This window comes from Mustelus asterias, chromosome 14 (genome assembly GCF_964213995.1).
Source record: "Mustelus asterias chromosome 14, sMusAst1.hap1.1, whole genome shotgun sequence".
NCBI classification, from domain to species: Eukaryota; Metazoa; Chordata; class Chondrichthyes; order Carcharhiniformes; family Triakidae; genus Mustelus; species Mustelus asterias.
Window position 1 is genome coordinate 63,658,683 of NC_135814.1, and position 274,837 is coordinate 63,933,519.

The 274,837-nt window shown below is 40.9% G+C and overlaps 2 protein-coding genes across 5 annotated transcripts; one reads left to right on the forward strand and one right to left on the reverse strand.

Annotated features, from left to right (window-relative positions):
- Positions 1-14,737: 14,737 nt before the first annotated feature.
- Positions 14,738-204,176, reverse strand: nckap1 (NCK-associated protein 1). Of its 4 annotated transcripts, none has more exons than XM_078228532.1 (31): positions 203,867-204,176; positions 176,455-176,565; positions 142,807-142,899; positions 140,998-141,054; positions 140,761-140,903; positions 137,598-137,688; positions 132,775-132,912; positions 132,643-132,691; positions 130,792-130,948; positions 127,768-127,824; positions 123,768-123,864; positions 118,852-118,961; positions 114,563-114,695; positions 105,997-106,078; positions 105,794-105,852; positions 97,219-97,364; positions 94,040-94,172; positions 83,992-84,111; positions 77,949-78,088; positions 77,458-77,589; positions 75,763-75,981; positions 75,531-75,661; positions 68,413-68,510; positions 61,618-61,711; positions 58,933-59,015; positions 53,927-54,007; positions 52,644-52,737; positions 46,248-46,364; positions 40,568-40,677; positions 16,719-16,808; positions 14,738-15,931 (listed from the first exon to the last, which is right to left on the reverse strand). In XM_078228532.1, the coding sequence occupies exons 1-31, from the start codon at positions 203,990-203,992 to the stop codon at positions 15,815-15,817; spliced, it is 3,408 nt and encodes a 1,135-aa protein (XP_078084658.1). In that variant the 5' UTR covers positions 203,993-204,176; the 3' UTR covers positions 14,738-15,814. The 4 variants fall into 4 exon arrangements, with proteins under 4 accessions (XP_078084658.1, XP_078084657.1, XP_078084660.1 ...); XM_078228531.1 differs by having other exon boundaries at positions 94,040-94,163; positions 203,867-204,162; XM_078228534.1 differs by having other exon boundaries at positions 14,954-16,319; positions 94,040-94,163; positions 203,867-204,162.
- A 46,095-nt stretch (positions 204,177-250,271) lies between these two features.
- Positions 250,272-268,504, forward strand: dusp19a (dual specificity phosphatase 19a). Its single transcript, XM_078228526.1, has 4 exons — positions 250,272-250,778; positions 252,238-252,284; positions 259,153-259,305; positions 265,882-268,504. Exons 1-4 carry the CDS (start codon positions 250,556-250,558, stop codon positions 266,068-266,070), a joined length of 612 nt encoding a protein of 203 aa, XP_078084652.1. The 5' UTR covers positions 250,272-250,555; the 3' UTR covers positions 266,071-268,504.
- Positions 268,505-274,837: the final 6,333 nt, after the last annotated feature.

Here is a 274,837-nt window from a genome sequence, read left to right on the forward strand (position 1 = left end):
AGATATAGGTCAAATTGACATTTTTAAAAGGAAGTTTTGGGCTGTTTTATATAGAATGCTGTTGATTATTTTAGAATGTTATGGAGTGTCTCAGCTGTTGTGGTGGAGTTTGTCACACTTTTGTCAAAATGTGCGCAGTACTTTCAGAGCAGGTTGTTGGATGTGGATTGGCCTAACGTCTTCTCAATGAGATGAAAGCTCTTACTGAAAGTTATTTTTTCAGCTTTACAGTTACAAAGCATGAACCAAGCAAGGAAAAGCCTCAGAAGAAGAACTGTGTAGTTGTTAGAACTTTGAGTTAACATAGCCACCTAGTGGAGGTATGTGCTCTATTAAGTGCCCTCTTCACTTGTTCTAAATGAAATTTGAGGGTTTTTGTGTAGTTAGCACCAGGGCGTGTTTGAGTGAAAAGATGTCCTAATACATCTCGTAAGCAAATAAGTAGGTTTAAGATGTATTTTAATATGGGACTGGGGCAAAGACAGTACTCTCCCTCTGAGAGGAAAATGCAAATGTCAATAGGGAAAGAAAGTCATTTTATGATCATAACCTCACAACCATCCCACACAATCACCACCATAAAGTAGTGAGCAAGAGGTACTGAGCTTCCACCTCCCCCCGAAAACATTTTCAAGGCGTGGACATAAGGGCAAGTGTACATACCTAACATCTCCTTCACAGAGATCAAATTAACACCCTTGAAGACAAAGCTGGAGCTCCCTGCAACCTACATAGAGGGGTATGTAATGCCATGATGAAAAATGAAAGAGTTCTCCTTTGCTCAGATGAAAACATTGACCATTCCTTCCTTCTGAAGTAGCTTTGCTGCCTTTGCTCCTTACATCCTCACTTTTTTCCCAGTCATTATCTTCTCCCATCCTCCTCCTCTCCTCTCAGTCCTGTTCCCTCTTACTAGCCTCCAACACCTCCCCGGAATTAATCCAATTTCCCTGCTTGACCTGAATACGGCACTTAGTCCTAATGTACTGAATGCAAACCACAAGAGTTTGATTAGTTCAAATATTATCTCAGCCTGTCTAAAATAAACAGATTTTTGTGCATGCTATAAATGTTGCTGAAATTAACATTGGCTGGGCAATATGTGCCTTTTAATTCCATGTAAGTATTGCACATACATCATTTGTTTTAATTTCATCTCATTTTTAAATATATAAATAATCTCATACAGCTTGCAAAAAGAAAAAAAGAAAATCAAACCAAAAATTACCATTTCTAGTCTATTTGTTCTCACCAGCTACTCTTCTGATACGTAATCTGAAGAATTATGAAAACTTTGGAAAACTGATGCAGTGAACAGTGAAGAATGCAGACTTGATGGGCTGAATGGCCTCCTTCTGCATTGTAGGGATCCTATGATTCTAAGAATATTATAGAAAGAGTTTGACATATAGGAGAGTAAACACAAATTCAAGGAGCATGTATAAAATCTCATGCTTGTTAGCAATAAAATAAACAGAAAAATGTACTTGAAAATATCAAAATGTTGATAAAAATAAAAAGTAGCTGATAAGAAGGGATAGAACAGGGAGGGAATCAATAACAATCTGTGAAAACTCTACTGTTGACTATTACTAAAGTGAAACTTATGTTGTGAAAGATACAGAAGATGTCTCATTGGGTAGAAGAAATGTTGTGTATAGCATTGAAAACAAAGAGTGGAATTAGGCATCTGAGCGTGCATTGATCAGTCCCTGGGAAAGCAGACAACCATTTGAAAAAAGGGTTGGATTATTATGAAAGATATTGCAACAGATATTCTGTGGTTTCACATCATATTAAGTTCACAATATACTTAAAGCAAATTATATTTATATATTATTTCATAAACAAATCTCACATGCAGCAATATCAAGACAAACTAGGTGGACAGCGTTATCTATTTGCTTAAATTTGTGCTTTAATTTCATTCCTGAAACACGATAGGAACAATTGCTTTAGATGACTTCTGAATAATGGCCTTCTCCATAGCCTTCCAGTTTGTTGTACATTTTTTTCTTTTACGCAGAATAATAATTCTATCTTTCTACAAATGAATATCCTTATACCATATTTGCCACCTTTTGTAGTACTTTGCTGCTTTAATATTATTCTCTCCTGATCCATGGCACAGCAAGGAACAAGTTACGGTCTAGTTTATACAAGATACATTTCGGACAGATCAAAGCATGCCTGTTTTCTAGTTGTCATCCTTCATTACTGGTAATTAATATTTCAGTTACATAAGCCTGAATGTCCTCCATTGAAAGAAAAGTAATAAAAAGAGAGCTTGATAATTTGATAACTCAGTCAGTTTTGTGCATGCGGATGTTTTATCTCCTCCGAACTGATGTCAAAGCAAATACAAAAGACGCAAATACGACTGAATACAAAATGACCAAAAGAATTGCTTTGAGGGGAAAGAGGGTGAGAAGATTTGAAATTAAATGCAGAACTGGAAGTCATGAACTCCAAAACATTGCATTCAGGCAACTAACTCAAAATATTTCACATTTGTATATTTAAACAGCAACAAGAGATAGCAGACTGTAAAAAGGACATAATAAACGATTTGAATTTACCAGACTTTATACAAACATAATTACTAGCTAACCACACAACTGGCATTCAAAATGTGAAAGTTGTTAAAAAGGAAAGTTTTTTTGTTGTGATTCATCATGTTGCCTGAAGATCAGACAGTTAAACTATGTTCTTTCAGGACAGTGAATTACAGTATTTTTGTGGTCTTGTAAATGGCTTCCTGGGGAACAAAAACCAAGAATGAACAAATTAATTATCTAGGCTTTTCAAATCTGTTTAACAGTGTATAGTTGACCAAAGTACATAAAAGCCAAAAAGGAACTGGATTGAAATGTAAAAACATACATTTGTCGTAACAGCACATTTCACACCAACAGCAATCCAGGGTTCTGGCCAAAACTTTAACATGTTGACCAACCCAATGTGCAGTAAATTATTTTGTCTTAGCCTCACAAGAATATAAAATTGTGTTACCTTTTAAAGACAAATTCACATTTTACAATAAGATGAAGGTTGGTTTCAAACTTGACCTAATAATTTCAGCGTTGTAGAACGTTTGAAAAAAAAGTCTCATTCCTCAGTTATTAATCAGACGGTTATGCTGAGATAAAAGGATTTAATCAAATATAAACCAATTTCCTCACTTTCTCTGATGTGGGACACTCGATAACCCTGAACTGGTGCAATTTTTAATTCATAGTGAATTATCTGTAGAACAGAAAAGCCTCTTATAACTGATGTGCACACTAAGGTTTTTTTTTTACCTATCTTAAGGCAAGTTAACATTGTGTATATACAGACATGTCCAAGAATGAAAGGTCTGTACACTATCCAGGCTTGAAGCTGTTTAGAACCACGATATTGGTGGTGCTGATCAAAGTGTGGATCATCCGGTTAGCTTCACAGAAAACAAGCTGGCCCAGCCCTTGCCGCCAGTTTGCATGAGCATCAAAAAGAGACTCTTTTTGTGTTCCTTTATTCTGTTGAGAACTTCTCTTTGATGCAATTATGCCCATGACGTTCTTGCTAATACTGAAATCATTTGGGTTAATTTCCCTTTCAGGCTGCGTTTGGCTCTAGGTGTTGTTACTGCAATGATACGTGCTGCAAGACTCCTCCGCCTGATAAATTGTACTTCTTTCTTGTAAGTAACCTGCCACGGACCTGATGATTAGTTACATCTCAATTTACAAACGTTAACGTTCTTTTGAAAAATGCAATACTGCCGTTATATAAATGTTAAATAAATCTTCCTCGAGAAACCCCTTGTGTACTTAGTATTATTTCAAAAATGTGCACCATGTCAAACACACACATGGTTAATATACTAATTAAAGACATACTGGAACCATCCACCTTCCAGAGAATGATGAAATGTATTTTGACAACGGAACCTCTTTCATTTAGGATTGTTCTTGAAATTCTGTAAATCTAATGACAATTGAATGTTGTTGCTGGAGTTTAAAAGGAGCACGCATCCATTAGGCTGTTTACATTGGCAGCACAGACTTGTTCCCGAGTAGACTGTTAGAATCGCTCTCTGTAAATGTAGACAGTTAGTGAAACATTTTAGGAAGACTTTTAGAAAGAGATTGAATAGGTTGGGACTTTATTCCCTGGAGCGTAGAAGATTGAGGGGAGATTTAATAGAGGTGTATAAGATTTTGATGGGTATAGAGTGAATGCAAGCAGGCTTTTTCCGCTGAGGCTAGGGGAGAAAAAAACCCAGAGGGCATGGGTTAAGGGTGAAAGGAGAAAAGTTTAAAGGGAATATTAGGGGGGGCTTCTTCACGCAGAGAGTGGTGGGAGTGTGGAATGAGCTGCCGGATAAAGTGGTAAATGCGGGGTCACTTTTAACATTTAAGAAAAACTTGGACGGGTTCATGGATGAGAGGGGTGTGGAGGGATATGGTCCAAGTGCAGGTCAGTGGGACTAGGCATAAAATGGTTCGGCACAGACAAGAAGGGCCAAAAGGCCTGTTTCTGAGCTGTAATTTTCTATGGTTCTAAGACAGACTCCGCTAAAAACCTGCTGATTATGTGACGGCTTTAGTTTCTAAACTAAAATAGGAAGCAGCCTCAACAACAAAAAAAACCACTTGCTGGTTATGCCTTCTGTGTTGTTTTCAGGGAGAATTTCTGCATCATATCCAAAAAGGAACTGGGCTGTGACTAGATTCTTGTTTGAATTAACTGATTAAGGGCTGATTATTAACTGAAAAGCGGACCAGATGGAGTTTACCTATGATAGGCACTTTGTTGGTAACTTGCAATACTATATTGGTATCTGCCTTGGTCTTGTAGGCAAGTAAAAAGGTTTTTGACCTAAACGGAAACGGGAACAACTGCAACGATTCTGGGGGCAGGGAGATTTGGCTTCGGTTTAATCCTCCTGTAATTATGCTCAATCCAAATAACAGTTTGTTCTTTATTTCAAAATTGAAATTTGCAGTGTCCAATGGATTTGACTCCCTATATGATTTATACTTTCCTTTGAATCTCTAATTGGAAGTATATAAATTAACTCAGGTATTTGTGATGACCAGCTAGGTCTGGAACATGGAATCATTGGGTGTTCGGATACCTCAGGAGTGGGCCAGCAGTTTACTAATTGCCCATGGATGTGGGTGGAACCTCCAATTGAAACCATCCCTTTGATTGCAAGCACACCTCACTGCATTCAAAAATTACATCCTATTTGTATATACCATTGAGTCTTTGCCAACTCTCATGCCTCACCTAACCCAGATGTTTTCTCCACAACAAATTGCAAGGAGTTGTATTCTAGTTAAGACGCTGAATAGGCAATCCAATCCAATCTCATTAAACTCAAAATATATATCTGTAGGTTCATATCAATGCCCTTTAATCTTAAATGAGTCACTTTACAAGAACTGGAGTTTTCTCTTTTCCAATTTATTCTACTATTGTAGCTACAAATCAGGAGAATTTTAATTCATTGAGCTAACCCCAGAAAGCAAGATTAACTGATAAAGTAGATCAAATGTGAGGAACCTTCCTATGTCCTAATTAGTTAATACCTTCATGAAGGAGAACTCACTTCTACACAGATGCAATTGGCTTCACAAGTGCCATTTGATTTGATTTATTATTGTTACATGTATTAGTGTAATAAAAAGTATTGTTTCTGCCATGCTATACAGACAAAGCATTCCATTCATAGGGGAGGAAAGAAGACAGTGCAGAATGTAGTGTTACAGTCATAGATAGGCTGGAGAGAAAGATCAACTTCGTGTGAAGTAGGTCCATTCAAAAGTCTGATGGCAGCAGGGAAGAAGCTGTTCTTGTGTCGGTTGGTACGTGTCCTCAGACTTTCGTATCTTTTTCCCAATGGAAGAAGGTGGAAGAGAGTATTTCCGGGGTGTGTGGGTTCCTTAATCATGCTGGCTGCTTTTCCAAGGCAGTGGGAAGTGTAGACAGAATCAATGGATGGGAGGCTGGTTTGTGTGATGGACTGAGCTTCGTTCATGGCTCTTTGTAATTTCTTGCAGTCTTGGACAGAGCAGGAGCCATACCAGGCTATGATACAATCAGAAAGAATGCTTTCTGTGGTGTGTCTGTAAAAGTTGGTGAGAGTTGTAGTGGACATGCCAAATTTCCTTAGTCTTCTGAGAGAGTAGAGGCATTGGTGGGCTTTCTTAACTATAGTGTCGGCATGGAGAGACCAGGACAGGTTGTTAGTGATCTGGACACCTAAAAACTTGCAGCTCTTGGCCATTTCTACTTCATCCCCATTGATGTAGACAGAGGTCTGTCCTTCATTATGTTTCCCGAAGTCGATGACTATCTCTTTTGTTTTGTTGACATTGAGGGGGAGATTATTGTTGTCACACCAGTTCACCAGATTCCCTATCTCATTCCTGTACTCTGTCTCGTCATTGTTTGAGATCCGACCCATTATGGTGGTGTCGTCAGCAAACTTGAAAATCGAGTTGGAGGGGAATTTGGCTACACCGTCATAGGTGTATAAGGAGTATAGTAAGGGACTGAGGACACAGTCTTGTGGGGCACCGGAGTTAAAGGTGATCATGGAGGAAGTGTTTTTGCCCATCCTTATTGACTGCGGTCTGTGGGTTAGGAAGTTCAGGATCCAGTCGTAGAGGGAGCAGCTGAGCCCCAGGCCACGGAGTATGGAGATGAGTTTCATAGGAATAATGGTGTTGAAGGCTGAGCTGTATTCAATAAATAGGCGTCTGACATAGGTGCCTTTGTTATCTAGGTGTTCCAGGATTGAGTGCAGGGCCAGGGAGATGGCGTTCGCTGTGGACCTGTTGTGGTGGTAGGCATACTGTAATGGATACAGGCAATCTGGGAGGCCGGAATTGATTTGTGCCATGACAAACCTAGTACTTCATATGTTTAATGCTTTGGTAGAGTTGCTATCATACTCTCAATTATCATAAAAGAGATGAAAGGAGTCATGAACAGTACTATCATGTAGCATTAACTCATCAACTACCTGCTTACCGAGGCTGAGCTTGGGATCCACAATGGCCACTCAGCATCAGAAGTCAAACCACCTCAGGTTGAACGTAAGTGCTAAATTCCAAAGGTGAGGCGAGAAAGACAATTGACCAATTGTGAAGTCAGAGCCTTGGTAAAACTGAAGTCAATGGGGATTGATTTGACTTTTTTTGCGCCCGGGGGAGGGGGCTGAGAGATGGCAGTCGCCAGTATCTGGAGTCATACCTGGCACAAAGTCTGGACACTAACCAGGACAAAGTCATTAGCTGGATCGACAATCCATCCGCTGGTTTCAAAATCCACTTTCTCCATCATTAGCACACTGCATCTGCCATATGTGCTACCCAACATGATGAACTGCAGCGACTTGCCAAGGCTACCTCCCATCATATCTCCATTATCTTGAAGGACAAGAGCAGCATATGAAAATCCTCTCTCTAGGAGTTTTCCCAACACAGATGATCGATTGATTGGCCTGTAGTTAACCTATGCAATCTTCCGATTCTCTAGTAGCATTCTTATATCCAAGAAGGATTGCAAGACAAATTGCAGCCAAAGCATCTGCTATCTTCATCCAAGCTTCTCTCAGCAATCACGACTGGACAGGGTGACTTGTTAACTTTAAGTGAAACCAATCTACTTGGCACCTCTCTTCAACCTGTTGAATATCTCAATATCCTTTTCTGCAACGTTCATTTCATCCTCTTTAATAAGACCTGAGAAATGGCATTTTCATTGAATTTACTAACTGAAAATCGCATGTGTTTAACCAGAAGGAAAAAAAATCATAAGGCGTAAAATACAACTGTGGGTCAAAATTCAAACCCATGATTAAGGCGTGCCATTAATAGGATAAAAATACTTCAGATATAAAAAGAGATGTAATGAAGCACCGAGTGAAGTTACTTAGAAACTACTTAGCTTTTTTTTCTTCTGAACAAAGGTAGAAACATCTTTTCTGATCTTGTAGTAAATTCAGTTTTTTCATGTTAGTACATAAACTTGTCTCAGGAGATTGAGGTCCTGGCACTGAATACCATTGTATTTAAAAACAAAATAGGCTGAATGTCCACTGGGCTGCTCCTGTTGGTCATCCAGAACTGCAACGGAAGAGCCTGAGAGAAATGTTCTTCAAGCAATTGTTCTGCCAAAGTCACTGTGCGTAAGATAGCCCCCATTGAAATTCATTCTTACGTTCCAGGATCTTCTCTCAGCATCTATGACCTAGACGATAGGCGAGTGAACCATGTTAAACTTTCAACGTTGATATAAAACTCACCAAGTACACAAGAACAAGCTGGAGTACCAGGGCTCCTCCCTTTTTTTGAAGCACAAGCAGCAATTTTGGTGTCTCCCCACATCATATAATTTGGATGCGCCCACAGCTTCCCAGTTTATATGCAACCCCTATCGCTCATTGTCATTGTAATTGTCTCCTTCCAAAAGGAATGTGGAGAGTTCCAATAGTTGCAACTACATGAGATTAATAATTGAACTGTAATTCTCCATCTAGAAACTATGTTAAAAAAAGGAAAATCCCTTATGTGGATGTTTTATTGCAACCCTGAAATCACAGTGTAAATCTGTTATTACACACTGAAGAGAGGGAATTCATAGGCTGAAGACAGGTAAAATAGAATGGAACATCTGGCACCACAGGAGGCAGCACTCGAACACAAGGCCAACGGAGGGCTACAACTTGTCATGTAACTAACTGCCTTGGCTGACTATTCAGTCTGCATGAAGAACCCACTGTTAACACCATGGAAACTAAGGTCTATTCATTGGCCAAAACGCTATCTGCCATGCGCGGAGCTGCCAACATCAATATGTGTTTTTGCATCAGGTTGCTGTAAATCTTTCCTTGCTTGTTTGTATACCTACCACAGTGATGTTACCTATCCACAGAACCGACATGTCATGTATCTGTGGCTGTAAGTGTCACATTGCTATGCATATATTCAAGCCCAAGATAGTGTGCTAGGCAGACTGGTGTTTCTGCCAGATTATTTCCCACTTAAGTGCACTGCCTGAAAATATGAGAAATAGAAAGAACTTGAATTCATATAGCGCCATTTACATCCTCGGGACAACCCAAAGTATTTCATAATCACTTTCAGGATCTTGTCATGCAGGGAAACATAGCAGCTATTCTGCGCACGGCAAAATTTCTCACACAATTAAATAAATAACCAGACGACCTGTTTTTGGTTAAGGTGATTGAAGGGTACCTATTGGTCAGGTCACGGGGAGAACATCTGCTTGCTTTTGAATGGGGTCATATGGAGATAAACGCAAAGTACTGCGGATGTTGGAATCAGAAACAAAAACAGAAAATGCTGGAAAATCTCAGCAGGTCTGACAGCGTCTGTGGAGAGAGAATAGAGCCAACGTTTCAAGTATAAATGATCCTTCATCAGAGTTCCAATCATACGTAGATGGGTTCCAAGTTTCATCCAAAAAACAGAATAGCACCATCCAGCACTGCAATGAAATGTCCATCAAAATCGTGTGCTTCATTCTCTGGAATGAAGGTTTCAGAGTCAAATGGAATATATGATTGAAATCATGTTAACTGGATCTGGCAGTCTAGCTACCATGTTTCCCATGTTAATTAGATTTCTTTTGAAGCTAAATTCAGCAGCTTTTCCTCAGGTGGTGCATTTCAAAACTGTTCGTTTAAAAAGACAGACCTGCAGACTGATCTCAATAAGAATCACAGAATGGGGCCTTGCCTGTTGATCACGGAATTTGAGCTGCAGAGAAACACTCACTGTTTGACAAGAAATGACCCTCAACCTGATTATCTTCCTTCTAGCTGAAGTTTCAGTCAGCAGAAGCAAATTTGGGTGCAGTGTAAACACGGCTGCTGTTTTGCACCATACGCGAAGACCAAGTTCATCCCTATCATTTCTTATAATGAGGATTCTGGTAGCTCTTCCGATTCCATTCTTATAGGCGCATTTACGTATAATATGGGCAGGTTAGGAGAATGGGCAAAGAAGTGGCAGATGAAATACAACGTGGGGAAGTGGGAGGTTATGCACTTTGTTCGGAAGAATAGAGGCATAGACTATTTTCTAAATGGGGAAAGGCTTCTGAAGTCTGAAGCACAAAGGCACTTGGGAGTCCTAGTTCGGGATTCTCTTAAGGTTAACATGCAGGTTCAGTTGGCAGTTAGGAAGGCAAATTCAATGTTAGCATTCAATTCTAGAGGGCTAGAATACAAGAACAGGAATGTACTGCTGAGTCTGTATAAGGCTCTGGTCAAACCCCATTTGGAATACTGTGAGCAGTTTTGGGCCCCATACCTAAGGAAGGTTGTGTTGGCCTTGGAAGGGGTTCAGAGGAGATTCACAAGAATGATTCAAGGAATGAAGGGTTTGTCACATGAGGAACGGTTGGGGAGTCTGGGTCTATATTCAAAGTTTAGATGGGTGAGGGGGGATCGAACTGAAACTTACAGAATACTGAGAGGCCTAGATAGAGTGGATGTGGAGAGGATGTTTCCACTACTGGGAGAGACTAGAACTCAAGGGCACAACCTGAGTGAAGGAACCTATACCTCCTATACCTTATGGTCTAATATTACACAGTCTTTAGATTACTTATGCGGGTATTTGCTCAGAGGGGGATTGAAATCCCAATTGTATCTTTTGGGACAGACTAGAAAAAAACCCCATGTATTTCTATAGCATCATACATGACTTCGGGACATCCTAAATTGCTTTACAGCCGATGAAATGCATTTGAAGTGGAATCAGTTTTAATGTAGTAAATGCAGCAGCCAACTTGGGCATAGTAAACTGCCAGAAATTGCCCAGATGATTCTTTTAGTAATTTTGCTGGAGAATCAATATTGGCCCAGATACACAGATAGCAATCCTTGATAAGTACACATTGTTAAATATATACTTTCCTCTTTTGAATTACATTTTTTTCTGAATTTGAATAATACAGTTCTTGCCATTATTCAGTACCAACATGTCCTCAACATAATGCCCCGACAGATTAACTGGGAGTGGCGAGATACATTGAAAACAGCAAGGTGTTCTGAATAACATACATCTTTTACTTATTATTTCCAACTTGCTTAAAAACTTGTGGAAAGAATTGTGTTTTATGAATTGATCATGGCCAATCTATTGTACTTGAAGCTTTTTGGCAAAATTGGTTTTGACATATTGCCTGAACTGTGGATTGATGTTTCATTTTGATACAAGCATTGCGCTACATACATCAGTACTGGCAAAGGTATGGAATGGCAACAGTGCAGCCCAAAGCATAATCCAACATTATGCCCTCTTGTAATGTGCTAGCTTATTTTTGTTGTTCAAATGTTCTATACATGTTGAAAGACCACATGATCAATCACACTGCTGAAATATTTCTCATTTGCCTGGATGTGCGCAGCTCCAACACCAAGAAGTGCAACATCACCCAGAATGGAGCAGCCCTCTTGATTAAGGTGGTGGAAGATGTGCACCATGGCTGCAGTATGCACCAAATGTATTACACCACCTACAAGTTTCCCTCCCTGTCAGACACCATCCGAACTTGTAAGTATATTGCTGATCTTTCATCATCACTAAGTCAAAGTCAACTAGAGATGGGGAATGAATGCTGGCTTTGCCAGAAATGTCCATAACTCATGACTGAATAAAAAAATTGGTCACAGAATTTGTCAGAGCAGACTATCAGCTACGCAGGTTAACAGCATTGAATTAACTTTGCTGCTCATTTTCTTTCATGAATTTGTTTGATTCAGCACAGGATTCTTCAATATTTAATCCCGAGGGTCACCAATTAGTGCAGAGCACACCCAAGATAAATGCCCAAGTGAACTGCCTTATTTACCAAAAGAATACACTTGGAAACAATGGAAATGTTGAAGGACCATTTAATCTGAATTATTCTGGTGTAATTTGTACCATTTCAGACAGTAACAGTTAGAGCCCAGCGAGTACAGAATGCAATCCTTTTAGACGTGAAAAACATTTGTGCAACCCTGGGGTACCAATGGTCACTGGCATGAACCACCTTTTTACAACATGGTGACATCCTCCCCACCCAGAGTGTCAGCACATTAAAACCAGTCAGCACACTATTATCCCCCCACCCACCCAGAGCAGCCAGCGCACGATTACCCCCCACCCAAACCAGTCAGCACACTATTACCCCCCACCCATTAAAACCAGCCAGCGCACGATTACCCCCCACCCAAACCAGTCAGCACACTATTACCCCCCACCCATTAAAACCAGTCAGCACACTATTACCCCCCACCCACCCAGAGCAGCCAGCGCACGATTACCTCCCACCCATTAAAACCAGTCAGCTATTACCCACCCAAATCAGTCAGCGCACTATTACCCACCCAAACCAGTCAGCACACTATTACCCCCACCCGCTCAGACCAGTCAGCGCACTATTACCCCCCTCCACCCAAACCAGTCAGCACACTATTACCCCCACCCGCTCAGACCAGTCAGTGCACTATTAGCTCCCTGAACCAGAAAGCACACAATTATCCCAGAAGAGGGGAAGCATATGATTACTCCCTGACCCAGTCACAGAATGTCTACAGTGCAGAAGGCCATTCATCCCTCCAAGTCTCTGACAGAGCACCTTATCCACCCACCCCCCCCCCACCCCCCACCAACCCCACACACCCATATCCCTGTAACTCTGTACACTTACCATGGCCAATCCCCCTAACCTACATATCTTTGGACTGTGGGAGGAAATCAGAGCATCCGGAGGAAACCCACAAAGACACTGGGAGAATGTAAAAACTCCACACAATTACCAGAAGCCGGAATTGAACCAGGGTCACTGGCGCTGTGAGGCAGCAGTGCTAACCACTTCACCACCTAGAATATCTCTTTCCTTCTGCCACTTATCAGAAGAAAATTGCCAGTTATTTTGATTTTGAATACTTAATCAGTACACCATTACCCCACAAGCAATAAGCACACAATTACTCCCGAAGCACATAATGACCCTGGACATAGTAAGCACATTTACCGCTGAATCAATATGCACATGGGCAGCTGTTTCCACTGTCTTTCAGCACTATCTAGGGGAATCTCATGAGGAAGCCGAGATGGGTTGGTATGACTGTTACAAATGTTTCAGCCTCGTCTTTTGCACTAATGAGCTGGGCTCCCCCATCATTGAGAATGGGGATAGTTGTGGAGCTTCCTCCGCTAGTTAGTTATTTAATTGACCACCCCTATTCACGGCTGGATGTAGGGAATTTAGATGTGACCAGTTGGCTTGGGATCACCAACTCTCTATTGCGTGCTGCTTCTGCTTTTTGGCACGCAAGTAGTATTGCGTTATAGCTTCACCAGACTGACATCTCATTTTTAGGTATGCCTGGTGCTGATCCTGGCATGATCTCCTGCACTCTTCATTGAATCAGGGTTGATCACCCAGCTTGTCATGGTAGAGTGGGGACATACACCGGGTCATGAGGTTACAGATTGTGTTAGAGTACAATTCTGCTGCTGATTGCTCACATCTCATGGATGCCTAGTTTTGAATTGCTAGATCTGTTCCAAATGTATCCCATTTAGCAAGATGATAGTGCCACACAACACGATGGAGGGTATCCCCAATGTTAAAATGGGGATACAAGGATCGGACAGTGGAAACTCCTATCGATACTGTCATGTATCTGCGACAGGTAGATTGGTGAGGAGGTCAAGTAGGTTTTTCTAATTTGCTGATTCCATCATAGACCTGCCATGAATCCAGTCTAGCAGCTTTGTCCTTTAGGACTCAGCCAGTTCAGTCAGTCGTGGTGCTACTGAGCCATTGTTGGAGATGGACATTGAAGTCCCCCACCAAGAGTATATTCCATACCCTAGCCTCCTCAGTGCTTCCGACAAGTGGTGTCCAAAATGGAGCAGTACTGATTCATCAGCTGAGGATATGGTAGGTGGTAAACAGCAGGCCATGTTTGATCTAAAGCCATCAGCCTTCATGTGATCCAGAGTCGAAGGTGAGAACTCCCAGGGCAACACTCCCCCAACTGTACAGCCACCTTTGCTGGGTCTGTGCTGTTGATGGGACAGGACATACCCAGGTGATGATGTTGTCTGGGACATCTCTATAAGATGTGATTCTATGAGTATGACGACGTCAGAATGTTGCTCGGCTAGTCAGTGAGACAGCTCTCTCAGTTTTGGCACATTCCCCCAGATGTTCGTAAGGGGGACTTTCCAGGGTCAGCAGTGCTGGGCTTGCAATTGTCATTTCTTGGCCAAACTCAAAGCCAGATGATCTGCCTGGTTTCATTCCTTTTTGCAGACTTTGCAGCAGTTTGATACAACTATTTGATCGTCAACCACATTGTCGTGGGTCCGGAGTCACATGTAGGTCAGACCAGGTAAGGATGGTAGATTTCCTTCCCTAAAGGGCATTAGTGAACCAGATAGCTTTTTAATGACAGCCAACAATGATTTCATGGTCACTATTACCAAACCTAGCTTTTTAGTGCTAACTGAAGGGGGGGGAAAAAATGCTTAAAGCCAGCATCATTTTGAACACAATTTGCACCCAGATTGCCAACTGCACCCAAAATGAAAACTCTTGGCCATTATTACTGCTGAATTAAGATGCTTCTGCGACTTCAATGTGAAGAGGATGCTAAATTTAGATTGAAATAAAACATTTTACGAATGGAAAGAGTAGCAAACAACTCCTTCCATTTGAGTAACTTCAGAGTATATTATGTACATTTAAAACTAAAACAAAGGCAGGTTGAGGCTTCATGAATTCAGTGTCACTAATTTGAGTTTTACAAATCTTACACTAATATTCTAAAATCCAAGGGAAAAAAATAACTATTTACTTGTATGCAACAATCTCAGTAGCAAATCAGATAGGAATTACGTTTAAACAAATGAGCGTTCTCTGTTGTGAATGTGAAGTAACCTGGTGTTTTATTGTTTGTTATGGAAGATACACTAAAACTTGAAAAATGTAAAACATATAAAAGAGGTTAAGGGCTGCCATTTTATCAATATGTGATAAATATTCATAGTCATACCATACAACAGGGTACAATGGTAGTGTGAATTTCAACAAGCTCTCCACTGAAGTTAGTTTTATAAAAAAAATTATACTATGCTTTATACAAACATCACTTCTGTTGTTCATAGAGTAATGCGCAGTGGATTGCTAGAATTGTTTTTGGAAGTTTCAGCATTCCTATAGAATTTGTAGATATTACATAATGTATTTCAGAGTAACTAATATAGCAATTATTTAAAATTAAAAGAACCAGAATTATCATAATAAATCCACATAAATGCAAATAACCCATCCATCCCATTTACTGTCAAAGAAGAATGACAGGTACAAATCTTTCCTTGCCTTATCTGAAATAATTTATACACAGAAGGAAGCAAGATCATCTTCAAATAATAATTAGATGAATTTTCCTCTGTATCTTAACACACCTTTAAGGAAGATGGTTTCAAAACAGCTGTTTCCTGCACACAACTGATTTTTAAAATTCAATTAACATTGTAGTGTAATTTTAACAAATGTAGCTGCTATTTAAAGTAAAACCATTCAGCTTTGTCACTATTCAGCAAATCAGTCAAGCATATCAATAACATAATAGAAACCACTGGTCTACAATGTATGTTTATGAAAAATGATTCAGTTTCATAATTTTTTAGACGAGAAAGTGAAACAATTCTACAGTCATTAGCTTGTAAACCAGCACTGCAGAACATTGAGTTAAATTGGATCCTGCCTCCTTTAAGTTCCAATTTTAAGCAGAAGATGTGACACTTTGCTTGTAGACAGCATGATAAGCATTTCGCAGGAGGACGTAAGGAAAGCAAGATTCCAGCAGGTCCATTGTCAGGAAAGGAGACTCTTGTACAATCTGAGGAAAATTCCAACCACATGTCAGCAACGATTATATACAATGTGGCATTTCAATCAGTCTTTTTAGTAACCAAAGTAGGCCAGGCTGTTGCTACGCGTACACAGCGGTGCAAACAAACCACAAAAAGCCTCAACAAAACTAGTACTGGCAGCTCAGCAAAAGCACCATAAATATTACACTGCACAATCTTTAAAAGACAAAGTGTTTGGAAGTGCAAAGTTAAAACAAACAGTGTGGGTAATTTTTCAAAGACAGACAAGCTGGATGTTTGCAGATGAGCTCATGACATGAAACATCACTGCTGAGTGCAAGCAATTGCCCTGGTTATCTGACCTTGTTTGAATCTAAATAAATTTGTGACACTTCTAGTTGTTGGCTACTGTCTCTGTAGAACCAAGAATAAAAGAGCTTGTGGGTTAACAAAACAAAATCAGATTGAATTATTGTACAATTTCGACAAGACTATCATTACAATTAAAACCATGTATTCTGTAACTATTTGGCAATGGGAAATAGACCACTGCAGAGTTGTTCACATTATGCCAACAAACCTCTAGTATCAGGTCATTGGAATTTGATGAGGCTACAAAAGATCCTCAATTAGCAAATTTAGGTAGTAAAATGTTTTTTTTCTAAGAAAGAGCTCACTCCACTAAGATAATTCCACCTGAACGGGACACATCTTCCCTGCACTCTAATTTCAAGGATACTATGATATTTCTTTGGTTTTGGCATGACTGCACATCATCTTAAACACCTGCTAACATTTTACCTTAATACTCACCATGTCAAGCAGTAGATAAACAGATTCTCTGTTTCTGGTAGTAGTTTTGTCAGTCTCTTGTCCAATTTTTAGCAAGCTTGAAGAGGCAAGCTGGAGAGAAACATCTGCAATTAGGTACACTAATAGTGTTGTTTTTCAAAAACATAGACCCAAATCTTTTGATTAGTGTTGGAACAATTGACAGACAATAATCACACTTTCCTGCCAATATTTTTAAGGCTAGACTTCTGATGCTGGCTGCTCCTTGAAAGTTGGACATATCTCTACAGTTTAAAAACTTTTTGTATCTTTACACGAGTGAGTTTTAACAATAAAATTAACTCATTACTTGTTAAGTCAAGGAATCTGGCTGGCTTAATTCTTGCACCAAGATGTAGACAGATATTGAACTGACAATATCACATCTCTTAAGTTCAAACACAGGAGTGGGACAAAGACAGGAGCCAGTTCACCATTCCTAATCTGGTCGTGACACACCAAAGACTAACAGAATCAAAACATCTCTCACTGGAAAAAGCCACATAAAGCTGCCCATGTGTAAAAATAGGTCTAGGAATAACGAAAATTGGCCTTTAGATTTGTTTATAGTCAAAAGATTATTAAAGTTTAATAGGGGACTGCTTTTCCTCGAGTTGAAAATGTAGGTTTACATTTGATGGGTTCAAAATTATTCAAAGAATAAACACTGGATGGGATTTTCCACACAACCCATTGCAGGTGGCCCACCATCGGCTGGCAGTAGGATTGTCTGGTCCCGCTGTTGTCAGAGCACAGCCCCTGTTGCCATGAAACCCACAGCGGAGGTGCGCCATCGGCAGGTCCGGAAGATCCCACTGGTGTGAATGGCGTGAAAGCTCTGGCCTATTTCTTTGAATTGGTGTTATAATTGCAGCTTCAAAGAAAACAGCATCACAACGACCAATCTCATTCCATGACTAAATCCTTGTATAGATTCAAACTTTGTAGCGTTATAACTGCTCCTTCCTTGAGTCAAAGTTTGCAGGGTGGCATGCCCAATTACCTTCAACTGTTTGGAAACTTGAGAGTATAGACTGTTATCACCATGACCATCTATAGAATCAATGCTGATAAGTTCTTTTAATTCGCCAGACAGCTTTTCTCAAACATTTTCATTCAAATCTAGTGAATTTTCAATTTTGGTACATAGAATAACTTTCTTAGTTATGCCAAATTATTAATCCCCATCATTTTGCCTTTCAATTTCATCCAACCATTCCATGCCATCACTTCCGCAATGCCATCCCATTCCCAGGCAATTCCATCCTGTCCATGCCAACCATATTCCATTCCTTCCAACCCATCTAAGCCATTCACATCCTGCTCTTGCCATCCCCAACCCATCAATCACAATCTCTTATGAAAACAATTTTGCCAGCCAGATTAATCCTGTTGCTCGACTCTCCTCACCTACTGTTGATTTTTCTCTCCATTAACCACATTTCCCACCCTGCCACCGCTAAATGTAGGCAGCCACATGCGTCATGCACTCCATGCATCCCATGTGCCTGTGTGCGGCTGGCTCAACTCACAAATCAACCCATTGACCAAACAAAATAGTCTAGAAAGACAAAATCAAAAAATACCTTAAATTTGATATGAGGTTCGGGGGGGGGGGGAGGAGAGCGCACGCCTGCGAAGGGGGGAGCACGGAAGGTGAGCGAGTTAGTGTGTGTGCGAGAGAGAGAGAGTGAGTGAAAGAGAGAGAGAGAGAGGAGTCATAATCAAGGTTTTAAATTATGTTCAGCCAAATTGCAGAGGGTTGAGAAATGATTTGACCAATCGTCAATGACTAAACCTTCAAACAGTGGAATGGGTTCAAGGAAATATCCAGTACAATACAAAAACCATTCATATCCACAAAAATGCAAAAGCTCCACTTGTACAGTTAAGCAACCACAGTCAAGAAATGAGTAAGCGACAAGCTAAAACAATAGGCTCCGCTTACATAAATGCAAGGAAAAGTTGAGATCCAGCACAACTAGGGCAGCTACAAAATGAAACAAAGAAAATAATATAAAAAGGGAAAATATTGCAAGGGACATCAAAACTCAAAATATTTTATAAGTATGTTGAGAGAAGAAAAGTAATGAAGGGGAATGTGGGCCCATTAAAAACAGACAAATCTTAAGTGAATACTTCATATCTGATTTCAAAGTGGTGGAGCTTGGCAGATTTAATACAAGTGAAAAAAGGCAGTGACCGCTAAAGGTTTTGAGATGCACACATTCCAGGGACTAATAGTTTCCATCCACAGGGAATTAAGAAATTGATGCGCAAGTTACAGATACATTAGTCATAATTTTCCAAAGTTCTCTCGACTTAGATTTGAGCCTTTAGATAGAAAGTTGCAATTTTTAGTTCATTATTTAAGGAGCAAGAGAGGGAGAAAATAATGCCATTTTTGTGGAAGTTACTGGAATCTATCAGAGGGGTGGAGCACTTGGACAAGTATGAGGTGTGTGAGAGAGAGAGAGAGAGAGAGAGACTGATTGATTAGTTTGATGTATTCTCCAGAGCAAATCACCGTGTATGTAAATAACTTGAATGTAGAAAGAGATTTGTATATCGGAGTTTGCCTAAACATTAAATAAGGAGGTGCAGCAAGTGGGCACAGGAGTAAAATTATCACACGTAAAATTCAACATGGGAAAGAATAGGTGTAATAATTGCAAGGATCTACAATTGCTTGGAGGGTGGAAGAAATTGAATTATTTATTGGAAGCATACTAGGAAAACAACAAACACCCCTTACTTTTCAACTCCCAAGGTCAACTGTCAGAGCTCAACTGCCAATCTCCAGCTGCCGCCTTTTAACCACTGCCACATGAGCTTGGACTTGCACTCCGCAGATTGCAAGTTTTGACCCCCCTTCAATCGCCACTATAAGCTCTCATCCCCACACTCCTGAACTGGTGCTCAATCGCTGTGCATCACACTCTGCTGCACTACCACATCTCCCTCCCCCTTTTAAGTTCTTTACAAACTAATTTAGGAAGACAACTATTTACAGGAATAGGAATAAAATTATTTTTAAAAAATATGTTTGGGTAATACTAATTCATCTCTCAAAACTTCAGTCTATCAGGAGATTTCCGAATTCTCTGAGAATGTCTCAGCTCTCTGGCTGGATCTGCCTCAGTTGAAATAATGACGTCTTGAGTAGTGGTCGGTTGCTTTGCAGTTTTAGGAAGTGCGCTAGTGCAGACATCTGCTCCAGTTTCCACAGGAACAACACGCGTGCCTTCCTCTGAATGGTCCCACTGAATTTAGCACTATTGAAGGAATGTTGACAGATGCTTCTGGATTATTCTTCTCGGTTTGTATTATATTAGCATGTAGCCTACATGTTTCCTTACTTTTCTTCCTTGGAGGTCAGATAGGACACAGGGCCTGCTTTTGTTATGATTTTCCCAGGGACCCAGGACGTACCAAAATTGTAATGAATTCCTCGAATGAACTATTACCCTCAACAGAATAGTGATAGTTGTATACTTAGTTTCATTTCCACCTTCCCCGCCAAATTTAGAACAACCAGGTCAAGTATTGTCCAGAGGCACCTCTCCATTAGTAGCTCTGCAGGAGTCCTGTAGTAATGTGTGTTGTCCTGTAAGTGAGGAGGAATCTAGCAAGCTTCAATCGCCATGGCGCGCCAGGCTGTTTTTTCATTGTTGACTTGAAAGTCTGGACAGCTCTTTCTGCCAAGCCATTTGAAGCTGGGTGATAGGGTGCTGTGCACGTTTTATTTCATTATTTTTCATAAACTGCTGGAACTCTGCTCCTGTAAAGGCAGTGCCATTATCAGAGACCAAAACTTCTGGCAGGCCCCGCATAGCTAAGGTCGATCATAGCTTTTCAATCGTTGCAGATGATATGCTGTTTTAATTTCATGAATATCAAGCCACTTAGAATGGGCATCAGCGATAATTAAGAAGAGTGTCCATAAAAGGACCAGCAAAATCCACATGTAACTGTGCCCAAGGTTAGCCAGGCCACTCCCACAGGTGCAAGTGAGCCAAAGGAGGCAGTGTTTGCTGTACTGCATTGATAACTCAACTAGACTTGCAATATGTTTATCAATGCCTGGCCACCAAGTATAACTTCTTGCAAGCATCTTCATTTTAGTATGACCTGAGTGAGCATTGTGTAATTCCTGTAGTAACCTTCCTCTTGCTGAGCCAAGAGCCAATACTCTAGAGCCCCCACAGTAACACTCCATCCACACAGCTCAGTTTGTCTTTGCAGAGCTGGAAAGCTTTGAATTGGTTGACATGTTGAAATGCCATCCCATGGAGAACGATCTGCTTCACTCTGGATAGGACTGGGTCTCGGTGATCAAATCCAGATTTGCTTTGGCGATACCGGTAGCGTATCCAAGAAGTTGAGGCCTAACACTATTTCTTGTAGTACTGAGGGTGGTGATATTGTTCGAGGCAGTGGAAAGTAGCGGCATACGATACTTTGATACCTGGTTTATGTTGGAGCACGTAATTGTATGCTGCTAGAAGTAAAGTCCACCTTTGGCTGATGCAATAAGGAATAGGCTTGTCTTCGCAAAGTAACATTAATAGTGGCTTGTGATCGGTGATGATCACGTAAACATTCTAGTGGAATTTTTTAGCTCCGTAAATGGTGGTGCGCTCTTTTTCAATTTGGGAGTATTTACACTCGACATCAGTTAAGGTTCTTGATGCAAAAGCGATATGCCATCTTCCATTCTAGGAGATAAAAACTGCCCCTATACCAACTTGTGAAGCATCACACATTAGGATTATTTCTTTTTGGGTCAAAATGGACCAGTAAAACTGAGTGCAACGCAAACTTAACTTTCTCGAAAGCTTCACTCCAATACCAACGTTAATCTAAAAAAAAAGCCATGCCCAAAAAAGATTTCAGTTCTGACATTTCTAATGCTGGTGCTTCCTTTATAGCTTTTACCTTTTCTTCAAGAGGGTGTAGTCCCTTGGCATCGACTTTAAATCCAAGGTAAGTGACCTCGTGGATCTGAAAGTTACACTTCTCTCTTTTAAGTCACACCCTCACCTCTTTGAATCTCTGAGGTTTACAAAATGCTCTTCTGGGGAGACCCCTGTTATTAAATCATCTAGATATACCACTACTTTGGGTATGCCTTGCAATAAACTTTCCATGATGCAATGAAAAATAGCACATGCTTAAGACACATCAAAAGGTAACCAAGTGTATTGAAATAATACACTTAATTGTTACAAATTTTCTTGAATCCCCGTCCAATTCTAATTGTTGATAGGCATGGCTCATGTCTAATTTTGTATATGCTAGGCCTCCCACTAGCTTTGCATAAAGATCCTCAAATTTTGAAACTGGATATTTGTCCAGATTGGCTTCTCGATTGATAGTTAATTTGTAGTCCCCACAAATGCAGACAGTCCTGTCCAATTTCAGTACCGGTAGAATGGGGGTAGCCCAGTAAGCAAACTGTACTGGCCTAATGATTCCTAATTCTTCCAAATGTTTAAGTTCTGTCTCAACTTTTTGATTCAACTCATAAGGAACTGCGTGAGCTCTGAAGAACTTTGGGGTAGCATCTGAATTAGTGTCAATTTTAGCCATGGCTCCCTGAATTCTGCCTAATTTATTTTGAAAAACCTCCGGGTATTTAAGAACTTCTGGTAAACTACCATTAGACAATGCTGAAGGTGGAGTCAATTTAGCTTTATTTGACATAACCAATCTTGTCCTATGAGACTAGGCCCTTGGCGACAATGATCAGTAGTTGAGTAGACTGGTGCAGTAAGTCACAGGTGTGGATGTAATTCCCCAAAATGTTTAGGGCTTCCCCCTCGTATGTCATAGAAATCATAGAAACCCTACAGTGCAGGAAGAGGCCATTCGGCCCATCGAGTCTGCACCGACCACAATCCCACCCAGGCCCTACTCCCATATCCCTACATATTTTTACCCGCTAATCCCTCTAATCTACAAACCTCAGGACACTAAGGGGCAATTTTACAATGGCCAATCAACCTAACCTGCACATCTTTGGACTGTGGGAGGAAACTGGAGCACTCGGAGGAAACGCACGCAGACACAAGGAGAATGCGCAAACTCCACACAGTCAGTGACCCGAGCCGGGAATCGAACCCAGGTCCCTGGAGCTGTGAAGCAGCAGTGCTAACCACTGTGCTACCGTGCCGCCCCAATATGTGGCCAATCTAGCCGTTGAATTACTTAACTGTAGGGGTCAAACGTCTCCTTGAAGATATTTAAATGTCTGCTTTCTCGTGATAGTAACAAAAGCACTGGTATCTACTGCCAGGCTTAGTGGCCACCCATTTACCAAGGGTACTATTACAATAGGATCCAATTTACTCCTTTTTACATTATTCAATTGATACATCTCAGATTTCTCTTCCAAATTGTGCACTGGAGTCCAGTTTTTATTTTGTTTAACTTGGCACTTGATGTGGCCTCTCCGACTGCAGCCAAAACAGATAGAATCCCGGAATTTACATTTTTCCTGAGGGGATCTCCACCGCATCTATAACATTCATCAGAATTTCTGATTTGCTGACCCGTTTTCGTTTTCTTCTGTCCCCTGCCTTGCTCATTGAGTTTCTGCTCTGTCTCTTCTGCGCACTCAACTCTGTCCTCCCAACTTTTTTTTTATTCATTCATGGGACATGGGCGTTGCTGGCTGGCCAGCATTTATTGCCCATCCCTAGTTGCCCAAGGGCCATTAGGATTGCTGTGGCTCTGGAGTCAGATGTAGGCCAGACTACTAAGGACGGCAGATTTCCTTCCCTAAAGGACATTAGTGAACCAGGGGGGTTTTTCCTACAATCAACACTGGTTTCATGGTCATCAGTAGATTCTTAACTCCAGATTTTTTTTTAATACTGAATTAAAATTCCACCATCTGCCGTGGCGGGATTCGAACCTGGGTCCCCAGAACATTAGCTGAGTTTCTGGATTAATAGTCTAGCGATTGTACCACTAGGCCATCACCTCCCCATAAACTTGCCAAAGCTTTGTGTCATTGCTGATTCACCTCACCTGTATGCACACACTAACAAGAATCTCTCTCCACATTCAATCACCTGAGCTATTTCCATGGGTTTCTCGGAAATCGTATCCTCTGCCAGTAGCTTTTGTTGTATGTTTAAGTTATTTATGCCACAAGCTAATCTGTCTCGCACCTGTCACTTAGCAAAAGTCCAAATTCACATGCTCAGCTAATTTTCTTAGTCTTGCTGTATATGTCACAATCGACTCTCCTGGGTCACTGACAGCAGAGTTAAAATGCTGTATGATGATAGACGGTCTATGGTTATAATGATCCTTAACCAAAGTTATGAGCTGGTCAAAAGACTTAGTATCCAGAGTTTCTTGGGATGTTAAATTTCTAATAAGATTACAAGTCTGAGGTCCACATACCATATGCAGAATGACCTTTTGCTCATCATCTCCTGTAATTTCATTAGCGATGAAGAAATAGCATAGCCTTTCAATATATTGAGCCGTGTTCAGTCTCTGGGTCGAAAGGATCAAATTCCCAAAAAGGGGGCTTTTTAAAAAAAACTTACTGTTGCTGCAGAGATTTTTTTAGTTGGGTCATTTAAAAGTAAAATCAGAAATGTTAGGAAAACAAAAGTAGTTTTAAGGGATTTATGTTTGTATTGCTAAACATTAGAAATAAGGCATAGTTTTAAATGAGCTTAATTTAATGTTTCAGTGGAAGGAAGGGTAAAACCTATTGTTAAATTAATGCTGGACAAAGGTGTTTGTATGTGTGGGGGGGGGGGGGGGGGGGGGGATAATTCAGTTCCAACTATTTCTATTGTGCATAGAGATGGCGACAGCGTAAAGAGTAAATAAATTAGTTGTTGTTTAGCAACTGGGGGCGCTATAAAGTAGAAAATATTTTACATTTTAGCTTGATATGTTGCAATTGAAGGATATGAGGGATTGAATATTTCTCAACTCTGCCAGAAGAAATACTGGGCAGGACAGGAGCTGCAAAGAGGCAGACATCCCAAAGGACCAGTTACTATGACAGAAGGAATCATCATAGAAATCATCATAGAAACCCTACAGTGCAGAAGGAGGCCATTCGGCCCATCGAGTCTGCACCGACCACAATCCCACCCAGGCCCTACCCCCACATATTTACCCGCTAATCCCTCTAACTACGCATCTCAGGGACAATTTGTAACCTGGCCAATCAACCTAACCCGCACATCTTTGGACTGTGGGAGGAAACCGGAGCACCCGGAGGAAACCCACGCAGACACGAGGAGAATGTACAAACTCCACACAGACAGTGACCCAAGCCGGGAATCGAACCCAGGACCCTGGAGCTGTGAAGCAGCAATGCTAACCACTGTGCTACCGTGCCGCCCTCAAAAAGACAAGAGTTAAAGAGACTATTGCAGTCACCAGAATTAAACTGGGAAAGAAGATTTCAGAGGTAAATCAAAAGTGTCTGGGAATCCAGAGTTCAAGTAATTGTGAACAGATTGTACAGCAGTCAAGAAAGACAAGGAAATCCTAAAGGAGGTGGTGTAAAATCAGGTTACTGGATCCGCTGTTAAAAGTGGAACGGAAGTTATGTTTAAAAGAATCATTTGGAAAAACTTGGACTGAGGTTTGGAATGCAAACCGCTAATGGAAATCATTATTGTGAAAAAAGATTTGAAAGCATGTTTTTGGGAGTGGAGTTTGGAAACTCTCATGTGACAATCATCTGGGAGGATTTTGAGGAGAAATCCACAGACCCTAATTTGAGTTCAGAGCAGTGTATTTGACCATAGCCAATCTGTGTCCTTAAAGGGACTTGGTGTTACTGAGACCATTGGAGTTTAAGATGTACTTTGTAATCAGTGTTAATCTTAAAATCTACATGTGTTTGTTAAGCTAAGGGGGAGTAAAGGAGGACTGTATCATGTCTAATTTCTCTTGCTATCAAAACTAATCAGCAGTCCTGCGACTCTGATCCTCTGAGTTTTGTTAAAAAATGTACAAGTTATGGTCTTCTGAGCCAGGGCTCCATTCTGTGATCTTCTTCCCAGTTATATCAACTGGGATCGTAACAGAATGCACTTTTTTAAACAAAGTGTAGTGAAAATCCTGAACTCTTACCCCAAAAAAGCGAGGTCAATTACATTTAAAAAAAATAAAGTTATCAAGGGGTATGGAGCAAAGACGGCTGAACAGAATCAAGGCACATAACAGCCATGGTCTGGCTGAATGGTGGTAGAAGTTGGGGGGGCTGAACGACCTATTCCAAGTTCACAGCACATTTATTTCCCCATGGCTCAGTCATGAAGGTTTGAAGGAATGGTGGAAATGTTTTATCCCTTATATTGCAAATACCTCCAATGAATTCTGGGCTGTGTGGGTAGTGGAATTTCTTTCAAATATTTCAGATATTTTTTAAAAATGTGAATGCTCAGTCTGGAGCTTTGCGAGCCTAGTGTTCGTATGAGGAGTTAGACACAGAGGTCAACCAAACCTGCAGCACTGCCCATTAATTTTAATGGGCAGAAAATCCTGAGGAGTGTGCTCTGTGCCTGAATTCCTGATGCGCAACTCTGGTGCACAAAGCCTTGCGTTCAGAGTGTAAATTCATAAAATCTCCTCTCTTACTCCTGGAAATGTTCTAAGACAATGTTGCAACCAGCAATTATTTCCTCCCAAAATCTAATATTTTACAAAAAATATGGTTTCAGAAATTTAATTTTTGCCATCTTTCCTGTAGTTCTTATTCTCAATGAATTTAATGATTTGTTTTGCATCTTCACACTCAAAGGAAATCCTCATTTCCTTGGGCCTGAATAACTTGTAAAGTTTTAGATAAACACTACTTTATTGAATATAATTGATTTGTTCAGCAAAGTTACTCAATGTCAAGAAGTAATTTTGTTACTCTGCGCCATAAATTACAAATCAAATGTTTACAATACAATTTAAAAATGTATACACCAATTCTGCTCACACTATCATCCCATTCATTTCTTGATTCCCAGTTTATGTCCCACTTATCAAAGCTTTGCTTTTACTTCCATCTGATCGTATCTGCAAATTCAAATTTTATTTTCCAGATAAATCATTTATTGGTCTGTCTTACTCAGTGAACTCAAAAATATTTTGGAGGAAGTACGCATTTTAAAATCTGCAAAGTAAGAGCGTAAAAAAAATTGCGAACTTGGAAAGTGAGCTTTCTTCTGAATTGCCTTCTTGGAAAATGGCAGCATCAACCTGCAGCTTTACATTTGGTTTCAACCTGTATTCCAAGTTTGCACCTTTTTGTGTAAGGAGTCTGCAAACTATCATGCAATCATAAATTAGAACTTTCATACCTTCAACTCGGGTATACCTTGGAGTTTAACCCTGATAAATGTGAGGTGATTCATTTTGGTAGGACAAATTTAAATGTGGATTACAGGGTCAAAGGTAGGGTTCTGAAGACTGGAGGAACAGAGAGATCTTGGGGTCCATATCCACAGATCTCTAAAGGTTGCCACTCAAGTGGATAGAGCTGTGAAGGAGGCCTATAGTGTGTTAGCTTTTATTAACAGGGGGTTGGAGTTTAAGAGCCGTGGGGTTATGCTGCAACTGTACAGGACCTTGGTGAGACCACATTTGGAATATTGTGTGCAGTTCTGGTCACCTCACTATAAGGAGGATGTGGAAGCGCTGGAAAGATTGCAGAGGAGATTTACCAGGATGCTGCCTGGTTTGGAGGGTAGGTCTTATGAGGAAAGGTTGAGGGAGCTAGGGCTGTTCTCTCTGGAGTGGAGGAGGCTGAGGGGAGACTTAATAGAGGTTTATAAAATGATGAAGGGGATAGATAGAGTGAACGTTCAAAGACTATTTCCTCGGGTGGATGGAGCTATTACAAGGGGGCATAACTATAGGGTTCGTGGTGGGAGATATGGGAAGGATACCAGAGGTAGGTTCTTTACACAGAGTGTGGTTGGGGTGTGGAATGGACTGCCTGCAGTGATAGTGGAGTCAGACACTTTAGGAACATTTAAGCGGTTATTGGATAGGCACATGGAGCACACCAGGATGATAGGGAGTGGGATAGCTTGATCTTGGTTTCAGATAAAGCTCGGCACAACATCGTGGGCCGAAGGGCCTGTTCTGTGCTGTACTGTTCTATGTTCTAACTCAGATTGAAAACCATCTTCAAGAAGGCCAGTTCTTTAGCCAAAGGTTCATTATACAATTACAACTCAGGAGGCTATTCATGCCTATGCCAGCCCTTTGAATCAGCTATCTAACTAATCCCCATTCCTACTTGAATAACCTTGACAGATCCCCCTTCAGATATATTTATTCAATTCTCCTTTGAAAGGCATTATTGAAACTTCACCACCCTTTCAAGCAGTGCATTCCAGATACTTGCTGTATAGATGTTTCCCCCCTCTGGTCACTAGCCCTTCTGCCACTGGAAATAATTTCTCTTTATTTACTCTATCATAAGTTCATAAGATATAGGAGCAGAATTAGGCCATTTGGCCCATCGAGTCCGCTCTACCATTCGATCATGGCTGACATGCTCCTCATCCCCATTTTCCTGCCTTTCCCCATAACCTTTCAACCCATTACCAATTAAAAATCTGTCTAACTCCTCAAATTTACTCACTGTCCCAGCATCCACCCAGCAGTTTGGGGTAGCGAATTCCACGGATTCACAACCCTCTGAGAAGTAGTCTCTCCTCAACTCTCTCAAATTTGCTACTCCTTGACCTCTCATCCTAGAATGCCCCACCAGCAGAAGCATCCGCTCCAAGTTTACTTTATCCATACCTTTTATCATCTTGTATACCTCAATTTGATCTTCCCTCATTCTTCTAAATTCTAGTCAGTATTGGCCTAAACTGTTCAATCTCTCCTCATACGATAAACCCCTCATCTCTGGAATCAATCTAGTGAACCTCCTCTAAACTGCCTCCAATGCCACTACATCTTTCCTCAAATAAGAGGACCAAAACTGTGCACAATACTCCAGGTGTGGCCACACCAATGCTTTGTATAGTTGCAATAATACTTCCTTACCTTTATATCCTATTTCTTTATCTTTAAATGCCAACATTCCATTTGCTTTCTTTATTATCTGCTGTACTTGCATGTTAGTTTTCTGTGACTCATGAACGAGGACACCCAGATCCCTCTGCACCGGAGCACCCCAAAGTCTCTCCCCATTTAGATAATAAGTTGCCTTCCCATTTTTCCTAACAAAATGCACGACCTCACACTTATCAAAATCCTTAGTAATTTTGAACATCTCTAACAAGTATCCTTTTAACCTTCTCTGCATCCATGAGAAGATTACCATCTTCAATAGTCTCACCACAGAAATCCCTCATCCCTGCTATCATTCTAATAAATCTCTACACCCTCTCTATGAACACTTACATACCCCCTAAAGTGGTATGCCCAGGTCAGGATAATACTCAAGCTGATATAGTATAACTTCATTGTTTTGTGTTCTTCATGAATACTTGAGAGTCAAGGATCCCCAACACCTTTATAACAGCCTGCGCATAGTCAACTGCCAACTTCAAAGACATGTGTTTGCATGTTCTCTGTTCTTGCAACCTTTTAAATTTGTGCTAGTTTATATTGTCTCTCCCAATATTTCCTACCAAAATTAATCTACACTTCTCCCTAAAATTTCATCTATGTCCTCCTTAAGCCTGTCCTTATCCCCTTCACTGTTTCTGATATTAATTTCATTGGAAAACTTTGAAATTAAAGCCATGTAAACCAGGTCCAGATCATGAATGTATTAAAAAGCCATGTTTCCTACACTGACTCCTAGGGAACACCACCCCTGCACACTTTCCTCATATACTTGTCTCAGTTTTGTCTGTCGGGCAGTTCTATATCAATACAGCCACTAATCCTTTAACCATTCTTGTTATCCCATTTAAATTAACAAGTTAAATCTGAAATAGGGTTCTGAGCATGACATTGTTACTTTTGAAATAAGGTATTCTGCCTGCAAAGACAGAGCAGTTAAATTAATTGAAATTTACACGCTGTCTACAAAACCTATTTATACTTTTCTAATGCACTTGAAATTTCACTTGTTTTTATTTCTGTGGCAACTGATTTTTGTCCCAAGAATAGAAAGGCAAAAAGTATAAGAAAATATTTGCAAGGTTTTCTCAGGGCTGTTCTGAGCTCAACCATCCTTAGCTGCTTTATCAGTGACCTTCCCTCTATCATAAGGCTAGAAGTGTGGATGTGCACTAATGGTTGCACAGTATACAGTTTATAATTTTACATTTGCAACTCCTCAGATAACAAAGCAGCTTGTACTTGCATGCTGAAAGCCCTATACAATATTCAGGTTTGGGCTGGTAATTGGCAAGAAGCATTCCAGCTACACAAGTGTGAGTCAATCGCAACCTCCAACAACCCCCTCTTTACCATTGCCTAATGCACCACCTTCAACACCCTGGAGCATCACCATTGACCAGAAAATTCACTTGACCAACTACATAATAATAGTGGCAATTACAGCAGATTAGAATCTGGTTATTCTGCAGTGGGTTATTCATCCACTTTTCAAAATCTATTCATCATCTACAAAGATTTACAGTGCCTATGGCCAAGTTCAAGGAAATGCAAGATTCCTTTCAAAACGTTTCCTTCCCGTCAAGTTATGTTACTTTTATCTCTGCTATATTGTTTTAGGCTGATGACTGTATCTGTTTCCCAGCCTGTCAATGTTAATGAAACCAAGTAGCTAAGTGAGACTAACCTGCAATAACTTTCCTTCCCTGAGAACCAGTTGGTGTCTCTTCACTTTTGATGAGCTATTCAATGATTTGTCTAAATTTGAGATCTAATTATCAATCTAGATTTCAATTAAGTTCACCTACTACATCCACGCTATTTACATCTTAAACCAGAGTAGGTTTCCAACTACATACATGTACAGCTAGAAGGTTGCATTGCTGAGTACCAGTGGAATAAAAATGCAGACCCGTGTTCAGTAGCGCACAAGGGACTTGCATGCTAAATCCAAAATAGGGAACCAGGGTTAGCTGTAAATAGGGTATAAGGTAACTGAACAGTATCACTCGTTATTTGAGTAAATTGTTCCAGCAACTGTATACTGTTGCGTCTTTAGCATAGAAAATTGGTGCTGCACAGGAATATAATCAGATAAAGGAGATGGTAGCACAAACCCAAATAGGATTTTGTCATCCTAGGCTGCATACCGCTTCACCAAATAGTAACTCTGGGGTTTCAAACCAGTATTGATTTTCCTAGGTTATACTGTGATGTAAACAATGACCATAGTAAATTTTTCTGTCATAGGTGCTGTTAAATTGAGGCCCTGTCTGCCCTCTCAGATGGACTTAAAGATCACATTGCATTTTTCCGATGAACAGCAGGGGAGTCATCCCAAGTGACCTAGTCAATATTTATTCAGCATTTGGCATGTATCTAATTAATTTCAAGCACTAAGAATTTTAAAAATGCAGGTTAAGTGGCATAATATCACCTTTCCAACACAGTGGTATAATAATCAGTGCTACTTAATGAATTGTTCTCAATATATTAAATTTCAGGTTTAGCGCTCTACCCTACATTTTCATGTGTGCACATTCAGAGCCAGAGTATAGAGTTTTTAGCTGTCTACATAGCTACATGTACAATTTTAAAATAATCAGGATTCTGTTGTCAAAAGCAGCAGCAAATAGGTTTTCTTGCAAAGCTGTTTTCTCTTTAGCTGCTTTAATCATAGAATCCCTACAATGCAGGAGGCCATCTGAGCCATCGAATCTGCACTGATTTTCCGAAGGAGCAACTTACCCATGTCCACTTCCTTGTCCTAGCCCGTAACTCCATGCATGACTAATTCACCTAACCTACACATCTTTAGAATGTGGGAGGAAACCAGAGCACCCAGAGGAAACCCATGCAGACATGGGGAGAATGTGCAAATTCCACACAGTCATCCGAGGCTGGAATTGAACCCGGGTCTCTGGTGCTGTAAGGCAGCAGTGCTAATCACTGTGCCGCCCTTAAAGTCGAAAAAGTATGCAGAAAACTGAGTGGAAAGCAGTGCTGCAGAATTGTGGGGTAGATGTACTAAGATCAGAAAGAAAGTGATGAGGACATTGGAAAGTGCAACCTACGTGAAATCTTTAGGCAAAGCCTAGAGTCCATCACTGAGAAACCTTGAGCTGCAAAACATATTGGAATGAGTATATTCAAATCAGAGGGACAGAACCATATTTTGTGCAGGTATGGTGAAGTGGGGGGGGGGGGTCAGTAAGATTCCTCTTTTACCCTCTTCAATGAATATGTAAAATAACTTGATAAACCGATCAGTCAACAACAGAAAGTACTTGAAATCTAAGAGTGTCATGGTCATATATGGAAAATGTATTCCATGATGCTTTTAAAAGTAATGTCCATCTTCCTAATATGAATAATTTATCTTAACAACATGGAAGTTCAGATGGTCAGGTGACATTTTCTGTGGTTTTGATACAGACTCGTGTTTGAACATACCACTGGAAAGTCATTTAAATGTTATTGTTCCAGTAGAGGAACTTCTATTGAAGATATCTAGTTGCAAGATCACTTGATGAACTTACATGTACTATTGTCCGGATATTTACAAAAACTCAAATACAATGCTTTCCCCAGACTTGGTGTCTACAAACTTATAATGTAACAAAAAGGGGTGTGAAGGAACTACTTTATAACAAGGTGGTGAAAGTTTTGTCCTAATCCCTCATTATGTGGCAATTACATCTGCCATCAACCAATTGCGTGGATAATGTAAACATCGACACTGGTGTCACATGACAGAAAGTGGCTTGAGGTAGCAAATATCTTAACATAAGACATAAGAGCAGGTATAGGCTATTCAGTCCTTCAAGCCTGCTACCCCATTAAGTATGATCATGGCTGATCCCATCTTGCCCCATCTCCACCTTCCTGCCAGCTCCCCATAACCCTTCGTCCTGCTACTAATTAAAAACCTATCTCCTCAAAATGTGTTTAATGCTCTGGTGTCCACTGCACTCTGGGGTAGAGAATTCCACAGATTTACAATCCTTTGAATAAAATAATACCTCATCATTCTGTTTTAAATCTGCCACCTTTTAGAACAACTCAGAGGGCTGAGAAGGAATACATCTCACACCAAGAAAAGGGCCCTGCCTTTGAAATGTCATGTCAGGCAGAGAAGTTGAGCTTTTCTTGTACCTGAAGTTTGCAATTTTGACTACAAAGGCTCGGGTACAACTTTCAACTGGGAAAGCCAGAAACCTACTATTGCTTGGTGCACCATTCCGAATTCATCACCAGAAACTTCTGGCCTTCATTTCTTTGCAAAATAATTTCCAGGCCAGCAAAAGGATCAACAGCTTTCTTGAAGGAACAGAGTAATATTGCCTTTTGAGACTAAGTCATCGAAGTGCATGTTACACCTTTAGAAATCATCCTGGTTTGAATTTGAAACAAATGCTTGATAGTTAAACTGTTCACTGCTGCATTCTCCATGGCAATGTCTCTAACAAAGTCCACTTGCCAACTGATCAACATTCTCTTCTTATGGACTATAAATTGTTGTTCCCTTCCTGTTGGTTTATCTTGCCTAGCTGTCTGATGAGTGAAAGACAAAAAGCTTTGACAGTATGTCTCATTTTTCAGCAATTCTCAACTTCTGTATGACCAAATGACTACTTAAAGTACATCTTGTTGCAGTCAGTCAAGGAATAAGAAAAAAAGAGAAAAAACATCCCATATCTTCCTCTGTCCACAACAGCGGGAAAACATTTCTTGGTAAAGGAATAATATTCAGGTACAACTTCTAACGAACAAGGCACTGGGGAAAAATTGATGACATCCAAGCAATTATCTTGTTTGAACTTAAGGCAATGTTTGTTAAGATGGTACATTAGCATAATGGGTCACTAAGTAGGAAATAAGGGAGAAATAATTGACCTGAGAACATGCTCATCTCCTCTTAGCAATCCAAAGTGCTACCACATGAAATGGCCTTGAACTGTCAATACCCCAGCACTCGGCCATCTTACTCCAATAAGAAATGGCCAATTTTAACTTAAGGGTTGGAAAACAGTAGAGACAAGAAAGAGCTTGCATTTATCTCGTGCCTCAGCATATCCTCAGAACATAACTGAGTTAGTGGGATAAATTTTAATCTCTTATTACCCCACACCAGTTTTAAGATCAGTAAAACTGAGAGTTAACGATGCTAAAAGTAATCTTTGATGCACTTACAGATGGGTGAAATGTTCAAAAGCCTAAAAAATGACTAATACTTGCAAAATGATGTAATAGGCAAAGTTTAAACGTGAAGAAATACGTTACAGTGGAAAACATATAGATCCTTAACAAGTTGACAAATATCCAAAATAAGGACGAGGGTATTATTAAACAATAATCTGTTCTGACACCACATGTCTACAATACAAAAAGAACTGCAGACCAACATACTAACCACATAAAAGGTTATTGAGATAGTAGAACTGGGGTAAAATGCTAGTTTTAAGTAAGTGTTTTGCAAATTAGAAGATTAAGTCTGAAAGAATTTCACAAATTTATAAATGCACAACATTCTGAACACAATCATTTTACTGGGCATGCAGAACCAGACAATAATCCTGCTGGCATTTTTTAAAGAAACTACTATTAGATACTTTCAGTGCAGGAATTATTTTACATTTTGTCCCAGTTTTTGCAGCTACACAATTGATACGAGCACAGTGAAGAAACACCAGCAAAAGCCATTTCTGCACTATTTTTCCTCCTTTAACCTTAAAAAAGCTAAAATGTCGATCATAAATTAATGAGGTAACTAGGTGATTCAAATCTTACATTTCATACCATCTACTAATAAGAGCTGAAACCCGAAAAAGTAAATGGCAAACAGAATATAGAAAAGGAGAATAGAGGGATACATTGACTCTGGATAAACACAACCTGATCCAGCACAGAATTCCAAAATACCAAACTACTTTGCAGTCACTCCATTACACACAATCTGATCCAACCATAACATTTAAAAATAAATCTTGGTCCAAGCATAAAATGCCACTATTAACCATGTTTTTAATACCACACTACATATAGTCAAAGAACTACTAAATTTCACTAAGAGACAGTAGCACAATTTAGAATCTAATCACTTATGTAAAAGTGTTGTTTAGACTGAATTACTGAATGAATTCACTGTACACAAACTTTAAAACATTACCTTGTGGTTTTTTAATGAATGGTTAAATTGGCTGCACCAACAGTTTTCAAATATTTGCAAATTGGCTATTTTTATCTACAGTTTATGGAAATCCTGATTTAAACATAATCCTTATTCAAGCATAACATTTCTTGGCACAGCAATCTTGTGTTTATAATGTCGTGATCCACTCTTTATACAAGGGAGGAAAAGCTTCCAAACTCTCAAAAAGCAAAATCACAAGTAGCAAGATTGCATTGAGTGCACCACATTCAATATTCCGTTGTTTCCCCGTATGCATTCTGTTAATATCACAGGTAACGTTTAACATGAAGATAGTCTCCATGCTACTGTTTCTCACAGGAGTTGTTTCAGCATGGAATTCATTCCCCGGTGTGTCAAGAGATTCGATCATACCTTTATTTCAGGACTTTAGTCTGTTCCCAGCAAGTTTAAAATTAAAATAATAGTCTAATGTCTAAGTATAATAAGTTTTTTTTTAGAAATACAAGTTAAAAAATGTCCATTAGTACTAAGTGTAAGAAAAAGTACCTGAACCTCCATAGTCCACATGGTTACTTGGATCAGCTGTTTCTCAACTGAAGCTAATGGTATAACCAAACTGCATTTGTCTTTTTTGACAAACATGGTAGAAGCTATTTTCCCCAAAGGTCTATTTCTGGAGTGGGATTATACTCCAGCTGACATCACATTTTCTTTGCCCATTGATTCTAGGAAATCAATGTAACTTTATGATTAATAGGTCAAAATCTAATTTCCAAGGTATCCACACATTCTGTTTAGCCTCAGCAAAACAGGCCATTCTTTCACTGGACTGGTGAATTCCAGAGGGCATGGTTGGTGATGCAGTGTGTTTAAGAATTAGACCATTGCCACCCCCAACTTTTGAACTTTCTGGCTTGTAAATGTACTGTTCTGATCATATGGAACTCAATTGTAATAGGTAGATACAAGAAGCGTAATGCATCGAGAAGCTGTTCCAAGTGTCCCTCGACATAGACTTTAATGCAATTGAACCCGATATTTCAAACTGACCTAGGAGACAAAAAATTAGAAAAATTCTGTGCCAGCAATCTGAGCGAGGCAACCATCAAGGGAATTGCATCTAGATCTAAAATCTTGGCAAGACTATCACCTGATCTAACGTTAAAAGTAGTTTTGGATATGCAAAAGTATTATGTTAAGCAGAAATTAATGGGATGCCTCTCCAATAGGCTCACAAGTGCAGGGGTCGACTCCCCCCCCCCTCCCCCCCCATAGGGCCAGCCGGCCCTTCCCAGCAATTGTTTTCATAGCATGTTTTTCAACTGTGTCAGTGCATCAACTTGAAAAATGGTGGTGCTGAGGTGTTATTACCAGACCAACTTGGAGCCCCCACCCACAATCATGACCATTAAAATCCCTCCCATCATGATGGAGGATTATCATTCTCAGGTTTCCCTTCCTCCAATTACTCCTCCTTCCCTGCTAATCCTTGATCACATTATTACAGTGTTCTCCCCTCTGAGCCTTTTGACGTTGATGCTCCGATGCCCCTTGTAGATCTGACCCCTCCTGACTTTGTGGCCCACTGTACTGTGGCTTACGGAGACCATTCCCCTCTCCATTAAACCTCTGCATTGAGAAGCCCGTCTTACATCACCTGTTTCCCATCTACATATTGCAAATGCCTCCCCTGATTGCGACCCATACCATCTGTGGCCTGGTATCAAGCCACCGTCCCCAGGGCCGATGTGTGTGAGGGCCTGACTATGCCCTGTGCACTAGACTGGGAACTACTGACAGGACGAATAGGACCTCTCCCTCAACTGGGACCAAGCACAGCCCTCCAAGTTATTGCACAACTGCCCACGACTGTCTTTGCTTCGTCACCCTATTTCCCCTCCCCCTCAGTATGTGTTGTGTGCTCCCTTCCCCAGTCATCCCTGCCTAACTCCCCCCCCCCCACCCATCTCCCAGTCGGCCCTGCCCAACTCCCCCAAGTCAAGCCTTTGCCTCCAGTTTCCTCCACCCCGCCCCACCTTCCTGTTGGTCTCACTCACATGGTAAGCCTTAGCTCTAATCCCCAGTTTGAATTCCCGCTGGTCTTGCCTGCACAGCCGCATCACAGAAAATTATAGCAGCCGCAAAGATGGCACAATGAAAGATAAACAAAGATTACGCAAGGTTATGAGTGAAGTGGTATTCACCAGGTGCAAGTCATTTATATCTGGTTGCTATTCACGCTGGTCCAATTAGTCATTGGCGTGGCCATTTGATCTGTGCAGGGGTGGAAGGGGGGGGGGGGGGGGGGGGTAATTCTACTCAGCTGCCTCAAGCAATTATGATATTCAAATCTTACATGGCAAGGCAGGCTACCTGGCCTACCATTGGAAAATAGGAGAAGCAAGCATTTCAGCCCACCAAATCTGCTTTGCCATTCAATATGATCATGGCTGATCACCCATTTCAATGTTTTTTCCTCACACACTATCGCCACATCCCTTTTGTCTTTGACGAATTTCTAAAAAAAATCTGTTTTAAATATATTCAATGATTGAGCGGCCACAGCCCTCAGGGGTAAAGAATTCTAAAGATTCACAAGCCTGAGTGAAGAAATTTCTTCTCATCTCAGTCCTAAGTGGCTTCCCCCTTATTTTGTAATTGTGTCCCTTGGTTCTAGACTCTCCAACCAGGGGAAACATCTTACCAGCATCAAATCTGTCTATCCTTTAATTACTTTGCAGATTTCAAAATGGTCAAATGATTTGTAAGAAGGTGCAACTGGTGTAATCAGCAAATTTGCGGATGACACGAAGATGGCTGGAATTGCGGATAGCGAAGAGCATTGTCGGGCAATACAGCAGGATATAGATAGGCTGGAAAATTGGGCGGAGAGGTGGCAGATGGAGTTTAATCCGGATAAATGCGAAGTGATGCATTTTGGAAGAAATAATGTAGGGAGGAGTTATACAATAAATGGCAGAGTCATCAGGAGTATAGAAACACAGAGGGACCTAGTCCACAAATCCTTGAAGGTGGCAACACAGGTGGAGAAGGTGGTGAAGAAGGCATATGGTATGCTTGCCTTTATAGGACGGGGTATAGAGTATAAAAGCTGGAGTCTGATGATGCAGCTGTATAGAACGCTGGTTAGGCCACATTTGGAGTACTGCGTCCAGTTCTGGTCGCCGCACTACCAGAAGGACATGGAGGCGTTAGAGAGAGTGCAGAGAAGGTTTACCAGGATGTTGCCTGGTATGGAGGGTCTTAGCTATGAGGAGAGATTGGGTAAACTGGGGTTGTTCTCCCTGGAAAGACGGAGAATGAGGGGAGATCTAATAGAGGTGTACAAGATTATGAAGGGGATAGATAGGGTGAACGGTGGGAAGCTTTTTCCCAGATCAGAAGTGACGTTCACGAGGGGTCACGGGCTCTAGGTGAGAGGGGCGAAGTATATCTCAGATATTAGAGGGATGTTTTTTACACAGAGGGTGGTGGGGGCCTGGAATGCGCTGCCAAGTAGGGTGGTGGAGGCAGGCACGCTGACATTGTTTAAGACTTACCTGGATAGTCACATGAGCAGCCTGGGAATGGAGGGATACAAACGATTGGTCTAGTTGGACCAAGGAGCGACACAGGCTTGGAGGGCCGAACGGCCTGTTTCCTGTGCTTGTACTGTTCTTTGTTCTTTGTCATCTCTCATTCTTTGAAACTCTGGAGAATACAGGCCGTTACCTCAATCTGTCTTTTTAGGCCAGTCCCGACACCTGGGAACAAGTCTGGTGAACCTTGGCTGCATCCTCTCAATGGCAAGTATATCCTTCCTAAGGCAAGGGGTCCAAAACTACACACACTACTCCAGGTACAGTCCAACCAAGCAAGACTATACACAATTGAAGACTTCAATATTTATGTATTCAAATCCTCTTGCGATAAAGACTAACCAAGCATTAACCTTCCTCATTGTTTGCTGCACCTGCATGTTAGCTTTCAGTGATTTATTGATAAGGACACCCAGGTCCCTTTGTATATCTACACTTTCTAATATTTAGGAAATACTCTGGACATCTGTCCCTCTAGCTAAAGTGGATAACCTCACATTTTGCCACACTATACTTCATCTGTCACGTTCCAAGTCTGTTAGAACCATTCCCAAATCTGGAGGATACTGGAATTTGATTTGGGGGAGGGGGGTGTGACTCTAGTGAGCTGCCTTTTTGATGAGTATTTATGATATTCAAATGCAGTTCCACTATCTCCTCGATTACGAAGTAATTGAGCTTCTCTGCCATTTCTCCATTTCCCATTATAAATTCTCCTGAATCTGCCTATAATGGACCTCCCCATTTGTTTTAACTAAACATTTCCTTTTTACACAGCTATTACGGTCATTTTTTTTTTACTAGTTTATTCTATTCTCCCTTGATCAGTTTCTTGGTTCTCCTTTGCTGTATTCTACAAAATTCCCAATCCTTAGGCTCACTGCTATTTCTGGCAACGTTACATGCCCTTTCTTTAAATTTTTAACATCCTTTGTTACCCATTGTTAACTGACATTTCCTTTTGGGTTTGAGTGCTTTGAAGCAAATTATAGTTGCTGTAAAATATGTAATAATCCTTTAAAAGACTATCCACTGCATGCATTTTCCCAATCCACTTCATACAATGTGCCCCTCATACTTTCATAATCTCCGTAATTCAAATTAAACACTCCGGCTTCAGATTGAACTGCCTCACTTTTAAACAGAATGTAAAATTCCATCATATTATGGTCTTTCATCCGTAAAGGTTTTTTTACAGGATTAATCAGTCCTTTCTGGATACCAGATCTAAAAAAGCCTGTTCTCTGGTCAGTTCCTCAACATAATGCTCTGGAAAATCATCACCAACTGTTTTGACCACGGCAGATGTTAATCGCTGAGCAAATCAAATCCCAGAGGGAAACTACTTCCATTGTGAGTCAATGTTAACTCACCACCACCTTCTCAAGGCCAAATAAGGATGGGTAACAAAAGATGGCTTTGTCAGTGATTAATAACATACCAAATGTTACCATGTTGCTTTAAGTTCACAGTGTGTAAAAAGCACTGCCATAGTCCTTTGCTTCACTTGGCATGTACAGAATCCAATGTCATGTTGTGTTGTTAGTATGGATTTATCCTGAATTACATGCACCAACTGCTGATATGCTGAAGTCACTTTGGTGATTTGATACAAATGCATTGGTCCATAATCTTGATTGATCATATATGATACATCACATAAATCTGAAAATGTGTTTTTAAAGTACTTTGTAAAAATACTGTTTTCGGTAAATCATATAGACCTCAGCCAGTCTCTCCATATTCCATGGTGACAAAAGACTCGGTGAAGCCCTTCTCCCTGTTCTTGCCACCAACCCCCGTCCCCCCACACCCACCCACCCTCCCCACTCATTCAGCAGCCCCTCTTCCAAAACCCCTTCCCCTCAATCACTTATGCCCTACTTCTCCACTTAGCTTTCTTGATCTATCCGGTTTCCTGTGTCTTTCCTTTTAGCTTTGAAGTATCATGTACCATAGATTTTAAGCATTCACCTGGATTAAAAGAAGAATAGAGTTCTACTTACAGCAAGGAATTCTTTAAGACGATCTTCAATGCTTCCTTTATGAATGGTGAACAAGGCAGCAGCAATTTGGTTTATAGCTTTGGCCAAACAATGAATATTGTTGCAATGTCCTGTACAGTTAAACAGAAAAATTTTAAAGTGAGTGTAATTATTTAAATGATTCCTTTACGTACGAAGTATACACCACTCACTCCTTTTAGCCTTCCTAATTGTTTTCGATTTGAGATGACAAACAAGAAAGAACATCAATAGAAAATCTTCAGTAATTATTTGAAAACCAGCATGTGATAAATGTTTCAAACTTTAAGTAAATGGAAAACTGGAATATATTGGGAAACATAATGATAACATTAACCATTTTTTTTTTTAGATGATTCCAACCTGTTCCTACATCTAATTTTCCCCATTTCTAATTCCTGGTAAATTATCATTTAATGGTACTTCATGTTTTATGCATCACTTGCAAAATTTATAGGATTATTCAACAAATTGATCATTTTTGGAATTATTATAGCACAAAATGGACCTTACTGAGATTCTTAATATTAGGGACCTTTTCATGTCACTGTTCATGAGGGTCAGGTCTTTGCTTTATATAATCTGAAATAAGTCACTCAGTCAGGCCTAGGAAGTACAAGAACCAGGCCGCCTTGTGCGCAGCAAATAAAGTCAACGTTCTCCTCCTCCCAAGTTTTGAAAGGACACTATAAAGGCACAGAATAATGTCTACTGCTGCAGGTTGGTGCACAAAGTAACTCCAGTCCTACTTCATTTCATTATGCATCATACTGTGTGTTGAAATTCATCTGCTGAAACAAAAATTGCTACCTCATTTTTCACTGTACTTGGTTCTGAGTTAACAAATCCACTGCCTTCTACTCATACTAACGATACATCCAGATCATAGCGGTTCAAGAACCAAATACTGAGTCATCCGCGTCTTCCTGTGTTTCTCTGTGTGCTGTACCCAATGGCACTGTTGGGGTATAATCACCATCTTGTTCACCATTTGATGTCCAAGTGACTGCTATCAAACCCAGTGTGAAATTATACTAGTTTATGCACAAAAATACGTAGAAAAGATTTCACACTTACTGTGCTAGATTACTGTTACTTCAGACATCCTTAGGGACAGTTTAGCATAGTTAGTAATTCTTCCTTGGGAGAGAAGGGAAAATTCCCTTTTCAGCTCATAAGATAGTTAAGATATTTAACATGCTGGTGCTATGTCTCAACTGCCATTCTTAAGAATATGAGGATACTGTGTGTATTATATGGGTCTGGCACGTATTGGGTTAATGTGGGACTGAGTACAGTGCTGCCCACAGTGATGTGAGAGAGCACATGACCTGCACCCAAGGTCAGTGTGGTGTTAACAAAGAACAAAGAAAATTACAGCACAGGAACAGGCCCTTCGGCCCTCCAAGTCTGCACCAACCATGCTGCCCAACTTAACTAAAACCCCCTACCCTTCCGGGGACCATATCCCTCTATTCCCATCTCATTCATGTACTTGTCAAGACGCCCCTTAAAAGTCACTACCGTATCCGCTTCCACTACCTCCCCCGGCAATGAGTCCCAGGCACCCACTACTCTGTGTAAAAGATCTGCCTCATACATCTCTTTTAAACCTTGCCCCTCACACCTTAAACCTATGCCCCCTAGTAATTGACTCTTCCACTCTGGGAAAAAACTTCTGACTATCCACTCTGTCCATGCCTCTCATAATCTTGTAGACTTCTTTCAGGTCTCCCCTCAACCTCCGTTGCTCCAGTGAGAACAAACCAAGTTTCTCCAACCTCTCCTCATAGCTAATGCCCTCCATACCAGGCAACATCCTGGTAAATCTTTTCTGTACCCTCTCCAAAGCCTCCACATCCTTCTGGTAGTGTGGCGACCAGAATTGAACACTATATTCCAAGTGCGGCCTAACTAAGGTTCTATAAAGCTGCAACATGACGTGCCAATTTTTAAACTCAATACCCTGGCCGATGAAGGCAAGCATGCCGTATGCCTTCTTGACTACCTTCTCCACCTGTATTGCCACTTTCAGTGACCTGTGTACCTGTACGTCCAGATCCCTTTGCCTATCAATACTCTTAAGGGTTCTGCCATTTACTGTATATTTCCTATCTGTATTAGACCTTCCAAAATGCATTACCTCACATTTGTCCGGATTAAACTCCATCTGCCATCTCTCCACCCAAGTCTCCAACCGACATATATCCTGCTGTATCCTCTGATGGTCCTCATCACCATCCGCAAATCCACCAACCTTTGTGTCGTCCGTAAACTTACTAATCAATCCAGTTACATTTTCCTCCAAATCATTTATATATATTACAAACAGCAAAGGTCCCAGCCCTGATCCCTGAGGAACACCACTTGTCACAGCCCTCCATTCAGAAACGCACTCTTCCACTGCTACCCTCTGTCTTCTTTGGCCGAGCCAGTTTTGTATCCACTTTGCCAGCTCACCTCTGATCCCATGCGACTTCACCTTCTGCACCAGTCTGCCAGGAGGGACCTTGTCAACGACCTTACTGAAGTCCATGTAGAGAACATCCACTGCCTTACCCTCAATCATCTTCCGTCACTTCCTCAAAAAACTTGATCAAGTTCATGAGACATGACCTCCCCTTCACAAAACCATGCTGCCTCTCACTAATACGTCCACTTATTTCCAAGTAGGAATAAAGCCTTGGACAGAGTTAGACAGAGTTGTGTGCACCAGCAGGTATGGAGAGTTCCAATCTCGTACCCTTTAGCTTATATTTGTATGCAGCTCTAAAAATTAATGAGGACTTAGTTAACCGACGCATGGCGAGAAAACACTTCTTCACACCTACCGAACTGTAACCAACACCTTAGGACATGGGGGCAGCTTGTGGGAAAACTCAAAACCTCGTAGAAAATGCAAAAAAACTAAAATGCTGGAAGACTGAGAAAACAAATTCAACAAAGCAGTATAATCTAAAAAAAAACTCCAGGGGCAGAGGAAAAGTTGCCAAGAAATGCTCCAGAGAAAGGCTTGGGAGCTTGAGGCAAAAATTTAAAATTCCTTACTGCAGCTGAAGACTCCATTGAATCTTCTTTGGAAGACCAGCTTCTAATCGCAGAGTAGTCAGCAGACCTAGCAGGGATGAGCTAAATCTTTTAAAACTCTAGGCTACAGCAAGTCCTGAGAGATTTTTGAATAATTCAGTCAGAATTAGTATTGCTGAAATCCAATTCCCCAAAATGCCACCTGAACACTGGTTCCGAAATGGGAAACATAATTAAATAATCCACGAGAATCGCAACTTCTAAACTCAGCTGCGAGAAATTTCATAGAGGATTCTGTTGGGTTGGCTTCAATACAGAAAATACAAAATTTAACTATAGATCAGAACTCCATGCTTCCAAGTCAATTCAGAAATATCCAAGGCCCAGATCAATCGCATAATTCGAAGATTCCCAAGGCACAGTATTGCTTCAAGTTTAGTCAAAAAAGTTAGAAGCAAAACAGGTTAACACACCTCTTTACTTGGTAGGCCCAACTATGTACATTATTGTAAGGTAGGGCATAAATCAATCTGCTAAATTTGAAATACTAAAATCTTTTGATGCTTAGTTCAATCTAAAAAGCAACAAATACTCAAAATAGCTAAATTTAACAAGTGAGTCCAGCGATGAGGAAAACCTTTCAGTTCATTCATCAATGATCTGTACAGGATAGCAGAATGTTGTGAATATGGACATTTAATATCTGAATTCAAATACAGAACAGTGGTAGAAGTAGCAGATGATGCACCATCTGACTTCATGCAAGCAAAAGAAGATCGAACCCTGGAAAATGCAATCCAGATAGGTAGTCAGAATTCCATGACCAGCACAGAATAATTTTAAGTTGAGAAAATGAACCATGGTACAGGGGCCAATCCACAATTCAGCTGGTTATGGAAAGATACGGTGACACTGCAGGTGAGGGAAATCAATACCTAAACCGGCCAATGCTGTGGAGCAGAGCGTCCCCACAGGCAAGTTCAAAATCCTGTAATTTTAGCCCAATGCTTTCACTGCAACAGGATTGAACACTCTGGTAGGGCTGTGCAAAACAAACTCAAATGCACAGACGACCCCAAGATCATCCACAAGGTTGAGACTTCCAGTCTGGAAAAGCCAGGCTCGTTGGGCGAGGTTGAAGGTTTTAGTTTCTCATTTTGGAATGTGGACATTTCAGTCAATGGCCATTTGACACAGGAGCCAGCGTGATAGTCTTGTCGGACAAAGAAAATGGCTGGTGAACCAGCAGCTGATAACTTCCTTATATGGGCAGGGGGGCCTAAAATTCCAAATGAAAGGCATCCTAGAGGAAAAACCAAGATACAAAAATAAAACAACTTCTTTGTAATTCACAACCAGGATTGTTCGTTGCTAAGCTGCAAAGGCTGAATTGAACTTAACCTGTTACAGACGATTTACTAGGTCAGGTGGTAAGGGCCTGGCTCCAAGTACAAATGTGAGTTCCTGAAATTCTTCACAGGACTGGGGCAGATGAAAAACATACCCAAGATCTCATGGAGAGGATGCTAGACTCTTGTGCCTATTCACACCACCCCAGATTCCCCCATCCACTCATGGAACAAGCATAACAGCAACTGAGTGAGATCACAAACAGGGAGTCATCTTCCCAGTCATACAGCAAACCGCGTGGTGTTCCAGGATGGTTCCATTCCAAAAACCAAATGAGCCCACATATCAACCCGACTCAGCCCAATAAAGCTATACCCAAAGTAGTACATCCCAGTGGATGAAAGTCTGACTAAACTCGAAGAGCATGGTATTTTCATAACTGGATGGAAAGAGCAGCTTTTAGCAACTGCCTCTTGAAGAAGCGTCCAGGCTGCTGATCAGTTTCATAACTGGTCTGCATTGTTATTTCTTGAACTGTATATAGCTGGTTAGCTATTGGAATTCCTCTGCAGATCAAATTTACATTCTTTTCACAATGGTGAAATTCAATGAGGGTTTATCCAATACAGTTGATGGAAATGTCAACATTGACTCCAAAAGAGAGGATTTTGGCTAATGTCCAAAGGCTAATCCAAAGTATCCCCTTTCTGACAGCATATTTCTGCTTATGGAATTAGAATGAGACAACCCCACTCCAATAAGTGTTACATGACCTGTATTCTGCACCTAAACAGAGATGCTGGCAGTTCTAATCTTTTCGGCGTGGAGTCTTTGGCGAAAGGCAACGGCTGTAGCCAATTTGAAAAAATATTTCTCGACAGTTAATGCAAATTTTATAACTAACATAAGCAGAAATCAAATTTTCTGAAAGCTATTAAGCTGAACTCAAATATGCAAGCATCCGAAAGAATCGTTTCCATGTTGACAAAAAAAATCAAGATGAATGAATATCAGTAACAAAAATATGAACTAAAAATGTCACATGGTTCATGGGAATTAGAGGATAGAATAAGTGTATGATTATGATTTTACAACTAATCATCTTTATATCACCTTGAAATAATCAAATACATCTTTTGTTGAACGCCAATTTTGAAGTGAAGAAAACCAACATTACATCAGCAGATAATGAACAATAGGATGTTATAAGGATGGCACACAGAATTTAAGTCTTTACATTAACCATTTTACCTTCAAAACCCACATTGGATGATCAAGTACTTACCTTCAATAGCAGGACTGTACTGGGACATGACATTACTGGCTAGAGTTGGAAGAGATACAGCAACAAACACCATAAGGAGGCAGGCAATTTTATATTCTTCCTCTGGACTAATGTTCTCTTTAAAGAATTGAAAGAGAATATTAATTAAAACCACCACTCATAATACATTCACAAAACAATGACTTAAAATTGCATGTTAATCACTTTCCTCACCCTAAGAATGCCAAAAAAACATACCAATTACAATAGATAGCCAAGTACACCATCAATGCAAGAAAGTGCTGCGGTGTCCACAGCAGTTCTAATGAAAGGTCATCAACCTCAAACGTTCACTGTTTCATTATCCACAAATGCTGCAAAATTTGTGGAGTATTTCCAGCATTTCCATTATATATGATACATATTTCTCAGTATGAGACATGTAAATGTAGGATGCTGCTCCAATGTTCAGGCGTAGAGTGTACAGCTAGCGTGATACAGCTCATTGTGATATAATAAAACATTGATGGAAAAAGCACTGAAGTAGGAACTCAAATTTCAAGTGAAGAGAACACAGACAGAAATGAGTACGTATATCTCCAAAAAGGTGTCTGTAGAGGACACTGGAACTACTTTAGAACTCTTAAGTACTGCTTGTGCGCTTCTTTGCATATGACCCGAGGTCCAATAAGAGTTACAAATTTTTCTCCAGATGTTAAGGAATAAATATTTGGGGAGTCTGTCAGGATGTCAGTTCTAAAGGATGGAATTCAATTGGCAACTTGTGTCAGTAAAAGTGCATCATTTTACTATTTTCAATTTTGCACAACTATTGAGCTTCTTTGTGGGGAGAGCTGTGGAAAGGTCAATAATTATGGACTGAAATGGAAAATTTCTCCATTGCAGATTTATCAAAAGCACCCACTGTCCTGATAACAGGAAGTTAGAAGTTTGTTTAAAATTTAATTAAGTCTAACTTACTGAGGTCGTAAGTAAATATTTATGGGCACACTGATACCCAGACACAATTTTCAGCTCGTCTAACAGACAGAAACCGAAGTGTGAATCAAATTGAAGAGCGTCAAAATTGAATGGATCTTTTCCCACAATGAGCACAGAGTTATGGATCGACAACTTCCAAAACTATTATGGCATCACCAACTGCAGAGTAAATTCCTATACTGCCAAAACAATATCGAAGGGGAGGATTTTCTCTGTGCTTAAAAAGAATGAATTACTGATTTCACAACACCTAGTGGATGGAAAAACTTCACACAATAAACCTCAAATCTACCTTCAGAATACCAACTTTACTGCATCGCTGAGTTTCTCCAATTCACACGCCATTCATCTTTATGAGACTGCCATATTTCTGTCAAGTTGTGGGCAGTAAATAAGCAAAGAGAAAGCTTTAATTTCAACAGCCTGATCTGATTAAAGCCCAGATTTGAAGTAAAACAACAGTATGCTATTCCATTGGACCATCAAGTGCTTTACTTCTTTTGATTTTAATTAACTTAAACATATGCATTTGTGTAAGCTGAGGGTCAAAGACTGCGTGATATACACACTTTGCCTCAAAAGCAGTGATAGTAAATCTCCATTTCACTTACAGCTTCAGTGTGGGGGAAAAAAATACTTTTGAGTCAATTTTTCACTGTTACTTATTGGCAGGAAAAGGTTGGATGAAGCCAACTTGTTGGGGCGTTCCAGGTAACTATGTTGAAGGGCACCGAGGATCAGAGCGATCTTGGGTGCATGTACACTGGTCCCTTAAGATAGTAGGACAGGTGGATAAAGTGGTTAAGAAAGCATATGGTATACTTGCCTTTATTTGCTAAGGTATAGAGTTTAAGAGCAGGGAGGTCATTCTGGGACTGTTGGTTAGGCCACTGTTGGGATATTGCGTGCAGTTCTGTAATCATAGGAGGGATGAGATAGCATTGGAAAGGGTGCAGAGGAGATTTACCAGGATGTTGCCCGAGCTGTAGAGTTTTAGTTATGGAGAGAAATTGGATAGACTGGGGTTGTTTTCCTTGGAGCAGAGGAGACTGAGGGGAAACATGCTTGTGATGTATAAAATTATGAGGGGCATAGATATAGACAGGCAGAGACTTTTCCCCTTGTGGAGAGATCAAGACTAGAAGGCATAGGTATAAGGTAAGGTAGAAAGGGGCAAGAGGTTTAGAGAGGATGTGAGGAAAAACTTTTTCACCCAAATGGTGGTGGGAGGCAGAGATCCTCAGAAGTATTTTGATGTGCAATTGTGACACCAAGGCATGCAAGGCTGTGGTCTGAGTGCTGGAAACTGGAAGTAGAATAAAGTTAGGTGATTGTTTTCGACTGGCACAGATGCGATGGGTCGAAGGCCTTTTTCTGTGCCACAGACCTCTAAAGATGACTAAAAGAGGAAGTTCTCAAACAGGGTATTTTAAGTTGGTTCTGAATCTTTACATCAATGAAGCAGAAACTGAGACAAGAACTACAAATGCAATTAAGGACTTACTGCCTGTAACCCATTATAATTAAAGCATTTTGCCTCAGCACGAATTACAGGTGGTATTATTGGAAATTAATTATATCAATTTTATACATGTGTATTGAATTTATTCTTTCATGTTGCCCATCTCTGTTGTGTGCAAGTGATGCCACCAAGGTTCATCATTGCTCAATCCCAGATGCTCTGAAAAAGATTGTGGGACGCATTTGGAATTCAAAGATATACCAGACCAGGCAGAGGTGACAAATTCATACAGCAAAGGACATCAGTGAACTGGTTGTGTTATCACAGTCACTTTATGCTAATTTCACATAGGTGAGGTTTGAACTCATGAATTGCTAGCGCCGTAACCACAATTACAACTGAAACTTATTGTGGTTACAGCACTAGCAATTCATGAGTTCAAACCTCACCTTTGTGAAATTAGCACAAAGTGACTGTGATTTACTCAACATCTAGGGGACAATGGTACTCCAAAAGGAGCACCCATCTTAGGTCAATTAGACTGAAGTTTATCATGGTCATCAATAGCACTTAAATGGAATGTGGTTACTTATGAGGGTTTTGTGATTTGTCATTTCCTTCTGGAAACCGAAGGATATGAAAATATGTTGTTACTTTTTAAACTTCTTGCAAAGAATTGGTATGAAGTCACATGATTCTGTTACACTGAAGGCATGTGCTGAGCCTTGCAGGCTGCAAGTAACCAACATAAGTGTCAGAATTTCCAAACTGCCAAATTCCTACAGATGAATGCAGTGGAAAAAACAACACATTTTCATGGTCTCTTTTCTCCCACTCGACACTGCTTTAAATCAATCATCCTGCAAATTCTACACTTTCTGATTCCAGCCTTGTAAAAATCTGCCCCCATCTTTTCCCTCACAATTAGACCGCTGGCAGTGCTTTCAGCCACTTAAGCCCACCCTCTGGAATTTCTTCCCTAAAATCCTCTACCGCTCTTCCTAAAACACATCGCTTTGATCAAGCTCCTTCTAATCTTTCCTTCTTCGGTGCAGCATTTGATTTTCCTTGTGCCTCTGTGAAGGATGTTTTTCCTACTTTAAAAGGTACATTATAAATGCACAATGTTGATCCACCAGGGCTTTAAGAACCAGATGGGTAAAATGTTCCTGTTACCCATGGCCCAGAGGCTGTAATTTGGATATTTATGGGTACAAGAACAGACTCAACTGTTAGCCACTGCAGTTTATAAGGTTCATGCATAGAGGTGTTCAATTGCCCCAGCATACAATTTTCAAAAATTAATCAGACTGTCTTGAAAAAATTATATACATTTAGATTACTAAACACCCTACTGAGTGCAAATATTTAGCACTAATTTACACACAACAGGATAGAACATCTGCTTATTTTAAATGTGGCAGAATATCAGAGAAAATTATCAGCAGTTATAGAGAAGATAGCAAACTGAATTTTTTAAAAAATGGTTAGAAAAAGGAAAACAACACAAGTTAAAGGCTGTTGCTCAAAGTTGCCTGGAATGGGTAGTGATATCCCAAAGGGTTTTGTTCTGCTGTCACTTCTGTTTACTGTATGCAACAATGATTTGGATATAGGTGTAGAGGAGGTGGTGTTAACATTTGCAGATGACCAAAATAGGAATTATAGTAATTTTTTGGAGGACCAAAAACTGCTGCAAAGACGTGTTGACACGATGAGGGGATTGGCTAAAATATAACAGATGGCAAGTAGTGAGGTAATGCACTTTGCAAGCAAAAATTACCGTGAATTCAAGTATGTTGGAGAAGGAACAAAGGATTAGGGGACAGATTTGCACAACATTAAAAGCTGTACCTTGGGTTGATAAACCTGAAAAATGTTTGTGGCATTCTAAGTTTTATCTGAAGAAATATAAAATATAAAACCAAGAAATAGTGATGCATTTATATAAAATAACTGGTATGAGTACTATCTGCTGCATTAGGAATAATACTGAGGCTTTACAGAAGGTACAATGCAGACTAACTTGCATGCTGCCACATGAGGCAATGTAAATATGAAGACTTAGCAATATGGGAACAGGAGACCATTTAGCCCTTCAAGCCTGTTCAACAATTCAATGAGATCATAGCTAAACTGTGACCCAACTCCATATATTTGTCTTTGCTCTATATCACTTAATACTTCTGACTAACCAAAATCTCTCAATTTTAAAATTCACAATTGATTTGCTGTTTGCCAAAGTGTTCCAAACTCATATCATCCTCTGCATGCAAGTAGTAACTTGGTAGTACAGAACTTGTGCCCTGCTGAAGAGAGACAAACCATCTAAGCTTTTTGTCTTGCATTCATGAGGATAGCTCACAAGAAATCTCCAACAGTAATGGGGTGAAGACAATTTATACTGCATGAGAATGAAGCACTGATTGGCTGGCAAGTGGACTCTGATTTTTGGAGGAGAATGGAGCATGGAACAGTTAACTGCCCAGCTTGGATCAAATTCAAACCAGGAAGGTCGACTCTGATTGGTCAAGGGATTGCACTGGAAAACGAACTAGGGAATGGCTGTTGCTCAAGTTTCCGTCCAGTTGAAGAATATGTGGATTGTTCCTTCTGTCTGCAAAGGACAGGGCCCTGTGCCGAGAACGTGTGGGGCTTCTAGCACGTGCAAGTGATACACACTGCAAGCTGCTGATAATCTCTAATTGGTTTTAATTTTTAGTGCAATCAGGATTGTTTAGCAGGTGTTGTCCAGTGGGGGAAATTTGTTGGAAATTTCTTGCGAGCCATCCTGATTAGTGCAAGCTGAAAAGCTTTAATAGCATGTCTCTTTTTAAAGTAATTTCTAAATTCCTGAAAGGTCTGATTCTAATTTTTAAGACAATCTTCCCCCTGTCCTAAACCCCACAATTAGCAGAAATAGTTTTTTCCCCCAAATCTCCTTGCTTCTCTTAATATAGTGAAACAGGACAATCTATTGAGTTATTTTGTTAGAATAAAGGAGATTACACAGAGTGATATGCTAAAAGTGTTTGAAATTATGGAAGGGTGGGACAGGGTGGACAGAAGCAGCCTTTTCCAGGAGTTGAGGGATAAAGTTCAAAGGTCCATAGATATAGGATTAAATGTTCAGAGAGATACAGATCTGCAGGTAGGAGAAAAACCTTTACCCAGAGTTGAGAACTGTGGAATTCACTTTCCAGTTCAGTGGTTGAGGCAAAAATTATGTCAAAATTCAAGATTAAATTGGATAGGTAGACAAAAGGCGGCAGATTGAAGGAATACAGCAACAAACTCATTAAACGTGATTAGAATTATTTGCATGTGGGGGATAAGCTCTAAAACAGACTGGTTTGGTGTCTGAATCAACAATATGTCCATGCTGCAATATCTTTATATACCCAAGTGAGCACGGGCATGCATTTGAATACAATACAGCCACTCAGTAAGGCTTCTACAATTCTAGCCTGATGTGTAACACTTTAATAAATTCTTGTCAGTCTGGTACACTGCAATGATAATGAGTTTTACTTGGTTCACAAGATGTAAACTGTTGCATAAATTTCACCATGCAACTGTATCTTTAACATTTTTTTTATTTGCAACATTTTCATGAATGAATACCATTTTCTTCAATTCAGGAATGTTGCCTGTCATATGGCTTTGAGTAGATTAATTACCTCCAGATTCAAAATTGTGACAACATCTCTAATATGACAAATGGCAAGAGCTTGAAAGGTATTACCAAACAGCTTGCAGGAACACATCAAATCCAATTCCTCTACTCCAATGCTGTACTGAATTTTCGGAGGTTAACAAGCCTAGCTTATATTTTAAGTCTGCACTAGAACCTCAAAGGGTCATTTTTTCAACAAATCTCCTCAGCTGCAACCTTGAAAGTTTTCTTATTGGAAGATGCACTGATGTGCCCAGTAGCACAAGCAATCACATACCTGACTTCTGCGATGACAGAGCTACCACCAATGCTGGGTCAATTTCACAAGGCAAGCCAGATGCTGAAGAAAGCTCATAAACATTCATTGCAACCTACACATGTTAAGAAACCATATTTACAGACAAATGTTAAAAGAAACTATCCAAAGATAAATTGTTAAATAAAATTCTTTACACAATGTAATTCTCTGCAATGTTAGTTTTCTCGTTACTAATTTAAAAAATAGGTTAAAATGTTTATCATAATATATTCAAGTGGATCACCTGTCAAATTGCTGACAGGAGTCTCTCGAATAGCCTTTAATTAGGAATTGGATATGGTCTAAAGGTGGTGGTAGGAAATTAGCGGGTCAGGCCAATTAATTTGTAGGTGCAACGTTGCTTCTGAAGCTTGACTGTAATTATTTTGTTGCTATCACTTAACACAATTTGTGAAGGAGATGCTTGCCTGCTTGCCCCAAGGCTAGAGATGCCAAACCCCCAGAATGGACCGAGAGTCACCAGGAATTAAAGATTAATCTCCAGGACATGGTTATGTAAAAAATCTGGGACAAAAAAAGCACAGAGGCAATGAAGAAAGTTGTTAAAAAATTTATTTGAACACATTTGTTCATTAGTAATTAAAAATATCAGAGGTGCAATAAAAGCCTATTTGATTCTCGCTTTCCTATTGGCATGGGAAGGCGGTATGCTTGAGTTGGTTTGGAGGTTATGCAATGACAGCTCCAGGAATACATCCATGCTGAGTTAGCAACCCTACCCAAAGTCCAATTGGGTACTTTCAGGACACATTTATTTGGTTAACCAGACTAATGCTTGGCATGATCCTATCCCAAGTCCTTTTGAAATGTTCAGGACAAATGTAATTAATGATTGGACTAGCACTCTAGAAGTTCAGTTGCATGCATTACATATTTAATGCTTACTGGCTGGATTGCTTCTCAAAAAACATTTGTTAAGGCCAATTTATTGCATTTAATAGCTTTGCCCCATTGTATATAGAGAGTCGTCGCTGCAAATGTCAAAATAAAAAGCATTATTCAAGTATCGTGATGAGAGAAAATTTATGGAAAGGAATTGCACACCACATCCAAGAATTGTGTTGACATATGCAGTATGTTAAAATAAAACCTTATGAAAATTAAATGCATCTAATCAAGATTCGAATTTGTTTTCTGCAAACTGCAGCCTGAACTAATTAGCACTGACACACATTACTCTGAATAGTTTATACGCACATAAATACTCAAATAATTAAAATTAAGGATGTAAACACCATTACCTTCATATCCGTCTCCCTTGGAATGTGGTCCTTGAAATCTTCAACTGAACTTACCAAGAATGGAATGTGGCAGGACAGGACCTGAAGGAGAAATACCCACATTATTAGGTAATTATCAGGATTGAAAATAAGGACTCCATTCATCATCATCGGAATCAAAATCCTGGAATTCCCTCCCTGACAGCACTGTGGATGCACCAGCACCACATGGGCTGCAGCGGTCAAGGCAGTAGCTCACCACCACCTTCTCCAGGGCAATTAGGGATGGGCAACAAATCCTGGCCTAGCCAGTGATGCTCTCATCCCAAGAAATAAAATAGATTAATCTAATTTTTTGAAAAATCTAGACTACAAATATCCAGTCCTTGAAGCAAAAGTACCACCTTTGTATTAATCTTTTTGCCAGCTGGTTGTAGAGGCCTACCCATGAGTTTTTTTTTCTGGGTAGCTATTGCCATAAGACAGTCAAAACCATCTGAAGGTTGAGATTTCTAATCGTACTTTTGGATGAGTTCCATTGCAGAGCAATTGCTGTGCAATCCTTACGTGAGGACTTCAGAGTGTGGGGCATGGGTCCCCAGCACATCACAGAATCCTACAATGCAGGAGGCGGCCATCCAGCCCATCGAGTCTGCACCGGCCACAATCCCACCAAGGCCCTATCCCCGTAACATGCATTTACCCTAGCTAGTACCCCTGACACTAAGGGGCAATTTAGCATGGCCAATCCAGCTAATCCACACATCTTTGGACTGTAGGAGGAAACTGGAGCACCTGGAAGAAACCCACGCAGATATGGGGAGAATGTGCAAACTCCACACAGACAGTGACCCAAGCCAGGAATCGAACCCAGGTCCCTGGCACTGAGAGACAGCAGTGCTAACCACTGTGCCACCCCCTTTCGGATACCCCGTTGATAGACTGCAGCTCAGACATTATGGGCCTTGACAACCACAGTTTTCACACAAGACGAGCTGTTGCTCACAATTCAGAAGCTTCAAAGATCAGAAGAAGTGTGCAAATAGGAAAAATGAGCAAGCGGTAAAAAGAACTGAGGCAGGGGAGGATTGCAAGTCCCTGAATAAATCACAATCCTTTTTTTATTTTTCTTTGTACATCACTTAGTTTATTCAACATTCTTTGTAAATATGTAATTTGCTGCAAAAATAATTCATTAGCTTTCTCTCTCCCTAAAAAGTCAATCCTCAACTAAACAACCCCACCCATAAATCCACATCTCCGACAGAGACAATGAGGTGATCTTACCAGCTCGTCACACTGGTTGATCAGTGTGGTGAGCCGTTAAGATCACGGGAGAGATGAAAAACAGAGTTCAAGCCCAGTTTTTCCCCTCTTGCGATGATACCGGTCCTGAATTGCCATAATCGTCCAAGCTCACTTGCCTCAATGGCTTCACTGGTGTAGGTCCTCACCAGCGAGGATTACATACGGTCCCCAGCAACGGGGATCAGATGTGATGGCCTCGTGGGTGGACCGGAGGTCATTGAGGCCCTACCCCAGTTGGCTCAGGGCAAGTAGTGGCACCCAGTATCCACTGGATACTGCCAAGGGGCAGGAAGACATTGTGTGGGGAGCTGCGCACTCTGTAATTGGTGATTGGCCAGGGGGCGCAATCATACACTACAAAACACTTTGCCTAATTTTTTTTGAGTAAGCATCTTTCATTGACACGGGGAGAACATGCAAACTCCACACAGTCCAAGGCCGGAATTGAACCCAGGTCCCTGGCACTATGAGGCAGCAATGCTAACCGCTGTGCCACCCTGCTCTGAAACCCCAGGGGAAAAATGAACAAAAAATGCATTAATTATGACTAAAACAAACACATCCCTAGCTAAAAATCATTAGCCTGCATTCTCAGCATGTGAGCTGCCTGTTTTGCAGACAAATCGGCACCATGTAAAACAGCTAAATTTTAAACATGCCCCTCCCAAGGAACATAATATAAACACATTTCTTAATGGCACAATATCATCACAGTATTAAATCAAAGGTCACCCCCATATGCTGCTTAAAACTATACATGTGCCTCCTGTTCTTTTTCATTTTAGATGTGTCCCATACTAAAGTAATAGGGACAGGGGTAATGGATGTGTGACAAGTAACTCATAGGGAATGTCTCCCATATAGAAAATCTGTAGTCTACAGGAAATCCAACATATCATCAATGTACCTTTAGGTCACTTAAAAACACAATGGCATCTGAATGCATTTCAAAATTATACTCAAATTTATTGATTACACTTCCACTCCTTTCTTGTGGCTTATCTATTGGCTGACTACTGATGTGCAAAAGGTAATTTCCACGCTCTCCTGCCTCCCATCTGGAAGTTATTGTTCTTTTATAAATAGGTTTCAGTCAATTCTAGACTTGACTTTTCTAATGGATTCCTCATTAGCCTCTAACATTCTATACTCTGTAAACTTGAGGTCATCCACAACTCTGCACCCGTGCCCTTACTCACATCAAGTCCTGCTCTCCTATCACACCTGGGCTCGTTGCCTAAATTGGCTCCCGGTCAAGCAAGGCTCTGATTTTGAAATTCTTACCTTTTTTTGTCAAATACCTCCATTATCTCACTCTATCACCTCAAGCCTCTCAATCTTCAGAGATATTGGCACTCATGTAATTCTGGCTTGAGTATTCCTGCTATCAAATGCTCCACCATAGGTGGCCCTGCCTTCAGCTGCTCTAGGCTTTAGAATTCTACCACTGCAACCCCCACCAAAAAAAAAATCTTGCTGCCTCTCTACCTTTTTTCCTCCTCTTTGTTCAAGCTTTTGGCTCCCTGCCCTCATACCTCCTAATGCTGGTTGGTGTCCAATTTTAGAACATAGAAAAGCTACAGCACAAACAGGCCCTTCGGCCCACAAGTTGCGCCAAACAATTTCCTTACCTTCTAGGCTCATCTATAACCCTCTATCTTACTAACCTCCATGAACCTATCCAAAAGTCTCTTAAAAGACTCAATCGAATCCGCTTCCACCACCACTACCGGCAGCCGATTCCACGCACCCACCACCCTCAGAGTGAAAAACTTACCCCTAACATCTCCTCTATACCTACTCCCCAGCACCTTAAACCTGTGGCCTCTCGTGACAACCATTTCAGCCCTGAGTAAAAGCCTCTGAGAATCCACTCTATCAATACCTCTCAACATCTTATACACCTCTATCAGGTCATCTCTCATCCTTCGCCTCTCCAAGGAGAATAGACCTAGCTCTCTCAACCTATCCTCATAAGGCATACCACTTAATCCCGGCAACATCCTCGTAAATCTCCTCTGCACCCGTTTTATGGCTTCCACATCCTTTCTGGGCGGCACGGTAGCACAGTGGTTAGCACTGCTGCTTCACAGCTCCAGGGACCTGGGTTCGATTCCCAGCTTGGGTCACTGTCTGTGTGGAGTTTGCACATTCTCCTCGTGTCTGCGTGGTTTTCCTCCGGGTGCTCCGGTTTCCTCCCAAAGATATGCAAGTTAGGTTGATTGGCCATGCTAAAAATTGCCCTTAGTGTCCCGAGATGCATAGGTTATAGGGATTAGTGGGTAAATCTGTAGGGATATGGTGGTAGGGCCTGGGTGGGATTGTGGTCGGTGCAGACTCGATGGGCCGAATGGCCTCTTTCTGTACTGCAGGGTTTCTATGATTTCTATGATTATGATTCTGTAATGAGGCGACCAAAACTGGGCACAGTACTCCAGGTGGGGTCTGACCAGGGTCCTATACAGCTGCAGCATTATCTCCCGATTTCTAAACTCAATTCCTCTATTGATGAAGGCCAGTATTCCATACGCCTTCTTAACCACATCCTCTACCTGCGACGCCGCTTTGAGCGTCCTATGAACCCAGACCCCAAGATCCCTCTGTTCTTCCACACTGCCAAGCGTCTTACCCTTAATATTATATTCTTCCATCCTATTCGACCTGCCAAAGAGCAAGGGTCCCAGAACAGATCCCTGGGGCACCCCACTGGTGACCGACCTCCACTCTGAAAAAGACCCATCTACAACCACTCTTTGCCTTCTGTGGGCAAGCCAGTTCTGAATCCACAAAGCAACGTCCCCTTGTATCCCATGCCCCTTCACTTTCTCCATAAGCCTTGCATGGGGCACCTTATCAAACACCTTACTGAAATCCATATAAACCACATCTACCGCTCTTCCCCCGTCTAAGTGTCTAGTCACATCTTCAAAAAACTCAGACTCGTAAGGCATGATCTGCCTCGGACAAAGCCGTGCTGGCTACTTCTGATCATACTATTCCTTTCCAAATGTTCATATATCCTGCCTCTCAGGATCTTCTCCATCAACTTACCGACCACTGAGGTTAGACTCAGCAGTCTATAATTTCCTGGGCTATCTCTTCTCCCTTTCTTGAATAACGGAACCTACATTCCTGTGAAGCGTCTTAGGGTATTCTATTGCATTAAAGACAGTACAATTGTTGTCGATAACGGTTTTCTGATGGACCTTGGGACATTTAGCCACATTGATGGCATCATTCAAATGCATGTTTTTGACATTGTCCACCTGGTTAGTGACCTCATTAGAAAACTTAATTACATTAAGGCAGACATAACAAACTCTCCCCAAATTAATGCTCTTTGATCAACATACTTAATAAAATGGCCAGCTGCTCTGTCCCAGATGATATATTTCAGTAACTTCACTATAACTGATGTTAAATTGATAGGCCTGTAGTTTCCTGGTTTCTCCCTCCCTCCTATCTCAAATAAAATGGAGAGCAACTTGCAAATAATGAAGTGCCATTTGCTAGAAGTTGAAATGTCTACTATGTTCTGGCACATTTGAATTTGGTATATTTTATTTTCCCTTTGCAGTCTTTTTAATACAATGTTTTCTCATTAAAGACTTGCTCTGGCCAAATATCTTCCTCTAATGACACTTATTCTGTATGTATTATACAACACTCAGTAATTTGACCATAATTATTATTCATTGAATATATTTGTCAATACTTACATCTTTGAGTGCTTCCTGTGCTAGTGAACGGAATGATAAGATAACACCAATTATTGTCATTCTCTTCAATACGCTGTCAACCGCTGATTATTTAGAGACAAAAAGAAGAGTGTGTCATTTACGTATTTTCTTTAGATCAGTAATAATGCACAAAAAATGCGGCAAACACACAACAGGTTAATCAGTACCTTTCACAAAATGATTTGTACAGCACCATAACATTTTCAGCAGTCTTTCAGATTAATTGATCGATTACCTAATTAAAATTTTAATATACTGCACAAACAAATTACCCACGGGCATTTCTTCTGTTTAATTAATATTTTAAGTTATTTTCTAAAATACGCCAATGCGTGGTTTCAGAATTAATTATTTTTGAAAAAAAAACAAATTAAGTTTCTTATGAGAGCAATATACATAAGGTATTGAGAATGCGCAGCTCTGAGTGGATGTGTTATGAACCATAATGTCAGCATAGTTAAATCTGGTGGTGTTTTAGTTAAGTAACTACAATAAGAGTGAAAAGCTTAGCTCTTCTTCCCCAGTTATCTTGGAATGCTAGCACAACTAATTCCTTTTGAAAGATGAATTAATTAAATGCTTTTGAAAATGTTTCAGAGTCCAGAACATGGAATGAGCATGTCTATTGAAAGTCAGATTAATTAACCTGTAATTGTCAATTGTTTCGGCATTTTTTATGTTCTGGTGTTACTTTAAATAATTTTCCACATATTGCAAAATCTAAATGCAGTTATCATTCTATTTTATTAAATTGTAACGAATATTTACAAATTACATAAAGACAAAATATTTGCAAAGATATTATCAGCTTGCGCCCAACGATTTCTGCTCCAGATTTTTGAAGTGCTATTAAAAATGCAACTGTATTTGATAACAGCACACTTCCAATATTTCCAGTTCACCATATGACAGATCTAATTTGGCTCTCATGTCTGTTTCTTCACAGGGTGTGGATAGAGGTGGGACTCATCTAATTTCCCCAGCCTATTTTTGCACTTGCTCGCCAGCATTTTCTCTTCCTCGTACAATCTTTGGTCAGTGTCAGCCACCTTTTATTAAAAACTACATGGTCCCACCAGCACGGAAAATCCAGTGTCGATATTTCCCTCAGATGAGAAGTCAGCTCGAAAGGATCTAAAAGTATTTGCTTATAGTGTAGTCTTCTGGATTGATTAGGGAAACCTCTGTATGCCACACCAGGAAACCCAATTCAAAATCAAAGATGTAACCACTACCTAGAAACATGGAATCCCTACAATGCAGGAGGCCATTCGTCCCATCGAGCCTGCACTGACAACAATCCCACCCTATCCCCATAATCCCATGTATTTAACCTGCTAATCCCCCGGACACTAAGGGGCAATTTAGCATGGCCAATCAACCTAGCCTGCAGATCTTTGGACTGTGGGAGGAAACCCATGCGGAGAAGGGGAGAACATGCAAACTCCACAAAGATAGTGACCCGAGGCTGGAACTGAACTCAAGTCCCTGGCACTGTGAGATAGCAGTGCGAACCACTGTATCACCCTGCCACCCTAATCTAGTATTTTAACTTTTCTTGGCTTTAAATTGAGATTCAAAAGGTATTTATTTTCTCTTTAGTTCACAAGTGCACATTTCCCAAATGTCCCAGGTAAACTCCTGGTCTGGAGCAAGTTAGCCGAAAAGTTTGCCTTGCTTAGATAGCTGTCAATCTTCATAAGTTACTGCGGAATGCTGCAGTGCACTCCTAGGTTATAAAGTCAGTTGTGACAAGATTAAGACTTTGACCAAATCAACATTTGCTTTCATATTTATCACAATAGTCTAGCCACACAACTTCTGACCCTCAACATAGAGCCAAAAATGATTTTCCGTAATTTCCTTCCTTGTCTGGATGAAAACTACGAAAAACAAAATGATGAAATACATTGCAATTTTCTACAAAGGTGAATATAAAAATGAGTATCCTGATGGAGATTATTTGTTTTTCTCTGATCAGCAGGACTCTTACTTACTAAACAGTTCACTTGTTCAATACTGCTAAGTTTAGTCTCTCACAAATGCAACAGTGGAGTAGGATTAGTGGCTGCTATCCCTTTTTTTGAAATCATTTTCACCGATCATGTAAAATCTGAAGTTATTTCAGCATGGAAAAATATTAAGGACAGGTCTCCTACTTGAGTGTGTGGGCTAAGTTGCCTGGCAACTTTCATTACAGTTAATCTGAAGTATTCCATATGTAAGTAAAATTACTGGGACAAAAATCCTCTGCTTCGTAGCTGACTGATCACAAGCAAGCCAAAAAGAACAACTTTTGATGAATAAAAATGTAGTTACTCAAAGAAATAAACTTTTCATTATACGGTTTTGTATTTTGGTAACTGAAGTCTGCCCTTAGAGTTTTAGAAAGGGTTTTGTCATTTTTGTCAGTCTTCTCCTAGGAAAAGCAACGTACAGACACCTCTGATCTGAAGTAGCAATACCCTGTAATTGATATCATATTATGGCAATGTGTAAAATTAAAAATTCACAGTATTGGATAACCAATACCATTGTGTAAAACGTGAAGGCGGAATGCTCGGTCCTATAATTGCATTGCAACAAGGTTATGTCAACACAGATTTAAAAATCGTTACATTGTCAGCCCAGTTTTTGTAATCTGAGAACATACTTGATACCCACATGTTAATCTTTTGAAGAGTGCTGCCATCTGGTCTGGCTTATCAAAGCTGGTCCTCATTTGAGTTAGCACGTCAACATTCTCCACTACTAATTTCTAGGAAGAAAGCATACTTAGTATTAGACAGTTACTCGGATAAAGTCAAATAGATATTTCAATCTGGGAAAGGAAATTAGGTTTATAAGATCCAGATGGTTCAATAGTCTTCGGATCCCAAAGAAATCAAGAGTCCTCAGATCAAACCAATGTTTGGCCTTATTTCTGATTCACACACAACACTTCACCATCTTTGTCTTCCCACTTCCAACCCAAAGGGAGAGACAATGGAATTAGACATATTCATATTACTATTTTTTCCCTGCTATCCCTCTCTTCAAAACGTCTTCCTATGATGGGAATAATCAACTGCCATGGAAACACTCAACCTAGTTCTTGGAACCCCTGTCGTGCAGACAGTCAATTGGCCCATCGGGTCTACACCGATTCTCTGACAGAGTACCTTAACCAGGGTCTCTCCCCCGCCCTATCCCTGCAACACCACACATTTACCATGGTTAATCCATCTAACCTACACATCTTGGGGCATCAAGGGGCAATTTCCCATGGTCAATCCACCTAACTTGCCCATCTTTGGACTGTGGGAGAAAACCACAGCATCTGGAGGAAACCCATGCAGACACGGCGAGAACGTGCAAACTCCACTCAGTCACCCGAGGCCAGAATTGAATCCAGGTCCCTGGCACTGAGCTAGCAGTGCTAACCACTCTGCCACTGTATCGTTTCTCAATGAAAAGCCGAAGCATAAAAAGAGACTCTATTTCCATCAACCATTGTATCATGAATAAAGGTACAAGATTCTGTTTTACAGTCTAATCACAAAGGTACTGCTGGTGTCTTATCTGCAGTATGACCGCAAAATGGTCATATTTAAGCTTCTAGTTTTCAAATATCACCCTCCTCCCCAACCAATGTATCCTTTCAGAGATGTCAGCAACACAACTGAGTACAGTTTCACAGTCAGCAACACTAGTATATATTGCACTACTGAACCACAGAATGCATCACCCAACGATTTCGCTGGGCTGACCATCACAGTTGAATTTCATCCAACATCAGCTACCATCACCACTAGTGTATTTCCTCTAAAAGTTGGGAGGAAGATTGACAGGAAAGCACTACTCTATCATAATCTAGATGGAAATGTGCAAAGTTTTTCAGATGCTAAATTCAAGGGTACAAATGCTAATTCAGGCCCCATTAAATGATCAAATCTGGGAATTTCTATAAATCTTAGTATCAGACCACATGGCGAATTTAATGGAAGAAAAATCTACATTCCTTGTATCTGAGTAGAGGGTGATTTCTATATTTAAAAAAATTAAATTTTATCTACTGGTCTCCTCGTACTATGCCATGTTCTACTGGTTACTATAGGAGTCACAAAAGTAATTTGGTTTGAAAGTCAATCTGCTACCAACTCTATCCAGAAAAATATGCTGCCTACTTGCAGCCAATTTTTGTGCTGAGCTCTTAACTTGCGCTTGATAATCAAAGCCCCAAATTCAGCCCATGAAACTGCTCCAGAACATAAAGAACATAAATTAATGCCAATCCATCAGAATTCAATAAGGAATAAAACTGACTTTAAAACAGAAATATGTTTCTTCAGTATCCAAAAAATAACAGTTTGAAGAAAGTGAATTCCCAAAACTTCTTTCCTTTAGCTACTCAGATGAGAAGACCATGTTGCATTACCAAACAGTCTTATGAAACTGTAATTTTATTTTTTGCACATCTTTGTTATTTGGCAAGTAGTCAAACAAATTGGCAGTAATTTTATATTAAATATAACAAATTATGAAATGGGAAAAAAATTCAGGAATGGACATCAGCTCCCACTAACTTTAGAAAATTTTGTCCAGATTACATATTACTCCATTTCTTCCAAAACACCCTGCCCCATCAAGAAATAAATTACTTTCATATGAAGGTAAAGGTTAAATGGCTGTTTGAATGTAAGGGATACCAACTGCCAATACCCCCGTTTTCACACAATAATAAACTCCCCTGAGGCTGACCACAAATGAAAAATAATTTGATTTCAGAAACAGAAGAATGTCTTCCATAGTCTGTGGGATCACATTTCTTGTGCCTATTTAAAACAGTTTCATCTGCGGGCTAGTTTCAAGTAAATTAATGTTCCAGAGTTTCCTAATCCTTTTATAAATCCAGGATGTACTATACTGCAAATTACACTAGTATTAAATGTGGTAGAGGAAAGACAGGGTCAATATTATATACCAAATGTGTTAACATACTAAGAGCCTCAAAAACTTCAACAGTGAGAATTCTGTTTGCTTAAATTGTACACCAAGTTTTGAATTACACTTCGACGAATATCTTAGACCAGAATGAAAATTCTAATTTTGGTTTCCTTCCCAGTGTGAAAATCTTCAAGTCAGGTGTTCCTCAAGTCAGGTGTCCCTAACTGGCCTTTCTGCAACAGAAAACATCCCTGCGCATTCTCCAACACAAGGAACATTTCCAATCCAACTGTAGTTTCCCCAAGGCTGGGAAGCTCGTAGACTGGCGTGAGGTTTCCAATGGAGCTGCTCTCGTGTATTCCTTATTGGTGATGTCACTGGATCAGCCCAATAGTCAGAGACCCAACTCAAGGGTTTCCATGTTGCTAAGAACATTCATAAAAATGCTTATCGAATTTAAATTAAGACTAATATTTTCTTTTATAAAACTGGGGAACACTTCATATTGGCAAAACCAATGTACAATAGCCCCTGAATTCTTGAACAGGATTTAAATCACATTCTCCTGAAGCTCCCATACTCAATAATTGCAAAGTGTCGCGGTTATTTATTTAAAAAATAGGTATTGGATTTCTTGATTTTATTGGGATGTGACTGATCTCAACAAATCAAAAATGAAGAATTTGAGCACAATACTGTCCATTTGAACTGTGAAAATACAAAGAATGAATTGTGCCCTTTCATGAATTAAATCTGCACAGCATTTTGCACATTTAGTACTGATGGCTGTAAGTCAGTCATCAGTGATGGCACCAATCTAAAACAATGACTTATAGCAATTGCAAATCATAAAAGGTACGATGTAAGGATAAGTGTGCCATCTGGTATACTGTTCCAAATATGCAGCATAAGGCTATTGGCAAAGCTAACTAATGATTTCAGGCACGCTAGAAGAAGGTACCAAACGGAAACCAAATTTCATCTGTGTGGAGTTTGCACATTCTCCTTGTGTCTGCGTGGGTTTCCTCCGGGTGCTCTGGTTTCCTCCCACAGTCCAAAGATGTGCAGGTTAGGTTGATTGGCCAGGTTAAAAATTGCCCCTTAGAGTTCTGAGATGCGTAGGTTAGCGGGATTAGCGGGTAAATATGTGGGGGTAGGGCCTGGGTGGGATTGTGGTCGGTGCAGACTCGATGGGCCGAATGGCCTCCTTCTGCACTGTAGGGTTTCTATGATGGTTTCTATGATCTGAGGGAGTTGGAAAATGAGGCAAAGCACTCCAAGCAAATCTCCTATTCCTTCCAGCAAATGGTTTCAGAATGCTCCACGTCTATCTTTTAAATTATGAAACAGAACATGGCACAAGTTCACTAATGGGATGAGCATTTCAAAAAGGGTGTGGGGGTGAAGATGAAATAATTTGGTTATTATTTTAAACATTTTTGAAAAAATATCACAAACTGTCAGGAGTGTAGGACGGAAGGAAAATGGTTTTACAAGTTTTCATGCAGACCAAGTTTCTACAAGAACTGGAAATAATACGGTATGAAACCGCTGGAACGTCAACTGTATTGGCAAGCTGTATGGTCATCATCACAAACTAATCAGTTTAACAGTGACATGGGGCTTCATTTTGAGAAGAGCAAAAACATCACGCAGAATCAAAAACATACATGGGGAATAAAAATAAAATGGTTCTTCTTTTTAAAAAAGCTATAAATATCTCAATTGCGCAGAAACTCAGTGACAATCCCAGATTTTCACCCGGGTATGAGGAAATCTGATTGCTATTTAGTGCCTTGCCTTGGTCTGGTTAAAGTTTTGAGTAAGTTTTGACAGTGGTTTGAAGTACAAATGCACCATTGGAAAAAAACGAAACTGCTCTATAGCCAGCACACTTCAATGTCCTGAGGGCATGACAGGACCGGATACATAAAATTATACTAATACAACCAGTAGCTATTTTGGAATTAAACTGAATTATTATTCAAGTTTAGTCTGTAAAAAGAAAATCACTAGTTCTTTGCACTAAGAGGTTTTAGTACAAGAACGCTAATTTTCTATACACGCCTTGCGACACTGACCACCTGTTTTTAATAATCTTTAAGCCATTACACTGTTAAGAAAAGCAAGCTTCTGAGAATGCGGGATCCAAATTCTACCACAAGGATGGGAAATACAGACTGATCCAATTTGATTACTGCACATTATGGGGAGAAACTGGTGCTGTGGCAATGTCACTGGACTAGTGATCCAGAGGCCCGGGCTAATACTCTGGGGGACATATATATGCATATATAATATATGCAATAATATAAATATAAAGCTGGTCAATTTATATTAATTTAATTTCACTAATGCGCTAAAGTCTTTCAGGATTGGAAATCTGCTCTGGTCTGCATGAAATTTCAGTCCCACAGCAACATGATTGACTCTTAACTGCTCTCTGAAAAGGGCACTCAGTACAAAGGCAATTAGGGATGGGCAGCAAGTGTTAGCTCGTCAGTGATGCCCACATCCCATGAAGGAAAAAAAGTACGTTGCTATAAAAAAGTTACAATTAAGTATAAAAAAAGGACTTTTGATAAGCATGTTGCTCACATTAAAACACCTATACTTTGATTTTCTTTATAATTCTTTTGCATTTAAGGGAAATCCTTTAAAAGAAATGAAAAAGGAAGTATAATCACAACACCAAGAATAGATGCATTTGTCTAACATACAACTGCCTGATTTTTAAATCTGCGACAATTACTTACACAAGAGTTATGCACATGCAATAGACATTTCATCTCCATTTATTTACCGTAAATGTTCTTTCCTAGTAGTGAATGTTGCCGAGTTATTACACCATGAGGGTTATTACTGGAAAAAGATCTGGCTCTTGCTTGAAATCTAAGCATGCACACTATTAACAGGAGTCATGCGATAACAATTAGGAATGGAACCCTGCCAATCTGTTTTCTCTCTAGCTCAGGGATAATAAGTAACCATACTGTTCTGCAGCCAGTCATTTAAATGTTGGTTAGCTTGCCACAGCCTAGGAACTGAACAAAAGATTTTCCTGATCGGTTGTTCAATATCACATCATCCAGCACAGTGACTCACTGAAAAGGGTATTAAGATGCATGATTGCTGATGTGGAAGTATTATTGTTTTTTTGCTGCATAGCAGCGTGAATAAAGAGTGAATGAGGTACAGCTCCAAGTGATGATACGGATTTTTTTTTTAAAAGTAGAGCTGGAAGAATACAAAACTGCATCTTATTAGCAGAGTTGCCACATAATCTTTGTGGAGAGAGAGCAAGTATCTCTTGCAGCTCCCTCACCCCACAAAGCCTTGTTTGCATTGTGTGTCCGGACTCTTGCTCTTAAAAAAAAATTATGGGGCTCACATTGGAGGGAATTCTGGAGACAACAAGATTCTTGAATTGTTATTTCAAACATTATTGTTTTCCAATAATAAAATGGTTTGATGTTATGATTCATAGACAGGCACATGGAGTAATATCACCAATTTGTTCATCCTGACTACCAGCACATGGAAATATTTCTTGGTCTACCTTAATACTCTTGTGACAGAGTGACAGACAATTGGAGCACACAGTGACAAATTAAATGCAACACAAGAACCACAGCTACTTGTAACCAAAATGAAGCATCTGCTTTTGCCATACAGTACCTACTCAGTCATGAAAAGACTATTATGTACTCAGCATAGGAAAGCACTTGTATTAGAAAGACACTGTAAATGCTTTATTTTAAATATTCTGATCAGTGGAATCACAATGTTACAGCCAAGTCATTCTGACCATCACGACTATGACAGCTCTTTGAAATTTAGTCTCTCAGCCCAGCTTTCTACCCTTCAGATTTGTTCTCTAAGTATGTATAAATTGCCCTTTGACAGCTCCAATGGAATAAAGTTCTAGCTCCCTCTTAATCAACTTATTCCAGATCTTAAGAAATTGCTGATTTCCCCACCAACTCTTTCACCAATTACTTTAACTCTATGGTCTCTAGTTACTGACCCACTTACCAAAGGCGATAGCTTTGCATCGCTTGACCAAAACTCCTTGCAATGCTGAATACCTCTATTTGGTCTCCCCTTAACTTTCACTGCCTTCAAAAGAACAATCCCAGCTTCTCCAATACCTCCACATGCTTGGAATCTTCGAACTCTGACACCATCAGAAAATCAGTTCAAATTTGTTGGCAAGCATCAAATATGGGAACTTCTCTGGGAATTCATAGGATCAATACTTGCAAAATGGCTACCCATGAAAATTGCCAATTATTATAGCTAAGCTCTCAGTACGTAACCTTTAAAATTAATAACTTAAGTTTTTACATCTGCACATGAACCTTTTTAATGTGTTTTATTACCATTCACAGTCTTCACAAATCTGGCAGCAAGTTCCCATCACACTAAAAAAAAATAACGGAATTAAAATTCCACAGACAGCGTCATTTTATAAGTGTATTTCATTCTCTGTGCCAGCATGCAGACATAACTGCAATGAAACCCCAATCTTACCTTGAGTTCTGCCACCTGTGAGGAAATGTGCCACATCAGGCTCTCACTTAAAAACTTCATCCCATATGGACCCAGAAGTTCTGAGAGAGCCCTCATTTCTGTGGGAAAACATGCAAGAATTGTCAGTTTGCATGCCACAACACTAATAAATCTGTCATTACATTGGCATGACCATATCATCAAAAATAATCTAAAATCTTGAAACTTTTAATGGAAAAGCTTAGAACCATAAAAGCTATGGTGCAGAAAGAGGCCATTCATCATGATGTCTGCGCCAACCAAAAAAAAAGAGAAATAAGAAACTAGCTGTTCATTTTATTCCCAATTTCTAGCACCTGGTCTGTAGTCTTGCAGGTTACAGCACTTCAGATGCACATCCAGGTACCTTTTAAATGAGTTGAACATTTCAGCCTCAGCTTAGGCAGCGAATTCCAGATCCCCACCCATTTGCGCTACCTCATACTTTTCCACAATGAATTCCATTTGCCACTTCTCCGCCCACTAAACTAAACCATAGATAGCATTCTGGAGCTGGCAGCAATCTTGTCCACCATCAACTACATGGCCAATTTTTGTGTCATCTGCAAATTTCCCGATCATGCTTCCCACATTTAAGTCTAAATCATTAATATATACAACAAACAGCAAGGGCCCTAACACTGAGACTTATGGAAAATCACTGGAAGATGTATTCCATTTGCAAAATTATCCATCCACCATTACCCATTTTATCCTGTCACTGAGAAAATTTTGGATCCAATCTATCAACTTCCTCTGTATCCCATAAAATTGCGCTTTTCTAAACAGTTTGCCATGTGGAACGTTGTCAAGTGCCTTACTGAAATCCATTTAGACAACATTCTTGATATGTATATATAATTGAGAAATTCTCTTGTTGAAAATCTGTGAACCATCACTATTTCTGTACAAAGTTGAGTTACTAACACAATAGCAGATTGCCGAGTTGAAAGATGGTGAATGAACTCCATAAACAATATTTTTACTTTTGGGAAACAGAAAAAACAAAATCACTAAAGAAAAAAATTTGGCAGAAACGAAAAACAGGAACAGAAATGAAAGAGTGGTAATAACTTGTTACAAATGATCTGATCATCATTGTACTACTACTGTTTGTGGAAGCTTGCTGTGCATAAATTGGCTGCTGTGTTCTACTTCAAAAGTATTTCATTGGTTGTAAAGTGTTTTGAGATGTCCAGTGATCATGAAAAAGGCTATATAAACACAAATCTTGTTTGATGTGTGGTCTAATAAATTATGGAGGCGGCTAGGGATGAGAGAGCGGGACAGCAAGGCAACAGTCCGTGTGAGAATGTTCAAGACTATGTAGATTGTGCATTGTGACATGGAAAGGATCATAAATAAATGACACATGGTTAATAAATTTTATTAACAGCAATGTAGTTTCAAGTCAGAATGCAGTGCACCTTGGAGGGAAACTTGCAGGTGGTACATGTTCCCATCCACCTCCTTCCTGCCTTGTCTAAGTGGTACAGGTCATAGGTTTGGAAGGTGCTGTTGATGGAGCCTCGGTGAATTACTGCAGTGCATCTTGTTAATAGTATGCAGTGCTGCCACTTAGCATATCAATGGTGAAGAGCAATTGATGGAGTGCCAGTCAAGTGGGCTGCTGTGTCCTGGATTGTGTTGAGCTTCTTGTGTTGTTGGAGATACACTCATCCAAGCAAGAGGAGAGCATTCCATCACACTCCATCACATTCCATCACTCTCCAAACAAGGGTTATGAAAAAGATAGGCATAGATTTGGAGGGAGGGGGGAAAGCAAGAGAGCAGTTTGTAAAGGCAGAAGGACTGATTTTTTTTTTCTTTTCAGATGAGTGATGATTGTGGTTTTGAAGGGAGAGCAACAACATCTGAGGATAATAAATCATTTGCAATGCCAGAACTAATTGGAGTCAGGAAGAGAACTGTACAGTGATTTAGAAGTAGGGACAGTACCAGAGTCTCATAGGCAAGATCAACTCAAAAAAGGCAAGAGGCAACAGAGGAGAGAAATGAGACAGCCCAGACAGATTCCGGGTTAAGACAAGGAGGAGGTACAGCTTTGCAAGAAAGGGGAAGGAACAGAAATATCTGAAAGGATCTCAACCTTAGTGGCATAGTCCTTGAACTCAAGCAAACTGGAGAAGGCAATTAGGAGATGGTAGAGAAAATAAGCTGGTTGTTATCTTTGTTCTGCAGGATGAGGGGAAGGGGCAGTAGACAATGAGAATTTCGTAGAAGCAGAGGAGTAAAACATGGTGAGGTTAGATAGCTATTTCATACCTCATTCCAAAAACGAATCGCTATTACTTTCATCAAACAGTGAAAACATTTCATATGAGGGATATGTGCCCATACAGCATCTTAACCAGAGTTGAAACAAGACTTTAATTGCACAAAGCAATTGAAAAAAGATTAAACTTAAAATCATCCACTAAACTATCTAAATTCAAATGGAAGACCATGAGATATAGGAGCAGAATTCGGCCCATTGAGTCTGCTCCGCCATTCAATCATGGTTGATATGATTCTCATCCCCATTCTCCTGCCTTCTCCCCATAACCCGTCATCCCCTTATTGATCAAGAACCTATCTATCTCTGTCTTAAAGACACTCAATGACCTGGCCTCCACAGCCCTCTGTGGCAATGAGTTCCACAGATTCACCACCCTCTGCATGAAGAAATGCCTCCTCATCTCAGTTTTAAAGGAACGTCTCTTCACTCGGAGGTTGTGCCCATGAGTTCTAGTCTCTCCCACTAGTGAAAACATCCTCACCACATCCACTCTATCTCGGCTTCTCAGCATTGAGTTTTAATTAGATCGCCCCCCCCTCATCCTTCTAAACTTCGAGTACGGGCCCAGACTCCTCAGCCGCTCCTCTTATGACAAACCCTTCATTCGTGGGATCATTCTTGTGACCTCCTCTGGACCCCTTCCTAGGCTAGCACATCCTTCCTTCGGTATGAGGCCCAAAACTGCTCACAATATTCCATGATCACTTAAATATGATTTTAAGGAACTGAAGCAATAAAAATGTAGTTTTGCACATTAACCAAAGGCTGGTTTATGGGAGTTTTCAGCTTAAAAATAATCCTTGCATACCAAAGAGTTACAACCACTTAACTTTATGACTCAGCTGAGACAGAATTGCATATTTAAAGACTTTACCCTGTTGAGTTTTAGACAGTAGTCAGCCACTTTGACCATATGTCAGAGATGGTGTGAAAGTAATTCTGGTCACAATGTTATTTCATGAATGTTATTCACCCAAAGTATAAACATGATCTTGATTATGTCGCCATCAATACACAAATTCATGACTGGAAATTTAAGTCTTGTGACATCGTTTCAAAAAATGTTGCAAGCAAATGCCAGAAAACACTGGCAAACCTCAATCCTTTTGGAACAAAGTGTTTATGGGCGAATCCTTTTCCAGTCAGTTGAATAGTTTATTTATGGGAGAGAATGTTTCATCCAATGTACTTGACTACTACATTATGTTTTTAAAAAAAATCATATTTGGCTGCAAAATAAATTGAAGCAGCTAAAAGAACTAGATGGTTGAGAAGTCCCTCCGCAACTGGATCCTGAACTTCCTAACTCACAGACCACAATCAGTACGGATAGGTAACATCTCCTCCACGATCATCCTCAACACCAGTGCCCCACAAGGCTGTGTTCTCAGCCCCCTACTATACTCCTTATACACCTATAACTGTGCAGCCAAATTCCCCTCCAATTCGATTTTCAAGTTTGCTGATGACACCACCATAGTGGGTCAGGTCTCAAACAATGACAAAATAGAGTACAGGATTGAGATAGAGAATCTGGTGAACTGGTGCGACAACAACAATCTCTCCCTCAATGTCAACAAAACGAAGGGGATTGTCATCGACTTCAGGAAGTGTAAAGGAGAACATGCCCCTGTCTACACCAACGGGGACAAAGTAGAAAGGGTCGAGAACTTCAAGGTTTTAGGTATCCGGATCAGCAATAACCTGCCTTGGTTCCCCCCCCCATGCTGACACCATAGTTAAGAAAGCCCACCAATGCCTCTACTTTCTCAGAAGACTAAGGAAATTTGGCACATCAGCTACGACTCTCACCAACTTTTACAGATGCACCATAGAAAGTATTCTTTCAGGTTGTATCACAGTTTGGTATGGCTCCTGCTCTGCCCAAGACCGCAAGGAACCAGAAAAGGTCGTGAATGTAGCCCAATCCATCATGCCAACCAGCCTCCCATCCATTGATTCTGTCTACACTTCCCGCTGCCTCGGCAAAGCTGCCAGCATAATTAAGGACCCCACACACCCCGGACATTCTCTCTTCCACCTTCTTCCTTTGGGAAAAAGATACAAAAGTCTGAGGTCACGTACCAACCGCCTCAAGAACAGCTTCTTCCCTGCTGCTGTCAGACTTTTGAATGAACTTACCTTGCATTAAGTTGATCTTTCTCAACACCCTAGCTATGACTGTAACACCACATTCTGCACTCCCTCGTTTCCTTCTCTATGAATGGTATGTTTTGTCTGAATAGTGTACTTTTCACTGCATGTTAATACATGTGACAATAATAATTCAAATCAAAAATGGAGTAGAGGTAGAGTTGCCATGATCAATAATGTGGGACAACAAGTTCAACGACATGCTTTTCATATGTGTGACTGATCAGAGATCTGAAAGCACTGGGATTTCTACTAAGTTGGTGAGATAGTCAATAAACAGTTAAGTTTTTAATATTATGTACTCCACCCATCACACCCTCCCCCTCGCTCCCAAGCACCACCGCTATCTCAGGACCAAGAAATTACACATCCTCATTGGCCATTAATTATTTGTCAGTGATGAAGCAAATTTGATTTATGTTAGGGCTAAATTCAATAGGTCACGTAACCAAGGGATGATGCGCAATTAATTAGCGGCTATTATTTGTAACAAAGGGGGCAGTTCAGCTTCTTGCCGCCCGTTTATTTCACTGACTTTAGCATCCAATCAGCACTACCTGTTCTGTTGAATGGAAGCATAAACTGAAAGCCAATATAGAGGATCTGTATCTTTGCCAAACCTTGACGACTACTTTGGAATTACCCAGAACTTAAGACCATAAGACCATAAGACATAGGAGCGGAAGTAAGGCCATTCGGCCCATCGAGTCCACTCCACCATTCAATCATGGTTGATTTCAACTCCATTTACCCGCTCTCTCCCCATAGCCCTTAATTCCTCGAGAAATCAAGAATTTATCAATTTCTGTCTTGAAGACGCTCAACGTCTCGGCCTCCACAGCCCTCTGTGGCAATGAATTCCACAGACCTACCACTCTCTGGCTGAAGAAATTTCTCCTCATCTCTGTTCTAAAGTGACTCCCTTTTATTCTAAGGCTGTGCCCCCGCGTCCTAGTCTCCCCTACTAATGGAAACAACTTCCCTACGTCCATCCTATCTAAGCCGTTCATTATCTTGCAAGTTTCTATTAGATCTCCCCTCAACCTCCTAAACTCCAATGAATATAATCCCACGATCCTCAGACGTTCATCGTATGTCAGGCCTACCATTCCTGGGATCATCCGTGTGAATCTCCGCTGGACCTGCTCCAGTGTCAGTATGTCCTTCCTGAGGTGTGGGGCCCAAAATTGCTCACAGTACTCCAAATGGGGCCTAACCAGTGCTTTATAAAGCCTCAGAAGTACATCCCTGCTTTTGTATTCCAAGCCTCTTGAGATAAATGACAACATTACATTTGCTTTCTTAATTACGGACTCAACCTGCAAGTTTACCTTTAGAGAATCCTGGACTAGGACTCCCAAGTCCCTTTGCACTTTAGCATTATGAATTTTGTCACCGTTTAGAAAATAGTCCATGCCTCTATTCTTTTTTCCAAAGTGCAAGACCTCGCACTTGCCCACGTTGAATTTCATCAGCCACTTCTTGGACCACTCCCCTAAACTGTCTAAATCTTTCTGCAGCCTCCCCACCTCCTCAATACTACCTGCCCCTCCACCTATCTTTGTATCATCGGCAAACTTGGCCAGAATGCCCCCAGTCCCGTCATCTAGATCGTTAATATATAAAGAGAACAGCTGTGGCCCCAACACTGAACCCTGCGGGACACCACTTGTCACCGGTTGCCATTCTGAGAAAGAACCTTTTATCCCAACTCTCTGCCTTCTGTCTGACAGCCAATCGTCAATCCATGTTAGTACCTTGCCTCGAATACCATGGGCCATTATTTTACTCAGCAGTCTCCCGTGAGGCACCTTGTCAAAGGCCTTTTGGAAGTCAAGATAGATAACATCCATTGGCTCTCCTTGGTCTAACCTATTTGTTATCTCTTCAAAGAACTCTAACAGGTTTGTCAGGCACGACCTCCCCTTACTAAATCCATGCTGACTTGTCCTAATCCGACCCTGCACTTCCAAGAATTTAGAAATCTCATCCTTAACGATGGATTCTAGAATTTTGCCAACAACTGAGGTTAGGCTAATTGGCCTATAATTTTCCATCTTTTTTCTTGTTCCCTTCTTGAACAGTGGGGTTACAACAACTTTAAAAAATCCTGGATATTGCTGTGAGCAACACAACAGTATAATCCTAATTTCATTTTTAGAAGCTTTGTCTATGGCTGGTGGGGATGGGAAGGGAGGGGTGCACAAATACATTTGTTTGAGTAGGGCTGTTGGATGCAGGGAGTGTCATATGACAAAATCACCAGGAATAGAGCCAACTTAGGTGATAAGCACCAACAGAACTGTAGACAGCAAAGAGTTACCACTTTCGGAAAGGGCGAATACAGAGAAATCTGAAAAAGGAGATAACAATGAGTTAAAACTCAAACCCCCTTCATTTGAATTTACCAGTTGAAAATACATATAATACTTTCACAGGAGCAGTTTCTTGGCAGCAACAGTATCAAGCTGATTTCCGCTCTTAATAGCTGGAGACAGACAGGGAACATTGAGGCAAAATAAGGTCATGGAGAAGTGAAGGCACATGGTGAGTTAAACAAAACTGTTTGAGGACAAGCATTACTTACATATGGCCTTGTCAGAAAATGAAGGCATATATAATTTCAAATATTTTGTAACATATTTACCAGAGATGTCCGAATACTCCTCCGCATTAAATGTCAATTCACTCTCGGTAGGCAGGTTCACAAATGCCTTCATAGCTGGAAAGTACGCAATGTGCCCATTGCTGACTTGTCGCAGAAGAGTTTCTAGATACCTGTGTAAGCGTACAGCTAGATTAGGTTATCTTCAAACATAAATTATATCAAAAAATGTATTTCAAATAGAATTAAAAACAAACATCAGCTCAGTGCTTACCAATTGGTGTACAAGCTAGTTATGGTGGGTTCACCATGACTATCTAAATGTTGTGTTTGCTGGAGAAGAACATTGTTAAAAACTCTAGTGATATCAATCTGCACATAATTTTCAATGGACTGAAGTACAGTCATGTAGGCTTTCACACTTGTCAGCAGCTCAGAAGGCTTGGCAATCTCTTGCGTAGCTTGATTGTACATTGTCATTCCCACAATTGATCTGAAGTTAAAATAAAAAATGCACTTTTAAAAATCATTGATATTCAACACCTACTACAGCCAAAATAAGAGAAATGTTGGTTTCTAAGTGAAAAGTGGCACTTTTACTAAACTAACTAAAATTTGATTTTATGTGCATTAATAACCTCCAATTTAGTCTTCAGAAACTTACTTCAAAATTAGTCTTAAGTGCAAGTGAAGCAATTACTTTCATTTAGTGTTTTTCCTCTATCAAGTTTTCTCGAATGCCTTCAGTGACTTATTAGTGAGATGTTTGTGAGGTCCATCAAACTATAGGCAGGTCTGACTATTAAACAAAGGACTAAAAGCAAATGTACAAATGCAATAAATGTAGTGTGAGAGAAATGATTCAGATGGAACTGTTCCTGAACTCCTGGGGATAATATATCCAATATAAGTCAAAAATGATCCAGCAAAAACAGTGAACTTTAAAAAAATAATTTTAACAAGCCAAAATTTTTACATCTGGCAGTCCATAAATATGCTAAGTTATTTTAGTTGACTGCAGCATCTTTGAATTCAGCCAAAATGCTAAATTTCAGTTTTCAAAGTTTTTCTTTTGGTTTTTTTAAAAAATAAAATGATGCAAATACTTTCTAATATTGGTTGGAAATGAAAAGCCTAGATATGCTTTTGACTACATAATTTTGAAGGTGGATGGGAAAAGATAAAATTGTTCTCATTTTAAAAAATATGCCAATGGTTTACCTTGCTCTTTCAAGACATTAATCAGTCATTTTATAAATTCTATATCAGAGTTCACTCAAGTGTTTATTATTCATGAATAAGCCTGACATTACAAGCCCTGTCAGTAGACTAGCTTACCACATACAAGCATACCCCCTTTCACCTGCCTTAAAGACTCAGCAGAGATCATTAGCTAGCAATCAGGATGAGGGGCCTGGTCAATATTCCTCTTGTTAATCTCGGAGACATAAAACAATTAAATAAGCTTTACACACTAGCTGAGTTTAGCTAACCCAACACAGACAAGGAAATTAATTTATGACTTCTCCTGGATTGTTTGACTCAATTTTTACTCAGTAAATCAGCTGCGTCATTTGGAAAAGGCTAAAATGGTCCCTTTAAAGGAAACCCTTCTTCTCCCTCAAAACCAGGTAATAAATATCCTACATTCTAAATGATGTTTTTATTAACGGCTGGGAAGCTCTGTCCAATTCTTGTCCCTTTCCTGTGAAGAAACATTCGCATTCCAATTTGCAAGACCAAGGAGCCAATGAAGTCGGTGCAATTGATGCAGCCCCCTATCTCAACTCACCATTGCATGTAGTCTGGTTCTCCATCATCTTACCCTCTGTTCTGAGTTAAATAATTCTGAATCGAATGCTCTTTCAGTTACAAAAATTCAACACTGGCTTTTTAATGTATTGATCCTTGAATATAAACATATACATACGCAGCTAATTTTTCACATCATTATAAAAACCTCTCTTACTTAGTAAAGCGGATTTCCAAATGTGAAGTCAAATACTCCCGTGGTGTAAAGGTGTGCTCCCAGACAACTAAATTAGGAACATAATTGATAGAGAAACAAAGCTCCGAGAGCGCAGTGTGAAGTTTGTCCAAACTGAAAAACAAAATCAAAACATTGTTAATGTTTTCAGATAAAAATGTCCTAATTATCAAAATAAAAGACACATTTATCATATTTCTCAAACATCGCAACACACACAAATGAGGGGCTAAATGATCTACTCCTGCTCCTTGTTTGTTTATTCGTATGCAAATGTAATTTAGCTAAGTTAACAGTGTCACAAATTTCAACAAGCTATTGATATAAAGTTTAATGCAAGAAATCAACCTTGAAAGTGTTATTTCTCCACAAGTTTATGATCTTTGAAAACACCTTTATTTCTGTTTAGAAATCAATCCTGGAAAAATCCTACTAAAGAAAAATTACAAAAGTGGCAGTTGAAGACTCCTCACTTGGTAACCAGTAGCCTGTTCTTTCTCATGCTCTCTACTCCAGGTTTCTCCCTTTCGGGTTCCCCTTTCTTTCCAGTCTGCTTTTTGGACTTTTTATTTACTGCTTGACTGATAGTCTTGGCACAATGTTTTGGCAATAACTGTAGAACAGAAAAAAAACAATGAAATCTTTAAAACAGCTTAAGAGATAAACATGCCAAAGCTAACACAATTGATATACGATCGAGGTGGGAATCCACGTCAAGTGCATCGATATTCATGATATCTTTTTCAAAAAATGCAATAGAATTCTGTTGGTGAAATATTTTTATTTTGTAGAATCAACTATATGCAAGACATTAAGTTAGGTTCTCGGTTGGACCAGTATTAAAAAACTGCTAATATTTTCAACCAGCAAAATACTAGATCTATTTTTCTAACGGGGCAATTCCATTTTTCTTTCCTGACATAAATTACTCAAGTTTATGTTTTCCAAGTTTATTCTAAATATGACTGAAGTGACGGTTTTCAACACTTTCCTAGAATCAAAGCTTCCTTTGAATGCTGCACTGATTATTTGAATCAAGTTAATCTCTACATATCATGGATAATCAATCTTGTAGAACAATAGTAACTGTGCAACATGGGCAAGTGTCCTGCATGGATGTTTCATCTAACTTAGACTGTGACCTTTTCTTCCAGGGTAAACGTGGCACGTCAGGAGATATTTATTTTTCAAGGGTTTTAATCATGTACTTTACCACATACTTGCAACAATTTCCTCACAGATAATGTTACTTCTAAGCTAATGGAAGTTTTGGAGAACACTGGTTATGTAAGAAACCAGTATTTCACTTGTTGCCACACAAGGAACAAAATCAAATCTTTTAAAATAAAATTTAAAATGCACATACAAACAGAGGTTTACAGGACTGTAATGTCAGCACTTTTCATCCTTTATTGGTTAATCGCCTGCAATTTCCATGCTGTCGTTTTAAATTATATTTTGCACATTTCAATGCGCAACAAACCCTCATATCTTACAAAAGTAAATCATATTTACCGAAAAAAAAGCTTCCCATACAAGTTTTATATAGCTAAGTTGCACGTGCCCTATTTACCCTAAATAAAACTCCTCACTTATTGAACACTATTTATAGGAGGTATCAAGTACTCATTCATAACCTTTTCCATCCCATTTTCCAGTAGTTCCAAGACAGGTTAGTTTTATACTACTGATGAGATGTGCTGTTGCAATAGTAATCCTGCTCAGTACAAGGGGAACTGTAGGTTCAGACATTTGGCGTATGTGCTTGGTCGAGGAGCCAATGGTACAAAGCTACCATCTGTGGGATGATCACTGAACGCCTCCAAGTCAGAATCTGGCCTAATAGTTCCCTTCCCTTTAATCTACAGCCACAAAATGCTGCCAGATCTCATTAATAGTCTTATGTTAGTATCTAGCATGAGACTTGCTTAGTTTCTGACCCAACACACTTCTCAGTATTCACTTCGACGCAAATTTATGAAATGTTGAAAGCTGCCACTGGATCAATGTTTGATAAAAATTGAACTATAACTCAACGGGGTTTACTCCTGCAAATGTTCAAATTACATGTAAGCAATTAGATACAGGGATGACGTTTTGTTAAATTGGCAACAATGTTACAAAACAACAAACTATTGTCACCTACATACTTACTTTCAGGTAGCAAGAGGAAGAACCTACATGTATATTTGGAAGAGAATATAGGGTGCATGGTTAGTAGGTTTGCAGATGACACCAGGATTGATGGCATGGTGGACAGCGAGGAAGGTTATCTCCAATTGCAGCGGGATCTTGATCAATTGAGCCAGGGGGCTGACGAATGACAGATGGAGTTTAATTTAGACAATGCGAGGTAATGCATTTTGGTAGATTGAACCAGGGCAGGACTTGCTCAGTTAATGGTAGGGCGTTGGGGAGAGTTACAGAACAAAGAGATCTAGGGGTACACGTTCATAGCTCCTTGAAAGTGGAGTCACAGGTGGACAGAGTGGTGAAGAAGGCATTCGGTATGCTTGGTTTCATCGGTCAGAACATTGAATGCAGGAGTTGGGACTTCTTGTTGAAGTTGTACAAGACATTGGTACGGCCACACATGGAATACTGTGTGCAATTCTGGTCACCCTATTATAGAAAGGATATTATTAAACTAGAAAGAGTGCAGAAAAGACCTACTAGGATGCTACCAGGACTTGATGGATTAAGCTATAAGGAGAGGCTGAGTGGACTGGGACTTTTTTCTCTGGAGCGTAGGAGGCTGACGGATGACCTTATAGAGGTCTATAAAATAATGAGAGGCATAGACAAGGCAGATAGTCAATATCTTTGTCCAAAGGTAGGGGAGTCTAAAACTAGAGGGCATAGGTTTAAGGTGAGAGGGAAGAGATACAAAAGTGTCCAGAGGGGCAATTTTTTCACAGAGGGTGGTGAGTGTCTGGAACAAGCTGCCAGAGGTAGTAGTAGAGGCGGGCACAATTTTATCTTTTAAAAAGCATTTGGATAGTTACATGGGGACGATGGTTATAGAGGGATATGGGCCAAATGCGGGCAATTGGGATTAGTTTAGGGGTTTTTAAAAAAAAAGGCGGCATGGACAAGTTGGGCCGAAGGGCGTTTCCATGCCGTAAACCTCTATGACTCTATATAATTTGACATCTGCAGGACATCCCAAAGCGCTCTGAAGCCAATGAATTAGAGAACCTGTGCTCATTTGTTCTCTGTGTAGGTAAACAGAGAAGTCAAATTGCACAGAACAGCGTTTCACAACAGCAGTGGTTCAACGAAGTATACTGGCCAGGATATCAAGAATACATCCTACTCTTCTCTGACCATAGAAATCAAAGAACATAGGTAAATGTCAATGGCAAGTATCCAGGCAGATGTCATGATGCCTTTGTTCTGCGACCAATCACTTGGTCAGCTGCATTTTGGCCACCATGGCAAACCAAAGGGTGGCGACTGGATGACGAGGGCTATCTAACAATGTGGATAACTCCAGTATGCAACACCTACACACAAACCATAACATTTCTACAGACATCCTCTGTCCTTCCAGATAGATAGGATCTCTACAATGTCCGAAAAACAGCATCTATGCCCCCTCAGTACTGCAAATCAAATGTCAGCCAGATTACATACTCAAATGGTGATGTGGAGCTTGAACCTATAATCAGAATCATAGAATAGCACAAGAAAGGAGCATATAGCCTATCAAGGCTATCCAACCCTGTCTCTCTTTCAAAGAGCAACCCAGTTATCCCTCTCTCCGAACCTTTACCAGCAATATTTTTTTCTCCTTCAAGTATTCATCCAATTCTCTTCTCAAGGCCAATATTGAACCTGTATCCACCAAAATCTAACCATTTGCTAGTAAGCTGGACCTATATAAAACTTTGCTCAGTCCTGGATGGTGTATTATGTCCAATTTTGGGCAACACACTTTAGGAAAGATGTGAAGGCTGCAGAGCAAGGTAAGAATAAAGAGAAACTTAACCGGAGGGCACAACTTGTCAAAAAAAAATCAGATGACATGAAAATACTTTTTATGCAGCAAATTGTTAGATTTTGGTGGATACAGGTTCAATATTGGCCTTGAGAAGAGAATTGGATGAATACTTGGAGAAAAAAATATTGCTGGTAAAGGTTCAGAGAGTGGGACTAACTGGGTTGCTCTTGAAAGAGCGACAGGGTTGGGTAGCCTTGATAGGCTAAATGCTTCCTTCTTGTGCTATTCTATGATTCTGAGCTTCTTTTTCTAAATGTATTTTATAACTGCCATCTACAAAAGTTTGAGTACAAACAGCCCCAAATCTTTCTCTTTTTGCATCTCCTCTAAAATTACACCATTTAGCAGATATTGTCCCTCAATTTTCCTACTAAAACAAATCACTTTTCTGTGATGAATTTCATCTGCCATGTGTCCGCTCATTCCACCAGCCTGTCAATGTCCTCTCAAACTCTACCACTATCTGCCTCACTGCACAATACACTTCCAAGGTTTGTGTTATCTGCAACTTGCAAAATAGCGTTCTGTATCCAGAGTCCAAGTCATTTTTACTCCATGCTTACCTATCTGACCATGGCCTGAACATCTCTAATAATGTCCTGCCTTCACACTGCTATCTCTGGAGTCATATCCTTTGGACCCTCGGTATTTAGTAGTTGCACCTTGGTGCCAGTATCAGCAAACACGGGGTCAGCTTCAATATGTATATTACTTCTCTACCTCCTTCCTCGACCATTCAGCTTCTTGAGAGTTATCAGACTGCTGTCTAACATCTACCCAAATTTCCTTCTCTTAAATGCTATCAACCCCCTCCCCCGAAGATTGGTCAGAAGTGCTATTCAACCCTTAAATGAGCTGCCAATTCCGTAACTTTTCTCCATTAAAAAGACTACCTAATGCTATCATGAGCATTGTCTGCCTCAATCCATCTTTGCTAAAACTCATACCGACTCTTCTGCCATTTGCACACATAACACATTCAATAAATTCCTGGTCAGCAGTCCATCCTCTATCTTCAATAAATATCCACTCACCTAAAACTCCGCTTTCTCGATCGCATTCTCTATCATGTCCTGATCAACCATCTCCAGTCTTCCAAGACTCTCAAATTAAAAAGATCATTCTTATGCATCTGTTCCTTGCCGCTCTCCATGCTTGTAACCTCTTCCACTCCTCATCGCCATGGCCCCCATCCTCTCCTATGAAGTCTATTTTCTTCTAAACTCTGTAAGATTCAACTCTAATAATAGCTACTCAGCATGTACGTATGAAACTATGTCAGTGACGTCACTCAAAGTGAAGATGACTGAGAGGCATCTTAGAAAGCAGCTCTACCTAGGTCATGGTTGTACTTAATCTTTGCGAATATGTAGTACGTAAATGAGTGTGCTTTCAAAGAAAGACTGTTGGCTCCAGGAAAACCTCTTCTAGAAGTAACGAATAAATCCAGAGATAAAAGCACAATAATAGATCTCCCTTGGCCAATCCCCTCAGCATCACACCCTGATACTCCCTTGTCAATGGCTTCTCCCCCAAGACAAGCCTTGAGACCATTTCTGTGACTAATCTTTTGGATGGTCTCACCATCTCATTGCTTGGCTTGACATCCTCCTTTCTCCTGTATGTTCTGGGGATGTTGTTTTGTTAAGGGTGCTATATAATTGCAAGTTCTGTCGTTGATTAAAACACAAGATTTTTTATATTCATCCGTGGCATCACTGGCTGGCCAGCATTTATTGCCCATTCCCAGTTTCCCTTGAAACTGAGTGCTAGGCCATTTCAAAGGGCAGTTGAGAGTCAACCACATTGCTGTGGCTCTGGAGTCACATGTAGGCCAGACCAGGTAAGGATGGCAAATTTCCTTCCCTAAAGGACATTAGAGAACCAGATGAGTTTTTCCGACAAACAATGTTTTCATGGTCTGAATTCAAATTCCACCATCTGCCATGGTAAGATTTGAACCAGAATCCCCAGAACATTAGTTGAGTTCCTGGATTAATAGTCCAACCATAATACCATGAGGCCGTCACCTTCCCAAGATACTTGATATACCATGATAACAGTTACTCAAGTTACGGAAAATGCAAGATACATTTAGGATGTAGGTAATTTTGGTTCACCAAAATAAATCATTTAGTTTCACAGGCTTGCAAAAAAAATTCAAAATCGATAAGGTTAACAATTGTTAACTGTTATTTTTTCTTTCAGAGTTGTCCCACTATTGAATTCAAAATAACCAAGTAAATTATACTACTTGTGATGGATTCAACCAGCTTCAAGATGCATAAAGCCTAAATAGCTTATTTCTCTTCTCTGAAGATAATTTTAATAGTGCAATAATTTTTCCAGGCTACAAAGGGTTATCATCATTAAGAAACCTTGTAGAAAATAACAATGGTATTATATTTACAGAATAGGTGACAGGTATGAGGAAAGGTCTCAAGTGTATAGAAATTTCTTAATCCAGTTAAAGAAATCATCTTTCCTCCAAAATGTAGAAGCTGGGATCTTACCTGGTCACTAAGAGTGCACTGCTCTGTACATATGTCTGTGATGAGATTGCGGGCTTGCTTTGCCATTTCATCGAGGAACATGTTGCACAGGGAAAGACTGCGATCTCCAATATGATGCCTCTATAAAGTTCAGAATTGACAAAACTGTAAATGCACTTTGGAATCTGAACAGATATACTGTATGATGAACTTAAGTGGGAATTAACTACACCATAATGTATGACCACTTCTTGGCAACTTCAGTAGTCAAATGATAGGATACACCTAAAAAGCCTGACTTGATTTAGTTCTGAGGAAGACAGTTGCTTCGTGCACACAGAATGACACAACACTTGCATTAGATATGGGTCCAGGAATTGTACTAAAGCAGGGTTTCTCTTCAGTACAAAATGGACATGATGATCACCCATAGTTCCCCTCTATCTCAGACCCATCCCATCCCTATGACCCAAAACCTGTGCCCTCACTAGGCCTGATGAGATAACTGGGTTGAGTTAAGGAACAAGATATCAAGTGATTAGTGAAGGAAAACTTCAAGCTAGTTAATCTACTTTTATTCATAATTTAGCCATCCTTTAAGGTAGATCAAGTTCATCCAATTTAGGAGGGGAAGGCCTCATGTAAGAATTAATCCAACTAATGCAATACTAGACAACAATGCAAAGTGAATACATGGCATATTCATGTGGCAGCCTTAGAAAAAATAATCAAATGGAATTTAATTTTAACCATACATTAAGAATGGTGTGGAATGACTTTTCAGCAGTTGCTTTTTTCAGTAAAATAATAAATATAGAATATACTCAATCATGAACTACTTGGTTACTGCTTTACTTCAGATTTTTGAACAAACAGTAACGAAAGACGACAAAACTCTGAAAATTGTTTGAGGGGCACTGCAAATTAAGACTCTAATGAATCTCTATACAGTGAAAACAACCATTCTGTTTTCAATTGGATAAAATTGTTCAACAATTTCTTAGTCCAAATCAAACTGGAAAGTAATTTTATACTATTATTTGACTGTCTAGTCAAAATAGAAAAGCTAACTACAGTTGATAGATGAGAAGGACTTGCAGGTCATTAACAGGGAACCAATATATTAAACAAAGCACAAATAGCTCATGAAATATAGAGAATATGGGGACTAGGCATGATATACGTTTAAACAACTGTACGGACCAATTTTCTAAACATTTTCACTTTGCATTTGAAACCTTATTTTGTGGACATGTTCATGAACAAAGTCTTGTTCTAACATTGTTTGTCTTTCAATAGCCAAGTCATTAACTAGAAAACACCATATAATATTTATTTCCTCAAGAGTCCTGAGAGTCATCTCACCTGCAAGGCAGTTAGATCCTGTCCCTGCTCGTTGTTAGAATGTTAGGGAGACAGGAGAGTGAGGATATTTAAACAATTGAATTAGCTGCTGCTTTTCCATTTACTCTGTGTAAATGTCGAATCAAAATGTCAATCTGTGCACAGGCACAAGGGATTAGCACTAAATCATAATGCTCATTTGGAGAGCCAGTAGACACACATTGGGCCAAATGGCTTCTTCCTGCACAGCAACATTGCAGTGAAACTGTGATCTGATGCTTTATACAATAGCAAAACAGCATCTATATAGGATCAGGAACAAGTCCTTTTGGTGTCCCCCATATTCTATTATAGGAGCCCACCACAGCATTGTCCACCAAGACCATCAATTTACCTTACACAATAGTGTGAAAGCATATTCACTTTCTTTGAATACCACTCCCCAGACCTGAATCCTCACCGCCCCCCCCAAACAAACTCCTAGAACTGGGATCCATCTTCTGACAGCTGCAAGCTGTGTAGCTACGGCTACAACCAAAATTTAAGAGATCATCACAGGAGATGCAGGGTATTGCCTTAATGAACACAGCTTCAGAGACTAAAAGATGGTCTTTGAGCCAAATTTGAAATAATCCCCCCCCCCCCCCCCCCCCCCGTCACCAAAACATTAGATTTTCCTTGGGTTTAGATGTTTTTTAATTGACTAAGACAAGCTCCTGAACCGAAGTAGCAGTTGCACAATTGTGCCAGTGGATTCCAAACAAAGAATTCAAGAATCGAGATATGATTAAGCATAGAAATGTTTCTTGAGATGCACACTGGATGGACTCTTTTGTAAGCTAGCTGGATTTTGAGGATAACAACAGCACCAGAGCAAATTATTCTACCCTAATTTTAATTTCCTTTTCACTAGAATACTGTATCATTCAATTTTACCCATATCCTGGCATCTGTTAACAACCACCACAACTTTAATCCATACTTCGTTCCTCTTGCAGCTGAACTACCCATGGATGCCTCCCTCAATCTACCACTCAAACTGCAAATCATCTGGAATTCTGCAGACTGTATCCTCACCTATAACATATCATATATCCTCATCACCTTGTCCTCACCAAGCCCCACTGGCTTCCATTGGTGTTCCACAGACGAAGGTTCCCTGCACCTTCAAAATCCTTCCATACCCTCAACCATCTCTAACGTGCAAACACCAGCCTGCTTTTTATTCCGCACTTCATGACCACATTTCAGCGTTGTGCATGGACGCTCCCTACTTAGAAAATTCTCCCAGGAGACTCCTTTTCAACTGCACTTCTGCCCGCTTGACTGTTTTGCACTTTTGCCTGCCATTGAGAGCCCGCACTGCCCAATAAAGCACTCAAATCTATGTAATGAGTGCTACTAAAATGCAAGCTGCTGTTTAAATTCCTTGAACCTTAATCTGACAAAAGTTCAATACCATCCCTGTATGCAAGTAGATATTTTTAGGTCACGAACTCATCTCCTATGGTGTTACTCATTTGAGGTTTGAAGCATGATAATGATATATAGTTGCTAAGATGAAGCTGTGATTAACCTTGCTTGTTGCTTTAAGAACACAACTCTGTATTTATTGGCAGAATGCAAGTGATTGTAGTACCTCGTAAATGTCAAGCTTATTAGAGGTCAGTTTTACCTGCTTGTAAATCTCGGCTGCAAGTAAGAAAAACCTACTTGCTCAGCGACCTTTCATTTTAAAAAAAATATAGATTATTTTCCATCTGTTTCACAAAGTGTAACATACAGAAACATATCGGCAAGCTACTCGTCTGGGCATATTTTCCGAGTGATCCAAGGAACTCTGGCAATCTTCAAACACTGAGGAGCTAGATTAGTATTGAGGATTGATATTGGGCACAACTCACCTTTTTTGAACATGATATCATCAAACAGAGTTATGCTTTGTCCTCTTTAGAGCAAACCTGTTCAGTTGTGCCTTATGTAAATAATTTATCTACGCTGCATTAGATCTCAAATTATCTGATCAGATTATTTTGCAATATTTTAGAACTGAGCTCCAAATGAAAAGGACATTTCTCTCTGATAGTAGCCAGACTTGCACAAAATTTGAAATTTCTGTCATCAGAAATTTTGGCTCTAGCAATTCATTGTCACAATGCCTACATGGATTCAGAACTATAGCCAGTCTCTTAACATGAATGCAGCTTTGTTCCAGACTACAGGGCTTAGAAATATTGGCCCATAAAATTGCTGCCTCTTGCCGTACTGAAGTTTTTCATGGCCTTTTGGCTGAATGAATAGGGCTCATAAAAGCAGCATCTACTTTTCACTGTTATTTCCTAAACTGCTCATAAATTAGTGCTTCTTCAAATCTTCTAGGAATTCCTCAACGATACTATCATAAATGCCTTCCCCATCAAAGGACAGTTGCAACAGTTATTCCATGGAGTTACAACTAGAATACTCCACGCAAGGAGGGCATAGAGTGACCCATGTTATTCAGTAACACAGTAAAAATCATGGATCTCAACGAAGACCAAGGTACGAACTAATGCTGCTGGACAGCCCAGTCTGCATTTGCTCTTCATTAAGGGACACTGGCTGACTGTGAAAGGAACCATGCAATTTATTGGTAATTGTTATTAACGGTGCAACTCTTGGACAAACAACGACCCATCGGGCTCAGTGGAAATGGTTGAATTGTTGCCTTATCAACTTATCAACCAAAAGTTTTTATATATTTGGAACTATCAGGGTTTAACTGCTAACATTGTGCGTGATAGATTTCCCATACTGAAAAATAATAAGCAACAGGAAATGTAACCGAATATATAAAAAAGCCTGACAAGGAACTTTAGGTTAAAAAAATAGGGCTTTAAACTTTCGGTCAAAATTTTAAAAGTTCTGCTTAGAATGCCAGGCAGGGGTCATTTTTGCAGATTGTTTTCAGTTAACCATTCCCATGACCAATTTGCTTAAATAATTAATTTCTGATACCCATGCGTTTTGTGGCTCATTTAATTGCTTTCTTGGGGGTCTTCACTTCTGATCTTCCTGTCTATTTGGATTGAAAAAATGCTGGTGCCAACTGCAAATGAGTGATATCAGTGAGATCTGTGTGTGCGATTGGAATTTCAATGACATGACGTCTCCATGATGATAAACTTGCTGAGCTGATATTTGGCAACAAACATGGATCATGTGCTTACTATTGACATGTATTAGGAGCCCTTGAAGCTGGCAAGTCCCTGTCAATCACCATGGTCGATGACTGAAATCAGTAGTTCCTCAGTGTGGCATGTTCTGGAGGCTTAACAGAATGTGGCAACAGGAGGCCAGTATGGTACTGCCCATGTGGGTGGCACGGTAGCACAGTGGTTAGCACTGCTGCTTCACAGCTCTAGGGTCCTGGGTTCGATTCCCGGCTCGGGTCACTGTCTGTGTGGAGTTTGCACATTCTCCTCGTGTCTGCGTGGGTTTCCTCCGGGTGCTCCGGTTTCCTCCCACAGTTCAAAGATGTGCGGGTTAGGTTGATTGGCCAGGTTAAAAATTGCCCCTTAGAGTCCTGAGATGCGTAGGTTAGAGGGATTAGCAGGTAAAATATGTGGGGGTAGGGCCTAGGTGGGATTGTGGTCGGTGCAGACTCGATGGGCCGAATGGCCTCCTTCTGCACTGTTGGGTTTCTATGATTTCTATGATTTCTATCCACATGCTAATGTGATATGAGATTGTTACAAGCATGTGCTATTTCCAAAACCAGTAAGACTAAGTTCTAGACCTACTGTGCATTAAAAATGCTTAAACAAAAACAAAATTTGGTGTTACATTCCAAACAATAAATGTTTCATGAAACAATTGACATAAGCATAAATGTTTAAGTACATTGTTAAAACAGATACAGAAATTTAAAAAAACAACATTTAGCAAAATATGAAACTAAAGTAGCATAACCAAAACATCTACTCACTGCTACAATGTTTTTTTAAAAAAATGAAAAATGCTTGGCATTTTACAAAAACAAAGGATAATTTGGTCAATTAAACTGGGCTCCAATATCTACCTCAGCTGCCAAATACATTTTGAACATGCATGGCAAATTGTTATCAACAGTTCTAAAAATTCTTACCAGTTTAGATTTTGAAATGTGTATTTCACTAACTTAATAGCTCCTATTATTGTTATACTGCTGTGACGGCCCATGTGCTTTAGGAAAAAGAAATTGGGGTGATGGTCCCTTTAAATATTAGGATCTGATTTCAGAGTAAAAAAGCCTCTATTTCCATGTGATCAGGTAGCCGGAGAGGTGAACATTAGAAAATAAGTGCTGAGTTAAATATAAGGGCGAGTAGGCTCCTAGGGGTGGTTCTCTATTTCAGTCGCTTAGTGAGAGAGTTTAGAACAAGCTGGAGTGAAGAAAATATCTCTTAACAGAATCTAGCAATAGTTAAAACTCTTGTTAACTGAAGGACATCACCTTGAAAGTTGAATTTTTGGTACAGCCAAGCTTGAGGGCAAGAGCGAGCGAGTAAAAGAGAGAAAGAGCGCACGAGGGAGAGTGAGCACTAGATACAAAACTTCATTGTTAAAGATTATTGGAACAAGGAGCATTCTGAATAGAGGTGGCTATGCCTCTGTAGAACAGAAAAGTTTGTAACTTTAGGAGGGGTTGGAGGAGATTTGAAGGGATCACCCTGCCGGATTTAAACAGAAGGCCAAGAAATCTTAGCCTATACACAATTGACAGCATTCAAACCATGAGGTTTGTCTTCGGAATTTTGTTAAGCATCTGAAGGGACATAAAATCTATTGCCTGTAGAAGGACATTTGACTTGGAGTACAGATAATTGCATTCATTGCATTTTTATCATCTTTAATGTTACTAACTACTTAAGATAGAGTGTAGTTATTATAGTTCATGTTCTTTGATATTTATGTAGTAAAATTCTTTAGTTCAAACCATGAATCTTGTGGCTTCAGTCTTTTACTAAACACCTGGTTTTCCAGATTCTAAAAAAATGTTACTGGTCTCTAATATAACACTGGTTTACCCTAAATTGAATCTAGGTTCATTTTATTTATAACATTTAATGGCCCGTATTTTTCCATTGTAATGATGGCAAAACTGTCAACATTTGCCATCATTACAACTGTGAAACTGAAACTTCTGGTACGGGAAATCTATAAGTTTGTGCCAGTAATTCCTTGCTCCTCCACAAAGTGAACTATTGAAGATATAAGACCGCACACAAATCTTTAGAAATCGCTTGAATTATGCTGTAATATCACTTTTTTTTCAGAAAAACAAATTGCCTTATTGAATGAGGTATAACAGTGCACTTAATAGTACTAAGTCTTAACTAATTCTGAACAACTTTCCTAGCCCTAAAAAACTACATGTGTAGAATATCAGATTGAAGAAAAAGTGAGACAGTGTCAATCCTGTGCACGAATAAGAAATTCACCACTGTTGTCTCCTTTATATCCTTGGGAGTGGCCTAAAATGCCATGGCAATGACTGCATGAAGATTTTGTGGTCCATTTTACGGTTAATGTTCTTAATCATAATTAATGCACACTCAAAGTGACCAGAAGTTATCATAAAAACTACTACAACTGAACAAACCATTGAAAAACTTGTCAAAATGTTTTGCAAGATTTGGTAAACGAGAACAAATTGTTAGCAATAATGGTTCACAGCAGTTTACTTCACAAGAGTTTGAGGATCAACCAATGGATTAGTTGAAAGATTCCTACAATCCTTGAAAACATTCTTTAAAAGCTTCAAGAGAGCAAGGCTCGTTATCATGTCATGTGAATAATTTTTTGGAATCTTATAAAAACGCTACTCATTTAACTACCCAAAATTCACTTGCATTACTACTCTTAAAGAGAAAATTAACTATGTTTGATTTGTTATTACCTCCAGAAACATCAGAGAAAGTAGAGCGCCAACAACAATCACGTTGCTAGATGAGAAGTGAAGGCAGAACACTCATTTCAACAAGGAGATTGAATGTTCATGTGTAATTATGCCATGAGTGAGAAATGGGTACTAGCCATAATTTTAGCAAAAACAGGTCCAATTTGTTACACAGTTCAGACTGAAGGTGAACTAGCTTGGTGATGCCATGCTGACCAATTTTTGTCATCTTGAAATGATTTCTCCGAATTGTCGCCAGAGGTACCGACTTCTTTAGTCCCTAGTGTTGTTAATCGTACTACAAACACTTTAGTTGAATCTGAGTTGCCTGATGATCGTGTCAATGCTACTATACAGAGTGAGAATGATATAGGATTAGTTCGAAGAGAAGAAGTGTCTATTGAAGTTCCAAATCTTACTTCTAGGGTCAAGGACAGCCAAGTTCCACAACGTCATTGTGGAAGAGGATTTTGAATCAGCTAGCAGGTCCATAGGTAGATTTTTAGTGGTAGCTTGGAGGGAAACGGTTGAGATGATTTTTACCGAACAAGATAATGTTAACTGTTTGCTCATATGTGAATGCAATAACAGAATTAAAATAAATGAGATATGATTTTTAAATATTACTTATTCATATATTTAAATATTAAGTGATATATTTTAACACATTAAGTATATTTTTAGTATATATTTGTTCAAGTCAAAATGCAAGTGCTGCAGAAATGTTGATAGGAGTTCAAAAGTTCACTAGCTAGAATCCATTAGTCAGCAGAATATACAATATAGTTTTGAGTCCTGTGACAGTTATTGAAACAAAGTGTCAAAATAATAAGGTGTCTATTGTCCAGGACATAGAAAGTGTCTTCTCATGGGCCCAGAAGAGACACTATCAGATTGTTTTGGCAATATGCCTATGGGAATGGCATTAGGATAGAGGCGTCCTTAGCAACAAGGAAATGAGTCGTGCCAGAGGGAACAAATCTGGTATTAAGACAGATAAATGAAATTTCATTATGTCAAGTAGCACATCGCAATTGGCTGAGGTAATGTGTCATGTTTTGGACTGACATGTTAATATGAAATGAAATTGAATCTAAGCTAATTAGGAGTATCTTAGATAGTGGAAGGTATAATTGTACCTTGGCTCACTGCCAAAAATCTTTGGAGGGTTCTTGTAGCACTGATCCAGAGCTATTCAACTATCTGAACGTCTCCCAATGGCTGTAGGTTGATGTTTTGTTTGTCTTGTATGATTTTTGTGTTTTAAAATAAATTTTAGTTACCTCTTGAGCAGAGGCCTTGCCTTTGCGAGTTTTTTTTTAAGTATTTTTAAGTTTTTAAGAAGTCAGGCCACCAAAGAATCTCTCACTACAGTCTTACATAACCAAAGAGGAGTAGGCATCTACCTGATCGACTTTCTTCTTGACTGTGCATAATGATTAATGATGCATAGTGCTGTGTCTAGAATATTATTGATCCTCTGTTCGAAATCCTAGCAATTTGTTGTCATGACAACAGAAGCAAACAGTGGGCGGGGGGTTGTTATATATTTAAGTGGTTGCATGACTGCTTTAAGATTTGATGGCGATGCCACTGGGGAGTGTTTCACAGGCTCCTGCCTTTATTTTCATTTTTTTACTCTATGCAGGCAACATTGTCTGTCATTTTGAATCTACGTGTGCAAACCAGATCTTTTCCTTTTGTTTAAATCCCACAACCGCTAACATAGTTAGCACATTATAGTTCATTGGATTGATTCCAGAGATGAGTGGTTGTTGTATGATCTGAGATTGAGTAGAATGGTCCAATATTTTCTGGAGTTTAGAAAAATGAGAGGTAATCTTATTAAAATGCAAGCTTATGAGGGGGCGTTTGAAATGTTGCTTTGCTGGCTAAAAGGTCTATAACTCTGAGGCACAGAATCAGGATAAAGAGGACAGCCATTTTGGACTGAATTGAGGAGAAATGCTTTCACTCAGTAGATTATGAATCTTTGGAATTTTCTACACCAGAGGGCTGTGCACACTCAATTGTTGTTCGCATTGAAGGCTGAGATTGATAGATCTTTGGATTTTAAGAGAACCAGGGAATATGGGGATCGAGTGGGAAATTGAAGTGGATGTCAAAATCAGCCATGATCTTATTAAATGGCGGAGTAATATGGCCAACTCCTGTTTTAATTTCTTATGTTTCCCCCCCCATAGAAATTATAAAAGTTACAAGCCATTTCGAAAAAGACTAAATGTCTTATCCTATTCCCATATGCATGCCTCAATTCCATCTCCTTCTATCCACCTTTCTTTCAGCCACCCCTTTAACCTATTCTGTTGACATGGTCTCAATTTGGACAGAGGATAGGAGAATCTTTAGGAAAAAAAGAGACTTATAAGCCAGCGAAATACACCACTAGAATTAAAAATTGAAGCAAAGATCATGGCAAGATTCAAGAATTGATTCAGTCGGTGGTTGCAGGAAGGGGATAAAGAATACAGAAACAGGACAGGCACGAGATTAGTATTGAAACTTGGCATGGAGGATAAACATCAAAATGGACCAAATGGTGTGTATCGACATTATAATTTCAATGCAATTCTATGAAATGTCTTGTTTTTTTAAAAAAATATAGAGTATAGGAGAACAATGTGGAATCTGACTTCTGGCATCTCTCAGTATATTCAGAGAGCCACAAGTGAAGGTGAAAGATGCCATTAGTTGACTGAAGGTCTGCTTATAGCTACACAATACTTTGCTGATAAACATGATATTTTGAAAGATTTACAACTGAGACCAAGAAAAAAACCTTACCTCTTCAGGACATAATTCATGAGTGCAGCTCATAAAATGTGTGCAAACCAGTGGGAAAGCAATTGAATATCGTGACTGCGAAGGCAACTCCAAGCATTGGTGAAACATCTTCTCAAAAGCACGACTGTAAAAACTTAAGAGTATTAAACATCACGTCAACACATTTGTAAACAGTAAATACAGTACTGCATAATCAAATATTACTTAATACAAAAATCTATTTCAACCCTTTCAAATATGAAATTTCCAGTGCTTTCCAGCATCTTGTGTAGTTTTTTGTTGAAAGTTTGAGAGCTGGGGGTTTGGTGGGGGTGGTTCATGGTCTTGGTATCAACATATTTCTTGTCTTAAGAAATGCAAAATTCAATGCATGTTTACCAAGTTCCCTATTTGTTGATGCTAATCTATTGCGTTTGTTTTGCACTATTGGATAAATCACAAGGTTACAAAAAAAAGTAACAGCATGCACCATGGTATGTTGTACACAGGAATAGTGGAAAGTATGCCTCTGTTTTTTTAATGTCACTATGGATTTATGTGATCTGTGTATGAGCAAGTCTTTACAGCATCAAGTTATTTTTGTGCCTGAACAAATTCAAGGCAAGCTTTTTCATACCATTTCTTAATGTACACATAAGTACAGATGGCTGACAAAGTGGGGGGCACAACAGATGAGCATACTGTGCTTTCATCTGAGTTTTGGGTTTGAAATCAGTCCAGTCTAATCCGTCAGAAGTTACTTCTTTGCTAGTTTTAAAGGCCCTAAATTACAAGTGGTTGCAGTCTCTCAGCACAAAATTATTTGGTACAAAATCAGCAACCTGAAAGGCCACAGGAAGAGATGATCTGGGAAATGAAAATGTCACCTGGTGGGGTAGGATGTGGCTGAAATAGAAACTGCTCGAATCCCTTCCCCAACTAAAGTGTTTTTGCCCAAGTTGAGAAAAAATTATAACAAAAATGAACAGACAATAACACTGCACAACTGTGATAGGTTTAAGGAGTTTAGGTTAAATCATAAACTAAAAATACAAAGCATCATTTACTGCCACCCAAATGCAAGTATATCATAATTTTCAACATATACAGTTTCTTATTTCTTACATCTTATTATTTCTAAGTTTTAATTTGAGAGTTTGCAAGGCAACAAATAGTCCACCATGACTGCCATCATGGTTAGGGGTTTCCACATGACTGTTATATATTGGTATCAGAAGTCAGTTCTTGAGAGCAGAACACTTTATTTATTGAGATACGGGAAGTGCATCTCAATGGCAATGTACAACATAGCCAGTCCCCTTCGCTCTGCTGCACTCTTAGGGCAACAAACTCTCAATACCCCCCAGACCCAATGCCACCCCACAACTGTTGGCTCCTCACTTGAGATCTTGCACAGAGCGATAGCAGCTGGTACCCTAGGTCAAATTTCAATAAGCAGCTATGGCAACAGCTGGTAGTTAAGGTATTGGGGGGGGGGGGGGATTATTGTTTAATACTCTGTTGCTTTCTGATAGAATGGGGAGTTGGATTGAGTAACTTTTTCAAAATGGATTTGGCATTTAATCTCAAGTTTACTCGGCAAAGCTTGCTTCAAAAGTCAAATTACCCTCAGTTCTGGGTTCTCGTCTTGATAAAGGTTGTGTATAAACTGTTTTTTGGACAAGATAGCGACAAATCTGCTTCCCACAGTACAGTTAAGTACCAAGATACTGCACAGTATATGTTGGAAGAGTGATAGAGTACACTCCCAGGCTTTTTTCTTTATTCCCCAATTTGGAGAACAAGGAAGAAAAGGTGGGAATGACATCCAAAACAGGCTGAGCTAAAGACCAATGAGCCCAAATTTTGAAATGGAATCCAGAGAGCGAGAGAGGGTGGAGAAGTCGAATTCTCAACAAAATGTTAATATGAAAAATTTCTGCTGTTGCACTCATTTGAAAGATAAATGCTTATTTTTCCTTGTGATTGTTACAGCTTCACAACAGAGTCAGTACAAAAAAGACACTTCGGCCCACCAAATCTGCTCCAACAAAACTATACCAATTCCACTTTAAAGCATTCAACACATCATCTTGAATGTTGTTACATTTCAAGGGCTCGTCTTTAAAGGTTGTGAAGTTCCTGCCTCCACTACTCTCACAGGCAGTTCATTCCAGACTAGCACCAACCTCTGGGTGAAAAAAATATTTCCTCAGATTCCCTCTAAACCTCCAGTCCCTCACCTCAAAATTGCGCCCCCTCTTTATTGATCCTTTAACAAAGGGGAACAGCTGCTCTTGCTCCACCCCATCGGTACACCTCAATCTTACACACCTCAAACAGGTCCCCCCTCAGCCTTCTCTGCTCTAAAGAAAACAACTCAAATCTATCCAATCTCTCTTCATAGCTCAAATGCTCAATCCCAGACAACAGCTTGGTGAATCCCCTCTGTAGTCTCTCCAGTGCAATCACATCCTTCCTATAGTGAGGTGAAGACAGTAAGCCAGCTGTAGCCAAACCAAAGTTTATGAAGCTCTGACAAACTCTTCCTGCTCTTTTAATCCATGCCAGAACTGACAAAGGCAACTGTCCCGTGTGCCTTCTTAACTACCCAATTGACCTGTTCTGATGCCTTCAGGGATCTGTGGACAAGCACCCCAAGGTCCATCCCTCTGAGCTTCGTCGGGTCCTGCCATTAATTGAATACTCCCTTATCACTTTTCAGGGTTAAATTCCATCTGCTACTGATCTGTCAACTTGACCAACCTGTCTATATTTTCTGCAACCCAAGACCCTCTTCCTCACCGTTAACTATCCGGCCAATTTTCATGTCATCTGCAAGCTTACTTATCAACCCATCCCCTGTCCATATTCTCATCTATATATAACTTTTAACCCCACCAAAACTTCCAATATCTCCTCACTCCCTACGTCAAACTGTTCAAGAACCTCAGTTCCTTTCCCCAAATTCTGTACCTACATCTTTTCTCCCAAGTGAATTCAGAGGTGAGGTACTCATCTGACACCCTTCCCGTCCTCCGGCTCCATATATATGTATATTAGAAATCTGATGGATATCTAAGCTCAGTCCACCTCAGTCTGAATGCTTCTATTAAAATGTTTTCTGCTGCTCCTACTTTAATGCATTCACAAAAAATAAGTTCTTAATCCTGGGAATGAGAGATAGAGTAAGTACTCACCAGAAGATAGAGAGATCTGACGTTTCCACCAGCATTTCAACCAAAGAATCTACCATTTTTGTGTGAAAAATAATAGTGTTCATCATTTTTCCTAGCTCCTTGTGATCTGACAGATTAAGAGAAGCCTTGGAAACACTGGTATAGGCCTGCAAACAAAATAAGTATTTTTGGGTCAAGTATACTGTTGTGGAGATTAGAAAAAACACCTTTTGTTAAATTATTCTGCTAATTTTCCACCATTCTTTGTCCTGAACATTTTGAACTTACTGAGGTATAGTTCCACAAACTATTCTCAGTACCTCAGCCAAGAGGCCATTCTTTATCATAGAATCCCTTCAGTGCAGAGGAGGCCTTGCGGTCCATCAAATCTGCACCAACTCTCTGACAGACTATTTTATCCATGCCCTCTCCCCTCGTCCTATCCCCGTAACTCTACACTTACCATGGCTAATCCATCTAACCTACACATTTTGGGAAACTAAGAGCAATTTAGCATGGCCAATCTACCTAACCTGTCACAGAATCATAGCATAATGAAGTATAGAAGGCAGCCATCCATCCCAATGTGCCTGTGCTGGCTCATCTCAGTCCCTTGCTCTTTTCCCCCCAAGTCCTGCAAAATCTTCCCCACCAAGTATGCACTCAGTCCCTGAATTATTATTGGATCTGCTTCTTCACTTTAAGGCAGTAGTCACTGTCTCCTGCCAACACAAGATGGCTGCCGACACTGGTCAATGCATGCACAGAAATCCGAAGACTTCATTCTGCTAGAAAGTTTTTGTTCTTGTGGCAATACTTTTTCAATAACCCTTTTCTGGTCCCGAGACATTATTCCCATTGGTACAAAAAGGCTGAATATTTACTTTTAAGACTATAATTAAAAGTTGCGAACTGAATTTTTTTTGTTTCCCCTGAACATTACTATTTCATTTTTCTTTTAAGGCTTAGTAATTAAAGACTCATGGACTTTGCTGTCATAGTTTAGCACCTGAAATTCTCAATATCATCACCCCACAACTTGTTCAATGTTTACAATGCTGGACATTAGAATTTTTTAGAAGCTGAGATGCCACTGTTGTTGCGTAAGCAAACATGGGCATCTGATATTCTGCACAGCTATCGTGAAGATTGATTTTTTTTTTAAACCACGGGTCAAGTTTCAGCTTTGCTTCCTTGATTTTTTTTTGGAAGCTTTTTTTTATGTTACAAGAAGCAGAAAGTGTAAAATACTGCCTGCATCGCCAATAATTGTACAAAAAGTATCTCTGCTCCTGGCTGCTGCCCACTCTGTTGCTCATGATGACATTATGGAGTAAAACACTGGAGCTGCGCATGAATGGCGTTGGCAAATAGCAGAAAATGTTTTTCCCTTATGTGGCCTCTAGTTCTTTTGTCAGTTACTGAGCCTCTTCCCATTGGCAACAGTTTCTTCTTATTTGCTCAGTCAAAACCTCTGAGTTTGTTCATCATTATCAAATGTCCCCTTAACTTTCTCTGACCCAAGAAACAACGTAAGAAGTTTAACAACACCAGGTTAAAGTCCAACAGGTTTATTTGGTAGCAAAAGCCACAAGCTTTCGGAGCTCCAAGCCCCTTCTTCAGGTGAGTGGGAATTCTGTTCACAAACAGGGCATATGTAATGTATTCATGTAAATTGAGTCTGTGTCTTTATATGCCCTGTTTGTGAACAGAATTCCCACTCACCTGAAGAAGGGGCTTGGAGCTCCGAAAGCTTTTGGCTTTTGCTACCAAATAAACCTGTTGGACTTTAACCTGGTGTTGTTAAACTTCTTACTGTGTTTACCCCAGTCCAACGCCGGCATCTCCACACCAAGAAACAACCCCAGTTTCATTAGTTTCTACATATAAATAGAGTTATAATCAGAGGTTTGCAAGATGGAAACAGGCTCTTTGGCCCAAATGCCGCTCAGCTTTTACCACGAAGCTATTCCCAATTGCCTGCGTTTGGCCCATATCCCTCTATGCCCATCTTACCTATATGACTGTCTAAATGCTTTTTAAAATTTTAAAAATTGCACCCACCTCTACTACTATTTCTGGCAGCTCGTTCCAGACACTCACCACCCTCTGAAAAAATTGCCCCTCTGGGCCCTTTTGTATCTCTCCCCTTAAACCAATGCTCTCTAGTTTTAGACTCCCCTACCTTGAGGAAAAAATGTTGACCATCTACCTTACCTATGCCCCTCCTTATTTTATGGATCTCTATAAGATCACCCTCAAGCCTCCTATGTTTTTTAAAGTTTATTTATTAGTATCGCAAGCAGGCTTACATTAACACTGCAATGCAGTTACTGTGAAAATCCCCCGGTCACCTGTTTGGGAACACTGAGGGAGAATTTAGCATGGCCAATGCACCTAACCAACACGTCTTTCGGACTGTGGGAGGAAACTCACGAAGACACGGGGAGAATGCGCAGACTTCGCACAGACAGTGACCCAAGCCGGGAATCAAACCCGGCTCCCTGGCGCTGTGAGGCAGCATAGTGGTTACTATGCCATTTTAGCTACATAAACACTTTCATTCATTCTTGCAATTCTCCTCTGCACTTTCTCCAAGCTTCAACATTTTGCCTAAAGTGTGGTGTCCAAATTTGGCCATAATACTGCAGTTGGGGCTGAACCAATATTTTATAAAATTTAGCATAACTTCCTTGCTTTTGTGCTCCGTGCCTCGAACTCGAAAACCAACAAACCCCATGTGTGTTTTTTTTTTTAAAAACAGCCTACTCAACATATCCTGCCACCTTCAAAGATGTTTATGGATGCACCTCTTCATTCCTGCATGGCCTCGGTTTAAAATGTATTGTAGCTTCTCATTCTTCCTACCAAAATGAGTCACTTTGCACTTCTCAGCTTTAAATTTAATCTGCCAAGTATCTGCCTATTTCAGAAGTCTATGTCCTCAAGTTGGTCACTCGCCTTCTCACTACTGACAAGTTGTCTGATGTTCATATCATAAAATCACAGAAGTAGGCAATTGGGCCCCGAAAGCCTTCTCCGCTCTTCAACAAGATCATGGCTGAACTGATGGTGGCCTTAACTCCACTCTCCTACCTGTCCCATAGCCCATGACTCCCTTACAAATCAAAAATCTTGTCTAATTCAGCCTTGAATATTCAATGACCCAGCCTGCATTGCTCTCTCATGAAGGGAATTCCAAACATGGACACCCTCTGAAAGAAGAAATCTCTCCTAATCACAGTTTTAAGTGGGAGACCCCTTATTTTTAAAACTGTGCCTGTTAGATGTAAATAGCCCCAAAAGGGGAAACATCCTCTCAGCATCTACCCCATCACATCCCTTCAGAATCTTGTGTTTCAATAAGATCCCTTAGTTCTTCTAAACTCCAGTGAGCACAGACCCAACCTACTCAACCTCTCCTCATAAGACAACCTCTTTATCCCAGGAATCAGCATTGTGAACCTTTACTAAATTGCTTTCAATACAAGTATCCCCCTTCTCAAATAAGACGACCAAAAACTGTGCACAGTATTCTAGGTGTGGTCTCACCAATGCCCTGCGCGGTTGTAGCAAGTCTTCCCTACTTTTATGCTCCAACCCCTTTGCAATAAAGGTCAATTATTTTTCCTTGTCAAACACTTCTAGTACTTGCACGATAACTAAATTGCACATACAAGGGCACCCAGAAAAATCTGTACCGCAGCATTTTGTAGTCTTTCGCCATCCATATACCCAAATGTTGAGTATTTCTGTCCTTTATCCAATTTTGTATCCACACAGCACTTGCTGCTTTAATCCCATAAGTCAAGTACTGTGGTACTTGATAGGTGCAGTAGCATAGTGGTTATGTAACTGGACGAATAATCCAGAGTACTGGGCTACCAACCCAAAAATGAGAGTTCAAATTAAAAGCTAGTATAACAGTCCAAACATGTGCAGGTTAGGTGGATTGGTTATGGTAACTTGCCCCTTAGTGTGTAGTTAGATTAGCCACGATAAGTGCGTGGAGTTATGGGTATAGGGTGGGAGAGGGCTTGGGTAAGATGCTCTGTCAGACAGGTGGTACAGATGTGATGCCAAATGGCATCCTTCTGCACTGTATGGATTATATGGAAATCATGTAAAACCCAACCGATTCACTAACTTCTTTTATAGGGAAGGACACCTGCTGTCTTTATCCAATCTGGCCTTTTTATGACTCCAGATCCACATCAATGTGAAATAGCTGAGCAAGGCACTAAGAGCTCATCACCACTCCACAAGGGCAAGAAAGAATTGACAATAAATGCTGATCTTGCTAACACCAGCTACATTCCATGACTGAATAAGAAAAAAAAACTTAATCAAGTGCCTTTAAATGCGTGTCAACTGCACTGTCCTCATGAAATTCACATTATCTCATCAAATATCTCAAATCAAGTTAGTGTGAAACTAGACCATGTCAGCAAGTTTTTAGACTGCTGGAGAATAGGACGCGTCTTATTCTGGCTCAAGCGAGCTTGAATGTCAATTGTAGTGCCTAAATGACAATGCTCAAGTCAAGCTCATCACAAATGAGAAAGAACCCTTCAACTCTGTGACTGAAAGGTAGCTATGGATGTAGGGTGGGATTTTCCAGCTGTGCTCGCCCCAAGGTCAGAAATTCTTGCCCGAGGTCAATAGACCTTTGCATGGTCCGCCACGCCTGCTATTATTCCTGTGGCAGGTGGGACAGGAAAATTCCGCCCATAAAGTTCAAACTGCAACTGCAGAGCATTGCATTCATTAAATATCGTATACACTGTTAAATTAAAAATGCACAATTACAAATTTAATATGCGCAAAACAGATAGACCTAGAGATTAAGGGTATTGTTCAAACTAAATATCAATGGAAATATATCAGTGAATGTAACCACAGTGCTATCCAAAGGAAAACCAAACTACCCATCAACTTCAAAACAAAAACAGATGTTGCCAGTACTCACCAGGTCTGTAAGCATCTGTAGATGATTACAGATTTTTAACAAGATTTCTGACAAAACATCAATCCACTTTTCCTCCTTACAGATGATAACAGACCTAATGTTTATTAACATCGATTTCTATCCTTTCCAGATTCCATGCATTTGAAACTTTTTACTTCATATTACCAACAAAATGACTCCCATCAGTGTTTTCGATCACAGATCCAATATTGGATCTCATTATAAAAATCAGAAGATTGTAACCAGGATACAAGATCATTCAATAGCGAGAGAAAAATTATCAAATAGAACAATATTTATGGAATGCTGTAAAGCCACTAGATCTAAACTGTGAAGAAATTTATGGAATTAAAATCCATGCTCAATTAAATCAATTAGATCCTAGGGGATAGTAAAGCTAAAGTCGCCTGAATTTTTCAGTAAATTAATCATCTAAAAACCTTAAATTTTAGAGTTAAGGATAAGCATTTTAGTTAACCCCCATATAAAATGAAGTGACGTCAGCACAGGGGACAGCTGCTTAGCGAGTTACTGGTGAGTCTTTCCTAAATTAAAATAGCAAGTATAATAATCTAATAAACCGAGGCCAGAGGTGTATATCCTGAGGGAATATATGCATATATGAGGGAACTCCAGGATGCATCATGGGTTTGGAGCTTGAGCAGCAGCTGATGTCACCGTGGCGCATCTGTAAGGTTCAGAGTTCTGTGGATACTACATTTCTGCATGTGGTCATCCCACAGCTTAAGGGTGTGTAGGCAGAGAGGAAATGCGTCACCATCAGACAGTCAACAAAGTTCAGGCAGGTACTGCAGTAACCACCAGAGTGTATCTCTTCACTGCAGAAGTGCAGTGTTCTCTTCTGAATACTCGAGAGAGAGAGAGAGACAGATGATTCCTCGGAGTTCTGCAGCCAGAGCCTTATCTACTGTGCTACGGCTGGCTCAGGTTCACGGGTGGGATAAAGAATATTGGAAAAACAAAAGTGATAGGCAATTACATAGTTAGGAGAACAGACAGGAATTTCTACAGCTGCAGAAGTAAAGTCAGGTAGTATGTTGTCTCCCTGGTAAACAGTTGCAGAACACTCTGCAGGTGGGAGGGGAGGGTGAACAGCCAGGAATCATGGTCCATATTAGTACAGCATAGGTAAAAAGAGGGATGAGATCCTGCAGGGAGTGTTTAGGGAGCTAGAAAAGCAAGCAAGCAGGACCTCACAGGTTGTACTCTTCAATCATTCCCAGCATCATGTGCAAGTGAATTAAAAAACACAACAGGGCAAATAACAGTCTGGTTGCGGCGATGGTACATGAAGGAGGGCTTTTAATTTGTGGGATATTGGGACCGATCTGGGGAAGATGGGATCTTTAGTGACTAGATGGGTTGCACCTGAACAGAGCCAGAAGCAATGGCCTTGGCAAGCAATTTGCTCGTATTTTTGGGAAGGGTTGAAACTAACTGAGCAGAAGTGCAGCAACCAGGAGGTAACACCAGAGAGGAAAACCAATGTTCACAGAGAATTGGCTGGGCAACAGGAAATAGGTTGGAAATGGTTGTTTTTCCAATTGGAGGACATAGAAACATAGAAACCCTACAGTGCAGAAGGAGGCCATTCGGCCCATCGAGTCTGCACCGACCACAATCCCACCCAGGCCCTACCCCCACATATTTTACCCACTAATCCCTCTAACCTACACATCTCAGGGACAATTTTTAACCTGGCCAATCAACCTAACCTGCACATCTTTGGACTGTGGGAGGAAACCGGAGCACCCGGAGGAAACCCACGCAGACACGAGGAGAATGTGCAAACTCCACACAGACAGTGACCCGAGCCGGGAATCGAACCCAGGTCCCTGGAGCTGTGAAGCAGCAGTGCTAACCACTGTGCTACCGTGCCGCCCCATATAGTGGGAATTCCTACGGTTCAGTGTTAGGAACTATTCTTGATCTATCTTAATGACTCATACTTGGGAGACCCAATTTCAATGTGCATATGACAGAAAATTTAGAAATATCGTGAACTATGAGGGTAGTGTTAAGCTTCAAGAGGACATGGGTGAGGTGCTGAAAAGGGCAGACAGGTGACAGATGAAAGTTAATGCAGAGGGGTGTGAAGTGATTCATTTTGGTAGCAAGAACAAGGAAAGGCAATTAAAATAAAAAGGTACAATTTGAAAGTGGATACAGGTGAACAGGGACCTGAGTGCATATGTGTCTAAAGTCATTGATGGTGGCAGACGAGGTAGAGAAAGCATAAGGATTTTGGGCTTTTTAATTTGGCAAGTGTACAAAAACAAGGAAGCTACAATAAAACAGTATAAAGCACTAGTTCAGTCTCAATTGAGTACTGTGAGCAGGCTTGGACATCACACTTCAGGAAGGATGTGATGGCATTAGAGGGATGTAAAAATTATTCACAAGAATGGTTCCAGGGCTAAAGAACTTCAAGCTAGGTCAATAGATTGGAGCAGCTGGGACTGTTCTCCTTAAAAAGAGATCAAGTAGAAATTTAGAAGTGGTTTTTAACAGCACAAATGGCCAGGAAAGTATACATAGGGAGCATCCCGGTTGACGGAAGGATCCAAAACCAAAACACACGGATTTCAGCTGACTGACAAGCAAAACAACAATGATATGAGAAAAAACAATTTTAGACTTGAGGTTAGGATTCGGAAAGTACTACCTGAGAGTGAGGCAGGCTCAATTTAGGCCAGCAAAAGATAACAGACTAATTATCTGAGGAGAAAAAATGTGCATTGACACAGAATAGACAGGGAAGTAGGTCCAAGAGAGCCAGCAAGGAGATGATGGCCAAATGGCCCCTTACTGTCCTGTAACCATTCCATGATTATATAAATCAAATACGAATTGCAGTGACTTGTGATTTCATTGCATATATTGTGTTGTGCTAATAATTCTGTTTATTTGATCTACTGTATCACAGGTGTAATTTATAAACCTTTGTCTAAATCATTTACACTAAAATAAACAGTAAATCCATCATTTCTTCAAGTCTGTAGTGCATTGCCCTGATTACTGTCTGTTGATGCATTTTCAGCAAAGAAAACTCATGGTGCAGCCAAATATAGGAAAAAGGCAAATAGAAAAAGACCAGCTGGTCCATTGAGCCTGTTCCAATCAGTTAGGTAACATTTAAGTATCACAGCCCTCAATGCTAGAAGGGCTACACCTGGCTATTAACAGACATGCACTCTCCTGGGAGGGGAAAAAAAAGATTTAAAAATTTGGACTGTAAAACAATTAATATCACTTCAGCCTTATTTTCCGTGCAACATAATGGGCTTCAATTTTGCTGATAAGATACCAGAGATGAGAATTTATGGATAGATGCTCAAACAAATGGAAAATTTCAAGCAAAATCTTCCAAGAATAAGGATACATTAATAGTATAAATGAATTTATTCCAGTTAGCCAAATAATACTTTTTGTTTGACACTAACAGACCGTTCACACCATTACAAATGGTTTCCAATTCAGGAGAGGAAAAAGGAAAAGAAGCAACAAGACTTTCCCTACTAACATTTCACTAATTCTACAGCTGTCATCTGAACACATATTATGTTGTTTCAACATTGCCCATGAATAAGACCGCTCTGCTCTTACCTGCAGCCTAAACCAGTCCAGTCTCATTCCTCGGAAATCAAATACTTCTCCATCTTCAACTACAAAGCAAAAAGAAATGTTTTAACTTTTACAAGAAAAAATGCATTCCATTATGAAGCATAAATTCACTTTAAATTTACTCTCAAAGTAGACAAAATATTGAAGTATTTATTAATATGAATCAAAATGAATGATTGGTTCACCTTGCTTTACACTCAAGGAAGTCATGGTGTTCACAAAGGATGACATAATGATGGATTCATCTTCTGGACACACGGAAAGATTCTAGAATAAAAGATTGCATGAAAATATTCAGTATTGCTAAAATATAATTATTTCAAGGTAGAAGTGAAAGAAAATTGTTTGTCTAACTGGGAACCGCATTGTGTCTCGAAGTCCTTCTACCTGGTCCCCAGAGCCACAGTTCAAAAGAGTGCAAGACAGACCATGAAGTCCAAAATGGAGATAAGTGAAATTCAAGGTTTTACAAGAGACTACCCTTCCAAACTCAGGCTATCCCTTTCCCACGTTTGCTGCTGATAGGCAGGCCCAGGGAGAGGGAGCAAGAGAGAAGGAGCAAGTGTCTGTCTTACTCCATCTCAGATTTCTCATTCCCTCTCACCACCACACACCAAAGTATAGCCAGTGAGCAAGAGTGTGTGTGCGCGTGTGTGAGAGAGAGAGGGTGAGTTAGTGAACAACCTTAACCTGGAAGTGAGCCATATACACACACACACACACAAACATATTCTCTCACACTCTGGTCATTACTCTTTAATTTAACAATTTAATGTCATGACATTGCTTTTGTTCAGCAATTGTTTCTTAACATCTCAACTTTGCTTTTGAAATTCAGTGTACTGTTGTGCCAAACTTTATTTTTCCGTAATCTGCTCGAGTGAGAAAAAAAAATGCAAATGCGGTCCCCAGAGCAAAAAGGTTGCACAACCCTGGCATTTCTTTACAAGAAACTCTTACTTCATTAGAATCTGTTTGATGCCACAGCTTTTATGCTTGTTATAGTAAAGAGCCAAGGAAAATAGCCTTGTGTTTTTCACACATGACAGGCTTACATCTGGGACTCATGCTCCACTATAAACATTCCACCAGTGACTTCAAAAATCTGCACTGTCAGAAGGGGCCACACATTGTCCATGACTTATGTGATTTAAATTAATTGTTAAAAAATTATAAGCAGTTTCAACTGAAATTTTGATATGCATTTCAGGCAAGTGTGCCTGCCCATTGGAAGTGAGGATTTCCACGAAACTATTCATTTTTAATGGATGCATTTCTGCATATTGTAAAAGTTAAAATAGCGAAGGTACTTTACTACAACACATTAGAAAATAAAGTAAAATATTTTCCACCTCAACTTGTATGCATCTTTCACACACTAAGAACAGATGATGAAATTGTGGGAAACAATGCATATTAAAATATAATCTTGACAAATCAGATTTTACCTCTTACTATATCGACCTGAAACATTGGGGCCTGAACCATAGGCTAATCTGTTTTGATCCAAAATGAATAACCTGGCATAAACTGAATTAAAGTATATCACAGCAGTCTTGGGGGAATCGATGAATAGGGGTGAAGGATGCAAAGCATGTGAAGATGATCCTACTAGGCATGTAACTTATTTCAATGTTGTGAATTTTCCTTACGGATTTATTACAGAAATATAAAATTCCAAGTGAAAAGGGACACCTGCACATCAAGCATCAGTGACAAGCAGAACACCAATTTCAGTAATAATTGTCCCAGAAAATGTTACATGCTACAGTTAAATATAAATAATAAAGTAAATGTGCAAGAATTGCTCATTATAAACTGCCTTGCATATGGTATTAATTGTGACATGACTAACAGTTGCTGGTAAACCGATCATGGAACCTATGGAAAGTTACATAACTTTCTCACTGGACTTCTTTTCTGCAAGAAGGTGGTACACTATAATTTAGTTATCTGCTACATAAGCACGAGTGTGCAAGGATCATTGCACAACAAAAAGATCAGTCTGCTCTGCACAGGAGACATAACTTGCGGCTTCACAAAACAATCACAGAAATGGAATGGGAACTAATGTTTCAGTTCCGGCTTGCCTAGCTAGCAATAAAATTACGTGATAACTTGTTGCCTAAAATGAAGCCAAGATGGGACATCACAGGAAAAAAAGGTGACTGATTGCTGAATATTTTGTTCAATTTATCAAAACAACTCTATTTATTAATAATTGTAAGGTTTTATTAGTTGTAATAAGGTTTACTATCAGTAGTGACGGTGACTGTGAGGAGCAATGTTTCATTGATTATAAATTACTTAACTCAGAATAAAGATGGCAGTGATGTGTTGCGACTGCGGAACGTGGGAGGTCCTGGGCACTGATGTGATCCAGGATAAACATGTCCGTCAGTGTCTGTAGCTTGAGGAGCTTTGTTCAGTCACTGAGCAAACACTGGCATCAGGGAGGGGAAAGTTACTTGGACACTTTGTACCAGGAGGTAGGCACACCCATTAGGATACAGTCTTCTCTTTTGGTGAGTGGTCAGGAACAGGAGGGTGTGACTGTGTGAAGCAGTTATGGGGACCCAGAAGGTGGAAGTGGAGGAGTTGCCTAACTGGCTCCAGATGCTTGAAACATGTACGGATGAAAGTGGGAATTGCAGAGTGCACCTGGTGCAGCTCTAGGCATTCACTCCTTTGCCTTGATGGTGAAGGTAGAGGGATACACAAATCCACTTGGTTTGACGGTTGTGGTAGAAAGAGATATGCTGGGTCATCAGTTTACAGATTGTGGTTTGGTACAATTCTGCTACTGATGGCCCCCAGCGCCTCAAAAATGTCAAGTGTCGAGCTGCTAGATCTGATCTCATTTACCACGGTGGCAGTGTCACAACACAATGGAGGATATCCTCAGTGTGAATATGGGACTTTGTCCCCCCTTATGGGCTATAGAGTGGTTATTCCCAACATTGGTCATGGACAGATGCATCTGTGACAGGTAGATTGCCGAGGACACTATCAACTTGGTCTTTCCCTCCTGTTAGTTCTAGAAATAGAAACCACCTGTCCTGCCTTGCATATATGTCCTTCATGATTCATCCAGCTCAGTCAATAGTAGTGCTATGAGGCCTCTTGGTCCCTCATATTCTGCATTCTTGCTCCCCACACCACCTCTTCCAATTTCTTTTCAATACGGAGGAGTACTGATCCATTAGCTGAGGGAGGGCAGTAGGTGATACTTAGCACAAAGTTTGACAGGATGCCACAAGATTTCACAGGGTTTAACATCAATGTTGAAGTCTCCCAAGGACAATGGTTCCTGAATGTATATCACTATGCTGTCATCTCTGGTGAAAAGGAGGTTGGGATGTTGTCTGAAAGTTACAATTCTTTGAGTATGACTAGGTAAGGCTACTGTTTGACCAGTCTGTGGGACAACTCTCCCAATTTTGGTACAAGACCCCAGATGTTGCTAAGAGTGCCTAATGCCTCGGTCAATGCCAAGTGGTCTGCTGTGTTTTATTTTTATTTGACTTTTATTAAACAACTTGCTCAGCCATTTGAGTGCAGCTAAGAATCAACTGCATCACAATGGGTCTGGAGTCAGTGGACGGACATCCGACCAGGTGAGGACAGCAGATGCCTTTTCTTATATGAACCAAAACGATTTTTATAACAATTTGGTACTTTCATGATCACCATTAGAGACTAGCTTTATATTTCTGATTTATTTAAGTAAATTTAAATTCCCCCATCTGCCTTTGTAGACATGAAGTCTACATGATGCTGTGCTTTGTTGTAGGTTTCTGGCAAAATAAAAATGAATGGAAGTACTGATGCATGCGCAGACTTTGTACAACATGCAGAGGTGGCTCACTGCAGGCAACAATGCCATGGTTATAGATTGATGGGGAACTTCCCTGCTTAACATTTTTGACAAAACAGAACGCCAGGACAGCAAATCCCGAGTGGCAAATGTGATCTTGACTGATGTTTTCAGAACAAAGAATGAAAACTGAAGTTCACAAGCTACTATCCTCCTTTTCATCTGACACTTTCATAGTAGCTTCTCTGAGGATACAAAACAAGTGACTCTTTATGAATTAGTCTGTAACACACACCCTGGCATCAGAGGAACACATGCCAATGGAGTAGGTCATTCAAACCATCAAGCTTGCTCCGCCGTTCAATGCAACTGTGGCTGATCGGGCACCAATGCATTTTGCATGCACTTTCCTCTTGACCTTATACATTATTGTGAATAAACGATCTATCAATCTCTACCTTTGATATAACCAATGACTCACCTTGCACCGCTCTCTGGGGTAAACAATTTCATAGTTCCACAGCCCTTTGAGTAAAGGGATTTCTCCTCATCCCCCTCATTTTGAAATTATGCCCCCTGATTCTGGACACACACCTGTTTCTACCCTGTCTATTTCTTGAAGTATTTTGTAAGTTTCAATGAGATCACCTCATTCTTCTAAATTGTAGAGAATACAGGTCAATTGTGCTCAATTTCTCTTCTTAAAACATTCCTGCTATCCCTGAAACAAGTCTGGTGAACCATGATTTCACTCCCTCTATGGCGGTAATACTCTGAGGTAAGGGGACCAAAACTGCACACAGTACTCCAGGTGCAGTTCTAATTAAGCTTCTATGAAATTGATGCAAAACCTCACGACTCCTGGAGCTCTTGCGATAAAGGCTAACATTCCATCAGCTTTACTAGGAGATTGCTGTACCTGCATGTTAGATTTAAGGGACTTGCGGACAAAGACATCCATGTCCATTTGTTGATCTACACATCCTAATTTCTTGCAATGTAGAAAACAATCTGCACATCTATTCCTTCTATCGGCATGGATTACCACACATTTTCCGTCTTGTACTCCATCAGGTATATTCTTGCTCACACGCCAAGTCTGTGCAAATCATCCTGTAGATGTATTCCATCGCCCTTAGATTATGCATTCCTGCCTAGCTTTGTATCCTCAAGTTGTGAAAAGTATGAGTGTTTGAAACTATAGAACAAAACTGTCGCATGTTCCTCCAAAGCATTAAAGAAATAGACATTACCATGCTCTATGCACTGGATACTAAAACGTTGTGTTTTGACAGAAATCTATGTAATATCCATCTATGTGTATCGGCAGAAACTCCTTTCATCATCGCTCTAGTGCTCTATTTGCACATACTGACTGCTAACTCACTGAAATATTGATCCCCGAGTTGGATTTGAAATTTCTGTTCTTCACGTGTCGTCCATGCCAATCAGTTTTACAGTTTTCAAGATGTAGTAAATCGTCACAATGAATGGAACCTAACCCCATTAGGATCCTAAAAAAAATTGACAGTGTGTGTGTGGCCAAACTCCCCTCCAATTCGATTATCAAGTTTGCTGACGACACCACCGTAGTGGGTCAGATCTCAAACAATGAGACAGAGTACAGGAATGAGATAGAGAATCTGGTGAACTGATGCGGCAACAATAATCTCTCCCTCAATGTCAACAAAACGAATGAGATTGTCATCGGTTTCAGGAAGCATAGAGGAGAACATGCTCCTGTCTACATCACTGGGGACGAAGTACAAAGGGTCGAGAGCTTCAAGTTTTTAGGTGTCCAGATCACCAAAAATCTGTCCTAGTCCCCCCACGCCGACACTAAAGTTAAGAAAGTCCACCAATGCCGCTTCTTTCTCAGAAGATAAGGAAATTTGGCATGTCAACTACGACTCTCACCAACTTTTACAGATGCACCGTAGAAAGCATTCTTTCTGGTTGTATCACAGCTTGATATGGCTCCTGCTCTGTCCAAGACTGCAAGGAACTACAAAAGGCCATGAATGTGGCCCAATCCATCACGCAAACCAGCCTCCCATTCATTCACTCTGTCTACACTTCCCGCTGCCTCAGCAAAGCAGCCAGCATAAGTAAGGACCCCACGCACTCTGGACATTCTCTCTTCCACCTTCCGTCGGGAAAAAGATACAGAAGTCTGAGGTCATTTACCAACTGACATCATCTTCCCTGCTGCTGTCGAGACTTTTGAACGGACTTACCTTTCGTTAAGTTGATCTTTCTCTACACTCTAGCTATGGCTGTATTACATTCTGCACTCTCGTTTCCTTCTCTATGAATGGTATGCTTTGTCTGTATAGTGTGCAAGAAACCATACTTTTCACTGTACGTTAATACATGTGGCAATAATCAAATCAAAATCAAATACACATTCAAACAGAGGTACTCCATTCACATAGATCCAGATCTTCCAGTTAGCAGTGTTGGTGAGAGAGGGCTGATGGAGTGTGGTGCTGTGAGTAGGCGGGAAGGGGATAAGAGGAGTCAGTGGAGTGAGTGGGTTGGGTGGTTCTGCAGAGTTTGGCTGGATCCTGCGTCAGAATGACGAAGGGTTATCTAGACTCAAAACGTTAGCTCTATTCTCTCCCCACAGATGCTGTCAGACCTGCTGAGATGTCCCAGCACTTTGTGTAAAATAATATGCAGCCTGTTCAACTTATGAAGTTGCCAAATGAAGATACTTTAATCACTGCAACATTGAGTTTTAGAAATTTCCTCCATAAATGTATTAGAAAGCAATGATCTACATGCTAGACATGTCAGCAAGGTACAATGGGGAAACCATTAATATAAACAGTGGAGCAAACATTAAATTTTCTAAAAGTGAAAAGCTCCATTATTTATGTATTTTTCACATTTTACAAGGTATAGAATAAAACTGACTTTTTCTGCCAATGTACAATTGATGAATTGAGAAGCTTCATGCTCCATCTACTGGCCAAACAACTACATTGCAAGTAAAAATTCCCAAGAAATTTTTCCAACAACTTGCTGAAAACCAATGTTTGACCGAATTTGGCCTGTAATTACTCGGGTATCCAACATTTGCAGTCCTTCAATTTGCCTGCAGCCAGAGGACATTGGGAAATGGTCAGAATCTCCACTACTTCCTATTGATTTTCTTAGCAGCCTGGGATACATTTCACCAGGCCCAACAATTTATCCACTTTCAAAGATGCTGAATCTCCTAATATTTTCTGTGTTTACCTATCCAATATTTCACACTCCTCAACTACAGTATCTGCTTGCCCACTTCATTTGTGAAGACTGGCACAAAGTATTATGAATCATGCCCATAACCTTTTTGAGTTTTAGCAGGTCCTATTCTTTGCATTGACGTCTTTGTGCTCTTCATGAGCTTATATTCTCTGGAGTTTAGATCTGGAATTAAGAAGAATGAAAAGGGATCTCACTGAAACCTACAAAATTCCAATGGGGCTCGATAGGGTGGATGATCAGAGATTGTATCCATTGGTCAGTGAATCTAAAAGACGGGGGGGGGCACAGTCCTAGGATAAGGGGGTGATCATTAGGGACGGGGATGAGGAGAAATTTCTTCAAAGGGTTGTGAATCTTAGGAATTCTCAGAGGATAATGTATTCTCTATCTTTGGATACATTTAAGGTTGGGATAGACAGACCTTTGGGGTCTCTAGGAATATGGGGATATATGGAAAGTCCAAGATCAGCCATGATCGTATTGAAAGGCAGAGCAACCTCAATGGGCCATGTGGCCCACTCCTCCTCCTAATTCTAATGTTGTACTCCATGTATTTCTAAAACTTTTACCAGGTTTCCATGATTTTATTCGTCAATATTTTTCACATTCTCTCTTTACCAATTTCACCACTTACTATACTCCCCCACACTTTCTGCAATATTGAGTTCTCAGTATCCAACAATAGTTTTCATTTTTTGCCTTAAACTTATCCTTCATGCTTATTAGCATCTAGGGAGTATAGATTTGGTAGTCCCAAAATTGTTGCAAGAATATTTATTGTGAACCCTGTTTAATTCCTCCTTGAACGCCTTCCACTACTGACGTTGATTTATCTTCCAGCAGTTGCTTCTAATTGACTTTTGCAAAATCACATCTCAGTTCAGTAAAACTGACTTTTCCCCAATTCAGAACTTTTACTCTTGTTCCATCTTCATCCTTTTCTGTCACTGTGCTAAGTATAACTGAATTATGATCACCACCAAAATGCTTTTTCATTTATTAAAATTAAATGCAGAATGGACCTCTGTCTTGTTGGATTTGCTATTAACTGGTTAAGAAAGGTCTCTTGCATGCATTTTAAGAAATCAATGCTTTCTATACCTTTTACACTGATTTTATCCTAGTTTATATTAGGATAGTTGAAATTCGCTACTATTACGTCCCCGTGTTCTGCACTACTCAACGATTTGCTAACATTGCTTTTCCATTTTCCTCTGGTGCACTCCCAACAGTATGACTGCCCCATGTGCAACACACATGGCTTTATTTGATGGCAACAAAGGAGTGTAGAAAACTAGGGCAAGACTAAAAGAATAATGCAGAAACATTTTTACACACTGAGCACCTGCACACGGTCAAAGGGAGTATAAAAATGTACTTAGGATGGGGAAAGTAACACACAATTCTTTCCCTGTCTCATCACTTTTCAAAGTGAGAACTTTAGTAATTTTCAAACTGGACTTAATAACTCATACTGTATTATAAACAGATGAACGGTATATGGATTACACTGCTGATTCCTGTAAAATAAACAACTGTTTACAGATTGATATGTTTAACAAAAGATTAAAAGGATTTAGGATTTGCCCAGAATTATTTGCATAGCCTTAGCTAATGCATGCTCTTAGTCACTACATTAACAGTTCCTGTATTTCATTAATATTTTGCAATCATTTTACCTGCACTAGTTCATTCAGCACTACTGCATCAAAACCGGACAGATATTGCACATAATATCTCTGCATCACTGGTCCATACTTGCGCACATGTGCTCTGAGCTCTTCCATATAATAGATCAGTTCAGCAACATGCCTAAAGGGTTTAAGAGATATTAATTTAATGAATTGTTTAATTGCACACAAGTAGATTTTAAAGACAGCTAAATATTACTTTCAAAATGATTTAAATTAACCTTTCTGCTTGACTTGTTGCTGCAGCTAGTAAATTTACAAACAAATGAAACTAACCACCAAGGCAAGCTGGACATTCAATGTTCAAAGACATATCAACCAATTGACTGGATTTAGTATATAGCAAAACCAACAAAAAGTGCAAGTTTGTTAAACAATCTCCAGTTAAACCACTCAGTTCAGCAATTCGATAAGCAGATTGCAGTAATTAAAAATGTTTTAGACATACGGTTTACACTAATCACTTTTTATAGAATGGGATTAATTTTGTACTTGGGTGATGAATACCAATGCTAGCTAATGGGATACTTTAGGAACATAAGAAATAACAGGAATAAACCATACAGCCATTCAAACCTGCTTCACCATTTACTACAATCAAGGCTGAACATTAATATCAATATTTCTTTTTGAGAGACAGGATCAGCAGGCATTTAGAAACGCAATGACTGATTAGGGACAGTCAACATGGCTTTGTGAGTGGAAAATCATGTCTCACAAATTTGATTGAGTTTTTTTGAAGGGGAAACCAAGAAGGTAGATGAAGGCAGTGCAGTTGACGTTGTCTACATGGACTTTAGCAAGGCCTTTGACAAGGTACCGCATTGTAGGTTGTTGCATAAGGTTAAATCTCACGGGATCCAGGGTGATGTAGCTAAATGGATAAATAATTGACTTTTTGACAGAAGCCAGAGGGTGGTTGTAGAGGGTTGTTTTTCAAACTGGATGTCTGTGACCAGTGGTGTGCCTCAGGGATCAGTGCTGGGTCCAGTTATTTGTCATTTATATTAATGATTTGGATGAGAATATAGGAGGCATGGTTAGTAAGTTTGCAGATGACACCAAGATTGGTGGCATAGTGGACAGTGAAGAAAGTTATCTCCAATTGCAACGGGATCTTGATCAATTGGGCCAGCGGGCCGATGAATGGCAGATGAGTTTAATTTAGATAAATACGAGGTGATGCATTTTGGTAGATTGAACCAGGGCAGGACTTACTCAGTTAATGGTAGGGCGTTGGGGAGAGTTACAGAACAAAGAGATCTAGGGATACAGGTTCATAGCTCCTTGAAAGTGGAATCACAGATGGACAGAGTGGTGAAGAAGGCATTCAGCATGCTTGGTTTCATCGGTCAGAACATCGAATACAGGAGTTGGGACGTCTTGTTGAAGTTGTACAAGACATTGGTAAGGCCACACATGGAATACTGTGTACAGTTCTGGTCACCCTATTATGGAAAGGATATTATTAAACTAGAAAGAGTGCAGAAAAGATTTACTAGGATGCTACCGGGACTGGATGGTTTGAGTTATAAGAATAGACTGGGACTTTTCCTCTGGAGCGTTGAAGGCTGAGGAGTGATCTTATAGAGGTCTATAAAATAATGAGGGGCACAGATCAGCTAGATAGTCAATATCTTTTCCCAAAAGTAGGGGAGTCTAAAACTAGAGGGCATAGGTTTAAGGAGAGGGGAGAGATACAAAAGTGTCCAGCGGGGCAATTTTTTTCACACAGAGGGTAGTGAGTATCTGGAACAAGCTGCCAGAGGTAGTAGTCGAGGGGGGTACAATTTTGTCTTTTGAAAAGCATTTAGACAGTTACATGGGTAAGATGGGTATAGAGGGATAAGGGCCAAACGCGGGCAATTGGGAGTAGTTTAGGGGTTTAAAAAAAGGGCGGCATAGACAAGTTGGGCCGAACGGCCTGTTTTCATGCTTTAAACCTCTATGACTCTATCCTTTAATCCCCCAAATTCTAATAATCTCAGTCTTGACTATATTTACCAGGTGAGCATTAACAACCTTCTGAGCAAATATTCCAAGAGTCCAAAGTGAAGAAATTTCCCATCTCATTCCTAAATAGTAGATTCTCTAATCTGAGACAATAATACTTGACTCTCCAATGAGAGGAAACAGCCTCTCAACATCTACCTTGTCATGCTTTCGGAACTTTTATTTTTTTCTTCAAATTAGATCGCCCCTCATTCTTCTAAATTAGGCCAATACTATTCAACTTCTTCTCATAAGGTAGCTTTCTCATCCCAGGAATCAAATGAACTTCTGCTGTGTGCCCTCCAAGACCAACATATACTTTCCTGAGTATAGAGACAAAACTGCAGTCTCACCAAAATTCTTTTTCGAGTCATAGAGGTTTACTGCATGGAAACAGGCCCTTCGCCCCAACTTGTCCATGCCGCTTTTTTTTTTTAAAAAACAATGACTAAGCTAGTCCCAATTGTCCGTGTTTGGCCCATATCCCTCCATACCCATCTTATTTTTTTATTGCTTACTCTTGTATTGCAACACTTTGCATATGCCTTCCTAACTACTTGTTACCTGTAAGCTAACTTTCCATGATTCATATACAAGGACACCCAAAACCCTTATTTTTTTATGTGGGACATGGGTGTTGCTGGCTGGCCAGCATTTATTGCCCTCCTCTAGTTGCTCTTGGAGGGCAGCTGAAAGCCAACCACATTGCCGTGGCTCTGGAGTCACATGTAGGCCAGACCAGATAAGGACAGCAGATTTCCTTCCCTAAAGGACATTAGTGAACCAGATGGGTTTTTCTGACAATCAACAATGGTTTCTTGGCCATTGGTAGATTAATTCCAACTATTTTTAATTGAATTCAAATTCCACCATCTGCCGTGATGGGATTTGAACCTGGGTCTCCAGAACATTAGCTGAGTTCCTGCATTAATAGCCTAGTCCAGTCACCAAGCCTGTGTCACTAATAGCCTAGTCTCCCCTCTGAATCCCAATATTTAGTAATTTTATCATTGAAGAATACACTTTCTCTTGTTTTGTCATCTAGTGCTCACATGAAGCCTTCTCAGGTTAAATATAGCATAGGGCATTAGCAGAATAAATCTCCCAATCCACCTAACCTGCAATCTTCGGACCATGGGAGGAAACTGGAGCATCCAGAGGAAACCAAGCAGACACGGGGAGATCGTGCGAACTCCACCCAGTCACCAAAGGCCGGAATCAAACCCGGGTGCCTCATGCTGAGGACGCAGTACTAACCACTGAGCCACCATACCACCCTAATAACTTCCAACATACTTCCACCTGGAGTACTGTGCCCAGTTCTGGTCGCCTCATTACAGAAAGGATGTGGAAGCCATATAAAGGGTGCAGAGAGATTTACAAGGATGTTGCCTGAATTAGGTGGCATGCCTTATGAGGATAGGTTGAGAGAGCTAGGTCTTTTCTCCTTGGAGAGGCGAAGGATGAGAGGTGACCTGATAGAGGTGTATAAGATGTTGAGGAGTATTGATAGAGTGGATTCTCAGAGGCTTTTACCCAGGGCTGAAATGGTTGCCACAAGAGGTCACAGGTTTAGGGTGCTGGGGAGTAGGTACAGAGGAGATGGTAGGGGTAAGGTTTTCACTCAGAGGGTGGTGGGTGCGTGGAATCGACTGCCGGCAGTGGTGGAGGAGGCGGATTCAATAGGGTCTTTTAAGAGACTTTTGGATAAGTTCATGGAAGTTAGTAAGATAGAGGGGTATAGGTAAGTCTAGTAGGTAGGGATATGTTCGGCGCAACTTGTGGGCCAAAGGGCCTGTTTGTGCTGTAGGTTTTCTATGTTCTATGAGGGGGTAGAGATGAGAAGCAACTTTTGCTCAGAGGGTTGTGAATCTGTGGAACTCTGTTCCCCGGAGAACAGTAGAGGCAGGGTTATTGAATAATTTTAAGACAGGGTCGACTGATTCTTGGCTAACAAGGGAGAAAGGAAAGGGGTGGGTTGGAAGGTGGCATTGAGGCCACAATCAGACCTTACTGAATTGCAGAGCAGGCCCCAAAGGCTGAATGGCCTACTCCTCTTCCTAATTTCTATGTTCATAAAAGATCAGTCTCAAGTATCTACTCTGGCTAATCACATTTTTTTAACCCAGATTTTCAAAGTTCAAAGATATCTTTTTTCTCCCCCCCGCTATTTCAAAACTGCTGTCCACATCCTTCCCTCAAAAGACCAACCTTGGACGTCCTCAGAATTAACACTGCAAAGAATATAGTGCCTTAAAAAATTATAAAATTAACACATTACTTACTTGTCTATAAAGTCATCACTGTTTCTTGTTCTTGGAATGTTATCTGCATGACGAAGCAGCCAGATAATTTCATCACGTGCAAAAGATAGAGCCATGAAGACAAAAAGTGCCTAAAAAGGAAAGAGTCTGAATTACAAATCACAAGAAATAACAGGATTCCCTTCGGCTGGTTTGGAATTTTATTAGCATTAGTTTGCCTTTTTAGGTAATATAAAATTGAGTCAACAAATTTGTTGTGACGCAAATAATGGGTTTGGGCAATGTTTGCTAGATTGCAGAAATTACCCAGAGACCAATCCTAACATACGTTTAAGTATTAGCCTCAATCCTTTGTCAATTGGTCTTCCTGGTTAAGGCCAAATTACACAGTACTCCATGATTGCGGTAATACATTATTGTGCTTACATTCCAATTTCTTCACAATAAAATCTATCACGTTATCTTCCTAATTGCCTACTGGAACTATATGTTAATGTTCCATGACTCACGTACAAGGGCATCCCAATGCCTCCATATACAAACGTTTCAGAGCTGCTCACCATTCAGAAAATATGCTGTTTATTTTTCCAAACAGAATGGATAACTTCACAGATTGCCACATGGCATTCCACCCGTCATGTTCTTGCCCATTCATTTAACCTGCCCAAATCCCTCTGCAGCCTCTTCGCACCCTCACTACATTTTCACCTAACCTTCTATCAACAAATTTTGATAGATTGCCTTTCACTCTACAAGTCAGTCATTAATATGGGCAGTACATAGTTAAGACCCAATTAGTGATCTCTGTGGCACCTCATTAGTAAGAAGTTTAACAACACCAGGTTAAAGTCCAACAGGTTTATTTGGTAGCAAAAGCCACACAAGCTTTCGGAGTTCCAAGCCCCTTCTTCAGGTGAGTGGGAATTCTGTTCACAAACAGAGCAGTAGGTAGGGATATTGGGTTCATGTCACACTAGTTGTAACCCCCACAGTTGCCTGGACCTGCAGAGTTTCACTGGCTGTCTTGTCTGGAGACAATACACATCTTTTTAGCCTGTCTTGATGCTCTCTCCACTCACGTTGTTTTTTTTCTTAAAGACTTGATTAGTTGTAAGTATTCGCATTCCAACCATTATTCATGTAAATTGAGTTTGTGTCTTTATATGCTCTGTTTGTGAACAGAATTCCCACTCACCTGAAGAAGGGGCTTGGAGCTCCGAAAGCTTGTGTGGCTTTTGCTACCAAATAAACCTGTTGGACTTTAACCTGGTGTTGTTAAACTTCTTACTGTGTTTACCCCAGTCCAACGCCGGCATCTCCACATCATGGGCACCTCATTAGTTACAGCCTGCCAACCCAAAATGGCCCCTTTATTCCTTCTGATTCCTATCCATTAACTACTCTTGAATGTATGAATCAGAATTTTGCTAAATAACCTCTTCGATGGAATCGTTTTGAATTCTTTTGATAATTGAACTACACTACATCCACTGGCTTCCCCATCCACCAGGTAAATCTCAAAACAACTGAGATTTGTCAATCTCAACTGCCTTTTCATAATTTGATGCTGATCCTGCTTAAGCATATTATGGTTATCACTCTCAGCTCCTCCACTATTGCTCAGTTATCAGACTGCTCATCTAACATTCTGCGGGGCAGAACTTTCCTCCATTTAAATATGGGAAACTTGAAGCCAGTGTCTTTGGGGCCCCAAGCCAAACTCTATTCACTAGCTACAATTCCTTTCCTCTTCCTGGCAGCTAAGAGCTTAAACCAGACTGCCCATATCCTTAGTGGCATAATTGCTCTTGCGAGGCGTTTCCCACCACATAATCACCAAGGCCGCTTATTTCTGTCTCTAACGTCATCCAAATTCACCCACTTCAGCTCATATGCTGCTAATACTCTCACCCATATCTTTGTTACCTCTGGACTCGACTATTCTAACACAATCCTGGATGATCTCTCACATTCCATCATGTATAAATTTAAGATCATCCAGAACCTACTGCCTGTGTTCTAACTTGTACTAATTCCTACTCATCCAATACAAATATGCTCATTCACATTGATTTCTGGTCAAGCAATGTCTTGATTTTAACATTTTCATCCTTGTTTATAGATCCCTCCATGGCTTTGCAGACATCTTAAAAATGTTTTGGAGCTTAGTATGAAAGCCACACTTACTTCCAAGAGTGGGATGCCTGGAGCTCCAAGTCTGACAAACCTCAGTTTCCACATAAGCAGACTGGGAGTGGGCTAAACATGTGCAGTTCAGCATTTCTAGGCTTGTTGGGTCATGCATACGCCCAGTGCACTGCACAAAATGGAAAAGTGGTGCAAAAATCCTCATCATGTGACCAGGAGTGACATACCATTGAATACAAGACAGTGGACGAAGCGGTCCCAAATGAGGAGTCACAGATAAGGGACAGACAGGAAGAGGTATCAGTTAAGCTTTTTTAAAATTCATTCATGGGATGCGAGTTACACTGGCTGGACCAACATTGATTGCCTATCCCTAATTGCCTTTGAACTGAGTGGCTTGGAAGACCCTTTCAGAGGGCATGAAGACAGCCAATATCGCTATGGAGTAACATGCAATGACAGGTTTCTCCCAAAAAAAAATTAGTAAAAGCAGATGGGTTTCTATGACAATCGAAAATGGTTTCATGATCATGACTTTTAATTCCAGATTTGCATTGAATTCAAACTTCACCATTTACCACGTTGGGATTTGAACCAGATTCCCTCGAACATTACCCTGGCTCTCTGGATTAATAGTCCACTGCCAATACTACTATGCCATCGCCTCTCCTAAAGTTTAAGAAAAACTGAGGGAGTCTCCAAGGTGGTAAAGGGCTGCAGTTAGCAGGTTTTCAGTGACAGGCACTCAGGAAAAGTCCTGGTAATCGAAAGAAGGTTTTTAGATGATGCTGATTGAGGGATGAACATTGTCAGGACACCAGGAATAGTCCCCCTGCTCCTTTTCGAATAGCACGATGGGATGATTTACATTCAGAGGGCAAACAGGGTTTAATATCTCATCTGGATGACAGCATATCACACAGTGCAGCACACTCAGTACTATACCGGAAGCCTCAACGTTTGTGCACAAGTCCTGGAATATGGCTTAAACCTTTAATCTCGTGACTCAGAGGTGAAGTGCTGCCAAATCCTAATTCTAAAGGCACTATGTAAATATAAGGTGTAGCTGATGATTCCCATGTTCAGATTCAAGCATATTGCTTGGTACTGGTGTTAGGGTAATTGAACAATAGTTCCTCATTTTCTCTCTTTCTCCTTTCTTAAATAGAAGTGTTGTATTGGCTTATTTTCAATCCCTGGGCACGCTTCTATAATCTAAAGAATTCTGGAAGATCAAAACAATGCAACCACTATCTCTGCAGATACCTCTTAAAACGCTAGGATACACCGCTTTCAGGTCCAGGGAATTTGTCACCACTTACATCCATTCATTTCTCCAGTGCTATTTCTTCAAGTTCCCTCATTCTCACTGGACCCTTGAGTCCTTGTTACTTTCAATATGCTTTTTGTATCTTCTGTTGTGAAAGTAAATACTGGTTGAAAGTATTTGTTTAATACCTCTGCCATTTCCTTATTCCCCATTAAAATTTCACCTGTCAGTCCCTAATGGGCCCACATTTACTTTCATTAATCTCTTCCTAATTAAAATGCCAATATAAACATTTACAATCTGTTTTGCCTCCAAGTAACTTTTTTTAAAAAAATTCACTCAGGATTTGGGCATTGCTACCAATGCCAGTATTTCTAGTCCATCCCTAATTGCTCAAGCGATTTGCTAGACCCTATACTCAAATTATCGTTTCAGCCCGCATCGAAAATTGCCTGTCCTAGATTTGATAATTATCTAAAAGCAGTGTACGCCTCAACTCGCAGGACTGTAAAAATCAAAATGGTCGTTTTTTTCTAACCCCTATTTCAGAAATTATGGATCTTCCTATTGCTTCGATGGATGTGTGTTCAGCAAGGAAACCAATGACTCACCATCTGGGTTGTCATCTCATATGTGATATCAAACAAAATCTTGATTTGCAATTCTAATTTGAAATATTACATACAAAGTCACTGTTGGAGGAATGGATGAAAGCTTTAACATGACATTTGGGTATTGTATTTCTCAAAATTCACTTTAATGTGTTTAGAAGAGGGAATGTGGAGAATCAACTTTCTGATGAACTCACTAACTGCAAGTGTAAGATTTAGAAACTGAGGATATGTACTGGTATGGAGGGCATTAGCTATGAGGTGAGGTTGGAGAAACTTGGTTTGTTCTCACTGGAACGTTGGAGGTTGAGGGGCAACCTGATAGAAGTCTACAAGATCATGAGGGGCATGGACAGAGTGGATAGTCAGAAGCTTTTTCCCCAGGGTGGAAGAGTCAATTACTAGGGGGCATAAGTTTAAGGTGTGAGGGGCAAGGTTTAAAGGAGATGTACGAAGCAAGTTTTTTTACACAGAGGGTGGTGGGTGCCTGGAACTCATTGCCGGGGGAGGTAGTGGAAGCAAAAACGATAGTGACTTTTAAGGGGCGTCCGGACAAATACATGAATAGGATGGGAATGGAAGGATATGTTCCCCGGAAGGGTAGGGGGTTTTTAGTTCAGTCGGGCAGCATGGTCGGTGCAGGCTTAGAGGGCCAAAGGGCCTGTTCCTGTGCTGCAATTTTCTTTGTTCTTTGATATATTGCACAGCACACTTCTGTGCAAATCAGGATATGAAGCCTAAAAGAAACAAGTGCAGTTTTGTTCCTTCACAATCTAAGGCAACTAGGCAGTATTCCTGATTTCAACAAGCACAGCAGATATGATCAACATGAATTTCAAACAAGGGACAAATGTTAGGCTTAATCTCTATTAAAAGAAAATAATATATTGGCACTATAAATTCAGTACCTTTGGACCTAGTAACCCTGGTTGGTCAGCAAGAACAGTGGCAAGCTCCTTTAAAGCAGACCTCAAAAACTTGCGCCGTTCTCTGTGCAACGGACCACTAAAGAGGAGGAAAGTATTTTAAAATCAGAAAAGCAACAGGTAGAAAAGCGGAATCATGAACAAAACATACTTCAAATACTCCACACAGATACAATTATATACACGTGTAAAAGCACAATTTCTTCAATTTTTTCAGACCAAAGGTTATGGGTCACTTTTATAGGGGTAATGTTTTGAGGGACAGACATGCTTTATTTGTGTCCAGAGACTGGTGCAATGGATTAAAGTAAAAATAAACATTGGAGAATTCATATTCTCTAACATTTTATCACATTACAAACTATATTCATTTCATCCAACACAATTTATAAAACAAATCCTTCAAAATGATCTGATTGCTATCAGAACCACTGCACAATTTGTCCCAGTAACTTGGTTGTACATCATATGGATCATCCGCGTCATCAGCAACAGAAGTACTGGTAACTGCAGATCGTCATTCCACAAGTAATCATCCTCTGTACCATGCAGTGCATTCAGTATTCCACATTTTAGAAATGATTTTTGGACATGTTCAAGTTCATTCCACACATCCAAGACCTAATGGCACAATGATGCCATTGAGGATGCTCACAAATTTCTGCCTCCAGTGTTTTTTTTTGGTCTTTCAACATCCAATTGTTTCACCTTTTTTTGGATATTGTTCTTCAGGTTTATTTATCCACGCATCCAAGGGTGAACAATAATTGTAAGACCACCAGTAACAATTGCGCAGTGTTGGTTAATCTCCTATCATGGACTACAGCTCTGATCCAGCAGATGCTCTGCAATTGGTAAGCTTGGCCCACATATCACAATTTTTCTGTTTGTATTCTGACAATGACAGTCTACTAAATTCAGAAGGCACAAATTCTAGTAACCCTCAGGTTTTTTAAAAAAAAGTTAAATTAAAATATTTGACAAAGAAAACACACAAGATGACAGTAACACAATTAAATTTTGCTTCACAGAACATTTCTCATTGGTTAAGCACACAGGTAAACACCCTCTGGGCAACACTCCCTTATTGATGTTTTACGACAAAATTCCAGTATTACTAGGCAATCCCGCAAACTAACTTCCATTCTGCTATGGAAATCTGACAAACTTCAAAAACTAAACCCTGCTTTCTAAAGCATGCTTGGCTGGAATGGCTGCTTCATACTTTACCTCTTCATAGCTCTTTCCCCAAAACAGAGCTGTACCCCAGCAGAACTAACATATCTCCTTAAATATCCTTTTTCATCTTCAATTCTATTGCTTTTAGCCCTATTTGAATTTCCGTTTGGCTTCACTTGAGTCAAATAAAATTTAAGAACCCTTCCTTATTTATATATGTGCTTCTCCAAGTTGTAATAAATTTCTCCAAACCCTTATTTATCCCCTAATGCCAATTAGTACCCACTGCATGCTTACTTGTAGAAAAGTCACTTGGTCGTACCTACTTCAAATGTATGCTTTAACACCTACACTTTTCAAATCGTACCAATTAGTCCCCATCTTAATTAAATTATTTTCATACACAGACAGACCCACAAGCCTGCTTCACAGAATAACATGATAGACCCCAAAATATTAACATCTCTCGTCACACTACAGTCAACAAGGTGAAATTTAAACATGTTCCAGATAAGCAAACTTTCTTCTTTACATAGTCCTCCTGGTCTCAAATTCCACACTTTTTTGATCCATATCTCGCAATCGCTTTCATCCATCTAGCCTCACTCATGAACACCTTCCTGAAATATTTCTTCGGTGAGAGTTTTGTGCTTGAATACCACCATCAGATTTAATTTTATGCCATTCACCATACAAATGGAACCACAGAATCATGCCTTCTCATGGCCAGTCATCACAAGGATAGTTTTTTCACTGATCTGGATAATGGTCTTGCTGAAAGTCATCAAGTTAATTGGCGTTTCATTCATTTGTTTTCCAATGCAAACCAATCAATATGAAGTCTTCTCTTGCTGTCAGATGACACAATCACATTCCATTGTTTTATCTGCAAGCTCAGTTGGCAGGCACTGTGGAATTTTAATTTTCTGACAGTACTAAATCACGCCTTTTCATGAAGCTTGTGCATCACTCGACACTGGCCTTGAATTCTGAAATACCACCCTTTGGTCATTTCTCTGGGAGCATAGAGTCAGGTAGCTCAACAAATGATATGCCCATTTTGACAATATTCATTGACCTATTCTGCCATGTTTTCCTCCAGTTTAAATTGAACAACATGCTCATCATTCTTTCTTGAAGACATTGTAATTGATCATGGGGAGGGCGATTTTCTGGCCTCCCATGTTTCTCGTGCCAGGAGGCAGCACGCCATTCATCTTCTGGTTCCGCCGCTATCAATGAGATTTCCCATTGACCACACCCCACGATACCAGGAAACCAGTGGTGGGGGCGCATCATCGAATGGACCAGAAGATCCCACCGGCGTGAACAATTGGAAAATTTCAGCCCATGTGTTACACATTCATCTTGTCAATTGACTGGAAGATTGCCTCTAGAATTGGCAGAAGGAAAAATCTAAAAGTTCCCAGGTGTGCACTTTTACGAGGTTTATGGAAGATGTTTTTTGAGCCAAATGTCATGGAGTTGACTTTTGCACGAGTACGTTTGGTACTAGCTCTGAACTTGGATGACATTTGCTTACATATTTCTGTATAGGCTGTTTATCAGATTAAATCAGATCAGAGTTCCCCACAGGATGACAAGAACAATACAACGGGTGGAGGGGCCAGGGTGCGCGCACACAATTTAACTGGATGCCTTTTGTTCTCATCCCTCTCATGAATACTAAATTAGTTATGTCCTCAGGAGTCCACAAGGCTGTTTTATTTACTGGTTAACTCACTAGCACAATATTTTTGCTGATGTTCATACATAAAACCATTTAGTGCAATAAGAACAGTCTTGCTTTGGGAAACTGTATTATCATTTCAAAGAAAGGTAGTTTGGAAATTGTTCTGAGGCAATGTCCTTCACAAGAGCTAAGGTTCTGCAAACGGTTTGCTTTTTGTCATCAATATAAAAACTATTACATTCAACTGCAAATTATATTACATTTAATTCTATTTCCACGCAGACTCAATTTTTCTTCAGTCTTCTGTTTAATAAAGGTTACTCAAATAATTTTAGACCTGTTAATGAAGTCAGTAATTGTGACCAAACTAAGTAATGGCTATCTCAAGTAAATCAAATGGCACTATAATTTGCAAATAAGATATGGTGGCTCTTCCAGGAATTACCAGAATTACTTTTCTCTTTGGAATTCCACAACAGAAGATGGCTGTCCACAGAGATGGACTGGTATATTTCATAATTGAAACTCAATAATTATGAAATCATGTCTGGATCCTCACAATGCACCTGCAGCTATGTTGTTTACCTGATCAAAGTTAAGCACAGGGAACTACATGGCAATCAAAGCACCGATGAGCCAGATGAAGCAAATCCAAACTGAGGGGCTGCAAACAAGTTCCTTTTTTTGTCATGGTAGACGTCTTCAAGATTGTGAAGAGCCAGACAGTGAATGATAATAAACTATTTCCACTGGCTGGATAGTAACAAGACAATATAAACTCGAAGCAGTGGCTGGTTGGAAACAACATTTTCTACATAAACTATTGCTGAAGCACAATATCCAAATTCTTGACAAAGGAAATTCAGCATCGTCCCGAAAAGATTTGGAAAGTTTACTGGGAACAAAACAAACATGAGCATTTCAAGGTTACTCGTATGCAAAAAAAACATCAGCACATATCTGATTAACTGAATGGTTTGTTTTGGTGCTATAGTGTTCAATGATTTTGGATGTCACACTGCTCATTTATGTTCACCCTGGGCCTCAGTTTTTAAAATTGCAGGAGGGGATATTAAGTATACACTAAGCTGAAACTTTAGATGTACTTACGCATGTGATAATGCCGTCTCTCTGCATTCACGTATATCAGCAATACGTTTGTTGTAGCTGGAAAAATAAAGTAGAAATTCATGTCAAGATCACTATCGTTGATTTGGATTGAAATTCAAAGCACTTCTAAACCCAAAAAAGGCACACAATGAAATTTACACTTGTAAAAGTATCAAAAGTAGTACTGAACAGTTTAATGATCTATTTGTTCGAGAAGACAAAGTGCATTTCTAGAAACTGGTAATCAAATTTCAAGAATTACAAACTCTGTTAGGAAGAAAAGCATTTTTTTTGGTAGATTAAACCATTGTCATACATGTTCAATTTCATAATTTAGTCAACTGTTTATTTTGGAAGAGAGAAAAGCACCATGTGTTAAAAATGATTGGACTTCATCCAAGTTTATCATATTTCCTTGTGTGGCAATCAAGTGCAATTAGCTACAACTATTCACAATTATGTCACACACTGCTCCCAAATGTATTTATCTCCAAGGCCATTTAGGATATGCAATATGTGAAATTTCTTTGGATTTTCCGTAATTATTGAGGCAACTTCAAGAATTAAGTGGACATGAATACTTCAGTGCCTAAAGTAGCAAAGTTTGCTGGAACAAAAAGCACAAGAAACAGGAGGAGCAGGCCATATGGCCCCATCGAGCCCATTCAATACAATTAGAACTCATTTTGGGTTTCAACTTCAAGTTCTTGCCTGCTCCCCATGTCCCTTAAGAACAAAAAATGTCTTTCCCAACCTTAAATGTATCGAACGATGGAGCATCCACATCCCTCTGGGGTAAGAACTCCAAAGACTCAAAAACTTTTTGAGTGAAGTAATTTTGCCTCATCTCAGTCCGAAATGATTGACCCCTTATCCTGACAGTGTTTTAGACTCCCTGACAAGTGGGAACAATCTCCCAGCTAGTACCCTATTAAGTTCCTGAGGAATTTTGAAGATTTCAATGACATTGCCTCTCATTCTTCTCAACCCCAAAGAATAATAGCCAAATTTACTCAGTCTCTCATCATAGATCAACCCCCTGACATGCCACCTCTAATGCAAATATATCCTTTAAGAATGCCAATGTGCAATTTACCTACGAACTGCTTGCTGCACCTTCGTGCTAACTTCCTGCGTTCCATGTACAAGCACATCCAAGTCTCTTCGAACATCAAAACTTACAAACTTCCCACTTTTCAAAAATATTCAGCTTTGTTTTTACAACCGAAGTGAATACCTCCACACTTCCAAACATTATATTCCATCTGCCATCTTGTTGCCCTCTCACTTAACCTATCAATATCTCTTTGCAGCCTGCGTCCTCCCGAACAGTGCTGTTAAGAAGGGAATTCTAGGATTTTGCCTCATGACAGCGACGGAACAGTGATGTAGTTCCAAGTCAGGACGATGGTGTGTGACTTGCAGATGGTGTTCCCAAGCATCTGCTACCTCCTTCTAGATGGTACAGGCTGCGGGTTTGAACATTCAGTGACAAGCCAATCCAGAGAGCTGCTTTGTCCTGGAGCTTCTTAAAGGTTGACAAATTGTTTTCTATTCTGCTTTCTATCTGTTAATCAATCCTCTATCGTGCTAATATATTATCACCAATTCCATGAGCCTCATCTTATCTGGTAACTTCTTGCATAACGCCTTTTGGAAATCCAGGTGGACTACACCGACTGGTTTTCCTCCAAGTACCCTACCAGTTAGATCCTCAAAAAAATTTGTTAAACAGATTTCTTGACAGTAAAGCCATGTTAGCATATTCTAACCATACTATGCTTTTCTAAGTGCAATGTTAAAACTTGTATTATAATAATTGCCAGCATTTTCTCAACAACTGATGTTAGGTTAACTGTCCTGAAGTTCCCCATTTCGCTCTCCCTCCTTTCTTGAAAAACTGTGTACCATTTGCCAAATTCCAATCTGATGGCTCCCAAATCTAAGGAATTTTGAAGAACCACAGCTAGTGCACCCAATGTCTGTGCAGCAGTCACTTTTAGGGAGCAGACCATCAGGTCCAAGGGATCAGTCAGATTTTAATCCCTTAAATTTCTCCAATACTTTTTCTCTGCTGATACTTCCTCAATTTTCTCATCCTTGTTAGCCCCGAGGTTGCTGTCTATTTTTGGTATAATACTTATGTCTTCTACTGCGAATACAGACAAAATACTTGTTCAATGCCTCTGCCATTTCCTCATTCTCCATGATCATTTCTCCCTTCTTTACTTCTAAGGGACCAATGTTCACTTTAGTAACTCTCTTCCTTTTTATATACTTAGAAAAGCTCATATAATTTGCTTTTATGTTTCCGGTTAGTTTACTCTTATGTTCTTTTTTTTTGGATCAAATTTTGGTGGCTCTTTGCTGGTTTCCAAAACATTTCCAGTCTTCAGGCTTGCAACATTTTTTGCAACATAAGCAATTTAATTGAACTGGGGAGATCAAATGCAACAAATGCCTTTTACAGCCCATCCTAACTATTTGGAAGCAGACATGACAACACAACAGTTAATGCTTATTTATATAAACAAAGAGATCACTGATAATTAGCTTTTGAAAAAAAAAGCAAATGTATTGACCAGAATTCTGATAGTTTATAAGTATTATGAGCTTGATCAACTTCAGATTTCAGGGAATGCAATTTCACAACCACATTTAAAATTTGTTGCCGCTGCCAGGAATCAGAGCAATTCTGCACTTAAATTGTTTTGACAATCTATTTATCAATGAAATAACTCTTTCAAATATTTCTCCCTCCATCCTCCAAACATTTTTAAACAGCATCCATCACACAATATGTGCATTATATCATTTACTGCTGAAAAATAAAATTAAATCACATAATCTAAGGTTTTGTTTTTGTAATTATTAATACGGTACTTGCAATAAAATGCTGTTTATAAAATCAATATTCCAATATACAGTTTGGTAGCAGTTACTTTCACATGTCACAAATTACACATAAATGCTCTATTGGTGCATTGAATTTTGTACAGTTACCAATTTAAAAAAATAAAGTACCCTTTTATGTTCATGAACAAGTCTTCTGCGACTTTGTGAACATGGAACACCTCGTCTCTGAAGAGGGCAAGACAGGAGCTGCTCTGCAGGGCAATCTTCCACAGACTTAGAGCAGCTGCATCTGAGTTCAGGTTTCCATGGCATAGGATAAAACCAACTAATAAAAATGGTAAAATATCTTTTATCACCAATTGTATCTCAAAATGTTTCACATGACAACAACAACTTGTATCCATGAAGTGCCTATAATGTAATAAACCGCCCCTAGATGCTTCATAGGAGCATCATAAAGCAAGGTTTGGCACCGTTCCACATAAGGGAATAATTGGCTAGATGCTTGCTTAAAGAGGCAGGCTTTAAGGAGCATCTTAAAAGGAGGAAAGCGAAGTTTGAGAGAATTCAACAGCTTAAGGCAGGCAAAGGTACGGCCAGCAATGGTGGATCAATTTAAGTATCAGGGATGTTAATGGAGCCAGAATTCAATAAGCACCGATATGTTGGAGGGGTGAAGAATTGAAAGAGGTTACAGAGATAAGGAGGACTGAGATCATGCGTTGATTTGAAAAAAAGGGATGAGAATTTTAAAATCAAGGTTTTACTTGACCAGGAGCCAGAGTAGGTCACTGAGCACTGAACCAGCAATTGGTGAGAGTGGAGACATAAGCAGCAAAGTCTCAGATGACCTCAAGTTTGGGGACAATAAAATGTGAGGGGCCAACCAAGAGTTTGTTAGAACATTGGAGACATAAGAAAAATTTGCAGTATGACGTAAATCAGAAAAAATACTGTTTTTCTAGTTGATAACTTAGGATAGAAACCACTTCCCAAGACACAAATATAGACGATATTGTAATCAGTGTCAATTGAAACATTAATTTATTAATATCTCTTCATAATTTTCAGGGAATGGGTAAAACTATAGCTAATGGATTCCACTGTACACAAGAGTAAGGTCGTTCACTTTGGACCTAAATAGAATAGAACAGAATACTTTCTAAATGATGAACAGCTAGAAAGAGTGGAAGCACAGAGACTTGGGAATCTATGTACATAGATGAAAATATCATGGGCAGATAGAAAAAATAATCAAAAAAGCTATTGGAATGCTGGCCATTATATCTAAAGGACTAGAATACAAAGGGCAAGAAATCATGCTGCAGCTCCAGAAAACCATGGTTATACCACACCTGGAGTTCTGTGTTCAGTTAAGGGTCTAATCTTAAAAAGGGAGTGCAGCATCGATTCACCAAAATGATGCCTGGACTCTGAAGTTGAAATGACAAAGTGAGAGTACACAAAACTAGGGTTGTACTCCCTGGAATTTAGAAAATTATGAGACACTTTGATCAAATGTTACACTTTATTAAGGAGAACGGATCAGGTAGATAGAAACTATGTCCATTGGTTGGAAATTCAAGGACAAGGTAGACCTGTCTAAAAATCAGAGTCAGGTCTTTCAACAATAAAGCTAAGAACTCACTTCTGCAAAACACAACTGATGCTAGGTCAATTGTTAATTTTAAATCTGTTTTGATAGTTCTTTTGTAGGGAACTAATCATGTAGGGATATGGGGGTGGGGCCTGGGTGGGATTGTGGTCGGTGCAGACTCGATGGGCCAAATGGCCTACTTCTGTACTGTAGGGTTTCTATGATTTCTTTCTATGATTTTGTTTGTCAAAGGTATTCAAGGATAGCGGGCAAAGAGTCAGATCATAAAATCAGTCAACATCTTATTGAATGGCAGGGCAGGCTCAAGGGACTAAATGCGTACATTCCTGGCTAGAATCAATAGGTTCCATGATGAATTTATTTAGTACAGGAGAGGTCATAATCATGCATTCAACACTTACAAACAATCCACTTCTCCATAGTGTCCAAAGAGAGGTATTCACATGGCATCTGAAATAATAAAGAAAAAAATTAGTTTGAAAAAATTAAATTACTTAAAACAACATTTTGTGGACGCATACAATTTATTTTACCGTGTCAGATTGTGCAGGATTAAGCATGGTGCTGGGAGCACTGATTAGGCTTAATAACTGGGCATTTCTCCATTGTTCTGCTGAAAGGTTCCGTCGAGGGTAAACCATCTGGAGTGAAATTAGTGCATCTGACAAAGACTAGGAAGGAGGAGAAAGATATACAACAATAAGGTTACTTTCAACAAAGGCATTGGAAAAATAATGCAATAATTATCAACACCAAAAACACAATATTCGTGTAGTGCTTTTAACATCATAAAATTTGACACGGTGCTTTACGGTGTTAGAGACCAGATCAGAAACCCCAAGGTATATTATGAAGTTAGACTGGACCCCAACTCCAAGTGTGATTACACTGACACGCGAGGAAGCTTTAATAAAAACAAACTTTATTTTTAATATAGTTCAACTATAACAAATGAATTAGTTTAACTTTTACCACTTAAAATTACAAGATACACTTCTTAACTGCTAATCTATCTCCATTAGTTCCGATTCAAGCAATATTCCTTTTCTAAACTTAAGCTCCTTTTCAAAATCAGTCAGCAAACAACATGGGCTTAGGTGCTTTTACTTGTTACCAGTCCGAGAGAACTTCTAGAGAGACAGACACCTGTTTTCCAACAGTCCCGAACAGCAGCCAGAGAGAAAAAGACACCTTGTATCTTTCAGAACTAAGAAACAACTGAGTTTTTAAAATCAAAAAGAACTTTGTTTTCCCTGCAAGCTTAGTTCTGCCCATTAGCACATGACTCTGTCTCTTGTCAATCAATCTAATCCAACCCTGCTCTGAAATAGCAGGGGAAAAAACAAAAATAAAGAAAACTGTATTAACACAAATCAAAACAAACACCCCATTATCTAAAACCAATTATTCTCCTGCATTCTCAGCACGGAATTGCCTGGTGCAAACAAACCGGCACCATATAACAGGGCTGAATTTTAATCAGACCCTTCGCAAGAAACATGATATAAATACATTTATTAAAGGAACAATATCGTCACAACAGGAGCATTATGAAACAAAAGATACCATGCCACATAAGAAAACATGGTCAAATAGGACAAGGAGGTAGGTTTTAAGGAGTTTCTTAAAGGCAGAATGTCAAGTAGAGAAACAGAGGTGCAGGGAAGGATTTCCAGAGCTAAGTGCAAAGGCAGCTGAAGACGTGGCCACCAATGGTGGAGCAATTAAAATCAGGGATGTTCAAGATGACAGAAGTAGACAAATGTAAATTTTTGAGGGGGTTGTGGGATATAAAATTACAGAGAGGGAGAGGAGGCCATGGATTGAAATGAAAACAAGGATGAGAATTTTAAAAAGAGGGTAGTGGTGAGGTGGTGTTATCATCAAGCATGTGAAAACTAGCATTGCTTTTATGATAGTGTCATAAGGAACCAGATGAAAACTAGGAGGGGACCAAGGATAGATCCTCAGGAGACACCAGAGCTAATGGTGCAGGATTAGGAAGAGAAGCAATTGCAAATGTTACTCTGGCTATGATTACATAGATAAGAATGGAACCAAATGAGAGCAGTCCCACCCAACTGTACAACAGTGGAGTCATTGGAGGAAGATGGTCAATTGTGTCAAAGACTGCAAATGAGTCAAGGATGAGGGATAGTTTCCCTTTGTCACAATCTCATAGGATGTCATTTGATCTTCTATTTGTTATTCCATACTATAGCAGGAGGAAATATGACAGGAAGGATGAGAGTTCAGGGAAAGGTGGGAACAGATTTAGGAGACGACAACACAATCAAGGACTTTATTTGATTTGTCAAATGTATTAGCATATTGTGAAAAGTATTGTTTCTTGCCCGCTATACAGACAAAGCATACCGTTCATAGAGAAGGAAATGAGAGAGTGCAGAATGCAGTGTTACAGTCATAGCTAGGATACAGAGAAAGATCAACTTAGTGCAAGGCAAGTCCATTCAAAAGTCTGACAGCAGCAGGGAAGAAGTTGTTCTTGAGTCGGTTGGTACGTGACCTCAGACTTTTCTATCTTTTTCCTGGAGGAAGATGGTGGAAGAGAGAATGTCCGGGGTGCGTGGGGTCCTAAATTATGCTGGCTGCTTTGCCAAGGCAGCAGGAAGTGTGGACAGAGTCAATGGATGGGAGGTTGGTCTGTGTGAGGGATTGGGCTACATTCACGACCTTCTGTAGTTCCTTGCGGCCTTGGGCAGAGCAGGATCTATACCAAGCTGTGATACAACCAGAAAGAATGCTTTCTATGGTGCATCTGTAAATGTTGGCGAGAGTCGTAGCTGACATGCCAAATTTCCTTAGTCTAAGAAAGTAGAGGCAATGGTGGTCTCTTAACTATAGTGTTGGCATGGGGGGGGGGACCAGGACAGGTTGTTGGTGATCTGGGCACCTAAAAATTTGAAGCTCTCGACACTTTTTACTTCGTCCCCATTGATGTCGACAGGGGCATATTCTCCTTTATGCTTCCTGAAGTCAATGACAATCTCCTTCATTTTGTTGACATTGAGGGAGAGATTATTGTCACCGCATCAGTTCACCAGATTCTCTATCTCATTCCTGTACTCTGTTCCGTCATTGTTTGAGATCCGACCTACTACGGTGGTGTCGTCAGCAAACTTGAAAATCGAATTGGAGGGGAATTTGGGCGCACAGTCATAGATGTATAAGGAGTATAATAGGGGGCTGAGAACACAGTCTTGTGGGGCACCGGTGTTGAGGATGATCGTGGAGGTGTGTTGCTGCCTATCCTTACTGATTGTGGTCTGTGAGTTAGGAAGTTCAGAATCTAGTCGCAGAGGAAGATGTCGAGACCCAGGCCATGGAGTTTGGAGATGAGTTTCGTGGGAATAATGGTGTTGAAGGCTGAGCTGTAGTCAATAAATACGAGTCTGACATCAGTGTCTTTGATATCTAGGTGTTCCAGGGTAGAATGCAGGAGATGGTGCCTGATGTGGACTTGTTGTGGTGGTAAGCAAACCGTAATGGATCCAGGTAGTCCAGGAGGCTGGAATTGATTTGTGTCATGACTAGCCTTTCGAAGCACTTCATAATGATGGATGTCAGAGCCACCGACCAATAGTCATTAAGGCACGTTGCTTGGTTTTTCTCCAGTACCGGGATGATGGTCTTCTTCTTGAAGCAGATAGAGATCTCAGATTGTTGTAAAAAGAGGTTGAAGATATCTTCGAATACCCCTGCCAGCTGATTCATGCAGGATCTGAGTGCTCATCCAGGTACCCCATCTGGGCCAGTCGCTTTCCATGGGTTGACCTTTGACAAGGCTGCTCGGACATCTGCAATGGTGACCCCAGATACAGGTTCATCCAGGCTTCCAGGGTGGAGGGCATGCTCTCGCTGACCTCTTGCTCAAAATGGGCGTAGAATGCATTGAGCTCATCAGGGACAGGTGCATTGGAGCCAGCGATTTTACGTGCCTTCATCTTGTAGCCGGTTATGTCTTAGTCATAGTCGACGGGGGTCAGTGTGGCTAGCCTGGGACTCTAGCTTGGTCCGGTACTGTCTTTTGGCATCTTTGATGGATCTTCTTAGATCATATCTGACTTTTTGTTGTATAGGTCAGTGTTGCCTGATATGAACGCCGCATATCTGGACTTCAGCAAGCAGTGGATATCCCTGTTCATACATGGTTTCCGGTTGGGGAACACACGGATTTGCTTCTTGGGCACAGTCTTCTACACACTTATGAAGTCAGTTATCATAGTGGAGTACTCGTTCAGGCTGGTCACAGAGTTTTTAAATACTGCCTAGTCCATTGACTCCAAGTAGTCCTGTAAGAGATCATCAGATTCCTCAGACCAACATTGCACGACTTTCTTTGATGGATTCTCCTGTTTCAGTTTTTGCTGGTCAGCCAGGAGCAGGAACACAGCCTTGCGGTCTGATTTGCCAAAGTGTGGGCGGGTGATAGAGCGGTAGGCATGTTTGATATTTGTGTAGCAGTGGTCTAGGATGTTTGGGTCTCTGGTGGAACAGGAGACGTGTTGGTGGCAACTTGGTAATACGCTCTTGAGCTTGGCCTGATTGAAGTCCCCGGCCATGATGAACAAGGCCTCGGGATGTTTCCGTCTCAAGGCTATTCGTAGTGGTGTATATTTCGTCCAACACAATCTTCACATCCGCATGGGGTGGGATGTAAACTGCCATCAGGCTAACGGAGGTGAACTCCCACGGAAGGTAGTAGGGGTGGCATTTTAGAGTCAGGTATTCTAGGTCTGAGCAGCAGAAAGTTGCTAGTGTTGCTACATCTAGGCACCATGAGGTGTTGATTAGGAAGCAGACCCCACCTCCCTTAGCCTTGCCTAAGAAAGAAAGATTGAAGTTGAGGTGATAGTTTGCAAGGGTGACAGGGTCAATCATTGTTTTATGAGGAGAGCAATGATGAGGGCAGATTTAAAAGAAAGTGGGAACCATTAACAACTGTCTATCATGGGGACCAGGAGGGGGATTTGGGTGGCTAGCAGATTTGTGGGAATACAGTTGAGTAATTAGTAGATGGGTCTCACGGATAAGATGAACTCAGAGGAAGCAGGAGAGGGAGATAGAAGAGTAACGAGAGAAAGATATACAAGTTCAGGCTAAGGCAGAGGGGATGAGGGGAGGTTTGGCCTGGTGGGCTAGTGGAAGGGAGGAACATGGCAGAGGCAGTTATTGTAAAACCTCAACCTTGTTGAAAAAGGTCCACGAGCTCCATATACTTATTGGGGGAGGGGACAAGGTTTAAGATGGCAGATTACAGTATAGAAAAAACTTTAACCCAAAGATTAACACAATTTTAAAAAATTGACGGAAAATGCCACCTCTCTCGTCTTACCTTACTATGTGGTACAAATTCTTCCATCATTTTCTTTAGAGGGTTCTCATAATCTACAATCATCTGACCAAGTCTTGGATATTCACGATCACTGTTAGAAACATATTATATGGGCTATTTCCAATAGCAAGTTAACCAGCTTTTAGATAAAAGAGCAACATTTAATGCACCAGATAATCGTCTTTTAATATGTTCCTCATTTCAACAAGGCATTATATGTTTCACAGGTAGTATGCAAAAAAATTGCAGTGAGGTAAATAATCATACCCAATGCAATTTGTACTTACTGCATATCTGTTGCTTAAGTGAATATGCGAGAGAGTATGAACGCTGTGACGACTGAATCATGTTATGGCGCATTTTAAGGGAAGCTCGACAAGTATGAAAAAAGAAATTGATGGATGTGCAGATGGGTTTAAATGAAGAGGGCTCAGGATAAGCATGGACTAGTGGAACCAAATGGTCCATTTCTGTGCTGTACATTCTTATGTGCCATTTGGACTCAACACTAAAGTGCCAAACTGGCACTAGCTAAGTCTGAGCAACAACTTTACTACAATCAGAATCACTGTTGCATTCCCAAATAAGTGAGGCCCTCCGATGTTAACCCAATAATGCTTACATGGTGAAAGGTTTAATAATCACAAGTTTAAAAATCACATAAGCTGCAAACTGAACTTCAGTCACACAGGGAAAGCAATGCGCAAATTACAGGTTTTGATTAAAGTAAGTCCAGCTAAGTGTAAAGGACCATCTAACTGAAATAATGTGCAGCTGCAGTTCATGTCTGCCCATTAGAACAAGGAACAATGGAAAGGGAGGTTGAGATACCATTGATCAGGGATACAGCTATCATTTCTTGATGATACAACATGCACAAGTTTTAATTTAACATTATACCCTTGTGTGCACATGATGTAACCTTAACTACGATTGGATAGAGATAACTCGTACGTCAATTGTAATGCTGAAAATCTTATAAATGAAGACCTTCTGCCCAATAAATTAGATGATGGTTTGTATCTGAATTTGAAAGAATTGTTATTCTATATAATCCTTTAAAGACTTTCTATAAAGGGCACAAAGCATTACTTAGATGAGAAAATAACGTATGTCGCATGACACATTTTGTTCCTAATTGCTTGTAATCGAAGCTGAGACTTTTATTGCCACATATTTCTAAATTTTTCACTGAATGCCCTGAATGGACATTCAGGGTCCTATAGCTATAGTAAAGCTCATCTTGAAACCACTCCGTTACTTTGTTTGGCTATTTGCTTTCTCACGTGCCTAAATAGGAACCAAAATGTCTTGTTTTTTTTGTTCCAGGGGTTCAATGAATAATCAGCCTTTTCCTCCACTGATCTCCAATCAATATCCACCCCCTTCTCCCAGCCACCTCAAATCTTTGAATAACACCTAACAATGAAAACATTACCTGGTCTATTTTGGAAATAACACATTTGCAAAATATAAAATGCAATCAGGGTCAATTTAAACTACTTCCACACTTTGAGGAGACTGCAACTTTGCTCCAATTTAACACTGAAAGATGCAACGGGGGAAGTGAAGAGAAATAACTGAAGCAACGGAGCAGTTCCAAGAGCTTTACAGAAAGTGGGTAGAAACAAAATGTGTCATGCTACATGCATTATTTTCTCATCCAAGTAATGCTTTGTACCCTTCATAGAAAATCCTTAAAGGATTATATAGCATAACAATTCTTTCAAATTCAGATACAAACCATCATCTAATTTATTGGGCAGAAGGTCTTCATTTATAAGATTTTCAGCATTACAAACTGAACAAGCAGCAAATTTGGAATAGTCACCAGAATAAATCAGACCCAAAAATCAGAAAATATGACAGTACACTTACAAATATAAGCTATCACAAGACTTCTGACCAAAATACCTGTGTTCCACTCAGTATGCGCCATTTCCACCTTCCCATATTAATTGCAAAATCTAACACCACCACTTCAAAACTGTGAGCACATACATCAATTATTTATTACGCAAATTCAGAATTGGATAGTCACTCATCGATATATATGCCTGAAAAGTGCACATAGGAACATTAAATTTCAGCACAAATAAGCATTCCATACATAGAAATCTGGCCCATTTAAGCCAAATTTGGTTCAAGGAAAGGAATGTGACATTGTGAAGGAAAAAAAAAGATATGTCAAAGTTTGTCATCTTGCATTCATTAGGATTATTTAGCAAATATTATTTAGCAGAATCACAATGCCATGTTGGACACTATGTTCTGAGTTTTGCAGGCAAGAGCTGATTAGTCAATCCTATATCTAGTGGCTGGGACACGCTGCTTGTACGATCTGCCAGTCTGTGGGGCTAACAGCCTACAAACCTAGCATTACACTGGCACGGAAATTCACGTGCCACACCACTCATTTGTGTGTTAGATAGAAAATCTTTTTGGCTTGATGGCAGCATCCTGTTGGTGGCGAACACCAATCACATTGCTATTGCAAAGTAGCAGCGTAAAACAGTTAGCTTCACTTGTTGCTCAAATATTTGGCACACCTTGCCCTTCCAGGGTGATGAGGTGGACTAAGCACTTTTCAGGGCCAAAAGTGACAGCCTTATGCATGCTCATGATTTGGTGTGATACATATGCAAAATGATTTGATCAGGGTACCTATTATCATGCAGGATGCCTTCGATGCACCCTATTACAGCGCCAGTCAACAGCACCTAACATATTCTCTATGGTAATGTATCCACCAGAGTCCACTTGTCAATCAATCAGCATTCTTCTCATACTGTACAAGCTATTGTTTTCCCTTATATTGCTATTCTTGCATAGTGTCCTGATAAGTTCAAGAAAAGCTCTGAATGTGACAAAGTGCACAATCCATGACAGAATGAATACCAGGACAACAAACCCAAAAGTCAAGCATACTGCTAAGACCAATAATTAAATTGATATTGACTAAAAATTTCTATAAATAATCATGTAAATAATTTGTATGTTAAATCCAATTTACTACTCACCAGCAACTTAATACCCCATGTCATTCTAATCTTATTTCAAAAAGATCTTACAGTATTAAACTTACCTAACAGCTATACTCTCAGCTACTAAAACATACAAGCTAGCAAAAATTTATAGATTCCAAATATAGATTAATGCTCACCTAGCTCCATGCAGCATTTCATGTGCATAATTATACAGGCCTACAATTGCCTTCCGCTCTTCAATCCGAGACACCATTATCATTAGTGTTGTGTAGGTTACAACCAAGTCCAAATAGTTTTTGGTTAAATCAAAGTTGACAGTCTGGATACAGAAGGAGAATAAAATAAAAACGCAATCAATTCAAAAATGATGCAACTTCTACTGAAAATTATTGCAAACTTCCGAAAATACTTACAATATCAAAAAAAACTTGACAAGCATCAATAGTGTTCAGCAGTTCGCTTACGTGATCCTATTGGGGAACAATTTAAATAAATAAGTAACATTGTTATTGACAGTATTATTTATGAATGAAAGGAAAGGGATAGAGAATTCCAGAGGGCTGACAAGCCCATGGAAGCAGAACAGGGCATGAAACTGGTTGAAAGTTGTGCAGCAATATGATATGATCATGCAAAGTGCAAAATAAGAAATGCATGGGCAAGCAAGGACAGAAAGGTGCTCGACAGCCAACGAAAACCAGCACTAATGTAACATGCTCATGCAGCCAGAACAAAGTGATGGGACTATCGGGCCAGACACAAAAGACAAGAATGGGAAACTCAGCTCGCAAGTAGTGTAATGCACAGGGGCACAGCAAATGCGGCACAAGAAGGATAACAAATAAAACCAAAGCTCAGAGTGTTAGTTGCAGGAAAGGCCATCTGCAGAACTTCACTCTTAATTTTTCCAAGATGATTATAGGATAACCCAATTGAATAATTTCAAACTAACAACAGAAGATTTAAGAGTCTATGAACAAATAAATAACTAGATTGATAAACAAACTATTCTCACTTATTATAGTTTTAACCTTACACAACAATGACTAAGTATATCCTTGTCCAAGCAGGTTCTTGAAATAGGGAATAGGTCATTAGGTCATTAGAATGGCCCCACCCCTCAATATCATGCCCCGATTTTCTCAAGAGGAAACAGAAGGCGCTGGAGCTGTATGGATGCAACACACTGGTCTTATCAGCAAAGGCAAGAGCTGGACAGGAACTAGTAGATTAGATATCCGAGCAGTGAATAATTGGTAAACAGAAGAGGAGCGAATCCAACAGAAGCAGAGACAGGTAATTTACATAATTATGCAAAATCAGGAGAGAATTAAACATTAGAGGGGGAGGAATATCAGCCAGCAATATTCCCTTGCCCATGTGAAGTATTCTTGAGGAATGGTGCTCTTAAAAAGAGAGCTCTATCCATGTGAGAATCCAGTTCTTAAATTCTCAGTTTGAGATATTAGTAAACAAAGTCCAGAGAACAAAACTGACAAATCACTTAAACAGTAATATGACCTCTATTCATTAAACCAACTACTCAACAATGGACAATAATGCCACAAAAATAGTGAGATTCAGCTCTCCGACCATCAAGTTGGGAAAGGTATTACAGCATGCTCCTGAGCCCAACCTATAAGGAAGCCTGATGTTCAATGCCAAAATGAGCCATCAGTTAAGGCATTATTTTGACATTAGCAATTTCGTCACAAGAGATTCACAATATAGGGAGGAGGAGTGGGAATGAAGCAGCAAGCTTGTTGGCATACAAGTCAAATATAAGTCAACCTTCAAAGCCTCAGAAGAGACCTCCAAAAATTGGGGTTGACTTACATACCAAGTATAAAAGTGAACCGCTGGCGTGGATGATTGTCTATTTGAAATGCCACTGGCATCCGCTGCAAAAGAGTGGATGTGTCTTTGCAACACAGCCCGTATCGCCTGCTTGATCACTTGTGCCCAGTTATATGGTACAGATAAGTAAACAAAACACATTTGGGGTGGAGTGAAAAATTGAGACTAGCTACTAATGAGACATGTTGTGGTTGAAAAGATGGGGGGGGTTCTACTTATACACTGAGTACATGCAGTTAAACATGATTTTTGGGGACAGGAATATGGTGTTGTCGTATACACTAGTTGGCTTATATGCTGTGACTTACAGTAATTCAAAATTTGAAAAGGCTTTACATAGTTATTTAAAAGGTCCGTATTACTACCTTAAATTCCATGACATCCACAAATGTGAAGTAATAAAGTGCCAGGTTCTTCAAAATTTCCTGTTTCTCCTTGTGTAGTTGTGACAGCTGTTGCTAAAATAAGAAAAACATTTTTACATTACAACTTACATTTACTGCATTAATACATGAATCCTGAATTTGAGACAATCTTACATGAATTACACTGTTACAGTACTAGAATCAGTAAGGGCAGTAGCTATAGGTGGAGTGATGTAACCAAGTTATACAGCTGGCGCCACAATACTCCACTCACCAGCAATCAAATGCCAACTCAGTAGTTTACATTAGCTAAAGGCTTATAAACCAGTCATCTGTGCACTAACATGAAAAGCTTTAAAATACAACTATAAAATTTCAGAGGTTTGCAGCACATTGGTTGTGGAGTTTCTGTTGCAAATGAACTAATAAACCACCTTTTCTGGGTGGTTTCAAACCACCTGTGAAAACATAATCACAACAATACTCCTGTTTATACTGTTAGTGTTGCATCTCTGCAAACCTGAGCTGTATCACACATACGAAACTAGCAATATAACTGGTCCATAATAAATCAATGTCTTTATTCAAACTGGAGCTGAGGACTTCTGAGCCTTTTTGCATCATTCATTATTTTATGCAACAACATAACTTGGTCGCTAGGAAAACAAACCAGCCTGGAACGAGAGCATTCATACTGGCATTTCTCTATTATATTTTTCATTAGGGAATTAGAATTTTTATAGATGAACCTTATTAACAGACAGCCAAGTTTAACAGAGCAGCCTTTTAAAAAAATATATTCCTTCCACTTAGTGCCTTTAACAAATATCTAGGAACAAGTTTGCCCAAAATGTACTCAGACCAACCAAGCATCTAACCCAATACCCCATAAAACGCTACACAAAGTACCCATTGTATGAAAAGCACCAGCAGAAACTCACTAGAACACAAAATATCTCCTTATTAATTACAGGTTTTATGTTTACTTTGGAAAACAAGTAACAAGACTATTCAGACCCAGCCTTGCAGTTTACCTACAAGAATTTACAGATATTTGAAGCTCAAAACTCAGTTTAATGTCACTAAATTTAAATCCAACAATGCAAAATATTTCAATGTTCAGTTAAAATACTATTCTGCCTGGCTTAGTCTGCATATACCTGTATTCTAAACCCACAAAAATAAATTTAATTGCCAACATTCTGATTTGCTCAATGGAAAATGGTGGCCCTTTAATTCTACGCTCAAGTGTTCTCATCCCTTAGTGCTGAAGCACTACAATAAAACATATACAACGCAATAAATACCTCATTTACCTTTGCAATGCATAAGGTAGAACATTACAGCGCTTGAGGCAATATCATATTTATGATATCTAGATTGTCATTCCAACTTTTAAAAAATGAAACATGAAATTTGTACAAAAGAAGATAATTTTCCAACTAATGCCCCTAAAACATTACAATTCTTCAAATAAATATCTTAAGTTCAGGATTTGGCAAACGGCCGGTAATTTAAGCGCTATGAAAATGGCTTCTGAATGTCAGCATGGTGGCAAGCACTGCTGCCTCACAGCACCAGGGACCCAGATTCAATTCCGGCCTTGGGTGAGTGTGTGTGGAGTTTGCACATTCTCCCCGTGTCTGCATGGGTTTCCTCCCACAGTCCAAAGATGTGCAGGTTAGGGGGATTAGCCATGGTAAGTGCACAGAATTGAGAGGATAGGGCAGGGTATGGGCCTATAGGCAGAGTGCTCTGCCAAAGAGTCAATGCAGACTCGATGGGCCGATTGACCTGTTTTCTATGATTTCTAAACGGGATACTACAAATTTCAAAACATGAAGCAATTTGCCAGCACAGCAACTACTACAAAAGTAAAACACTAGGGGTAAAAATCTGAAATAAACACAAAATACTAGTCTGCAGATCAGGCAGCATCTGTGGAGAAAAGGTCAACAACCCTTCTTCAGAATAAATCAATATCCTATTGGCCAATATTAACTCATTGTAACACCATGATCAGCTACAGTTCCCAAACTACCAATTCAGCAAACACAACACAAATACTGCAGTTAAGTTAAAGAACAGTTTGAAATACTTCATGTAAAATGACAGTCACATCAATAAGTGTTACACAGCCATGGTAAGACTCAACTAATGGAGCTTATACGGAGTGTGGCGACTAGGGGATTTTCACACTAACTTCATTGCAGTGTTAATGTAAGCCTACTTGCGACGCTAATAAATAAACTTTAACTTTATACGCAGCAAGAGAATCCACACTTACCAAATTATCCAGGTAAAGTCAAGTTAGGCATGCAAAAAAATTGAAAGACAGGATGTAAAATGATAATTTTAAAGCTTAGTTTTGCTAAACTATGGTAGAGCTCAGTAAATCACATATCAGTAGCTCAAACTTGAACTTGCTTTTTACTAGAAGAGGCATAATGCTCTTCCCCAAAACTATTGGCAGGAGGGGACCCTAGAATCATGGTTGTAGTGAAATTAGAACTTTATCCTCCTTCAACATTTCAGCTTTGTTCATTCATCACCATCAGGAAAGCAAACTGGTCGAACAAAATTCATGAAATAGAAAACTGCACCAAATCTGTGGAAAGTGAGAGTTTGATGCCGCAGATAGACCCAACGTTTTTTGGATAGAAGGGAGAAAGACAGCTACACCAAAACTAATTTTGCACAATATTACTATATAGGAATAAGATAACAGAATTCTTAACTATATATTAAAGTTTTCAAAAGCATAAAATCTAATAGCTGGATTTAAGCACACAGCTTCCATGATGTCATCAACTTGGGACCCCATGATAGAATATGGCAGTGCATCCCAAACTTTCTCTCCATTGTAATGCCATTTTAATGCATTTAAACTGCGATAAAACAGTGGGAGTTGGGGGAAATGGTGGTGTGAGGTTGCAGAGAGTTGTGGAGGCAGATGGAAGGTTGAGGAGAGAGTTCTGATAGCAGAGAATGAAGACAGTTGGAGATGAGCAGGGGAAGTATGTTATCAGAGCAGCAGGGAGAGTTGCAAGAGCAGAGGTCAGGAAGAGTGCTGAGAGAGAGTGAATAGGGAGAGAATTGCAATACCATTTTGAAGGCTCTGGGGGTCGTGATGAGTGACAAAAGAGGTTTTCTTGCTCCTTCCTCCTTGATAAATACAAGTTATGTCAAGTCCATGGAGACCAAGTACCTATCACTGCCCATCAGCTTCTCCAACTAAACTTTGCTGGATTGAATCCCGACAACCAAGAAAGAATTCCTCCACCCTCACCGAGATATCAAAATCCTCATTTATTCAGAAACTTAAAGTTGATAGCGAAATGTTGTAACAACCTCCACTGGCCTGCTCCTTCTTAGAAATACACGGACAATAAATAATACAATCCCCAGACACAGACTAATTAAGTTATCAGCAGAAAAATGGAGGCCGGCTCCGGCAGATCTCATGACAATCAGCCAGAATCACGCGACAAAGTATGTCAAGATTGTAGTTCTATCAAAGTGGCCCACTGTAAGAGTTTCATTTGGGCCTAGTTTCACTCCACCGTGGTCATTGCTGCCTCGGAGGAGATGGCCGTGACCTCAATTACTTATGTTGGAACCCCACATCACATGGGAATCGCATCCCACATCTTGGGAACCCCTGAATAATGGACGTTAAATACATGCATGACATCCTGGACAATCAATAAAACAAATCTTCAGAAAATCCCTTCTTTTTGTGCTAGGAGCAACTTTAAGGGTGCAGGGTCCTTGGTGCAAATCAAATCAATCATTGAAGCAGTGGAGGCAATAAGGGTGTAGAGATAGAGGGAGAGAGAGAGAGAGAAATTTGACCTACTCTGCCTAATATCTAAATCAATGTATTTAAAAGCCTCATTCCCGATTTTAAATTGGGATTCTAATTTTACCACCACACTGGAACAGGAAGTTGGTGCTGCTGACGTCATTGTCATGCGCCTGGAACAGGAAGTCAGCACCCCACTCCTTAAGTAGAAGCATGCACTATGCTGTTGGGACATGGTTGCATACCTATTGTCCACTGAAGGCGCACCATCTACCTGCTGCTTTTTTGCCATTCCTCACTTGGCTTGCTGCCCCTTGCCGCTTTGCTTGTTGCTTTTCTCACCCCCCTCCCGCTAACCTGCTTTCCACCCAGCCCCCTCTGCTTCGCTCACCATCCCATTCAAAGTCAATACAAAATCCATCCTTTTAGGCACTGAACAAATATAGATTGCACCTGTGTTATTTTGTTTCTTAAATTTATAATTTAGCTAAACATCACAAATTGAGGAAAGACGCTGCTTACAGACAATTCCAGAAATTATCAGCTCACTAAAGAAAGTGAATTGAATGGTCCGATTGCCCTTTCATTGAGCTGCAAGTATTACTGTTCTCTGCTGGTGTTAGCTCAATTTCATTGTTCTTCAATCCAAGTCTTGCTAACAGTCATGTCAAAAGCATTTAGACTGCGTGTGCAGTGAGTGCACCCTCTACAGTTGCGGTGGCAGCATATGCAGCCTATTACTAACACATTTCTCAAGTTTCACAGTACCACTTACAAGAAATTAACAACATACATCATGAAGATGCCTGAATGATTTCCTTTACAAGAAGACAACCTATTTTCAGCAAAACAGATATCACTGAAAAATATCAAACCATGGAAGCATCATCAGCCGATAGAAGCATTTAATTTGCCTTCTGCATCTGCTGCCTCTTTAGTTTCAGTGGCAAGCACCTTTTCAATACAAATCTACCTCTTTGACAAAATTGGTTGCTCAGTATATGGTACTTCAGGATAAACTCCAAATGGTCTCCAACTATAATTTCTGTTGTTTTGCCTCTCATTCGTCTTCAAGTTTATTGGCAGCCACCACAACTTGACAGTCATGAACGCTGCTTCTATTTTCATTTTACTTGTCTACTTGGGCTATTACTGAAATAAATGCCCTCTTGCACTATGAAGGGTTTTTCTCCACTATGCAATCAGTTTCTGAGAAGAGTCAATTCCAGGCCCACTATCAGTGCTTGCAACATGCATTCTTATTCGCTCTTACAACCCATCAGCCTCACTTCTTTGTCATTATCCTCAACATTTAACCAATATTTAAACTTGCCAGTAGCTTTTCCTGTACATTGCACAATTTTTGTCACTCTATTCAGGAGACTCCTATACTCCAAAGACTGACGATACCCCGAAACCATCTGGGGTGAATTGTTTTGCACCAAAATGCCCACATCAAGCCATTGTCAACTTGTAGTCTGATTATCAGCCAAAACTTTATGCAGCACTTCATTGATCACCACATGATTCCTTTTCATCACCAAACCTAAAGAAAGCAGTAATTTTACATTCCTTAATTTTAGCGAAGGAAACATTTTAATCAATCTGTTCGTCATCCAGGACAGTTAAACAAGTCCACAACAAACACATTTAACACAGGACTAAAATTCCTTGTGAAAGGTAGACAACATCTGATCCCTTTAATTCAAGAACTCTACTAGAAAATCTAAAGCTTCATCACTATCCAACAGACAGCTATCCAGCTCACACAATACTTCACTTATGATTTTACTTCTAGAACAAAGTAACAATGCCAAGGCCCTACCTTATTTCCTCTTTGGCAGGGCTGTAACTCGTATCCACCTCATTCTTCTACTCGGCTTATGGTTCAGAATGCAAGAATATCATACTGTAATCATACATCGACATACAGGAATTGCTTTCTGCCATTTGCACCATTTGGCCAAGATCATAGTTTTTGTGTTTGATTTTTACTTTCTTAGCTTCCAACCTATTCCTTTAGACAACCATATGCAGGTCTTTTCCAGAAATGCAGTTGGCAAAGAAAGAAGCAGAAACAATCTTAACACTCCTTTATATTCAAAGTTAGAAATTACAAGTATAAACCCTGCAACCCAGAGTTGTAGTCCAACAGAAAACTCAAGTGAATGCCCTATTATCTATCGTCTACATATCATTGAATACAATTAAAATTCAATTAATAGAAAGTGCATGAGATGCAGGAGGGGGTGGTAGGAAAGAGGGAGGGAGAGAGAGAGAGAGATGCAGGGAGAGCAGAGGGGGTGAAAGAACAGAGACAGAAACCAAGAGACATGAGGGGTCGGGTAGACAGGCACAAATTAGGGAAGCACTAGCATTCAAGCTAAGGGGTTCAAGGGCGTTTTGTGGCAGATTTGAAAGACGGAGACAAAAATCAATGACACCGCAAGCTACTTATGAGCGTGGGAAGAGAAGGTTGATGGTCAGCAGTTAGTGGAAAGGGAGTTAAAATGAACGGACAGCAGGTCTCATGGATAGGATGTGCTTGAAAAGGACATGCGAAGAGATGGGAGAGAAATTAAATTTTGAGAGAAACCCATTGTACAAAGAACCCCCAGCTTTTGTCGCGACACTACGGACTTCCTACAGAAACTCAGCACACATGGAGCAGTTGAACCAGGAGCACTCCTCGTCACAATGGATGTCTCGGCACTCTACACCAGCATCCCCCACGACGGTGGCATTGCTGCAACTGCCTCAGTACTCAACGCCAACAACTGCCAGTTTCCAGATGCAATTTTACAACTCATCCGCTTCATCCTGGACCACAATGTCTTCACCTTCAACAACCAGTTCTTCATCCAGACACACGGAACAGCCATGGGGACTAAATTTGCACCTCAATATGCCAACATCTTCATGCACACGTTCGAACAAGACCTCTTCACCGCACAGGACCCTCAACCAATGCTATACACTAGATACATCGATGACATTTTCTTCCTTTGGACTCATGGTGAACAATCACTGAAACAACTATATGATGACATCAACAAGTTCCATCCCACCATCAGACTCGCCATGGACTACTCTCCGGAATCGGTTGCATTCTTGGACACACGCATCTCCATTAAGGGCGATCACCTCAGCACCTCACTGTACCACAAGCCCACAGATAACCTCACGATGCTCCACTTCTCCAGCTTCCACCCTAAACAAGTTAAAGAAGCCATTCCCTACGGACAAGCCCTCCATATACACAGGATCTGCTCCAGACATTGAAAGATGCCCTCATAAGAACAGGATATGGCGCTCGACTCATCGACCGACAGTTCCGACGCGCCACAGCGAAAAACCGCACCGACCTCCTCAGAAGACAAATACGGGGCACGATGGACAGAGTACCCTTCGTCGTCCAGTACTTCCCCGGAGCGGAGAAGCTATGACATCGTCTCCGGAGCCTTTAACATGTCATTGATGAAGATGAACATCTCGCCAAGGCCATCCCCACACCCCCACTTCTTGCCTTCAAACAACCGCACAACCTCAAAACAGACCATTGTCCGCAGCAAACTACCCAGCCTTCAGGAGAACAGTGACCACGGCACCACACAACCCTGCCACAGCAACCTCTGCAAGACGTGCCGGATCATCGACACGGATGCCATCATCTCACGTGAGAACACCAACCACCAGGTACACGGTACATGCTCTTGCAACTCGGCCAACGTTGTCTACCTGATACGCTGCAGGAAAGGATGTCCCGAGGCATGGTACATTGGGGAAACCATGCAGACGCTACGACAACGGATGAATGAACACCGCTCGACAATCACCAGGCAAGAGTGTTCTCTTCCTGTTGGGGAATACTTCAGCAGTCACAGGCATTCAGCCTCTGATCTTCAGGTAAGCGTTCTCCAAGGCGGCCTTCACGACACACGACAGCACAGAGTCGCTGAGCAGAGACTGATAGCCAAGTTCCGCACACATAAGGACGGCTTCAACCGGGATCTTGGGTTCATGTCACACTATCTGTAATCCCCACAACTTGCCTGGGCTTGCAAAATCTCACTAACTGTCCTGTCTGGAGACAATACACATCTCTTTAACCGGTGCTTAACCCTCTCTCCACTCACATTGTCTGTACCTGTAAGACTTGATTACCTGTAAAGACTCGCATTCCAACCATTATTCTGTAAATTGAGTTTGTGTCTTTATATGCCCTGTTTGTGAATAGAACTCCCGCTTACCTGACGAAGGGGCAGCGCTCCGAAAGCTCGTGGCTTTTGCTACCAAATAAACCTGCTGGACTTTAACCTGGTGTTGTGAGACTTCTTAGAGAAATTAAAGGCATGGATTTAAGGCTAGGGTACATAGGAGCCAAGCAAGGTTTTGGCATGATTGACAATGGGAAAGGTGGAAAGTATGTGAGGCAGCTGAACCGATGCTCATACTGTTAGTGATAAATGAGTCAAAGGGCATTTCACTCTCGAGATAATGGCATGGAGTGGGCAGGAGACAAATGGTAATGGAAAAGAGAAACCAAAAATTACATTTAATCTCCAGGAAGATCCTGGAAAAGTAGACCATTTGAATGTAGGAGAGTAAAGCCCAGCAACACTATATTGTCCTGCCACTTTACATGGTGATAGATGCCTAATCTAATTGCGTACAGAACTAAAATTTGCACCCTGAGGTTTGCAAGTGCCAAAATGGGCACAATACTAATTGGCATAATTACAATCTCTAGTTTTGTCGAGGGGAATGCTTAATTGTAGAAAACTGCAATTTATCCAGGATTGGTTGCTGGCAAGAGAGCTGATGGTGAATTAGAACTGGTGTGTTGTCAGCACACGTGGAACCTAATATCATGCCTTTGGATTACATCACCGTGAGGAAATCTGTGGACGAAAAGTACTTTAATTGTCACCTGAAATGTTAAGTGTAGTATTTGGTGTGCAAAACACAGTTTAGGCAAACATAAAATTAGCTCAATTACACAAGGATTCTATTGCATGTCATTCAACTATAGATTCACCAATGTCGAGTAAGAACAGCTCCACTAATAATAATCAGCAAAAGCAACATTTCCACATACTAAACTGGATTTAATCTACATAAATTGCACTTGGTTGGTGCAGACACATTGTCAAATAACCCAAATACGAAAACTAACAATAGCATAACCATATCTGACAGAAAAGAAAATCCCGTTGTTAATGTCATCTACCTACCCCTAATGCTCTGCCATGGGAAACTTTTAACATATTTGATTGGAATGTTAGACATCAAAACCTTTCAGTAGATTTGATTGCAATAATGCTGGACAATGATTTCAAGTATGATATAGTGTTTTGTTTTCCAAAAATGAAAATCCCGATTCATCCATAGTTCTTAGAGATTTTTTTTGCATAAAAATTGCCTTTACTGCATTTGTTGCAAGACCATCAATTCAATTGTAACAATAAACCCCCCTGAAGCTGCTGCAACAACTAAAATGACCATGCCAGTTTCTCTATTTAAAAGCAGAAGGAAAGGTGTGGTACTGAAAATAGTTTCCTGCAACTAGTGACAAAAATTTTGACTTGCTGTGCAACATTCCAAGATAACATTTAATGTAATCAACTACACCTCTACGGATAATGCTTTAATTATATTTCATTAATAGCTGAAATTTAACCTAGATTTTAGAGGTTTATAAACATGCTACAGATAAAATCTCTGAACTGAAAATTAAATTTCAAATCATCAATTAATTTAGAGGAAATGCAGTTCTTTTAAAAACATTGGGAACCAATTGTTAAAAGGAAAATTCTAAACGATCAAAAATACCTCAATACTCAATCTTTAACACTAGTATATTTGCATAAATATATGGATACACTGTTAAAAATAATGTACTGTGCTGCGTGATTTTTATGTTATGGCAGAACCTTGGAGTGGTATATGTTCATTCTAGATACTTAATTCTCTCATGCAACCAGAAAACAAAATCTTGGGGGGCTGAAGGAGGAGTGGGATCGAGAGAAATTGGAGGGAAACTTCAGCAATTATTAAAACAAACTTCAATTTCAAAATACTTTGAGAAGCCTTATGTTTATTTATGAGACAGCCCATGACATATAACTGCAATGTCTGTTCTGCCTGTAGGTGATGCTGTGAATTTTAAAATGGATAAAACCTCAAAGTTAGCTACTAAAATAAACAGCTACATAGTATAAATAGTTAAGACCAAACATTGTCAAGTATGCGTGTAGCTGCAGGATCCAGCCATTTTGTCACTGTGAGGCACCCTAACTTTGCCATTTCAGCCCAAGTTGTAGACTTTAAAGTAAGAAAGAATAATAGGTCCAAGATCCATTGGACCTCCCAACACACCCTCATTTACTAGGTCACTCCAACAATGTCACTCCATGCCCCTTTTCACACCAGGGGGTCAAAATTGCTCTTTGATGGCTACTTTTTTTGTTTTCAGGACTCTGTTATCATTCTTGCTCACTCCTTTATTTGGTGATAATCATGTAGTAACATTATCTTCTGGGTTTCTGTTAAAATATAGGGCATTTGGACTTGCATAGAAGCAGAACTAGAAGAATTCATCAATATCCTCAAAAGCATCACTGCTCCTTTGAACTTAAAGTCACAACTCCAGCAAAACATAAATTTCCTAGACACCACAGCAATTAAATTGGCACAAGAAAACAACAAGCATAAGCTAGCGACAAAGAGTTTTCCCCACCCCTCGAAATAACTGACATACTTTACAAACAAAAAGCCACCACCCTAAAAATGCCTCCAGCATACCCGGGAGGTCACAGCTGATGTGTTTTTATCATATATACACAAAGCAGGAAGATTTTAAACAAGGGGGTCACTATCCTTTTGGCTGCATCTCAGATTTAAATTTAATTGCTTCAGTATTGATATTGATCTAGTATCAATTGCTATTTGCAGAAGAGTGTTCCAAATGTCTACCACACCTTGTATGTAGAAGTGCTTCCTAATTTCATTCCTGAAAGATCGGTTTTCCTTAGCCCCAGACTTTGCTAACTTAATTGTTCATTTACCTCATTACATTTCCTTCATTACAACCATGACTGCACTTCCAAAGTAGTTCATTGACTAACTGGGAAAATGCAAGTTATTTATTACTATTTGGGATCTTTGCATATGCAAAATGGTTCCATGCCTGTCTCTAACAATTACTGCACTTCAAGTACTGAGGTCTGATAACAAACAAATCTTCATGAAATTAAATTGTTCAGGATTAAATTATCTGCTTAACAGTGTTCATACAATAGCATCCACTACATTTTTCTCATACAGTAGTTCTGGAACTTATGCAGCTTCAAGCCAAAAGACTCCAAAAGGAATTCATTATCTCAGTGACTTCAACTTATTCTGGTTCCCAGTTAGATGAGCATTCCTTTGTTGACAGGTTTGAAACTGTTTTCCCACCCTTGCCCACCCTCACAGCTTCTTCCAGCAACATTATCCAGACTCGTAACATAATTGATCTTAATTGCTACAATGTTTGTTTTAATCTGAAAAAATGCAGAGTTGTTACTTTGTGTTTTCCCTGGGATATTGCAGAGTAGAGCCTGATTAATTGACAGTCAAGGTCATATGACTGGGTACAGCTAGGCTTTCTGAGAACTCAAGGCAGTCTGTTTTTTGGGATCTTTAGAAAGAGGTCAATTTCTCTGTACCTCTTATTCTCGGAGGTCTGGAGACTGGAATCTGTAAGGAAATAAATCTCTTTTCATGAGATTCTGTCTCAGAAAGGAATTACGTGTATGTTGAGATTCAATATTCAGTCCAGAAGGCTGTAAAGTGCCCGATCGGAAGATAAGGTGCTGTTCTTCCAGTCTGCGTTGGGGTTTGCTAGAACATTGTGAAAGGCCAAGGACAGACATGTGGACAGGAGAGCAGGGTGGTGTGTTGAAATGGCAAGCGACAGGAAGGTCTGGGTTCTGCTTGCAGACGGACCGAAGGTGTTCAACAAAGTGGTCACCCAGTCTGCATTTTGTCTCTCCGATGTAAAATAGACTGCATTGGGAGCAGTGAATGCAAAAGACCAGATTGAAGGAGGTGCATGTGAAGTGTTGCTTCACCTGAAAGGGACGCTTAGGACCTGGGACAGTGAGCAGGGGGAGGTAAAGGGGTAGGTGTTGCACCTTCTATGATTGCATTGGAAGATGCTGTGGGCAGGGGGTGTGGTGTTAGGTGTGATGGAGGAGTGGGCTAGGGTGCCCCAGAGAGAACAGTCCTTACGGAATGCTGACAAAAGGGTGAGGGGGAGATGTATTGAGTAGTGGCATCATGCTGGAGTTGGCGGAAATGGCAGAGGATGATCCTTTGAATGCAGAGACTGGCAGGGTGAAAAGTGAGGACAAGAGGGACCCTATCCTGGATCTGGGAGGGAGGGGAAGGGGTGAAAGCAGTGGCCCAGGGGATGGGTTGAACACGGTTGAGAGTCCTGTCAACTACAGTGGGTGGAAAACCACGATTGAGGATCAAGGAAGACATATCGGCAATGCTATTTTGGAAAGTGGTATCATCAGAACAAATGCAGCGGAGGCGAAGGAATTGAGAGAATCGGATGGCGTCCTTACAGGACGTGGGGTGTGAAGTGTTATAGGCAAGGTAGTTGTGGGAGTCAGTCTGTTTGTAATGGACACTAGTGGACAGTCTATCAGCAAAAATAGAGACAGAAGGGTCAATGGAGGGAAGAGAAGTGTCAGAGATGCAAAGGATGAAGTTCTTAAATAAAGTTTGTTTTAATAAAAGCTTTCTCATGGGTCACTTGAATCATACCTGGAGTGAAACATCTTATGCTCACCTTAATGCCAAAATCAAATGTAAAAGTTAGGATCTAGGCTGTCTTCATAAAATACCTTGGAGTTTCTGGTCTGGTCCTTAACTCCTGGAACGTACTGTCACTCCCCAAATTGAATCCCTTATCTCAACACTATTTGCATCCTTTCAATCTCAAGGACAGAGGTAGACATTGGGGACATAAACTAAGGCACAATTTACATCCTCTGACTGAGGTATATTATCTTTCTCTTGTCCTCTTCAACCATTCCATAAAGGTGAATACAGCTGACATCAATCTTGCTCCATTGTCTAGTTTCACATGATTACAATCCTGCATATTTAACAAAGACAGCAGATTTTCAGCACTGGCATTTCTTCCAGTCTTTGCTCCATCACCTCCAGAGTCTCACAAGAATGTGCTCTCAGTTATTATGCTTCATCTAATTGCTACATCTCAGTGATATAGCTGCAGGCATGGGTCAGCTTCTGTTTGCATGTGGACACCCAGATTGATCTACTCCACCCACTTCCCGGAACACACAATGACCCACATGATGTCACGCAGGCCGTTCGGCAGCATGTCGTGGATAATTCAGAACTTCCTCAGGAAGACATAAATCAGTCTTCAGGCCCCACCATAAACATTGCTCCTTAGTGAATGACTCCATCTCCTTCTTGGTCACTTGTTAATGCTGAATTCCTTGAAGCCTTGTTCAATCTAGAGTTGAGCTTCAAACCTCACAATCTATTCTTTACCACCTCTGTAATAATTGGATTAGAAAACTTAATGACAGTAAAATTACTAAATACAGGTCTGTCAATTTTACATTATGATGAGAGGCAGCTATTATTAGGCATTAATTTGGTCTTACATTGTAGCTTCCATCCTTACCTCAGGTCCTAAACTGCTGTGACCCTGAACCACATATTTGTCATCTCTTCCCAATATTCTGTCACATTTATAGGCCTCATCTTCCACAACTCCAAATGACCCCAACCAGTGTCCTTTCTTGTCCACCTATCATGACTATCCTTACCTTGCCAGTCCTGCAATATATTAAATTTAAATCCTTAGTCTCTACATTTTCAAATTCCTCAACCACATCTTACCTCTACAACTTCCTGCAGTTTTCTATCTTCTCCCTTCAGTTCTCTGACTGTCCTTTTGCACACTCCGACATTCTTCACCCCATCAGTGGTTTCAGTTGCCTCCTCCGGGGAACTTTCACTTTAAACCCTGCACCTCTCCACCTCACTCCCAACTGAAATTTCTTTTTCTCAAAACCCATCAGACCAAGGTTTTGTTAATTTCATAATCTCTCCTGCCATTGTCTGAGTTTTCCCATTTAATTTCCACATCCAATGTGGGTGAAAATATGTGTCTTATATTTACAAAGGGTCCTCAAAGTAAATGATTGTTACTGAGCAAACTGGAGCCCACTTCATAGAAATCATCATAGAAACCCTACAGTGCAGAAGGAGGCCATTCGGCCCATCGAGTCTGCACCGACCACAATCCCACCCAGGCCCTACCCCCACATCTTTTACCCGCTAATCCCTCTAACCTACGCATCTCAGGGGCAATTTTTAACCTGGCCAATCAACCTAACCCACACATCTTTGGACTGTGGGAGGAAACCGGAGCACCCGGAGGAAACCCACGCAGACACGAGGAGAATGTGCAAACTCCACACAGACAGTGACCCAAGCCGGGAATCGAACCTGGGACCCTGGAGCTGTGAAGCAGCAGTGCTAACCACTGTGCTACCGTGCCGCCCATTGCTACCGTGCCGCCCATACATACTTACATACACCATTCATATGGAGATCACATGAACAGTGGGAGGCTGATTTAAATCAAACCAGAATGTCTTGATTTTTGATAGAAAAGGCAAGTATGTTAGATGTTCTAATATTGTGGTTGTATTTCAAATAGTTTACATAAGTACTTCTTATCCCACTCTATACAATGCAAGAGAAAATTAATTGCCTATAAAACTGCTGCCCATCAAATTGACAGACCTATATTTAAGTTTAAGTTTTCTTCTACTTCAGTATCTTTGTTGGAATATGCTGAATTCTCCCTCAGTGTACCCAAACAGGCGCCAGAGCGTGGCGACTAGGGGATTTTCACAGTAACTTCATTGCAGTATTAATGTAAGCCTACTTGTGACACTAATAAAACAACAACTTTATGTGATTTGAGCAAACTTTTCTGCTGTCTTCTTTCTAGTTCTATAGATTTTATGCGAGTTATGGTTGTTTTACATACAAGAGACCAGTTATGTAACAGCATTTCTAACACCTACATTGCAATTTCTAAATTGGAGTTGATCTGTATATGATAGTGTCTGCATAATTTGGTTTCAAACATGCAGTCATTTTCACAGGAAAAAAGGTCATTCATTTAAAATCCGTGTAGACCACATCCACTGCATTGCCCTCATCAATCCTACTTATCAGCCTCCCAAAGATTCAATGAAGTCAGTCAGATATAACCTTGCCTTAATGAATTCATATTGATTTTCCTATTTTAATCTATGCCTTTCTAAATTAAGGTTTATACTGTCCCTTAACTTGGATGCGATGCCAGCATATTCATATGCTCACATTGACTGGTTGAACTGCATTAGGTTGGCAACGAGTGCTTTTTCTTTTTTACATAGCCACCAGATTTTTAATGCATTTCTATGCTTATGTTGTATTTAATACATGTTCCAAAGTTCAAGATTAAATAGGCAACTGATAGCGATCGATGGCTTCATTATATTCCCCACACTAACCGAGGAAATTGTGGTACGGTGTGCAGGCATTAGCAGTCGCCTTAGTGACTTGACAGGGCAAGAGTGGAGGGCATTTGACACCACTGGCTATCTCATGAGTAATTTCTGACTTTGGTTCAGGAACCAAACCCCTCTTTATAACATCGATCCCATGGGAAAATCAGTTTGTCTTATGACATGATTTACAACGCAGATTTTCGGAACCAATTGTTTTCCAAGTCCAAGGGCTGCCTGCAATTCAAATTATATCTATTACAAAGATTATGGGAGAGATGTTCGCAATTTTGGTTTTAAATTATGACTGGCTCAATATTATATTACCTTAAGTATGCAATTAGCTGCAACAATGTTATTTTCCTGAAGTTAAGGATGGTACCTCTAAATAAAAGGATGTTCAGGGAAATGTAGGAGCGAACGACACAGCACACTGATGTGTTTTTATTTAGCATCGTTACTGGTGACTGTTGAGTGAGGAGTGGAGTTGTTCATGGTGGTAGTTGGGGAAGATTTCCTCAGTTATGAAAGCAGTGCAGATTTTGCTATATAGATTTGCTCGAGAGTGGTCTTGAAAACACTGGAATAGTGTGTTATCAAGATGTAAGAATATGAGAGGGAGGAGTTATTAGCTATTGGCATAAGTTTGTGGGGCTTGAAATATTGGGGAAATGGATTGTTATCATAGCCAGTTTTCCATTACAAGAGCAGGACATTGTTTTTTATTAAATCGGCTAGGGAAAGGCAAGAGGCCAGTATTGAGGGACACAAGACTGAGGAATAAAGGTGATGAATTAAAGTAGGAGGAAGAAATGAGAAAGCAGATGGGTGGTTTGAGTCATGGTGTGGCACTGAAGTGGCAAAAGAATGGGCTTACCTCAAGGTTCAGAACAGGGAAGAGGCAGAAGGAGAAACTATATGGTTTTCTTTCTTCTTTGCTTCCCCTGGACTCCAAAAAGCCAGATACCCACCTCCACTTGCTGCATTTCATCATATTCACAAACGACATTCACAATTATTTTTTTGAAGCTGCTATTAAAAAAATCCCATGAGTTTAACAGGGGCATTGTCAAACAAAATCTGATGTAAAACCACAGAAACAGATATTAGGGCCAAATGCTTGGTCAAAAGTCAATTTTGAGGAAAGAGGGATCGAGATTCAATTGGGAATTCTAAAGCTCAAGGGTTTTGGCAGCTAAAGGAGCAGCTGTCAGCAGTGAAGTGATTAAAATTGTACATGTTCAAGATGCCAGAAATGGAGGGTTATAGGGCTGGAGGATACTGCAGAGGTAGGGAGGGGTGAAGCCATGTAAGACTTTGAGAACAAGGACGAGAATTTTAAAATCAAAACATTGCCAAACCAGAAGCAATGTGTGAACAAGTTGTGAAGAAGTTAAAAATCACCGAATGCAGTAGTTTCCCTATGAATTAAGTACAGCACAATTTCCTGGGAAGCTGTGGCGAACAGGTTTCAGTGACATTCCCACGCTTGCACATGGGCAGCACAAACAAGCTGACCAAGCAACAAGAGGACAAGAACCCTGATAAACATAAGGTGGTAGCCATAACAGCAGGTGTTGATGTTCGTGATAGTGTAGCTACCTAGGTGTACCTCGTTAGTAATTAATAATTAGACAAGCATACAGAGGCTGCAACTAGTTATGTAACTTAACTCAGTAATCAGAACTCTTAGCTGTAATTGTATATCAATGGCTTTCAAAGAAATGTACACTTGCAATTGGTATATGCAAATTACTTGTAAGATAAGCAAAGGTATAATTGTTCATGCCATTTATCACCTTGTGAAAGGAAGAATTCCTTGCTAAAGCTTGAATAATGGCTGATTTAAAGCTCCGAAAGCTTTGTCTGGTCTCTCAAGGATACGAAGTATGAATTTCACTGGATAGCAGCGAAATGCCTCATCAGCACAGAGGCAACAAACTCAAATATGAGGATAGAATGGGGAAGGGCAGCAGGAATGCATTGAAAGAGTCAATTCTGGAGGTGACAAAGGCATGGATGAGGGTTTCAGCAGATTAGCTGAGGCAAGGGTAGTTAGGCATTGTTATTGAGATGGAAACAGACAGTCTGAGTGACAGCAATGCTGCATGGTCAGAAGCTCATCTCCAGGTCAAATATGACACCAGAGTTGCCAACAATCTGGTTTAATTTAAGACAATTGTCCTGGAGAGGATTGGAATTAGTACCTAGAGAATGAAGATTGTGGCTGGGACTAAAATCAATGGTTTTGTCTTCCTGATATTTATCTGGAGGAAATTTCTGCTCATCCAGTATTGAACATCATACAAGGCAGCTGACAATTTAGGGACTGTGGAAGAGTTGCAAAAGGTAGTAGTGAGGTAGAGTTGGGTAGAATCATCAAACATAACATAAGAACTGGGAGCAGTAGGTCATTTGGCTCCTCAAGCCTGCTCCACCATTTAATAAGATCATGGCTGATCTTTTAGTGGACTCAGCTCTACTTACCCACTCGCTCATCATAACTCTTAAATTCCTTTACTCTTCAAAAATATATCTTTGCCTTAAAAACATTCAACCGCTTCACTGGGCAGGGAATTCCACAGATTTACAACTCTTTGGGTGAAGTAGTTCCTCCTCAACTCAGTCCTAAATCTGCTTCCCCTCATTTTGAGGCTATGCCCCCTAATTCTGGTTTCACCCGCCAGTGGAAACAACCTCCCTGCTTTTATCTTATCTATTCCCTTCATAATTTTAATGCTTCTATAAGATTCCCCCCTCATTCTTCTAAATACCAATGAGTATAGTCCCAGTCTACTCAGTCTCTCCTCATAAGCCAACCTTCTCAACTCCGGAATCAATCTCGTGAATCTCCTCTGCACCCCCTCCAGTGCCAGTATATCCTTTCTTAAGGAGGCCGAAACTGAACACAGTTCTCCAGGTGTGGCCTCACCAGCACCTTATACAGTTAAAAGATAACCTCCCCCGTTTTTGAACTCCATCCCTTTAGCAATATAGGACAAAATTTCATTTGCCTTCTTAATTACCTGCTGCACCTGCAAACCAACGTTTTTGCGATTCATGCACAAGGACATCCAAGTCCCTCTACACAGCAGCATGCTGCAATTTTTTACCATTTAAATAGTCCATTTTGCTGTTATTCCTACCAAAATGAATACCTCACATTTACCAACATTGTACTCCATTTGCCAGACCCTTGCCCTCTCACTCAAATTATCTATATCTCTTTGCAGATGTTCAGTGTCCACTGCACACTTTGCTCTACCACTCTGTCATCTGCAAACTTTGACACACTACACTTGGTCCCCAACTCCAAATCATATATGTAAATTGTAAATCATTGCAGTCCTAACACTGATCCCGGAGGCACACCACTAGTCACTGATCGCCAACCAGAAAAATACCGATTTATCCCCACTCTTTACTTTGCCAATTAATCAATCCTCTATCCATGCTAATACATTACCCATGATGCTGTGCATCTTTATCTTATGCAGCAGCCTTTTGTGCAGCACCTTGCCGAAATCCATATACACCACATCCACTGGTTCCCCATTGTCCACTGCGCTTGTAATGTCCTCAAAGAGCTCCACTAAATTAGTTAAACATGACCTGCCTTTCATGAACCCAATGAGAAGTTGAGTTGAACAAAGAGGGATAGGTTACGATGGCTGCAGTCACATTGGAGATAATGTGGAACTTTGATAAAAACCCTCGCACAAGTGCATGTATATAGACAAATGCATACGTAGGCAGGTGGGGGACAATGCAAGGGGTGGTGGAAGACAACAGTCACTAGTTTCAGTAGCACAGGAGCGGCAAACCCATAACTACCTACACGTCTTTTATATCACCTTTCTTAGGCTCTCTCACCTGTAGTTTCCTTGGTCGTTTCTATTACCCCGTTTAAAGATTGGTGTTAGCTGCTTTCCAATCCTTGGGTATTATTCTAGTTTCTAATAATTCTCAAAGCTTGCAGCATGGATGTGAAATATTACACTGACCCTTTCATTAAGTAACCCAACATGAAATACACCCAGGACTGGCACTACTCGAACTACTTTAGTCCAACAGTGAACATCTGATCTGAAATTTCCATTTCTTTTAGTGCATCCTCCACACCTGATTGACAGAAATACAGCCTCTGTGCTGGCGAAATGCTCGAGTCTAGCAAAGAAGTTATTCTTTTTATTTGCTATTTTCCATTTACTTGCTATCATATCAAATTTGGAATCTTTTACTGGCAGTACCATTTATTTTGTATGCTGGGTGCAAATAGCTTTCAGAAATAGACATTTAGTTTAGTTTCTCCACTGTTCTAAATGCCTTATCTACTTCCCCTGAACAGTTGCTTAACTTCAGTGACCTTCTTTTGGTATTCTGCTTTCAGTCCACTGGAGTTTTTTCATCAACTTCAGGAACAATATTTTTTTTAAACACCTTTTCATTCCATTGTTGCCACTGTGAAGTAAAGGTCGCATTATAATATGTAGCTTCAGTCGACTGCACTTTTCTGATTGGTTGGTGTTGGAACCAGCAATCAGCACATGCAGAAAGTTTTATTGCTCCATTTTGCACTATGAAGGAGGCAACTTGTGCAAATGAAAACGTTGTATTGGTGTTTAGTCTTGGTTCCAAACAAATTAAGTTCTAGATGGACATATTCAAGGTTTTCACATGTACAGTGAGGCAAGTATAATACACACCGGCAAGAGACTCAGTGGCAAAAATGTAATCAATGCAATAATCAAAGAGGAAGACAGATTAAATATAGCTGACATAATATAAAAGAGAGAGACACACATACACACACAGATAAAATATAAATCAGTATAATATAAGAGAACAAAAAACTTTCCAAGTGAGACATGCAACATTATGAGGAAAGTAGTATTGAAAAGTGTGGCTATGCTTAGAGTAGATAAGTTGCTTGATCGAGATGACTTGCATCCCAGGTTGCTAAAGAAGGTGGGAGGTGGAGATAGCATACGGCTTCCATTAATCTTGCGATCTTCCTCAAATTCAGAAGTACCAGAAATGTGGAAATTGGCACGTGACAAGGAAGGGTATACAAACAGCTCTGCTAACTACAAGTCAGTCAATTTCACAACAGTGGCAAGTAATGTTTTAAAGCAATAATCATTGGTGGTGGGGGGGGTGGGGGGGGGGCTGGATCAGAGTCATGGTACACAGTTATTTTTCAGTCTACTTTGCGAGCTGGTTGATAGTGATGTTCCCTAATGGTCAGTGCTTTTTTTGCTGTATATAAAGGACTTGGATATTGAATACAAAAGTAAAATTTCAAAATTTGCTGATGATGCCAAACTTGGAGGTGTGACAAACACGGAGGATGATTCCATTCAGCTGTAACAGGGCATGGATAGGCTAGCAGAATGGGCAAAGGCAGATAGAATTTAATAAGTGTGAAGTGATGCATTTTGACAGACAATATAGGGAGAGGCAATATAGATTTAATGGCATAGTTCTAAAGAATGAAGGGACAGATTAATTTGAGGTGCATAGATCTTTAAGGGTGGCAGGACATAGTGAGAGAGTGGTTAGCAAAGCAGATGAAATTTTTGGCTTCCTAAATAGAGCTGCAGAGCAAGGATGTTGTGCTGAACCTTTATAAAGCTCTGGTTACACCACAGCTGGAGTTTGGGTACTATTCTAATCGCCACACTTTAGGAAGGATGTGAGGTTCCTTGAGGGTAGAGGAGATTTACCAAAACGGTTTCAGAGATGGGGGATCTTAGTCACAAGGTTAGGTTGAAGCAGCTAGGGTTGTTCTCCTTGAACTAAGAGTTTGGGGGATGATTTGATAGAGGGGCAGAAGATTATGACTAATTTGAATAAGGTGTACAAAGAAAAACAGTTCTTCTTAGCATATGGTGCAAAGACTTGCGTTCACACAGTTAAAGTTTTGGAGCATGAGATGCAGTGGAGTGAGAGGAAGAATCACCTGGTAATGACCAGTGAGTTCGCAGACTATGAGTTTGGTGGAAACTGAGATAATTAATTATTTCAAAAGGAAATCGGATGGGCAGTTTAAGGGAATAAACTTGCAGGGCTACAAGGATGGAGCGGGGAAACAATCAGATTGCTCTGGAGAGAGCTTGGCAGCAATTTGATGGGCCAAATGACTGAGGTGAAATGGAATCCATGCAATTTGAAATGGGAACTATAATATAAAAGAAAGTAAGTTGACGATGGGAGGGATGAAGATGGCAAGAGCTGGATGAAGGTGGCAAGAGCCGGATGGGAATGGCATGGGTGAGGGAATTAGATGACTAAGTTGGTTAACTGCCAGGAACAATATTTGCCACAGCCGAACTAATGTCGCTTATGAGTTGTGCCAAGTTGGCATTCAGTTTTGGCTTCAAGCGAAAAAGCGCATCTACTAAGCCAGATTTTACACATGCACAGCTTTATGTAGCTTTTTCCAGAATTAGAAGTTATGATTCTGTTTCAGTTTTGGAGATAATAACCAGAAATCCTATATTAAAAGAAGTTGTGCTGTAATAAAGATGGAAATTTCACTCCAGATTGTTTGTAGTTCTCTGCTGCTATTTTTTAGTAATAAAATGACCGATAAGGCAAATGCAGGTGATGCAAATAGCTGGTTTTGGGAGGGAAGAACAACATTTTGTTAAGTGGTAGATAAATGAAACAAGTATTAAGAGTAATAAAAATGATTTAGGTCCAAAAATTTTATTTGCACTGTTAGTTAATAACGTATTTGTTAACAATTTGTTACACTTGGTATTGTGCATAACCTTTTAATCCATCCAACACAAGGTCCCTGGAACGATTGGGAAGGTCCTCAAACAGCTTCTGGACTTCATTTGCTACACCAGTCTCCGAACTCGGACAAGTTCCTTGACAATGCACCCTACCAAGGTCATTGTTATCCCATCACAGTATCTCTGACCTTGACTCTGAACTAATTCCTATCATCTTCCATCTGTTTCCTGTTGCTGTCAGGTTTTCATGTAGACGAATTTTTATGAAACTGAGCCCCATTTAACTTGACCTCCCCCCACCTCCACACAGCAACCCCTCCCAACCCTCCAACCCCATCCACATGCAGCACATTTTGGCTTCCACTCTGATCTCAAGCCCATGGCTCTTAACTTTTCCCTTCACCCCTTCTAGACCCCTCTTTTATCATGACACCTCTCCACTCTCCCAATTCCATTTGCAAATCATTCAGTACTAAACCTTGCTCCTCTCTTTCTCCTGTTACAGGCTAAACTCCCTTAGATAAGCCTGCCTCTGACCTTGCGCGCCCCATGGTATCAATCACATCAGGCCATCTCTGATCACTTCCATCACTCTCCCCCGACATCCCTCTTCTTTTTGTATCTATCCTCCAATTGATATACAACTACATTCTCAAAACTCCAACTGTCTGGCCATTGATCTTGCATTCACCACAACATTTCTGAAGCTACTGATTAGCCCACCAGCCAGATTTCCTCTTGACTGTCCCTCAGCTTGTATCTTTCTCTAGTTTCTCTCTGCTGTCCATGAAGCCCATCCTCCTGCTCTCTTGATCAAACGGCTGACCTCCTAACTTCCCCACCCCTCCTGGTCTCCATGTTAGCTGATATTGTCTACGGTTCACTTTCCATCCTCCTCCAGCACCTCTCCACTGTCATCCAATCTGCTGCCACCTAGTTCAATTCACATCTCCTGCAATGGTTTATCTTTCCACTCCTGCACTGTTAGCTCCAACATCTCCCAATGTTGACCTCACTCTTCCTAGTTCTCACCCACAAACTGCTACAGTGATATAATCCAAAAGCAGTTTTAGTTCATACATGGATGCTGATGATACTCAGCTCTACCTCATCACCACCTCTCTTAATCCCTTCTCTGTTGCTTAATCATCAGACTGCTTGTCCAACTTCTACTACTGGAGGAGCAGAAATTTCCAATTCAATATTGGGAAAACTTAAGTAATTCTCCTTTGGACTTGACAAATTCTGTTGTCTAGTCTTAGACTCCTTCTGTGCTTAGCAATTGTGAATGAACCAATCTGTTCACAATTTGTATGTGAGATCTGAATCCAAGTTAAGCTTCCGACTATCAGCGCCATCACGAAGGTTGTCTATTTCTGTAACATCACTCTACGTCAACCCTGTCTCACCTCATTAGCTGCTGAAATCCTCATTCATGCTTTTGTTACCTTAGATTAAATCTAAAATTCCTATTGTTTACTAAGAGAATAAAACCACTAAATTCCACTATTTTTCAACAAACACAGGGCCTTTTATTAGATAGAAGTCAATCTCTTATACGCCAACATCTAGCATTAACACAAGGTAAACATGAAATAACAGGCAAACTGTGGTTCCTTCCAAATGGCAGACACAACCAAAACAGAACCTATAAATTCTCTTGGCAGCCCATTCAGATGAAGTGATCATTGCAAGTCATAAAATACCTCAAACACTGCCTTCCCCACAAGAGACCTCATCTGATTTTCATTAGATAGTAGCTTCAGACAGACTGAGGCCCTTTTACTTATTTGGTCTCCACTGAGCTGTCGGGCAACAGAACTCCAACTGGAAATGCCCCAATGGTTCATCTTCCGCTGTTCAATCTCTTCACCCAAGACTGTCTCATTGGGTTGGCCAGGTTGCACTTCGGCATCTAATCACATACAAAATCCTGGCTAACTAGCTGTACTGAGCAGACACCACGGCTCACCATGGACTTCTCGAGGCCCCAGCTCCACAGAGCTAGTGACAGCCTCTTCAGCTTCACTGAGCTGACAACTGCTCCTCAGCACTGAACAGGCAATCTCTAGCTACCAAGCTAACACTGTTAACTCTTCAAATGTTCCAGTTTTGGCCTGCATCAAAAAAGCAAAATCCAAAAACACAAACTCCCCTCAAATTATTTAGCCTCCCCTTAATGCATCACCCAGTCCCTGTGGTATTCAGGGCCTTCTATTAATTTGTTGCAGTCTTCTTCAGCAAATTAACCAACAGCTCAAAGTCAGTTTAGCTCATTTGGCTGGAGATCTGGTTCAGGATGCAGAATGACACCAACAGTGTGGGTTCAACTCCCACACCAGCTGAGGTTATTCATGAAGGCCCACCTTCTCAACCTTGCACCTCGCCTGAGGTGGGGTGATCTTCAGGTGAAATCACCACCAGTCAGCTCTTCTCCTCAAAAGGGACAGCAGCCTGCGGACATATTGGACTATGGCGAGTGGTGGTGAGTAATCTAATACAGAAACAGGTCATTTGGCCCAACTAGCTTATATTGGTGTTTATACATGTCTCCTCCAATTAGAAGCACCTCAAAGCTTTTCTGCATATCTTTAAATTATTTTTCTCTCACCTAGTTTCCTTTCGAAAACATCCAAGCTGTTTGCCTCCACTACTTCCTGTGGTGGCAAGCTCAATATTCAAACCTTTTGGATTAAAAGACATTCCATATTTCCCTATTGGCTTTGTTCGCAATTATAATGTATTCATGGCCCCTAGTTTTGGATTATTCACTGTTGCTGGTAAAAGACCTGGAACTGCCTTCTGAACAGTACTGTGGCTGAGCCAATATTCGGACTGTAGTGAATCAAGTATTAAATCACCACCACAGTCAAGAGTTAGAGATTGGCAATAATTGCTACCCTTGGTGGTCATATTCATATCCCATTATGAACAGAATAAAAGGTGGAAACATTCTGTCCATATCTACCTTGCCTAACTCATTCATAAATTTAAAGATCTCCATTCACTCACCTCTAAGTCATCACACTCCAATTTTCTGCACACCCCACAATGCGTACCAGACACTGCCCACCAAACCAACTCACCAATAGATACTTCCCTTGAACTAACCGATCAAAACCGGAGTTTTATTATAGATTGTATATGCTTCCCTCAATCATTTTTCTTTCAGATTTCTTTCTTTCAAAGGTTGATTGGCCATGCTAAATTGACCCTAGTGTGTGGGGGATTAGCAGGGTAAGTGTGAGGTTATGGGAATGGGTGGGATTGTGGTCGGTACAGACAATGGGCCGAATGGCCTCCTTCTGTACTGTGGGGATTCTATTCAATGCAGCAAAGCCCAGGTTTTTCTGCCCTTTCTTCATAGCTCAACATTTTTTCATTAAGGATCAATCTTATGACCCTTCATTGCACCATCTCCAGGACCAGCTTTTCTCTCTCAGGTCACTGATCATTTCACGCAATTTTTGTCAACTGAGCTTAAATACAATTTCACTATTTGGCATCCTCAGGCCATGTAACCCAAAGTCAAGGCAAAAGTAATCTCACCTTCGTCTTTTCGAATCAACATAACACTCATTACCCTAGCCAACCACAAAAGAATGCTTTGGCCTGGTGTTTTCGTTTCATACAGAAGGCCCTTTTAACTGTCTTCATTATTCTCCCTCAACCTGAACCCAGCTCTCTGGTCTCTTACCTCATCGAGAACTGCTGACATCATGTGTTTCAATCCCTCCCGATTCCCTGTAACCCGTTTCCTGCTGAACTGGCTGCGCTCCATTCACTCAGGTCCAACGCTAACACTGCCATCAAACCAACTGTTAGGATTAGGCCTGTTCTTGTCTAGCAACTGTCTTCTAACTAGCTAAGAGCAAATGTTAACTCCACAACGCTTCTTCCTACCTCCCGCTAACGAACTTGCTTTGGCAAATAAGGCAAAGGAGAATCCAAGAGCTTCTACAAATACATAAAGATCAAAAGAATAACTAGGGAGAGAATAGGGCCTCTTGAGGATCAACAAGGAGCCACAAGAGATGGGGGAGATCCTCAATGAATATTTCTCATCAGTATTTACTGTTGAGAAAGGCATGAGTGTTAGGGAACTTGGGGAGCATAGGTGGTTTAGGGGTGATCTCAGACGTCTATAAAATAATGAGGGGTATAGATAGTCAATAACTTTTCCCAACATCAAAAAGTCTCAGTCTATCCAGCCTCTCCTTATAACTCAAACCATCAAGTTCCAGTAGCATCCCAGTAAATCTCTTCTGCACTCTTTCTAGTTTAATAATATCCCTTCTATAATAGGGTGACCAGAACTGTACATAGTATTCCAATTGTGGCCTTATCAATGTCTTGTACAACTTCAACAAGACGTCCCAACTCCTGTATTCAATGTCCTGGCCAATGAAACCAAGCATGTTGAATGCCTTCTTCACCACCTGTCCACCTGTGACTCCACTTTCAAGGAGCTATGAACCTGTACCCCTAGATCTCTTTGTTCTATAGCTCTCCCCAACGCCCTACCATTAACTGAGTAAGTTCTGCCCTAGTTCAATCTATCAAAATGCATCACCTCGCATTTATCTAAATTAAACTCCATTTGCCATTCATCAGCCCACTGGTCCAGTTGATCAAGATCCTGCTGCAATCCTCGATAACCTTCTTCACTGCCCACTATGCTACCAATCTTGCTGGTCATCTGCAAACTTACTGACCATACCTCCTAAATTCTCATGCAAATCATTAATATAAATGACAAACAACAGTGGACCCAGCACCAATCCCTAAGGCACACCGCTGGTCACAAGCCTCCAGTTTGAAAATCAACCCTCTACAACCACCCTCTGTCTTCTGTCCTCAAGCCAAAGATAGGGAAGTCTGAAACTAGAGGGCATAGGTTTAAGATGAGGGGAGAAATACAAAACGAGTCCAGAGGGGCAATTCTTTTCACACAGAGGGTGATGAGTGTCTGGAACGAGCTGCCAGAGGTAGTAGCAGAGGCAGGTACAATTTTTGTCTTTTAAAAAGCATTTAGACAGTTACATGGGTAAGATGGGTATAGAGCCATGGGCCAAACGCAGGCAATTGGGACTAACTTAATGGTTAAAAACTGGGCAGCATGGACATGTTGGGCTGAAGGGTCTGTTTCCATGCTGGAAATCTCTATGACTCTATATCTCCATCACCAAACATCAAGTCATTGATTCCAGGACCGTCAGTGATTTCATCTTTTCTGGAGAGCTTTCTTCCCTTCACAGCCTCTAACTCCTCCCCAAGATTGACAAGCAAGACTGCCCTGGTGAACCTAACATTTCAGCCTCTTCCTGCTCAACTAAACTTCTTTTCTCCACTTGCCCAGTCTTTTCCCACCTACATCCCTGACTCTTCCCTCTGCCACTTTTCCATTGCATCAGTTCTGATGATGCAATATTCATACTGATGTTCAGAAACATCGTCTTCTTTCCTCCAATACAAGAACTCACCTTCACCATGGTTGACAAGATCCTTGACCACGTCCGAACATTTCCCACACTTCTGCTCACACCTTTTTTCCAAAAGCCATGAAAGGGGTTCCCATGTCCTCATCTTTCACCCCGCCAGCTTCCATATTCAATGGATCATCCTCTAGCATTTCCCACCACCTCCAACATGTTATCAAAGATATATATCCCTCCCAACTCTTCCAGCATTCCCAAGAGACCATTTCCTCAATGATACTTGATTCACTCTTCAAATCATCCCCAACACCCCCTTAGTTTCCAATGAAACCTTTCTTTCCAAGTGAAGATATCTTCTTCCTCTTCACTGTCCTACGGCCCAAACACACACTCCAGGTGAAATAGTGATTTACATGTACTTCTTTCAATTTAGCATGTACCATATTCGCTGCTCACAATGAGGTCTGCTCTGCATTGGGGAGATCAAATGCAGATTGGGTGGCTGCTTTACAGATCACCTCCATTCAGACCTTGAGCATGACCCCAAACTTCTGGTCATCTGTATCCTTAATTCTGCACTTTGCCCTCACACTGACCTCTCTGTCTTTTGTTCTCTAAAATGTTCAAATGAAGCTAAATGAAGGATCAATGAACAGCACCTCAGAGGCACTTTACAGCCTTCCAGATGCAACAATTCAACAACTTCAGATCGAAATCTGCTTTTCATTTTGCTTCCCATTCTTTGCGTGTTTTGGTCTTACCAGTGCCTCTCTCAATTTTTCTTTCAGATGGCACTACTCATAATTCTGCCATTTACACTTCCTTTACAACATTATCTGCTTCTTTTCTTGTCTGATTATCAATCTCTTTGGCCCTGCACCTCAAACCCATCATTTTTTAAAATCTTCCATTCCATCACAGACCTTCCCTTTTATCCTTTTTCCATCCTCCCCCATCTTAACTGCTTAAAACCTATTACATTTGTAATTTTTCCTAGTTCTGGTGAAATATTAACTTTCTCTCTCCATATTACAGCCAAGCATGATGTGTATTTCCAGCGTTTCTTGCTTTTGAACGAATGCTGGCTCGATTCAGTTATTTGCTGCCTTGTGTAGTCATACAATCATTCATGGTTCCTTCTTGAGATCAAACAAATCAGATTTATGGTTAACCGGTCAGCTGTGGATCAAATCAGCAGCAGTCCTGCCTCTGACTCACAGGGGGGCATGGATGCAAGTTCCAAATCTGAACATAATCTGAACTGACATCCCACTGCAAATGCTGAGTGTTGCACTTTTGGAGCTACCATCCTTTGGACGGAATTTAAACTCGGGCTCGTTTGCCCTCTGTGGTGAACCTTGTTAGTCCCATGGCACTATTTCAAAATGGAGCAGTGGTGTCCTCCCTGGTATTTCTTTCTCAATCAACATCACAAAGTGATTATCTGGTCATGATCACATTTTTGTTCGTTTTCCTGTGTGCAACTGGTTGCCATGTTTGATAACAAAATAAATATTACAATCCCTGTGAAAACCGACAACTTTCAAAACTTCCAGTGAACAGCTGAAAGGATGGCACCAGATTTCACCTCAAGACCTTTACTGTAGCAAACTAAAGGTAACAGTGACTAAACATTATTTTTGAAGGCAATTTATTATCTTAAACAATGGAACGTAACTTTCCACTTTCTACATTTAACACAAACAAAAATCCCACTTCATGGTTACACTTTACACTGTCCCCGAAGTCAACATTCAATTCTTTCAGAGCCAGTACGAAGTGATTCTTGGCTCCAGAGGGTTTACTTCAGTTATTTTCTTTTCCCAGCCTGGCACGTTCAACACCAGTAGACTCCTTCCAAGTAAGGGTTTTCCCAGAGATCCGCTCTCAAGTTAGGTAAATCTTCCAGATGTGTTTTATATCCTCAAGTACAATGAATCACAGTGCAAATTCCCATCTGTGTTACCACAGAGATGGGCTGCCCCTAACTATTCTCCCTGATCCTGGCAGACTGCTTTGTGCCCATGTGTTTCAGGGTTTTCTTAGAAACCTTCCCCCACCCCACTCAAAAGCCAACTCCACGGAAACATAAATCATGCGGGTCTTGTATGTGGGTAGAAATGCTGATTAGCTATTGCTTGGACCCTAAATCTATTCCATCTTGAAATTGAATAGATGGTTAAAGTATAACCAATTACAACCTGACATTCTTAACACTGTTCAAAGACTAATGGTCAAACATTACCAAGCACAGATGGTTCTGCCATTGTCTGAAAGTGTGAAAACTTGTTAGCTTCTTTGCAACAACATAGCCTGGGCTCCCCTTGAATCTTTTACAATTCAGCCACCCAGTTTTGCTGTCAGCAGAATTCAGAATAGATCATATGAAACCCCCATCCACTCACAATCACTTATCTTAAAGGCAGGGTTATAACCTTATTTGCATAACACAGGAAAATTCCATTGGCTAAACCAAGCCCTCTCTCTTAATGTCCAAAAATCTGTTGATTTTTGCCTTGAATAGGCTTGGATCCACAGCCTGCTTGGCTACAGAATGCCAAAGGTCCAGAGCTTCATTAGTGAAGAAATTCCTCAGTCTTAAATGGTTGAGCCCTTATTCTGAGATTGCAACCCTAGTTCTAGACTCCCCAGCCATAGGAAACATTCTCCCAGCATCTACCCTATCAAGCCGCAATGAGTTTTGTGTGCTTCAATTCTCATTCTTCCAAATTCTAAGGACTAAGGTTTAATCCATCCAATCACTTCTCAAAAGATAACCTTATCGTTCCAAGAATCCGTATACCCTTCCTTCCCAGTGCAGTTTCATCAAGACCCTACAGAATTACACAAAGACTTCTTCACACTCATACCCCAATTCCTTCAAAATAAAGCCACCACAGAATTTGCTTTCCTAATTCCTGTACCTGAATATTAACTTTTAGTGATTCGTATACAAGGAAACGAGGACCCCCCCTGAATGCCAACATCTTTCTCTTCTCCCAGAAATTCACCATTTAAAAACTATTCTGCCTTTTTCCCCACATGTTCCCACATTATATTCCTTCTTGTCATGTTCTTACCCACTCATCTAACCTGTCTATATCCAGGGTCAGAAACTGGAATCATGGGCCCTGGTGATTTTCCCGTTTCTGGACCTCTTATCCCTCCTCCTCAATCATTCATGATATTTTTGTCCCTTTGAGATTCACCAAACAATCTCAAAGGTGCTAGTAAAATTATAATACCTGTTGTTGCCATGTGGATACAAATATCATCAAGTTATAAATGCAGCATGGGTCATTAATATGAAGAGCAACAATGTTGTCGTGTTAGTTTGTATGTGCTCTGCAGGTGATTCCACCATGATGGTTTAGGTGGATTGGCCATGCTAAATTGCCCCTTAGTGTCCCGGGATGTGTAGGTTAGAGGGATTAGTCGGGTAAATGTGTGGGGTTGTGGGGATAGGGACTAGGATGGGATTGTTGTTGGTGCAGACTCGATGGGCCAAATGGCCTCCTTCTGTACTGTAGGGTTTCTGAGGTTTCTATGACCATTTAACAGAGTACAATTTTACTTTAGCAGCATGTGGAATGTACAGACACAGATTTTGGGGACTACCTCAGGCCTCGTTAACATGTTCTACACGTTGCACTATATGTACATGATGACAGTAAATTAATATTTAGGAAAAAATTCCATAGTTGTAACCCAGATAGACTGCACAAGATCCTATCCATTCTGTAGAAGTAGAAGACTTTCTTCTGCCTGGGGGTATGATATTATTCAACATAATCATTTCATATAAAAGGTCTAATTGGATTCTATTTTATCAGTAATCTCAGCGCAGAAATATCAAGCGACTCCTGAGCAACGAATTGGAATGACCGAACAATGTAAGGCTTCACTGTCAGAGAGAAGCTTTGGATCCCTCAGGTGTCTTTGTGAGATGCTACATTTAAGCGGCCAGAGGGCAAAGATTGAATGGTCCATACTCATTATGCTTTTCCTTGATCAGCAAATCTGAAGACTGCTGCTTCTGACTACAATATTTTTCAGTATCTATTATGCAACAATATTTCAATACTGGGGCGGCAGGGTGGTACAATGGATAGCACTGCTGCCTCACAGCGCCAGGGATCCAGATTTGATTCCCGGCTTGGTCACTGTCTGTGTGGAGTTTGTACGTTCTCCGTGTCTGCATGGGTTTCCTCCAGGTGCTCCTCCCACAGTATAAAGATGTGCGGGCTCAATGGATTGGCCATGCTAAATTGTCCCTTAGCATCAGGGGGGTGTGGGTAAATGCATGAGGTTACGGGGATATAGCCAAGGTGGGATTGTGATCGGTGCATACTCCATGGGCCGAAAGGCCTCCTTCTGCACTGTTGGATTCTATGATTCTATGACTTCAATAAACTCAAAAAGCACACTAGAGTAGGATTATAGGGAAGTAGACAAAAGGACAAGACTGAAGTTAATGGAAAAGACTCTCGAGAATCAGGTGCAGAGTAAAACAGGTGAGCGCATTACACTCCTGTCCCTCCAAAGCCTGTTCTCAAGATAATTATGGATGGCAAAGGCGCTCTCATAACAGTTGCAGCACTGCTGCTACTGACCTTTTGATAGCATTGTGCTTTTTTGGAGGACTTTGGAATCACGAATCTGCCCACAGCGCAGCAACTCCATGTAACTGACCTGATAGACCAGCTTTATAAAACAATTTTTGAACAAGTCAGAACCTTTGGCCTGGCAATTACAATTTTTTTTAAAAGCCCATCTTTCAGGGCTGCTTAGTCTGGATGTCGTTTAAAACACCGTGCCAGGGCCTCCCTAACCATAGGCCCCAGTGTTTGGCACTGTCTACACTCTTCTCTCCTGGGTCCTATGTCCCTTTACCCCCTTTTAAGTCGTCACAGCTTACGTACCAAATAGATTTTTATCAGCAGCAAACTTGGATACATTACACTCTATACCCTCAACTGAATCATTATTCATAGATTATAAACAGCACAGATGCTTGCGGCACCCCACGAGTTAGTTGGACAACCCAAAAGTGATCCACTACTTCTATTGCTTTCTGTACATTACTAATACTCAATCTATGCTAATATATTACCCCATTAATTACCTTAATTTCCTAGATCACAGTGTTATACTTCATTAGCTGTAAAGTATTTCAGGATGTCCTGAAGTTGTCAAAAGCAATTTATTAAATGAAAGTTTTTTATATTTTAGCTTTCAATATGACATCTGAAAAACCCTGGAGGTACACAAGGTAAATTTGATAAGATTCTGGACTAACAATCTAGAGAGGTAATAATCATCACGCAACCATTAAATCCACTGCTCCGTTGGTGACATTGTAGTTTTTGGTCAACAAGATTTCAAATAGTATGAACAGGTATGAACCCAATGCTTTGATCCATTTGAACCTCCGAATTGCAACTTCATACAAGATTAACAAATGAGAAGAACAAAAATTCAAGTCAGGCATGGGGTGGGATAATATTTTATAACTAAACTTCCAAAATTCTAAAATAAAAGCACAACACTGCGATACTAGAAATACTCAGCAGGTCTGCAGCATCTGTGAGAAAGAGTTAACGTTTTGAGTCGAATGTGCTCTTCTTCAGAGCTCTGAATAAGTCACGTTGACTCAAAACGTTAACGGTTTCTTTCTCCATGGAGGCTGCCAGATCCGCTGAGTATTTCCACTACTTTGTTTTCATTCCAAAACTCAAATTGAACGTTACGAATTTTTAAATGGAAAACAAAAAACTTAAAAGAGAACAGAAATTCCAATCATAGTATACAAAACAATTTGTCAATTCATCAGAAGCATGCATTTAGCATTACTCTATGAAATCCTATATTTAACTATTAAGTGTATCAATGATAACCATCTTCTTCATAAAATTACAAATTTAAACATATACAAGAACTTATGAAAACTTGAAGCAATTCTCTGAATATGTTCATTCAATATTCATGGATATAGCAATCTTCATCAACATTTCAAAAAAAAAAGAGACAAACAATATGGGAGATGAATGTTGTTCAGTACTTACACTGTTGTTACGAGTATCAACAACTGGAAACTTTTTGACAATGTATTTGACAGCAGATTCCAAGTTTTTGTCAATTAAGTATGATGGTTTTGCCTTTGGATCCCCACATGCCTGCAACAAAGAAAAAAAAATCAAGACATTACAATGTCTTGGAGAGTTTTCTATTAATAGTTACAACCAAAACTTTGAGTTGTCAACCAGTGAACTAAGGAATTTTAATAGTGCTTTCAGTGAAGAGGCGACAGAATGAATAGGCAAGTGCAAGGGATCATCACAACTGGAGTATGCAATGGGAGGTAGAGAACAAGAGATGTGCTACAGAAGTATTATAGAACACAGCAGCAGTATAACAGAGTGAAATGGTTCACTCTTCAAAAGAAAAGTGCATGTTTTAATCTAAGCAGTACTGAGGTGGGGACTAAATGGTTATACAAAACTCGCAGGTTGCAAACTTCAAACATTATGAGTGCTGTTATCACACTGCTTTATGTGCACAAAATCAAACCTAAAGTTAATGGGGGGGACAACATTTTAAATCAGTGAAAGGTTTTGCTCTGCAATTGTCAAAACATTTCTTAGAACAGAAAATCATCTCTAGAGATCAGCAAAGGACTTTTATTAGACTATTTTTTTCCTTTCAGTCTTGGGTGCTGTTTCAAAATAAAAAGGCTTCAGCAGAATTCCTACGTGAGTTTAGAAGCAAATGAATGTGACAACTAGAAGGAAAGCAGAATACAGCATGTCACCCAGTCTGCAGATAGAAAACAAGAAGCGTAACAGTTAATTTTATCTTGCTTTCTACTCATTGATTTCTACAGCTCATCCAATGTCCTACGTATTGTGAATTACAAAGAGAAAAGTCATGGGTGATGAGACTGGTCTGATAGCAGAGGGAAGGTGAAAAGCTTTGCAAACCTTCCAAACTTGTCCTTGCTGTGGAAGCATTGTAACAGAAAAAGAGAACACATGTAAAACACAAGTTTCCAACATCTGACATGCGTCTGCACAAAGTTTAGGGAACAATACTTTAAATGCCTAATGACAAATGTGTAAACAAAAAGTGCACAGATTCAAGACAAATCAAAGAATCAGAGAGAGATCAAATCATTGTCTGTCCATGTAAAACTTTGAGAAAGCACCACAAAATATATGTACTTGATTTTTATTGCAGTCTCAAATTTATACTAATCTAATACCGTACGTTAATAGGAAATATTGCCAAATCATTGTACTTCAACCCACAAATTCAGAAAACAGGAATGCGCATGCAAAATCACTTCAAAGAGAACGTGAAGGACATCTGAGGAAGTCTGAAAAACCTCACTTATAGAATTATAAAGGCATTACATGCAACTGAAGACAAATTTTGAATTAAGGAAAAACAGTTGTAAAATAATTTGCAGCCTTCTTGAAATACTGAACCATGTCTAATATGGATTGCACTAACAAAACTGTCAACATTCTCTAACCAACCTGCAGAATTTTAAGTCATTTTATGATTAAGTATTTCATATCATTTCAAATCAAAAAACTTCACATTAAGTTACCAAATGTCCTTAAACAGTTATTTAATATTTGACTATATAAAATGCCAAAAAAATAGAAAACTTACAGCATACAGTTTTATACAAACAACAATGTGAATTTATGGTAACTATTTTTGATGTTATTTTCCATTCTCTATATATTGACTTACAAAAGAAGCTCGGTTTGACATCTAATATCATGTTTTAAGGTACGCTATCCAGGCTGTTACAACTGCAACAAAATAAAATTGCTTAAATTTGTGCCTGTCTACAGTTTCCTGCATCCAGAGATAAGAGTAGCAAAGGCGATATTTCCATTTAAAAGCAGCTGCGAACCATAACGTTACACAATTATGATTATATTTTGAGACACTAAGACTAATAGAACTGATTATAAATTCTTGTGTGTATTGAGTTGAATTACACTTAAGAAAATCATCAGCTTATGGAAACAGAGATGGGAGATTTGCACTTTCCTTTAAGGGGCTTCCTGCCCACCCCATACTGCAGTATTAATTTATGTACATGTGCAACTAAACAATTTTAAGTTGCTCCTGATTTGAAGTTTTACATCAGTAAATGTAGAATGTAGTCAACAACAACTTATATTTATATAGTGTCTTTAAGGTATTAAGATGTCTCCCAGTACTTCACAAAGGACTTTACAAAGTCAAATTTGACAGGTACATAAGGCAATTTTGCAACATGTGCCAAAACTTCTTCAAATATGTAAGTTTTAAGGAGCATCTTAAAAAAGAGAAAAGAGGGAATTTCAGGGCTACAGGCCTTAGCAGTTGAAGATACCAACATTGGTGCGATTAAAATCATTGATGTTCAGGCCAGAATTAGAGTGCAGATATCAGAAGTTTATAAAGCTGAAGGAGATAACAGAGATAGGGCAAGGTAAAAGGCCACAAAGGGATTTGAAAACAAGGATGCAAATTTTAAACAGAGGGATTGTTGAACCAGGAACAAATGTAAGCCAGTGGGCACAGTGGTGATTGGCGAACAAAACTCAGTGCAAATGAGGACATGAGCAGTCAGCACATCAGCAGCAGAATTTGGATGACTTCAGGTTTACAGAGGTTAGAATGTGCAAGGCTGGCCAGGAATACATTGAAATAGTCAAATCTGGAGGTAATAGATGAATGGATGAGGATGCTGAGAAGAGTTGAGGCCCTTTGAGTGCATGTTCACAGATCCCGGTTGATGACTGAACAGGTAGACAAGATGGTAACAGGCAGCATACTGGATACGTGTCTTTATTAGCCCAGGAACAGAATACAAGAGATGGGAGAAACTTATGCTGGAACCGTATAACACACCGGTTCGGTCCCAACTGGAGTACTACATACAGTTCTGGTCACTGCACAGTAGGAAAGATACAACTGCACAAGAGAGGATACAGCGAACATTTATGAGGATGTTGCCTGGACTTGAGAATTGTTACAAGGAAAGATTAAATAGGCTCAGGCTGTTTTCCTTGGAATGGAGGGGTTGAAGGCAGACTTAATTGAAATATATGAAATGATTTAGATGCCCAGATACATTGGATAGGGAGGCCCTATTGCCCTTGATTGAGGTATCCATAACCAAGGTGCATAGATTTAGGGTAAGAGGAGGAAATTTGGAGGGAATGTTTTTCATGCAGAGGATGGTGGGATCTCAAGCTCACTGCCTAGAAGGATGGCTGAAGCAGAAGACTTCTTACAGGGATAGGGCAGGGGCGAGGGACTGGGTAAGATACTGGCTATTTACAAAAATATTTAGAAATGCAACTGAAGTGCAGTAACCCGCAGGGCTATGAAGCAAGAGCTGGAAAGCAAAATGAGGCTAGATGGTTACTTGTTGTCTCCTTCTCTGCTGATCGTTTCTACGATTCTATCATTTTGAAATGGTCATCTTACCAACCTCTTCGAACACCTCTCCTCCATCATCCAGCTGGATTGCATTCTCAGCTCTGGAATTCCCTTCCTACACTCCTCCAGCTCACTTTCCTCATTGAATAACTACAATCTTTGACAAATCGTTTGGTCATCTGACCAAATATCACCTTTTCTGGCTTGGTGTTGTATTGTCTTTTATCAAGTTCCTGTGAAGCACCCCTCCCTATTGCTTTAGCATCCACCAGCCCACTGAGATCTGCATTTGTCCAATTCTGGCCTCGTGCAACATAATTTGAATTGCTTCACCACTTGTGACCTTTTCTTCAGTTGCCAAGATCCTAAGCTCGAGTTTATTCCCTAAACCCCTCAGACTTTGACCAAATTTTTGATCACCTGTCCTAATATTTTCTCATGTGATTTGGTGCTAAATTTTGTTTAATAACACTGCTACAAAGCGCTTTGGGATATCTTACTATATTAAAGATGCTGTATGAATGCAAACTACTAATTTAAAACAGTTTCAATATGCCACCCAACTTGAATTGTTAACGCACAGTTCACAGCTGATATTTTATTCATCATGCTAGATATTGGCACATTTCTGATGAGTGCTTCTCACTTACAGAATAATAGAATAGAATCCCTACAGTGCAGAAGAGCCCATTCAGCCCACTGAGTCCGCACCAACTCTCTGACCCAGTATCTTACCCAATCCCTCGCCCCTGCCCTATCCCTGTAACCCACACATTCATCATTGCTAATTCATCTAACATGCACATCTTGGGACACTGAGGGGCAAATTAACATGGCCAATGCACCTAACCATCTTTGGACTGCGGGAGGAAACCGGAGCTCCTGGAGGAAACTCATGCAGACACGGGGAGAATGTGCAAACTCCACACAGTCACCTACAGCCAGATTTGAATGTGGGTCCCTGGCAGCAGTGCTAACCATCGTGTCACCCCATATTCTGGTCCAGCACAAACAGCAATGGAGCTAGGCTGTAATGAGGCTCTTGTGAAAGATACTTGCAATTATATGTGAAATACAAGTGCCATCATGTGCAAGATGAGACGAGAGACACCACAACTCTAAATCTCCAAAACAAAATGAGCCTATTTTGGGTAAATGGTGAAATTTAAGATTTATTTTAATCATGCAATATTAAACCCCAGCATTGCATTATAAAATTTAAAAAACCCTCAAATCCAATCCATGAATTTACAAAAGCAAACTGCTGCATGCATACTGAAAATATTTCACCTGTCAATAAGAAGCTTTTCTTTATTTCAATCTAAAGAATTCCTACATGATTTAGTATTGCTAAAATAATGTGTACCTACATAAATGATACAGGCAAGCTAAAGGGAACTTTAGAACCTTATAATGACTAGTAACAAATGTATTTTACAATATAAAAGCCCAACTTGATTCTAAAAGTGCTGGATTACATATCCTACTAGAAGATCTGCACCATTATGAGTAGTGAATAACTCAGTCAAATTCTGTTGTTATAATTGGGATTCCGAGATTTTTCAGCAGTATTTGCAGAACAGATTTTAGGTTTTACAGGTACCCTAATGCATCTATTATCCATTGCTAATGCGCACTGAATTGACAGTATGCCTTTGCAATGGACAACTTGGAGCTTAAAACACAACTAAAGGAATATTACATGAGGTATTGATGAAGAACATTAATGAACTGCTTCCTGTAACTGGAACACCATATGGGCTGTAGTGTCAAATTCTACAAAATCAATGCAATGTCTACAATTCATCCTCTCAATAGCAACATCACAATCCAAAAGACAGAAGGTTAGTTTACTTGATACCTTTTAAGTTCTAAAATTGGCAGAGATTAATATTTTTCTATAAAAGGGTAGCTGACAACAGTTAGACCAAAGCGTCCCTACCACAAACCTGAAACAGCAGACAAGTTCAAGTTACGGTGGCAGCAAGCAGAACATGCAGACAGGATGGCTGATCTTGGAAAAGCAGGTTGGTTCAATTCAGGACTGCAGGCAGAGCTTCAGATTGACAGGAAGAATTCCATTACAAACAACACATTGGAAATTCTTGCACAAAATCGAAGATTCAGACAGCCAATTGCATTCTGCAATTCATTTACTTTCCCACTGTAACCCTTTGAATGTGGGATTTATTTTTAGATTTGGCATCAAGTGAGATAGTATACCATCTGTGATGCTGAAGCAACCAGAAAAATTATGTTTTAATGTCACTCTCCAGTATCCCACAGGAGATATTTTAAGTTTACTTCAAGACATCCACCCTATTAAAGAATATTGCTCAGGGTAAGTAGTGGGTAACACTGTGCCAGGGACCTGGGTTTGATTCTGGCCTTGGGTGACTGTGCAAACATTCTCCCCATATCTGCGTGAGTTTCCTCCAGGTACTCCAGTTTCCTCCCACAGTCCAAAGATGTACAGGTTAGGTGGATTGGCCATATTAAATTGCCCCTTAGTGCCCTAAAATGTGTAGGTTAGGGGGATTAGTGGGGTAAATGCATGGGGTTACGGAGATAGGGTGGGGGTTCGGCCTGGGTATAATGCTCTTTCAGAGTTGGTGCAGACTCGATGAGCCAAAGGGCCTCCTTCATGCACGTAGGGATTCTATAGAAACAGATTGATATGTTCAGAAGTGAATTCAAGTTATTTTGGAATAATTATTTACATCAAAATCTGGGAATAAAAATCTCCAAAATCCCACAGCTTTCTTGAAGAGGTGGTTACCAATAGGATATTGGCGAACTTCTTAGCAATAGTAACATTGGTAAATAAGTATAAATTGCTAGCAGTGACAAACATAGGAAGCAATTAGCTCACATCCTTCCAATGAAGTGTTACTTGATTGTTGCAACGTGCAAGATACTTCAACTTACAAATTGTCATTGGGACTATTTGCAATATTTTTATCTTGTGAAACACTTGCATGATCCCAGCCAATTAGAAAATAATGGATAAAAGAAAAGCAAAATATAGTGGATGCTGGAAATCTGAAATAAAAACAGGAAATGTTCAAAGAACTCAGTAGTTCTGGCAGCATCTGTGGAGAAAGAAAGAGTTCATGTTTATTTGTTATAATGTTTCCTCGCTCCACAGATGCTGCCAGATCCACTGAGTTTTTCCAGCATTTTCTGCATTTATATAAAACAAAGGTTACGGCCTGACAGAACAATAACCAGTATAAGATATGCATCCTCATTTCTGCACCTACAGAAATATATTTTCAAATGTTGAATTAACAACTATTCACTTATAATGGGTATATCTGAGGTCTCTACCTGCACTCGGAACATTTCTGTGGAAGTTGATGCTGAAAAAAAAAGGTTGATTTCTCATTTATTGGATCTTCCTCCTTCAAATGAGAAAACAACCTTCATGCAGTGGCAGAAAAGCCCAACTCTTATTGATTTTTAAGAACTCTGATGGTTAGATATAGCTCATATGGGCTGGTGAAGATGGCCATCCCACAGGTTGTTCTAAAGTTTATCTTGCGAGCAGTTTTTTGCAATTTCTTAACCTGTCTCTAAAATACACTTTCCTCAAAGGAGCATTGTAGTTGCTTTTGTAACTCTCACTAGAATATCACAGAACCATGGCAATGCCAAATGCCCTCCAGGAGCTCAAGTCACAGACTGTTGACCCGGCATTAATACGGGATGTTTTAATGACTACCTGTTAACGTGACCCACTTTTGCATTAAACTCTAAATCAATGGGCAGAGTGTACTGCTCTCACCATTTAACTTTTTGCACAAATTTGGACTCAATTGGAAGTGTGGGATTTAAAATCCCACCTTACCCCCCAAAACTCAACTTATCCGCATTAAATATGTCAACCACTGTTGTTTCATAACCAATGGTTCTTTCTCCAATCGCTCATTTGCAGATCACTGGTGATAACTCAGACAAAAACCCAAATGTAAATTCCAAATACACAATAAAGCACTCAAACTTGTTTGACAGAATCAGCTATTTTTGCAGTGAACTGTTTGACAAATTAATGTTTACTTTATCCGTGAGGAATAAAGATCATCCATTATCTTATTGAATGGTGAAAAAGCCCCAGGGAGTTGGATAATATGCATATGTTCTCTTCTTGCAACTTTTTAAAACGGAAGCAGTAGTTTCTAAACTCTGAAACGTCTCAAAGGTGTTAATAACTGCCAAGCAGATTTTTTTCCTGTCCTAAATAACTTCTTTGAGCTTTGATTACCCTAGGGCAAAAGAGTAACTAGAGAGAGAATAGGGTCTCTCAAGGATCAACAAGGTCATCCATATGCGGAGCCATAAGAGATGGGCGAGATCCTAAATGAATATTTCTGATCAGTATTTGCTGTTGAGAAGGGAACTTGGGGAAATAAATAGTGTTGTCTTGAGGAGTGTACATATTACAGAGGTGGTGGTGCTAGAAGTCTTAAAGCGCATCAAGGTAGATAAATCCCCGGGACCTGATGAAATGTATCCCAAGACATTGTGTGGGAGGCTAGGGTGGAAATTGCTGGTCCCCTAGCAGAGATATTTGAATTGACAGCCACAGGTGAAATGCCTGAAGATTGGAGAGTGGCAAATGTTGTGCCTTTGTTTAAGAAAGGCTGCAGGGAAAAGCCTGGGTATTACAGGCCGGTGAGCCTAACATGTGCAGTGGGCAAGTTGTTAGAAGGTATTCTGAGAGACAGGATCTAAAGGCATTTACAGAGGCAAGGGCTGATTAGGAACAGTCAGCATGGCTTTGCCAGTGGAAAATCATGTCTCACAAATTTGATTGAGTTTTTTGAAGGGGTAACCAAGAAGGTAGATGAAGGCAGTGCAGTCGATGGTGTCTACATGGACTTTAGCAAGGCCTTTGACAGGTTACCACATGATAGGTTGTTGCATAAGGTTAAATCTCACGGGATCCAGGATGAGGTAGCCAATTGGATACAAAATTGGCTTGATGACAGAATGTGCAGATGCCGGCGTTGACAGAAACCAGAGGGTGGTTGTAGAGGGTTGTTTTTCAAACTGGAGGTCTGTGACTAGCGGTGTGCCTCAGAAATCGGTGCTGGGTCCACTGTTACTTGTCATTTATATTAATGAATGAGATTTAGGAGAATTTAGGAGACATGGTTAGTAAGTTTGCAGATGACACCAAGATTGGTGGCATAGTGGATAGTGAAGGTTATCTAGCATTGCAACAGAATCTCGATCAATTCAGCCAGTGGGCTGATGAATGGTAGATGGAGTTTAATTTAGATAAATGCGAGGGGAGCTCTTGCCCAAATTCTTAAATTTGGGTTCCCTAGTCCTTGCAGTGTCAGCATGTATGGCTCTTCTTATCTCTCCAAACCTGTCATAATCTTGCAAACCCCTTATTAAATCTCCCCACAACCTCCTCTGCTTCAGGGAGAATTACCCCAGCTTCCCCACAGCTAAAAATCCTCAACTCAGATCATTCTGGTACATCTCCTCTGCAATCCTCTTTTTTCAGGGTACGTGGGCTTTGTTGGTGGGCAGCATTTATTGCCCATTCTTAATTGCCCTTCAGCTCAGTGACTTGCTAGGCCATTTCAGAGGATTTTGTTTTTAAAGTCAACCACATGTAAGCCAGACCAAGTCAGGATGGCAGTTGTCCTTCCCCAAAAGACATTAGTGAACCAGATAGGTCTTTATGACAATCAGGAATGGTTTCATGATCTTCAAATTTTTAGTTCCCGATTTTTACTGGAATTCAAATCTCACCATCTGTCATGGTAGGATTCAAACCCAAGTCCCCAGAGCATTAAGATAAATGCAAAATGCTCGGACGAAGGGTCATCTCGACTTGAAACGTTGGCTCTACACTCTCTCTCTCTCTCTCCACAGATGCTGGCAGACCTGCTGAGGTTTTCCAGTATTTTTCTGTTTTTGTTCCCCAGGACATTACCCCGGATTTCTGAATTATAGAATCCCTACAGTACAGGAGGCCATTCGGCCCAAAGGCTCTGTACCGACCACAATTCCACCCAGGCCCTATTCCTGTAACCCCACATATTTACCCTGCTGATCCCCATGACACTAGGGTCAACTTACTAAGACCAATCAACCTAACCTGCACATCTTTGGACTGCAGGAGGAAACCAGAGCATCTGGAGGAAACGCATGCAGACACGGGGAGAATGTGCAAACTCCACACAGACAGTGACCCGTGGCCGGAATTGAACCTGGGTCCCTGGCACTGAGGTAGCAGCGCTAACCACTCGAATTACTAGTCCAGGCAAACACCACTACACCACCACCTCCCCTGAACGACCCTCTTTTTATCTTCCATTGCCAAGGGTTTTGAAGCCAACGCAGCATCAATCTGTCTCCTACTTTCCAACCACCTTAAGAATAGTCACTAAATGGACAAGACTAATCAATTTTATATCCACATTCTGTTGAAATTCAACTTTATTTCTTCTCTAAACAGGGCAGACACTCGCCTTATAAATGAATGCAATACTTGATACAGATACGACCCATATATCAAATTCACTATATATTCAATATATAATTCAAATTTCAGGTCTGCACTAGATATTCTTGTGGATCCACTCTCAGTAGTTATTCCCAATGTAGAGAACATATCCCCAATAACCTGGAGAGCATTTTTACAGACTATCAAATCAAATGACCACCTTAAAAGGCAAGACCCTTATTGCGAATAATGGTACTGTGACCAATGTAATGCATGGATAGTTATTCATCCAGAAGGCAAACAGGCGATCACACTTGAGACACGACAAACTGATGAGCTCATTTATTTTGTGTGAAATATCTAAATGATCATTGATTGAAATTCCCTTAAAACTATTTCATATTTTCTATGTTAGGAGGAGCAATAAAGCATAGTGCTCAACTCCCTTGGTGTGATTATTGATTTTACAATAAATATTTCCAGTCAGAGTAAAGCTGTCATCAGCAAATCAGTCAACTGTTATCTGCACATTATTGGAGCGGGTAACACACTAATCCCACTTCACTAGGTCACAATGATTGACTAGCCCTCACTAAACTGTTAAAATTTTCCCTGCAACAAGTGTTGAGCTAACTGACCTGTAGTTAATTGCATTAGCAGTCGCCCTTTTCAAAACTAGCCACCACATTTTCACCAACTATCCAATTTTTCACAGTACATATCCCACTCAATAGAAGGCTGAAATATAACTTCAGAACTTCCTCAGCTCACTCAGGTTTGAAGCATTAATCTGCTATGGTCTGGATAGTAAGCTTTTTTTTCATTAAAATATTGCTCACCTTCCTCTTGAATACCCCAGGAGTCACATCCTTAAAGATTGAAATACTTACATTTGCCTTATTTTAATCAGTAACAAATGAACAATTCTCTTCTCAGGAATTCATGTTGCATTCAACAACTCATTTTTCACTACCATGCTTGTTAAAAAAAAGTTTTGCTTTTTTTAAAAACCCTCATACTTCGTTCAACGTCACTCACCCCACTCCAACCTCATTTTGATTCTCCATTTGTATTTTCATTCTTTTTCATCAGATCTTCTCCAGTTTTAATCGACTACTAAGCATTATCCATGACGGGGCGGCACGGTGGCACAGTGGTTAGCACTGCTGCCTTACTGAGCCAGGGACCTGGGTTCAATTCCTGGCCTCTGGTCACTGTCTGTGTGGTGTTTGCACATTCTCCCCGTGTCTGCGTGGGTTTCCTCTGGATGCTCCGATTTCCTCCCACAGTCCAAAGATGTGCAGGTAAGGTGGATTGGCCATGCTAAAATTGTCCCTTAATGTCAGGGGGATTACTAGGGTAAATGCATGGGGTAATGGGGATAGGGTCTGGGTGGAATTGTGGTTGGTGCAGACTCAATGGGCCGAATGGCCTCCTTCCGCACTGTAAGGATTCTATGATGGAGGGATTCCATGACATCCTAGAACCACTAGTAGCTTCCTGAATTTCTGATGGTAAATACTTATTCTGTACCTTTACAATCTCTTTTTTAAAGATTTCACTGATGTTCTACAAACCCGTGTACTAATCTTCCGCCTCAAATGTAGCTAGCTAGCACTTCGTATTTTTGGAACCTGCCTTCATCCAATCTGATGCTCTTGCTTTTGTACTGGCTTTTGCTCTTTCAGGTCTGAGCTTAAAACATCACATTGTGGTTGTTACTCAAAGGTGCTCACCCACATACAGGGTGTGCACCCAGATTCAATTCATCTACCTGATCTATTCCATTACCAAAATTCGTATCCAATAAGGCCTCCGCCCTTGTAGACTTAACATGAAGCCCAGGGAAGGATTCCAATGCACATTTTAGGAATTCCAATCCCTCTTCTCCATCGGGTCTCTGTCCCAATATATAAGTGGGTAATTAAAGGTTTGCAGAATAATAGTTTGTTTATTACTCATCTCCAAAATTGCAACAGATTCTTTCCCTCATTTTCTCAAATGGGAGGTCAACCATTTCAAAATCTTAGAGCTCCAAACATGTATCAGCCATCTCCAAGATAGGTTTTTCCCTTTTACCAATATTGCTACTACCCTCCTTAATATATTATTTCCCAATGTAGAAGAACAAAGGAAGTAGGCATATGGGAACAAGTTTCCCTCCAAGTCATACACCATCCTAACCCGGAAACATATCGTTGTTCCTTCACTGTCACTAGATAAAACCCTGGAACTCGCTACGTAACAGGATGCTGCACCTACACCAGATGGATTGTAGTGGTTCACGTAGGCGGCTTGCCAGTAGCTTCTCAAGGGGAATGAGTGAACGGCAACACAAGCTGGCCTTGCCAACGAGCCCCCCCCCCCAAAATTAAATTAAAATGCTTAGGGTTCCAAGCTTGCCACCAGGTTTTTGGTAATGCTGTTAAAGAGCAAGTGTTCCTGCAAATTAACTGCTTCCAGATCCCTCATTGTACTTCCTAAACTCTAAGTACACAGATATTTGCCTTTTTTGTAAAAAAACGTTTCCCCTCTTTTGCCCAAGCCAACTTCACTTAATTTGTTTTTTTTGCTTGTCACTATTCAATTTAATGTTACTAATCTTGTCCATGCCTCATCTATCTCAATTTTTTTGCACAATTATCCCCTTTTCTAAAAAAAAAATGGATCCTCATTGGTTTTTCCTCTTTTCTAGTTTTAACACCTCCCCTTGCTTGCTCACATATAACATATTTTTATGAAATAGATTTAATTTGTCTTAAAATGTGTACCAATGCCAAAAAGGTACATCCTAAAAAGGTACATCTTTAGCTATGAATTGATTTTTATTATCTTCCTGCACTTCCCTGTTCTAACTATGGTATTAGAGCTAATTCAGAGATGTGCTCAGATGCTCATTTCCAAATGCTAGAACTTATTTTCATAGAATCTTTACAGTGTAGGAAACCATTCTGTGCATCAAGTCTTCACTGGCTCTCTGAAAGAACTTCCACCATATCTCAGTCTCTGCCTCATCCCCACAACCTTGCACATTCTCACTTTTCAGACAGCAATCCAATTGCTTTTTGAACACCGATTGAACCTGCCTCCACAACCCTCTCAAGCATTTTGTTCTAGATCCCTCTAGTGAAAACATTTTTTCTTCAAATCACTTCGACTGCTTTTGCCCATTATTTTGAATCTGTGCCTTCTAGTTCTTGATGTACTCTTGAAAAGGAACAGTTTTCCACTATTTACCCTGTCCATGAACCTCAGGATCTTTAAAAACCATCAGGTCTTCTCTCGGCTTTCTTTACTCCAAGGAAAACAGACAACAGAATTCTACCAATCAATCCTCATATCTACAGTTGGTTAACCCTAAAATCATTCTTCTGAATCTCCTCACTACTCGCTCCAATGCTTTCTCACATTTACCCAAGCATGACACCCAGAATTGGGTGTAGTACTCAGATGAGGTTTAACTCGTGTCTTATACAAGTTCAACACGACTTCCTTACCCTAGTACTCAATGCCCCTTTTAGTAAAACTTAGGAAACTATTAAACTGCTCTCAACATGCCCTGCCACCTTCAATGACTTATGTCCACATACATCCCCAGATCCCTTTGTTCCTGGACCTCGGGTTTCTCCCTTTATTTTGTAGCGTCTCTCCACATTTTTCCTGCCAAAATGAATCATCTCACTTCTCCACATCTGCCCAATCCATTAGTACGCCTATGCCTTTTTGAAGTTCAAGACTATCCTTATCAAAGTTGACAATGCTTCCAATTTTCAATGTTATTGCACCTTTTTCATTCCTTACCTCGAGCCAAAGAGATTCCACTCTTGACCCTTCTGGAATGTCCTCACTTCCCAGTACTGTAATCCCACCTTTTACTGCCACTCCACTCCTGTTTTTCTTCCTTCCTCATCTCTCCTAGATACCTTGTAAACAGGAATATTTAACACCCCAGTTAAAGGTCTCTGTTATAGCAATATCATATACCCGCCATGCCTGTAATTCAATCTTATAAACCACACACATGCACATTAATCCTGATTTTGCTGTTTCAAACTCCCCCCCCCCCGCCCAATCTGATCGCCATCTATTGACTTATTGCCTACTCTAGTTCTTTCAAACATGTCCAAGTATTCAATTTATCTTCTTACTGCTCTTACATTCTCCTTTTCAGATAATAGTTCTCTACTTCCCACTGCCAGTTTTTCTCCTCGCCTCCCTGAATTCCCCTCCATTTCCCATCCCCCTGCCAATCTAGTTTAATCCCTCCCCAACAGCACGAGCAAATTAGTCCCAATCCTGTTAAGGTGTAAACCATCCTTTTTGTACAGATCCTACCTGCCTGAAAACCTGTCCCAATGCCTCATTGTCTCTTATGCCTTTTTCCTGCTGTGTGTTAAACTGCTCAATCTTCCTTTTCCAATAGTTACTAACACCTCGCATTGGGAGTAATCTTGAGATTACTGCACAAGATCTAGTTTTTCAATTTCCCTCCAAACATCCCAAAATCTGCTATCAGGATTGCTTCCCTTTTTCTACCTATGTCATTGGTCCCAATGTGGACCACGACCTCTGGCCGTTCTCCCTGAACCAAACAAATTCCTGCATTTTGTCCTACAATTTTGTTAAGCTTGCACCTCTTTTCTTCTACACCACTAGAAAGAACACAATACAATGTCAGATTTTAAAAAATACTAGCCTGCTCTTTGTTAACAAATGATGTGCTCACAAAAGCAGAAAAATCTGACGTGCATGCATCCAATAGTTTCCATGCAAAGCAGAACTTATCTGCCTACAACTTGGCAACTTTCTGCCTAGTGACAACATCCTAGCAACGTAAACCAAAGTGACTGAAAAGAAAGCCATGATGATTTTGAAATAACTTATAGAAGTCGGAAATAGTTATTCATCAATGGTTTTTTGCACCAGTAGCCCAGGTTGAAAATGAACACTATTTTTTAAAAATTCTAGGTTCATAGAAACAACGCATGTATGATTCATTTTGTCAAAACAGAGAATCACTTGTGTTCACTCGACAAAATCACCACAATTCAATGTTGACTCAATGGCATCTGAATGACTGTGTCAAAACAATCCTGAGGTATCCAAAGATATAAGTAAAACCAATATAACATGAAATCCTTTACAATCATCCATTCTAAGCTTATGAATCACATCATCATGGCCTTGACGGAAACTTGGCAGAGGGGTGATACACTTTTAGTCAGTTTGATTAAAGTTTTCCACTTGAATTTTCTGATTTTAAGGCAGAAATTTTTCCCTCAATAAGCCAGGCTCCTTTCCAGACCTGACTGATGGACCCCAAATATGGGGTTCTTGGCATAAGCCATTTGGTAGACCTTTTTGTACCAGTTTTTAAGCAGAATCAAATGCAGCCATGTACCAGATGCTGTCAGGATGACACTTGAAAACCATGAAATGGATAAAGGATCCAACTCTAAACTTTGGATTAATCAGGTGAATATTTGGTAACCGAGCATAACATGTGGCACGGTGGCACAGTGGTTAGCACTGCTGCCTCACAGCGCCAGGGACTGAGGTTCAATTCCAGCCTCGGGTCACTGTCTGTGTGGAGTTTGCACATTCTCCCCGTGTCTGTGTGGGTTTCCTCCGGGTGCTCCGATTTTCTCCCACAGTCCAAAGATGTGTGGGTTAGGTTGATTTGACGCTAGTGTCAGGGGGATTAGTAGGCTAAATATGTGGGGTTACGGGAATAGGGCCTGGGTGGGATTGTATCTGGTGTAGATTCGATGGACCAAATGGCCTCCTTCTGCACGGTAGGGATTCTATGTTAAAAGTATGAATCGCAAACAAGGAAAAACCTTGTGTAATCAACGTAAAATCACAGGGAGGCTAGTTTGGCATTGATATTTTTCCAGGGAACGCTAACTGAACAAAAGGACTTAGGCCAATAAATGCCCACTTGACCAAAATGACAGCATTATAGACTTGATGTAGCTCGAGCTCCCAAAAAAAGTACATACAGTAGATTTGACTCACTAACTTGCTGCACCTCTCAAGACAAACACGCAAGACAAATCCAGAGTGCTTAAGTGGATGCATTGCTGGTTTGTTTGTTTTAATCTGAGCGAATGCATTTTGTTTATTTGGTTTTTCCCCTCGTGTTTCAGAGTAGGATTTTGATTAGGCTGATTGACAGACAGTCGTGTTCTAATGGGAGGGGCTAAGCTTGCAAGGAAAACACAATTTTCTTTTATTTTTAAAGAGTCAGTTTCTGCCTGGTTTTGAAAGAAGCGAGACGCATCTCTCGGTCTCTCTCCAGAGGTGCTCCAAGAACTCTGGAACTAGCAATCTAATTAAGTGCATGCAAGCCTGTGTTTGCTAACTGAATTTGAAGAGGGTTTTTAAGTCTGTAAGAGAATTATTGCTTGAATTGGAATAAAAGTAGATTAGCAGTTAAGAATTGTATTTGGTCATGTTTAAGCATTTCAATTGATTAGGTTAAGCTACTTCATTTGTTATAGTTAAACTGTATTGTTAAATAAATTTTGTTTTGATAGAAGCTTCCAAGTGTGTCAATAGAATCACACCTGGAGCGAAACAACTTATTCTCATATTAATGCCAAAATAGAAAAACTGTTGAGGTGTAGGCGGGCTTCATAACATACTTTAGGGTTTCAGATCTCGTGCCCAAAGATCATAATCAGATCAACCATTGTTTTACTGAATGAAAAGCAAGCTCGAGGGACCAAATGCCAACTCCTGTTCCTATTTTTTATGTTATGCTGTCAGGCACACTGGTGTATTTTCCCCGATCTTTCCCGACCTGCGTTGTTTCATTAACTTGATTTTTAATTTCTATCCTTCACATGGTCCATCTCAGATTCGTCCCATCTTTGACTTCTCCATCTCCATTTCTGATGATAGACTGTGGACTAATATCTTCTATAAAACCGTTAACTCACGCAGCTACCCTGATTACTTTCCCATTTAGCAAAACATCATTTTTTTGCATTGTAGAGGCGGGACTCCATCTCCACAGCAATTGTGTAGTGGACATTCATACCAAACCTGTTAGGGATAGATGTATCAGTGACAGACAATTAGTTGAGAAAAAGTTGTTCGGGATCAGCACAAAACCTCCAAGGTACTTTATGAAGTTAGCCTAGACCCCAACTATGTTTGATTTTGGTATTAGTGTGAGCATAAGGTGTTTCGCTCCAGGTGTGATTGTACTGACCCAGTTTTTAAATAAAAAACAAAAACAAAACTTTATTGAGCAACAAGTTAAAAAACAACAAAAAATAATTAGCATAACTTTTACCAATTTAAATACTTAAACATGACGAGGTATAATTCTTAACTGTTAGCTATTTCTATTAGTTCCAATTTAAGCAATATACAACACATGTAAACTCCTCTTCAGAATAAGTTAGCAAAAACACAGAGGCTTATGTGAGTTGCTAGTTTTGCAGCCTTTTAACACCTCTGAACAGAGATACAGAGAGTCACCTGTCTTCGGCAGCCTCCAGAGGAAAATCTTTCTTCACATAGCAAATTCCAGTGAGAGGGAGAAAGAGGGAGAAAACACCTCTTGCCGACCACTGGAGAGAGATAGCTGTTCTCCAGCCGGTCCCCGGAAAGAGAGAAAATGAGCTACTGCTCTATTTAATTTCAAATTGCCTATCTCTCTGTAAGAGTTTTAACAGGTTAAAGTCCAGCAGGTTTATTTGGTAGCAACTGGCATTTGCTACCAAATAAACCTGTTGGACATTAACCTGTTGTTGTTAAAACTCTTAGTGTTTACCTCAGTCCAACATCTCCACATCATATCTCTCTGTAAGCAGAGCTCCTCCCATTTGCGTATGACATGCACACGTCAATCAACCTAATTAAACACTACTCTGAAAACCTTAGGGGACAACCTTAACATAACAAAACTGCATTAGTCCAGATTAAAACAAATAATTAGGAGCAATTAACCTTCTGCATGCTCAGCATGTGAGCTGCCATTTGTAGACAAATCATTTTCGTGAAACAAGGCTGGCTTCAACCTTCACCAGAAACATGATATAAAATACATGTCTTAAAGGCACAGTATCATCAGAGTTTATGCATGTTTTTCCCATGTTGGTTCTCTCACCACCTGTTGCAGTTTCAGTGTGGCTTCACCCTTCAGGATTCAGTCAGGTGTGGTTCTCAGTTCCTCCTGATAGACAGTGAAGTCCCCAACCAGAGTACACTCTTATTGCTCATGGTGTTTCTTCCAAGTGATGTTCAACATGGAGGAGTACTAATTCATCATTTGAGGGGATGACAATGTTGGAAATAAGAACATTTCCTTGTCCCTATTTGACTTAATGATTTGTGACTTCACGGGATCAGGAGTCACTGTTGAAGATTCCCTGGCCACTCCCAGTGCTGACCTACTGAGTAAAGACGACAAAAGAAAAGCCCAAAAAGATGTCAACTGTTCAATTGGCAAACTGGAATGTCAGCACCATGTGCATAGGATTGGCAAATGACTTGCAGCTAGTCAATAATGTTTACAAGACAGTTGTGATCAACATAGACCTGACATTGTTTTCTTATAAGAGACAGGTTTGCCGAGAGTAGATTACTGAAAGAAAAACCATTACAGGTTCATCAGGAAGGGAAGAGTTCAGAGGGCATGCATGAAACAAGGCAAGGGCTTCACTGTAAGGAAGTCACTACTCTTTTGATTTGATTTTATTATTGTCACATGTATTAACATGGTGAAAAGTATTGTTTCTTGTGCGCTATACAGACAAAGCATACTGTTCATAGAGAAGGAAACGAGAGAGTGCAGAATGTAGTGTTACGGTCATTGCTAGGGTGCAGAGAAAGATCAACTTAATGCAAGGTAAGTCCATTCAAAAGTCTGATGGCAGCAAGGAAGAAGCTGCTCGAGTCGGTTGGTACATGACCTCAGACTTTTGTATCTTTTTCCCGACGGAAGGAGCTGGAAGAGAGAATGTCCGGGGTGCGTGTGGTCCTTAATTATGCTGGCTGCTTTGCCGAGGCAGCGGGAAGTGTAGACAGTCAATGGATGGGAGGCTGGTTTGAGTGATGGAGTGGGTTACATTTACAGTAAGAGAATTATTTCCAACTATTGTCATCCCCTCAAATGATGAATTAGTACTCCTCCTTGTTGAACATCACTTGGAAGAAACACCATGAGCAATAAGAATGTACTCTGGTTGGGGACTTCACTGTCTATCAGGAGTGACTGAGAACCACACCTGACTGAATCCTGAAGGGTGAAGCCACACAAACTGCAACAAGTGGTGAGAGAACCAACATGGGAAAAACATGCATGAACTCTGATGATACTGTGCCTTTAAGACATGTATTTTATATCATGTTTCTGGTGAAGGTTGAAGCCAGCTTTGTTTGACGATGTTGAATTGTCTACAACTTGCAGCTCACATGCTGAGCATGCAGAAGGTTAATTGCTCCTAATTATTGGAGTGTTTGTTTTAATCTGGACTAATGCAGTTTTGTTATGTTAAGGTTATCCCCTGGGGTTTTGTAGTTCCTCGCAATCTTGGGCAGAGCAGGAGCCATACCAAGCTGTGATACAACCGGAACTCCTGATAAAGCCCCCCCCACAAATGATTCAGGAGATGTTCTCTCCATCAGCCTCTTAAGACAAGGCCAGTTAACCTAGAATGTTTATGCTCCAACGGTGCTTCATTACAGATGCGAAAGGTCAGTTCGATGAGGAGCTTGATACTGCCAGCAGCAGAATCCCAAAGTCACAACATCTTTACCTACTGTGGAATTCCAACACAAAAGTGGGCATGGCCCTCCCTGCCTCAGGCAGATAAATGAGAATGGACAGAACCTACTCGAACTTGACTGCTACCATAAGCTTTGTGTAACTAACACCTGCTTTCAGAAGAAACCATGCCTCAGTATGCCCAAAAATCATGACATTGGCACCAGCTGGATCTGATCATCACCAGATATGACTCCCTGAAAAGCATTCTCAACAGACACAGATACCACAGACTATGATACAGATGACACCAGACGTGCACCAGGGTAGGAGACAACCCTTGAAGATTTTTCATTCAAACTAGAAATTCTGTCTTAGTATTAACGCCAGCCATATTGTCTACCAAGCTTAAAAAGTAATGATTCATCAAGGCTCCTCTGACAGCACCTTCCAAACCTGCAACCTCTCCCACCTAGAAGGACAAGGGCAACAGATGCATAGGAACACTTCCAATTGCATGTTCCCCTCCAAAGTGCACATCTTCCTGACTTCTGACTATATTGCCATTCCTTCACTTTCACTGGGTCAAAATCCTGGAATTTCCTTCCTAATAGCACCATGGGTGCTCCTATAACACATGGATTGCAGAAGTTCAAGGCGGCAGCACACCACCACATTCTCAAGGACAATTAGGGATGGGCAATAAATGCTAGCCACATCCCATGAACAAATAAAAATGTTCCTCAACTTGAGCAGGCACTCTGACATTCCCCCACGGTATAGAAGAGAAATGGAACAAAAGTCGAGACACCATCTACAATACCGTACTCTCAACACAAGAGAAGCAAGAGTGGAGAAATGCTGACTGGTTAGAGGATAACGTGTGGTGTAACCTGTTACTGAACCTCAGCAGTCCACTCGCGATCCAAATACTGTAAGACAAGAGCCACTTAGTCCAACACCAATGACTTCTGTTTGAAATTTGCCATAAGATCCAGATACCCTTCCACATGGAAAGAGCATGAATTAAGTTATCAAAAAGATAACAGGTCCAATCAGCAGCCAAAAAAAGGGCTCTATTGAAAAAAAAAGACAAGGGAGTTCATCACTAAATGCAATGAACAGCTAGAGATGGTGAAACACTGCCTCAAGTAGAACGCTAGGGACAACAGAGTCACTGAGAAAGCTTTAGACACCATGGAAAGTCTGCTTGTCATGGCAGAGCTGGATATCAAACTCACATAGGAAGAGCTTAGCAAAGCTATTGTCTTGTCATGGGCAAAGCTCCAAGTTCTGAACACATCAAGCACTGGAAACCAGCATTCCTACAGACCCTCAACAGCCTGCCCTGTCTCTACTGGAGGGAGGGGGCAAAGCCCAGGAATATGCATGACAAAGAATGCAACATGTACAAGGACAATTGCAGAAACTATTTACTTCCCGTGTTGCCCTTGCCGAACTGCAATTCCTGGCTGAACATATCTATCCTGAATCAGTATGGTTTCAAAACTGGACAATCTACAATTAACATGATCTTCTCTGTCCAACAGATGCAGGAGAAATGCCATGAAAAAGGAGACCACTATATAGTGCTTTCATCGATCACACCAGGGCATTCAACCATGTGATTAGAGGTTGTCTATTTAAGCTGGAGAAAACTGGCTGCCCGCTAAAGCTGTTCAATGTGATTTCTTTGTCCCACAACAACATGATAGGTAAGGTCAGCTTTGACAGGACCAATATCAGAACACAAAGATTTACAATGGGGTCAAACAGGGTTGTGCTCTGGCATTGACACTCAGATTCTTCTCTTTACCGCTGTCATATACTTTTAGATCGAGAGTATATCTACTTACCTATCAGACTGACAGAAAGCTGTGCAATCTTGCTCACCTAAAACCCAAGACAAAGGTGCAGCAAGTCCCCTTTGAGTTGCTCTATGTTGACAATTCCACATTAGCATTCCATACCAAGGAACTGCTTCAGCAGTAAATGGACAGATTGCCTTATTCCTGTAATTGTGGTTTGACCATCAGAATCAGGAAGACAAACATCATGATCCAAGATATTGGCATACAACCAGCTTTGACACTGTGATGCTGCAAGCTGTTGATAGTTTCACATGTCTAAGCTCCACAATCACCAGCAATGTTACTTCATGCTGAAACACACACATCACAAAAGCTGCAGCTGATATGTGCAAACTAAGAAAGAGCATTGAAACACAGCAACTTGACAGAGAACAGAAAGCAGAGTCTACCAAGTCTGCGTAATGAGACCCAGACAACATACGCTAGGCAGGAGAAAAGTTTGAATAGTTTCCACCCTTGCTGCCTTAGACTTTCTCTTGATATCTCACTTGGAGATCATGAAGCATGCTGATTCCATCAACATACACTCATTGCTAAGCCAGCAACATGTGTGCTGCCTTGGCCACATTCATCAGATGGATGTCTGCCGTATGCTAAAAGAACATGCGAGATGAACTGGCCATTGAATCAGGACCTAAAATAGCACCCACTCTCCCGCTACAAAGACCGTAAGAACTAGGAGCAGAAGTAGGCAATTTAACCCGATGAGCCTGCTCCACCATTTAATACGATCATGGCTGATTTCATCTTGGCCTCAACTCCATCTGAGACATCTGTAAGCAAGATATAAAGGTGGCAGAGAATGACACTGACAAGTGGAAAACAGTCATGAACTCTGGAGGCCAGCTGCTTGGAAAGGCACTGGCAAGAACAAAAAGTTCAGCTGGCCAAGAAGAGGCCCAAAGAAAATAGAGACTAGTGAATCACGCACCTTCTCCGTTCACTATCGCCCACTGTTGCAAATGCAGCAGAGACTGTCATGCCAGAGTTGGGCTTCTGAGCCATACTAGACTATGCTTAACACAGCTGATCATGATGCAAACAATCGTCTTATGATGTGCAGGGGTGCCACAGGTTGTACCACCAGATTCGAGAGCACAAGACGCTGGCTTAACATTCAGGAAACAAAAGACAAAGGCAAAGAAAAGATGATGCCCCAAGTGCCTGGCCTCAACAGGACTGTAGTAAGACGAGCCAATGCTTCAAGTGAGGAAGGGCAAATCGCCAGAGAGCTCAGAACAAATTAACCCACCACTAAAATGTTGAAATTTTAGTGTTACTTTGAAATTTGTACAATGATATTGCCAATTCCTGAATCAGACTTTATCAGAGGCATAACACAATATAATAGAGTATATACACAAGATGAGCAAAGCTGGTAAATACAAATTATCTAAAATAAAAATCACAAGTTGAATTGCAAACAAATCACCACTGTTCTAATACTAATTGCCACTGCACTATCAACTTTGATGTCAATATAAATTGGCATGCCATATGTACCTTCATGAAATTGGTCACATATAATCATGACAGAGTTCAATCCACTGACATTTGGCCATACCAGACCAATCAAGCAGAGAGACCAAGCACCAAATGTAATACGTCAACTCAGTACAAAGCCACTGTATCCACTTAGTTATATAGACAATTTTAAGGACATAAATTAAACTATCGTAACCTGATATTATTTAATCACAAATGAATATAGAGTTATGTCAATTCTTCTATTGCATTTAAAGTAATGACTGCATATTAAATTAGAATTGGCAAACTGCAACCAAAAGTGAGTGAGACCACACTGGAATTAATGTGCCACTCTAGTGACACTTCACATTAAATTGTTGAGTGACTTCCCAACAGAATTAAACCTTTCCGAATCTTCTTTCAATGTGGACGCATCTTCCGACCTCCCAATTTAAAAACCACAAGCAATGTATTGTCAAAGTGGTAGAGAGAAAGTTGAACTTTCGATATTAAATATTTACAGCCCTCCGATCATGCATCACCCCAATGGTTTCAAACTTTTTCAGGAGCCTCCTGAAAATTGTTCTACTCTTTGGGACTTCTCGTCCGAACTTATAAAACAATGTGAACACCCACTAAAATAATGTTCAAGTCAACAAACTTCATACACAAATAATTTACCAGTTAAGTCAACAAATACAAAATTCAGATTTAGATCTGGGTCAGATTTTTGGAAACTCTTGGGATCTCCTGGTGTTCTGCCTAGCATCTGTGGACCTCAATTTGAAAACCCAAGCATTACCAGTAAATTATTTTCTCAAGTCCCTCAAGACCAAAATCCAATTAACAAACCAAAAAGTTCACAGTTGTTTCCAAGCACAGTTAAGAAAATATTTGGCTTAAGCAACAAATATAAATATCAAGGTTTACAACTTTAGACCCTCTTTATCTAGAAATACTAAATAATTACTAGATCTTAAATACTGTTAGTTTAAAAATTAATTTTTAATTCTATTAACTCAATGAAACCAATATCTCAGTTCAATATTGGAACATATCCCAAGAGCAGTCATGGCATCCGTATTGTTTACAGCAGTTATCAATTCTTTATCTAGAAAAATGTTTAGAACCACACCTACTTCCAGGGCCCAAGTTTCTCAGCAGTAATTTCAAATACAAAATTCTTGTGTAAGTCATGTATTCATAAATAATGTACTCAATAGAAGTTTCTTGACAATTCATTTAAACAAATGTGAAAGTGTTATGATGCACATTATTTTCAGTTTTGAAGAATAATACATGCACTAAACATTTTCACCATTTTGACCTTGAAAAGTTGCAAATTCTTCTAACTGCCATACCTCACCAGGCTTCAGAATTTGTTTTTTCAAAAATCCAATTTTGCACAATTGCAGGAAAATCAATATTGAAAACCTAGTTTAAAACAGTCAAAATATTTGGAAAAAGCAGGGTATTTTAGCTGCTCACATCTTTAAATGCTGAAAACTAAATTGTAATTTTATGTTCTAGGTAAAATGGCACTGTTGCAGTGGTAACTGCCAATTGTATTGCAAAGGAGGTAAATTAATATTCCAGTGGTGGTTACCCAAGATCATAGTTCATTAGCACTTGCTCTTGAACTTTCTGATTTGTTTTCTTCAACTACAGAAACTCAGTACATCATTACTGAGTATACTACATTCGGAACAGAATTATGTCCTGTTTAAGAATAAAGGTTATGCTTTCATTAAGCCATTAAATTATGCAATTAATGTATTCTTTATTCAAATGCCTCAAAGATCTTGCATATTATGTTTACATATTATGACAAATGCCTCAAAGATCTTAAATATTATGTTTGAAGAATTGTGCAAACAGGTGCATTTCCACAGCCTTTTGTTGAGACATATGCATAGCTTTGTGAAGGATACAAGGACAACTGTATCACCTGTCCTCATCTGCTGCTAAAACCCCCTCCTTCATAAATTTGTTTCTTCTAGATTCAGCTATTCTAACGCTCACTTCACATCGTCCATAAACTTGAGTCCATCTAAAACTCCCACCATGTCTTATTCACCCATCATCCAAGCTCGCTGGTCTGCCTGGGATGGCAAAGCAAAATTTAAAATTCTCACCTTTGTTTTCAAATGCCTTCCATGGCGCATCTCCTCTCCATCTCTAACCTCCTCCAGCCCTACAACGCTCAAATTTATTGTGACCTCCTGCACATCCCTAATTTTCATTGCTCCACTACAGATATATTTAACATATAATACTACAAGACTACTGATGTATTTAAACATCTGCTACAAAGCTAAGTTGTTTAGTTACAGTACATATAGAAATCTTGAGGTATTTTTGAACCAATTCAGATGACAATTACAACAGATCCTGTGTACACTCAACTTTTACTCCAATGAAGCCAAATCGAAGCAGAGTAATTCAAAAGCATTCAGCAATAAAAGATTCAAAACCGCAATTTCTTCAAGATAACACGAAACAGAACTGTCAAAAACTATTTCAGACAATCCAATTACTTCAGTGGTTTTCCAGTTCCAATACCTCCCCATGCAACAAAAATGTTTAATTATCATTGCTAATATAGTATATATTTTTGTTCCAACAACTTTATTGGGCGTTTGACAACTTAATACAGAACTGGTTTAGTTTCAGGAATGCTAAAAGAAAATAAGGCAGAACGATGCAAAGGTTGGAGAAACAATTAAAATTTAGACAACACATTTCTAATATTTGTCAATAAAGATATCATCACTATTTCTTGAGTATGTTAAATACAGCCAAGAGATACAAAACGAGAGATTATCTACTTTTGACAAAGAACTGGGGAGCTAAAAAATGTTCTGCGTAGTAATTTTAGAAAACTTACAATGTCTTCATGGAACATAACTAAATAGCACGGAAAACAAGGTAGCTGAAATTGACAAAATAAACTAGATTGCATACTGTTAAGTGACAAATCTGAGTGTTAGACCTGATTAGAGCATATGAGGATAGGACTCAAATTATTTAGTTCAAGAGTAATTGCATTACTAGGAAAACATGAAATTATTGAATTGAGCGAAAACATAAAACACATCACCAGTTTGACGAAAACATGACTAGATTAGAATTTCACATGGAAACATAGGGGAAGGAAATCAAGATTAGGTGCACAATATCTCACCTTAATTCTTATTCTAGATTTATTTTGTTTATTAAAATATACAATGTTTGTCCAAATTCCTGCAAAAGTTGGAATTGATATGCTTTAATAAGTTCCGCTTTGCAAAACAGCAAACATATTAAGAAAAACAAAGTCGTTTTAAAATGCTACAATGTTAGTTACTGTAACTGCCAACACACCTTTTCCAACTGATGAATAAAATTAAAGTTGTAGAATCAGGTCAATTCAACAGAAATACCCAAGTGACAAGACTTAGTTTGCAGGTTGAATGGGTTAATTTATTACATGTAAACCATGACACTACCGTATAGATATTTATTGAGCCACAAAACATTTTTCAAGACACAGTACTGTAACCATACTTTATTCCCCCAAAGATCCATCAAACCAGTCACATCCCACTAGTAAAACATTACACCATTCTCATCCAGTGGATCATTGCCCCACGCAGGTGTAAACAAACGATTTTTTATTTTAATAAGCTTATATATTTTACATAAAGCAGTCGTTTAATAATGTTGTGTAATTTTGTACAACTTCCTCTATGAAACACAATCAGAAGCCACACATATCCGGCCAAAAAAAACACTTGTGGTTTATCCCACGGTTCACTGATTTGGTTTGATGTGACTTACTTCAACCACACTTAAAAAGACACTCGATTTAAAATTAATTCTTATCTCAAAATATTAAAATACAACAGCTAAACAGAATGAAAGTGTCTTCCTGAACGGTCTGTAACTACAACTGCATATTTATAAACATGTCCTTTATGGGGGAGGACGACGACAAAAAAATAAGGATCTAAACAATTTCTGACGGCCACATATTTGCTGCAGTCTCGGATTAGACCATTGATACCAGATACTCCAATATTATTCAATTTAAACGAAAATATTCAAACAAAATGTCAACATTTGTACAGAAGAAGTGTATGAATGCAACAGGCAACAGATATCGCTAGAGACGAAGACTAACTCTTCTACATTACTGGGCTGCAAAAAAAAATAGAAGATAAATAAGATGTTATTTCATAATTCGTTGGCAAAAAAAAAATTCAGCCGGATTTCAAACTCGAAGTGATTTTCCCAACTGGTTATTATGGAGCAGGCAGGCGCCTGACTGAAAGGAGTACAGGCCAGACATGGAACATGTCTATATTGTGGATGTGTGGTGTGCATTTATCTCCAGGATAAATGTGGGTGAAAACGCCACAAATCATGAGGTGGGGGGAGTGAAGCCCGCCTCCTATCCATGCCTCCTTCCCCTTTCTCAGTGTCTCGGGCAGCTCCAGTGCATTCGGCCAGGAAGCACCTACCTTTTTGATGTTATAAATTCGAGTCAGCATACCAATCCCCCTGTCGTTCAGGATTGTCAGCTTCTCGGCGATCTTCTGCTGGCTCGACATCACGGCCCTGGACATGGTGCCAACGCTGTTTTGCATCGATTTCGACGAAGAAAAGGGCTCGGCGGTGCTGGCCGCGGCTGTTTTAAAGGGGCGAAACCTCCATCACACACAAGGCGCCTCCCTTCTCTCCTTCTCTCTCTCCCTCAGCTCCTTCTCTAGGTGGTGGCCCTCTCCCAGACCGAGGCTGCTTCCTCCTGGTCCCCGCCACGCTCACGTGACCACCTCGGCCACGGCCCTGCAGCCTGTGCTCACCAGCGGCCCCCCACGGGCTGGCTGACTCACCCAGCTCCAAAGAGCTGCTGCCTCTTGCTCCTTTTCGCTTCCCCGCAAGCTGGCAAAAGCCAGACATTGTCAAATTATTTCATTTTATTTTTTACAATGCCGTTTGAGGAGAGAGACATCACTCAGAGAAGGAGCTGAGGGAGGACTGCTGGAGATTCCACCCTCTTAATGGCTTAATGTCAATGAAAGAAGTGGAAATCATTTCAATAGGAAATTGGATGGGCACTTCAGCAAAATAAATTTGCAAAGCAATGGGACAAATGAAATTATAGAGTCCCCACACACCCCTGACATGGCAGCACGGTGGCACAGTGGTTAGCACTGCTGCCTCACAGCACCAGGGACCCAGGTTCGATTCCTGGCTTGGGTCACTGTGCAGAGTTTGTATGTTCTCCCCATGCCCTGCTGCTGCACACCTTTCACTACCGCGTCCTCGCCCGTCGCCCGGATACACCTTGGCGGGCCTTGTTGCCGCCGGGCGGCGGAGGTCCCCAGTGGAGGTCCCTCTACGGAGGGATCGCCCCCAATTATCTTGGGGACCTGGGGTGGAGGGTGCTGCACGCAGCAGTGCCGTGCAACCGTAGGTTTTTCCGGTACACGGGCTCCCGAGACTGCCCTTTCTGTGGCCTCGTGGCGTCCGTGGACCATGTCTACGTTCTGTGTTTTAGGCTGCACACCCTTTTTGGTTTCCTCAAACACCTTTTACTGATGTTTTGTTTGCACTTCAGTCCCACGCTCCTGATCTACGGGCACCTGGTGCGGAGAGGGGCGGGTCGGGATGCCGACCTCCTCGTGAACCTGCTCTGGGCCTGGCGAGACGTGCCATCAATAGGTCCAGGCAGCGGGCAATCGACGGGGCCGTCCATCCTGACTGTCTGCCCCTCTACCGCGGCTACATTCGCGGCCAGGTGTCTCTGGAGAGGGAGCATGTGGTGTCCACGGGCGCGGTTGACGCCTTCCGCGACCGCTGGGCGCCGCAGGGGCTGGGGTGTATTATCGACCCCGATAATCACCTTTTGGTTTGACGTTTTAAGTTTCCTTTCGACTTTGTTTTTGGTTCGGGCTGTTCCCCCCTTCCTTTTGGGGAGCTGCCCCTTTTACTTTGTCCCTAAGTTAACTTGAGTTTGTTTACTTGATTGGTATCAAAAGAAATCCCCATGCCCATGTGGGTTTCCTCCCACTGTCCGAAAGATGTGCTGGTTAGGTGCATCGGCCAGCCTAAACTCTCCCTCAGTATACACAAACAGGTGCCAGAGTGTGGTGACCAGAGGATTTTCATAGTAACTTCATTGCAGTGTTAATGTAAGCCTACTTGTGACACTAATATATAAACTTTAAATATACTCTCTTCAACCTTCGTCCGTTGGGAAAAATATAGAAAAATCTGCAAATGTACCAACCAACTCAAGAACAGCTGCTTCCCTGTTGCCATCAGACTTTTGAATGGTCCTATCATATATTAAGCTGATCTTTCTCTTCACCTCTCGGTAACTGCAACACTATATTCTGCACCCCCTTCTTTCCATCTCCCCATGTACTCCAAGAATTGTATGTTTTGTCTGCATAGTGCAAGAAACAATACTTTTCACTATATCTCAATACATGTGACAATAAATCAAATCAAATCATAGGATGTTGACATTGACTTGGTAGACCAAATGTTCTCCTGTGCTGTAATGGCTCTGTGACAGTGGTCATGGTATCATAGATATGGAAAAAGGAAAATGAACAATCTGGAGTAAAAATTCTTAATTAGAGGAGGGCCAATTTTGGTGGGTTGAAAATAGACCTGTTCCAGGTAAATTGAAATAAAATATGTGATGAAACAATGGGCTGCCTTTGAAGAGAAAATGGTTTGATGCAAGCAGAGAGTATGAGAAGGGCATGGCCATTGACATAAAAGGAAATCCAAAAGTCTTCTCTAGGCATATAAATAGTAAAAGGATAGTAAGAGGATTGTTGGGGCTGATGTAGGCAGAGGGCTTGCCTGACTGTGCTGATTGAATATTTTACATCTGTTTTTACTAAGAGAGAAGATTCTACCAGAGACCATAATCTTCTAATCCTCCTTAAATGGTGCCAGGTGTCTAGAGAATTGACAATGTTATACCCTTGTTCAATAAAGAGTGTAAGGATAAAACCAGCAACTATGGACCAATCAATTTAATCTTGGTGATGGGAAAACTTTGAGAAACAATAGTTGCTTGAACCACTGTAGACAAATTAAGGAAAGCCAGAACACGTTTGTTAAAGGCAAATTGTGTGCAAATGACTTGAATGAGATTTTTATTGAAATAACAGAGAAGATTAATGAGCGTAATGATTTTGATGTGGCGTAAATGGACTAACAAAAGGATTTTGATAAAGTGCCACGCAATAGACTTGCCAGCAAAGTTGAAATCCCTCAATAAAAGGGACAGTTGACACATAAATCTTGAGTTCCAGGGTAACATAACTGAGGGGTACCCCAAAGACGCACTGGAGTCCTTCCTCCACCATCACTTCTGCTCTCCCCCACCTGCCAAACCAGAAGTCCCCATGTAAGGATTGCATGCAATTACCCAGGATGTTCAAATTTCCAAGGGGAAATTGCCCAGAAATGGGAACCATCTGAAAGTACGATATAAATCACAAACTTTGGATGACTCTGACTGTCTTACAGTAATAGTTACCTGCAGAAAGTTAGAAGAAGTGAAACCACTTTTTACTTCTGGGTAACTATAGTACTGACAGCCCACCCTCTCTTCCCAACACCAATGTTGACCCCCTAAAGAAGGCTCCCCAAGATACTTCTGACTACACCGACTCAAGGCCTCAGGGACCTGCTGTACTGCACTATTTTCACCTGGCTCAGGTAGAAGTTTAGGCAAGACAGGAGCAGCTTAATTTCCAGGTAAGTAAGTAGGAGCGGAGTGGCAATCAGTCTCTGATTGCCACTCCCCAGAAGTTATGGGCCAAGGCAAGTGGTAAGTAGTTGTTAGTCAGACTAGAGATATGTATAGTGTGGATTTCCCCAAGGGCCAGTGGTTGCATTTCTTGATGTAATTTGATGACTTAGTCTTGGGTGTATTTGCAGAATACACAAAAGTTGAAAGTATTGTGAGCTGTTGAGGAGAACAATGATAAACTTGAAGAGAACAAAGATTTACCTGAGTAGGAAGACTGAGGAAAGGCAATTATAAACTAAAGGACACAATATTAAAGGGGGTGCAGGAACAGAGAAACCAGGACATATTTGTGCACAAATTGTTGATGGCGGTAGGGCAAGTTGAAAATATGGTGGAAAAAGCTTATGGGATCCTACGCTTTATGAACAGAGGCATAGAGTACAAAAGCAAGGAAATTATGATGAACTTTTATGAAACACTAGCTTGATTGCAAATGGAATATGAAGTCCAATTCTGGATGCATTCAGAGTAGCTAGAGAAAAATTCTTCCCATTGGCAGAAGGATTAAAAACAAGAGGAAACAGATTTAACAAAAAGCAACATGAGGGAAAACAGTTTCACACAAGATGTAGTTAGAAATACACTACTAGAGTGTGTGCCTGAGGCAGGTTCAATCATGGCTTTGAAAAAGGAATTGCATAAGCAGCTGAAGAAAAGAAAAGGGCTGTGGGGAAAGGCAAGGAAGTCAGACTAACTAAACTGCTCTTGCACAGAGCTGACATAGTCTCGATGGGCAGAATGGCCTCCTTCTGTGCTGTAAACATTCTACTTTTCTATGATTCTGTAAAGGAATTTTTACTCAAAGATGGAATAGAAAAACATCTAAAAGCTGAAACTATAATAGCAGTCAGTACGGATTCTACCACCTACAACCCTACCCACTTATCCACTCACCCCCTACCCACCTTACCTGCCACACCCATCCATTCGTTCATCCATTCATTCACTCAATTATTAACATTCATTCACGAACATTTCAACTTGATATTTAAACTTACCATTCGGCAGTGAGTGCTATAAGAAGGAGGCACCAGAAATACAATACATTTATATATGTATATTGTACACATACACATGTACAATATGCACTCATGAGTCCAGCAAAAATCTCAGATTAACAGTTAGTTGGGGCTGCTTTTATGGAATGAAACAGTGTGGTGTTGCAAAGAAGATCAAGTTTGCTCAGAGACTACCAAAAGACCTTGAAGCCAAAATTACTCATTTCCAGTATTTTGTAATCAAACAGCGGCAAGAGCATGAGTACCCATTATGTCTTATCAGTAACATAGATAAAGTGCCCATAAATTTCAATACAGTCACCAACAGAACCATGGAATGGAAAGGTTCAAAACAGTTCTAGTGAAAATCACAGGACATGAGAAGTCAAGATAGTAGACTGCAAAGCCAAAGAAAGAAATTAATGCCTATCCTAATTTTCAAATATAAAAACATGCTGAACATCAAGTACCCTGCTGTTTGTGTATGTCTATGACAATGGTTCGATGGATAATCAGGGAAAAAATTGGACCTCTCAGGGACAAAAGTGGGGAATTATGCTTGGAGCCCAAAGAAGTAGGGGAGATTCTTAATGAATACTTTGCATCGGTATTCACAAAGGAGAGGGATGTGTTGACTGGGAGTGTCTCGGAGGGAAGTGTTGAACCGTTGGAGAAAATCTCCATTACAAGGGAGGAAGTGTTAGGTTTGTTAGAGAATATAAAGACTGACAAATCCCCAGGGCCTGATGGAATCTATCCAAGGCTGCTCAGGGAGACGAGCGATGAAATCGCTGGGCCTCTGACGCAAATCTTTGTCTCGTCACTGGACACAGGTGAGGTCCCAGAGGATTGGAGGATAGCTAAAGTGGTCCCGTTATTTAAGAAGGGTAGGAAGGATAACCTGGGTAATTATAGGCCGGTGAGCTTGACGTCCCTGGTGGGGAAGTTGTTGGAGAAGATTCTTAGAGATAGGATGTATGCGCATTTAGAAAGGAATAAACTCATTAACGATAGTCAGCATGGTTTTGTGAGAGGGAGGTCATGCCTCACTAACCTGGTGGAGTTTTTTGAAGAAGCGACCAGAATGGTTGATGAGGGAAGGGCCATGGATGTCGTCTATATGGACTTTAGTAAAGCGTTTGACAAAGTCCCTCATGGTAGGCTGGTGAAAAAGGTTGGATCTCATGGGATAAAGGGGGAGGTGGCTAGATGGGTGGAGAACTGGCTTGGTCACAGAAGACAGAGGGTGGAAGTGGAAGGGTCTTTTTCCGGCTGGAGGCCTGTGACTAGTGGTGTTCCGCAGGGCTCTGTATTGGGACCTCTGCTGTTTGTGATTTATATAAACGATCTGGAAGAAGGTGTAGCTGGGGTGATCAGTAAGTTTGCAGACAACACAAAATTGGCAGGACTTGCAGATAGTGAGGAGCATTGTCAGAGGCTACAGAAGGATATAGATAGGCTGGAAATTTGGGCAAAGAAATGGCAGATGGAGTTCAATCCTGATAAATGCGAAATTATGCATTTTGGTAGAAATAATGTAGGGAGGAGCTATATGATAAATGGCAGAACCATAAAGGGTGTAGATACGCAGAGGGACCTGGGTGTGCAAGTCCACAGATCCTTGAAGGTGACGTCACAGGTGGAGAAGGTGGTGAAGAAGGCATATGGCATGCTTGCCTTTATAGGACGGGGCATAGAGCATAAAAGTTGGGGTCTGATGTTGCAGATGTATAGAACGTTGGTTCGGCCGCATTTGGAATACTGCGTCCAGTTCTGGTCGCCACACTACCAGAAGGACGTGGAGGCTTTGGAGAGAGTACAGAGGAGGTTTACCAGGATGTTGCCTGGTATGGAGGGGCTTAGTTATGAGGAAAGATTGGGTAAACTGGGGTTGTTCTCCCTGGAAAGACGGAGGATGAGGGGAGACTTAATAGAGGTGATTAAAATTATGAAAGGCATAGATAGGGTGAACGGTGGGAAGCTTTTCCCAAGGTCGGTGGTGACGTTCACGAGGGGTCATAGGTTCAAGGTGAAGGGGGGGAGGTTTAACACCGATATCAGAAGTTCATATTTTACACAGAGGGTGGTGGGGGCCTGGAATGCGCTGCCAGACAAGGTGGTGGAGGCAGACACACTGGGAATGTTTAAGACTTATCTAGATAGCCACATGAATGGAGTGGGAATAGAGGGATAAAAAAGAATGGTCTAGTTTGGACCTGTGCTGTATTGTTCTTTGTTCTTTGATAAAGATGGAGTGAAATTATGGATCAACAATATGTGGAATAGGTGTCCTGATGGCCTATGTGAATAATCAGCTTCTTGGTGTTGAACATGTTCAGATCCCATATAACTGATGACACCAAAAGATGCCTTTGAAGAAATAATACCCACATTGCAGTTGTATGAGGGGGTCTAATGTTCATAGTTCAGCCTTTGGTTGTGTGACTCAACAGGCCATTCAAAGATCATGTTCATGCCAAATGGAATAGGTGGATGGTTGATGGAGGAAAAACCTTCACAAAGAGTGGGCATATGTGCACTGCCCCGCTTGGTGTTTTGTGTGGTTTTGTTATTAAATCGTGGTTTGCTATTCATGCACAAAGTGTCGTCTGATCATTCAAAAAATATGGAAAACCTAATTCAGTGGTGGAGAAGAAGATGGCTTGTGGATTGATGATTCTGAAACCTAAAATGCCAAATCTGATCCAGAGGGGGTCCTCACAATGATGCCACAGCCAAAATAACACTGAATGAATTTGAGGAACTCTTTGTATTAGATGTTGAAGACAATGAAGTTGACAGTTTTTAAAATGCCTTGATTATGATTAAAGGTATCTTTGTACAATTAATTCATTCAATAAACCATGCCACAAGGGTGGCATGGTGGCACAGTAGTTAGCACTGCTGCCTCACAGTGCCAGGGACCCGGGTTTGATTCCAACTTTGATATCTGTCTGTGTGGGGTCTGCACGTTCTCCCTATGTCCGTGTTGTTTCTCGCCGGGTGCTCTCCCACAGTCCAAAGATGTGTAGGTTAGATAGACTGGCCACACTAAATTGCCCCTTTGTTTGTCTGTGAATGTGGCTGTGCTTGATGTGTGATAGTGTCTCTCAAACTATAAACCCCGAGTCACAGACTCGCGACCTGCTCCAGGAATAATTAGCTGCAGAAACAGATAAAAATCTGACCTATGCACCATGAGGTGTGGAAAGGGTGAGTGAGAGAGAAACCATACCACATTTATATAATATGAATTACCAGTGTTTTTTTCATATTGCAGACTTGCGGTCTCTCACACCCATACCCAAACCAACAGTTCTCGTTCTATATCTGGCCTCTAAACCAACCTCTATTTTTGGAAGGTTTTTTAGATGCTTCAAAGGCTGACTTATGTGTCATAACCTCCAGGGAAACATTTTGTTGTTTCACTGTGCTTTACTGATAATGATATTCTTCTTAACACCAGCTCCACCTTTATTCCAAATATTTTTCTATAATAATTCCAACTTCATGCTCCTACATAATGCTTTCTCATCGTTAGGAGCTTGGGAGATTTGTGGCTGGGACTGTACTAGTGAAACCCATTCAGTCCAAAAATATGCGGGTTAGGTTGATTGGCCAGGTTAAAAATTGCCCCTTAGGGTCATGGGATGCGTAGATTAGAGGGATTAGCAGGCAAATATGTGGGGGTAGGGCCTGGGTGGGATTGTAGTCGGTGCAGACTCGATGGGCCGAATGGCCTCCTTCTGCACTGTAGGGATTCTAAGACTGACGGATTGATTTCAGATCCTTGAATGACCGAGAGACAAAGAAACATAAAGGTTAGTGGTACAGAAGAAGGCCATTTGGCCGTTCATGTCGGTTTTGACATGAAAGATTTATGCAGGCTAAATACCGCTGTCTTGCTCTTGGTCACTAGCCTTGCAGACTATGGCACTTCAATACACACAAGCACTTTTTAAATGGTATGAGGGTTCTGCCTCCACCACCCACTCAGGCAGTAAGTTCCAGATCCCCAACAAAAAAAATTCTCCACAACTACCACCTACTTCATCTTGTCATGAAGGTATGTTTTTGCCAAATAATGATTGTTGACCCATTAGTTGCAAACATGAATAGAACTTTAAAAAGACATTTTAAAACACAAACTAAAGTGACTTGAACTCACAGCCAAGATGGTCACCTAATTTGCATTACTGTACATTTCATATTCATTGAAATTGTGATGGTATGCCTGCAAAAGCCTGTCAAAGGTAATGACCTCAAAAGAATGTGAATTAACTACATTTCCTATTCCATTAGTGCAATGTCCAGAAACCCAACTGGATAGAACAAAACCATCTAATCACTTGAACAAGGGAGCCTGACTAGAAGGGGGAACTCCCAAGCCTGACCTAATCAAGCTAACACTGGAAAACATATTCATGTTCGTATTACTGCCTAATTGAGGTGTGGGAAGGGGGGTGGGGTGCGAAGGATCATATGACAAACCAATCCCTTGTATGTTTTGAGCACACATTTTTCAGCAGAACTGAGGACAAGCAACAGAGAAGCTGAGAGAGATCCTTCATCTCTTTCTCTCTGCACCCAACTTGCAAGCTTTTGGGCCCCGCCCGCTGTTGTTTGACAGACTCTCCATCTGCACCCAACAGAGATTTTAAAGAAAGATCACAACTCCAGCCCTGTGTCTCCAAAAGACTAGATTGATCATCCACCTGCAGTTTTAAATCACCTCAATGCTGAAAGCAGAAGATCACTGAGTGAAAGCAGCAAGACCATTGATTCATCAATCTAAAGAATGTGAATTCCTTTTAACTTTTATGGAGTCTAATTTTACCAACCAAGTCATTGTGCATTTTATTATTTTACTTAGATTGGTTTAAGTATATTAAAGCAAACTTATTTCGTTGTTAAAGTCAAGAAAGTTGCCTATTTTAATGACCACAGCACATAAATAAGTAAGTGCTCTGAATTGGCAAGTATAGCCTTTTCAGATGAAAAAACTTGTCGCAGCCAAATGAGAAGAGGCAAACGAGGGGAAGCAATTGACCACCCGCCCCTCTCCTAGGCCTAACAGTCTCCTATGCACTTCAAATGTACGCCCCGGTTATGACCTTTCTGCTAAAGGAAATAGGTCCTTACTATACACTCTATTATGACACACCATAATTTTATACACTTCAATTAAATCTTTTGTCTTTCTCTTCTATCCCAATGAAGATATCCCCAGCCTAGCCAATCTCCAGAAATGGCAGTATTTTCATAAATCTCATCTGCAGCCCCCTCCCCCCCCACCCCACCCATCCTCGAGCTCGATCATGCTCTTCTAATGTGGACACGATATTCTACATGTGATTTAACTCGTGTAGACTACAGTTAAAGACTTGCTTTTGCATATATCACCTTTCATGACTATCAGATGCCCCAAGGTGCTTTACAGCCAATGAAATACCTTTTGATGTGTAATCATTAATACAATCTACGAAAAGCAGCACCCAATTTGAGAACAGCAAGCTCCCACAAACAGCAATGTGACTGTGACCAGATAATGTTTTTGTAATATTAATTGAGAGATAAATATTGGCCAGGACACCAGGGCTAACCATGTGCAGGACACAAAGAACATCCATTTCAGGTAGATTCATTCTTGTTCTGAATCAAAATGTGTGACCGAGCAATAACAGAAGGTTTCTCAAGTGATCAGAATGACCACAAACAGAAAAACACACAGTGGTATCTTTTTACTCTCTTAATATTACCTACTTTCCACTGGCAAAGAGCCAGTCAGGAACAAGATACTTAATCAGATATTATTCCGCATGTAAAATTATGTCGCATCTTGAAAATGTGGTCTGTTGTGACAGGGTCACATGGGTGGGCAAATATTCTGCTCTGCCAGATTTCTGACAAACTCAGCAAAATCTCTGGGGCCTTTATTTTTCAGTAACAATAGGGTGTGTAATTTTTTTAATCAACTATTTTGTGCATTCTAGTTGAATCACTTTCATGTTTAGGCTTCAGTTATTCACCCACTCCAGTTGTGGAAGTCGTGGCAAGTAGGTTAGTTAGAGATTAGGTATTCAGCAGCGAGTGACTCACTTCACGATTCTCCGATGCCATTCTACCACCCACAAGGCACAAGTCAGGAATGCGATGGAATGTGATGGATAGGTACAACCACAACAACATTCAAGAAGCACAACATCGTGCAACGCAAAGCAGTTTGCTTGATTCCAGTCCATCTGCTGCCTTAAACAACCACTGCCCTCACCCGCCCACACACCAGCACACCGCCAAGTTTGTGCTAAATGCAGTTGCACTGCAGCAACTCAGCAAGGTTTCTTTAACAGAACCTTCAAATCTCCTGGCTTCCATCACCTAAAAGAACTAGGGCATAGGAACAACATTGCCTTCAAGTCACACACCCCCCACCCTGACTTGGAAGATAATTGGGTCAAAATCCTGGAGCTCCATAACCAGTAAGCCTGCAGGTGCACATTAACCTCATGGATTGCAGCAATTCAGATAGTAGGTTCACCAACTCCCATTTCAAGGGAAATTTGTTTTGGGAAAATGCTGCCTTGCTAGCATCACCCATATCCCCGGAATGATTTTTTTATAAATTCCGGACTAAGTGTAAGCAACACTGAAGGATATCTACAGCAATATTAAGGAGCTGTGGAAAAGTTCCAAATATTTGGAAATTGGAGTTGTTTGACTTGAAATTTTGATGGTAAGGCCACATCATTGGAATTGAACAACCATCTGCTTTGAGGTCTTGGCACTGAGTCTACCATAAAATGTGAGACGACTCGACTTAGGCCCATCTGCACCCTGGAGGAATTGAAAACGTTATGTATTTAAAGTGGTTGTATCTCTGCTGGTATAATTCACGTGACCTGTAGTGATGTAAGCAGAGGGATTCGCAGGCCTTTGGGGCTCTTCCACCTTGGGCCTAGAACAAGCAACATCTCCTTAATAAACTTTAATGCACAAGTGGCGTTACCGCAATACTTTTCTCTTTGCTAATAATACCTGGTCGATGCGTAACAAAGAGGAAACCAGCAACGAGAATCGGAGAAAAAAAATAATTTTTCAACTGGAAAAGAAAAAAAATTCAGCACTTTGGATTGAAAAGATGCTCGAAGGCTGGGAAAAGAAACCTCTGATGAATTACAGCAAGGTTTAGAAAAATAAAACCATGAGTAAGAAAGAAACAAAGGTTGAACTTACTTACCTTTAAATGAAATGGGCAGACTTCCAAGTTGCAACGACCTTGCACGTAATGAAATGCAAATGGGTTGCGGGGCTGGAGATTCACAGAAACAAAAAATCTGGGGAAGCTACTACTCAGAAGAAAGGAAAGCTCCAGGCATTAGAAAAATGTTGCATTGTTACTTATTTTGTGTCCAGCATGTGCCACCCCTATAATCACACAAGGAAGAAGGAAAAACTGAAGAAAATAAGAAACCCGGGAACCGGTGAATAATGGGATTCCTAACCAGCTAATGAGATTCATAGGCAGAATGCAGTATTTCAGAGGACAAGGGATCATTAAAGAGTTAAATGATTATTAGGCAAGCGAACACAAACAGCTTACACATATGTGAATGCAGAAAGTGAATCAAAACAAATAGTTATGATTTTAAAACATAAATGCTGATATTTTAAATGTGTTGTTCACTTTGGTCAAGCAAAGGTACCGAAAGGCATGGTGGTAAATGTCAATAGTTTAAAGTCAAAAGTCTGGGAACCGATTAGTCAGCAGTAGTCTTATCGGGAGAATTCCTATGAGGGTACGTATTCTACAACATTTATGAATAGATGCATTCACTGCCCAGACACAGGATAGATATGCCCCTGGATGCCGGAACACATTTCTATTTAACTTGGCAGTGAGCCGGTGAGAATATTCACTTTGACCTTACGGTAGTATCTGCCGTTATCAGGCAACAGGGATGTGGTTAAAGCCAAGATGGGTGGTCATGTCCGGATTTGAAGGACAAATAAAATATTACCATGCCATTAAGTATCATATAGTTGGCTGAGGTACTTGACAGAGATTTGTATTGATGTATGACTGTTAAATGAAATTTATTTTAAGCTAATGAAAGATGGAATTATTGGTTAGAAAAAACTACAATTGATCTGTATTTGACTATGTACTTCAGGTCTTTCAGAATGGTTCTAAAGCTCTATTCCCAGAGCTGTTTAACCCTTTGGAAGTTTCCGGTCGGCTGTATGCTTGTTTTGTTTGTTCTATATAAAATAAATTTGTTACGTCTTTGCACAGAGATAATTGCCTTGTGAGTTTTGAATTGTCTTAGTTAAGACACAATTGGCCACCTTCAAATTTCCCCACAACAACAAGTAACCAAAAATGGTGGGAAAAGGTAGCACCATGGACGTATTTCATGAGGACTGTGAGACTTGGAACTCATATGAAGAAAGATACCAATATTATCTCCAAGCAAATCAAGTACCAGATGACCTAAAGGTTTTAACACTTCTCAGTTTGGTCGGGCACAAACCTTTTACATTACTACAAGTTTAGTCTATCCAGCAAAGCCAAGAGTTAAAACCTACGAAGAACTAACAAAGGTTTTAGAAGAGCATGTCTTGCCAAAACCGCTCATTATTGCAGAAAGATTTAGTTTCCACCACAAAAGCCAGAAGGAAGGCAAAAGCATTTCACAATTTGTGGCGATCTTACGAAGGCTGGCTAAATATTGTGAATTTCATGCAACACTTGATGATACCCTTCAAAATAAATGGGTATGTTTTTTTATTCATTCGGGGGACATGGGCATTGCTGGCTGGCCAGCATTTATTGCCCATACCTAGTTTCCCTTGGAGAGCAGTTGAGTGTCAGCCACATTGCTGTTGCTCTGGAGCCACAGGTAGGCCAGACCAGGTGAGGACGGCAGATTTCCTTCCCTCAAGTCCATTGGTGTGGACTCTGGAATTAGGCTATTCAGAGAAAGCTTATAGAAAGAACACTTACCTTGAAATCAGCAGTGGACATTGCAGTGTCAATGGAGCTGGCTGCTAAAGAGGCTATGCAGATAGGAGTTGGGGCGAAGGTGCACAAAATGGAGGCAAATTAAAATAAATCTACAAAATTACAAGCATGTCACTGATGTGCACAATTTGGACACTCAGCGGGGGATTGCTGGAGTAGGGGAAACAAGTGCAAGAATTTTGGCAAAAGGGCCATATTGCCAAAGCATACTGGACATGGCAATCTTCCCCTACACAAAAGATGTGCAAGAAAAAAAACATTGAAAAAGAATCCGTAAGATGATCGGTGAAAATGAAGGCATCTGGCATGATAATGTGCCAAGAAAAGTTCAAGAGTTGACACTAGACATCTTGTTAATACATGGCAATTCACAACATTTTTGGGTATTCCCAAAAATTGATGGTAACTTAATCAAAATGGAAGTTGATACTGGGGCTGCAGCAGTATCATTGATATATGAGACAATCTATAATCAGGAGTTAAAGCATTTACCGTTGAAGCCATCTAATGGTATCCTAAGGACATATACAGAAGAGATTGTACCATTAAAAGGATACACTAGTTAAAGGTGGAAATAAATGGACAAACAGTGGAGTTGCCTCTGCACGTTGTCCATGGAAACTTTCCTGCTTTATTCGGTAGAGTATGGTTGGGCAAACTTAAGCTCAAATGGGGAGCTATAAATCAACTGGTCGATAGCAAGACTGACCTACAGCAACTTCTGAAAAAGAACAAAAGTGTTTTTGAAAACTCAGTGGGCTCAACTTTTTTTATTTTCATTCATGGGACATGGCGTCACTGGCTGGCCAGCATTTATTGCCCATCCCAAGTTGCCCTTAGAGGGCAGTTAAGAGTTAACCACATTGCTGTGGCTTTGGAGTCACATGTAGGCCAGGCCAGGTAAGGACGGCAGATTTCCTTCCCGAAAGGACATTAGTGAACCAGATGGGTTCTTCCAACAATCCACAATGGTTTCATGGTCATCAGTAGATACTTAATTCCAGATATTTTTTATTTTATTCAAATTCCACCATCTACTGTGGTGGGATTTGAACCCGGGTCTCCAGAATATTGGCTGATTTCTGGATTAATAGTCTAGCGATAATACCGCTAGGCCACTGCCTCCTCAATGACAGGAATTGAAGCCCAACTCAAAATTAAGCCAAACAGTATGTCAAAATGTCTCAAGGCCTGAACAGTACCACAGGCCATCAGACCAAAAGTCGAAAAACTAGAAAAACTAATTAAAATAGGAGTAATTGAACCAGTTATTACAAGTGATTGGGCTACACCAATAGTGCCTGCACTAAAACTGGATGGCTCAGTAAGGATATACGGCGATTTCAAGACACAATTAACCCAGTATTCCATGCTGATCAATATCCACTGCCATTGATTGAAGACTTATTTGCTGGACTGTCTGGAGGCCAGAAATTCAGTAGAATAGATCTTATACAAGCATACTTACAAATGAATGCAGCTACAAGATCACAATCATTGGGGGGAAGGGGGGAGCGGGGGAGGGGGGGTGCGATCTTACCAAAAAGATTCTAATTCCAGGACAGTGGGAAAATGGGAGAGTTTCTCACCCATTTCTTTGCTGAGTGCAAATCTTGAATTTTATGCACTTAATGCATGAAAAAATAGGCTAAACCCTTCCTCGCCTGTAAGGGAAGGGGGTGGGGCTTAAATCACCAGCAGCCTACTGTAGCAGTAGAGGGAGCTGTTGCGCATGTGAAGACCTTTGTGGCTGTACATGCGCAATTGTAACAGTAGAAGCCTGACAGGTTTGAGAGAGAGAGAGACCTGTCAGATCTTTGCTGCTGCAGCTGGCCTTGACCCAGCACCCCCCTCAGCTATCACGGTCGCCTGTGGCTGACTGCAAGCCCCACACCATGCGGAAATATTGCCCCCGCAGCCCAGACCAATCACGTCCCTGCCCCCCCCCAACCAATCTCTTTCAGAATAGCAGTGGGCACCACCTCCTCCACTGATCACCTGCAGAATGGCAATGGGCCCCCCTCCCTCCCAAACTGATTGCCTGCTGAATGGCAGCGGGCCCCCATCCCTCCCCTGCCAATTGCCTGCAGAGTGGCAGTGGGCGCCTGCCTCCCCCACTCATCATAATGCAGAGTGGCAGTGGGCCCCCCCCACCTAATCAGACTCCCCCTGTCTGACCCTGCCTCTTCAGGCCCCACCTCTGTAGCCCAGCCCCCTTCAGGCCCCAGTCCCTGGCACTGTCCAGTGGGCAATGCCAAGGTGCCCAGTGGGCAGTACCAAGGTGTTCAGTGGGCAGGCACTGCCAGGGTGTCAGGTTGGCACTACCCAAGTGGCACCCCCACCCTTGCCCTCGACCTCCCCGGGGGCCCCAGTAGCCTTCAGATCTGCTAGTATGATCATGACTGTGCTCCATTCATAGGGACCAGGTGTTTTCCTCACCGGTAAGAACCTCTCCCAGTGAGGCCATAAAGGCAACTTGAGCCGAGACAATTGCGTCCCAGTCTCATTAAATCAATGTTAATTCAGTTTCACATCTATTTAAATAAATTATTCAGCCTCTTGCCGGAAATGGCCGGAGGCTGATCGCGCCGGGATACCTGGTGAGGTTGAGAGAGGTGAGAAATCGGGTGTGAACCTGATTTCTCGGCTCTTGTGCAATTTTACCAGCTCGCCCCACCCATTGATGGTCGGAGCGAGCCGGTAGAATTGAGGCCAAGGTCTATTTCAATACCAGAGATTGCCAATTGGAATAACATCCACACCTACTCTATTCCAGAGATTCATAGATCAAGTTTTCAGTGAGCTACAGTGTTATTTATATTATATTGGTATCACAAGTTCAAGTGAACAAGAGCACCTGTGGAACTTGGAAGCCACACTGGAATGTCTACAAAAACATACGTCAGAATTTTACCGGCTCGCCTGTCATGGGAATCAGAGTGGGTGAGGGGCGGAGCATGACCTCGGGTAGGATGTTACAGTTTTGGGACGAACGAGGGCGTAAAACTCTGTCCATAATCTCCGTGTAAAAAGGAAAAGTGCAACTTTTTCAAAACATCCATAAATCACTTGGGTTACATCACTGACAAAGATGGCTTGCATAAGGAACCTAAAAAGGTGATAGCAATTTTAGATACACTACATTCTCAAAACGTAAGGTGAGATCGTTTCTAGGATTGATTAATTATTATGGTAAGTTTGTTCCAAATTTAGCAGCACTATTGCAACCACTACACACTTTGCTTTGTGTCATACAGCATAGCACTGGACAGAAGGATGTGAAAGAACATACAAAGAGGTAAAAGAAGACTTAACAAAGTCAGAGCTACTGATTCACTTAAATCCCAAGCTGAAGTTACAACTTACTTGTGACACATCACCCAATGAGGTAGTTGCATTTGTCTCGCACGTCATGTCCATGGGAGAAGAATGACCGATAGCCTCCGCTTTACGAACTCTCACTAGTGCAGAAATGAATTATGCTTGGCTGGAAAAAGAAGCTTTCAGTATTATATTTGGAGTAAGAAGATTTAATCACTACCCCTATTGGCATCATCGTACACTTTTGACAGATCACTGACCCTTGACGACAATCTTCGGGCCGTAAAAAAGTATTCCTTCTTTAGTAGGCTGCAGCGATGGCCTTTGATATTATTGGCACACACCCGCAATATTAAATATCATCAACCAGAGCAGCATGCGAATGCTGATGCTTTATCAAGATTGCTGTTACAAATCAAGGAAGAACCTGAAGAAAATTCTGTCAACATCCGATATTTCTCACAAGTGGATAGTGTATCTGTGACTTCATTTAAAGTTCAGAGACACACAATAACCGATCCAGTGATGGGAAAGGTTATGGATATGATCCTAAAAGGAACAGCGACAGAAGTACATCGTAAAAACCCAGACTTCAAGCCTTACATCACAAGAAGACTTGAGTTGACAGTCCAGAGTGGAATTTTATTATGTGGAATCCGAGTGATTATTCCTCCATGCTTGTGTGGAAGAATCTTTGAACATCTACATGAGGGACTTCCATGTGTGGTAAGAATGAAGGAATTGGCATATAGTAATTTTTGGTGGCTAAGATTAGATGCACAAATTGAAGAGAAAGTGGTGCAATGTCAGTCCTGTGCAAAACTAAGAAACACTCCACCACTACAACCCTTACATCCATGGGATTGGCCGAAACAGCCATGGCAGAGAGTACACACAGGTTACACTGGTCCAATAGACGGAAAAATGTTCCTAGTAATTATAGATGCACATTCTAAATGACTGGAAGTAGTAATGGTGAAATCCATAACAGCAGAACAGATTATTGAGAAGCTGATGAAATGTTTGTGAGATTTGATAGACTAGAGCAAATTGTAAGTAACAATGTGAAACAGTTTCCTGCAAGAGAGTTTGAAGAATACTTGAAAGGAAATGGTATACAACACAAAAAGTCCGCTCTCTTCCATCCATCGACAAATGGATTAACTGAATGATTCATACAGTCACTCAAACACTCTATCAAGGCATCAAAGGACCAAGATATGTTGTCAAGACTGTTGTGAAGTTAGCGTTTGTAAAATTATAAACACTTGTAAAATGCTAAGAGTTGTAAAATTGTCTGTTTTAAAAGGTGGTTTTGTTTTTTTCTGTGTACAAAAGAGCTGCAGGTGCAAAAGAAAATCTAGTACAGATTAAAGCATTTAATTGAGAGGCAAAAACAACAGGGTTGCTTTGGTAACAGGCTTTACCATTTGAATCAAAACATGTTTTTGAATTTTAACCAATTTAAAATATGCATTTGAATCATAGCAGCCTATCAAATCAGAATTTTATGTTTTGATAACCTGCAAACCAATCCTATTGTTTTGGTATGTCATAAGGGGGTATAAAACTGCTCCCAGCTCCAGAAAACTGCCAGAAAGACAGCCACTGCCTCTGCCAAAAAGTGCCACAGCTCTCAGCTAGAGAGACACAGACAGACAACTCTCGGTCTGTGTAAAAGTCACATTTACGTGTTAAGAAAAAATCTCATTTCAGCTCAGCAGAACAGGCCAACGGAACATAGGAGAAGCCAACAAAGAAGCAATAACATTCCAAAGTTGAAAAACTTGACTGCATTTTGAGTGTGACTAGAGATTCTATTTTTTTTGTTTGTTAATAAGTGGGAATTGTAATTATCTAAACAGCATTCCATTAGAATAGTGTTTTATTCAGTTTGTTAATGGTTTAGTTAACTTGTTTACTGTAGGTTAGAAGAATAAAGTGTTACTTGTTTCTTTTTAAAAAGGGAGTCTCAAGTAGTTTTTTGATTTAACCATTAAAAATTGCTGGAGACGGATCATAATATTTCTCTCATACTGTTTAACAAGATTATGAAAGGGAGGTACTTCTCTTTGAGTGGTTGAGTGTTAGTTCTCTGAGAGGAGATCACCCTCCCCTTCATAACAAGATGACTAAATAACTTTTTGATAACCTACAACAACACTGCACAAGCAATGACACAAGGTTTACCAGCAATGCTGCTTTTAAAAAGGAAGCTAAGAACAAAGTTTGACCTTTTGATATCATCTGATACTTCAGAGATGGTCAAACAACAACAAAAATCACAGATTGCTAGGTGAGAACAAAACTCTAAAAAGAGAATACTGGCTCAGGGAAAATGAGTACTAGCAAGAAGCTACACGAGCAATGAAAAATGGGTATCCACCATTATCTTAGTGAAAACAGGTCCAATATCTTACACTGAATTTGGTGATGTCATACTGACCCAATACTAGCCTCATGAAATGAAATCACTGAAACTTTGCAAGAAATGCTTAACTCATATACCTTAAGTATTGATACCTCTGAACAGAGACTAACCATTGAGACAAATCCAGATTTTCTTTCTGAAGAATCTTCATCCAGTTTCTCAATAATTGACACTGAAGTAGTTTCACATGAAGAATTACCAACAAAAGAAAAAGAGAACACTTCCAAGGTCTTGAGTTGCCAAATTGCAGAACATTAAATACAACTCAAGAGAAATAGATGTCCACCTGAAAGACTGTATAATTAATTGTATGTATGGGAAATAATGATGCAAAATAATGTACCTACTGTTTAATTGAGTTTGTTGTTGAAACATTAAGAAAACTTTTCCTTTGGGGGCTAAAGAGGTAAAGCGGGAGGGATGTTATGTATTTAAAGTGGTTGCATCTCTGCTGGTATAACATCATGTGACCTGCACTGATATAAGCAGGGGATTAACTGGCTTTTGGGGCTCTTCCCCCTTGGACCTGGAAGAAACAACATCTCCTTAATAAACCTGCATCATGTTTAACTTTAACCCGCAAGTGTGGCATCTCATTACTTTTGTATTTGCTCATAATCTCTGGTCAAAACGTAGCAAAAACATTTAGAGACAGTTTCCTTGAAGTAACTTGTGAACTTTTGACCTTAAAAGATTTGAATGTGCTTGACATTGACCCTGTAGGTTTAGAACTGTTAAAGGCCCTCTAGTTTTCTAGCTGTTTCTTGATGGAGAGAGGGAGAACAAATAGAAGGAAGCATGCTTAGAGCAATCTTTACCTTCAAAGCACTTTAAGATACCCCGAAGCTGTGAAAGGCACTATATAAATGCATACCATTTCCTGCCATAACAGGGATAATTGGCCCACAGCCCAGTACATATATTGTAGTTCTCTGAGGGACAGTGCATAAGTGGACTTTGATTCTTTAGGGAAGCTATCACTGAGCTGTGTCACATCCTGAGCTAAAGATCTGCAGCCAACTGCTGCAGATAGCACGGCATTGCTTGTTGAAGTCAAGGTTACTGAAGGACTAAATATTTTTATCCCGACTCATTCTAGCCTGCCACAGGGGATATGAACAATATAATTCAGTCTGCAGTTCATCCTTCTACTCAATTTCAGATCATGATCTCATTGAATGGCAGAACAGATTCAATGGGCTGAATGGCCTACTTCTGCTCCTATGTCATATGGTCTTGTGGTCTTAAATACATGACTGATGTCTTGTTTGCAAGCAAGCACCTTGATAATTTTCCTTGTGAGCATCTTAAAGCATCACAATGGAGTTCTGGGGTTTGGACAGATTACAGGATTCCCCCAAATCCAGGGTATTATTGACTGGGCCCATGTTGCCCACCTTTACGCAACACACTATCACCACGATCTGCAAGGCTTCCATTCTATTAATGTGCAACTGATGTGTGATGTTCTGCATCATGCAGGTTGAGTCTGCTTTCCTGGCAGTTGTTTTTCTATTGCAGTCATGTCCATACCCGACTGCAGTGCAAGCCAAAGACTGGCTGCTTTGAGACAGGACTATTCTCTAAATTATTGCTCCCCTTGGGAACTCTGCTGCAGTTAGATTCATGGGTCGGTTAGACTACTCACCAAGCAATCTATTACAGTCTACAAAGAACAATTTATCTGCCTTGTCAGGTCTGATAATGTACCGCAATACAGTCCCGAAAGAATAATGTATATAATTGTGGTTGTGATGTGCTGTATGACTTTGTTCTGCAACGGAGGAACATTAGAGGAGGTGAATGACATAAAGGAAAGTGAGGAATCTAGGGATGTCTAACATTTGGATGTAGCCAGAACTGTTTGGCAGAGGTAACTCAAATTAATTTCAGTTGAACAATCTGCCCTGCAATAACATTGTGTCCTTTCACTCTAATATATAAAGTAACTACCCGAATGCTACAATTGATATTTATGTAACCTAGCATTACATGACCACCAAATAATACAAGAATAACCTCTACACACAAAACTTCAACTTTTCCATGGTTTTGCAGAATTACAGAGAAACCTAAATATTATTTGCCTCCTCTGCGTTAGTTCCTAGTTTTAATACAAAGTGTTGTTTTATTGTTCTCAGAAGTACACCCTGAGTAGCATGCTGTGACCCAAAAAAGAGCCAGAATGTTCCATTCCGGAGTCTATGTTTTGGTGGTGGGCAAGAAATTGGGAGTGATTTCCACTGGTGGGATGACTGACCATGTGCAATCTTGCGCTGTTCAGCTCATTAAATATGCATCCAATTCTTGCGGCGGGGACAGGCAGAAGACACCATTATTTCACGGAGTCGAAGGTCCAACCGCCATATTTCAAAGGGCAGCCTGCACTTTCCCTTCCACCTTCGTCCGGCCACTGCTTCACTCTTCACCATTCTCCTTTCCTTCCCTCCTTGGTCAACCTCCATGCAACTTGCACTGCCACCACCCAGTCTCAATCTGCTCCCCAAAGACGACAATGCAGCAGTAGCTCATTGTTAATCATGGAATAAGTCTACCTTGCCAGGTATATGCCACCAAGAATTTGTGGAATGCATCAGGGATTGCATTTTAGAGCAGTACGTTGTTGAACTTACCTTTGGTTTCGTGTAATGAAGAAGGATTAATAATGGATCTTGTGATTAAGGATCCCCTAGTGGTTAGTGACCACAATATGATATAATTCCAGATATAGTTTGAGGATGAATGCCATAGGTCCATTACCAGTGTCTTCAACTTAAATAAAGGCAATTATACTGGTCTGAGGGAGGAGTTGCCTGAGATGAATTGGGTGAACAAGCTCAGATAGAGGTCAGTAAATGAGCAGTGGCAGATATTCAAAAGCTGGCCCTAAATGCTCAGCAGGGGTTTATCCCAATCAAAAAGAGGGATTCCACGAGAAAGAGGCAAAATCCGTGGTTAACAAAGGAGGATAGGGATAATGTTAAATTAAAAGGCAGGACATACAAAATGGCAAGGTGTAATGATGGACCAGAGGCTTGGGAAAGCTTTAGGATCTAGCAGCAAAATCCAAAAGGTTCATATGAAGAGAGAAAATGAGTTTTGAGAGAAAACTTGCATGCATATAAAAACAAACTATAAGAGTTTGTATGGACATATAAATAGGAAGTGGCTGGCTAAAGTAAATGTGGGACTTCTATTGAATGAGACTGGTGAATTGATAACAGCAAAAAAAGAAATGGCGGATATGCTAAATAAATTTGTTGCATCAGTCTTCACCATGGAAGACATTGCAAATATCCGTAAGATATCAGATGGAATGATTTCATGGTCGAACTTACAAAAATCTGAATCACAAGGCATAGAGTATTAAAGAAATTCAAGGGGCTAAAGGTGGAAAGTGGCCAGGACCCGATGAACTGCACGCTAAGGTTTTAATGGAAGTGGCTGCAGGGATAGTGGGTGGGATTTTATGGCCTCGTTCATCCCAAAACTGAAAAATCCAGCCTGAGATCAATGGGCTTCTCATTGTCCGCCCCTTGCCTGGTCTGGTTCCCGTGGCGGAAGGGGGGTGGGGGGTAAAATTCCGGCCAATGGATCCTCTGGTATCCTCCTGCTAGATTTCAGGAGGATACCAGAGGATTGGAAAACAGCCAATGTGACTCCCTTGTTCAAAAAGGGAGAAAGGCAGAAGGCAGGGAATTATAGGCCAGTTAGTTTAAAATCTATTATTGGCAAGATGCTGGAGTCAATAATCAAAGAGGAAATATCAAATTATTTAGGAAAGCTGAATATAATCAAACCTTGTCAACATGGTTTTATGAAAGATAAATCATGTTTGACAAATTTGCTCGAATTCTTTGAGGTTGTAAAAGGGAGAGTGGATAGAGGGGAACCTGTAGATGTAATGTATTTAGATTTCCAAAAGGCATTTGATAAGATCACACAGAAACCCTACAGTACAGAAAGAGGCCATTCGGCCTATCGAATCTGCACCGACCACAATCCCACCCAGGCCCTACCCCCATATCCCTACATATTTTACCCACTAATCCCTCTAACCTACACATCTCAGGACCCTAAGGGGCAATTTAATCATGGCCAATCAACCTAACCCGCACATCTTTGGAATGAAAGATGCCGCATAACAGACTGGTGCATAAAGTAAAAGCCCATGGAATTGAAGGAAGTTTGTTAGCATTGCTTGAAAATTGGTTGTCACATAGAAAACAGAGAGCACAAAAAAGGAGTTGAGGGTCGGCATAGATCAGCCATGATTGTATTGAATGGCAGGGCAGGCCTGAAGAGCCTACTGACCTACTCCTAATTCTATTCCATGTTTTCTTGTGTGTATGTAGCCATGAAAGTGAACATTCTAATTTCTCATCAGCGAGATCTTAATTTGGAGCGGCAACATAAATCCAGGAAGCTAGTAACATAAAACAATGACAAAAAATTGTGGATAAAATAATGGAAAATGGATAGGAACTAGGAGCACAGCCTAAATTGCTAACTGACAATTTGAGAAAATTTGCTAAAGGTGAATTTAAAAGTATATGTGACAATATTAACATCATAGGAATGAACACAGTGGAGGAAAGACCCTTTAGTAATTGGGTTTGTGAAAAAAATCAAACAATAGTTGATGAGACGCTTCACAAAATCTTAGCTGACCAACCAAGCTGAAAACTGACATCTGCCCTGGGGTGGGCAGTCCATGCAAATAATTCACTTCCAATGGTTGGGGGCTATAGTCACTATCAACTAGTTAATGGGAGAAATCAAAAATACCTTCAGTAACGTGGAATCATTTCACCTGCTCCCCACCTTCCCCCGCCTCCCCCCCCCCCCCCCCCCCCCCCACCCCTTCCCGCCCCCAATCTCCTGCCCTGGCCTTGGAAGACATTACAATTAGTTAATTGTCTTCTGAGCACTTGGATGCCCTGTATGCAGGGAGAAAGGTATTTATCAATGCTGAGGTTTTGGAGAAAATTCAGCAAGCCTTTTGGCATCACATAAGGCCATCAGAAATTAACATTAATTCAGGGAATCTGATATTTTACAAAAGAGAAGGGCAGAAGGAGTTATTGGCTGAGATTGACTACATGGCAATTAAACTATTAGGGTACATTCCTCGAGGGTAATTGGCACTGATTTAGCATTTACAGATTTGAAACTGGTAATCAAAAGTGAAGAGGCACCATGAACTTCACATACACAGATGTTGGACATTTGTGAGGAGCAGATTATGGCAGATAAATAGCTGACTGAATATGGACAAGTAAAGCACAGGATAAGGCTATTTATCCCAAAGGACAAATACCCAATGATTGAACCATTGTGCTGCCCTACAGGTAGAAGTGGAAGCCCTTATGATTCAAGAGTTTTTGTGACTACTAATAGATAAGTTGTTCAAGGATACCAAGCGAAAAGAGTTGAAAAATTAGAAAGAATTTCATGTATATGCTGAAATACCAGACAGGAGACAAACAGCCAAATCACACAGATAGATATTCACAGAAAAGATACTTTCTGATGCCACATACAAGGCAAAAGCCAGAATAGTGGCTCAGGGGTTTTGGACAGAGACTTGGAATGGGATCTTCTGGCCGCGTTCGCCTCAAAACCGGAAAATCCTGCCCATTACGATTCCCGTAGCAGGCAGAACGGGAAAATTTGCCCCTTGGCAATCAAGATGTCAGGCTGGACTTCCCCACTGCAAGAAAAGTGAGCAAAGATTTTCTTATCTCTTTTAGCAACATATTTCTGGGGAAGTAAATGAACTGATACAAAAGCTGCATTTTTGCAAGGTGAGAAATTTCAAAGGGTTGAAACCAACTAAAGAAACTGGCGATGTACAAAGGAAACAGTGGAAATTAAACAAGTGTGTTTAAGGGTTGATTCTCCCCATTCTCTCAGTGCTGAATTCGCGTGAAAACTGGAGTAAATCCCGCTGATTTTTTTCGTGTGATTTTCAGGATGAATCTCCAACACTCTGTGCATCTCAGAGTGTCTCAGTGGGATTCACTCTGAAAATCAGGGTGCGTGGCCTATTCCCACTGGAGAGGCCAGCAGCATAGCGCTGAGCGGGCCACTGCTTATATGCCAATCTGTCAGCATCAAGATTGGCGCATGTGCAGTGGCCCCGCATTGTTTACACTCTGATCTCCCCATCCAACGATCGCTGGCCTCCCAGACCACTTCAGGCAAGCCCTGATGTCCCACCACCCACCCTCCCGACAGCCCTGATCTCCCCGATCCCACCTCCCCAGCAGACCCGAAGCCCCCACCCTGACAGCCCCAACCCCCCATTCCACCCGGATGGCCAGCCCCGATCACCGCCTTCCCTCCCTCTCCCAGCGATCCTCTGGCAGAGTGACAGCAGGACCTCTCACCCCTACCAATTGGCCCCTATAGGCCCCACCCCCCAATAGGCCACACTCCTCCTCTGCCCCCCACCCTCTTGGCATTGCCCGATAGAGAGTGAGCAGTTCCAGGCAGCCCCTTGGGCAGTGCCATGGGGCCAGGCTGACACTGCCCGGGGGCACCATCCTTACCCCTGACATCCTGGGGGGGCCTCATTGGCCTCTGTTCCCTCCAGCGGGATCAGCTGCCCTGTTCCTCATGAGTGAGGAGCAATTGTAAACCCCGCTGGAGTGAACCACTCCTAGAATGGGTGGCGCTAGCGGCCAAGAGACTTCAGTCCCAGGCCTGCTAATGAAATGCAAATAGGGATTTAAATATTTGAATCAACTCCACACTGATTTCTGGCATGGAGCTGATGACTCCAAAACAGCTTTGCCATGGAGACGTGCAGAGGCCCGGGCGCCCAGCGGGAAGCCTGCTAAACGGCTTCCCTTAGCAATACTTCAAAATGCTAAATTTTTGGATGGATATTCTCGGACAAAGGGTTTATCGTACTCTTGGTGGGAAAGAATCACAAATATTGTCCATTGACCTGGGAAGTGAAATTTAAAAACATGCTTAAAAACACCTTAGCTGCAGAAACACTGGCCGGAATTTTACCATACTACCTGCCACAGGAATCGGAGCGGATGAGGGCGGACCATGGAAAAGTACGTTGACCTTGGGTAGGATTTTACGGTTTCGGGATGAGCGAGGCCTTAAAATCCTGCCCACTTGTTGTAGTAGAAGCATTCGATGTAGGGTTTTACTTATCAAACAATTGGAGGGAAATCCTATACAAGCAGCATTCTGAGAAAGTTATGCCCATTGAATGTTCGTAGATAACCATTCTCTATGAGATAATGTACATTCAACAAAGATTGCAACTGAAAAAATGTTAAGGATTGATCTTGCTAGTGTTATGATGCCAGTTGATATTATTACTGGACAAGTCAGATCCCAGGATGGAGGCTGGCTTGATGCATCCTAACTTTTATTTTTTGTTTAGATACATGGCTGAACGGAGTTACAGGATTGCTGATTAACTTTTAACAAAGAAACAAAACCTTTTGTTCAGCAATCTTACTGAAAAATGGCAGAGCGTTGGTTCTGGTGAGAAAAACAGCATGTTTCGCTCCAAAGAAACAGGCTGGTTTTTGATGCGCGGTATAACTCACGAGGCTAGAGATGCTTGAGGAAATAAAGGCTTTTATTGACTACTACAATAGAGCTACCATATATAGTACACGATCCCAGACTGAAGGGTCCCAGACAGAGCAGTGACCTTTATACCTCTCCCAGGAGGCGGAGCCCGACTGGGATGTACCATAAGAACTATATTACAGGTAGAACAGCCCAACCCTAACCCCAACAGTAACATGTAGAACAGCCCAACCCTAACCCCAACAGTAACATATATACAGACTCATAGTACTGGCCAGACCCTGGCTCAGTACTACCTGGTGGGAACCAACGATGGTTCACCACAGTTTTCTCTCCAGATCTTATCACACTCGGTTACAAAAGAACAGCTGGACATATTTCACGCTGTCATGTAGGGGCCGGGGTCTCAACATGCCAGTAAAACCCGGCTGCACTGAGATCAAGACACCATGTTTAAAGGGCGCCCAGATCAAAGCAAAAAGTAACCTCCCCTCCACCCCACACCGGAGGTCTCAGGGGCTCCCCCCACCCCTGATCGGAGCTGTCTGTGTGAACCTGTTGTAAACTGCGCTGACAGTTTGAAAATATGGCGGGGGCCAATATCTGGCCAGGGTATCTTCAATCAAATGGTAATGTATTTTTTAAATGTTCACGCCCATTGTGGACATGAACCTGCTTACATCACCGGCGAGGGGCAGCAAAAATTGAAAGCCGCGATCTCACTGGCGAGATTCGCGACTTCTAGGTTTTGCCGGATATTGAGTCTCCGCCACCAGTCCTGCAGACGGCGAATATGGGCTCAAGATTCCGCCCCTAATGACAAATATCTCTTACAGTTAAAGTTTACTTATTCGTCACAAGTAGGCTTACATTAACACTGTAAAGAAGTTACTGTGAAAATCCCCTAGTCGCTGTACTCCGCCTGTTCGCCCCCAAGCACAACTTCTGCAGATTTCTCATCAGCTCCCCTCAGATGCTTGTCACACTGTGAGCCAACTGATCTCAGTGGAACTCTGACTTTCACACTAGGGTTTCCAAACTTTGCTTTCGAAGAACATGTCTTGGAATCTTCACCCTTACACCTTTCCTTTTGGTATTCCTCTGTACTGGATCAACATGTGCATTCAAGCTTCCATGTAATCTCTTTAAGTACCCAGCCACACCAATAGAATACCATTGCTTCACACACTGTATTCAGGTATCAGTAACCTTAGGGTCATCGCAGATGTCTGGTTTCATGCTAGCTGATGTCTCCAGTTCTGCATCTTATAGGCCTGTCTTTAACTGGGAGCCTCTATCTGCTCCTTACTTTAATTTTCTTTGACTTCACAGCCTTCCTGTGTCTTGCCACTATCCCATTCCCTAGTTTCTGGGACTTTTGGTTCTTTAGATTGGGACTAGCTTTCTGTTCATGTGCATTGTCCTGCCTGTTCTAGCAGTTTCTGTGGAATGCTTCTTTCCTCTGAGTTATCTGGTTCCAAGCTGAAATTGAAGGGCTTCTGCTTTCAGTGTGGGCCTGATGCGCGATTAATTCACTCGGGAGGCTGGATCGTACCCGGGAAATAAAGGCTTTTATTAGCAACAAGAATGGAGCATACTGCTTAACAATACAATCCCAGACTATAGGGTCACTAGGAAGTGCAGTGACCTTTATACTCCTATAGGAAGGCTGAGCCCAACGGAGTGTACCACAGAACAATGCTAACAGGTAGAACACCCCAACCCTAACCCCAACAGTAACAAGAGTAACATATGTACAAGTACTCATAGTGATAACCATCTATGGTTCAGTACCCATAGTGGTAACCATCTATGGTTCACCACAGGGCCTCAAGTTGCTAAGCAACATTGTAGTTTTATTAAAACCCTGCAATTGTTTTTTTGTCGTAAAACTTTCATTACAATGCAGGCAAAGTTTAAACTACAGACTTGCAGGCACCTTTATTTAATATGAAGCTAAACTGAAGTTGTAATCCTTTCTTAGCTTACAAATACAGAAACCCAAAATAAACATAAACTTAAATTGATACCTTATTGCTAACCCACACAGTACAAATTACTTAAACTGTCTCTATCTCCTAACATTAACATAAAATAAATGTTAGAGAGAAAAACGTTCCCTCAGATGAAATATGTTGATGCAAGTCACCAATTACTGGACTGTTTTACAAAAAGGAATGCTTGAAGAAATTGCTGGAGGCCCTAGAAGAGGGATGTCTTATCTTATAATTGGTTATATGAAATGTGGAAATATTTACTTTCTCTTTGATCTGTTTTGGAATTACTTGAGTGTGTTAAATTGTTTTAAAAAAGGGGAATCTGTTGATAGAAATTTAATTATATTGTTAGCATACATTGTAAAATCATAATTTGATACATCACATAAAAGCATACATTGTTTAATTAAATACTTGAAGTACACTTAAGTAGGGGATAGTTGGAACACTGGGGGGGGGGGGGGTGATTTTCCCACCCTGCTGTGCTAATTTTTGAGCGCAGCGGGGCGGGAGAAGCTCGCGGTTGGACATGCATGTAATTTGGGCATGCATTCCGCCGCGAGCGCATCTCCCAGCACTGGATTTCTGGCGCCATCAGATCTGTGCTGGAAACTGGCGGGAAGACCAGGTAAGTAATTTTAATCTGTTTTTAATATAATTTAAATGTAATTAGCGGGCCTGGGACTGAATTCTCCGAGCCCGCTAGCCTCTCCCCACCGCACCAGATTGATCAACGACAGCAGGGTTTACAGTAGGTCTCCATTTCCGGGGAACTATCGGGCCGATCCTGCTGGAATGAAGAGGGGACAATTGGGGCCCCCTAGGAGGTCAGGCAACAGAGGGGTGATGCCTCCTGGGCATGGGTACCCTGGAAATGCCAACCTGTGCCCCTGGCACTGCCCAAGGGGCAAAGTGCCCATGCCATGGGGTTGGGGCCTGATGGGGCGGGGCCTGATGGGGCAGGGCCTGGTGGGGGTGTAGGAGGGGGTGTCTACACTGAGGGGGAGGGGGGAAGTCATCACTGGGGGGAACATGGCTAGAAATCAGGATAGTCTAGGACGGAGGGCGGTCGAGGCTGCCCTGGGAATGGCCATTGGGGGGGGGGGGGGGTGGGGGCGGTTTGGAGGGCAGCACTGCGTGGGTCCCAGGCTGGCCAGAAAATGGGAGGCTGACAGTTCTGGGCCACTGCCCATGTGCAGAGGCCCAGTGGTTTCAGCCTCCTGGACGGGAATAGGCCCCACCCCAAATTCTAATGATATTCACGCTGGTGGCCTCTGCATTGCACAGAGTGTGGGAGATTCTAGTGAACTCCCACTAAAAAAGGACAGTGTGAATTACTCCAATTTTCCCGCAAATTTGACACTTAGAATTTTTTTGGGAGAAATCCGGACTGGGTGTGGGAGTAAAGCTATGAGGCTGAGCCAAGTAAACAGATTATCTGAAAAGAGAATATCAGTGTTTTGGTTTCCGCTTTACCAACTGGCTTGCATTCTATTAACAGTTTAATCATTTCCAGCTACTGTCTCTGCTTCCGTTTGTACATATGTTGGCAGTACGACTGCAGGATAGTTAACTTGCACAATCAGAGGATCCTTCACCGGTATGTGATCATTTTCTGATGTTAGAGTTGCTTCCAAATTCACTATCAGTACTTGCGCTGTGTTTCCTTACTTTCCACTGTTTCAGCCCCTTTTAAGAAAGGCAGTCTTGGACAATGCTTCAGTGCTCCTTGAACTTACTCTGAGACTTCAGCCCTGATGGAAAGCTGTATTTTTGCATGAAAAACATTTAAATGTGCAAAAAGAACTAAATATTGCACCTCTAGAGAAATAGCACTATTGCACAGGACAGAATGGATTTGGGATTTTGCAAATTTACTAATTGAAAGGTACTATACCATCCAACCACTTGGAGAGAATTCTGTGCATGAACTGTCAATGTCTGAGCAGATGCATTCTTTGACAATTACCTTGTTAAGCCAAATGACATGCAATGAGCATTGGATCAAGGGTATAAATAGCTGCAACAGTTGGGTGTGGGGAATCATAAGGAGGATGGGATGTTATTGAGCTGTTTGAAGAATAAACCTGCCAAAGGTAAAAGACAAGCTTCAGTATCATTCCTCCACCATATACTATTAACATGAACTGTCTATGCCAGTTTGGTTCTCAACTTGCAGCCTGACTGATAAGTGAAAATTTTATGCACCATTTTACTGATTGCTGCATGATTCCTTTCACAAGGTCCATTGCTGAAAGGACTTTCAGCTGTGGTATTTATGACCATGATGTTTAGGGTATCACACATGTCTCCGAAACTGCCATTATCAAATTTGCCTCTATTATCAATCAGAATCTTTGTTAGGGTTACAAGACCAGTCCCAATCCATTTCTCCATGAATTACTCTGTTTTTATTATGTATTATTGTAGAAATACTAAATATGGTTGCCAAGTCATTAAAAAAATGTATTTCTGTCTTTATCTCAACTTTAGTTCCAGAGCAATAAAGTCAGTTGCCAATGGAAGGCTTACAATAGGATGCAGCAGTATCCTTTCACACTTTTTACAGATTTCACACTTCTCAATCAGCTCTCCTTTTAGCTTCATCAACCACGTCTGAAATTTTCAGCAAGGTTTATAATCTTTGACAAGTAGAGTAAGCAATTGTTAAATAACTTGAAGACAATTTGGTTTTGCTCTCTGATTCTTATTGCCTGACACTATTCATCCTTGTCCAACAATCGGATGAAAAATATCAGGTTTTGCTGAGGGGATACAATAATATCCTGACTGGTAAACTGAAAATCCACTTTCCAAAAAGAATTGCCTTATTATGCTCTGTGGAAAGTTTCATTTGTGCCTTTGACATAGGAGGTTTTCTGAACTGCATAGGTATCTCACTGGGAACGCATTCATATTTATTTAATGGCTTACTCCAACTATTTTACGTGGGTTTAAAAATCTTTTTAGTGACAAAAAAGTGTTATCATTGACAAACTTAAAGCAAGTAGCACTTTTATATTCTTTAACCTTGCATCGATCCTCATGACTTAGTAAAACAAAATATTTCAGCCAATCTGTCCTACGTATTGTTGAAGTACAAGCACTATCTAGTTCTGCACAGTGTCAAAGAGTCCATGATTAAAATATTAAAGGATTAGAACACCTTGTGGCCAGTATAACTTGTCCAGAAAATTTATCGTTTTTATCATCTTACTCAGAACTCTCTTTAGCATGTATTATTAAAGGACCCTGCCTCTTCACTTTGGGTATTCACTTCAGAATTATACATTGAATCACACCTGAAACATCTATTATCCATTCCTTGAGAATTCCTTGGATTCATTCATCCATTTGTGCTGTTCCAATTTTATTTTCTGCTGTAATGGCTAGATTTGCTAAAGATGCTTTCATCCTCATTCACATGTCTTTAATCCTTCTGTTTTATTGATGTCTAAATGCAATATCTGGACTATTTTGAAATCTGAAAATTTTTGAGTCTTCTCTTGACCACCTGCTATTTCCATGGCAGTTTCTGCTAATGCGATTTGATATGAACTTGGTGGATTTTCTCCAGCCCATTGCTTCCCAGTGTTGTGTGGCACGTTTCTCTGCAAGAAGAAATTGAGTATGTTAATGTATAACCTGGTGAAAAGTTGGGAAGATGTTGGGGTAAAACTGTGTTGCTTGTGTGTGGAAGTGAGGGATAAGTGGAGAATCATTGTGGGGATAGTAGCAGGTTTAGAGTGTGCAAGCCGCAGTCATGTTATCATTTCTGGTCTGAATAGTAAACTTTTCAAACTCTGCAGCCATGTCCTGGGTTCAAGGTTAAAGGAAGCTGCGTGTGATTAAAGTTTCCACTTTTATTTTTAGTATTATTAATTTTGAGTACTAAAATCCTAATGATCATGTACTCTCTGTTTCTACCACTGCAGTTCAAACATGCTGCACAACTTGTCTGGGCATCTTTCTGCCATTGAAAGGAAAGAGCATCTCCTTCCTTCTGCTTACCTCCTACACTAACAGTTCCAGAACACTGTGCAAAAATAGGGAGCCTTTTCCTCCAACAGCTCTGCCTGCCATTTCCACATTCAACTGTAATTCAGTTTAATGCAACCAAAGCCCCTGAGTAAGTGCTTGCTGCCTTTAAACACCACCGCCGACACCCAATTTCTCAATTCCTCAATTCTCAAGCTGTCAGTGAACAGCAAGGATAGGTCTGGCAGCTTATCAACATTTGTCAAATGAGAGCCAAGCACCTATTTCCCTCATGCCTCTCCCTCACCTGATCGGGTATGTGATATGACCACACCAGTGTACTCTTGTCTCTGGCACTAGCTCAATTTCGCTCCCATTGTCTGCCGAGTGTTTTCTGCTGACAAAGTCTGTCCGTCTTTGTGTACCAGATTGGGAACCGTATCATTTTGGCATTGTGCCAGCAGCTTTGGGCAGGCTCTTGGCATCACAAGTGAACAGGGAAATTGATCTGTAGGAAATACGGTTGGTGAATTTTCTTCCCCACAATTTATATGTGTTTTAAATGTGTAAATTTATATGTGTTTCATTTTTATATGCTTGGAATCAATCGTGAAATTTCATGCCATATAGAAAAGCATGGCCAGTTTCAGGGATTAACTCGAGACCTTTAAAATCACCTTTCTAGTCTTTTGTGGATCAGTGTTTGGCACTGTCACTTCTAAGGCTGAAGGTTGTGGTTCAAGCCCCACTCCAAAGACTGGGGTACAAAATCTAGGCTGAGTGGGTGCTGCACTGTCGGAGTGGCCAGCTTTCAGAGGAGACATTAAACTGAGGTCCTATCTGACTTCTCAGATGGATGTAACAGAACACATGGCACTATTTTTTAATAAAAGCAGGGGAGTTTACTCTGGTGTGTGTCCTCATATATTTATTTGTCACTGATGCGCGTCAATTGAACACGAGGCACGAAGCTTCGGTAACAGAAGGCTTTTATTGTCTAACAATGGAACTAATAGAACGTAAACACACTATCCCAGACTGATGAGGTCCCGCCCGAGCAGGGGGTCTTATACCTCTCCCAGGAGGCGGAGCCCGACTGGGATGTGCCACAACAGTAACAACCACAGGTGTATTAATCCCACCCTAGCCCAACAACAACATTAGAACAATCCCACAGTGGGAACACCCTAGCCCAACAACAACATTAGAACAATCCCACAGTGGGAACCAACGATGGTTCACCACATTCACCCCTCCTTTGAGATCAAAGGCCGGCGGGGTACGAAAACAGACTAAAATGTCAACAGATTATAAGTTCAGACGGTCTGGAGGACCGCACCGTCGTTGTGACCTCCTCAATACCGGCGGTGACACCGGAGTAGGTGCTTGCGGTGGCGTTCTCCCCAAAACAGCGTCCAGCTGTTCTCCCACGGACTCACAGGCCGGTTGACCCTGATGAAGCGGTAGTGCAGGGGCTCCCGGTACATTCTGCGATGGCGCCGATCTCCGGGGCTCAGGCAAGCTGTGCATTGGAGTAAAACTGTTAAGCACTGGTCCCGGTGCTGTCCGCGCCACGTCCGGGGGAGAAATAAGGGATAAGGGATTCGTCACTGGGGGTATGGGAGCAACAGGAGTTGCTACGTCCCCTGCGGGCGCCAGGTCTCGGATTGAGACTGTGTCCTCTCGCCCGTCAGGATATGCCACATAGGCATACTGAGGGTTGGCGTGGAGGAGGTGGACCTGTTCGACCAAGGGGTCGGACTTGCGGGCCCTACATGTCGCCGCAGAAGGACGGGTCCTGGGTACGTCAACCAGGCTGGTAAAGATATCCCCGAGGACGACTTCCGAGGGAATGAAAACATCCTCTCGTGGGGAGCAGCATTGGTTGCCGTACACAGGAGGGAGATAATGGAGTGAAGCGCATTAGGGAGGACCTCCTGCCAATGGGAGACTGGAAGGCCTTTGGACTTCAGCGCCAATAGGACAGCCTTCCAGACTGTAGCATTCTCTCTTTCCACCTGTCCATTACCCCTAGGGTTGTAACTCGTGGTCCTACTAGAGGCAATCCCGTATGAGAGCAGGAATTGCCTCAAGTCATTACTCATGAACGACGAGCCCCTGTCGCTATGGATATAGCTGGGGTACCCAAACAGGGTAAAAAGATCACGGAATGCCTTGATCACCGTGGCAGTCGACGTGTCCGCGCAGGGGACAACAAACGGGAACCGGGAGTACTCATCTATTATGTTCAGAAAGTACACGTTCCGATCTGTTGAGGGAAGGGGGCCCTTAAAATCCACACTCAGCCTCTCGAAGGGGCGAGTGGCCTTGACCAAATGTGCCCGGTCAGGTCGGTAAAAGTGCGGTTTGCATTCCGCGCAAATCCGACAGCTCCTTGTCACCGACCTGACGTCCTCCACCGAGTAAGGTAGGTTGCGGGCTTTGATAAAGTGGTAGAGCCGAGTGACCCCAGGATGGCACAGGTCATTATGGAGGGCGTTCAAGCGATCCTCCTGCATAGTAGCACATGTTCCGCGCGAGAGGGCATTCGAGGGCTCATTGAGTTTCCCTGGACGATACATGATATCGTAGTTATAGGTGGAGAGTTCAATTCTCCACCGCAAGATCTTATCATTCTTGATCTTGCCCCTCTGCGTGTTGTTGAACATGAACGCCACGGACCGCTGGTCCGTGATCAGGGTGAACCGCTTCCCCGCCAGGTAATGGCGCCAGTGTCTGACGGCCTCCACAATGGCCTGGGCCTCCTTTTCCACCGCTGAATCCCGAATTTCGGGGCCTTGGAGGGTGCGGGAAAAAAACGCGACGGGCCTGCCCGCCTGGTTTAGTGTGGCGGCCAGGGCGAAATCAGATGCATCGCTTTCCACCTGAAAAGGGATGGATTCGTCTACCGCGTGCATCGTGGCTTTCGCGATGTCGTGTTTCAATTCCTTGAAGGCCAATTGGGCCTCTGGCGTGAGTGGAAAAGTCGTGGACTTAATAAGCGGATGGGCTTTGTCCACGTAGTTAGGGACCCACTGCGCATAATAGGAGAAGAAGCCTAGGCATCTTCTCAGTGCTTTTGCGCTAGCGGGCAAGGGAAGTTCAGCAAGGGGGCGCATACGGTCGGGATCAGGGCCAATGACCCCGTTTTCCACCACGTATCCCAGGATGGCTAACCGGCGCGTATGGAATACACACTTCTCCCTGTTGTAGGTCAAATTCAGGCGAGATGCAGTGCGTAAAAAGTTCTGGAGATTTGTGTCATGGTCCTGCTGATCACGGCCGCAGATGGTGACATTATCCAGGTACGGGAAGGTAGCCCGCAGCCTGTTCTGGTCCACCATTCGGTCCATAGCACGCTGGAAGACCGAGACCCCATTGGTGACACCAAATGGAACCCTAAGAAACTGATACAGACGACCATCCGCCTCAAAGGCCGTGTAGTGTCGGTCCTCTGGGTGAATGGGGAGTTGGTGGTAGGCGGACTTAAGGTCTATGGTGGAGAACACCCGGTACTGCGCAATCTGATTGACCATATCAGATATGCGCGGGAGGGAATACGCATCCAGCTGCGTATATCGATTAATGGTCTGACTGTAATCAATGACCATCCGGGGTTTATTCCCGCTCTTGACCACCACAACCTGTGCTCTCCACGGACTAACACTGGGCTGTATGATCCCTTCTTTGAGGAGTCGCTGAACCTCAGATCTGATGAAGATCCGGTCTTCAGTGCTGTAACGCCTACTTTTAGTAGCGATGGGCTTGCAGCCTGGTACCAGATTCTTGAATAAAGAGGGTGTGGTGATCTTTAATGTAGAAAGATTGCATGCGGGGCGCTTTGGACAATTTGGAGACTGCAGCTGTTCCCCTACTGTCAGCGAAGGGAGTGGCCCACCGTACTGTAGGATCACACTCTTCATGTGGACCATAAAGTTTAGTCCGAGGAGAATTGGTGCGCAAAGATGCGGCAACACAAGGAGCCTGAATCGCTCGTAAATTGTGCCTTGCACTTTCAAGGTTACCACACAACGTCCTAGCACAGGGACAGACCGGGACCTTGATGCCATAGAGATTGTCTGTTTGGCAGGTTGAATCTGGAGTCCACACCTCTTTACAGTGTCAGGTGAATAAAGCTCTCAGTGCTCCCGCTGTCAAACAGACAATAAATTGCACGACCATTTACCTGTATATCCATCATTGAACAGTCAAGCCTGTGGTGCTTAGCCTGGTTCAGGGTGATCGACGCCACCGTTGGTCCGTGAACGTCACTGCAGGCAGCTGAGGTCGATGCTGAGGACCCCTGCTGGTCGCTCATGGTCATCGTCGACCAAAATGGCCGCCCCCATGAATCGCACATGGTTGAGGGCGCCAAACGTAGCGACTCCTGGTGGTCATCCTCCTCCGACTCCGTCGACTACAATGGCGTCGTCCTGGACTCACACGTGGACGAACCCCGTGAGTACTTCGACGTCGATGGTGATGATCCCCGTTCCGAAGGGTCACAGGCTGCACTGCCGTTCTTGGGCTTCGATCTGCACACCTTCACATAATGCCCCTTTTTACTGCATAGTTTACAGACCACCGCTTTAGCGGGACACTTTTGTCGTGGATGCTTGGCTCCTCCGCAGAAGTAGCACCGCGGGCCGCATGGGGCTGCAGCCGTCGTCGGGTCTACATGGGAGCACACCATAACACTGCACTTCGAGCCCGTGGGGCGAGGAGGGATTTGCGACTGCTCCTGCCACGTTGTCTCCACGTGGTCCTCCGGATACAGGACCAAGCTCTTCGAAGCCGCCTCAAGCATTTCAGCCAATTCCATAGCTTGGGTCAGGTTGAGATTCCCCTTTTCTAGCAGCTTGAGACGGATGTATGAAGACCCTACCCCTGCCACAAACGCATCTCGGGCGAGGTCATACATGTACTGCTCAGCCGACACAGCTTTGCAGTCACAGCCCCTGGCAAGCTGCAAGAGCTCATTGGCGTAATCCTCCATGGTTTTGCCCGACTGCCGACGTCGTGTAGCGAGGAGGTAACGAGCGTGGATCTCGTTGGGAGGTTTCGTGTAGCGCTTTTTTAAAAGCTCGAGGGCCCTCGGGTAAGTGGTGGCCGCACGGATCGCGAGGTAGACTGTGTCGCTTACCCTCGCATGGAGGACCCGGAGTCTGTCATCATCTGTGGTGACCGCTGCGGAGGCTGCCAGGTAGTCTTCAAAACACTTCAGCCAGTGGTCGAAGGTGTTAGAAGCGCCCACCGCACATGGATCTAGCGTCAGACGTTCTGGCTTTAGGATTTGCTCCATACTCTCCTTTCTTTTTCCCTTCCGTCGAGAGCTTAATGTTAGACAATAAAATTGATGCGCGTCAATTGAACACGAGGCACGAAGCTTCGGTAACAGAAGGCTTTTATTGTCTAACAATGGAACTAATAGAACGTAAACACACTATCCCAGACTGACGAGGTCCCGCCCGAGCAGGGGGTCTTATACCTCTCCCAGGAGGCGGAGCCCGACTGGGATGTGCCACAACAGTAACAACCACAGGTGTATTAATCCCACCCTAGCCCAACAACAACATTAGAACAATCCCACAGTGGGAACCAACGATGGTTCACAACAGTCACCCAGTATCATTATAACAGCATCTTCTATTATCTCATTGCTGTTATACAATCTTACTGTGTGCAAATTGACTGCTGTGTTTCCCACATTGTTTCCCTGGAACTTTGAATTCAAGGAATTGAAGGGGGAGAGGTGGAGTCGTGATATTGTAGTAATAATGAAGTAAATTTATGATAATAACAACGTATTACGTAAGGTATACTATGGTCTTTACCACAGTGACAAAACCAAAAGTCCTTCATTGGCTGTAAAGTGCTTTTGAATGCCTTCAGCTCATGTAAGGTTCCAGATAAATGCAAAATCGTTCTTCCTTTAGTGTAATTTCACTGTTAAATTGGAAGACTCCCTTGGTGAAATTATAAAAGCAATTGACAAAACCCTCTTCCAAGATTTCCTGTTATCTCCTTTCCACAAATCAGGGCTTTCTTTTCCTTTATTCTTGCACGGGATGTGAACATCACTCACAAGACCAGTATTGCCCAACCTTAATCATGCTTCGGTAGGTGGTGGTGAACTGCTTGCTTGAATTGCTGCAGTCCACGTGTTGAGAAAGTACAGACACAATATTGTTCAGTGAGTAATTCCAGGATTTTGATCCAGTGACAATGAAAGAACAGTGATATATGACAAGTCAAGATGGTGTGTGGCTTAGAGGTAAACTTGGAGGTTGTGGTTTTCCAATGCACCTACTTCCCTTGTCTTTCCATATGTAGAGATTGCTGGTTTATAATGTTTTGTCAAAGAAGCCTTCGTAAGTTGCTGCAGTGCATCTTGTAGATAGTACATACTGCTGCCACGATACACCAGTGATGGAAGGAGTGAGTGGTTAAGTTCTGATGAAGGCTGATCAATATGAAATCTGGTTCTTTCACTATTTGGCATGGTGCTGAATCTGCTAAGTATTTTAGCAGCTTCCTTTATTATTTCAAATTTCCAGTATTTTGTTTTGTTTTAATGTTTAAGGTGATAGATGGGGTGCTGATCAAGCCAGCTGTTTTGTCATGCATGGTGTGGAGCTTTTTGAGTGTTTTTATGGCTGCACTTATCCAGTCAAGTTGAGAACATTCAGTCACACTCCTGAATTGTGCCTTCTAGGCGGTGGGATGGCTTTAGGGAGTGAGGAGGTGAGCAATATTCTGCAGAATACCCAGCCTCTGGCTTGCTCTTGTATCCACAGTATTTTTGTGGCCATCCCAGTTAAATTTCTGGTCAATACTGACTGCCTGCCCAGGGTATTGATGGTGAAGGATTTGGTTATTGTAATGTCATTGAATATCAATGGCAGGTGGTTAGATTCTCTCTTATTGAAGATTATCTTGCCTGGCCTTTGTTTGACATAAATGTTACTTGCCACTTATCAGCCTAAGTCTGAATGTTTTTCAGATTTTTCTGCATATGGGCACTACCTCATCACCTGAGGAGTTGAGAGTGGAATTGAATACTGGACAATCATCAGTGAACATTCCTATCTCTGACCTTATGATGGAGGGAAGTGTTGTAGGGTGTTTGGTACAGTTTAGTAGGTCTGAAAAAGTCTTTGTAGTCATATATAGGTTAACTGGAAGTCTTTATTGGTTCTTCGAACTATTTACAAATACACCGTAGAGGGTACAAGCTGGGAGTTGTCTCCATATTTGCTGGTGCACACAGCTCTGTCTAACATTCAACTGACCCTGAGTGTGGCTCTTGTATTCTCTTATTTCATTGTGGGTGGCACTGTACTCAGTCCCATATTAACTATATATGTGCCAGATTCATAACTACAGCTCTCCCAATCTTTATCAAATCTTTATTAAATGAATTTTAAGTGATCATAGTATACCTTACGTAATACGTTGTTATTATTATCATAAGTTTACTTCATTATTACTACAATATCACTACTCCACCTCTCCCCCTTCAAGTCCTTGAATTCAAAGTTCCAGGCAGTCTGGAGACTTTATAACCCTTCTATATCTTGTTCACACTACTGTTGGAGGATTGGTAGGCTCATTCACAGCTTTTTCTTTCTGTAGGTTTGGAGGTTGTTCTTGTATCTGGATATGTTTTTATCCCTTGTTTCCATTCTTTCATGTTGAACTACACTCGGTCGATTGTTGGTTATTGTGCTTACTGGTGGCTGCTCCTCTAATTTGTTTCTTGTGGGGTGGTATAATATTGTGTTTGTATCCTTGTCATTTAATTTGCTTCTTTTGGCATTGCATGGGTCATGGTGATATATATGGAAGTTCATGCTTCAGCAATGGAACCTCCACCTTCACTTTTCATTCATCTTCTTCTTTAACTTATCACGTTTTTTCCCGGATATGTATTAGTTTTTCAAAGAGCCTTCCTTGCTCTGCCTGCAGCAGGGCTTTGTCTTTGTCAATCACTGCTAGCTACCTGCTCTGCATTGCTGCCTGCTGTTGCAGTTTTGGAATACTGCAGGGATCTCCAAAAAGACCTACCTTTAGGTCTTCTGGAAAGTTCCCTCCTCTCTGGTACCCTCATGTGGTTTGCTTGAGAATCATCTTTTTCCTTTTCATAGCTTTACGGGATGTTTCAATGTCTCTTTTTATGCTCTGTGCACTCCACAAGTTGAAGATTAAAGTACCCATCAGAAGCTTTTAATATTTCATCGATACTGGTTGAGGATTCACCAATGCCTTGCATTAGGATTATTCTTCCCCAACTTCAGCAAATCAGTATAAAATGGCATTAATCTGGACTTTGCAGGACCTGATGTCCTTCAGTAAGTTTAGAAATTCTTTTCTCAAGGACACCAAATTTCCCACTAGGTTTGGCACTTGGATAAGTCCAAATTCTTCTGGATGAGTGGAACTCTGATCCATGGTGAAAAATTTACAAGTGTAGGATCTGCTTCAAGAGCTTTCTGAATTTCAAGATTTCACTTGGAGACAAATGGCTTGCCCGCACTTGCCAATTTTCACAGACTCTGCTACAATGGTGAGCGCACTCAGCTCGAAAATATTTTCACCAATGGCTGCCTGGATCGACTGTCTGCAGAGTTCTCTTGCTCAAGTTTACAAACTTGTTGAATCTCAGCTTTTGCTTTCTCTCAGCTGAGTTTAACGGTCACAGTTATTTAATAATTGTCTGTTTCCATTTCAGAGCAAGCTTGGACACTATACCGATAAGGAGGTCAGTTTTCAGTGGCAGGTTTTTTCAAACTGCACGTCTGACTCTGAATTATTTGAATATTTCTCCGGACTTGCTGAAGCCTGGAGTTTTAAATGATTTAGCTCACCTTGCTGACTCTGCACTCTGGAATTTGAAGTTGGATTTCCAAAGGAGCTGCAATGGAGTCTTCCACTGCAGTAAGGAATTTTTAATCTCTGCCTTCAATTTCCAAGCCTTCTTTGGAGCTTTTCCTGATCTTCCTTCTGCGCCCATTCTTCTGGAGTTTATTTTCAGATTAGACTTCTTTGCTGAATCTTTTCTCAGACTACCAGCATTTTAATTTTTTGCTACATTTTCTGTGAGGTTTTGGCTTTTACCACAAGCTGCCACCAGGTTGTAGGGTGTTGATTACAATTCAGTAGGTCTGAAGAAGTCTTCCTAGTGTTGATCTTAGCTTACCGGCAACCATTATCAGCTCAGTACAAAGAGGAGAAGAGGCAGGTCTCTCTCAATTAGTAATCCGCTTTATTATCATCGTTAGGCAGTGTACATATAAATCATACGTCTGGTTACAACATAAGCATACAGTTTGTATCAAAACCAAACAGTTTAAATGCACTCCCATTGGTTTCCATGGCAACTCCCAAGTAATCACAGAATATGAGAGCTGCTACCTAATCAGGAGAGCTGACGCTGGCCAAGTATTCATCCTCCCTCTCATTGCAGTATCCATGTCCTCAATGCAGGGTCTTCTTCTTCTGCACTGTTAATCTCTGGAGTTTCCTTGCTGCTTGTTCAGGAATATTTGTTCTTATCCTGTTGCTTATCTTTTCCGAGATAAGCTGCCTCTTCCTTGTTGGTTTAATCTTGTTCGCTTATTTTGTATCTTTCCCTCATTGGCCCCAGCCTTACAACATTTCCTTCGTATTTTTTACAGAACAAAGTAAGTTTAGCTAATTCAAACCAGTTTCAGGTTATTGCAGTTCAAGTAAACTTTAGCTGCCCCTGGCCAGCACTAGTCACACGTAGGTTAACTGTAAGTCTTTGTTGACTCATAGCACTATTTGCAAATATACATTTAAAGGGTTCAGGCTAGGAGCTGTTTCCATATTTGCTGGTATACACAGATCTGTCTGACACTCAACTGACACTGAGTGCAGGTCGGGTACAGTCTTACGTTGCTGAGCGGGTGCTGCTGTACTCGGTCCCACATTCATTCATGGGACAGGGGTGTCGCTGGCTGGCCAGTATTTATTGCCCATCCCTAGTTGCCTTGAGAAGGTGCTGGTGAGCTGCCTTCTTGAATCGCTGGAGTCCATGTTCTGTGGGTTGACCCACAATGCCATTAGGGAGGGAATTCCAGGATTTTGACTCAGCAACTGCGAAGGAACGGCGATATATTTCCAAGTCAGGATGGTGAGTGGTTTGGAGGGGAACTTACAGGTCATGGTGTTCCTGTGTATCTGCTGCCCTTGTCCTTCTAGATGGAAGCGGTCGTGGGTTTGGAAGGTGCTGTCTAAGGATTTTTGGTGAATTGCTGCAATGCATCTTTAAATAGTACACACTGCTGCACTTGAGTGTCGGTGGTGGAGGGAATGGATGTTTGTAGATGTGGTGCCAATCAAGTGGGCTGCTTTGTCCTGGGTGGTGTCAAGCTTCTTGAGTGTTGTTGGCGATGCACCCATCCAGGCAACTGGGGAGTATTCTGTCACACTCCTGACTTGTGTCTTGTAGATGGTGGACAGGCTTTGGGGAGTCAGGAGGTGAGATAATTGCCACAGTATTCCTAGCCTCTGGCCTACTGTTGTAGCCACTGTGTTTATGTGGCAAGTCCAGTTGAGTTTCTTGTCAATGGTAATGACAAAGATGTTGACAGTGGGGGATTTAGTGATGGTGACACCATTGAATGTCAAGGGGCAGTGGTTAGACTATCTCTTATTGGTGATGGTTGTTGCCCAACATTTGTGTGGCATGAATGTTACTTGCCCCTTGTCAGCCCAAACCTGGATATTGTCCAGATCTTGTTGCATTTGAACATGGACTGCTTCAGTGTCTGAGGAGTCGCAAATGATGCTGAACATTATGCAATCATCAGCAAACATCCCCACTTCTGACCTTATGATGGAGGGAAGGTCACTGATGAAGCAGCTGAAGATTGTTGGGCCTAGGACACTACGCTGAAGGACCCCTGCAGAAATGTCCTGGAGTTGAGATGACTGACCCTCCACAACCACAACTATCTACCTATATGCCAGGTATGACTCTAACCAGTGAAGTGTTTGCCCCCTGATACCCATAGATTCGTGTTTTGCTAGGACTCCTTCATGCCATACTCAGTTGAATGCAGCCTTGATGTCAAGAGCTGTCACTCTGTCCTCACCTCTGGAATTCAGCTGTTTTGTCCATATTTGAACCAAGACTGTAATGAGGTCAGGAGCTGAGTGACCCTGGCAAAACCCAAATTGGGCATCACTAAACATGTTATTGCTGAGCAAATGCTGCTTGATAGCACTGTTGATGACCCCTTCCATCATTTTACTGATGATCGAGAGTAGACTGATTGGGCGGTAATTGGCCAGGTTGGATTTGTCCTGCTTTTTGTGTACAGGACATACCTGGGCAATTTTCCAAATTGTTGGGTGGATGCCAGTGTAACTGTACTTAGAAGAGTTTGATGAGGGGAGCGGCAAGTTCTGGAGCACAAGTCTGGAGTACTATTGCCGGAACGTTATCAGGGCCCATTGCCTTTGCAATATCCAGTGCCTCCAACTGTTTCTTGATATTACGTGGAGTGAATTGAATTGGCTGGAAACTGGCATCTGTGATTCTGGGGACCTCTGGAGGAGGCTGAGATGGATTATCCACTCAACACTTCTGGCTGAAGATTGCTGCAAATGCTTCAGCCCTATCTTTTGCACTAATGTGCTGGGCTCCTCCATTATTGAGAATGGGGATATTTGTGGAGCCTCCTCCTTCTGTGAGTTGTTTAATTGTCCACCATCATTCACGACTGGATGTGGAAGGACTGCAGAGCTTAGATCTAATCCGTTGGTTGTGGGATCGCTTAGCTCTGTCTATCACTTTCTGTTTATGCTGTTTGGCATGCAAGTAGTCCTGTTTGATAGGTTGCAGATTGTGCTTGAGTACAGTTCCGCTGCTGTTGGTGGCCCACAGCGCCTCATGGATGCCCAGTCTTGAGTTGCTAGATCGGTTCGAAGTCTGTCCCATTTAGCATGGTGATAGTGCCACACAACACGATGGAGGTTATTCTCAATGTGAAGGCAGGACTTTGTCTCCACAAGGACTGTGCGGTGGTCACTCTTACTGATACTGTCATGGACAGGTGCATCTGCAGCCAGAAGATTGGTAAAGATGAGGTCAAGTATGTTTTTTCCTCTTGTTGGTTCCTTTACCACCTGCTGCAGACCCAGTCTAGCAGTTAAATCCCTTAGAACCCAACCAGCTCGATTAGTAATGCTGTTGCCGAGCTACACTTGGTTGGGGACATTGAATCTCTACCCAGAGTACATTTTGCACCCTTGCCACCCTCAGTGTCTCCTTCAAGTGTTGTTCAACATGGAGGAGCACAGATTCATCAGCTGAAAGAGGACGTTAAGTGGTAACCAGTAAGAGGTTTCCCGGTCCATTAAGTCAATATTGAGGACTCCCAGGGCAACACACTCTCGACTGTATATCACTGTGACACCATCACCTCTGTTGGGTCTGTCCTGCCGGTGGGACAGGACATATCCAGGAATGGTAATGGTGGTGTCTGGGGGGTTAGCTGTAAGGTATGATTGCGTGAGAATGACTATGTCAGGCTGTTGCTTGACAAGTCTGTGAGACAGCTCTCCCAATTTTGGCACTAGTTCCCAGATGTTAGTAAGGAGGACTTTGCAAGGTCATGAGGGCTGTTTGTTTTGCATTATCTTTTCTGGTGCCTAGCTCGATGCCAGGTGCCTGTCCAGTTTCATTTCTTTGTTGAGACTTTGTAGCAATTGATACAACTGAATGGTTTGTTAGATCTGTTCGAAGTCTGTCCCCGTTGTGAGTCAACCACATTGCTGTAGCTCTGGAGTCACATGTAGGCCAAACCAGGTAAGGATGGCAGATTTCCTAACCTAAAGGACATTAGTGAACCAGATGGGTTTTTCCAACAATCAATAGACTCTTAATTCCAGATTTTAAAAAAAAATGAATTCAAATTCTACCATCTACTGTGGTAGAATTCAAACCCCGGTCCCCAGGACACTAGCTGAGTTTCTGGATTAATAGTCTAGCGATAATACCACTAGGCCATCGGCTAGACCTATATGTGCTAGATCATTATACCACTGGAAGGTCATTGGTGAAGCTTTTCAAGATTGAGGGCTCACCTTGTCCCCTCGGTGCACCCTCCACCCATATCCTTTACACTCCGTTTGGCTTATCATGTTGTGGCCTCATTTCCTGCTTGCTATGTTAATTGTTTATGCTCCTATTTAGAGCCTGAAATCAGAGTTTACGTGGTGTAGTGGTACTGTCACTGGAACTAATAATCCAGCGACCCAAGGTAATGATCTAGGGACCCGGGTTCAAATCCCACTATGGCAGATGTGAAATTTGAATTCAATAAAAACCCATCTGATTCACTAATGTCCTTTAGGGAAGGAAATCTGCCATTCTTACTGGATTTGGATGTGACTCCAGATCCACAGCAATATAATTCTTAAATGCCCTTAAAGGGCGGTTAGGAATGGGCAATAAAATGCTAGCATCAGCCAGTGATGGCCACATAAATTAAATTTTAAAAATGATTAAGTGCCTTTTAAATACATTGTGGCATAGAGGGAGGGGGGGGGGGGTTTAATGACAGTGCATTTCCCAAATTACTGATCTAATCACAATGGCACATGAATCTATATTATCCTGCTGGGGATCACAGGCAGCTCTCTAATAAACTTGCAGCAGTGAATGTATTACAAAGCATCAAACTGATCTTCCTGGTGTAGGTGGCGATAGCCCTGGAGTAGTGAGGTTCCACTTTCTTTATGCTTCTGCAGTTTTAAACATGTTGTTGGTGGTTGCACATTCGATTATGTTCCAACAAGCGTTTTGGAAAGTGAAAAAGTAGGCAATTGAATAAGAGGATCACTGTAAAAGTAGCCTTGATTTAGGGCTGATTTTATAATCGCCCAATAGCCGAGTGCAATGATGTTCATTTCAACATATTAAACTCCAGATAGTTGACATTTGCATCTCGATGCGTTAAAAAACATTTGGCAGCGTTCCTTTCCCCACCGCTTTGCCTTAACTCGTTTCTCTCATTCAAATGTGATGCATTCGCTTGCCGATGAAATCAAGGCTTTCTCAAAGGCTTCGCTCAAGAAACAGAGCACCAGAGTGACAACCATAACCGGGAAAAGACTCATTGAAACACTTAGAGACGCTCGGGTGCAGATAGTAGAAGATGCTCAACAGCTGGATGGAGCCTGTGGGTATGTCGAGGACACCAGCCTTGATCTGAAAATTGGTGTTGTCAAACCATGGCTTATGCTGGGTGAGCGAAATCTAACATTTCCTGAAGCTTCTGTGATCTGACCACTGCACCCTCTTTTGCAGACTTAATTTTGAGTGTTAAAGAGCGGGGGGGGGGGGGGGGGGGGGAGAATGAACTTCTTTAAAATAATTTATTAATTTATATTCAGTTAAAATATATTTACAATAACATATTGGGTGGCACAGTGGTTAGCACTGCTGCCTCACAGCGCCAGGGACCCGGGTTCGATTCCCAGCTTGGGTCTGTGCGGGGTTAGCACATTCTCCCTGTGGGTTTTCTTTCCCTCCGGGTGCTCCGGTTTCCTCCCACAGTCCAAAGATCTGTGGGTTAGGTTGATTGGCCATGATAAAAATTGCCCCTTAGTGTCAGGGGGATTAGGAAGGTAAATATGTGGGGTTATGGGGATAGGACCTGGGTGGGATTGTTGTCGGTCAGACTTGATGAGCCAAATGGCCTCCTTCTGCACTGTAGATTCAATGATCCTATATCTAAGAATAAGGATATTTGACAGATTAGAAAAGGTCAAAATATTTCCTCAGCTGCTGTCACATAACAGGAGAGTGCAATTTATTTCCCAGACTGATCTGGGATTATTATGTTTCATTTGATTTATTATTGTCACATGTATTGGGATACATTGAAAAGTAATGTTTCTTGCAAGCTAAGATAAAACGTATAGTTTATAGAGTATATTGGAGTGAAGGAAAGGAGAGGGTGCAGAATATAGTGTTGCAGTTTTAGCTCGGGTGAAGAGAAAGATCACCTTAATATATGGTGGGTCTATTCAAAAGTCTGACGACAGCAGGGAAGAAGCTGTTCTTGAATCGATTGGTAGAATTGTCAGAATTTAGTTGATTGATTTTTAGTTTAACACAATTGACTAAATGAAATAACTGGTGCTACAATATTACAGTATGAAAAATAATTTACAGAGCAACTTTCAAAAGATTCTATACCTTAAGTTTCTTTGTTGGTAACAGCATTTGGAATTATTTTTCAGTTATCACTTTATTTATACTATTTCAATGATTCTTGTTGAGCTGCCGTCATGTAAATTAATACTTCTTAGAGCAGATGAAAATGCAGTAAAATCTGCCTTTGGAAGTAGTGACTGGTATTTATGCCCCCATGGTAGAATCGACTGGATCTACTTTCAGCTGGTGCACAATGACTTAGTTTGTGGATAGATATACTATCCAGCACTTCAGGCTGTTTGTGACAAGGACTTGCAGAGCGTAAAGTTACAAGTTGGAAAACCATTCTCCCATCCAGCCCTTTGGCATCATGTTACTGTTTAGTTTCAAAATGTTTCAGAAAGTGGCATAGGCTTGCTCAAATGTTAGCCTAAATGACTTTATCCAAATGTTGTTTCTGTATTGGTCTTGGCATCTTCTGCCCCTCTCCATGATTCCCCAGAATTAAGAGTATTATTTTTACTTTGCATTTAATTTTCTTCTAGCATCCCAAGATGTGGCTCATGATTATGAGAAATTAAAAGATTGTAAGGTAATGTGAATTATTTGAGATGTTTAGATGGTGTTTCAGTAAAAAGTGTCAGCTGTGAAGTGATACCACTTCATGGTATGTTTGTGCATGTCGTTACCTCAGGGTACTCAACAGTGGGTAAGTGGGCTGCTGCAGATGTAAAACATCTGCTGCAGATGTAAAACATGAAAGAAGGAAGGCAGAATCAGATGTGAAGGTTCTACAGTTAAATAAAGGTAATTACAGGCGCATGAGGGAGGAACTGACAAAAATCGACTGGAAGCAGAGCCTAGTGGGAAAGACAGTAGAACAGCAATGGCAGGAGTTTCTGGGAGTAATTGAGGACACAGTGCAGAGGTTCATCCCAAACAAAAGAAAGGTTATCAGAGGGGGGATTAGGCAGCCATGGCTGACAAAGGAAGTCAGGGAATGCATCAAGGCAAAAGAGAGAGCCTATAATGTGGCAAAGAGTAGTGGGAAGTCAGAAGATTGGGAAGGCTATAAAAACAAACAGAGGATAACAAAGAGAGAAATAAGGAAGGAGAGGATCAAATATGAAGGTAGGCTAGCCAGTAACATTAGGAATGATAGTAAAAGTTTCTTTAAATACATTAAAAACAAACGGGAGGCAAAAGTAGACATTGGGCCGCTCCAAAATGACGCTGGTAATCTAGTGATGGGAGACAAGGAAATAGCTGAGGAACTTAATAAGTACTTTGCGTCAGTCTTCACAGTAGAAGACATGAGTAATATCCCAACAATTCAGGAAAGTCAGGGGGCAGAGTTGAATATGGTTGCCATCACAAAGGAGAAAGTGCTAGAGAAACTAAAAGGTCTGAAAATTGATAAATCTCCGGGCCCAGATGGGCTACATCCTAGAGTTCTAAAGGAGATAGCTGAAGAAATAGTGGAGGCGTTAGTTATGATCTTTCAAAAGTCACTGGAGTCAGGGAAAGTCCCAGAGGATTGGAAAATCGCTGTTGTAACCCCACTGTTCAAGAAGGGAACAAGAAAAAAGATGGAAAATTATAGGCCAATTAGCCTAACCTCAGTTGTTGGCAAAATTCTAGAATCCATCGTTAAGGATGAGATTTCTAAATTCTTGGAAGTGCAGGGTCGGATTAAGACAAGTCAGCATGGATTTAGTAAGGGGAGGTCGTGCCTGACAAACCTGTTAGAGTTCTTTGAAGAGATAACAAATAGGTTAGACCAAGGAGAGCCAATGGATGTTATCTATCTTGACTTCCAAAAGGCCTTTGACAAGGTGCCTCACGGGAGACTGCTGAGTAAAATAAGGGCCCATGGTATTCGAGGCAAGGTACTAACATGGATTGACGATTGGCTGTCAGACAGAAGGCAGAGAGTTGGGATAAAAGGTTCTTTCTCAGAATGGCAACCGGTGACAAGTGGTGTCCCGCAGGGTTCAGTGTTGGGGCCACAGCTGTTCTCTTTATATATTAACGATCTAGATGACGGGACTGGGAGCATTCTGGCCAAGTTTGCCGATGATACAAAGATAGGTGGAGGGGCAGGTAGTATTGAGGAGGTGGGGAGGCTGCAGAAAGATTTAGACAGTTTAGGAGAGTGGTCCAAGAAGTGGCTGATGAAATTCAACGTGGGCAAGTGCGAGGTCGTACACTTTGGAAAAAAGAATAGAGGCATGGACTATTTTCTAAACGGTGACAAAATTCATAATGCTAAAGTGCAAAGGGACTTGGGAGTCCTAGTCCAGGATTCTCTAAAGGTAAACTTGCAGGTTGAGTCCGTAATTAAGAAAGCAAATGTAATGTTGTCATTTATCTCAAGAGGCTTGGAATACAAAAGCAGGGATGTACTTCTGAGGCTTTATAAAGCACTGGTTAGGCCCCATTTGGAGTACTGTGAGCAATTTTGGGCCCCACACCTCAGGAAGGACATACTGGCACTGGAGCGGGTCCAGCGGAGATTCACACGGATGATCCCAGGAATGGTAGGCCTGACATACGATGAACGTCTGAGGATCGTGGGATTATATTCATTGGAGTTTAGGAGGTTGAGGGGAGATCTGATAGAAACTTACAAGATAATGAACGGCTTAGATAGGATGGACGTAGGGAAGTTGTTTCCATTAACAGGGGAGACTAGGACGCGGGGGCACAGCCTTAGAATAAAAGGGAGTCACTTTAGAACAGAGATGAGGAGAAATTTCTTCAGCCAGAGAGTGGTGGGTCTGTGGAATTCATTGCCACAGAGGGCTGTGGAGGCCGAGACGTTGAGCGTCTTCAAGACAGAAATTGATAAACATCTGGTGAAATTATTATTGAGCGTCTCTGGTATATCCTAGAGCAGTCCAAGCAGCACCTGTGAGATCTGGGAGCAGGTGGCTTGCCTACCATTTCAGCTGGATTTGCTGAATGAATTGGGGGTTGGGGAGGGGTGGAATTAAATGTGTTTGGTCAAAAAAGTGAAAACGCTATGTTAAATATCTAACCTTAGCTCTTCTAAAGCCCTGTATGTAAAGGCACTGCCCAGTGTAGTATTGTCACACAGACCAATAGGCCTCGGTTCAATAATTGATCAAAGTTGAGTGAGGTGATTTTAGCTGAAATGGCAGTTCAGGCACTAGAATGGATCTTGACGCTCCTTGATTAAAGAAGTGAGAAGCATTGAATAAGTATTTTGTGTCAGTCTTCACAGTGGAAGACACAAATACATGTCAAAAATTGATGACAAGGAGGCTACGACAGGTGAGGACCTAGAAATGATCATTATCACTAAAGAGTGGTGTTGGGGAAGTTAATGGGGCTAAAGGTAGACAAGTCACCTGGCCTTGATGGGATGCATCCCAAGGTACTAAAAGAAATGGCGATGGAAATAGCGTGGTAATTTACCAAAATTCGCTGGACTTGGGACAGTTCTGGAAGATTGGGAAACAAAAAATGTGATGCTATTGTTTAAAAAAGGAGGGAGACAAAAGGTAGGTAATTATAGGCCGGTTAGCTTACTTCTGTCGTGGGGAAAATGCTTGAATCTATCATCATGGAAGAAATACCGAGACATCTGGATAGAAATTGTCCCATTGGGAAGATGCAGCATGTGTTCATGAAAGGCAGGTCATGTTTAATTAATTTACTAGAATTCTTGAGGACATTATGAGCGTGGTAGACAACATGGAACTGGGGAATGTGATGTATCTGGATTTCCAGAAGGCATTTGACAAGGTGCCACAGAAAAGGTGCTGCATAAGATAAAGGTGCACGGCATTATGGGTAATGTATTAGCATGGATAGAGGATTGGTTAACTAACTAACAGAAAGCAAAGAGTGGGGATAAATGGGGGTTTTTTTGTTTGGCGATCAGTGTGCCTCATGGATCAGTGTTGGGACCGCAATTGTTTACAATTTACATTGAGGATTTGGAGTTGGGGACCAAGTGTAATGTGTCGAAGTTTGCAGACAACACTAAGATGAGTGGTAGAGCAAAGTGTGCAGAGGACACTGAAAGTCTGCAGAGGGATATAGATAGTTTAGGTGAATGGGCAAGGGTCTGGCAGATGGAGTACAATGCTGGTAAATGTGAAGTCATCCATTTTGTTAGGAATAACAGCAAAATGGACTATTATTTAAATGGTAAAAAATTGCAGCATGCTGCTGTGCAGAGGGACCTGGGTGGCCTTGTGTATGAATCACAAAAAGTTGGTTTGCAGGTGCAGCAGGTAATTAAGAAGGTAAATGGAATATTGTCCTTCATTGCTAGAGAGATGGAGTTTAAAAACAGCGAGGTTATGTTGCAGCTGTATAAGGTGCTGGTGAGGCCACACCTGGAGTTTTGATCTCCTTACTTGAGAAAGAATGTACTGGCACTGGAGGGGGTGCAGAGGAGATTCACTAGGTTGGTTCCAGAGTTGAGAGGGTTGGCTTATGAGGAGAGACTGAGTAGACTGGGACTATGCTCATTGGAATTTAGAAGAATGAGGGGGGATCTTATAGAAGCATATAAAATTATGAAGGGAAAGATAAGGGAGGGTGTTTCCACTGGCAGGGAAGTTGCTTCCGCTGGCGGGTGAAACTAGAACTAGGGGACATAGCCTTAAAATAAGGGGAGCAGATTTAGGACTGAGTTAAGGAGGAACTTCTTCACCCAAAGGGTTATGAATCTGTGCAATTCCCTGCCCAGTGAAATAATTGAGGCTATCTCATTGAATGTTTTTAAGGCAAGGAAAGATAGATTTTTAAACAGTAAAGGAATCGAGGGTTATGATGAGTGGGCGGGCAAGTGGAGCTGAATCCACAAAAACATCAGCCATGATCTTATTGAATGATGAGGAGCAGGTTCAAGGAGCCAGATGACCTACTCCTGCTCCTAGTTGTTATGTTCTAAATATCCAGGGCTCCCACTCCTGACTGCAAGTCAGTAGCCTCACCCAGATAGTGTCCATCTGTGACTACTTCCTTATTTCCCTTAAATAAAAACTCAAAATGCGGGAAAAACACAAAGGGTCAGGCAGCAGCTCTGGAGAGAGAAACATGGTTAATGTTTCAGGTCGATGGCCTTTCATCTCCTTATTTGCATTACTGTTGAAACCTCCCAATCTACCTCCACCCTTGGCCCCTGGGGATAAAAAACTGCCCCAGATAACTTAGCTCCCCCTGTGCCCTGGAACCTGGTCTGTTAAACAGCTGTCCAATCTCTGCCTTTGACACCTCATCCTCATGAAGTCGCTCACCAGCTCCCACCCTCATTTCTTTCTTGTTGCAGCTCCCACCTTCTCACTTCTTCAGTTTGAGAGTCACACATTTGAGCATAGATCAGTTGCATGACTGGTCGTGTCATCCAGCACACAATATGTTTGGACCATGTTGAACACTCCTGCATTTTCTTTCAATGGTCCAATCCACCTGTTACATTGGAACTATGCTGAGGAGTTAAAAAGCCACACCTTCTTTTCTCTGAAGAATTTGCCTTCTCCAATCTCCTTCTCTTCACTTCTTCCATATTGACCTCCAAAACCCACTTTGAGGAGCAAATGAATGTATTTGAAAGAGTGAGACCAATTATTTTGCATCCCTCCCACCACCTCCAACCCCCACCCAGCCTCTAACAATCACCTCCCAACTTCTCACTTAATCCTAAGCCTGTCATCACTTTCATTTACGTTTCTCCTCCCTCTCATAAGCCATTTTTTTCTTATGATACATACCTTTCCTGTTGACTCCGGAACATTCAACTATGTCTTCCTGCCCCCCCGCATTTTTTCTATTCAGAGACTGTCCCTCTCTTCAAAAAGTCATCAAAACTCCTGCAACGAAAAGCCATCCTTCACCAGCCCATTTCCTCCAATTACTGTATAATTGCTAACAATTATCTTGTCCAAAGCTCTAAACATGCCATTGCTTTGCTGATATGCATTGACCTCTGCTACAGCTCTCTGTTGGAAGCCCATTAATCCAGATTTCTCCTTGCATACACCACTAAGGCCACTCTGGTTAAAGAGACCAATGGCTATCCTTTATGCCTGTGACCATGAATCTGTTTTCATCCTTGTCCTTCCCTGCCTTTCCTCTATGATGCACCTGAGTGGGTCTTCTCTTGGGGTGTTTACTTCCTCTGCCTCGCCCCAGGCAGCCAGGGCAACCCCTGCAGTGGCATCTCCTCCTGCTTTCACACAGTCACGCCTAATTTCCTCAAGGATCCATCCTTGGTCCCTCTGCACCTTGTCTATATGCTGTCCCACGGACACAATATCCAGAAGCACAGAGTCAGTTTCCACATGTGTATTGATGACACCCACCCAATCTACCCTCTTTTTTTGGTACCGTATTGGTAATTCATTTAATTGTGTGGACCTTTGAAAATGTTTTACTTGGCTTTTCATGCAAGGTAACCTAAAAGGGCCAACATGTGCATAGATTGTGTGGAAACTTCCAGGTTGTTGCTCTATGGCCATGTAGCTTGAAGAGAGCATCTGTCTTTCCACCACCTCCGTAGACCACCATGAACATCTCTGAGTTGTCAAGCTGCTTTCCCTACACTAAGTCGTGCGTAAGCCAAATTTCTCTAAATTGAATATTGGGAAGTCTAAAGCAATTGCTCTCAGCCTCTGCAAGCGCTGCATCTTAATAACAGTGCCAACCTTGGCTGCTCACTCCAGCTGAATCTGACTGCAAGCAACCTTGTCGCTCCCTTCATTTCCCTCCCTGTCCTTGCCATGCCATCCATCTGCAACCTTCTCCAACCTTGCATCCTGAATTTCTGGCGTTCTTTAGTTCCGCAAATCTTGTTTGCTGTTTTTTCTCCCTACTCCAGAAGCTATCATCGATTGTCATTAAAAACCCATCTGGTTCTTCTAACGCTCTATTGTGAAGGAAATCTGTCATCCTTACCTGGCCAGGATGTAATGTGATTGTCTCTTAACTGCCCTGTGAAATGCCTAGCAAGCCACTCAGTTCCAGGGCAATTAGGGATGGGCAACAAATGCCGTTGACGCTCCCATCCTATGAAAGAAGAAATAAAACTAAGCCCTGCCACCTCTATAAACATTTTCAAAACATTGAACTTCAATCAAGCTTTTGGATGTCCTTCCCAACCCTGCCACAAAGACTCGATGCCTGCTCCCTTTTTGTTCTGAAACACTTTGGGATTCTTTTCTACGTGAATTGTGATATGATGTTATGGACATGTTCTCCTTCATGATTTCTTACACTGCAAGTGCCTGAACACATTGTTTGTGGAAGTGTTTCCGTGGCATTTTTCCTCATCGAGGAAACAAAAGCCAGAGGCCAAAGTGTAGTATGGATGTATCACTTGAACTGGACAGTTTGTCTTTTCCAAAGAGGATTGTTATAAATGGGATTTAAATGTGAATCATAAAGTTCTGTACCAATTAATTCTGACTTTTTTCTCCCTCAAGATTTCTCACATCTTGAATGTAGGCTATGGAGTAGAAAATGCCTTTCCAGGTGAATTCAGCTATAAAAGCATTTCCATATTGGACTTACCTGAGACTTCTATCACCTCATACTTCCACGAATGCTTTGAATTTATTGATCAAGCTAAGGCACAGGTGAGAAGTGCAATTAGTACAGAGACAATATTAAATCCTTGTAATTATAACATGTTTAAAGAACGTTTGAGATGAAATAAATTGGGTGACCTATTAATAAAATATACAAATATTTTAAATTGTTTATGTGTGTGCAATGAATAATTTATTCCTTTTTCCACTGCACTAGACTTAGTTTTCTTTTGACAAAGGAATGTACACAGGAAGAAATTGACTCCACACACACACATACCAGCGAACAACTGTTTTTTATTATTTATCACTGAAGACCATGCGAAGACTATTCCAGTAATGGCCATTGCTCTTTTATACAATGTCCTTATCACCTTTAGATATCACCATTGGCACTGTGGAACTACTTGGAATGATTTTGATCATTCAGATTCAACATTTCTGGAGCTGTTTAAAAACCTTCATTGGGAGTTCAATATGACGGCCGCTCTGCAGTGACTGCACTGGAGTTAGAAATAAACAACAAAACAACCATTGCAAAAATCACTATGGATACTCAGAATGTACCCATAATAGAAGTGATAGTGATCCTACTTTGATAAGATGCAAGTACCCATTGGCAGTAAATCTGAGGTAGCAAACTGACCAAGGCTACTTTAAATGAAACATTTTGTTTGAACCTCCTGTGGCATTTGTTGCTCACTTAGATGTCTGAGTCTACTTTATTGTGTTATTCTGTGTGTGTCCACCCACTATACTGCTTCCTTGTCTCTTTCCATTCTGCTTCCCTCTGGTTTTCCCTTGTTCTTTTTCTGTTCTGTCTGATGTTTTGCTTGTCTTTTATTGTGTATGAGGTATTGGGTGGCGTGGCTGGGAAGTGAGCAGTGATATTTTACATTAATAGTAGTGCATAGGTTGGGTAGGGAAGCATATTGGGGATTGATGTAGGACACATGTTCAAGTGGGCGCCATTCAAGAGAGGGATGTAGAGATCTGGGATGAGATGGTGGGGGAGTTGGGAGAGGATCCAGACAGAATTGTGGCAAATCCTGAGTCACAGAGAAGGAAAGGGACCTGGTCAGGTCATTGGATGTTATTAAAAACAATCTGAGGAACTGTAAGTAGCTTGTTGTACATCTGTTTCTTCAGCACCGTATTCCTTTCTTTCTCCAATGACATCTCTTTCCTTCCTTCCATGACTCCAGTATCCTCCCTCTCCTGTCACACCTGTGTTGACTTTCTTTGCACTCACTCCACACCTCCTCCAATTCTTTTCCATTCCACTCCCACCTGCCTCATTTCCACACTGATATCTTCACTGACCATATCCCCTTAACCACCCTGAACACTCCCAATGCCTCCAAAAATGCCTTCTGACTCCTGAAGTTCCCTTTTTGCCACCCCCTTGCATTCCCTTCTGCTCCCTTGCCCTTGAGCACTTGCCTTTGGTGTCTTAATGTTGCGTCTACATTTTCTTTCCCTACAGGTCCCTCCTGTAACCCCACGTATGTACCCTGCTAATCCTCCTAACACTATGTCAAGAGTAAAAGGATGAGATGTGAAGGCATAGGACCCTTAAAAGGTGAAGGGGGAAAAGTTTGTGCGGAACCGTTAGAAATGGCGGAGGTGCTTAATGAATACTTTACCTCGGTATTCACGGTGGAAAGGGATCTGGGTGGTTGTACTGCTGGATTGCGGAGGACAGAAAGGATCGAGCATGTGGACATAAAGAAAGAGGATGTGTTGGAACTATTGAATGGCATCAAGGTTGGTAAGTCGCCGGGACCGGATGGGATGTACCCCAGGTTACTGTGGGAGGCGAGGGAGGAGATTGCGGAGCCTTTGGCGATGATCTTTGCATCGTCGATGGAGACGGGAGAGGTTCCGGAGGATTGGAGGATTGCGGATGTGGTCCCTATATTCAAGAAAGGGAACAGGGACAGCCCGGGAAATTACCGACCGGTGAGTCTAACCTCAGTGGTTGGTAAGTTGATGGAGAGGATCCTGAGAGACAGGATTTATGATCATCTAGAGAAGTTTAGTATGATCAAAAGTAGTCAGCACGGCTTTGTCAGGGGCAGGTCGTGCCTTACGAGCCTGGTTGAGTTCTTTGAAAATGTGACCAAGCACATTGACGAAGGAAGAGCGGTGGATGTGGTCTATATGGACTTCAGCAAAGCGTTCGATAAGGTCCCCCATGCAAGGCTTCTTGAGAAAGTGAGAGGGCATGGGATCCAAGGGGCTGTTGCCTTGTGGATCCAGAACTGGCTTGCCTGCAGAAGGCAGAGAGTGGCTGTGGAGGGGTCTTTCTCTGCATGGAGGTCAGTGACCAGTGGAGTGCCCCAGGGATCTGTTCTGGGACCCTTGCTGTTTGTCATTTTCATAAATGACCTGGATGAGGAAGTGGAGGGATGGGTTGGTAAGTTTGCTGACGACACCAAGGTAGGTGGTGTTGTGGATAGTTTGGAGGGATGTCAGAAGTTGCAGCGAGACATAGATAGAATGCAAGACTGGGCGGAGAAGTGGCAGATGGACTTCAACCCGGATAAGTGTGTAGTGATCCATTTTGGCAGATCCAATGGGATGGAGCAGCAGTATAAAATGAAGGGTACCATTCTTAGCAGTGTAGAGGATCAGAAGGACCTTGGGGTCCGGGTCCATAGGACTCTTAAATCGGCCTCGCAGGTGGAGGATGCGGTCAAGAAGGCGTATGGCGTACTAGCCTTCATTAATCGAGGGATTGAGTTTAGGAGTCGGGAGATAATGCTGCAGCTTTATAGGACCCTGGTTAGACCCCACTTGGAGTACTGCGCGCAGTTCTGGTCACCTCATTACAGGAAAGATGTTGAAGCCATTGAAAGGGTGCAGAGGAGATTTACAAGGATGTTGCCTGGATTGGGGGGCATGCCTTATGAGGATAGGTTGAGGGAGCTTGGTCTCTTCTCCCTGGAGAGACGAAGGATGAGAGGTGACCTGATAGAGGTTTACAAGATGTTGAGGGGTCTGGATAGGGTGGACTCTCAGAGGCTATTTCCAAGGGCTGAAATGGTTGCTACGAGAGGACACAGGTTTAAGGTGCTGGGGGGTAGGTACAGGGGGGATGTCAGGGGTAAGTTTTTCACTCAGAGGGTGGTGGGTGAGTGGAATCGGCTGACGTCGGTGGTGGTGGAGGCAAACTCGTTGGGGTCTTTTAAGAGACTTCTGGATGAGTACATGGGATTTAATGGGATTGAGGGCTATAGATAGGCCTAGAGGTGGGGATGTGATCGGCGCAACTTGTGGGCCGAAGGGCCTGTTTGTGCTGTGACTTTCTATGTTCTATGTTCTATGTTCTAAGGAGCATGGCCAATCCACTTAACCCGCACATCTTCCCTCCAAAATTCATCTTATAACACCCCACTCCTTCTGACTCCTAAATGTTCCCTTCATCATAATGCCCTCCTGTACCTCCTACTGGCCTGACTTGAATGTTTTATAAAACATGCAAAACATATATTGGTAGAATAACCAACCTGTTGCTAGTGCTGGGCCCTGGACTGGCAGCATTGGTTAGATTATAGCCTTCAAAACAGCCTAGAGTGAGTTGGATCATGAGTGAAGAGGAGGTGGAGGAGACAGTGCAGCAGGTGACAAACTCCAGGGTGCCAATGAGTGGCGAATAGGCCAGGGAATGACACATGTAGGCAGAGATGTGGCAAGAAGTTTCAAAATTGGTCATGATTGGGTTGGAGGGTACTGTCAGTGGGCACCAAAAGCTGCCGAATGTCAGAAAAGTGGCCTCAGCTAGTGAGAGGTGAATGCTGGGCAGGGAAAGCCCGGAAGATTGCTGGGCATCAGTAAGGGGCCAACAGGATAGTGAGCAGTTGGAATCATGCAGAAAATGGACAAAAACAGGATTGGGGGGGAGATCAGTGCTAAGGGGTGAGTGGTAGGAAGCAGCATTGCAGTGTTAATGTAAGCCTTGTGACTAATAAATAAACTTTACTAAGGCAGGGGGAGGCTGATGAAGACCAGAGAAGAAGCTATTTGTTGGTAGCGGACCACAATCTGGAGAAACTTTTGTTCTGGGAAGCACCACCCACTGTAAACCTGATTGGGTCTGGCCAAACTAATCTTGTATTAGAAACAGACTGAAAGCAGAGGATAGTCACCCATTACTGCCCCCCACCACACATCCCAGTCCTATTCCGGTTGGATTCAAATCCAGGTGACAGAACTCCAGAAACAGTGGTGGAAACAAATTGAATTTAATGCAACATTGGTACCAAAACACTAAACAAGTCTGAAGAACTACATTTGATATTTCAGCAGTCATCATGTAAATTGACCATTTTACATAATTGAATTTAAACTTTGTTCTGAACACACAACCAAACAATAAAATTATCACATGTTCCTACAAAAGGGTAAACATGCAAGGACAAGAGGTTAATTCTAGCTGAAGTTTATGATGATTCCTCTCTACAAGTTAAAATGTGCATTTCAAACTCAGCCATCTCAAAGTAATGGAGACAAGTTTTCTCGAGTCCATATGACCAGAAAATATTTCTCCAAAGATGTGCGGGTTAGGTGGATTGGCCATGCTTCTTAGTGTCAGGGGGATTAGCAGGGTAAATACATGGGGTTACGGGGATAGGGCCTGGGTGGGATTGTTGTCATGCAAGCTGGATGGGCCGAATGGCCTCCTTCTGCACTGTCAATATTCTATAATTCTAAATGTTGAAACCCGTTGTTCAGCATTTAAGCTACTGCACTGCTCATTCGAAATGGCAAAGTTAGAGTTATTTTTGTTTACTTTGCCTTTTAGTTTTCAATTAAATTTGGTACAGTGGTCGTGGTACCAACATTTTATATAGTAACCTAGAAAACAAACCGTATTTGTGGACACAGTTCAAATAGAAATGGAGAACAACAAAAACATAAAATTTGATTTATTGTCACATGTATCAGCATACAGTGAAAAGTATTGTTTCTTGTGCTCTATACAGACAAAGCATAATGTACATAGAGAAGGAAAGGAGAGAGTGCAGAATGTAGTGTTACAGTTATAGCTAGGATGTAGAGAAAGATCAACTTAATGCAAAGTAGGTCCATTCAAAAGTCTGACAGCAGCAGGGAAGAAGCTGTTCTTGATTCGGTTGGTATGTGTCCTCAGACTTTTGTATCTTTTTCCCGATGGAAGAAGGTGGAAGAGAGAATGTTCGGGGTGCGTGGGGTCCTTAATTATGCTGGCTGCTTTGCCGAGGCAGCGGGAAGTGTGGACGGAGTCAATGGATTGGAGGCTGGTTTGCGTGATGGATTGGGCTACATTCATGATCTTTTGTAGTTCCTTGCGGCCTTGGGCAGAGCAGGAGCCATACCAAGCTGTGATACAACCAGAAAGAATGCTTTCTATGGTGCATCTGTAAAAATTGATGAGAGCCGTAGTGTACATGCCAAATTTCCTTCGTCTTCTGAGAAAGTAGAGGTGTTGGTGGGCTTTCTTAACTATAGTGTCAGCAGGGGGGACTAGGACAGGTTGTTGGTGATTTGGCCACTTGAAAACTACGGTGGTGTCATCAGCAAACTTGAAAATGGAGTTGGAAGGAATTTGGTCACACAGTCATAGGTGTATAAGGAGTGTCGTAGGCGGCTGAGGACACAGCCTTGTGGGGCACCGCTGTTGAGGATGATCGTGGAGGATGATTGCGGTCTGTGGGTCAGGAAGTTCAGGATCCAGTCGCAGAGGGAGGAGCCGAGGTGCAGGCCACGGAGTTTGGAGATGAGTTTTGTAGGAATAATGATGTTGAAGGCTGAGCTGTAGTCGATAAATAGGAGACTGACATAGATGTCTTTGTTATCTAGGTGTTCCAGGGTTGAGTGCCTAGATGGGAGATGGTTAATAACCAGGGAGATGGTGTCTGCTGTGGACCTGTTACGGCGATAGGCAAACTGTCATGGATCCAGGCGATCTGAGAGGCCAGAATTGATTCGTGCCATAACTAACCTTTTGAAGCACTTCATAATGATGGATGTCAGAACCACCGGCCGATAGTCATTAAGGCACGCTTCTATGGCTTGTGCATATTGTGAATACTGTCTACTCTAAGGACCCAATTGGAATGCTTTGGAATCGTGGTCTTCATGAAGATCGAATAATAAATCCGAAGGCCTGAAATCTGAGCACAAAGCTATTAGGTGCTGCTTTCTTTATAGTGGGTTGATGTGAGGTTATCGAATGACAGCATTCCATGATTAAATTATACAAGTTGATGGACACTATCAATATTTAATTGAAAGCACGTACAGAGGAATATCATAGCTTCACTATATATCATGCACACAAAAATAAAGACCTTTAATTATTATTTTTTCATTGAGTTTTTCACTGTAGAATGAAATGTCCTCTGCATCCTTTAAAATCATGTGCACAGTTCAGGAAAATAAATTTCGAAGATGCTAGATATCAATGGCATTGCCTGAAAACTGAACATTTGCTGTTTTGTTTTTGAAAAGTATGTTCATAAAAATATATTATTGTAAAAAGTTTGCTCCTGCCCTTGTAGAATTAAGAATGAATCAATCATTTTTAAACGCTTTTATCTTAAAAACGATTTGTCTTGTTTTTCATGTCTCCTCTTCAAGAATGGCATTGTGCTGGTTCACTGCAACGCTGGAGTGTCACGTTCTGCATCTATAGTCATAGGTTATCTCATGTGGGAAAATGGACTTGGCTTTAAGGATGCTTTCTCAATAGTGAAGAATGCAAGGCAGGCTATCAATCCGAATCCTGGCTTCATGGAGCAACTAAGGAACTACCAGCCAAAGAAATGAATAAAATGCAGAGAATTTATAACTTTATGGATGCTCTGTACTTTCAAAAGGAAAGCTATGGTGAGATTATACATTTTTAACTTGTTGAATTTACAGTTTTTATTCATTACTGGTAATATTTTCAATGCTAACATATACATAAAAAGTGACTATTAGTAGTGACATTTGCATTAATTGTAGTTTGGATGCTGTTCATTTGCAATCAATGAAAATCTGATTGACTACAAGGAAGTTGTGTTCTGTTGTAAACTGTATCCTCACCATGAGACTGTAGATATGTTTATTGATATGGATCAAACATGTTCCAGGAAGTTTTTTTTGTGCATGTAGTGATTTGTGTTCGGTAACTTTGGATCATTGGAACTTTAAAAGGACTTTCTAGATGTAAGACAGTGTTTACATGTTGTGTAATACTTTGTGACATTACAGGCCAGATTCTTCAATCTCACTCATGGCTGGGATTCTCCGGTCCTGCTGCAGTGAACGGAGATTTGGCTGAGCGCCAAATTCTTTGTTCGCGGTGGCAGGGTGTGAATGGCTGGCGAATTCCGGCCTACATATTCGAACATGGGATTATTGCGAAGAACATTCCACTGAAGAAAAAAATGTAATGGCCTGGAAATTCAGAGTTGGGATAACTTAGGTGCTGTTTAAAAATGGTGGCTGGGTCATGATTCTGATGGTGAGGGCTAGTAGAAGGCATGACTTTTTTTTACTATAACTGGGACAAAGTCCCACAGCACCAAGGCGAGCCTTTTTAAAAAGCCCGCCTACGCACTTAGCAATCCCTGTGGCTGCCACCAACCTTTTTCCTGGGTTGGCTGGCCCGACTCCAGCCTGCACCAGCGCCGTTCCTCACAATTAAAATCCCGTCCTTGTGGGCACTTTCTCCTGAGGTGGGAACGGCTGGCAGGGAATTTTACTGACTCCTGCTAAGCCACCTCGAAGGTGAAAATCCAGACCAATCCAGACAAATACTATCAATACTTAAGAAATTGTACAAAATCAGTTGTACAGTAGAAATAGTTTAAAAAACCTAAATGCTGTGCAATAATTACGATGCAGAAATATGTGTTCAGATTGCTGCTGCCATTAGAATCAGTATGTACAATGGAATCCTACCTTAAACCATGTCATTTATTTATTTCAGCATGTTTTTTAAAATAAATTATTCACACAATATATTTCCAATTGAATTCTTAATTTGCTTCCAGGGATCTTCACATATACAAGTAATTATATCATTTTAAGTGGATATGAAAAGCCAGACATGCTCAAAAAGCACTTGAATTTCATTCTCTTAATGAGTGTAGCTTGGAGCATTATGATTAAAAATGTATTAAAATGTAATGAAATGATGTCTGCATAATCAATAAAATGGCTACTTGGTTTCACTTGCCCTTTCCTGCAAAAATAGTTTGCTTTTTTATCAACAGAATATCCTGATCATTAAATTGCACATTTTTTGGAGGTTTTTACATGGATCTTTTACCAACGTTTCTGTTCATTTTGGATCAGTTTAAATTGGAAATCATAGAATCCCTACAGTATAGGAGGAGGCCATTTGGCCCATCGAGCTTGCACTGACAACAATTCCATCCAGGCCCTATCCCCGTAACCCCACGTATTTGCCTTGCTAATCTCCCAGACACTAGTTAAAGCAACACAAAATTGTGCAACTTGGAATATTATTTTGTGACAAACCTACATAAATAACAACAGTACAATAATATTTATTGCCAGAAAATAGACTGCTGTACGACTATTTAACCTAGTAAATGCCACACCTATCTGAAACTGCATCAATAAAAACAGAAAATAATGTAAATAGTCAGCAGCTGTTGCAGCATCTGCTGAGAGAAAAAGATAGTTAGCATCTTATTTCAGATTTCCAGCATCTGTGGTATTTTGCTCTTGTAACCTTTCAGGTCGAAGAGTTCTGATGAAAGGTCATCGACCTGAAACATTAACTCTGATTCCTTCTCCACAGATGCTGCCAAACCTGCTGAGTATTTCTAGAATTTTCTGCTTTTATTTCAGATTGCCAGCATCTGCAATATTTTTTTTTGAACTGGAGACACAATGGGGTTATTGAACCATACTGTTGATTTTAAGTCTACTGCTGGAGCAGTTGGTTTTGTTGTAATTCAAATTCTTTGTTTTCATTTCAATTTTTATTCATCAAAAATACCAAGAGTCTCTAGAATTTAACATTTCATAATAACTTCAAAATCTGGAAACAATTTGTGAAACGTACTTATACCAAGTCGAACTGGAGCTGTTAAGGGAGGAAGAAGGAAGACTATGTTATGACATTGCAACAAATTACCTATTGAATATTTTTGATTCTTGTTTCAATGGCAGCTAATGTTCAGGCGCCTGCTTCCATTTCTCCCAATGTATGCAATAAAATAGAATTTTATTTTTACATTGGATGGATTGTAAACTGTGTTTTGTTATTTATAAAGTACAAAACTGCATTTTCTAATTGGTTATTCATAATAAAATGGATATAAACTATTAGGGTACACTAAGTTCTGTCTATTTGGTGTTTCCTCTAATATTGCAGAAGATGAGTTCATACAAATGAGGCCAAAATTATAACATTTCACTGTATATAATGAGATATTTACAACTTTATAATGCTGATTCATCACCCCACCCGTATAAAAGGGAAGGGTGGATAATCCTTGCCATGTAGCTGATGTAAGTAAATTCTTATAGGTAAAGTTGCAACCGTTTATCGAGTGTATTTCTCAAGCTTTTTTCGTCAACATTTCAGGTCAATGACCTTTCAGTCGATCTTATCAACCTGAAATTTTGGACAGGATTTTATGGCCTCACGCGTCCTGGAACAGTAAAATCCTGTCTGAGGTCAATAGAACTTTCCATGGTCCACCTCTCGCCTGCTCCCGATTCCCGTTGCGGGCGGGACGGTAAAATTCCGGCCGTGAACTCCATTTCTCATTCCACAGATGCTGTATTAGAATAGAATCATAGAATTCCTACAGTGCAGAAGGCAGCCATTCGGCTCATCAAGGCTGCACCGACAACAATCCCATGCTGGCCCTATCCCCATAACCCCACATATTTACCCTGTTAATCTGTCTGACACTAAGGGGCAATCAACCTAACCCGCTCATCACAGCAGAAAATTCTGCTATTGGGTAGTGGGATTTGGTGCACGTGCAGGAGATGCTGCTTTTTATTCTTTTTATCTGCAGCAGTTGGCAAGTGTTTTACGTTTGTTTCTAAGCTAGAAGACGGGTAGCTAGGGTTATTTGATAAATATTGAGTAATTTGATCAGTTCTTCAGCAAGCCATGGTGATGAAAATTGATGTTACTAAATTAAAGAGAAACTGTGGGCATAGGAATTTACAAAGGGAAATGCTGCATCAATTATGATTAAAGAGATTGACAACTGGAAATAAAGTTTGCAGAAAAGAAACATGCAATGCAGAAAAAATATATATGCAGTTCAAAGTGATAAAGAAATGATTACTTTGACAGAACAGTTCACTGCACATATTATTTACTGAGTAAAAATTTGGGCTTGGTTTTAACTCGTGAATGGGTTTTGACTGGGTTAAAAATTTACCCCCAAATGTCTACAACACAATTTATTATATATGCATACTGCAGTGGTTACTTTTCGGACTGACTGCAATGGTTACTTTCTTGTTGTTTAACCCTGATTTTATTTTGCCTCCAATTATTTGCTCTTTTCCCTCATGTTACACAACATGCTGCAGCTCAGGAGATAAATAGGCAAACAACTTCCAGCCCTGTATCAATGATTCTCTGCAACACAAAACAAGGAGGCAGGGGAATATTGGATCTCATTAAAGTTCATCCATCTGAAATGTTAGCTGTCAGATACTGCCTGACCCACTGCGTATTTCCAGCAGTTTTTGTTTTTAACATCAGATTTTCAGCATCTACAGTGTTTCACTGCAGGCAGACAACATACTGATACAAAATTCAAAATAGTTATTAGCAACCATATTTTTCAATTACACACACTGATTACATCATAAAGATGTCCCATTGTCATTCCAATCTGATTAGGTCACTGCAACAATCACTAACCCCGGGGATTCGCTGTAATCTTATCTGATTTGAACTTTCAAGTCCAGAATGCATCTATTCTGAACAATAGCACTAGGCCAGAATAGTACGTATTAGAAGGCTATAATTCGACCAAGAAATTCAGATAACAACAGGAGATGCTGGCAATACATAACAGGTCAGTCAGCATTTTTAAAGAAAATGATTTATTATGTTTAATTTATGTACCCTTCATCATAACTGAAGATTGAAAGGTCAACATTCATTGGCAAAAATGAAAAGAAAAAAAGGTTCATATGATATAAACCACAAGTTACTCATATGTGGTTGATGATAGGGTTGGATTGTATCAAAACACGAATGGAAAGCTTGATTAGGTTTCAAACATTATTGATTTTTCAGTACAGCCTTGAATGTGCTCTTATGTTTATTCACACAACATTATTAGTGATGACTTTCTCAGGAATATATTTCTTTAAAACAAATGGAGAAACGATATTGGTAGAGAATGGCTGTGCTGTGTTATAGGCTTTGCACTATGCTAAACTTCTAGGGTGTCAGGCTCAAAGTAACTCTGAAGTGAAGCAGAAAGAGATGACTGCCTCCAGACACACTCAGCATACTGTACACTAGTGGAAGGTTGAGCCCTAACATTGATCAGGTTGCATTTACATTATACCTACAATGATCGCGCAAGGCAGTTTTGCCTCATAACAGGAGCTTTATTTTATGTGGAGACGGACTGAAAAAGTTACCAACAAAATTGGCCCACTGACGTTAAATCCATGAAAGGTTGCAGAGTGGAGTGGGGGAATTCTCTTTGTTGTGTCTCCCGCAAGACCCTACTTCCTATTCCAGAATTTTGTCAAGCCTGGGGCGTAATATGTAAGTGTTAATTTTAAATGTAAGGTATGTGCACTTAGCTTTATACTCATGAGTCCTCACAAAAGCACTTCTAATTTATATTTTCCAGATTCACTCCTCCCTCACCTTTGTAGTTGACAACACTGTCTCCCAGATCCATTAAGTAATATTTTTCTGTTCAACTTTCCCCAAGTTTTTATTTTTGCTGTTATTTTTCCTGCTATTTTTTCATTGTGAATGCTACCTTTCCTTCTAACTAACCCAAGCCTAATAATTTATTTTCTCTATGTGCCACTCTAAAGTATCCCATTATCAATAGTGTGGCTTGCCCGTAGTCAGTCTCACTACTGGCACTCCTTATCTGGTTTACTAGTTGTTTACTGTTTTAAATTGTCCCCCACAGGCAGGGCTCGCCACTTCAGCCCAAACTCCTGCCCTTTTGCTACAGCGTGGCTCCTTGATTCTCAACACCTGCCTACAATCCATGAGGTGATGGGGAAGAGATTGCAAGTGATGAAGTAGAAAGAAGTAGGGGCAAGGGAATTGTGACAGTATGATACTTGTTGGAGCTTTTTTCTGAGGCTAAGTATGCTGGCTTTCATGTGAGGAATTTTCCTTCTTAATTACAGCTCAGCTAACACAAAGACTCGCGGAAACAGTATTCTGGTTAAAGACGTATCGTTATTTTCCAAGCCTGGTTCAACGTATGAGGGAGAGTGATTTTGAGCAGTTCCAAATCACTCTGAAATTACATTACTCTCAGTATTATAATTATACAATTTTCAAAAGTCATTTGCCCACCCTTCTGCTCACCCCAGCCCGGTATGAGTCAATCATTATTGTATGGATTATTTACCTTGGCCAATAACATTTACCCTCTGACAGCATGGGAAAATGAGAGTTTGTGGACTTTGAAAGTCTTTCTCACAGTCCCCTAACATTCTCTAGACTTTCTTATCTGGTGTAATGTATGATCTATTAATTGGCCTGTATGGGATTTCTAGTCCTGTCCTTGGCTTAGTGAATATTCTATTCATTTAGGACCATCTAGAGATACTGATAAGAATTGCTTTCTCCCTTCACTCAGTAGCTGTATTGTTCCAAAGAATGTGGTTCTCTTTACTGAACTACATCCTATCGTGCCTTAGAATAGTGTGTCATTAGCCAAGGTGTATGCTTTTAATACAGAATATAATATGTTTTCAAAAATACATGTTTAAATTCTCTAACAGTGGTTATATGTGTCTCTATGCAAACAGGACCTTTGTAAAGTATATTCCAGGCACTTTGTGACTTCTATATACTGTATTCATTCTGATTGTTAGTCATTTAGTCCTAAGTTATTCTAAACTCCCTCTTACAATACTCACCAAGGAACAAACAGTAGAAGCTGAAAACCCAGGTGGGGAACACAACAGAGATGAAAGCACAACAGAAGACACTTAATAGATGCAGACGATACATTGAAAAACCAAATATTGACAGAACAAATGAGTGGGCACAAGAAAGTTAATATAAAAAGAATTGTGGTGATTGTTCCTTGAAGTGCAACACAGCAGAGTAAGGGTTATCTGGACTGGGTGACCAATCGGGACTCAGAATGGGGAATGACCTCAGGGGGAAGTGTTCTCTTAGGCAGAGGCATTCCTGAACGAGCTGCAATCATGCTGCTGCACTTGTAGATTCTTGTAAATATATCCTTTGTTGTTCACTCATGAACTCTCTGAAAGTGCATGATTACATCTGGCAATAAGGATAAATTATCCTGACATGTCCTCTAGCCCGACACTTGTGAGTATCTGTTTTAATTGAAGTCTTAGAAAAAGAAAATATATACTCACCAGAATACCTTTGTGTGAGTGGACAGACCCATTTGACACCTCCATGGACTGGACACAATACCTTGAGTGCTTCAGGTATTATTTCCAAGCAAATGAAATAGGGGAGGAGGCGAAATGCAAAGCAATTCTGTTTCGTATTTGTTGAACTAAGACCTATAACTTTATTTGCAGTCTTACAGTTCCAAGCACGTCTGACTCCAAATCTATTCTAAGGTTATAGATTTAGTGGAGGCTCAATTCCATATTCTGTCATACTCAAGAGGTTCAAATTTAATTTGAGGTGAGAGCCCCAGGTGAATCAAAGAACAAAGAACAGTACAGCACAGGAAACAGGCCCTTCGGCCCTCCAAGCCTGTGCCGCTCCTTGGTCCAACTAGACCAATCGTTTGTATCCCTCCATTCCCAGGCTGCTCATGTGACTATCCAGGTAAGTCTTAAACAATGTCAGCGTGCCTGCCTCCACCACCCTACTTGGCAGCGCATTCCAGGCCCCCACCACCCTCTGTGTAAAAGACATCCCTCTAATATCTGAGGCCCTCTCACCTTGAGCCCGATTTAATTATTGGAGTATTGTGATTTTGGAGCCATCCCTAAATGACATGTTATGGGATAGGTTAGTCTGTAGTGTGAACAATGGCACTATTCAAAACAGATTGCTTGCAGAGGTCGATATAACTTTTAAATGAGTGATGGAGATAATGCTGGCCATGCAATGCACTGAAAAGAGTACACTAGAGCTGCAAAGTGCATAAAATGGTGTTGTTCAATAGTTTGGGTGGGAACCTGTAGCCAGTTGTGCCAAAACTGCCAAAGCAGCCACAAAGTGGGAAACAATTTCAGCTACCAACCAAACAAAAAGCTACAGTGGAGGAAATCAGACAATGATGCCTAAAGTGGTATGTTTACTGATGTGGAGGTAACCATACTCGTGATCATGTTGGTTTGAGTAGGCTGAGTGTTTTTATTGTCATAAAAGAGGACATTTGACAAAACAGTGCAGAGCTAAGTCAAAATCGCCAAGTAATCGATCAACCAAGATGTTACTAGCATATAATGTGGAAGAGCCTGGCACCAGTAACTCTGGTATTCACTCTGTTTAAAAACAGGCAAGTCAGACCCTATTACTGTAATGCTCTGGGTAAATGGGAAGCCTCTTAAGAAGGAAGTGGATAAGGTGGCATCAGCTGCTGTGGTAGGCAAGCATACATTTCGGTACCTATGTGATGGAGTCCACCATTGAACTTGGAAGCACTTCTGACAAGTTGAAGATTTACATGGGAGAAGCACAAAAAAAGGCACCATAATTGTACCTATAAGCTATGGACAACAGTCTACCCAGCCCCCAGTGATAATAGTCACCGGTGAAGGACCAAGCCTTCTTGGCCACGATTGGCTTAAAGAAATTAAGTTGAATTGGGCTCTGATTTTTTTAAATGCTGAAAGAGAAATAAACTATGACAATACCTTCTGTGACCAATTGGGAAAAACCAAAGGGCTACAAGCTGAGAGGTGTTAAAGAGGTTTTAGGAGGCTGGAGTTCACCTCAAGAAAGAAGTGAATCTTCCAAGCCACTGAGATGACCTACCTGGGGTACCATGCGGAAGCACAAGGATTACACCCTGTGGAAGACCAGATCAATGTGATAAAGGAAGCCCCTGTCCCTCCAAACACAATTGAACTCCGATTGCTTTTGGGGACTATGGATGTTTTTTAGCAAGCTTATCGATCATACTGGCCCCCTTGCATATTCTGCTAATGAAACACTACTGTTGGCCTTGGGACGCTCTCCAGGAGGAGGCTTTCAACAAAGTGAAGACATTGCTGCTTTCCTCAAACATGTTAGTACATTTTGCCCCATCCAAACAACTGATATTGACCTGTAATGCCTCTCCATATGGTATTGGTGTTGTGTTGTCCCATGGGATGGAAAGACTCTGAAAGACTGATAGGGCATGTGTTAAGAACTTTCTCAGAGGCTGAAAAAGGCTACTCA

Coding starts and splice junctions, on each gene's coding strand:
- dusp19a (XM_078228526.1), top strand. CDS start 250,556: ATGCATTCGCTTGCCGATGAAATCAAGGCTTTCTCAAAGGCTTCGCTC. Junction 250,779..252,237: donor CAAACCATGGCTTATGCTGG/GTGAGCGAAATC, acceptor ATTTTCTTCTAG/CATCCCAAGATGTGGCTCAT. Junction 259,306..265,881: donor TTGATCAAGCTAAGGCACAG/GTGAGAAGTGCA, acceptor CTCCTCTTCAAG/AATGGCATTGTGCTGGTTCA.
- nckap1 (XM_078228532.1), bottom strand. CDS start 203,992: ATGCAAAACAGCGTTGGCACCATGTCCAGGGCCGTGATGTCGAGCCAG. Junction 114,696..118,851: donor AGTGATGACTTTATAGACAA/GTAAGTAATGTG, acceptor TAAACCCTTTAG/GCATGTTGCTGAACTGATCT. Junction 54,008..58,932: donor CACAGGAAGCACTCAAAGAT/GTAAGTATTGAC, acceptor TTTCTCCTTCAG/GTCCTGTCCTGCCACATTCC.